At 53.6% G+C, this 206,522-nt stretch overlaps 3 protein-coding genes, 1 non-coding gene and 1 pseudogene across 7 annotated transcripts; 1 reads left to right on the top strand and 4 right to left on the bottom strand.

Annotated features, from left to right (window-relative positions):
- Window positions 1-21,410: 21,410 nt before the first annotated feature.
- Window positions 21,411-22,435, bottom strand: LOC114226812 (60S ribosomal protein L24-like; annotated as a pseudogene).
- Window positions 22,436-22,452: 17 nt separating this feature from the next.
- Window positions 22,453-89,446, bottom strand: EEF2K (eukaryotic elongation factor 2 kinase). 3 transcript variants are annotated; one of them, XM_054714405.1, is made up of 18 exons: window positions 89,103-89,446; window positions 73,709-74,030; window positions 58,651-58,751; window positions 55,999-56,059; window positions 54,578-54,615; window positions 54,010-54,181; window positions 51,486-51,632; window positions 51,077-51,209; window positions 50,757-50,884; window positions 49,920-50,121; window positions 48,577-48,644; window positions 46,109-46,186; window positions 45,419-45,484; window positions 34,420-34,554; window positions 34,092-34,280; window positions 29,888-30,012; window positions 26,091-26,269; window positions 22,453-24,865 (listed from the first exon to the last, which is right to left on the bottom strand). In XM_054714405.1, exons 2-18 carry the CDS (start codon window positions 73,952-73,954, stop codon window positions 24,756-24,758), a joined length of 2,178 nt encoding a protein of 725 aa, XP_054570380.1. In that variant the 5' UTR covers window positions 73,955-74,030; window positions 89,103-89,446; the 3' UTR covers window positions 22,453-24,755. The 3 variants fall into 3 exon arrangements, with proteins under 3 accessions (XP_054570380.1, XP_054570381.1, XP_054570382.1); XM_054714406.1 differs by lacking the exon at window positions 34,420-34,554; XM_054714407.1 differs by lacking the exons at window positions 73,709-74,030; window positions 89,103-89,446 and adding an exon at window positions 62,142-62,250.
- Window positions 89,447-100,720: 11,274 nt separating this feature from the next.
- TRNAL-UAG (transfer RNA leucine (anticodon UAG)) lies at window positions 100,721-100,802 on the top strand. Its single transcript has one exon. It is a non-coding gene; the product is annotated as a tRNA-Leu (tRNA).
- A 4,372-nt stretch (window positions 100,803-105,174) lies between these two features.
- Window positions 105,175-121,469, bottom strand: SDR42E2 (short chain dehydrogenase/reductase family 42E, member 2). Of its 2 annotated transcripts, none has more exons than XM_054714409.1 (12): window positions 120,806-121,469; window positions 120,240-120,523; window positions 119,693-119,788; window positions 118,210-118,267; window positions 117,586-117,704; window positions 116,329-116,404; window positions 112,290-112,372; window positions 110,732-110,869; window positions 110,190-110,255; window positions 109,579-109,642; window positions 107,982-108,055; window positions 105,175-105,420 (listed from the first exon to the last, which is right to left on the bottom strand). In XM_054714409.1, exons 1-12 carry the CDS (start codon window positions 121,467-121,469, stop codon window positions 105,181-105,183), a joined length of 1,962 nt encoding a protein of 653 aa, XP_054570384.1. In that variant the 3' UTR covers window positions 105,175-105,180. The 2 variants fall into 2 exon arrangements, with proteins under 2 accessions (XP_054570384.1, XP_054570385.1); XM_054714410.1 differs by having other exon boundaries at window positions 120,240-120,426; window positions 121,417-121,469.
- An 18,989-nt stretch (window positions 121,470-140,458) lies between these two features.
- Window positions 140,459-197,993, bottom strand: VWA3A (von Willebrand factor A domain containing 3A). Its single transcript, XM_054714412.1, has 21 exons — window positions 197,892-197,993; window positions 192,603-192,726; window positions 168,409-168,533; window positions 168,257-168,331; window positions 167,093-167,147; window positions 165,824-165,922; window positions 163,659-163,765; window positions 160,834-160,959; window positions 160,438-160,546; window positions 160,166-160,231; window positions 157,617-157,742; window positions 155,953-156,088; window positions 155,750-155,853; window positions 154,358-154,438; window positions 153,838-153,932; window positions 152,151-152,270; window positions 145,641-145,715; window positions 145,335-145,479; window positions 144,742-144,937; window positions 143,551-143,621; window positions 140,459-140,649 (listed from the first exon to the last, which is right to left on the bottom strand). Exons 1-21 carry the CDS (start codon window positions 197,903-197,905, stop codon window positions 140,491-140,493), a joined length of 2,208 nt encoding a protein of 735 aa, XP_054570387.1. The 5' UTR covers window positions 197,906-197,993; the 3' UTR covers window positions 140,459-140,490.
- Between the last annotated feature and the right edge of the window lie 8,529 nt (window positions 197,994-206,522).

Below are 206,522 nucleotides of genomic sequence, written 5' to 3'. Positions count from 1 at the left end.
GATTTCAGCAAGTGTGGGTCTTTGAATTAGCCTCCAGGTAGGTTCTGAAAGGTTCCTTCGGGGCCCTTTCCTCTTCCTCCCCAAAGGGAGCACTCGCTCTGCGTGGGAGCTGTTATTTTTCCTCTCCAGAAGCCTGTCCCCATTTGTCGTTTCCAGTTCTGATTTTTACGCTGAGGGAACGTTCCTCTCCTCTCGGCAGTCCCAGGGCAACTGTGGGTTACAGCACCAAGAGGGAGGGCACCAAGTCCAAGCATGGCCCATCAGAGGCTTTGGTCGTCGAGTCTGGGCACCAGATGGTTTAGCTCAATGGCAGGGTCATGAAGACACTGCCAGCTGCTGTACCTTCCGCTTCCTAGAGCTCCACACTTGCCCTGGCACCTCCATTTCTGAGGCCTGATTCTCTCCGTTTTACCTTCCCTTCTGTCAACTTCCTCCTCCCCCCAAATTGCTTCTTTGCTAAAGTTAGCCAGCCTTGATTCCTGTTACCCACAACCCAGGACCCGCTGGATCACCTAGGCCTCCCCCGAAGGAACGCTGTTCTTACCGAAGAGACGAAGAGACGTCGTAGCTGCCTGCAGAGCACACACCCTCAGCGGGGCCAGCACACCTTCTGCCCCAAGGGCATAAACTGGGCCTCTCCCTGGTAACCTGGGCCATCTAACAACTTGTCCATTCAAGGTGCTGGTAGGTCATGGGAATAGCACATCAGCTGGCATTATGTTGGAACGCTGAGGGTACATGATCTTTGAACCTCCAACTGTCCTCTTTGATGAATGAAAACGTTCTTGGCAAATGCTTTCCCTATGAGACCCCTTTAAGCCTCATTTGTAAAATAGTCACAATAATGAGGTTTGTTGTAGAGTCTATATATGTCCAGCACAATGTCTGACATACTATATATCATTGTTTCTAAGATACATTTTTTCACATTTCAATATCTCTAAAATTGATTTGCATTTTAGGATTAATGGCATATAATTTATTTTCACTTTTTATACATAAACTAATGGTGTTTTATTTTATTTATCTGTGTTTTTACATCAATTGTGTTTTATTTTATTTATTTACTTACTTATTTTATTTTATTTTTTAAATTTCTTTATTGATTAAGGTATCACATATTTGTCCTCATCCCACACCCCTCCCACACATGCCCCCACCCCCCTGTTGTCCTTAACCGCTGGATAGGCTCATATGCTTGCACACAAGTCCTTTGGTTGATCTCTCCCCTTTCCCCCCACCCTCCCCTATCCTCCCTCTGAGGCCTGACAGTCTGATCCGTGCCTCCTTGTTTCTGGGTCTGTTCTTGTTCATCAGTCTATGTTGTTCATCATTTCCCCTAGATGAGTGAGATCATGTGCTATTAGAAATACACTTATAAGAACCGAAAATGAGACAAGCAATAATGGTTATGGTGACAGGCAAATGAATCAGTCTGTTGTGAGTTTCTTTCTGGGCCAACAGTTCTTTTGAGACCCAATTTCAATGTCCAACAGTTCCTTATGTGTACATGTCAGCACTGACATTTCAGTTCTGGATGGTGGACAAATGGTAATGCAGGTCCGACCCTCTCTGGTTTGGTCCTGGGAAATTTTTATTTTAAATAAATTTTTATTGATTTCAGAGAGGGAGGGAGAGGGAGAGAGATAGAAACATTCATGATGAGAGAGGATCATTGATTGGCTGCCTCCTGCATGCTCCCTACTGGGGATTGAGCCTGCAACCCAGACAGGAGCCCTTGACCAGAATCAAACCCAGGACCCTTTAGCCCACAGGCTCACACTCTAGCCACTGAGCCAAACTGGCTAGGGCATCAATTGTGTTTTAGATTCAATAAAACAGAATACTCAATACATTAATTACTATGATGAAGTTTTAATTTACCTTTTTTTTAAATCTTTATTGTTGAAAGTATTACATATGTCCCCTTTTTTCCCCCCATCGGCCCCTCCTGCCCATCCCCACCCCCACCCCAGGCCCTCACCACCCCACTGTCTGCACACATGGGTTGTGCATATTTGCATACATGGTCTTAGTTGATTACCTCCCACTCACCCACCATCCCCCGCCTTTGCTCCGAGATTCTGCACACTGTTCCATGCTTCCATGTTTCTGCATCCATTCTGTTCATCAGTTTATTTTGTTACTTAGATTCCACATATGAGTGAGATCATGTGATACTTGTCTTTTTCTGACTGGCTTATTTCACTTAGCATGATGCTCACCAGGTCCCTCCATGCTATTTCAAAGGATACGAGATCCTTCTTTTTTACTGCTGCATGGTGTTCCATGGTATAAATGTACCACAGCTTTTTTATCCACTCGTCCACTGATGGGCACTTGAGCTGTTTCCAGATCTTAGCTATTGTAAATTGTAATGTTCATAGGGTTTACATACATTCTTTCTGATTGGTGTTTCAGGTTTCTTAGGATATATTCCTAGAAGTGGGATCACTGGGTCAAAGGGCAGTTCCATATTTAATTATTTGAGGAAACTCCATACTGTTATTTTTTTAAAATATATTTTATTGATTTTTTACAGAGAGGAAGGGAGAGGGATAGAGAGTTAGAAACATCAATGAGAGAAACATCGATCAGCTGCCTCTTGCACACCCCCTACTGGGGATGTGCCCGCAACCAAGGTATATGCCCTTGATCAGAATTGAACCTGGGACCCTTGAGTCCGCAGGCCAACGCTCTATCCACTGAGCCAAACCGGTTAGGGCATCCATACTGTTCTCCACAGTGGCTGCACAAGTCTGCATTCCCACCAGCAGTGCACTAGGATTCCCTTTTCTCAACATCCTCGCCAGCACTTGTCATTTGTTGATTTGTTGATGGTAGCCATTCTGACAAATATGAGGTGATACCTCCTCATCATTTTAATTTGCATCTCTTTGAGCATTTTTTTCTATTGATTTTAGAGAGGAAGGGAGAGGGAGAGAGAGATAGAAACATCAATGATGAGAGAGAATCATTGATTGGCTGCCTCCTGCATGCCCCCTACTGGGGATTGAGCCCGCAACCCAGGCATGCACCCCTGACCAGAATCAAACCTGGGACCCTTCAGTCCGCAGGCCATTGCTCTATCCACTGAGCCAAACCAGCTAGGGCAACTTTGAGCATTTTTTCATATGTCTTTTGGCCATCTGTATGTCCACTTTGGAGAAGTGTCTATTTAGGTCCTTTGCTCATTTTTTAATTGGATTGATGGTCTTCCAATTAAAAACTTTTATTAAGTTGCATGAGTTCCTTAAATATTTTGGATATTAACCCTTTATAAGATGTATCATTGCCAAATATGTTCTCCCATACAGTGGGCTCCATTTTCTTTTTTTTGTTTTATTTTATTTTAAATATATTTTATTGATTTTTTACAGAGAGGAAGGGAGAGGGAGAGAGAGTTAGAAGCATCAATGAGAGAGAAACATCAATCAGCTGCCTCCTGCACGCCCCCTACTGGAGATGTGCCCTCAACCAAGGTACATATCCTTGACCAGAATCGAACCTGGGACCCTTGAGTCCACAGGCCAACGCTCTATCCACTGAGCCAAACCAGCTAGGGCAGTGGGCTCCATTTTCGTTTTGTTGATGGTTTCTTTTGCTGAGCAGAAGCTTTTTATTCTGATGTAGTCCCATTTGTTTATTTTCTCCTTAGTTTGCTTTGCCCTAGGAGATGTATCTGTAAACATATTGCTATGAGACATGTCTGATATTTTGCTGCCTATGGTTTATTCTAGGACTTTTATGGTTTCCTGACTTACATTTAGGTCTTTTATCCATTTTGAGTTTATTCTTGTGTATGGTATAAGTTGGGGGTCTAGTTTCATTTTTTTTTTTTTTTGCATGTATCTATCCAACTTACCCAACACTATTTTTAAAATATATTTTTTGTTGATTTCAGAGAGGAAGGGAGAGGGAGAGAGAGATAGAAACATCAATGATGAGAGAGAATCACCCATCAGCTGCCTCCTGCGCACCCCTCACTGGGGGTCAAGCCCACAACCCAGGTGTGCCCTTGACTGGAATCAAACCCAGGACCCTTCAGTCTGCAGACTGACGTTCTATCCACTGAGCCAAACCAGCGTGGGCCCCAGCACTAGTTATTAAAGAGACTGTCTTGACTCCATTGTATATTCTTGCCTCCTTTGTCAAATATTAATTGAGCATAATGGCCCGAGTCGATTTCTGGGTCTCTTTTCTGTTCCATTGATCTACTAGTATATGCCTGTTCTTGTGCCAGTACCAGACTGTTTTGACTATGATGGTTTTGTAGTAGAACTTGATATCTGCTTTGTGATCCCTGCAACTTTGTTTTTCTTTCTCGAGATTGCTGCAGCTATTCAGAGTCTTTTTTGGTTCCATATAAATTTTTGGAGTGTTTGTTCTAGCTCTGTGAAATATGCCACTGGTATTTTAATAGGGATTGCATTGAATCTATAGATTGCCTTGGGTAGTATGGCCATTTTAATGATGTTGATTCTACCAATCCATGAACATGGCATATTCTTCCACTTGTTTATATCTTCTTCTATCTCTTTTTTCAACGTCCTGTAGTTTTCTGAGTACAGGTCATTTAATTCATTGGTTAAGTTTATTCCTAAGTATCTTAACTTTTTTTTTTTTTGCAATGGTAAGTGGGATTATTTGTTTAGTTTCTCTTTCTGAGCGTTCATTATTGGTGTATAAAAATGCCATTGATTTCTGGGTGTTGATTTTGTATCCTGCTACATTGCCAAATTCATTTATTAAATCTAGTAATTTTTTGGTACATTCTTTAGGATTTTCTATGTACGATATCACATCATCTGCAAATAATGAGGGTTTTACTTCTTGTCTGATTACTGTGGCCAGGACTTTCAGTACTATCCTCTATACTAATAAAAGGGTAATATGCTAATTAGACCAGATGTCTTCCAGATGTCCATCCAGACAAAGCAACAGCGTCTGCGAGGGCCAAGGGCCGGTGGTGAGGGAGTGGAGGCGGTGCTGCTGCTGGGGGAGTGGGAGTGGAGGGAGGCGGTGCTGCAGGAGGCACCGCAGCAGCCGCGGCCGCCACCGCCCCTTTTGCAGACGCAGCACGGGAGAGGCCGCGGCGTGGGCGGTCCAGCACTGGGGCCCCTTCCGCAGAGGCAGCGGGAGAGGGGGCTGTGCAGTCTGGATCCCAGTGCCGTCGCTCTCCTCAGAGGCAGCCACAGAGGTGCCACGCCTCCACAGAGGCTGGACGGGTGACCTGCTGTGCCTCAACCACCCCCAGCCAGCCTGGCTCCAGATCGCCCCCCACCCACCAGTAGGTGGGGGATGGGGCCAGTGCTAAGAAGTGAGGGCCGAGGGCCGGCAGCCGCTGTGGCGGCAGCGTCAGCAGCAGTGGGGTGATGGGGCAGCGCCTTCCCATGACCAGCCGGTTTGCCTCCTGCAGAGGGAGGCCAGATTGTGGGGAGCGGGCCTAAGCCATCAGTAGGACATCTCGAGGGCTCCCAGACTGTGAGAGGGGGCAAGCCGGGCTGAGGGACCCCCACCAGTGCACGATTTTCATGCACCGGGCCTCTAGTCCTATCTAATAAAGAGGGAATATGCTAATTGACCATCACTCCATCACAAAGATGGCTGCACCCACAGCTGAGGCCAAGTTCCCATAAGGAGCCTTAACAAGCAATCAGCAGGGACCTGAGGCTAAGCCCTCTCCCGCCCCCAAGGGGCTTGACAGGGGACCTCAGGCTGCGGCCTCCACCCCGGCACCAGGCTGGGGGACCTCAGACTGCACCCCCCGCCTGATGGGGCTTCACAGGGGACCTCAGGCCATGCTCCCGCCCCATCACCAGGCCAGGAGACCTGAGGCTGCGCCCCCCTGCCTGGCTGGCCTTGACAGGGGACCTCAGGCTGTGCCCCCCACCCAGCAGGACTTGACAGGGGACCCCAAGGTGCACCCCCAGTGCTGGGTTGGGGGAACTCAGGCCGCGCCTCCGCCCAGCGGGGCTTGACGAGGGACCTGATGCTGTGATGGGGGACCTCAGGCCATGCCTCCCACCCAGCGGGGCTTGACAGGGAATCTCAGGCCATGTCCCCCACCTGGTGGAGCTTGATGGAGGACCTCAAGGCACGCCCCGGGGGACTTCAGGCCATGCCCCCTGTCCTGGCGCCGGGCCAGGGGACCTGAGGCTATGCCCCCTGCCTGGCAGGGCTTGACAAGGGTGGGACTGTCCAGGTCTGGATCTAGCCCAATGCGGGGGGGAGGCCGGCCAGGTCTGCGTCTCACACAATTTTGAGGTGCATGTGGATGGGTGGGTCTTGACTCTGGGTCCCGTGGTGTGCCCCAGACTCTGACAGGAGGAAGGTTTTCATATACATTTTACTAATTTTCTTTCATCTCTGACATTCCTATTATAGAGAAAGGGCAAATAACAATATTAAAATATTTTCTCTAATTAATTCCCTTTTAATGTGCACGAATTTCGTGCACCGGTTCACTAGTATATAATAAAAGCCTAATATGCTAAGTGTCTGGTCTGTTCAACCAAAGCATAATATGATAATGATATGCTAAGGCCACTCAACCACTCGCTATGACATGCTCTGACCACCAGGGGGCAGACGCTCCGACCAGTAGGTTAGTTTGCTGCTGGGTTCCGGCCAATCAGACTGAGCAAGACAGGTCAGTCATGCTGTGGAGCCCTCCTGCGGTCCCTCCCCGGCTGGCCAACCTCCCGTGTTCCTCCCTGGCCCCAACTGTTCACCAGTGGGGTCCCTCGGCCTGGCCTGCGCTCTCTTGCAATCTGGGACCCCTCAGGGAATGTCGGAGAGCCGGTTTTGGCCTGATCCCTCTCAGCACAGGAGCTGCCCCTGGTTGTCAGTGCGCTCCCACAGGGGGAGCGCTGCTCAGCCAGAAGCTGGGCTCATGGCTGGTGAGCGCAGCGGCAGTGGTGGGAGCCTCTCCCGCCTCTGAGCAGTACTGAGGATGTCCAACTGCTAGAGGGCCCAGGCCAGGCAGACCTCCCCCACCCCGCCAAGTGCACGAATTGTGTGCCCCGGGCCTCTAGTGTTGAATAAAAGTGGTGAAAACAGACATCCCTGTCTTGTTCCTGTTCCTAGGGGAAATGGTTTTAGTTTTTGCCCATTGAGTATGATGTTGGCTGTAGGTTTGTCATACATGACTTTTTATCATGTTGAGATAAGCTCCCTCTATTACCACTTTGCTGAGAGTTTTTATAAAAAATGGGTGTTTGATTTTGTTGAAAGCTTTTTCTGCATCTATTGAAATGATCATGTGATTTTTGTCTTTCACTTTGTTTATGTGATGTATCACATTTATTGATTTGTGAATATTGTACCAGCCTTGCATCCCTGGAATAAACCCTACTTGGCATGGTGTATAACTTTTTTAAGATGTTGCTGGATCTGATTTGCTAATATTTTGTTGAGGATTTTAGCATCTGTGTTCATCAGGGGTATCAACTTGTAGTTCTCTTTCTTAGTAGTGGCTTTATCTGGTTTTAGAATTAGGATAATGCTAGCCTCACAAAGAGAGCTTGAAAGTGTTCTGGTGCCATGCCTCCACAGAGGCTGGATTTTTTGGAATAGATTGAGGGGTATAGGTGTTAGTTCTTCTTTGAATGTTTGATAAAACTTCCCTGTGAAGCCATTCATACCCGGGCTTTTGTTTGCTGGGAGTTTTTTGATTACTGCTTCTATTTCATCAGTTATTGGCCTATTCAGGTTTTCTGATTCTTCCTGATTCAGTTTTGGGAGATTGTATTTTTCTATGAATTTTTCCATTTCATCCACATTGTCCAGCTTGTTGGCATTTAGTTTTGCATAGAATTTTCTTACAATCCTTTGTATTTCTCTGGTGTCAGTGCTTACTTTTCCACTGCCATTTCTGATTTTATTTATTTGGGTCCTCTCTTTTTGTTTCTTGATGAATCTGGCTAATGGTTCATCAATCTTGTTTATCCTTTCAAAGAACCAGCTCTTGGTTTCATTGATATTTATTTTTTCAGTCTCTATGTTATTTATTTCTGCTCTAATCTTTATTATTTCCTTCCTTCCCCTTACTCTGGGCTTTTCTGTTGTTCTCTTTCTAGTTCTTTAAGTTGTAGGGTTATATAGTTTATTATTATTTTTTGTTTGTTTGTTTTTTGAGGTATGCCTGTAGTGCTATGAACTTCCTTCTCAGGACTGCTTTTTCTGTGTCTCAGAGAGTTTGGGTTGTTTGTTCATATTCATTTGATTCCAGGAAGTTTTTTATTTCTTTCTTGATCTCATTGGTAACCCATTCATTGTTTAATAACATGCTATTAGCCTCCATGTGTTTGAATGTTTTGGGGTATTTTTACTGTAATTAATTTCTAATTTCATTCCACTGTGATCTGAGAAGATGCTTGATATGATTTCAATCTTCTTGAACTTGTAGAGACTTGTTTTGTGTCTTAACCTGTGATTTATTTATGTGATGATCCATGTACCCTTGAGAATGTATCATCTGCAGCTTTGGGGTGAAATGTTCTATAAATGTCAATTAAATACATCTGATCCAGTGTGTTCTTTGGAGTCACTGTTTCATTGTTAATTTTTTTGTCTGGAAAATCTATCCAGTGATGTCAGTGGAGTGTTAAAATCCCCTACTATGACTGTATTGTTGTTGATCTCTCCGTTAAAGTCCTCTAGGAGTTTTTTTATATACTTAGGTGCTCCTATATTGGGTGCATATATGTTTACCAGGGTTATATCCTCTTGTTGGCTCAATCCTTTTAGTATTATGTAGTGACCTTTGTTGTCTCTTATGATGGCCTTCATTTTGAAGTCTATTTTGTCAGATATGAGTATTACTACTCCAGCTTTTTTTCTTTTCCATTGGCATGGAAAAATTTTTCCATCCCTTCACACTCATCCTGAGTGAGACTTTTGGTCTGAGATGGGTCTCTTGTAGGCAGCATATAGTTCAGTCATGTTTTTGTATCAATTCAGCTACCCTGTGTCTTTTGTTTGGAGCATTTAATCCATTTACATTTAAGGTTATTATTGATAGGTACTTATTTATTGCCATTTTAATTATGTATGTCTAGGTTTCTCTCTCCATTTCTTCTTCTCATTACAGCAGTCCCTTTAGTATTTCTTGTAATCCTGGCTTGGTGGTGATGAGTTTTTATAGCCTTTTTTTTTTTTTTTTTAGTCTGGGAAGCTCTTTGTTTGACCATCTATTTTGAATGATAGCCTTTCTGGATATAGTAACCTTGGTTTCAGATCCTTTCTTTCCATTACCTTGAGTACTTCATGCTATTCCCTTCTGGCCTATAGAATTTCTGATGATAAATCAGGTGTCAGCCTTATGGGAGCTCCTTTGTAGGTAATAGTTTGCTTTTTCTCTTGCTGCCTTTAAGTTCTCTCTTTGTCTTTAATTTTTGGCATTTTAATTATGATGTGTCTGGGCATGGGCTGGTTTGGGTTCTTCTTGTTTGGGGGTTCTCTGTGCCTCCTGAACTTATGTAGCTTTTTCCTTTACCAGGTTAGGAAAGTTTTCTTCCATTATTTCTTCAAACACATTCTCTATTCCTCCCTTTCTGCCTCTTCTGGCACACCTGCTATTCGAATATTGTTACCTTTCATGTTGTCCCACAGCTCCCTTAAGCTGTCCTCCTGTTTTTTTTAAATATATATTTTATTGATTTTTTTTTATAGAGAGGAAGGGAGAGGTATAGAGAGTTAGAAATATTGATGAGAGAGAAACATTGATCAGCTGCCTGCTGCACACTCTCTACTGGGTATGTGCCTGCAACAAAGGTACATGCCCTTGACCCGAATTGAACCTGGGATCCTTCAGTCCTCAGGCCAAAGTTCTATCCACTGAGCCAAACTGGTTAGGGCTGTTCTCCTGTTTTTAAATTGTTTTTTCTTTTTGGTTCTCTGATTGAGTGATTTTTTTTTAACCCTGTCTTCTAATTGACTGATTTGGTCCTCAGCTTCCCCTAATGTGCTGTGTATTCCTTCCAATGTGTTCTTTATTTGTGCTATGTCATTCTTTATTTCTTTTTTCACATTACTATATCTTTTCTCATGCTGTTGAGTGTTTTTACCATCATTATTCTGAACTTTATATCAGATAAATTTCTTATCTCCATTTCATTTATCTCTTCTGGAGAATTCTCTTGTTCTTTCATTTGGAGGTTTTTTGTTTACTTGTTTGTTTTTCGTCTCCTCATTTTGTCTGTCTCTTTGGGTTTGTGACTGTGTATTAGGTAGGTCTTCTATGCCTCTCAATCTCTAGGGCAGGACAGTGTCACATGCTGTTTCTGACTAATTAGATCAGGCAAAGACATAAAGCCTCCAGAGACCAACTCTGCCTACAGACTGATAGGATTCCATCTTGAATTGCCATCAGGCAATCATCCACAGGTGTGGTGAGAGTTTTTTCAATAGGGTGGGGCAATTGCTTTTGCCTGGAGGCTAATTGTTATTCTCAGTCTTTTAATGGGCCTCAGAAACTCTACACCATAGGGCAAGGTTTTTTTCAATAGGGTGGGTCAACTGTCTCCCCCCCCCCCGCCCCCCCGCCCAGACAAAAACGCCTAGATAGCAATTGCCTGTGTGAGAAAAATAACCTCTGCATTATGAGGGAATGACTCAGCACAGGAAACCAGGGTGTCTGCCTTCTAAGTTCTAACCTCAGAGTCCAGGATCTTGGCTTCTGCTCACTTAGCTCCAGTACACTCTGCCCTCCCCCTGCCAGGGAATTTTGTGTGTGGGCTCTTTAAGAGGGTGTCATTATCCAGCCTTCTCTCCCTGGTAGACAGCAACCCTGCTGCTTTTCACAGTAAGATGTTGTGAATACCCTTCTCAGTTCTGGTGTTCTCTGCTGGGGTCCAGCTTGAGGATTATACCCCAGAGTTCTCAGTGGCAACCCCCCACAGCTGAGCTATCTCTCTGGAACTTCAGTTGCTGTCTGTGGGAACTTGGCCAGACCTTTTGCGCTTCTGCCCCTACTACCAGTCTCTATGCAATCTCCACTTTCCATCCTCGGTTATCAGGATTCTCTCCAGTGAGTCTTCCATTGATTACTCAGGAACATTTTTCTGTATTTTAGTTATAATTCCAGTTTGGTCCTGGGAGCGAGCAACCATTTTTTAATCTCCCCAACATTACATTCTTAATTTGATAATTTTATCAAAGTTGTACCTATGTAAAATATCAATTCTATAAAGCTTGTTATCAAAATTAGCAGTATACCTGCCAACTTGCACCCCAGGTATCCACTTCCAACTTTTAGCTGATTGTTCTAGTATTTATCTTCATATGTCTAAACAGGATGCTTATATATTGTCTTTTTTTTGTCTTTCAGTTTTAGGAATTCCCTATTGACTTTCTACGAAGGAAGATAAAAATTTAACTCTAACAACTCTACCTCCACTATCAAAAAAACTCACCTAACCCCAACCCTACTCACAGAGTCATATGGTAATTTAATTTGAGCAATAGTTAGTATATGCTATTCCCTAAGCTTTATTTTAGCTATACACTCAACTATAATTATTTTTCCTTTTCTGGAAAATATTGTTTATTTTTTAGTTAATAGTTGCCTTTAAAAAAAAAACTGACCTAGCTCTGGCCAGGTAGTTCAGTTGGTTAGAACATTGTCCCAATATGCCAGATAGGCCAAGGTTTCGGGTTTGATCCCTAGTCAGGACACATGCAAGAATCAACCAATGAATGCATAAATGAGTAGAACAACAAATCGATGTTTCACCCCCTCTCCCTTTCTCTCTTTCTAAAATCAACAAATAACACATTTTTTAAAATTACCTAGTTTTTAGGAATTTATCCCTAATTCAACTTCAAATTGTGGACACACAGATACATGAGGTATTATATGGCTTGGTTAACATAGATAGTCAGGGAGTGTAGGCTTTGGCCAAGATGGCACAGGGGTAGGCTTTTATACTGAGCATGCCCAAAGCTAGAAAGATGAATGATAGGGCCCACGTGCCAAAAGCTAGCATGATAATTATATAGAAAAAAACCTCCTTCTCCTCCCTATCCTTATAAGAACTACAGGATTGAGCAGGAACGGAGGATGGCCTTAGAGACACGTATTCTCCCAGGTCATGGCACCTGAATAAACCTCTTTCCTTTTTCACCAGCACCTGTCTCACAAGTTGGGCTTTAATTGCAACAGGTAGTTGGGCATGCATTTTCAGTTGTAGTTTTTGAGGACTCCACCAGGAGTTCTTGGACCTTGGTAAGTCCTGGAGGGCCCGGGCTGGGGTCCCAGCTGCCTTTTGCAGGTTGATCCTGAGAGCTGGACTGTGAAGACTTCTCAGCACTGCCAGGAGCTTTTCTCAAGGAATTTGCCTGCACTCCTTCTCATGGCACCAGCTGCCTGAAATAATTGGCTGGAGAAAGGAAACGGGTTTCTGGGGAGCAGATGGACTCCAAGACGGAGTAAGTGGCACACTGGGAGTGTGCTATCCTTGCTGCTTGGGCTTTGTGCCACTTGGAGTTTTAGCCTTTGGGGTTCAGTAGGACCACGTGCAGTAGTGGTTGATAGGAGATAAACACTAGGACTTGCTTGTAGGCACTTGTTTGGAATAATGGGTCCAAGTTTTGTTTATATGTTCTCACTTTGGGGTCTTGCTTTGGGGTTATGTTTTTGGGTTTGTACCTTACTGTCACCAGAGGTGGTTCTGTTTTGACTCACGAAGGGGGCTCACTGGGCTAAATTTTAGCAAACTGGTCCATGTACAGCTATGATCCAATGACTAAGAAGGAATTGGTTTTCTATTGTAATACAGCTTAGCCTATGTATACTTTAGACTATGGGGGGAAATGTCCCTTACATGGTTTCCTAATTTACTACTCCATCATACAGTTGGAATTGTTTTGCCAGTGGTCAGGGAAACGAGACAAAAATCTCTTAATATCAGGCATTTATGTCTTTACACAATAGGGTTCAGCAGAGAAAGGGAACAACCTAAGTATGTAGAGAAGGGAATTGACTACAAAACCCCTCCCTGATAGGAAGACACTGGAAGAAAAGGAAAATGAGGAAATGAGTCTCTTTAATGCCCTGAACCCAGTGGCCCAGGATTAGCAGCAGGAGGATTCCCCCTGCCACCACTCCTTCTGGGAGGTACCCTTGAAATAGGTCAGAGGGGCAACAGCCCCACCCCTGTATGAATGGGGACCTAGCCTTCCTAGAACATTACAAAAGGTGCACATGGGAAGGCTTAAGAAAAGGGTGCCTGAACAAAAGAGCCCGAATATCATACAGGCCATTCAAGAGAAACCAAATGAAGATCCTTCTGAGCTTTTAGAAAGAGTCAGGCACTAGGAAATGTCCACATGTTCAATATGACTTTTACTGAGCAAAGTGCCTCAGATACCGGAAGGAAGGAAGCTCCAACGTCTAGATGGAGCATTGGGAATGAATCCCTCCCGGCTGGTGGAATGGCCAGTCTCCCTATAACACCCCCATTTGCCAGTAAAAAAGCCTCACTCTGATGAATATCGATGTGCACTGGACCTTAGGGCCATAAACAGCACTCATCCTACTGCCCAACCCTTATACTTTTTGACTGCGGTGCCCAGGGATAGAAAGTGGTTTTTAGTCCTAGATTTGAGGGGTGCTTTTTTTCTGCATCTCAACAGAAGCCCAGGCCTTTGCTGTAGGAACCTCGGCACAAAAGGCTAACCTCATAGCCCTCACCAAAGCCTTAGAATTATCCCAGGAAAAGCATGTTAACATCTCCACAGACTTCAAGGCAGTCCATGCCCATGGGCCAATATGGAAGAAAGGAGGCTCTTAACCTCGGGAAATAAGGACATCAAACATGCAAAAGAGAAGTTAAAACAGCTAGATGCGGTGAACCTATCAAAGCAGATGGCCAGAATGCACTGCCCAGGAACCAGAAGGACGTTCCCAGACCAGCCAGGGAAACCAACTGCCGTAAAAACAGCAAGACAAGCCGCCCAGCAGCCGCCACTTCTGGGGCTTAAATTCCCCACCTGGACTTGTCAGAACTTAGACCCCGTTTCACAGAACGAGAGGAGGAACTGGCCATGAATGGGGGTTCTCAACACTGACCCTAATTGTATACGGAAGATCAGCATTCATGGTATGATCTTTCTCCCTGAAGCTCTAGTCTATACCATCCTCAGACGCCTACATCATGGAGGGAATGCTTTAACAGCCTCATTAGACCACATCTGAAGGGCTTTATTACAAAGGATCATTCAAAAGATTACCCAAGCTTGTCAGATAGGCTCGGAAAATAATCCTAAAACAGGAAATGCCCCAACAGGAAAGGGAGTGCAACATAAAGGGATATGCCTGCTCGAGGACTTGCAAGTTGACTTTATACAGATGCCTAAAAACATAGGAAACTTTAAATTTTTATTAGATTTTGTAGACACGTTTTCTGGATGGGTAGAGGTATACCTCACTAGAACTGAGAAGGCAACGGAGGTTGCAAAACTTCTACTCAAAGGAATAATCCCTTAGAGCAGTGGTCGGCAAACTGATTAGTCAACAGAGCCAAATATCAACAGTACAACGATTGAAATTTCTTTTGAGAGCCAAATTTTTTAAACTTAAACTTCTTCTAATGCCACTTCTTCAAAATAGACTCGTCCAGGCCGTGGTATTTTGTGGAAGAGCCGCACTCAAGGGGCCGAAGAGCCGCATGTGGCTCGCGAGCGGCAGTTTTCTGACCACGCCCTTAGAGCATTCAAAGTGACAATAGACCATCGTTCACTTCAGAAATCTCCCAGAAGCTAGAAGAGGCACTACAGATTCAATGAATACTACATTCATCTTGGAGACCCCCGCCTACAAGGAAGACTGAGGAAAGGAACCATACGATAAAGACTTTGGTGAAAATACGCCAGGAAGCACATTTGAAATGGGTCCAGGCACTCCCTACCGCCTTCTTCCAGATTAGAATAGCACCCCAAAATGGCCTTGAAGTAACAGTTTATGGGAGACCCCTCCCAAATTCTGTTTTAGGAGCATTCACTTTAGATTTAGAACATGAATAAAGAAGTCAGACAATTTGTACCACATTTGGGCCAAGCACTGACAACTTTGCACAAGTTTGCTTGTTGCGATCGAGCCTACTCTTCTGATGAGCGCTACACCGCTCCAGCCGGGAGACTGAGTCTTACTGAGTTCCCGGAAGCTTGAGGCCGTGAGCAGCAGGACCAAGCAGTGGACTGGTCCCTGTGCAGTCCTGTGACAACACGCTTTTCCCTAAAGCCCACAGGGATCAGGCCTTGGATCCGCCACCCGCAGTCCAGGCAGGCACTTCCTGAGGAGGACTTAGATTTGCTGCTGCTGCTGAGACTGCAGGGGAAGCTGGGCCTGCACTTCTGACGGAGACTTAAAATTCCTCTTTGGAAAGGAGCAGTGCCTTTCAAAACTAAGTGACGACGCTGCTTTTCATTTTATTGTTTTTTGACAATTGTTATACTTTATGCTCACGCTTGGACTGATAACACCTTTGTCCACACTTCCCAGACAGTGGCTTCCTGGGCAAACGTATCCACGGCGTGGCGCGTCATCTAAAGCTCCACTCAGCATTAGATCATGCGGAGCCTTCACTCTCTCCAGTTCTGCTTTCACTGCACTTCCCCTGCACCTCACTGAGCACTGTCTGTCGGCACAATGGGTCTCCCTTTTGAAGCCCATCTGGAACACCACCTCTTGAAATATGAAGCAATCTCCCAGCTTCGCTTGCTCAGCAGTGCCGACCTCTACAACCACACAGGCCACCTTCCAAATAAAGCACCTGTCTCCCTCATGTAAAGAACTCCCCTCCATTCTTGACCTCCTTTTCCTTTAGTAGATAGCAAGAACCTCTGGACCTGGGGGTGGTCAGACTACACCCCTTGACAGCAGGAGAACTACCGAAGATGAGACCTCCACCCATTTACCCTTGTAAGATTGCCAGGGCCCAGTGTTCTGAAGGGTCCAGAGTTGTGAGTGGTTAATATAGATAGTCAGGGAGTGCCGGGAGTCTCCCCATTGGCCAAGATGGTGCAGGGGAGGGTCTTACACTGAGCTGGAAAGATGAATGAACAGAAAAAAAAGCCTTCCCCTACCTCAGTGGTGGGCAAACTCATTAGTCAACAGAGCCAAATATCAACAGTACATCAATTGAAATTTCTTTTGAGAGCCAAATTTTTTAAACTTCTTCTAACGCCACTTCTTCAAAATAGACTAGCCCAGGCCGTGGTATTTTGTGGAAGAGCCACACTCAAGGGGCCAAAGAGCCGCATGTGGCTCTCGAGCCGCGGTTTGCCGACCACTGCACTACCTATTACTATAAGGATCATGGGCTTGAGCAGGAAGGGGGATGGTCTTTGAGATGGGAGTCCACCATTCTCCCAGGTCAGAGCACCTGAATAAACTTCTTTCCTTCTGCCCCAGCACCTGTCTCTGAATCTGGCTTTCATTCTGGCGAGCAGCTGAACCTGTTTTTCAGTTACAGCTTCAGCTTCTTGGAAGACATTTCTCCCAAAGCCTCCTGGGAGGGGCGGTAAACTCCACTTTTACAGCATCACCCTTCACCCTCATCTGGGGAACTGACTTGGCCTCATTTTTTTTTTCCTGAATGATATGTATTTCTTGTTATTCCCCTCATATTCCCCCTTGTCTCGTTTTTATCCTCACCTGAGGACATATTTTTATTGATTTTTTAGAGGGAAAGGGAGAGGGAGAAACACAGATGTGAGAGAGAAACATTGATTGATTGCCTCCTGTACACGCCCCAAATGATAACTGAACTCGCAACTTAGGTATGTGCCCTGACTGGGAATCAAACCCACATTTCCTTTGGTGAACAGAATGATGCTCCCACCAACTGAGCCACCCAGCCAGGGTGATCCTTTTGACAGAGCAAATCCTCCACTATCTTCTGGAGAAAGGGTACATGAGACATTACATTACTTTTTGGGAGAATTTACATGTCTGAAAATGTCTTTATTCTACTCTTTTACTTGATTAACAGTTTGAACTTAAGATTGTAGAATAAAGAGCATTTCCCCCTGAACTTAGAAGGCATCGTCTCCCAACTTCCAGTGTTCCTGTTGAAATGTCTGAAGTCATTCTGATTCTCCATCCTTTGTATAAAACTGGTTCTTACCCCCGGGAAGCTCCCAGAATATTTCCCTTGTTCTTAATGTTCTGAAGTTTTGTGAAGATGAATCTTGGAATAGATCAACTATCCATTGGCTATGTACTTGATGGGCCCTGTTATTCCGGGAACACACATCCTTTTGTTCCAATAAATGTTTTTGGATTTTTAAAAAGATTCTCTCCCCCATCTAGTTCTCTGATCTTTCTCAAACTTAAAAGTTAGGTTCCTTGACTTTCTTAAAAAGTTGCTTTCTTTTGCCTGGCCAGTGTGGCTCAGTTGGTTGGAGCGTTGGCCCGTGCACCAGAGGGTGACAGGTTCAATTCCTGGTCAGGAAGCAGATGATTGATGTTTCTCTCTCACATCCATGTTTCTCACTCTCTCCCCCTTCCTCTCTCTCTCTGGAAATCAACAGAAATGTGTCCTTGGGTGAGGATTAGAAAGAAAGAAGTTACTTTCTTTTGTTTTAACTGAGACTATTATACTTCTTTTTTCCCAATAGATACTATTTAACAATAAGAGCTCTGATTGTTTGAAATTGATTTAGCTTATAATGAGAAAAACTAAAATTGTGCATGAAGTCAGAAAGAAACGTTGCATGTAGAAAGAAAAGGGCTCATAAAAGGAAAAAACAAATAAACCCAGTCCCAAACAGACTGAGTTCCTTTTGGTGGCCTTAAATACTGATAAGTATGTCAAGATTGAAAGAGACACCAAATCTTTTGGGAACCCCTAATTATCCTGTATAATAAAAGCCTAATATGCTAAGTGTCTGGTCGGCCATTCAATCAAACAAAGCGTAATATGCTAATGAAATGCTAAGGCTGCTCAACCACTTGCTATGATGTGCACTGACCACCAGGGGGCAGATGCTCCGACCGGTAGGTTAGCTTGCTGCTGGGGTCTGGCCAATTGGGACTGAGTGAGAGGGCTGAACACGCCCTGGAGCCCTCCCATGGTCCCTCTGCAGCTGGTCAACCTCCTGCATCCCTCCTTGGCCCTGGTGCACCAGTGGGGTCCCTTGGCCTGGCCTGCGCCCTCTTGCAATCCGGGCTGAGGGACCCCTTCCCCCAGTGCATAATTTTCATGCACCAGGCTTCTAGTATTACAGTAAAAGTGTTTGTTTACTTTTGCACAGTGGTAGGACTATTAATTTTATTTACATTTTAATCAATATATGGCAAATATTAGTAAAAATGATACCTATATCTACATGTAAGTTCAATTTATATTAAAATGCTATATGAAAATTTTGACTATGAAATTAAGATCTTAGAGTTCTGGTCCCAAAATTTAAAAGGCCAAGGAAAGATTATTAGAAAGCTACACAGCCCTAGCCAATTTGCCTCCGTGAATAGAGCATCAGCATGTGGATCGAAGGGTCCTGGGTCGATTCCTGTCAAGGGCATGTACCTCAGTTGCAGGCTCCTCCCTGGCCCGGGCCCTGGTCAAGGAGCGTGCAGGAGGCAATCAATCGATGTATTTCTCTCACATTGATATTTCTCTCCGTCTTTCCCTCTCTTTTAAAAAAATCAATGGAAAAATATCCTCATGAAGATTAAAACAAACAAACAACACACACACACACACACACACACAATCTTGGGCTGTCCTTGGCTAATTTCTCTGTGAAGCAAAAATAAAAACAAGTGTAAGTGTTCCACTGTGGAACAGTTGGGCAGACGAGTTTGCCTGTTCCTCCAACTCCTAAAATTTTCTCTATTTTTTCCCTAGATTTCCTCAACTATTTCCCAACCTTTGTATTGTTACTCATTTTGGGGAGTATATTTTATTTACAAGAATGCTTTTGCTTTGAGTTCTTATAGTGACACCTTGGTCTCATTTAATGGATGCCCTAATCTATGGAAGGACATTAATAACTTTTTGTTTTTAAAGGTTTCTTCTCCCTGAAGTTTTCTGCAAGACACTTTCTTCTGTTGCTTTGATGTCCTGTATATGACATGCTTTTCTTACATATGGACATTGGCTGGGTGGTTTTTTACATTTAAGAATGAGGCTCTGGAAATTTCTGGGGGTGTGGGTTGGTGGCTGAGCATTTTCCTGTGAGGTGCTGGGGCCAGCCTGTTTCATTAGCTGGGAACACCTTCCTGTCTCTTATCTTAGGCTGGTCAGATTCCCTGGAGATTTCTTTAGTTGCTGGCCTCCTGTCAGGAGGGTCAAAGTCAGGCTACCAGAGCCTGGGAGCAAAGAGGAAAAGGCGGAGGGGAGCCGCTGCATCCAATATGGAACCCTCCACGTAATCCTTTAGCAGAGCGGCCTCTACTGCGGCAGTGTCCCAGCTTCTGCATGCTGATGGAGAGGCAGCGGCCGGCTGGCTCTACAGGGGAGGGAGCTAGTACTCTGATGCTTTAATAGCCTTTCAACTGATCCTCCAGTTTTAGCCTCATTTTATTTCCCCTTCCAGAAGGAAGAGTTCCTCTTGCCAATGCCTCAGCCTTTTGGGAGTTCTTCATGATGACAACTGGGTAGTTCCCGAGATTTCCTTACTGCTGCCCTAGGATTCAGTCTTCTTGGAGGCATTTCTAATTTAATTGCTAATTCAATTACAGCATCCAAAATTTTGTTGCTGTTGATGCCTCTTTGTCTCTATCCTCTTGGGCTGATGCCATTACAATCTCTTTCACGTAGTCACGTAGGTGGGGACTTAGGAGCATGCAAATATGTGTGTTCAGCCTACTGCCAGAGCTATGCTAAGGTGCCAATTTCTTCAAATTAAAACACCATTAGCTTGAAACCCAGTGATCACACCCGTAGCCAAGTTTCTTAAGCTTTGGATCATAAAGCATCTTTTAAATGCATACTCTTCTTTGAAGCTGATGACAACTCTGTAATGGTAGAGGATTCTTTCTGTCTTACAGCTGAGAAAAAATAAAGAAAGAAGAGGCTCACATACTTTATCTAAAGCAGAGGCAGCATACGGACCAAAATCTGGAAGGCCTTTAAAAAAATCAGAACTGATTATAAATATTAGAAGTCAGACCTTGCATTAAAAAGTTCAGTTTTCAAAAGCTCTTAGAAAACAAACCAGAAAACAGGGCAACACTGGGCACACACGCTCCAAGGTGACGAGCATTTGGAGCTGAATCAGTTGCTCCTTTCAAGGGAGCATCCAGTTTACCTCTGCCTCCAGCCAGCGCCTCCACGTCTGCCAGCAGGAGGTGTTTGAATGTGAGACCAGAGGGGAAGAAACCACTTTATTTGTAAACACAAAATGGAACTTCATACATATGCGAAAAAAATCTATACTGCAAGCCACTTCTCTGGGTCCTACCAGCGTCCACCTTGTCTAGGTTACATGGTTACCCCAGAGACTAGAAACACCAATAACACGCAGAAATCCACGCAGAGAATATTCATATTTTGCCCCACCCCCAAGCTGCATACCCTTGTGTAAACAGTTGCTGATTGGTAAAACATGTCCAGTACTGCAAACCAATGTGCAGGGGTGGGGGTGGGAAGAAATGAAGTCACTAAAACAGCAAAAGGGCAGTTTACCTGGCGGGGCCATCAAGGTGGCATTCAATAAATCCCCAGTGCCTCGAATGAGGCGGAGGGAAGAGGAACATTCAGACGCAATGGTGTTTGTTTTCTTTCCTCTTCTTACATTAATAAAGCCTTTAAAATTTTTTTCTTTATTGATTGATTTTAGAGAGAGAGGGAGAAAGAGAGGGAGGGAAACATCAATTTGTTATCTCACTTATTTATACATTCATTGGTTGATTCTTGTATGTGCCCTGACTGGGAATTGAACCTGCAACCTTGGTGTATTGGGAGATGCTCTAACCAAGTGAACTACATGGCCAGGGCCAAGCCCCTCCCCACTTTTCCCACCTGTAGTGAAACTGAACAGGATATCACAGTCCAGTTTGAGTTTACATTTTCTTCTCAGAGTGCTCTAAATAACAGCAGCTCTCAAAACCCAGCTCCAGCGTAGTGGCTAGCCAGCAGTGTCACTGCGAAGATTCTACCGTTCAGAACTGCCGTTTCTCAATCTGTGATTGGAGGCCCCAGATGACACCCCCAACTCTGCTTGTCTAATCTCCCAGACCTTCACTGGTTTCTTCATTGAAGAGAGTCTGATATTTCCCAGTTGGGCTGGACTGTCCTGGGTATGGGTAGTGGTGGTGGTGGGAGGGGGGACAGGGGACTGTTGCTGTTTGCATGCTCAGCATTTGTGGAAAAGGAGATGCCCTACCCAGCTTTAGAAGGCACAAAACTAGGTGTTTTTTTTTGTGTGTGTGTGTGTGTGTGTGTGTGTGTGTTTAGTTATAGTCAGGTCTTTATTTAAGAATCTCATCTGCCAACTGAGCGTTTCCCACCACCACGGGGAGCAGAAACCTTCACAGGCTTCGACGCTTTGCTCAGGCGCAGCCTTTGAGGGAGCCCTAGCAGCAGCCAGTGCTGTCTTTTTAGGCGCTTGCTTAGCCTTTTTTGCTTCCTTGGCAGCCCTGATAGCTTGTTCTCGTTGACTTTCCTAACTTCAAGTTTCTGGTTCCTCTTGGCCATTCTATCAGCAAGAGATGCACCAGTGGTGGCCCTCTGGAATCTGACTGCATGGCAGGGTCTTTCCTTTTGAATTTCTTCTGTCTGTTTTTGTGCTTTCTTCTGTAGAGGACAGTCCAGTTTATCTGTCCAGGATTCCTCTTGGAAAGGAATGCCGACTCGCATTTTGCATTAAGAAACTGGAAAACCTTCCCGTTGGTCCTGGTGTAGCGCCTCCCATGTCCCCCGCCTCCCGTGTCCAGGGTAGATCTTGTGCCCACTGAAACCGCACAGCTCGACCTGCATGGCTGCAGCTGCCGGAGAGCAGGAAAGATGGCGAGAGCACAAAACTAGGTTTTGAAGATCAAGTAAATTCTTCTGCTGGCTCAGAAGGATCTCAACATCCTACTGATCATTTTACTCTCAATGGTCCTTAGAGAAGCATTTGCTTAACTCCACATGCAGGCCCTGGCAGCCTCCTGCAGGAGAGGGCCCCACCTGCTGACATTAAGGCCTTGTGGGCGGGTGGGTGGAGATGCAGGGGTGGTGGTTCAAGCCAATCCAAACACTGCATCGCTAACTGCATGGAAAAACCAGAGTGCAGAGTGCAGAGTGAGTGCAGTGACCTGGCTCTCCATTGTCCACAATTACTGAGTGCCTGCCCTGTGCCACGGCACGGTGTGTTTGAGCCCTGGAGGTCGAAAACGGATAGCTCATGCCCAAAGCTTAATACAGTAGGTCTCAATCAAGGATTAGAGCGGGGGTGGGAACACTACAGCCCAGGCAGCCACCTGCTTTCAAAATAAAGTTGTTTTTTTTAAAATATATTTTATTGATTTTTACAGAGAGGGATAGAGAGTTAGAAACATCAATGAGAGAGAATCATCAATCAGCTGCCTCCTGCACACCCCCTACTGGGGATGTGCCCGCAACCGAGGTACATGCCCTTGACCGGAATCGAACCTGGGACCTTTCAGTCCGCAGGCCGACGCTCCATCCACTGAGCCAAACCGGTTTTGGCTCAAAATAAAGTTTTATTGGAACACCAGCCACGCCCTTTCATTTAAGAATTGTCTATGGCTGCTTCTGCTCTACCACAGCAGGGCTGAGCCCTGCAGAGCACATGCCTAAAATATTTACTACCTGGCCCTTTCCGAAAACGTTTGCCGATCCCAGTGTTAAAGGAAAGCACTAATGCATAACCAAGAACTGAGAGAGGTGATCAGGGAACAAATGATTTGCAAATGAAGTCTAAGAGAGAGAGAGGAGGGGCTGGCTGAATTAGTGACAACAAAGGAGCATGAATGAAAGGAGGCCTGATTACTCGGAAGAGGGAAGCCACAAGAAAATTGCTCGGGACTTACATTTAACTGCATGCAACTGGTCTAAAACCAAAAGCTACTACTTGACCTGCTGAGCCCCAGCCTCTGAAGGGAACTGGCTGTGACAAGCCCACAGGCAATCGAGGGGCCGCCAGCAGAGGTGCCCAAGGGCGCTCGGGGCCTCGCTCCGCTGGCTTTTCCTTTCACACACTCTGGCTTTGGAACCAGCCGCACAGGTTCACGGCGCCGCTGCAAGGCCCTCTCAGGAACAGTCAGAAAGGTTTGCATGTCACACTGTGTTAAACAAATAAAGAGAAGCTCCTTCGTCACTTGGGGTTCATCACAACAGTCTGTTTTCTTTGCGATTTGAAATGCCAACTGAAATCATGCTGACATTAATTGAATTCTTTTTTTATTTTTCAATCCTCACCTGAGGATATTTTTAAATTGATTTTTAGAGAGTGGAAGGGAGGGAAAGAGACAGAGAGGGAAACATCGATGTGAGAGAAACACATCGACTGGTTGCCTCCCCAAAATGCCCCGACCTGGCCAAGGATCAAGCCTACAACCAAGGTATGTGCCCGTGACCAGAACCAAAGCCGGGCTCTTCAGTCTGCGGGCAGATGCTCTACCCACTGAGCCAAACCAGCTAGGGCTGAAATCTTTTTTTTCCTGCTTCCCAATAACCCTCAGAAACAGTGGCAAGTGCTCCGCCAAGCGGCACAGCCTTAACCATCCTCCGCAGGCTTTCCCGGGTCCACGCTGCATCCAGCAGCTTCCCACGCTCAGCGGGGCGAGCGAGCTCCGGGACAGGCTGAAATCTCCGAGGAAAAAGCTCATTATGTACAGCCAGCCGTCGCCTGGCCGGTGGAACCGGGATTGCCGAGTGTTGTAGTGAGTTCCTGCCGCCTCGTTCTCCAGCGTGGCAGACACGCCCGGGGTGCTGCTGCTGAAGGCACCCAACGTGAGTGACAGGAGAAGCAGGCTCGCTCCCAGCCGAGACGCCAGGACGGGGCTGGACGCCAGTGCTGAGAGAACGAGGGGTCCCGTGCCAGGGCCACGGAGCCACGCTGGGTGCTGCGGCGAGGGCTGCGCCACGCCAGGCCACTGTCCTTCCCGGGAGGTCTTGGGCGCCGACGGGCACTCAGAGGCAGGGAAGGGTGTGTGCAAACACCAAGCCGGTTTTGAAAAGGCCACTGTGGAAACCATGCCTACAAATGGGATTTGGCTGTATCCCAGGAAACCAGCTGCATTTCAGGAAGGAAAGTGAACTGAAACATGAGGAAACAGTCCGTGTGCGGGCCTCCCCAGGGCCGAAGAGGGCGGGGTGTTGACCATCTCACTTGCATGGAGCAGCGCCACGCATGCTTCCACGTGCTGAGGAGGGAGGCTGTGCACTTCGCGGACGCACACACCCCACGGAGAGTTCACGTGCAGCAACACATTCCTCATCCGCCTCAGGACACGGGCTTTGTGGGCCGGAGACGCAGTCCAGCCTGAAAACGCTGGGAGCGAAGTCCTAATGTTTTCCGAAAGCGCTTTCTTGCATCTTGTGACAAAACAACAGAAGCTCAAACCTATACGCCGGTTCGTCAGCTGCTTTTCAACCCCCACACCCCCAAAACACCGCCCTCGGGGACAGCTACGTGTCTTTGCTGATAGCAAAGACGTGTGTATGAGTCCAAGAATGATGTACAAACGTTGAAGTTCCACACACTAAAAACACCCCCACGTAACCCCAGAGGAGTTGGTGGGTCTTTCCCCGCTGGCCCTTGTGCGGGGGCTGGCCACAGGCTCTTCCTGCGAGTTACTCCTCCATCTGCGCCCAGGCCTCCTCTGCCTTCTGGTAGTACTGGTTGGCCAGCCGGCCCTTCAAGGCTTCCATCGCTGCCTCGGCTGCCTGGGTGTACAAGTCGCCTGAAAGACAGCAAAGCGGGCCTCAAACAGCTGAGCCGCCTGGTGTTTTGGCCAGCCCAGTATCCCCTCCCCTCCCTGGGAACAGCCCCCAATACTACTAATTCCCCCTCCCTCCACATGCCCTGGGTGGGGCTCTGGGTGGCCATGCGATCTGAGTGTGGCCAAACACAGTACCCTCCTCGTTCCCCACCAGGCCGCAGAGACTGGCCAGACGGAGGCACGGCCAGCCAGAGTAAGCCATCTCAATGAGTACCAGGACTGGCGTGAGGGGGGTGGGCGCTTCCATCTGAGCCCATGAGAAGCAGGCTGAGGCCTTTTGCAGGACCATTTGGAGAATGTATGCAAGTGGAAGAAACAGGTTACACACAGCCACATGTCACTTCCGGACAGGTTTGGCCACCAAATGAATTTGTGCCACATGAACAAAAACACTGGTTTTTCAGAGCTTCTGAGATGTAGAAATTCCAAATAAGGAATTACAGAATTGCTTAATTTTTTACACACCCTTAACATTTTTTAACTTAGCCTCATCCCCCATACCTGTGAAACAAGAGAGTAAGGAGTTCAGCATGTTTATTATTAACAGAAAAAAATCTAATGTGTGTGTCCACTGCTGAATGGACAAGCAGAATATAGTCCATTTGTACAATGGAATATTATCAGGCAATGAAAAGGAATGAAGTACTCATACATGCTACAACATGGATGAACCTTGAAAGTATTATGCTCCGTGAAGGAAGCCAGACACAAAAGCCACATATGCATGATTCTCTCTTTATGAAATGCCCCGAACAGGTAAATCCACACAAAAAGCAGGCCAGTGGTTTGCAGGAATGGAGGGGGCGGGAGGTCACTGCTCCCAGGACTGGCTTTCTCTCCGGCGTGCTGGGGTATCTGGACTGAGATGGTGGTGCTGGTTGCTCAACATCGTGAGGAGACTAAACAGCACTGAACTTGAACATTTTAAAATGGTGAGTTTTAGGTTAGGAAAATGTCAGTTCAATTGACTTTTAATAGTAAAGAAAACACCACCCTAATCCCCAAGCCCCTGATATATTGCCATGAAAATAAAAATGCTCATCTGCATACCAGCTCCACGAAGCCCCCTAAGCCAGCACTGTGCGGGATCCGGCCTGGCAGAATGGAGGCCCTTAGGCATCCGAAGCAGAGCCGCAGCCCCCGCTCCCCCCTCCCCCCCCGCCAGGGCAGGTCTGCCCGCCCCTACCTGATCTCTGCGGGTCCTTCTGCAGCCGGAAGCCACCCGCAAACAGCATCTCGGCCTCCCTGGCCAGCAGCGCGTATCGGGGCTCGTCTTGCATCCCGTCATACTCTCCGCCCTCGTCACAGTCCGTCTTCTCCAGGGCCGCGCTGTACCAGTGCAGAGCCTCTGGCCAGTCCTGGGACCTGGGCACAGACCAAAAGGAAGAGAGGGAGGTTACCATGGCAACCGGGCAGGAAGGAGAAGGCCCAGCGGCTGGAGGAACGAGTCCGGGATCCCAAGGGGCCACCACCTAGGAATCCTGACTCAGCACCAGATGCCACCACATCGAGGGGCCCGCCCACACCGCAGGGTCACACCCGAGGGCAGCCGCGCCCTGTCCGTCAGGGCGGGCGCACGGCCGCAGCTCTCCAGCAGCGGTGCGGGGCGGCTTCCCGTGTGAGCACGACAGCACCCTGGGGCCAGCCCTCTCAGCGGCTGGCACCCGTCGGTTTGTCCTAGTCTGTCCTATGACTGGGTGAGAGGAGGTGAGGGGGGCCCCTTCGCCAAGGCCCCCAGATCATGTGAGAGAACGGTCATCTGCGGCCTATCTCACGCGAGGCCTTGCAGCCGCAGCGGCAGGCTCCCGGGAGGGGAGGAGCGGCTCCCTCTGCTCTGCCCTCCGGCCTCAGCTCTCTCCGCTGCTGCAGCGCCTGAATGGCCGACCCACGCAGGCCCTAAGCCGATCGCAACACACAAGACGGAGCACGCAGGGCGGCAGCTCTCTCTCTGGGCGCACGCACTCACCGTGAGCATCTGTACACGCTGGGAGAGAGCAGAGACACGCTGGCCAGGCCTCTGTCTCCTGAACCGTCCCCGGAAAACAGCCCAGGACTGGCTGGCCTCTCCTCCGGGCGCTCCCTGGCCTGGCTCAGCCCTGGGTTTAGCTCCTGCTAACCTCCCCCATGCCAGGCGTTCTGTTCCCAGACACACCAGCTCCCACCTGCTCCTGCCCTTGCCCACACCTGGCGCCTCAGCGCCTGTGCCTCTTCTTCAGAGACCCCATTTCTTACGATGGCTCAGTCTGTTTACTCACCGCCGAGGACAGTTTCCCCGAAGACACGGACGGCCCCAGGAAGGCAGGGGCTGCCGGGGGTAAACACACGCCGGCCAGGACGGCCTTCGGAGCTCACCGTGACTCCACTTTATTTTACGGAAAAGGGAACTCTTCCCAAAGTTATCAGTGACACAGCTGCCCAACGGCGGTTTTAGCATTTGTCTGGAAGCCACTGAATGTATGGCAGCCCTTTCGCCTCTGGTCTCGACCCTCCCTGGTCTTGCCGGGCAAAGCAGACCTGCCCGAAACTTGAGTGAGAAAGAGCGGAAGGGCCTGATAGTGCCCTCCCCGCCCACCTCCACCCCAAGATGCCACACCCAGGGGCAGGGGGCCCACCCTGTGTTGGAATTTCCAATGACCTTTCCTTCCCCTATTTGGGGGTAACTTCTGAGAAGGTGGAAATTTGGGCCTCCATGGGGCCCTGCCTTACCCGAGTGGCCCTTAATTAACGCTCCCTGAATGGAAGAGGCTGGAGCAGCTTGGAATGAGGAAGAAGAATAAAAAAATGACTATAGTAAAAGCTAGATAAAAAAAAAGTTTAAAGATTAAACTACATAAATATTAAAAATCAATGTATCCCTAAGCCCAAAAACAGCTGTCACTGAGTGACCCTGTCCCCCCACATGTGTAGTAGTTATCTCTGAAAAAAATCTTAAGCCAGCTCATATGCCAAAGAGTTCATAGCATTAACACCTGAAAAATTCTTACAAATCAACACCAAAAACTATCATGTCAGAGAAAAAGGCACAATCATAACCCACAGAGCACCAGCACCCGCCAGGCTGGGCTTCCCCGTCACACTCGTGGCACCACGTACACCGGCGTCTGACCCGCACAGCCATGCGTGTCATTCTGTTCACCTCCCTTCCGTGACAGTGTATGTAGTCCTGAGCCCACTAAGAAGCAAGCCATGTGACAGGCCACTGCAGAAGCCGGAAGACCGGGGCTCCGCTCTGCACGCGCTCCCTCTGTGACCATGGCAAGCCCCCCACCTCTCAGGACTAGTTTACTCATTCATAAAATGGGGCCACACATCCCGGCCTGTCTGGCCAGAGAGATGTGCTGGCTCATCATTCAAACAGCCACTGAGGCAGGCCTGCTCGGAACACTGGGCCGCCGACAGTGAGACCGGCTCTCGTTCTCAGTGACATAAAATCGGCAGGGAAAGAGCGGTCCGAACACCAGGGAGCAATAGCGCAGGCACATTTTTGCACGATATGTAGGAGGCCACGTATCCAGACGGTTCAGGCCTGAGAGCTTGATATGATAGAGCCACGGCCCTGACGTTCCTTCTACACCCAGCGAGAGGGACATGCAACCTTGACCTGAAGAAGTGGAGGGTTAGAGGATGACTGTGCTCACCTGCTCCCTTCCAGGAGCCGCGGGATTAGAACTCGCTCTTCCTACTTCCATTAACTCAGTGGGGAGCCCAGCAGGAACCCCAGGAGAACCCCAGGGCATCAGCAATGGGCCCCTTTACGACAGACAAGCATGTCAAACTCGTGGCCTGGGGGCTGCATGCGGCCCACAACGAATTTTGGGGGCCCAGCCAATATAACGGTATGTAAAACACGTTTTAATAAAAGTTTCATAACTTAATTTTTACAATAACCTTTATACATAATTATTAATAACGAACTACAACGTTCGCTAATGACTTATGACTATAATCGTGATGCATCCATTTCCCTTACGTGTACCATTTCTCTCCACTAATACCAGCAGCGAGTGTTATAGCAGCCGATGGCCACATCTTTAGTCTTGGACTGACTTGTTTGGTGTGCGCAACAGGAAATATTTCGCTCTCGGAGAACAAGAAAAATAGGTTTATTTGCGTTACGCTTATTTTGTGCAGTTATTCAGTGTCTGGTAAGTTAATGTCCAAGAAAAAATATTCATTTTTATTAAAATGTTCTATTATTTTATGTTAACGATGACTCATTTATTTCAGCCCTTTGTATTCAGCATGTCTCTATCGAAATAAACCTACGTTTCTATGAAAATTGAAGCTTTTGTTTTTTTGTGGCCACATAAACTTACACCTTGTTTATTTGGCCCGTGTTAGCCTGTGAGTTTGACATGCTTGCTTTACGAGTTCAATTCCCCCACTGTCCTCTGCTCAGCCTGGACTTCTGGGACGACTCACTGGTCTAGCCAAGGAGGTGAGATGGAGCGGGGCCACCCGCTCTCCCGCCCGCCCCTCCTCCCCCTGCACAAACCAGCCTGAGCGCAGCTAAGGCAGAGTTAGCACCAGGGAAACTGCTCCGGGCCTGAGCTCACCCTGGGCTTGCTCCCCCCTCCCCTCAGAAGGGAAAAGTAAAAGTAGGAAGAGCAACTTCTACTCACCACACCCTAAGTGTGGGACACCACCCCGGCCCGAGGCTGCGTACCCTGTCAGACTCTCTCGGGAAACCTTTACCTCTGCCGGCTAAGCTGGCTGCCTGTAGCTCCTGCCCTGGGCCAGGCACAGGGAGAAGTACATCCCATTTAGCCCTCACACAACAATCCTAGGATGATCCCAGTTTACACAATGAAGAACCGGAGGCCACGGAGGTAAAGTAACTTGCCACGGACTGGAAGGCAGTGGGGAGCCGAGCCCGAAACCCAGGTCTGTACCGATACCGGAGGGGAAGCTCCCATCTGGAACCCGGTTCCCACCAACCCCCCCGCCCCCCCCCCCCCCCGCCCCGGGTGGCGGCCACAGTACCTGTCTGGGCTGAGGTTCTGGCCAGTATCAAAAGCTCGTGCCACCAAGATCATGGACTGTCTGTCACCAGCTCCAGCCGCCTTCAGTAAGTAATCAAATCCTTTGGTTTTATTTTCTTCCGTCTCCTGCCGATACCAACCAGAGGGGAGAGGAAGAGAATGAGGCCTGCACTGGAGGGGCGGCCGAGCACCTGCGGCAGGAGCTCCGTGGGTGCCCATCGGGAGGGAGAGATGGAAGCTGAGTCTATCGGCTCTGTCTTCCAAGGAGCCACTCACATCCTGCCTCCAACAGGGCAGGGCTCTCTGCTCCCACTGTTTTTGTTTTTTTTAATTTTTAAAATATATATTTTTATTGATTTCAGAGAGGAAGGGAGAGGGAAAGAGGGATAGAAACATCAATGATGAGAGAGAATCACTGATCGGCTGCCCCCCCGCACGCCCCCTACAGGGGATCAAGCCCACAACCCGGGCATGTGCCCCCAACCGGAATCGAGCCTGGGACCTTCCAGCCTGCAGTCCAATGCTCTATCCACTGAGCCAAACCAGCCAGGGCTGCTCCCACTCTGTAAGACATTCTAGCAGCTTTACTGAGACATAATTCACCACATAATCCCCCAGTGAAAGCACAAAAGTCAATAGTTTCAGCACAATGTGCAACCACCACTGTAACCACGTCAGACACCAAAACACCACACGCCTTCACCATCACCTCCAATCGCCCCACCCTACCCAGCCCCGGGCAACCACTGTTTCTTCTCTCTTATTCTTTCCAGAGAGGAAGGGAGAGGGAGAGAGAGATAGAAACACCAATGATGAGAGGGAATCACTGATCGGCTGCCTCCTGCATGCCCCTTATCAGGATCAAGCCAGCACCCCAGACATGTGCCTTACTTGGAATCGAACTGTGACCACCTGGTTGGCGCTCAACCACTGAGCCACACCGGCCAGGCTCATCTATCACCTGTTTCTAGAGATTTCACTGTTCTGGACATTTAATAAAATGTAATCATATAACATGTGGCTGGCCTCTTCCACTTGGCATAAAGCATTCGAGGTTCATCTATGTTGCAGCAGGTATTAATGCTGCATTCTTCTTATGGCCAAATAACATCCCATTGTGTAGATATACCACATTTTGATTATTCAGTCCTGGCCAGTATGTTCAGTGGTTAGAGTGTTGGCCTGTTCACCCAAGGGTCATGGGATCAATTCCAGGTCAAGGGTTCGCTCCCCGCCCCTAATCAGGGCGCTTGCAGGAGGCAACCAGTTAATGTGTCTCTCTCACATGGATGCTTCTCTCTCTTTCTCTCCCCCTCCCTCCCTCCCTTCCACTCTCTCTGAAAAGCAACGGAAAAAGTATCTTCAGGTGGGGATTAACAACACAAAGTATCACTCCCTAGTTACTCCACTACATGCTACTCTTTATCCATGGTCTTGAATCTGATGACTGTGCCTCGGGGCTGCCCGTGCCGTGTAGGGTCTTCAGCAGCATCCCTGGTCTCCACCTACTAGTGCCAGTTGCATTCCCAGAGTTTCGACAAACAAAAATGTCTCTAGACATAGCCAAGTGTCCCCTGGAAAGCGCGAGGGCAGAATGGCTGACTGAGAACCACTGGTTTTTGAAACTGTGTGGTGAATGCACCATAAACCGTGTCTTCTGCACATGTCAGAATGTCACACCTCCATCAGTTGCAACCATAAGTGGGTAGCAGATATAAAGTTCCACAATAAGTCCCGAAGCGTCCTGTGAGAATGCCCTGACTATATCGAACTTACAATAGTCTTTTAAAAAATGTATATATTTTATTGACTTCAGAGAGGAAAGGAGATGGGGAGAGAGAGAGAAAGAAACATCAATGATGAGAATCGTTGATCCGCTGCCTCCTGCACGCCCCACCCGGGGGATTGAGCCTGCAACCCAGGCATGTGCCCTGACCGGGCACTGAACCCTGACCTCCTGGTTCATAGGTCGATGCTCAACCACTGAGCCATGCCGGCCGGGCAATGATGGAGTCTTTTTATGCCCTGGCCAGTGTGGCTCGGTTAGTTGGAGTGTCCTCCCATACACTGAAAGGTTGAGTATCCTGTGGTAATCAACTGAATATATGGAAGAGAGTATTTGTTCTTTTGTTAATCCTCACCCAAGGATACTTTTTTCCCATTGATTTTCAGAGAGAGTAGAAGGGAAGGAGGGGGGCAGAGGGCAAAGGGGACACGCGGGGGGGGGGGGGGGCGGGCGGGCAAGAGGCGGTAGAAGAGAAACATCGATTGGTTGCCTCTTGCACATGCCCTAACTAGGGCCTGGGATCGACCTGCAACCCAGGTATGTGCCTTTGACTGGGAATTGAACCCATGACCCTTCAGTGCCTGGGCCGACGCTCTACCGCTGAGCCACACTGGCCAGGGCTACAATAGAGTATTTTTATGCCCTGGCTGGTATGGGTCGGCTGGTTGGAGCGTCGTCCTTATACTGAAAGGTTGCGAATTTGGTTGCTGCTCGAGGTGTATATGGAAGGCAACAAATCAATGTTCTCTCAAAATGTCTATCTGTCTGTCTCTCTCCCTCCCTTTCCCTCTCTCTAAAATCAATAAGCAGATCCTCAAGGTGAGGATTTGAAAAAAAATGGCAGAAAAGAGTACTTTTATTATTGTTTGTAAATTGCTCCACATTCTTTTTTAAAAATATATTTTTATTGATTTCACAGAGGAAGGGAGATGGAGAGATAGAAACATCAATGATGAGAGAGAATCATTGATCGGCTGCCTCCTGCACGCCCCCTACTGGGGATTGAGCCTGCAACCGGGGCATGTGCCCTTGACCAGGAATGGAACCCAGGACCCTTTAGTCCGCGGCCCGACGCTCTAAGCACTGAGCACCCTGCCAGGGCATGACTGGTGTCTTTATCAGAGGAGAAGAGACAGAGAGGAAGATGGACAGCAGGCCATGTGAGCACAGACGGAGGGGCGTGATGAGTCTATAAGCCGAGGTGCTCAGACGCCAGCACCCACGAGAAGCTGGGAGAGACAGGAAGGAGGAAGCACAGCTCTGCCAACACTTTTTTAAAAATATATTTTTATTGATTTCAGAGAGGAAGGAGAGGGAGGGAGAGAAACATCAATGAGAGAGAATCACTGATCGGCTGTCTCCTGCCTGGTCCGAGCCCTCAACCCGAACATGTGCCCTTGACCAGAATCAAACCTGGGACTCATCAGTCCACAGGCTGATGCTCTGTCCACCGAGCCACACCAGCCAGGGCTCGGCCGACACTTTAGTTCTGGACTCCTGGTCTCCGGAACGGTGAGAGAGTAAGTGCCTGTTGTTTAAGCCCCCAGTTTGTGGTCATTTGTTATGGCAGCAACAGGAAACTAATACACTACGGAATTCTATACAACAAACTAAGATTGTAAAGAAAATAAAGGTTTTGATCACATAAATCTCGGACTTTGGAGTGCCTTCCCACCTTCTTCTGGTCTGAGCCCCTCCCCACAGGCCACACCCAGGCCCGTGAGGAGGGCTGGGACCCGGGCCACGCTGAGCCCAGCCTCACCCGGCCACCTGGCCATCCACGCTCCTGCCCACAGGATCCACAGGAGGGAACAGTGCGCTGGGACCCCGCTCCACAAGGCTTCTCCGCTTCTCCAGGGAAAGACCGCGTTTTGTAGACCCTGACGGGACCTGCGCACTCGGTCCTTCCCTCACTGCGCCCAGGGGCCAGGGGCAGTGGAGCGGACCTCATGGGCTTCCCACACCCACATCCCGCAGCGTCAGACCCCACGCAGCCTCCTCTCTGCCACCCCACATGCCGCAGGCTCTGGCCGCACCAACCGCCTCCAGGCCTCAGATCTGCCAGCCTGAACTGCTCTTAATCACCATTTGGCCCTTAGGTCTAACTTAAATATCATTTTATTCATTGATTTCACAAGCAAATCCTAAGCACCTACTATGTGCTGGGCTGTTCTAGCGTCTCAGGGCACCACTGGAGCCCGCACCCAGGAAGCAGGCTGACCCGGGCCCCAGGCAGGGCCCTCCGTTCGTTCCCAACTGTCTCTTCTGCTTCTCCCATCACCCCCGCTGTACCTGCCTGGAAATGGGACGTCACCTTCCACTCACTGCCCCGGGCGGAGACCACTCTAACTTAGCAGTGCCTGGCTCTAACGGATGCTCAGACCCCAGAGGGGGAAGGTGGGCTGGTGAGGCCCCTCACCTTCAGAGCCACGTCGGCCAGGATGTGGTGCGGCAGCTGCGAGTACAGGAGTCCCAGGCCCACGATGGCCTCCAGCTCGCCCAGGTCGGCTGCGTGCTCCAAGTGGAAGATGGCCGACTCCCGGTCCCAGTCCTCGTCCTTCTCACAGAAGCGCCCGCCCTCGTGGTATCGCACCATGGCCAGATGGACCTGCCGAACAGACGGGGTGTTGGCTGGGCGGCCTGGGAGGCGGCGGCCACACCCCCGGGCCCAGCCGGCCTCCAGGAGGGAGTGTGAGCGGAGGTGAGCGCCGGTTGGTGCGAGGGCTCTGCAAAGGCACCGCCGATACCTTCCCCAGAATGGACTTCCCGATGCTCTTGCCAAGGTCCAGAGCATTGAGCCTGCGCACTTCCAGGGCCGCGGCGGAAGGCCTGGGCAGGTGGAGGCGGGCGGAGTTAAGGAGGTTCCACTTCTCCACACAGACCTGGAGGGAGAGAGCCGGGCATGGCGGGGCTCCGGGCCAGAGGCCGGGCCGGGGACAGACGGGCGCCAACAGCTGTCAGCGGCTCCCCGGGGTGAGCCTGGCCGGCCAGGTGGGAGCAAACCCTGATGGTGTCGCATTTTCTTGGACAAACAGGGCTCCATTTCTAGTCACTCAAATTCTGTCAGCTCGTGGGCGCCGAGGGCCGAGGACAGCAACGGGACACAGAGGCCCGCAGCACAGACCCCAGCGGCTCAAAGAGGTGCTTCCCTGGCCTGTCCATCTGGGCGAGGTCGGGGAGGCGAGCCCACGCGGCCCATTGGCCCGCTCTCCACACGGGCCAGAGCCAGAGGGCAGACCCGCAGCAAACCCCTCTGCTTCCCTCTGGACGGCCAGGTGCTCCGGGAATGTCTCCCAGCTAAACCAGCCCCGCTTCGCCCACCAGCGTGGCTCAGCGATTCCACGTCGACCTGGGCATGTGCCCTGACCAGGATTCGCACCTGTGGTATCGTGGTATGGTGCGATACCACGATACCACAGGTGCGAATCCTGGTCAGGGCACATGCCCAGGTCACGGTTGATTGCCGGTTGGGGGCGTGCAGGAGGCAGCCAATCAATGATTTCCTCTCATCATTAATGTTTCTCTCTCTCTCCCCCTCCCTTCCTCTCTGAAATCAATAAAAATGTATTTAAAAAATTAAAATAAAAAAATAAACATAACCCGGTTGAAAGGTTCCTTCAGAGCAGCGCCAGGCAGATGTGTGTGCCAAACACGCCACAGCCACAGTGGCCCGCAGCGGAGGGCGGTCCAGCTCAGGACGCTGGTGTCACGGCTGAAAACCGTGCCCGGGCCTGGCTGAGCCCTGACCCAGCCGGGGAAGAACCCAGAACCCGTGGTGAATCTGCTGTGCTCCAGAGGGAGCGGGAGGGGAGCCTGCAGGGGCCAGGGAGCTCCTGGCAGGAGGCGCGGAGGTGTGCCCGCAGGGCAGGAAGGCCCTTCAGGCGGGAGAGGCTCCCTAGCGGAGGCTGGAGGTGAGAGGCCTTACCGTCAGCTAGAGAGGAGCACCGTCAGCTAGAGAGGAGCACCTTTACCGTCAGCTAGAGAGGAGCACCTTTACCGTCAGCTAGAGAGGAGCACCGTCAGCTAGAGAGGAGCACCGTCAGCTAGAGAGGAGCACCTTTACCGTCAGCTAGAGAGGAGCACCGTCAGCTAGAGAGGAGCACCTTTACCGTCAGCTAGAGAGGAGCACCGTCAGCTAGAGAGGAGCACCTTTACCGTCAGCTAGAGAGGAGCACCTTTACCGTCAGCTAGAGAGGAGCACCGTCAGCTAGAGAGGAGCACCGTCAGCTAGAGAGGAGCACCGTCACCTAGAGAGGGGCACCGTCAGCTAGAGAGGGGCACCGTCAGCTAGAGAGGAGCACCGTCAGCTAGAGAGGAGCACCTTTACCGTCAGCTAGAGAGGAGCACCGTCAGCTAGAGAGGAGCACCGTCAGCTAGAGAGGAGCACCTTTACCGTCAGCTAGAGAGGAGCACCTTTACCGTCAGCTAGAGAGGAGCACCTTTACCGTCAGCTAGAGAGGAGCACCGTCAGCTAGAGAGGAGCACCGTCAGCTAGAGAGGAGCACCGTCAGCTAGAGAGGGGCACCGTCAGCTAGAGAGGAGCACCTTTACCGTCAGCTAGAGAGGAGCACCTTTACCGTCAGCTAGAGAGGAGCACCGTCAGCTAGAGAGGAGCACCTTTACCGTCAGCTAGAGAGGAGCACCGTCAGCTAGAGAGGAGCACCGTCAGCTAGAGAGGAGCACCTTTACCGTCAGCTAGAGAGGAGCACCTTTACCGTCAGCTAGAGAGGAGCACCGTCAGCTAGAGAGGAGCACCTTTACCGTCAGCTAGAGAGGAGCACCGTCAGCTAGAGAGGAGCACCGTCAGCTAGAGAGGAGCACCTTTACCGTCAGCTAGAGAGGAGCACCTTTACCGTCAGCTAGAGAGGAGCACCTTTACCGTCAGCTAGAGAGGAGCACCGTCAGCTAGAGAGGAGCACCTTTACCGTCAGCTAGAGAGGAGCACCGTCAGCTAGAGAGGAGCACCGTCAGCTAGAGAGGAGCACCTTTACCGTCAGCTAGAGAGGAGCACCTTTACCGTCAGCTAGAGAGGAGCACCGTCAGCTAGAGAGGAGCACCTTTACCGTCAGCTAGAGAGGAGCACCGTCAGCTAGAGAGGAGCACCGTCAGCTAGAGAGGGGCACCGTCAGCTAGAGAGGAGCACCGTCAGCTAGAGAGGAGCACCTTTACCGTCAGCTAGAGAGGAGCACCGTCAGCTAGAGAGGAGCACCATTACCGTCAGCTAGAGAGGAGCACCGTCAGCTAGAGAGGAGCACCTTTACCGTCAGCTAGAGAGGAGCACCTTTACCGTCAGCTAGAGAGGAGCACCATCAGCTAGAGAGGAGCACCGTCAGCTAGAGAGGAGCACCTTTACCGTCAGCTAGAGAGGAGCACCGTCAGCTAGAGAGGAGCACCATTACCGTCAGCTAGAGAGGAGCACCGTCAGCTAGAGAGGAGCACCTTTACCGTCAGCTAGAGAGGAGCACCGTCAGCTAGAGAGGAGCACCTTTACCGTCAGCTAGAGAGGAGCACCGTCAGCTAGAGAGGAGCACCTTTACCGTCAGCTAGAGAGGAGCACCGTCAGCTAGAGAGGAGCACCGTCAGCTAGAGAGGAGCACCTTTACCGTCAGCTAGAGAGGGGCACCGTCAGCTAGAGAGGAGCACCGTCAGCTAGAGAGGGGCACCGTCAGCTAGAGAGGAGCACCGTCAGCTAGAGAGGAGCACCTTTACCGTCAGCTAGAGAGGGGCACCGTCAGCTAGAGAGGAGCACCTTTACCGTCAGCTAGAGAGGAGCACCGTCAGCTAGAGAGGAGCACCTTTACCGTCAGCTAGAGAGGAGCACCGTCAGCTAGAGAGGAGCACCGTCAGCTAGAGAGGAGCACCTTTACCGTCAGCTAGAGAGGGGCACCGTCAGCTAGAGAGGAGCACCGTCAGCTAGAGAGGAGCACCGTCAGCTAGAGAGGAGCACCTTTACCGTCAGCTAGAGAGGAGCACCGTCAGCTAGAGAGGAGCACCTTTACCGTCAGCTAGAGAGGAGCACCTTTACCGTCAGCTAGAGAGGGGCACCGTCAGCTAGAGAGGAGCACCGTCAGCTAGAGAGGAGCACCGTCAGCTAGAGAGGGGCACCGTCAGCTAGAGAGGAGCACCGTCAGCTAGAGAGGAGCACCTTTACCGTCAGCTAGAGAGGAGCACCGTCAGCTAGAGAGGAGCACCGTCAGCTAGAGAGGAGCACCTTTACCGTCAGCTAGAGAGGAGCACCGTCAGCTAGAGAGGAGCACCGTCAGCTAGAGAGGAGCACCTTTACCGTCAGCTAGAGAGGAGCACCGTCAGCTAGAGAGGAGCACCGTCAGCTAGAGAGGAGCACCTTTACCGTCAGCTAGAGAGGGGCACCGTCAGCTAGAGAGGAGCACCGTCAGCTAGAGAGGGGCACCGTCAGCTAGAGAGGGGCACCGTCAGCTAGAGAGGAGCACCTTTACCGTCAGCTAGAGAGGAGCATCGTCAGCTAGAGAGGAGCACCGTCAGCTAGAGAGGAGCACCGTCAGCTAGAGAGGGGCACCGTCAGCTAGAGAGGAGCACCGTCAGCTAGAGAGGAGCACCGTCAGCTAGAGAGGGGCACCGTCAGCTAGAGAGGAGCACCGTCAGCTAGAGAGGAGCACCGTCAGCTAGAGAGGGAGCACCGTCAGCTAGAGAGGAGCACCGTCAGCTAGAGAGGAGCACCGTCAGCTAGAGAGGAGCACCGTCAGCTAGAGAGGAGCACCGTCAGCTAGAGAGGAGCACCGTCAGCTAGAGAGGAGCACCGTCAGCTAGAGAGGAGCACCGTCAGCTAGAGAGGAGCACCGTCAGCTAGAGAGGAGCACCGTCAGCTAGAGAGGAGCACCGTCAGCTAGAGAGGAGCACCGTCAGCTAGAGAGGGGCACCGTCAGCTAGAGAGGAGCACCGTCAGCTAGAGAGGAGCACCGTCAGCTAGAGAGGAGCACCGTCAGCTAGAGAGGAGCACCTTTACCGTCAGCTAGAGAGGAGCACCGTCAGCTAGAGAGGAGCACCGTCAGCTAGAGAGGAGCACCTTTACCGTCAGCTAGAGAGGAGCACCGTCAGCTAGAGAGGGCACCTTTACCGTCAGCTAGAGAGGGGCACCGTCAGCTAGAGAGGAGCATCGTCAGCTAGAGAGGAGCACCGTCAGCTAGAGAGGAGCACCTTTACCGTCAGCTAGAGAGGAGCACCGTCAGCTAGAGAGGGGCACCGTCAGCTAGAGAGGACACCGTCAGCTAGAGAGGAGCACCGTCAGCTAGAGAGGGAGCACCGTCAGCTAGAGAGGAGCACCGTCAGCTAGAGAGGAGCACCGTCAGCTAGAGAGGAGCACCTTTACCGTCAGCTAGAGAGGGAGCACCGTCAGCTAGAGAGGGAGCACCGTCAGCTAGAGAGGAGCACCTTCCATCAGCTAGAGAGGAGCACCGTCAGGCTAGAGAGGGAGCACCGTCAGCTAGAGAGGAGCACCTTTACCGTCAGCTAGAGAGGAGCACCGTCTGCTAGAGAGGAGCACCGTCAGCTAGAGAGGAGCACCTTTACCGTCAGCTAGAGAGGAGCACCGTCAGCTAGAGAGGAGCACCGTCAGCTAGAGAGGAGCACCTTTACCAGTCAGCTAGAGAGGAGCACCGTCAGCTAGAGAGGAGCACCGTCAGCTAGAGAGGAGCACCGTCAGCTAGAGAGGAGCACCTTTACCGTCAGCTAGAGAGGAGCACACCTTTTACGTCAGCTAGAGAGGAGCACCGTCAGCTAGAGAGGAGCACCTTTACCGTCAGCTAGAGAGGAGCCCCGTCAGCTAGAGAGGAGCACCGTCAGCTAGAGAGGAGCACCGTCAGCTAGAGAGGAGCACCGTTTTACCGTCAGCTAGAGAGGAGCACCCGTCAGCTAGGAGGGGCACCTTTACCGTCAGCTAGAGAGGGAGCACCGTCAGCTAGAGAGGAGCATCGTCAGCTAGAGAGGAGCACCTTTACCGTCAGCTAGAGAGGAGCACCTTTACCGTCAGCTAGAGAGGAGCACCGTCAGCTAGAGAGGAGCACCTTTACCGTCAGCTAGAGAGGAGCACCGTCAGCTAGAGAGGAGCACCGTCAGCTAGAGAGGAGCACCTTTACCGTCAGCTAGAGAGGAGCACCTTTACGGTCAGCTAGAGAGGAGCACCGTCAGCTAGAGAGGAGCACCGTCAGCTAGAGAGGAGCACCTTTACCGTCAGCTAGAGAGGAGCACCGTCAGCTAGAGAGGAGCACCGTCAGCTAGAGAGGAGCACCGTCAGCTAGAGAGGAGCACCGTCAGCTAGAGAGGAGCATCGTCAGCTAGAGAGGAGCACCGTCAGCTAGAGAGGAGCATCGTCAGCTAGAGAGGAGCACCGTCAGCTAGAGAGGAGCACCGTCAGCTAGAGAGGAGCACCTTTACCGTCAGCTAGAGAGGAGCACCGTCAGCTAGAGAGGAGCACCGTCAGCTAGAGAGGAGCACCGTCAGCTAGAGAGGGGCACCGTCAGCTAGAGAGGAGCACCGTCAGCTAGAGAGGAGCACCTTTACCGTCAGCTAGAGAGGAGCACCGTCAGCTAGAGAGGAGCACCGTCAGCTAGAGAGGAGCGCCGTCAGCTAGAGAGGGGCACCGTCAGCTAGAGAGGAGCACCGTCAGCTAGAGAGGGGCACCGTCAGCTAGAGAGGAGCACCGTCAGCTAGAGAGGAGCACCGTCAGCTAGAGAGGAGCACCTTTACCGTCAGCTAGAGAGGAGCACCGTCAGCTAGAGAGGAGCACCGTCAGCTAGAGAGGAGCACCGTCAGCTAGAGAGGAGCACCTTTACCGTCAGCTAGAGAGGAGCACCGTCAGCTAGAGAGGAGCACCGTCAGCTAGAGAGGAGCACCTTTACCGTCAGCTAGAGAGGAGCACCGTCAGCTAGAGAGGAGCACCTTTACCGTCAGCTAGAGAGGAGCACCGTCAGCTAGAGAGGAGCACCTTTACCGTCAGCTAGAGAGGAGCACCGTCAGCTAGAGAGGGGCACCGTCAGCTAGAGAGGAGCACCGTCAGCTAGAGAGGAGCACCGTCAGCTAGAGAGGGGCACCGTCAGCTAGAGAGGAGCACCGTCAGCTAGAGAGGAGCACCTTTACCGTCAGCTAGAGAGGAGCACCGTCAGCTAGAGAGGAGCACCGTCAGCTAGAGAGGGGCACCGTCAGCTAGAGAGGAGCACCGTCAGCTAGAGAGGAGCACCGTCAGCTAGAGAGGGGCACCGTCAGTTAGAGAGGGGCACCGTCAGCTAGAGAGGAGCACCGTCAGCTAGAGAGGAGCACCTTTACCGTCAGCTAGAGAGGAGCACCGTCAGCTAGAGAGGGGCACCGTCAGCTAGAGAGGAGCACCGTCAGCTAGAGAGGAGCACCGTCAGCTAGAGAGGAGCACCGTCAGCTAGAGAGGAGCACCTTTACCGTCAGCTAGAGAGGAGCACCGTCAGCTAGAGAGGAGCACCGTCAGCTAGAGAGGAGCACCTTTACCGTCAGGCTAGAGAGGAGCCACGTCAGCTAGAGAGGAGCACCGTCAGCTAGATAGGAGCACCTTTACTGTCAGCTAGAGAGGAGCACCGTCCAGCTAGAGAGGAGCACCGTCAGCTAGAGAGGAGCACCGTCAGCTAGAGAGGAGCACCTTTACCGTCAGCTAGAGAGGCCACCGTCAGCTAGAGAGGGGCACCTTTACCGTCAGCTAGAGAGGGCACCGTCAGCTAGAGAGGAGCACCGTCAGCTAGAGAGGAGCACCTTTACCGTCAGCTAGAGAGGAGCACCGTCAGCTAGAGAGGAGCACCGTCAGCTAGAGAGGAGCACCGTCAGCTAGAGAGGAGCACCGTCAGCTAGAGAGGAGCACTGTCAGCTAGAGAGGAGCACCGTCAGCTAGAGAGGAGCACCTTTACCGTCAGCTAGAGAGGAGCACCGTCAGCTAGAGAGGGGGCACCTTTACCGTCAGCTAGAGAGGGCACCGTCAGCTAGAGAGGAGCATCGTCAGCTAGAGAGGAGCACCTTTACCGTCAGCTAGAGAGGAGCACCGTCAGCTAGAGAGGAGCACCGTCAGCTAGAGAGGAGCACCTTTACCGTCAGCTAGAGAGGAGCACCGTCAGCTAGAGAGGAGCACCGTCAGCTAGAGAGGAGCACCGTCAGCTAGAGAGGAGCACCTTTACCGTCAGCTAGAGAGGAGCACCGTCAGCTAGAGAGGGGCACCGTCAGCTAGAGAGGAGCACCGTCAGCTAGAGAGGAGCACCGTCAGCTAGAGAGGAGCACCGTCAGCTAGAGAGGAGCACCTTTACCGTCAGCTAGAGAGGAGCACCGTCAGCTAGAGAGGAGCACCACCGTCAGCTAGAGAGGTGCACCTTTACCGTCAGCTAGAGAGGAGCACCGTCAGCTAGAGAGGAGCACCGTCAGATAGAGAGGAGCACCTTTACCGTCAGCTAGAGAGGGACCATTACCGTCAGCTAGAGAGGAGCACCGTCAGCTAGAGAGGAGCACCGGAGCACCGTCAGCTAGAGAGGGGCACCTTTACCGTCAGCTAGAGAGGAGCACCGTCAGCTAGAGAGGAGCACGGTCAGCTAGAGAGGGGCACCTTTACCGTCAGCTAGAGAGGGGCACCGTCAGCTAGAGAGGAGCACCGTCAGCTAGAGAGGGGCACCTTTACCGTCAGCTAGAGAGGAGCACCGTCAGCTAGAGAGGAGCACCGTCAGCTAGAGAGGGGCACCGTCAGCTAGAGAGGAGCATCGTCAGCTAGAGAGGAGCACCTTTACCGTCAGCTAGAGAGGAGCACCGTCAGCTAGAGAGGAGCACCGTCAGCTAGAGAGGAGCACCTTTACCGTCAGCTAGAGAGGAGCACCGTCAGCTAGAGAGGAGCACCGTCAGCTAGAGAGGAGCACCGTCAGCTAGAGAGGAGCACCTTTACCGTCAGCTAGAGAGGAGCACCGTCAGCTAGAGAGGGGCACCGTCAGCTAGAGAGGAGCACCGTCAGCTAGAGAGGAGCACCGTCAGCTAGAGAGGAGCACCGTCAGCTAGAGAGGAGCACCTTTACCGTCAGCTAGAGAGGAGCACCGTCAGCTAGAGAGGAGCACCGTCAGCTAGAGAGGAGCACCTTTACCGTCAGCTAGAGAGGAGCACCGTCAGCTAGAGAGGAGCACCTTTACCGTCAGCTAGAGAGGGGCACCGTCAGCTAGAGAGGAGCATCGTCAGCTAGAGAGGAGCACCGTCAGCTAGAGAGGAGCACCTTTACCGTCAACTAGAGAGGAGCACCGTCAGCTAGAGAGGAGCACCGTCAGCTAGAGAGGAGCACCGTCAGCTAGAGAGGAGCACCTTTACCGTCAGCTAGAGAGGGGCACCGTCAGCTAGAGAGGAGCATCGTCAGCTAGAGAGGAGCACCGTCAGCTAGAGAGGAGCACCGTCAGCTAGAGAGGAGCACCTTTACCGTCAGCTAGAGAGGAGCACCGTCAGCTAGAGAGGAGCACCGTCAGCTAGAGAGGGGCACCTTTACCGTCAGCTAGAGAGGGGCACCGTCAGCTAGAGAGGAGCACCGTCAGCTAGAGAGGAGCACCTTTACCGTCAGCTAGAGAGGAGCACCGTCAGCTAGAGAGGAGCACCGTCAGCTAGAGAGGAGCACCTTTACCGTCAGCTAGAGAGGAGCACCGTCAGCTAGAGAGGAGCACCTTTACCGTCAGCTAGAGAGGAGCACCTTTACCGTCAGCTAGAGAGGAGCACCGTCAGCTAGAGAGGAGCACCTTTACCGTCAGCTAGAGAGGAGCACCGTCAGCTAGAGAGGAGCACCGTCAGCTAGAGAGGAGCACCTTTACCGTCAGCTAGAGAGGAGCACCGTCAGCTAGAGAGGGGCACCGTCAGCTAGAGAGGAGCACCGTCAGCTAGAGAGGAGCACCTTTACCGTCAGCTAGAGAGGAGCACCGTCAGCTAGAGAGGAGCACCGTCAGCTAGAGAGGAGCACCGTCAGCTAGAGAGGAGCACCTTTACCGTCAGCTAGAGAGGAGCACCGTCAGCTAGAGAGGGGCACCTTTACCGTCAGCTAGAGAGGGGCACCGTCAGCTAGAGAGGAGCATCGTCAGCTAGAGAGGAGCACCTTTACCGTCAGCTAGAGAGGAGCACCGTCAGCTAGAGAGGAGCACCGTCAGCTAGAGAGGAGCACCTTTACCGTCAGCTAGAGAGGAGCACCGTCAGCTAGAGAGGAGCACCGTCAGCTAGAGAGGAGCACCGTCAGCTAGAGAGGAGCACCTTTACCGTCAGCTAGAGAGGAGCACCGTCAGCTAGAGAGGGGCACCGTCAGCTAGAGAGGAGCACCGTCAGCTAGAGAGGAGCACCGTCAGCTAGAGAGGAGCACCGTCAGCTAGAGAGGAGCACCTTTACCGTCAGCTAGAGAGGGGCACCGTCAGCTAGAGAGGGGCACCGTCAGCTAGAGAGGAGCACCGTCAGCTAGAGAGGAGCACCGGTGCCTGCAGGCGGCCCCTCCCCCGCCCCGGAGGGTGAGGACCACCTCAGGTGGCCAGTAAGCTGGGAAGCGAGTAAGACCTGTTTCCTCATCCTAAAACGGGGCGAGCACCATTAGCCTGTCTCCCGGGGTGTTGTCAGGAGGAAGTTAATTAATGTCACGAGCGCCACATGGGCGGGACTTGAACAGAGAGCTGTGGCGGTTTGATCCCCTCCAGGTCAGGGACCCTGGCATCGCCAATCCTCCCCGAAGTCCCCCACCGCCCCGCCCAGGGCAGGGGCTCAGAGGGAAGTCCCCCATCGTCCGCCCAGGGCAGGGGCTCAGAGGGAAGTCCCCCATCGTCCGCCCAGGGCAGGGGCTCAGAGGGAAGGGCCCCATCGTCCGCCCAGGGCAGGGGCTCAGAGGGAAGTCCCCCATCGTCCGCCCAGGGCAGGGGCTCAGAGGGAAGTCCCCCATCGTCCGCCCAGGGCAGGGGCTCAGAGGGAAGGTCCCACCGTCCGCCCAGGGCAGGGGCTCAGAGGGAAGGTCCCACCGTCCGCCCAGGGCAGGGGCTCAGAGGGAAGGCCCCACCGTCCGCCCAGGGCAGGGGCTCAGAGGGAAGGTCCCACCGCCCCGCCCAGGGCAGGGGCTCAGAGGGAAGGCCCCATCGTCCGCCCAGGGCAGGGGCTCAGAGGGAAGTCCCCCATCGTCCGCCCAGGGCAGGGGCTCAGAGGGAAGGTCCCACCGTCCGCCCAGGGCAGGGGCTCAGAGGGAAGGTCCCATCGTCCGCCCAGGGCAGGGGCTCAGAGGGAAGGTCCCACCGTCCGCCCAGGGCAGGGGCTCAGAGGGAAGGCCCCACCGTCCGCCCAGGGCAGGGGCTCGGAGGGAAGGGCCCCCATCACCCCGCCCAGGGCAGGGGCTCAGAGGGAAGGCCCCACCGTCCGCCCAGGGCAGGGGCTCGGAGGGAAGGGCCCCCATCACCCCGCCCAGGGCAGGGGCTCAGAGGGAAGGCCCCACCGTCCGCCCAGGGCAGGGGCTCAGAGGGAAGGGCCCCCATCACCCCGCCCAGGGCAGGGGCTCAGAGGGAAGGCCCCCACCGTCCGCCCAGGGCAGGGGCTCAGAGGGAAGGCCCCATCGTCCGCCCAGGGCAGGGGCTCGGAGGGAAGGCCCCACCGTCTGCCCAGGGCAGGGGCTCGGAGAGTATGTGCAAGGAGCCTGGCTTCGGTGCAGCACGTCCCTCAGGAGGCGTGAGCGGGGCACAGGAGCCCGGGAAAGGCAAGCACGCAGCCGTGCCCAGGGCTCCTCGGGCTCACCCGTCCGCAGCTGCCCAGGCTGTCCTCGTCCGACTCGGACCTCTGGCTGCCGCCGTTCGACTGGCCCTGGTGGACGCAGAGAGAGAGTTCCAGAGCGGCTCTCCCCCCGCCGGGGTGGCCCAGACCCTCCTCCCGAGGGGCTCCTCTCGGGGCGCCCGGGCCCGGGGGAAGCTGGAGCCCCGCCTGCCGGCGGGGAGGGCGCTGGGGACAGGCAGGACCCGGTGCCGGAGAGCCGCAGCCTTCCTCTCACGGACAGCGGGATGCCGGACAACGGGCCAGGCCTTCCCGCAGTGACAGGGCTGGACCGGAGGCCGGGAGGCCGCCCCGCTGCCGGACTCAGGCACGTGAGGCTCGGACGCTGTGCCCCTGCCAGGCCGCCCTCGCCGGAAGCCGTGGGCGCGGCCTCGAGGCCTGTCCCCTGGCCCTCCAGCACGCCCAGTGCCCGGCGCCGGGCCAGCCTCTTACCCAGCATCCTCCCTGCTCAGCCACCTCCAATCCTGTGCCTACCCCCGCCTGGGCTCCTTCCTGCACTCACTGGTCCCCGTCAGCCTGTTCTGTCTCGTGCCCTGCATCCATCTTTTCCTGAAATGAGCTTCTCTGTGATGTATCCATCACGTCTCATGACCCACTTGCTACCTCCCAGACAACGAGGGAACAGAAAACGGGTCCTGTTCCCCAGGGGTTCCTTACACGTTCTCGGGGCTCTGGGTCATCCAGCTCACCCCGCTTCTCACTGGGGTACCCGCTGTCCCCGCTGTTCTCGGAGTCCTGTGGGGAGAAGATGCCCGAGGATCTCAGTGGTCCTTTGAGTGCCTGGAGGTGACCTCTGGACACCCCGGCCACTTGCTCTCCATTTCCCATCATCACACGTAACACCCTCCTCCTGCCCTGCTGGCTGCGTGAGCACAGAGCAGGGAAAGCAGCGGTGAGGACCCGGCTCTGAGCTAGACGGCTCGGCTCCAATGTGACTGACTCGCCGGCGGTGACCTGGGACAGCTGCCTGCCCCGTCTCCTTGGTTACGGGGACTCGCTACAGCACCCACGTCAGCGGGAATCACAGCAAGCGCCCGTGTTAAGCGTGGCTCCTCCATTTCACAAAGGCTGGTTAAGGGTTCTAAGCCACAGATGAAACGCAGCGCAGGGACCGTATTACTGCAACTGAGCCCTCCGCCCAAACCGCAGTCACCTGGGTCTATTTACTTTTTGTTCTAGATCTGAGATCTGTTCAGAAAGGGATCTGGTGTAATGTACAACCGCTAAAACCACCATGATTTATCTGAGTTCTGCACCACTATTCAGCTCACTTTCATTACTTCCCTTCCTCACTGAGGAGTATTTCAAACACACGATAGGAACCGAGGCCAAGGTGAACACCTCCCCCCGTCCCGGCTCTGTCACCTCAACAGGCGGCCTTAGTGACTCTGGGTCTTGCATTTTTATTTAATTATTTACTTTCGTTAATCCTAACCTGAGGATATTTTTCTATTGATTTTAGAGCGTGGAAGGGAGGGGGAGAGACAGAAAGGGAGAAACATCGATGTGAGAGACACATCGACTGGCTGCCTCCCGCACGTGCCCCCACTGGGGCTGGGGATCAAGCCTGCAACCGAGGTGCATGCCCTTGACTGGAACTGAGGGCCAGTGCTATAACCACTGGGCAAACTGGGTAGGGCTAGACTGCTATTTGTAAAAGGAACTAAAACACTGCTTAACCTTTAGACCCCTGTGCGCCCCCGCCCCCCCCCCCCATGCTCTTCCTCCTCCAGATGAGCCGCTTCAGGACCTCACACGCCCTGTGTGGTTTCCTGTAGAAAAACATCTCGTTTACTCTGTAAATACCCTTTGAAAAGAAGCCTGGCATCACTAGCTTAAACGTGAAGCTTGTCTCACTCCCCTGAACAGGCCGGAGCCACGTAAGCACACACCATGGGGTCCTGGCCTGGCCTGGCTGGGACCCCTCCACGCGGGAGCCTGCCGCCTCCCTGCCAGCCGCCCCAAAGCCTCTACTCTGTGTGAGCTCAATGGCTGAACGCTGGGCGTGTTTTTCCCGATTTTTAAAACTGAGGCGTTACTTACAGACCACCAAACTGAAGAGCTCAGGGCGTGGCGTGAAGGCTACTTTGAGCACGGACCGCAGGCTACACTCACGCTCCGGGCAGCCTGCTCCTTGCACCCCCTGCCCCTCCCTCGAGAATCAAGACCGAGCTGAACATCAGAGCCGCCGGCAAACCCCAGCTCTGGGGCCGGGGTGAGGCGGCCAACCTCTCCAGACCGAGGTGTCGTCGTCTGAGGAATGGGGGGACTACCCACCCGAGATGGAGAGCGCAGGCCAAGGGCAGCAGCAGAGGGCGAGTCTGAGCACTGGCTCCTACGCCGAGGGACCAGGAGCAAGTGGCCCAACCTCTCGGTGCCTCCTGCCTGAGGCAGGGACCCTCCGAGTCCTGCCCAGCAGTGGTCATGGGGCAGGAGCAGGTGGCTGAGGGCCGAGGGAGCGAGGCATGTCGCCGTGCTAACGGCTGTTAAAGGGACGGACTGGAAGCATCTACCAAGTCCTCACACAGCGTCTGCCCTCGGTGACGATTCCGTATGTGTCAGCTATTCCTTTTCTCTTCCCTCAAGAGTTCTGAAAAGCAGCCAAGAGTAAACTTGAACCTCTGGAGCCACCTGAGGGTGCAATGGCGATCTGGGTGAGTGGGACAAATCTACAAAGTCTGCTTTAACAATCCCTGTGAATTTTAAATCTGACACCGGGATATGTTTGCCTGAATGCAAATATGACGCTTCCAGTTCCTTACCACTGAGCCACCAGAGCTGCAAGAACCTGTTCCATTATCCAACTGAGAGCGTCCCAGCTGACCGTGCGGTGAGGGGGGCCCGCCCCCCCCCCCAGCACAGCTGTCCACACCACGGGGCCAGACCAGCTTAGGGCTGAGCCGCAGCGGTCACTGTTGCTGACCTGGATTCCCGCTGTAACCACTTCATGGAGGGGAGGACCCAGCTGTTTCCGAAAAACACTGCTGCTGTGGGCGGGAGGCTGGGAGTTACCTGTCCCCCACCCACTCTGCAGAGCAGACCTGGGCTGCCCACCTCGGACCCTGAGCATCACCCTCGGTTCCCACGGGGACTCCGCCCCGCCTGCTCCTCGTCCCTCTCCTCACCCGGTGGTTGTCCGGATGGTCGTGATCTTGGGGAGCCACGCTGTCCAAGTCGCTGAAGACAGGCCAATCTGGGCAGGAGAGAGCAGACAGACGATGCGCTGGGTCCACTGCTGGGAAGTTCCCACGACCCACCTACGGCCCAGAGCTGACTGCGCTGGGGAGCCTCGTTTTACGATTGTAAAGATGCAAAAGGAGTGAGAAAAATTGGGGCTACAGTTCTCTTTCCTCCTCGAGAACTTTCTCCAAGTCTCGCCAGCTGTGGGCCCCGAGCAGGTGTCTTAATCGGGGTTGTCATAAAGCAACATGTTTGTGAGCAGGCGTGCGTGGCCACGGAGGCCCTCACGGGTGCAGCTGTGAAGGGAGAAGGGCCATTTGTACATCTGGGCACAAAGAAGAGCGCCGGGCCTGAACGGCTGTGGGCTCTGTGACGGGTGGACATAACCGTGCTCACGTGGGGGTCAAACGCCCCTGGCTTCCATCGCCAACCCGGACAAGGCCCACGTGCAGACTTGGCCTGCCTTCCCGGGGTGCGCAGTGGGACCCCACATGGCCCCAGTCTGTCTCCTGCCTCGAGCTGCCCTGAGCCACACCTGCCTTGCCTCCTGTTTTTTCTTTGTTAAATATATATTATTGACTTCAGAGAGGAAGGCAGAGGGAGAGAGCAATAGGAACATCAGTGATGAGAGAGAATCATTGGTCAGTTTCCTCCGGCACACCCCCACACTGGGGATTGAGCCCCCTGCCCAGGCATGTGCCCTGACCAGGAATCAAACCATGACCTCCTGGTTCATAGGTCAAAGATCAACCACTGAGCGTCGCCAGCCAGGCTGTCTCCTGTTTTTATATGGTTTCTTTAAGAATGGTTTTTTCCTTCTTAAATGGTGGAAGATAATGAAAGAGTAATGTCTTCTGACATGTGAAAACCACGGGGAATTGAAACGTGGATGTCCACAGCAGGGGTGTGGGCACACCAGCCGCCCGTGTGCTTCAGCCGCATCTGCCCTGCTCAGGCGGCGAGTGCAGACGGTGTGCCCACAGGGCCTGCGGTATTTCCTCGGGCTCGGCCGGCGCTGCTCAGCGGTTGAGCGTCAGCCTATGAACCAGGAGGTCCCAGTTGGACTTCGTCAGGGCACAGGCCCGGGTTGCGGGCTCGATCCCCAGTGTGGAGCGTGAGGGGGCGGCTGATCAATGATTCTCTCTCATCATTGACACTTCTATCTCTCCCTCTCCCTTCCTCTTTCTCTAAAATCAATAAAACATTAAAACAAACAAACTCTGTTTTAGCTCTGTAGACCTGGCACCTGCCCCTCCAATCACAAGGACCAGGGCCAACCCTCACTCACGGAGGTGGTCCAGTTTCTGGCTGTGAGGCGTGGCTGAAGATGGGGAGGAAGAGAGGGAGTCGAAGGTCACGTCGCTCATGTTCTCGTCTCCAGAGTTCTCTGACAGGCGGAGGAGCAGGGGTGGCCGGCTCCCAGAGAGGGTCCTCACTAGGGGGCTCCCACACTTTTCCTCTGTCCCCCTCAAGATGGTCTTGGCTGATTGCTGGAGAAGTAACAGGGACGTTCATGTCACAGAGACATCCGCTGGGAATGAGGAGCTCTGAGGCGCCAGGCTCCTACCCATGCCTGTTTAGGTTCTGGTGGAAAAGCTAAAAATAACCAGTGAGGATTAACCCAAAGGGGCATCTGGGCGCCGGCCAGCCAACATTCCCCAAAGCGCGGACCACACTTCGGCCCTGAGCTGGGGCACGCATGTGACCACACGTTCGGAATCCCACGTGGTCTTTGCCAACGTTCTTGTATCTGGGCCGAGCGGGGGCATGGCGTGGGCACGCCCTCAACAGCCAGGCTCCGTCCAGTCCGGGTATTTGTTGACAAACACAACCTCACGCACACGCACAACCACACATCTCTCTCCCAAGCTCTACTCACCTGGTCTCCTCACTCTGGTGAAAAATGGGCCCAAATCAAGCAGACCCCATTACGCTACTCGTGGGACACTCAGGGCTCTGTGCACTGATCTGGGAGGGATGAGGAGCCCAGATGGAACTGAGACCCCTCCGGTCCTGATGCTCTTCCATTAAGCACCGCAGGTCGGGGCCGCGGGCACAGTGAGGCGGGCGTACTGGCCGGGCAGCAGAAGCGCCCGCAGCCCCCGAGGCTCCCACGGGCACCCACCAGCAGCTTGGTGCTCTGGTCCACTGCGTCCTGCTCTCGCGGGGAGAGGTCGAAGGGAGTGAGACCCATACTCTTGCAAATCCGGTTGCAGGCGTGGGAGTAGAAGAAGAGCGCCATGCCCCGGACTCCTGCGGACAAAGCAGGCGGTGTTGGGAGCGTGGCTGCTTTTGGACGGGGAAGTGGGGGGGCGAGAGGGGGGTGCAACCATGCTAAAGTGGGGGGCAAACGTCCCAGGCTCCCATCGCCACAACCCTGACAAGGCCCACATGAGTGCAGAGAGCTGGGAGGTCTCCGTGGCACAGGCTGCCTTCCCCACCTACCGAGGTTGCCATCTCCAAAGTCAGTGCCCTTCTCGGTGTGGATCTGTGGGTCGGTGTAGAGGTCGCCCACACCCTGGATGTCCACCACGATCAGCTGATGGCCGGAACGCTCAAAGGTGAAGTGGCTGAAGGCCTGTGGGGGACAGGGAGGAGAAGGTGACAGGAGACCAGGCTGTGGACACGGCAGCACCACTGCGAGCGAGACCCGGACGTGGCAGCCCCGCCCACGCGGGGCCCTGCACAGCGGCGTTGCTTAGAGGACAACAGCAAGGGGTCCTGTCCAGTTGGGTGGGGACCTCGGGGGGCTGACAGAGCTGGCAAGGAGTAAAGGGTGTCCCTGGGAAGCGCCACGGGCCTGGGGGCCGCAGGGTGAGACCCTCCCCACAGGGACCCTCCCCCAGGGCCTCACCTGCGGCGTCAGGCGCGCGTCATCACGGACGAAGCCCGAGTTGGAGTTGTACTTGGTGTACTTGCCCTCGATGTAGTGCTCCAGGTGGAAGAGGGGCGTGCCCGGCCTCTCCTTCAGCTCCAGCACACACATCTGCACGATGTCCACCTGTGTGTGTGTGGGGGGGGGGGGCGGGCAGGAGGTCAGGGCCCAGGCGGCAGCCTCCTGACAAGGGGCCGAGCAGGGGAGCTGAGGGCGTCCGCCCGCAGGCCTCCGTGGCCCTCAGCTCTCTGAGGCACAGACGCTGCCTGTCCCCAGAGCCCACTGCCCCTTCCTCTGAGAATGGAAACCCAAGCCACGGCCCGAATGAGTTCCCCTCCCTGAATCCATGTTTTAGTCCAGTGGTTCCCAACACGGGCACACGCCCCACAGCGGGGCAATTCGAGAATGAGTTATTAACAGTGAATTTTTTTGCACTTCTTATGGTTCTAGGGGCCTCATATACAGTATATAAATATATATTGTGGCATATTTATGCATTTCAGTTCTCTTTATAGTTTCGAAACTTTATTTGCTATTTTTTCATATCACTTCATATTGTTATTTTTTTAACAATTTTTTTAGTGATTTCTTCCTTAGCACTTCAACTGTCCTTTCGTTCTTTTATCTTTTTCTTTCATGATGCCATGTTCTTTGGAAGCTTGCTTAGACCAAGTGAATAGTTCACTTTTTGAATACTAGGAGTGCTGTGTCACAGGGGATGAGGACTTTACAGATGCTCAGGTGGGGCCTGGCCAGAAACAGGGTGGGAACCACTGGTGTAGTCTTACCTTCAGAGGTGACGGTATTAGGAGGTGGGCCCTTTGGGAGGTCATTAGGCCCCGAGGGTGGGGCCCTGGTGAATGGGAAGGTGCTTCTCCTTCCTCCATGTGAGGTCCCAGCCAGAGTGCTGGCTCCGAACCAGGACAGCCCTCACCAGAGGCGACCATGCCAGACTTCCATCTTAGACTTCCCAACCTCTAAAACTACGATGACTAAATTTCTGTTATTTGTAAGTTACCCAGTCTGTGGCATCCTATCTAATAAAGAGGGAATATGCTAATTGACCCTCATGCCATCATAAAAGATGGTGGCACCCATAGCCAATAAGGAAGGAATATGCTAATTGACTGTCACTCCCTCAAAGATGGCGGTGCCCACAGCCACAAGATGGCGGCACCCAGTCCCCTCAGCCCCCCAGCCCCCCAGGGCCGCCTGAGGCTCAGGTAACCAGGACTGGCAAGGCTTGTGCTGCTGGCAGTGGCAGCAGCAGAGGTGTGATGGGGTGTCGCCTCCTGCCCCTGAGGGCTCCCAGACTGTGAGAGGGGGCAGGTCGGGCTGAGGGACCCCCTGCTCCAGTGCATGAATTTTCACGCACCAGGCCTCTATTTTGTTATAACAGGCCAAATGGACTGAGACAACCCCCAGCCCTGCTTTTAACAAGATGACACTACTCAGCTTGCAGCTAGGGGTAGCCATGTGACCAAGCTCAGGCATCAGTAAGTTCTGCTGGTTGCTTGGCAGTGTGGCGCTCCAGAGGCACCCAGGGGAGTGTGTGGGATCTAGCGGCGCTCACACAGCGGGAGAGCGGAACTGTGCGCTGCGCAGGGCGGAGCGGGCGCCTTTCCTCGAATGCCCACAGGCAAAAGGAGCTTCTGCTTGGCCTCCTCTCGACACCTGGGGCTCACGTGGAGACGCCACCTGGCGGGGGCTTGGGAAGCCTGGGTTTCTGAGCCCTGGCTCCATCTCTGCCTGTGAAGGCAGGTCACTTAGCCCCTTTGGTCCTTGTTTCCCAGGAATAGATATCCATTCCCCTCTCCTCCTTCTGCTTTTTCTTGGGAGTCACAATCTCAGTCCCAGGAGGACCCACATTCCTGGTCCTAATGGGCAAATAGCTCAGGCCTGCCCAATCTGCGTATTTCCTTCCCCTGGCCATCATGATTGGTTCAGAGATAGGCACCTGATTTAGTCAGAGCCAGTGAAACCCGGCTCTGAGACTCTCACTGGAACTTCTGGGCAGACAGGTGCTGTTTCGCCAGGACTGCTGGGAGGACAGAAAGGGAGGCTGCAGCTGCTGGGGGCCGGCACGCTGCCACAAGTCGAGGAGCTGCCCGGGCGTGAAGCCAACTCAGAACACGGAGGCCAGAGATGGAGGGAGAGTCCCAGCCACCTCAGCCTGGTCCTGGACCCAGCCAGGCCTGTGGGCAGTGCTATTTCTCAGTCCCCGAGGCAATACCTTCCCTTTTTGTATTAAATCCCCTTTTGGGGTTTCTGTCATTTGCAAACAAAAATCCTGACTATCAGATCCTATCTGTAAATGGGATGAAAACTTCCCATCTGGCTCCAAGCGCTGCACACCCAGCACCCGGCCTTTGTGCTGATAAACGGTGGCTGTTTTTAGCTACTACAATGAAGACCGTGAGGAAGGAACCCGTGGCTGGCACCAGTGTCTCCGGAGACTCCCGGCCGCCCTGGTGGGGCAGGTGGCACGGAGGGGGCCACACACCTGCTTGGGGGGCTTGTGTCGATTATACTCCTCTCCCCAGAGCTTGGCCTCCATCTGCAGACGCACGTCCTCGAAGTACACGTTCCTGTCCACCGGCTCCATGTAACGCTTGGCCACGTAGTTGGAGGCCGCCTTCCACTGCTGGGTGTGCAGGAAGTTGGACAGCTTCTTCCTGGGGGAGAGGCAGCAGGGGGCCGGCCTGGGCATGTGGGCTCAGGATGAGGAGACCTGGCTGAGCCAGGAACAGGACGCGGGAGGGGGGAGGGGCTTCCCTGCTGCCCTGCATCCTTCAGAGAGCTGGGCAGGGGACTTGAGCGACTTGGGTTAAGGTCTCCTAGCCCAATCCCTCGGCCTCCAAGGACCAGAGCCGAGATGAGTAGGATACCATTGAGCTCATCATCCCACAACCAGGCAAATCTGTGGTCCACGGGAGAGCTGACGGAGAGGAGCTTGGGCTAAAGAAGCATAGGCCACTGACTCCATTCCTGCGCCAGAAATGGCACAATGGCCTTGCCCTCAGGAGCCCCAGGAGCCTGGGCGGGGCCCTCAAGAGCCAGCTGCCACTTACGTCCGGAAGCACTCCCTCATCGCTCCACGGCCGAAGGGCTGAAAGACACACAGGGAGGGCTATCAGTCCCCAAGCCCGCCAGCAGCAACCCTGAGTCAGCTCTTCCCGGATGGCACACACCAAATGGACCTCATCTCAACCCCACCACCCGGCCCTCCGCCTGCACTGCCGCACCGAAGGCTGAAGGAACTTGGCCGGGAGGCTGCAGACGGGAGACCCGTTCCCTGACCCAGCTGAGCAGAACCCCTCGGGGGGAAGGTGTTATGGGCGATGGAGTGGGAAGACAGTGCATGCGGAGGGATGTGTGTGCAGCCCTGTCTGCAACAGAACCCGCTGTCCATCAACAGTACAGTAAGTCACGTGTTCACGTGGTGAAATTCTGCACAGCAACGTGTATGACATTTTCAGTTCCAGCAAAACCAGGTACAAAGCTCACAGACAAAAATACTAAGCACAAGGAGCCATACTGAAAGCACACCTACAAAAAGGGGCACAACTGACCGCGGGCGACAGGGTTCAGGCGGTGCTGGCCCTCAGGGGCGAGGGGGAGCGCCGGGCTGAGGGCTCCCAGGCGCTGGGGACATGCTCACTGTGAAACCCGTCAAGCTGCACGCTTTTCTGCGTGTGCAGTGCATTAAGGCGGCTTCCCACAGCTCCCCCACCCCTCCCCCCCAAGAGCAGGAGGCGCTGTCTTTTGCAGTCTATTTCTTTCTTCAAAAGGCTGGTGGCCAGCCACAGAATCCACGTTTCAACTCAGTAATAGCTGGCAACCTGCAATTTCATAACTATTTATAGTCAACTGATTTTCAACAAGAATGCCAAGAAGGTTATTTTGATATACAATGAATATATGAAATGTCCAAAATAGGGAAGTCTTTGGAGGCAGGAGGTAGCTTGCGGGTGCCCTGGGCAGGGCGCCGAGGGAACTGGGTACTGGCTGCATCGGCTCCGTCAGGAACCAGTCCCGTGGCTGTGCCACTCTGTGACTAGGCCAAAACCCTGGGCTGTTCACTGTACATGGGTGTGCTGCATGGTGTGAACTACCTCATAAAGCCGTTACAAAAAATTAAATATACAGGTCCTGGCCAGTGTGGCTCAGTGGATAGAGCGTCAGCCAGTGGACTGAAGGGTCCCAGGTTCGATTCCCTGTCAGGGCAGGGCACATGCCCAGGTTGTGGGCTCGATCTCCAGTGTGGGGTGTGCAGGAGGCAGCCAATCCATGATTCTCTCTCATCATTGATGTTTCTCTCTCTCTCTCTCCCTCTCACTTCCTCTCTGAAATCAATAAAAATTAGATATACAATACTTTAAAGAATCCCCCAAAGTTAAAAAAAGAGTGGGTGTGCAGGAGAGGGAGTATGAACTGAAATCAGAGTGAGAGAAGGCCGCCCAGCCCGGCCCCCGCTCGCGCACCTGCTCACCTGAGAGGCCATCTTGATGAGAACCTCGTCCTCCAGCCACTCGCCGGTGACGGCGTTGTACCTGCGGAGACAGCGCCGCGGCCCGGTCACCGCCGCGGTGAAAGGCCCTTGGCTCCCGCCGCCTCGGCATCAAGCCCCTCTCTGCCCAGCGGCCCAGCCCACCTCCTGGCTGGGGGGGGTGGGGGGGGACGCTCCCGCCTCCAGGCCCCGCGGTGGCCTCCTCCCGTCCTCAGCACAGGTGCCCGTGCACCGCGTCCCCTCAGCACGCCCCCCGGCAGGCCCGTCGGTCCCGTTCACAGGGCCTGTGTGGTGGATGCTTATAAATGCGCGTTGGATAAATGACGGAAGTAAACGTCCTTATCATAACCGGGCTACGTAACAACGGTGCGCCCAGGAGGGGGAGCAGTGCCCGCTGGGTGCACGGCCAGCCTCTCCTTTCCCAGGAGCCGCTCTCCACAGGCCCGCCGGCCCCGGGGCCTGGCTGCGCCTCCAGCGGGTTTGCCGGCGGAAAGTGCCGCCCGCCGCCCGTCTCTATCGGCCTCCTCGCCCGGGCCCAGGGTTCTTAGCTCCACAGAGGCCTCCCTGGGGCGCAGACGCCACCCCGCCAGCCCCCGTGAGAACAGCCTCTCAGGGCGGACGCCTCCAGGAGGAAGCAGAGGCCTGGGAGGAAGGCTCAGCCCTAGCTCATGGCAGGTGTTATGCTCAATAAGTAATAGCGATGATTATCATGATTACTATGTAGACACCAAGGTAAGGGAAACAGTTTTCCCTCACCTTCAAGAGACTGCCAACTGGGAGGCACGGGGGGGGGCGGGCGGGGAGCAGCATCCTCTGTCCTCCGGGACCACGGGACCATCAAGGTCAGCCTGCTCGCAGCACGTGTCCAGTGTGCTGGTGCTTAAACAGCCGCCTCCAGCCAGCCTCTGCGGCAGCCGCGAGGCCGGCAGTTACTGCGCCCACTCTCCTGATGGGGCAATGGAGGCGCAGAGGTGAAGTAATCTGCTGAGAGCTAGGATTCCACCAGAACCTTGCTCTTACGCAGCCTGGGTCCACCCCCGTGAACAGGAAATCTGCCCCAAAGGGCCGGCTTGCACCAGCTCTCTTTCTAAACTGGGGACACAGGAGGAAGCCTCCAACTCAGAAACCTCTGGCGGTCCCGGCATCAATGCTTGACCACTTCCCAGCCAGGGCAGGCGACGGCAGACTTTGGCGAGGAAATAAACAGTCTGGCTTGGTCCCGGTCTCAGGTCCCTGCCAGGCTCTGGACACACAGAGCAGCCCAGGAGCTGGGTCTTGCTCTGCCGGGGCCTCCCTGTGTGGCTTGGTGGCCGCCCTGAGGCCACGTCTCACCAGCCAACCACCACGCTGCCCTGGCAGGCGGCAGAGCAGAGCTCACAGCCTCCCCTGCAGCCCCCACAGTGCTGCCCTGGGCTGCTGGCACCCCCCCGCCCCAGAGCCCTGGCAGTGGAAGGGGTGCAGGCCAGGCCCTACTCCCTCCGCGCAGGGTGAGAGCGGGAACATGCTGCTGAGCGGTGGGGAGGCTCCACTGCGTCTGCATCCACTTCCCCTTCCGGCAACAGCACACTGTTCCCGGGGGACCCCGCCCTCCCCTCCGTGCTCAGCGCCTGTGGCCTGGGTGGGGCTGAGCCCAGCACCTGCTGGCTTGTGGCATGTGACTAGGCCTGGCCAATCACAGCAACGCGCCCTGGTACAATGACTGGTTCAGAGATGGGCATATAACCAAAGCCAGGTCACTGAGGTTCAAATATGGAACTTCCGTTTTTAAAAATTTAAGAGAAAAGATCCTTTCCTAGAGGGTGATATGGATAGTGGGGCCCCCAAGGCCCTCTGTGCTGCTGATATAAGCGTCTATCTGAGGTCAAAGCTGAAAGCACCCTCAGAGCATCTGGAACCAGCCATGCCTGAAGCCCACACACAGGGCGGCGCACAGTAGGTTTATGGGCGTTTGTATGGAAAACAATACAACGATTAATGATAACACGGAATAAACTCTGTGTCTCACGTACAACGGTAAATCTACCTCTGGCCCTGCCTGTGTCTGAACCAAATGTTCCCTTTTATCCTTAAGCTGCTGTGGACTGAGATTCTGTTACCTACATTTGAAACAGTTCTGACTAATTTGAAGGCACTGGGCTGACCCTTGACAAACCTCTGTCCCTGGGCGACAAGGGAACTGAGAGGATTGGCTTGGATCATTCCGAGCTGGAGGGGTCTACAGAGGTCAGGGACAGGGGCGGGCTCAGGGCAGGTCCACGAGTCTCTTAACATTCTGAGCAGAATTAGCACGTGTGCCGCCTTCGGAGATGGCCCGCACCGGAGTCTCAGAGGGCCCGTGCTAGACGGCCTCCTGCTGAGGCTTTCCTGCTGACTAGCGCGGAGAAGACTCCGGTCCGGGCCTCGTCACCGCGGCCTTCTTTATCCTCACTACGTTCACGGTGGTGTTTGTGGCTTTTTGTTTTGTTTTCCACTCTTCCTGAAACCCCCTGAAAATCCTCCCCCCCCTGCCTTTCCAAGCAGGGCTCCAGCACCGGCTGATGTGGTGCTCCCTCCTCCTTGGTCTCCAAGGGGACGCGGGTCTCACTGCGAGGCCTCCTAGAGGCCCGGGGTCACACCGCAACCCGGGCTGCTGACCTGTGACGCGTGGCGTATTCGGTGGCGATGTCCTCCAGGTGGAACTCAGCCCAGGGGTCGGGCATGTGCTTGGCCTTCTCGATGGCATGCTTCCACGCTTCCTGCAGAAGGCAAAGGCGAGTTAGTCCAGGGCCTTCTGGGGCGGGGCTCCGGCCGCCCCAGCCCTGATCCCGGGGGTCCCCCGCCGCTGCGTAGGCGTCTGTGAGAGAGACGGCCCCATCTACTGTCCTTCCAGGAACACGGGCCCCGAAAGACCTATCTGCTCACGGGCACGGCCCTCCCGGGGTGCGGGGACAGCGGGTGCCGGCCGGGGTGGGGGACAGTGGGTGCCGGCCGGGGTGGGGGACAGTGGGTGCCGGCCGGGGTGGGGGACAGTGGGTGCCGGGGTGGGGGGGACAGCGGGTGCCGGCCGGGGTGGGGGACAGTGGGTGCCGGCCGGGGTGGGGGACAGTGGGTGCCGGCCGGGGTGGGGGACAGTGGGTGCCGGCCGGGGTGCGGGGACAGCGGGTGCCCCACATGCTGTGCGTGGCCGTGAGCGCTCTCAGCAGTAATCCGGTAACATCAGGAAACAGGAAATGCATCCTGTATTTTCACTCCATTCTCCATTCTAGGAACGGGCCCTCCATTCTAGGAACGGGCCCTCCACTCTAGGAACGGGCCCTCCATTCTAGGAACGGGCCCTCCATTCTAGGAACGGGCCCTCCATTCTAGGAACGGGCCCTCCACTCTAGGAACGGGCCCTCCACTCTAGGAACGGGCCCTCCACTCTAGGAACGGGCCCTCCATTCTAGGAACGGGCCCTCCACTCTAGGAACGGGCCCTCCACTCTAGGAACGGGCCCTCCACTCTAGGAACGGGCCGACACAAAGCCAGCGCAGCGTGCAAACCCGCCCGGGAGGCGCAGGCTGTGCGGTGCAGGCGGACCTCGCCAGTATTACCTACGTTTTAATGCACCATGTACTGCCCGGAACCGAAGCCAGAGAGAGCATGACCCTCTCGGCTCAGAGCACCCCAAAACCACACAGCAGGTAGGTCGCCCGCCCGTGAACATGGCGCGAAGTTCTTAGCCACAGGTTTCCATGCGCCGTGCCGGGGCCGGGGACCTGGAAACCCAGGGCTCGGTGCCCTCCCCGCCGTGGCTGTGATGACCACACATCGTGCAAAACCTCCAAGGCTGCTGAGGCCCAGGCTCTTCGGGACCCACTGAGAGACGACGAAGCCACGTGAGGAAAAAAGAGAATTCTGATTCTCACTGTCTCATGGTACAGCCCCATTTTTTGTTTTAAAAACCTCATTTTATTGCTTTTACATAACCTCAACGTGGGACCCCTCCCTGCCCCCACCAACAAGCACTCCCGACACCCACACTAGGTGATCCTCTCCCTCTTCCGAGCAACCGGATCCTTCGCCCTGCGGCCTCCACAGCATCAGAGGCAGCGCCAGGCCGGAGCCGGGAGGAGCGGGAGGGCGCTGGACAATGCCTGGGCGTGGCAGGCCCACCGCTTCCAGACCTCACCTTCCCGCACCACCCCTCAGCCACGCAGACCAGTCCTGCAGAAGCCCAGCCTCCACAGACGTGGCCCAAACAGGACAGCATCCCGCCCGTGCCCTCGCCCGCGCCCCATCGCTGGTCCTGCTCAGGGGAGACAGGGCCGAGGAGCTGAGCCTTCCAAGAGACAGACAGAGAGATCGGGGCATAAATGCACACGCGCACACACACACACACACACACACACACACACACACGCAGCCCAGGGCTCCTTGCTGGGGCTTTCTAACATTTCCAAAGTCAAAAAATAAAGCCTGTAATTTTTTTCTTTTAATTTGGAAACTAATTCATATTTAATCAAAATACTTGGGGGAAAATAAAAAACAACTAAAAAAGAAAAAAGGAAAAACAAGCCTGCCACAAGCCATCTATTGACAGCAACTATCATCACTGGTTTAGACTAACTAGTTCTTTCCAGATCCTTTCCATGCATTAAAAAAGAAAAGGTTTTATTGATTTCCAGAGAGAGAGGACAGAGAAGGAGAGAAACATCGATGACAGAGAAACATCAGCATTAATTGGCTCCTCCTGCACACTCCCTCCGGGGGACTGAGCCTGAAACCAGGCACGTGTCCTGACTGGGAATTGAACCGGCGACCTCCTGGTGCATGGGTCGAGGCTCAACCACTGAGCCATACTGGCCAGCCCTGTGCATTTTTAAAATAAGACTGGAATGACACTGTCAGTGTAACTCACAGCATCTCAGGAGCATGGGCCAATGGGACTTGGGACTCTTATTTAGTGATCTGTGTCTTTTCCTGACTCCAGATGTGTCCCCTGTTAGATGTGTAAGACACTGCAGCACCTCAGAACCTGCAGGAGGAAGCGTAAGTGCTTTCTAACCCCCGTCCCCGCCGAGTCTGAGAGCCCTGCAGGCGCACAGGTGCTGGCTGTCCCACGTAGAGCAGCTAGAATGTCTCTCCATGTCACAGGCACACCCAGGCTGGTCGGCCGCACTTCCCCCCGCGGTTGTGAGATACGCGTTGTGTGAGTGTGCCCCGAGGCGTTTCTCCCTCCAGCACGTCCTCGTACAAACACCGCTGGAGTGACACCCGTGTGGACGTGCTAGAGCTCAGGAGGACACGCCTCTTGGAAGTGTAACTGCTGGATCGCGTTTGAATTTACACTTTGAAGCTTTCCTCCAAAAAGGTTCTAAGTTATACTCCGAGAGACGGCAAACACATTACTTAGGAACTTCAACCCAAACGTGGCTGGGAATTTACGGGCGGGTGGCTCAGTGAGCCATGGGTGGTGTCCCGACTTGGCCGTTCGCCGATGACTCACCACAGGCAGACTGAGCTCTTCACGGGCTTTTCCTGTTACCAGTAACCCTGCAGCCGACATGTTTACCACTAAGGGAGTCTCTGAACTGCTGTTCGTGACGACAGGGCCAGCGCTCTCCTGTCCTCCAGCTGCTGGGAAGGCAGCGGCCGCCTGCCCTCCTGCCGCGAGCCGGCGGGTGCCAGCAGCCAGTGGGCTCCTTCTGAGCGTGCCTGTCCCGGTGCCCTGTCCTGTGCCTGACACAGCTCTCCAACCGCACCTCTCTCAGCTGGGGACTCAAACGCTCCCCAAAACACCAGACAGGGGCCCCACATTAGATTACGAGGACCACAGAGATCACCTCCTGGCTGGAGGCTGTGGCAACAACCAAAACCAGTCAAGGAGAAAAGAATTTTAGAGTCAGAGCGTTATTTACAGCATGAAACTTACCTTTCTCGCAAAACCCAGAAAAGACTCATGCCATGCCTTGTTGGCAACAGATGGGTTTCATGCAACTGCGTTTTTAAAAACACAGAATAAAAAGTCCTCTACCCAGACATGGTTCCCTTGACTCCGTTCCCACCCAGCCGACCAGCTGTTGGAACAGCCATTTCCTTGTTTACAAACAACAACAGGGAATGTTTGTCATTCTAGCAGTCCTCAACTCTTTCCTGCCCCAAACCTGGGTAGCGGTGCTCCCAACAGAAACGGGCTCGCCGAGGTCACAGTGCTCGCCAGGTGAGCAGCCCCTGCCTGCGCCGAGAATCGCACTGTGCTACTTCCCATCAGGTTCGGAAGAACAGGCGTGTGGATGCCCGGGAAGTGAGTCCTCTCAGACGCCGTGAAGGCAGCGGGAGGGGGTGCTGCCGCCACTGGTTAGGAAACTTCCTCGCTGACGCGGGACCCAGCCGTCTGACCGCCTCTGGGCGTGCGCAGGGGAGCCGGGCCAGAGACGGCCGGCCGTACACTGTGCGTGATGAGGCTGGGTCAGGGCCAGTGGCCCAGAGGGCTACAATGGAGCTGAGAATTCCTACCGCCTCTGACACAGCTGTTGTGCCACCGTAGTACCTGATGATGACCGTAAGGGACTGTGTTGCTCATTGAAGTGTTTACTCTACACAGTTTTTACTGTTATTTTAGAACTAGAGGCCTGGTGCACGAAATTCGTGCATGGGGGGGTGGTGTGTCCTTCAGCCCAGCCTGCACCCTCTCCAATCTGGGACCCCTTGAGGGATGTCCGACGGGCCCGTTTAGGCCCGTCGGACATCCCTCTCACAATCCAGGACTGCTAGCTCCCAACTGCTCGCCTGCCTGCCTTCCTGATTGCCCCTAACCACTTCTGCCTGCCAGCCTGATCACCCCCTAACCACTCCCCTGCCAGCCTGATTGATGCCTAACTGCTCCCCTGCCAGCCTGTTTGCCCCTAACTGTCCGCCCCTGCAGGCCTCGTCACCCCTAAATGCCCTCCCCTGCAGGCCTGGTCCCCTCTAACCTTCCTCCCCTGCAAGCCTGGGTCCCCCACAACTGCCCTTCCCTGCAGGCCCGGTTGCCCCCAACTTCCCTCCTCTGCCAGCCTGGTCACCCCTAAATGCCCTCCCCTGCAGGTTTGATTGCCCCAACTGCCCTCCCTTGCAGGCCTGGTTCCTCCCAACTGCCATCCCCTGCTGGCCATCTTGTGGCGGCCAGCTTGTGTCCACATGTGGGCAGCCATCTTTGACCACATGGGGGCAGCCATCTTGTGTGTTGGAGTGATGGTCAATGTGCATATTACTCTTTTATTAGATAGGATGCACTCTTTCTACTTATAAAAGCACACCTCCTGTTTACCGCACCTTTTGATTGCAGCATTTTCTCTTGTGCTTGATTCGATCTCGTGTTGCTTTATAAGTTCAGCCCGAGTGCACAGTGCTGACAAAGTCTGCAGTAGCGGGCAGTGACGTCGCTCCTTCCCACTCACTCACTGCCACCCAGAGCGCCGTCCAGTCCTGCGGGATCCCCTCATGGTAAGTGCCCTAAAGGGTGCACCACCTACAGCAGGCGTCCTCAAACTACGGCCCGCGGGCCACATGCGGGTGTTTTTGCCGTTTTGTTTTTTTACTTCTATGTGCAGTGTGCATAGGAATTTGTTCAAAGTTTTTTTTAAACTACAGTCTGGCCCTCCAACGGTCTGAGGGACAGTGAACTGGCCCCCTGTTTAAAACGTTTGAGGACCCCTGCCCTACAGTATTCAGTACACACTCACAGGCACACAGCTGGGAGCACTGGGCTCTACCTCAGCCTGGGTGTGTAGCACGCTGTCCCATCCCGGTGTGTGTGAGCATCTCTATGATGTTCACACACTGATGAAATTGCCTAACGAGGCATTTCCCAGAACACACCCTGTTGTTAAACCATGCATGACTGTACTTGCACGCAGCTGTTAAAAAGATCAAGGTGCTGACATGGGCAATCTCTAAGGCTTATTGTTTAGGGAAAAAAGTAAGTTGCTACATAATGCAAATAGTATAACCCCATTTAATGGTGGCAGAAACCCATAAGTTGCTATCATAGATTTCTAGGGGGTGGTGTCGGCAAATCTATTATATATAAAAGCCTAAGCGACCGAATGACCGGTTGCTATGACATGCACTGACCACAAGGGGGCAGATGCTCAATGCAGGAGCTGCCCCCTGGTAGTCAGTGCGCTCCTACAGCCAACCTCCAATGGCTGGCCAACCTCCTGCGGTCCCTCATCCAGGCCAACTGGCCCCGCCCCCCCATCAGCCCCGACTGCCAGCCAGGTCGAGGGACCCCACCCATGCACGAATGCATGAATTTGTGCACCGGGCCTCTAGTATCCTATCTAATAAAAGAGTAATATGCAAATTGACCATCACTCCAACACACAAGATGGCTGCCCCCATATGGACACAAGATGGCTGCCACAAGATGGCCAGCAGGGGAGGGCAGTTGTGGGTGATCAGGCCAGCAGGGGAGGGCAGTTGGGAGGGACCAGGCCTGCAAGGGAGGGCAGTAGGGGTGACCGGGTTGGCAGAAGAGGGCAGTTGGGGGTGACCAGGCCTGTAGGGAGGACAGTTGGGGGGATCAGGCCTGCAGGGGAGGGCAGTTGGGGAGAACCAGGCTGGCAAGGGAGGGACGTTAGGGGTGACCGGGCCAGCTGGGGAGGGCAGTTAACGGTGACCAGGCCGGCAGGGGAGGGCAGTTAGGGGTGACCAGGCCAGCAGGGGAGGGCAATTAGGGGCAATCGGGCCGGCAGGGGAGTGGTTAGGGGGTGATCAGGCTGGCAGGCAGAAGCGGTTAGGGGCAATCAGGAAGGCAGGCAGGCGAGCAGTTGGGAGCCAGCAGTCCTGGATTGTGAGAGGGGTGTCCGACTGCCCATTTAGGCCCAATCCCTGAGGATATCCCTCGAGGGGTCCCAGATTGGAGAGGGTGCAGGCTGGGCTGAGGGACACCCCCCACCCCGTGCACAAATTTCATGAACCGGGTCTCTAGTATATACATAAAAGTCTATTTAGATATAAATGCATTTAAAAAGGTCTGAAAGTGACTTACACCAAACAGATACAATGATTCTCTCTGGGAGCAGAGGATGCGAGGTTCATGGAGGAGACCAGTTTTCTCTGCACGGTGTGTGTTTAGCTTTAAGAATGTCTTAGGGATTACATATGCAAATCAAAGCCCATAAAGGCCGCTGGCAGATGATTCTCCAGGCCCTGCCAGCTCGTACATTCTCGAGTTCTGAAGATCCTAACCTCAGCTGTGATGGCTAATGGACCTCGCACAGGCAGGAGGACTCGGAGTTTCATGACAAGGAAAACAGAACCTTGCCTAGCGAACTGAAAGGATTTGGTTCTTCAAAGCTGGAGAGCACAACATAGAAATGTAACAGAAAGAGCAAAAGTAAGTCTCCCGGGAGCGAGGCTGGATGTGAGTCCTGTGTCTGCAGCTTCTTGGCCGCCCGGGATGTGGTGGCTGCTGTTCTGTCATTCACTGCCGCACAGAGGCATCGTGGCTGCCGGAGGCCTTCTCCCGCAGACGGCAACTGTGACATTCGCCAACGGGTGCTACAAAGCACGTGTTCCATCCTCACTTCGCGACAGAGCTGTGGCCCCACCCTCCTAGCCAACAGGAAGCCAGGCCCAAGGACCAATCAGAGGAGTGGGAAGCAGTGAGGACGCAGTCACACCTGGGAGGAGAAGAGGCCGACAGTGCCGATGGCGGGCGGCCCACCCTGGCCACACGCGCTTGGAGCGTTCGTGCCATTTCCAAGAAGCCCAGCGCTGAATGCGGCAGTACAAGACCAAGTCTCCACCGGAGGGGAGCTGAGGGAGACAGCGGTGCACCCACACGCTGGGCCTCCTGGGAGCCACAACCGACGACGGGTCCCTGTTTGCAGGTGTGAGGACGCACCAGCGGGCCGGCAGCACTGGCCGCAGAGCACAGCCCCGCGGTGCAGTTCAGAGCCCCTGGCGGTGCCTGGGCTGTGTTTGTACTGAAACACAGAACCGTCTGAACATACACTAGGACCTTCATAGCAATTACATCTGCACTTGCACTGTTTTCTGCAAGGAACACCAATTACTTGTACAATCAATAAAACGAATAACTGAGAAAGAAACAAAGCTGAAAACCCTCAAGAAATCTTTGTCAGAAGTAGTAGTGGCAGCTGATCCCTCCCCAACCAGTGGGAGTCAGAGCCGCGGCTAAAGAGGGCAGGATGGGAAGGCTGGAGAGAACAGCAAAGCAACAGCAATGGGATGGCATGGTGCCCTTGCCTCCTGGGAGCCCTGCCCGACAGGACCCTGGCAATCTTGCTAAGGGCGGACAGGCAGGTAGGAGGGTCCTCAGCTCAGTGATGGGGGACCCGAGGCTCAGAGCCAGGAGGAGACTTGCCTGCAGACATGCAGACCCAGGACTCAAACCCAAGCTTGTCGCCTGGCCAGCGTGGCGCAGTGGTTGAGCGTCAACCTATGAACCAGGAGGTCATGGTTCCTGGTCAGGGCACATGCCTGGGTTGTGGGCTGGATCCCCAGAGGGGGGCGTGCAGGAGGCGGCTGAGCAATGATTCTCTGTCCCTCTCCCTCTCTCTCTGAAATATATATATAAATTTTTTTTTAAGACACACAACTTGTCAAGCCCCAGTTGCCTGCTCTTTCACAAAAAGAACAACGGCCAAATATAGAGCATTCCTCTCCCAACGTCTACCCGAGAAATAGAAACGTGTCCACACAGGATCTGCGTAGCACTGCTCATAATAGCCGAAGGGAGAAACCACCGGCAAGGGCCTCGGCTGACGAATGGGTAAACGAAATGTGGTCTCCTCCTACAATGGAGCCATCATGGGCAACAGAAAGACAGGCCCTCCTGGCAGAGGCACGCCTGGCTGAGCGTGGAAAACATTATGCCAGGTGAAGGCAGCCGGCACGAATGGCCACAGGCGGTATAATCCTGTTTGTATGAAATGTCCCGAAAAGGCAAATCCACAAAGACGGGAAGTAAATCAGTGGTTGCCAGGGGCTGGGTGGGATGGGGACACGGGGGGTGATGGGTAAAAGGTATGGGGTTTCTTTTTAAGGTGATGAAAAAGGGCTAACATTGATTGTAGTGACGAATGCATGATTTTATGAATATACCAAAAGCCATTGAATCGTACGTTTTAAATGAGTAACTTGTATGGCATGTGAATTATACTTCACTGAAGATGCCAAAACACTTTTACAAAAGAAAATAAAAGAAGGGGGGCCCTTGTGCCCCAGCACTTCCACGAAGATCGGGCATTTTATGGCACAAGCACACACTTTGGAAACACGGGTCCCCACAGCCTGACTCGAACCTCCCCCACCTCCTGCTTTCCAGAGCCCAGGTCACCAGGTGGCCCCTGCCCAATGCCAGCATCACTCTTTTTCCTTCATCTGCCGGCAGGTCCTTATCTTGCTGGAGGGCCAAATTGTTTTGGACCCAGGATGCCTGAGCTTGCTCTCTGCGTCGGCATTCTCAGAGCAGCAGGCAGAGCTCAGAACTGGTCACCGCCGCCTCTGGATGTGCGCAGAGCTTCCTGTGGTCACTGGGCGGGGCAGGAGCCCAGTGCTGCCGGGCGTGGCCTCCCAGGGCGCAGGTGGCAGGGATGCCTCCCTTCCCAGCGAGTCCTCAGACACTGCCTCCTCCGTGTCATTCCAGTGATGGCTGTCCTCTGCACAGCTGAGAGCCACCCTGGGCGCGCTGAAAAAATCAGTATCATCGCCAAAGTCTGCCCACAAGCAGGGTGCCCATACATCCTGGGGGCACAGATACTGGTATGACCTCTTTGACCTCTTTGCAAGGCAACCGGCAATGCCCAGCCAATTTCTACACCTACAAATGTTTTGCTCCTGCCATTCCCCCTCTGGAGGAGGGGGTGGGGTACCTGGCTGCACACCCCTGTGAGGGCAGGAGAACATACTCACAGGGATACTATGGAAGCGCTGGTTTTGGTAGCGGGAGACTGGAAATGACCTGCAAATCCATCCACAAGGGACTGGCTGCCTATATCACGCTGCTTCCAAGCAACGGCATGGCATTCAGCCTTAAGAAACAATGGCATAGCTGTGGCTCAGTTGGTTGGAGCGTCACCCGTGCACCAAAAAGCTGCAGGTGCGATTCCCAGTCAGGGCACATGCCCAGGTTGCGGGCATCATTGATGTTTCTCTCTCCCTCCCTCTCCCTTCCTCTCTGACATCAATAAAAACGTATTTTAAAAAACAACAACGTATGCAAGACAGCACACCGCAGTCACCCACAGCCCCAGCGGTGACGGTCGCAGAGGCTCGGGCTGACAGTCAAATGCTAACCGACAAGGGCTGCTGCGCAGGTTAGATGAATGGACATGAGCACGCGTCCCGCGCAGCGGCAGCCTGCCCCCAGCGCTGCCAGGACGCTCCGCTGGCATCAGCCCCCCGTGCCAGGAAAGAGGGCCAGCGGCGGAGGCTTCTCCATGTACGTAATTTCTGCAGCTTGAACCCTTTTTACCTTGTTCATGCGGTAGTTATATATTACACAATATATACATTTTAAACTTCGCTCACATATATGCAGGAGCAGATGTATCACAGCACTGCCTACAATAGGGAAAAAAGGAAACAACGTACGTGTCCCTCAGGGGTCCCCTAACCCACGCACCTCATGTGACGGAACACAGTGGAGGCCACCGTACACACAGGAGAGTGTCCCAGGACAAGAAGACAATTTTTAAAAATAAAATGTCCTACTCTATTAAAAAATGTAAAACAGACATGCTTATTCTGGGAAATGGAGAGATGAGAGACAAGGAGAAAAGGAGCGAATCCCTCGTTACCAAACCCTGTCCCTGTGGGCGGAGGCCCGGCCTGGGTCAGCACGGAACCCGCCATCCAATACACGCCCAGCCTCTGCCTGGCGGAGCGCGTTGGAGGAATGCCAGGTGGCCGTTTTGCTTAAACCAGCCAGGTTGCCATGTCGACAGTAAATAATTAGGTTTGTCGAGTGCCAGGGAGAGTGAGGTTGGGAAAACTGAGCTGTGGCTCCCTCCAAAGTCGCCACCGGCCAAGGAACCCCCGAGCCCACTTCAGACGACAAGGGCCTCGGTCGGGGCACCCAGAGCTCCACCGTGCAGTCACAGGACGACAGAGGGGGACAGGCTCACAGAAGGCGCAGCGGGTGCCCAGCCCCAGGAGCACAGGAGATGGCTAGGGCCTCTGTCTTCAACTCGGGTCCCCAGGAGCCACCTACCCATCCTAACGGGCACAGAGGCAGCGGGGAAAGAGGCTCAGGAAGAGGCTCAAAGCAAAGCCGGAAGGCCCTGGGCCTCGGGCTCCCAGGCTTGGGGAGGACTGGGAACTTTGCCTTCTTGATTTGATTTTTGCTTTATTTTCCTTCTAAAAACACTTTTTCTGCATGTAAGTAACATACATGTAGCTTTAAAAGCGCCAAATGTTTATAATATGTAATGTATGATATATAATACATGATATATAATAAAATAGATCATCAAAGTCCCCCTTAACTGCAACCTCCCCCTCAGAGAGAATTACTGTTTATTGTTGCATGCAAAATTCTCAGTTTTTGTCATGCAAATACAAGTATATGTGTATATATATGCTTACATAAAAGTGGGATTGTATTATATTTCAACTTGCTTTTTTATATATCAGCATATAAAAACAAAACAGCAGCCCTAGCCCGTTTGGCTCAGTGGATAGAGTATCGGCCTGTGGACTAAAGGGTCCTGGGTTCGATTCCTATCAAGGGCACATGCCTGGGTTGTGGGCTCAGTCCCCAGTAGGGGGCGTGCAGGAGGCAGCTGATCAATGATTCTCTCTCTCACTATTGATGTTTTAATCTCCCTCTCCCTTCCTCTCTGAAATCAATAAAAATATATTTAAAAATAAACAAAATGAAAACAAAACAGCTTATGAAAATCAAAACAGATGGTACGTGAGGACCAGCACTGCGCCAAAGGCTTTCCACAGATCCGCCCCAGATCGACATATCTGTGCCTGGCTCCAGGGCAAGCCCCACGGACCACCTGCACCCTCAGGTAAGTGCAGCGTCGGCAGGACCCGGGTCTGTAACAGGTCCTCTGGATGGACACCGGAGCGGTTTCCATGTTTTCCTTCCTCTCCGGCAGCGCAAAGCACACTCTGAATGTGTGAATGTGACACTGGTGCTCACATTTCTGTCCTGGTTCTTGGTGGAGGCGGGACCCCATGCGGGATTTGCAAACATATGACGGAGAATACTTGGGGTTGTCATAATGGGTGGGGGTATGTGGCCCTTGTGGGAGGGCCAGGCATGCTGACTCTCCTGCAGTACAAGGGACATTCCTACCCACTAAGAACTGTCCCTCCCAAATGTCAACAGCACCCTGGACGGGACACTGTGGCTGAGGATGAATCTTGGAGATGGGATTGCTGTCTGAGCTATAAGTATTTTATTTTAATAACTACTGTCAGTCAGATGGCCCACAGGGGTTTTATGTAAATACTATCTTCCATGTGCTCTTTAGAGACAGCACGCACAGGGAAGTGAGCTCAGCACTCAACCATCGCCTCACTGATCCCAAATGAAGCACCTACTGTGTGCACAGCATGGTTCTAGGCACTGGGGTGAGTGGCGAAAGGTCACACAGGGCCCTGCCCTCATGAAGCTCACGCTCTAAAGCCACACCTACAGAAAAAACCCTTCCTGGATCACTCGGCCTGCGTTCCCTTTAAAAGCCTCACCATACTGAGCTGTTGTGGTCAGAGACGGTGCCCATCCGTGTCTGAGACCCTTCAGCTTGGGGACCTACTCAGTGTGTGCTAGAAGATCCCCCAGACCCGTTCCTGAGAACAGGCGGCTGGATGGAGCCCCTCTGAGTCCTCCCCTGCTCCCACCCCTCCCCTCCACTCCCGGAGACCAGCAGGATCCTCCTGCCCTGGAAACAGCCCCTCTTCTGTGACCCCCCAGTCCCATCTCATGCCCTGGCCAGCACTGACCACATCAGAGATGGAGGATGCCTGACCCAAGCTGGGCCAACCAGATTCCCCTCCTCCCACCCCCGGAATTGGGGTGCAGAGGGTCAAATCTGCCTTTGCATGTGGCTCCATCTATAAGGAGGGGACCAGGCCGGCAGGGGGGTTGGGGTTAGCGAGGGACGACCAAACGACTGACCAGCAGGCTGCATGGGGCGACCAGGCCGGTGGGTGGGGGCAGTTAGGGGAGACCAGGATGGCAGAGGGGGGCAGTTAGGGGCAATGAGGCTGGCAGGCAGAGGCGGTTAGGGGGATCAGGCTGGCGGGGGCAGTTAGGGGCAATCAGGCAGGCAGGCAGGTGAGCAGTTAGGAGCCAGTGGTCTCGGATTGTGACAGGGATGTTCAACTGCCGGTTTCGGCCCAATTCCTGGGATCGGGCCAAAACCAGCAATTGAACATCCTCCGAGGGTCCAGATTGGAGAGTCCAGGCTGGGCTGAAGGGACCCCCCCTCCACCTGGTGCACGAATTTCATGCACTGGGCCTCTAGTAAAGGACAGGCAGAGAGGGCCTGGCTGGGTAGCTCAGTTAGTTAGAGCATCAACCTGATACACCAAGGTTGTAGATTCGATCCCTGGTCAGGGCACATATAAAAATCAACCAATGAATACATAAGGGGAAAAACAAAATGACATCCTCCCCTCCATTCCCCTCCTCTCCTCTCCCTTCTCCTCTCTCTCTCAAAATATCAATTAAAAAACAAAACACAAACAGAATAGGCAGAGATTGAGAGACGAGATAGAGACAGTCCGTCCTACTGCCTTCTGGCTCCTGGATCTGGTCACTTCCACCCCTGGGTCCCAAGAAACGCCTGAACCGTCACAATCAATTCCCCTTTCGCCTTCAGCCTGCGGAGCTGGATTCTGTTTCAGGAGTCCCTCCGCCACCCCTCTGGGGCAGGACGCCACACACAGGGACCCGGCCTGGAGCTTTCCTGACCTAGATGGACAGAAGGAGGCTGGACAGTCTCCCGCCCTCCCCTCGGGGCCTCCATGAACAGGCAGGGGGGCAAGCCACAACCTCACCCTTCAGTGGCCCCAACCTCAGGGGGACCCCCAGGGCTATTTCTGGAGCTGCCTGCCCCAGAGGAACTCCAACTAGGCTTCTGGCCCTGAAAGGAAAAATATTCAACTGTCCAAGAACTTGAATTATTAATTTTCTAAGAACAGATGGATTCTGAGGTTACAAACATGATTTTAATTTCAAATCCCTAATGGCAGTAAGCATTTTGCCTACTAGACCTGTTTGTGAGGATTAAATTAAATAAGGACAACAGTAATGCATTACTTTTTTTCTCACCACCAGTTATACAAAAGCCCAGTAATGTGTCTCTTCTTCCTCTCCTTTACACGAGCTTTGCCATGATATGAACACAAATCCCTAACAAAACAAGTGCCCTTTTCCTCAAGCCAGGAGGAGGATGCCCAACCCAAGCATGGGCTTTCTTTAAAAAAATATGTTTTTATTGATTTTTAGAGAGAGGAAGGGAGGAGGATAGAGAGATAGAAACATCGATGAGAGAGAAACATCATCCATGAGCTGCCTCCTGCACAGGGAATGGAGCCTGCAACCCGGGCATGTGCCCTGACCAGGAATCGAACCGGTGGCCGTGGTTCCTGGGTCGATGCTCAACCGCTAAGCTACACGGGCCGCGCCAAGCACAGGATTTTATTACTGCAACCAACGCCAAGGACTACACTTCACATCACGTCCCTGGACCTCATGGACACAGGGGTGGAATAAAAATATTTACTGGTCCGCCATGAGAAGCTGATCACCACATTCACGTGTGTGAACGTGTGCATACACATGTCCCGAAAAACAATACCTTTACAATGTAATGCCTCCCAATATTTCCTAGTCTCCCGTTCTCTTCCGTTTCTTAAAAAAGTTGATCAAGTTTTCACAACCAGGAGTGGGTCCTGAGCAGCTCTGAGGAACACTCCTCTAAGCTGACAATCCGCTTAACGGGCACAAACTCAGACCCAGGAGGCAGCGGCAGTGCTGCCCGTCCGACAGAGGCGAGAGCTGACGGCCCGTCGGGAGGGGCCGGGGCCGGGTAGACGGAGGTGACAAGGGCCCGGGTAGACGGGAGGTGACAAGGGGCCGGGTAGACGGAGGTGACAAGGGGCCGGGTAGACGGAGGTGACAAGGGGCCGGGTAGACGGGAGGTGACAAGGGGCCGGGTAGACGGAGGTGACAAGGGGCCGGGTAGACGGGAGGTGACAAGGGGCCGGGTAGACGGGAGGTGCCGGGGCCGGGTAGACGGGAGGTGACAAGGGGCCGGGTAGACGGGAGGTGACAAGGGCCCGGGTAGACGGGAGGTGACAAGGGGCCGGGTAGACGGGAGGTGACAAGGGGCCGGGTAGACGGGAGGTGACAAGGGGCCGGGTAGACGGGAGGTGACAAGGGGCCGGGTAGACGGGAGGTAACAAGGGGCCGGGTAGACGGGAGGTGACAAGGGGCCGGGTAGACGGGAGGTGACAAGGGGCCGGGTAGACGGGAGGTGACAAGGGGCCGGGTAGACGGGAGGTGACAAGGGGCCGGGTAGACGGGAGGTGACAAGGGCCCGGGGTAGACGGGAGGTGACAAGGGGCCGGGTAGACGGGAGGGGCCGGGGCCGGGTAGACGGGAGGTGACAAGGGCCCGGGGTAGACGGGAGGTGACAAGGGGCCGGGTAGACGGGAGGTGCCGGGCCCGGGGTAGACGGCGGCGGTCACTCACCCTGACATGGAAGGAGCTCCCCGGGGAGGCGCCGAGGCCGAGCTGCTCGCTCCTCCTTAGGTCGCTGCAGTGGTCACCGCCCTTGTCACGGCCACGCTGGTGCGCCCCGGGGTCGTCGGTGAGGGGGCAGATGAAGTAGCCTTCCTCGTCGTCGCTGTCTGGGTCAGAGTCCCCGTCATGGCCAGCCCCGGAGGTCTGGCTGCCGCCAACGCCTTCCAGGCGGAAGATGAGGTCCTCGTCGGCCATGCTCCCGGGGTGCCCGTGGTACCCAAGGGGGGGGTGGCACCGCCAGAGTTCCTGGGCAGCAGCTGCGGGGAAGGCCCTGCAAAGGGGAAGCAGGACGGTGGGTGCCGGGCCGGGGGAGGGGCTCCTGGCCCCTCATCTCTGTGACAGAGCTGCGACCTCCGGCAGAACGGCCGCGGGCCTGGGGAGGCGGGACACTAAATGGACAAGCTGGGCGGCCAGAATTCTGCTTCCAAGAACTCAGCGCTAGAACAAGGCAGGGGACAACCAGAGCCATCTTCTCAGGGCATTCAGATCAAGCGGGGCCTGCTCAGCTCCCTCCCAGCTCCTCTCCACGTTCTGGTACAATCTCTGCCTTCGAAGGTTCCAGGCCCAGGACCTGGCCTCTGCTGGTCTCCTCCCGCCGGGCGGCTCCCCACGCACACTGCTCTCCCCCACCCCCTGAACACGGCTCCCCACGCACACTGCTCTCCCCCACCCCCTGAACACGGCTCCCCACGCACACTGCTCTCCCCCACCCCCTGAACACGGCTCCCCACGCACACTGCTCTCCCCACCCCCTGAACACGGCTCCCCACACACACTGCTCTCCCCCACCCTCTGAACACGGCTCCCCACACACACTGCTCTCCCCACCCCCTGAACACGGCTCCCCACGCACACTGCTCTCTCCCACCCCCTGAACACGGCTCCCCACGCACACTGCTCTCTCCCCATCCCCTGAACACGGCTCCCCACGCACACAGCACTCCCCCATCCCCTGAACATGGCTCCCCACGCACACTGCTCTCGCCCATCCCCTGAACACGTCTCCCCACGCACACTGCTCTCGCCCATCCCCTGAACACGGCTCCCCACGCACACTGCTCTCCCCCACCCTCTGAACACGGCTCCCCACGCACACTGCTCTCCCCCATCCCCTGAACACGGCTCCCCACGCACACTGCTCTCCCCACCCCCTGAACACGGCTCCCCACACACACTGCTCTCCCCCACCCTCTGAACACGGCTCCCCACGCACACCGCTCTCCCCCACCCTCTGAACACGGCTCCCCACGCACACTGCTCTCCCCATCCTCTGAACACGGCTCCCCACGCACACTGCTCTCCCCCATCCCCTGAACACGGCTCCCCACGCACACTGCTCTCCCCCCCCCCCTGAACACGGCTCCCCACGCACACTGCTCTCCCCCACCCCCTGAACACGGCTCCCCACGCACACTGCTCTCCCCCACCCCCTGAACACGGCTCCCCACGCACACTGCTCTCGCCCATCCCCTGAACACGGCTCCCCACGCACACTGCTCTCTCCCACCCCCTGAACACGGCTCCCCACGCACACTGCTCTCCCCCACCCCCCTGAACACGGCTCCCCACGCACACTGCTCTCCCCATCCCCCTGAACACGGCTCCCCACGCACACTGCTCTCCCCCACCCCCTGAACACGAGGAACCTATTCCCACCTCAGGGCCGTTGTACTTGCTGTTCCTTATGCCAGGAACAACCTTCCCAACCTTCCAGCACTGAGTTCTTCCTCATCATCTGGACCCCAGCTCAAAAGCCACATTTCAGGAATATTCTCTCTGACTCAATTCAAAGAACCCCTCAAATTCCTCAGAAAATTAAAAACAGAACAGCAATCCCACTTCTGGGTATTTATCCGAAGAAACCCAAAACAATAATTTGTGAAGGTCTCTGCATGTTTATGTCCGCTGCAGCGTCATGTACAATAGCCAAGATATGGAAGCAACACATGCCCATCAGTCGACAATTGAATGAAAAAGCGGTGCTACATGTATACAATGGAATCCTGCTCAGCCATAAAGAAAGAATGAAAAGAATGAAATATCACCACTGGTGACAACATGGATGGATGTAGAGGGCATTATGCTAAGGGAAGTAAGTCAGACAGAGAAAGACAAATACCACATGATCTCCCTTACATGTGGAATCTAAAGAACAAAATAAAATAGAAACAGACTCACGGATACAGAGAATATCTGAGGAGTGCCGGAGGGAAGGGCTGTTAGGGGGATGGGTGAAAGAGGTGAAGGGATTAAGAATTACATCATTGGTAGTTACAGAACAGTCACAGGGATAGGGAATATAGTCAATCATATTGCAATAACTGTGTATGGTACCAGGCGATCACTTTGTAAGTTATATACAGGTCTAACCACTATGCACACTCCTGAAACTAATATAACATTGAACATCCACTGTATTTGAAAAATAAAAAAATTATTAAAAACAAAAAAACCCTCTCAAAGGCATAACTAGTCACTCCCCTAGCACATAGTCTGTTTTACTTTCTTCATAGCTTTTCAACCAGGCTGAAATCATCTCATTCACTCATTTATTGTCTACTAGAGGCTTGGTGCGCAAAATTCATGCGCTCGGGGGGTCCCTCAGCCCGGCCTGTGCTCTCTCGCAGTCCGGGACCCTCAGGGGAAGGCCAACTGCTGTGGAGGGGGAGAGGCTCCCGCCGCCGCTGTGTGCTCGCCAGCCGTGAGCCGGCTTCTGGCTGCGTGTGTGTCTGTGTGTACCCAGAGCTCCCACTGTGAGCCCTGTGGGAGCGTACTGACCACCAGGGGGGTGCGGCCTCAGGTCCCCCACTCCGGCCAGGCGCCACGCAGCCTCAGGTTCCTGCTGATCGCTTGTCAGGGGAACCCTGCCTCCGCTGTGGGTGCAGCCATCTTGTGATGGTGTGAGGGTTAATTTGCATATTACCTCTTTATTATATAGGAGGATAGGATGTCCCAGTGCTTCAAAGAGTGCGTGGCAGAGTGGGCACTCAATTCATGTCCCCGGAATGAGTGACAGACCCCGGAATGAGCAGAGGTTCTTAGTAACAGTCCAGGGCTCATCCATGGAGGCCTGCCCACACCAGGAAAGGCTTTGGGACTGTCACAGTGGGAGCTCTGGATACACACAGACATGCAAAGACAGTCAAGAAAGAGTTCACCAAGGCTGATGAACAAAAATCAGAATTATTTCTGATTGTACTAGCAATGAACAATCAAAAATGAAATGAACCCAGCCGGGTGTAGCTCAGCGGTTGAGCATCGACCCAGGAACCAAGAGGTCACCGGTTCGATTCCCGGTCAGGGCATATGCCCGGGTTGCGGGCTCGATCCCTAGTGGGGGGCATGCAGCAGGCAGCCAATCAATGATTCTCTCTCATCATTGATGTTTCTATCTCTCTCTCCCTCTCCCTTGGTCTCTGAAATCAATAAAAATATATTTAAAAAATGAAATTAAGAAAACAATTGCACTTACCAAAACAAGTGCATGACTTGTACAACGAAAACAAAACATGTCCAAAGAAATTAAAGATCTAAATAAATGGAAAGACATCTGTGTACAGAAGATTTAATATTGTTAAGAGGACAGTACTCCCCAAATTGATCTATAGGTTCAACCCAATCACTATCAAAATCCCAGCGGGCTGCTTTGAAGAAACTGAGAAACAAGTCCTAAAGTTCACCTGGAAATTCAAGGGACTCAGGAAGCCAATACAATTGTGAAAAAGCAAAACTAAGTTGGAGGAGTCATACTTCCTGAATTCAAAACCAAGCTACAGTAATTAAGACATTGGGACTGGTGTAAGGACAGAGATGTAGATCAATGGAATGAAACTGCGACTCCAGAAATGAAACTTCACATTTATGGCCAACTGACTTTTGACAAGGTTACCAAGACTATTCGGTAGGGAAAGAATAATCTTTTCAACAACTGGAGCTGGGACGAATGGATCCACACTGAAAAAGAAGGAAGTTGAACTCCTTCCTTACAGTATAGACAAAAATTAACTCGAATGGATCAAGGACCTTAATATAAGATCTAAAACCTTATCAGGAGAAAATTTTTGTAACCTTGGGTTAGGCAAAGACTTCTTAGAAATAACACCAAAAATACAAGTTACAAAAGACTAGATGAGCCCAGCTGGTGTGGCTCAATGGTTAGGCATCAACCTATGAACCAAGAGGTCACAGTTCTATTCCCAGTCAGGGCACATGCCCAGTTTGTGGGCTCGATCCCCAGTCAGGGTGCATGCAGGAGGCAGCCAATGGATGATGTTTCTCTCTCATTGATGTTTCTATCTCTAAAAATCAATAAAACTATATTTAAAAAAATAATAAAAATAAAAAAGGAAAAGGATGTTTGTAGATGCAGCAAAACTTTCCACAAGGACCCACGAAAACTCACCAGCCTGTGATGGACTGTGGGGCTGGCGGGAACTTGTTAGGGTTAGGGTAAAACAGCACATTTCTATACTGTTTTAACTTTTTTACAAAACTGATTGCCTTCAATATAAAATAATAAATAGGTGAAATGTTTTTTTTTAATGTTAGATCAAAGCAATTCTTCCTAACAGCTCTCTCTGTGGACAGCAGGCTTCCAGATGCGAGGGGGCACTTGCTTGAGGCTACCCCAGCAGAGATGCACTTACACCCTAAGCCAGCGCACACCCATCAAACCTAAACTGAAACCCCAGGGCACTGCTCAGCTTCCTCTGTGCCCCGCACTCCGCCTGTCTGGTCTGCTCATTCTGTTGCTGTTCTTTCCTTTTCCTCAATGCATCACCCCTACTGACTTCTGACTCAGCTCGACTGACTTCTGACTCAGCTCGACAATCACAGCGCTGGGTGTTCACTTTGTTTCTTACCCGCAGGGCCAGGTAAGGTCACTGCTTGGACCCAATGCCTGAGCCACTGATCCTGTCACCAAACCCTCCCTGGTGCCCCGCTGTCTCCCAGCCCCAGTGCCTACTCTGCCCTGGTCAGCCCATGGCCAGGATCCCTGCTGACCAAATGGCGGGAGCCTGGAGCTGGGAGTAGGTCCAGCCAGGTCACGGCGTCTGGGGCAGGGATGATGCCAGGGGGGAGCCTCGGCTTCAGCCTGCAGCCCTCCAGGCAGAGCCACAAGTGCTCGGAGCAGTGGGTAAGTGCCTGGACTGCTGGTGACCTTGACCAGATTAACTCATCTCACCGACGCCCCACTGTGAAGGGGGCTGCGCAGGTCAGTGTCCTGAGGGAGGTTCCACGCTGTCAGTTCACAGGGGAACTGTCACAGAACTCCAGTCCGTGGCCGCGTCCACCAGGCCTGCCGTTCTCCTCGGCCTGGGAAACAGCAGTGGCTGTGGAGCAGCGGTTGGCGGGCACGGGGCTGTGCGCTCGCAGGCACGGGTGTGCATTCCAGAACCGATGAGCAGATCTGTGTATGGCTTTCCGTTGTCATAAATTTGCTCTTGATGCAGCTGTGGCAGCCGCCTGCTAACGACCCCCCAGCAACTGTGCTCTCTCTCTTAGTAACAGAATCATTGGTTTTTGGCTAAGCACACGGCCACGCAGACTAAGTTCTACATTTCCTAGATTCCTTTGTAGTTAAGTGTGACCATGTGACCAAGTTCAGGCCGAGAGGATATAAGTAGGACTGTTTTCAGCTATAAGGAAGGGTTTTTATTTATTTGTTTATTATGTCTTGTTTGTTGGTTTGTTAAATTAGAGAGGCTTGAGCATTTTAAAAATATATATTTTTTTATTGCTTTCAGAGAGGAAGGGAGAGGGAGAGAGATAGAAACATCAACGATGAGAGAGAATCACTGACCAGCTGCCTCCTGCACGCCCCACACTGGGGACCGAGCCTGCAACCTGGGCATGTGCCCTAAGAGGGAACTGAATCATGACCTCAGTTCATAGGTCAACGCTCAACCCCTGAGCCAGGCCAGCTGGGCTACAGGGAAGGGCTTTTAAAGAGCGGGAGGGAGCGTGCCCTTCTGTCCTCCCTCCCTCCTCTAGCTGGACTGGAAGTGTGGCGGCTGGAGCTCAGGCAGCTGTGTTTAACCTCGAGGAAGCCGTGTGCTGAGGATAACAGAGCCATGAGCAGGAGGGAACCTAGGCAGCATAATCTCACATCTTTTTAAAGTATATTCTTATTGATCTCCGAGAGGAAGGGAGAGGGAGAGACAGAAACATCACTGATGAGAGAGAATCATCAATCGACTGCGTCCTGCACGCCCCACACTGGGGATCGAGCCCGCAACCCGGGCCTGTGCCTTCTGGTTGCTAGGTCGATGCTCAACCACCGAGCCACGGCGGCCGGGCCTCATCTCATATCTTGAGGCAGCATAGTAGCCCCGGACTGACAATCTTCAGACTTGGCCATCTAACTTTATAGAATCGACTATAATTTTTTTCCTTACTACTTGCTAATTCTATATGGTCCAGTAGCCCCGCTCTCCCACATTATAAAAAGTCACATCACATCTCTATGACAAGCTGATGCCTGGGTAGGTCGGCCTGGGAAAACTGTGGCCTCAACCCAGAGTCCTGATGTGACAGCTGCTCCCACATCTGCCCATGCATCTGCCTGGGCACTGGAGGGTGTTGGCTTCTCCCAGACAGGCAGGGAGCCCTCAGTGGCCCACAGCTCAGCCCCACAATGCTGTCCCAACACTAACCAGGGCATCCAGCTTCCTAGGAACCTCCATCTAACTCGGGCTTCCCTGTTCCTGCGGGTAAGAGACTGAGACCAGGAGCAGAACCCAGCTCCCAAGACAGCAGGACTCTCTGGAAGGTTCCCTCTGCCCTCACTCAGGCACCCACATGTCCCCTCCCCGCCCCAGCACAGCCGGGAAGACATTTCCATGGCGCTGCAGCGGAGCTGGCTTCTGCGTTAGGCAGCCCTGAGCCCACGCCCTAGCTCTGCACCAGGTCTGGTTGGATGTCTGGTTAGCAGCCAACCCAGCTTCTTGAGGGTTCCCCAGGGCACAGGCCGTTTTAGGCTCTGGCCGCGGAATTGCTGTGCTCACTGGGTCTCGCTACGCAGGGCTCCCGACAGCCGCTGGGGCAGGACCTGTGCTTGCAATGCCCCGGTCAAGGCTGCTAGTCCCCCTCGGGGCTCCTCCCCCCCCCCCCAGGAACTGCCTTCCCATGTAGAAAGGAGCTGAACTCGCCCGCCCCCACGCTGGGAGCCAGCGCCTGAGCCAACACGGCCTGCACTGAGCCAGCCGCACACTGGTCCTTGCCGCAGCCACAGAGGACAGGTGCCGAGGGCCACCTGGAGTCATGCACCTGCTTCTGTTGGGGGTTGGCCTCTCCTCTGCTCTCAGGCCATGTACCTGGGGTTGGGGACGCACCGCCTAGTCCCCGGCGTCCCGTGGCCAGGTCTAAGCGGTGTACAGAGCTTGGCACCTAGCCGCGGCGACTGGCCCCGAGGTGGGCCTGTGGCTCAAGCCAAAGCAATGCGACCCAGTCACAGCTAAGCCCGGAGCTTTGGCTTAAGTGGCTGAACGACAGGACACGAATCTGGGACAGGGACTGAGGCCACCAGAGGACAAAGCTGACGCTGGTGGAGAGCAGAACAAGAGCGAACACAGTGCCGTGTACAGATGGTGTAGGACCGGGCACGGAAACCTGTGTAATTTCGTTAACCAGGCTCACCCCAAAGAATTCAATGAAAAGGAAAAAAAGAACAGGAGAGACAGAGTGAGATGAACAGCGATGACATCACCGAGACCCTAAACCCCAAGGTGCCTGAGGCCAAACCCCCCCCCGCCCCCCCCGGACCTCTGCGCACAGCACGGGAGCCCCTGCCTGTGGCGGGCGGACAACGTGGCTGGCCACACGGAGGCTTTTGTCACCTGCAATCTGCAAGCCCCAAAGCCGGCCAGGACGCAGGGCCACTGTATATTATTTCTACAAACTTAAAAAGTAACATTTATTAAAGCACATGGTTAAAAATAGCACTCCTGTCCTACTAGGCCAGTGGTCGGCAAACTCATTCGTCAACAGAGCCAAATATCAACAGTACAACGATTGAAATTTCTTTTGAGAGCCACATTTTTTAAACTTAAACTTCTTCTAACGCCACTTCTTCAAAACAGACTCGCCCAGGCCGTGGTATTTTGTGGAAGAGCCACACTCAAGGGGCCGAAGAACCGCATGTGGCCCGTGAGCCGCTGTTTGCCGACCACGGGGTTAGTGAGTTCCTCTCACCGCGGGAAGGAAGGAAGGATGCGGTTTTGTGCTGCAAATGAGGGACAAGAAGGCCGAAGAGACCTTTGCTCCTACCGACTTCAAAAATGCATATTTTTCCTAAAATAGGCATGTGAACAGCTGACTGCAACCACTGAGCACTCGGCAGACTTTCTCATCTGCCAATGACGGGGCTGCACGCAGAGAAGGGGCTGCCCTCGGAGGGGGCACGGGCGGGAACCCCGCAGAGCTGGCTGCCCTGGCTGCGGCTCGAGCTCCAGGCTGAGTCCTCAGTTTCCTCCGAACCAGAAAAACCCTCCCGGAGGCTCCCGCCGCCGCCGCTGTTCACAGGCGCCAAGACAGCGGAATGCTGTCACCGGTGAAGAAACTGTGGTGCATACACGATGGAATAGTACTGGGCCTAAAAATAAAAGGAAATCCTTGCATTCGAAACAACATGGACACGCCTGGAGGGCATTACTAAATGAACCGAGCCAGACACAAAAAGACAAGCCCTGCACGATCGCACCCACAGGTAGAAGCTAAAAAGCCAAACTCACAGAAGCAGACAGCCCTGTGGTGCCAGGGGCTCGGCGTGGGACACGGAGAAGGTGGCCGAACGTAAGAGTTTCCGTGACACGAGAGGAGTAGGCAAGGCCCGGAGAGCTGGCACAGCGGGTGGCTGCCGCCGGCAGTGCCGCACAGCGGGCATGAGACCTGCTAGGGAGGGCCTGGTGCTCCCACACACACAGGTGACGCCGGGAGGCGGTGGGCGTGGGCGTTAGCTGATTGTGGTAACCATTTCACCATGTAGACACATGCCAAACCATCACACTTACACCTTAACTACACGTGATTCCAATTTGTCACTTAAACGTCAATGAAGCCGCCGAAAAACCAACAAAAAAACAAAGCCCCGGGCAGTGGAGAGACCCTGTGCTGTCACCTCATGGCCGGGTCTGAACTGCTAACCCCGGTTCGACGGTGGCCCTGTCCTACACCGTGGCTCCCCAGCCACTGGCACTGAGCAGGCACCTGCAGGCGCCAGTCAAATGCATCTCCTGCCGGCGTTTTGTGCCCTTCCCGGAGGGAGGCGGGAAGTGGAGGTGGTGACAGCGAGGCAGAACTGGGATCCCCTCCCAAGCCCACGCCGGGGCTTCGGGCTGGTGTCTTATTAAGACCTGTGCCCTGGCATGAGGCGGGTGCCCACACGCAAACATTTATTTCAACTACTGTGAGAGCCCAGCCAGTGTGGCTCCCTGGTTGAGCCTCACCCAGGAACCAAGAGGTCACCCGTTTGATTCCCGGTCAGGGCACATGCCTGGGTTTTGGGCTCAATCCCACCAGGGGGTGTGCAGGAGGCAGCCTATTGATGAAGTTTCTCATTGATGTTTCTATCTCTCTAGCCCTCTCCCTTCCTCTCTCTCTAAAAATCAGATTTTTAAAAAAAAATTAAACTACTGTGAGAAATAATACAGTTTACGTCAGATTAAAAGAACTGATTTACAGATGTCCACACCCACCTGCCCCCTCCCTGCACATCATCTCCCCCTGTCGCCCCGACCAAGAACCAATAGCCACGCACACCCCCCCTGCCCTTGCACCCCGCAAGGACTCTCTTCCTAGAATGCCTGTCTCACTCGCTGCCAAACCCCTTTGTTCCCTCCCAGATCCAACTCAAACTTTACCTCCTCCAGAAAGCCTCCCGGGAGGTTCCCTTGTCTGTACAACGGGGCACAACCAACCCGGAGTGGTTCTGAGAAACCCATGAGATCAAGCACATGGCGCCACCAGAGGAGTACCAGCTGCTGCTGTGCCCTGCCAGCCCCGCCCCCTGCTCCCCAAGTCACTTCCCTCCTCCCTGGCCCTCCGTAAGTATCTCCGTTTTCCCCAGAAACCAGCCGTCTATGTGGCAGAGAGAGCCACGGCCCCGTCCATGTCCTAATCTTTGGGCTCTGTGAATATCCGCCCTTATATGGCAAAGGCAACTTGCAGATGTGACCAAATGAAAGGTCTCGCGATAGGAAGACGATGCTGGGTCATCCGGTAAGCCCAGTGCAACCACAGGGTCCTCACAGAAGGAGGCAGGAGGGGGCTGGGCTGGAGAAAGAGAAGTGACAATGGAAGCGGTGTGAGGAGGGGGTGCTATGGGGCTGGTTTAGAAGCTGAAGGAAGGGCCACAGCACAGGAATGCGTGGCTCTAGAAACGGGAACCGGCGAGGAAATACATTTCCTTAGAGCCTCCAGGAGGAGCACAGCCCTCGGACACCCTGACTTTCGAACTCGTGACCTGAACGGTTAAAAGAAGAAATCGGTGTTGTTTAAGCACCACGTTTGTGATTTGCTGCAGTGGTGACAGGAAACAAGTCCCGTCCAGAACAGTCGTCCTCGTCCTGGGCAATTCTGTCACCAAGGGGACACGTGGCCACGGCTGGAGACATTTCTGGTTGTCACAGCTCTGGACTGTAACTGACTCCTACCAGGTGGAGCGGAGGGATGCTGCTGAAGACCTCCCTGGCACAGGGCAGCCCGCGGCACACGGCTATCCAGCCAGCTGTCACAGCCGGGCAGAGAGACCTGCTCTAGATGATTCCGGTGGAATTCCAAGAAGCCCCCCCGCTTCCTCTCCTAAAAACAAACCTCCACACACACCAGAAAGAGGAGCCACGAGCTCACTCACGGGTGACGCCAGGAGCCCAGTCAACACTGGCAGTGCTGAAGCTCACCCACACCGGCCGGACCCAGGGCTTCCTTCGCACAGAACTGTTCCAGCGCAAGGCTATCCGTGGTTTTAAAATTCAGAAAAGCACATTTTAGAACACCGAGCACAAACTATCCTCATCATAGCTTTGATTAACAAAATGCACATGCGAGTTTGAAGATTAATTTTTAATGACTCGCTGGGCGCCCTGCTCATGTGCTCAGGACACTGTGTACGCCAGGAAGCCAGGGATACGGATACAACTGATCTCACTTCTCAGGGGAACTCTGTTTACACGGCCGCTCAGTGGCCAGCCACGTGAGCCCCTGAGCAAAGGTGGGTGTGGACATCATTCTTCTCCTTCTCCCAGTGCAGAGCGCCAGGCATGGCACACACTAGGTCCTGCGTAAATGCACGCTGCATGAACTAACAAGTAACTGGAGAAATCGGGCAACTTCTGCTGATCTAATGGGCACTGCAGGCTGGGCGTGGAGGGACTATGGGGCTACACTACCAGGTGTCTGGGGGTTAGTTAGCCCGACAGTGTTAGGGGCAGAAACAGAACAATGGGGACGAGCTGTAGTTATAAGAAATGTTAATCGTGCTCTGTTAACTGTGATTGCTTTGTTCTGAGTAAAGAAAGCACATTCTGATCCGGATGGGAGTTGTACCCCAGGACCTGGGAGTTAACCTGGAATGCGGTCCATTCTCATCAAGAACTGCCTATCATCACAGGAAGATTAACAACCTTGTTGCTGAAACAACGGAGTCCAGAAGGCACTGGCCCTTTGCAACGCCCAGTCCACATTGCCTGTATCTGTAACCATTTTACCCACTTTCATTCCTTTCGCCCACGTCCCCATGTAAGGACATGTCATCTTTGTCCTTCAACCCAATGTAAGCTGCTGGCTTATGGGGGGGCGGGTGACGGGGGGGAGACGCAGAACAGACTTTCGGGCTGACCTGCTGCCCTCCCTGCTGCCCGCATGGTTGGAATAAATGCTCCCACATGATCCAACCCTGTCTCTGCTTAACTGGCTCAGGTAGTGACAGGCAGCCCGGACCTATTGTGGCCGAGCTCCTGAGTGGAAAGCCTGCACCATGTGGAGGCCCTCAAAAGGCGCCCAAGACTAGGGTCTGTCCTGGGCAAACCAGTCTGGGTTCCGGTCCCGACTCTGCTCCTACTAGTGAGTGGCACTGGGCAAATTACTTAACCTCACTGAACATCAGCTTCCTCATCTGTCAAATCCCCTCAGTGAAACAGCGGAGCGGAGTGCGCAGGGTGAGGAACTGGAAGAGGGGCCAGGGGGCAGAAAAGGCCACTGTGGCAGGCAGCTCTCCACCACCGAGCTGTACTTCCCCTGCCTGGCCAGGGACTACATTTCCCAGCACCTTTTGCATCTAGGTGGGACCATGTGACTGCGTGGGGGCCAATGGGATACGGGCTGCTTCTGAGCCCACACCAACAGCCCATTTCCCCCTGGGCCCTGTCCCCTCCACTGGATCCTGCAGCGTTTCAGTCTCACTTACACAGCGCCTGCTTGTCACTGCTCTCCGTGGCCCTGTTTGACACACCCCGCTGGCCTCCCCGCCCATCCCTGGCCAACTCCGTTATCCCTCGGCTGCAGCTGAGAGTCACCTCCTCCAGGAAACCTCCCGGGTCCCTAGGAGACAGCACTATGAGCTTCATGCTCCAGAGGAGGGCATGCGGGAACAGAAAGCTCACGGGACCCGTTCTCTCAGCAGACAGCCACAAACCACCAGGGGCGGCGGGAAGCAGAGGCTCTGTCCACAGTCACTCAGGGGCCCCAAATGGCACGGCTAGCAAGTGGAGGAGTTGGGTTTGAAGCCAGTGCAGGCTGAACCGCGGCCTTCCCTCAGTCCTAAAATCCTGGTCCGGGGACCAGCAGCAGCCGCAGCCCTGCTGGGAACTAGAGCTTGCACATTCCCAGGCTCCACTCCAGCCCACTCATTACACCCCGCGGAGGCCCAGCCATCTGTGTTTAAACAAACCCCGGCCGCTTTTCATGGGCACTCAGGTTCAAGCTCTGGCCCGGAGAAATTTCCTGCCGTCACACCGCTTGTTTTTCAACTGCTCCCGGTGGAGTCCTTGCCGTCTAGAGTGTCACGGCGGAAGAACTGACACGGTGCACCCTGACTTTCTAAATATTTGAAATGCTTCTCTGGTGCGTTGGGGACCCGAGGAGGGTCACCTTCCCCCTTATCATCAGCATGTGTGACCCTCCTTCCTCTGTCTGAGCTTTCCTGCCTGTGCCCATCAGCCTTAGCTACCAGAGTTTAATCCAGGAAGCCTTTAAGGCCCAAGCTGCTTTCATCCCATGGTGGTCACCATAACCATCTTCTTCTAGAAAATTCTCAGTGTCGAGGGTAACAGTCTGAAGCTTCTTGGTCAGCAAAAGTGGTCTCCCCCGAGCTGGTTTTGCTCAGTGGATAGAGCATCTACTAACGGGACCCAGGTTCGATTCCGGTCTAGGGCACATGCCTGGGCTGCTGGCTCAGTCCCCAGTGGGGTGTGCAGGAGGTTAATCAATGATTTGCTCTCATCATTAATGTTTCTATCTCTCTCGCCCTCTCCCTTCCTCTCTGAAATCAATAAAGACAGACTTTAAAACAACAACAACAAAAAACCTGATCCCTCCAACATAAAAACTATTTCTGAATCAGTCCAGCCAGCCACTATTACTTTGAATGTAGTCCTGATCATCACTATTCTTCTGCTTCAGTTCAGAATCAAACCAGAAAGGATGAATCCTAGAGAATGAGCTGGAACAAATCCAAGTTTCTGCTGTTGACCTTCAGCCTCCTTCCACACTGTTTACCGTGTCCTGGCAACAGGACGCAAGACTGCTGCACACTGGACAGAGATTCTGTGGGGACTCTGATCAGTGTCAGAAAAAAGGCATACGGACATCTCCCCACGGGGAACGGCCCAGCCAGAAAGCCCAAGGGGAAGGCACGGCCATCCAGCCCACTCACACCCCAGACCTTGCGAAGACCCCCCTCTTCAGCAGGTGGCCACCAGCCACCAGGGCGGGCTCTGTCCAGTCTTCCCGTGCCCAGGCCCCTTCAGGCTGGTGGCTCCGGAGTGTAGGCCCTTGGTGGTAAATGGGGGCGCAGCGCCAGGTTTTTAGGGTCCTGGAGCTTTAAAGAGGGGAAACTTGCACACATGCCGCTTTACCTGTGCATGTGGTTCCTCCCATTAAAGCTCTATGGCCCTGGCCTGTGGCGCAGCTGGTTAGAGCACTGTCCTGTGCCCTGGAAGGCGGAGGGCTGGGAGGGGAGCCAGCTGATGGATGTTCCTCTCTCACATCCTTGTTCCTCTCTCTCTCCCTTCTTCCCTCTCTAAAATCAATTAAAACTTTTTTAAAAAAAGCTCTTATGACTTTGAATAAGGCTTCCTGTCAGTTCTTAGGAATTGATCCTGAATTTAGACTTTGGGGCTTTTCCCCAACAGTTACACATACATTGAGAACATCTCACCTGATCAGCAGACTTCCTGCCCCCACCCCCTGCGGGACCCCAGAGGACCCAGCCTTTGAGAAGGGGGCTGGGAGGAATGGGGGTGGCAATCCCAACCGTGTTACACCTGAAGTCACGCCATCAAGTGTTACTGTGTTGGCTGAGTTCGTACAGGACCAGGGGCATGCAGGTCAGTACCCCGCAGCCCGCTCCATCGGAGCCCTGCCGCTTCCTCTCGGCCACCCGCTCCCGCTCAGCCGCGCATCTCCGGTTCCAGGAAGCCCCCCTAACCGCCCCGCCCCACACAGCAGGCACCATCGGCGTCCACCTGCGGGCTGTGCTCCCGCCTTTACTCAGTCCATCTTGCTAAGGAGAGTCTGCTGTTGGACTGGCCTCGGCTTCCTCCTCCTCGATGTCAGAGGGGCACGACGTTACTCGATTTCCCGGCTGAGTGGCCCCCAGGCAGCAGCGCCGAGGCCGAGCCCCTCCCGTGAAGCCCATCTGCCACCCTGGGGCGCAGACAGAACTAGGCCAGGACTTACCCGAGGCCCCGCCCCGCCGCCACTCTCACCCACGCCCCGCCCTTTGGCGCACGTCTCCGCCGAGCTCACAACCGACTCCCACAGCCAGCGACGCTGCAAAGGCGCGTCTGCACGGTCCTCGAGGTGCCGGGAGTCCCGCCGATGGAGTGGGGGTGGGCTCCGGGCCCTGGGCGGGGTCCCAAGCAGCCTCTCCCCCCCTTCGCGGGCCAAGGGCATTCCTAATAGGCGCCGCCGCTAACCTGCGCGGCTCCCCCAGTTTTACGGAGTTTGACCAGAGGGGACGCGCTCCCAACACCTGCCTTCCGCGCGGCCTCGGGGCCCACTCCCAGGCTCCAGGCCCAGCGTGCCCGGGGTACGGGCCGCACCGGGGGTGGGGGTAGGGGAGCTGGTCCTGCAGCGCCCGCGCCCGCCCGCGCCCTTAAGCCCGACCAACGGCGGCCGCACCTACCTCCTTCGGGCGGACAGGAGCGGCGGCCGATGCTCACGGCCGCGAGGATCCAGAGGAGGTGGTAGAGGCTTGTAGCCCGGTGCTCCAGGGTGCAGGGCGGGCGGGCCCCCCGAGTGCCGGGGAGCGGCGAGCCGGGCGCGGGGGCCGGCGGGCCGGGGAGGCAGCGAGAGCCGCGAGGGCCGATGGAACGATCGCGGGGCGCGGGGACCGCCGGAACGATCCTGGGGCGCGATCCTGGAAGGTCCGAGGCACTGGACGCGTGCAGGGGCGCGAGCGCAGGGGACCGTCTGCTGAGCCGCGGCAGCCTCGGGCCGGTGTGCGGGCGTTGGTCTGCGAACCGCCGGCTGGGGCTGGGGCGGGGCTGTGCTCCAGCGGGCGCACCGCGTGGCTGTCACGTGATCTCCCCCCCCAACTCCGCCTGCCTCCGGCCCCGCCCGAGTGGCGGTCTCCGCTGCCGCGCAAGTCTTCCGGCTCCAGCGCCCCGTCGGTACCTAACCCAGGGGGTGGGCCTAGCACCCATGGGTGGGGGAGGGGGAGGACTCCCTCGCCGTAATTCCAGAAAAGGCAGCCACCGCCTACCCTTCCCATTTTCTTCTCTGCCTACTTAGTTCCTGCATTTGAGTCCTTTCCAAAATCACTAGTAATCCCATCTCATTGTATAAATTTCTATACATAATCTTGGAATATTTTTATGATAAGAGATTGCTTTTGTTCCCCTGATTTCTGCATCGTTAAATTTAGGCCCTTATGACCATTGCAGTTATTTGTGTCATTATTTAATTAACTAGAAGCCCTGTGCACGAAATTCATGCACGTGTTGGGGTCCTAGGTCTGGCTGGTGGTCAGCGCACATCATAGTGAGCAAGCAATCGAACTCCTGAGGGGACAATTTGCATATTAGGCTTTTATATATATAGACTAGAGGCCCACGTGCATGGGGGTGTCCCTCAGCCAGTGCCCTCTCACAATCCAGGACCCCTTGGGTAGGGTCCCTAGGCCTGGCCGGCAATCAGGGCCTATCGGGACTTTCCTTCCCCCAGGTGCCAGCAGCTGGCCCCACCCCCGCCGATGCCACTGCTTGCCATCTGTGCAGCGCTGCCCCCCTCCCCTGCCACTGGACACCTCCCTCTGCGGGCGACAGGGGTGGGGTGTGATCGCGTGGCTGGCCTGGGCTTTCCTCTGCAGGGTGATTGCTGGCCAGGCCCGAACACCCGCCACAGGGTCGCTGGCCAGCGGCCTGGGCCTCCCTCTGTGGGGCAATTGATTGCAGGGCCCCCAGATCAATCACCTTGTAGATGGAGGCCCTGTCCACCCAGCTGGGGCTCCGCAATTGATCGCCATGCAGAGGGTGGCCTAGGCTTCCCTCTTTGGAGCAATTGCAGAGCCCCCCGCCCCGATTGATCGCTCCACCGGCTGGTGGCCTGGGCCTCCCTCTTTGGGGCAATTGTGGGGCAATGGCAGGCCCCCCCTGACCAATCGCATCGCACTCGCCTTTGCTGGCCTGGCGCCAGCGTGTGTCATAGAGTGGTCTACCAGAAGGTTGTCCGGATGGTCGTTCTGCTGTTTGGTCGGTCCGTCTATTTGCATATTACACTTTAATTGTTATAGCTATCCCCTCGAGACATTCCTTACCTGTCTAACTCATTGCTGTGTTCCCACCTCTTATCACAGTCCTGGCATAATAAATACCTGTGAAACAATTGGAGAAATGTGCAAAGGTATAAAGAAAAGGAAATACCACTAATGATAATTGGTCTTATATCCTTCCAGATAGTTTTCTAGTGAAAATTTGTTTCTTTTATCGTTCTTCTTTTTTTATTTTTTTCTAGCGAAATTTTAGAAATTTCACAAATGTTATAAATAATAATAGGGATATTTATTGAGCTATTTATCTCATTTCGTCTTCACACCAGCCCTATGAGGTAGGTTTTATTAGCACTGTTTTTACAGATCATAAAACTGAGGCTTGTAGAGAGAGATTTGCCCAAAAGATTGCTAAGGTGGCTCTTCTTGGCAAAGGGCATGTATACTTCAGGGCTGAGTTACTCTGTGTAGTAAAAGGGGAGGGGACTTTGAAGGATCCTATAGGTGAGAAGGAGGGAGGCGGAAAGGAAAAGCTTCCAGTAGAGCTGTGATTTTCAACCTGTGTACCACAGGGACTTTTAAAACATGCAGTACCTAATTATTTAGTCAGGAGCACTGGCCTCTTTTTCCTTAAGTTATTAAATAAGAAAATGGCAACAGCCAACAAAACAATAGACATGGGGTGTGAATGCCCTATCTTGAACTATCCTATCTAATAAAAGAGAAATATGCAAATTGACCGTACCTCTGCTACACCCACCAGCCAATCAGAGTGAGTATGCAAATTAACCCAACTAAGATGGCAGCGGCCACGGAGCTGGAGCAAGCAGGAAGCTTGGGTTGCCCCCAGCGATGGAGGAAGCCAAGCTTCCCGCCCACCCTGGCCGGCCCTGGCCTCCACTCAAGGCTACAAAGTTTCAATTATAGAAGATAAATAAGTCCCAGATACCTGCTTCCAGCCAGCCCTGGCCTCAGCTCAAGGAGGTGCTGAAAAAAAAAAGAAAAAAAGGAGGAGCTGGGAGCTTGGTCACCAGGGGGCATGACCAGCCTGCAAACAGCTCTCAGCCCCTCATCCAGGCTGGCCACACCCCCATGGAGTAAGAGTTCCCACTGGGGGGCATGGTCAGCCTGCAAATAGCCATCAGCCCCTCACCGAGGCTGATCAGGCACCCCAGCAGGGACCCCCACCCTGAAGGGGGTAAGGCCAGCTTGAAAACAGCCCTCAGCTCCTCACCCAGGCTGGCCACGCCCCCCTAGCGGGGACCCTCACCCCATGTGGGCGTGGCTGGCTTGCAAACCACCACAGGCCCCTCGTCCAGGCCACCCCACGCCCCTAGGGAACCCCCACCCTCATCTGGGACACCCTTCAGGGCAAACCAGCTGCCCCCCACCCGTGCACCAGGCCTCTATCTATACTAATAAAAGGGTAATATGCTAATTAGACTGGGAGACCTTCCAGAAGACCTTCCAGACGTCCTTCTGGACAAAGCCATGGTGGCAGGGCCTTGGTAGAGGCAGTTAGAGGCCAAGAGGGGAGGTAAGTTGTGGGTGATCAGGCCAGGATGGGATGGCAGTTGTGGGTGGGGCCATTGGGGGTAAGCAGAGCAGAAAGGGGGCCAGTTGGGGGCGAGCAGGCCATCAGTGGGGGTCTGTTGGAGGTGATCAGGACAGCGGGGGGGGGCAGTTTGGAGTGAGCAGGCCAGCAGGGGGGTAGTTAGGAGTGAGCAGGCCAGTGAGGAGGGAAGGTGAGGGCAAGCAGGCCAGCAGGGGGGCAGTTGGGGGTGAACAGGCTGGCAGGGGGGCAGTTGGGGGCAAGCACACTGGCAAGGGGGGCAGTTGGGGATGATCGAGCTGGCAGGGGGGGTACTTGGGGGCAAGCAGGCCAGTGGTGGGGGGCAGTTGGGGACAAGCAGGCCGGCAGGCAGAGTGGTTAGGGGCAATCAGGCAGGCAGGCAGGCAGGTGAACAGTTAGGAGCCAGCAGTCCCGGATTGCGAGAGGGATATCTGACTACTGGTTTAGGCCCGATCCCTATAAACCGGCAGTAGGACATCCTTCGAGGGGTCCCAGATTAGAGAAGGTGCAGGCCAGGCTGAGGAACACACCCCCACCCCCGTGCACGAATTTCGTGCACCGGGCCACTAGTCCTATATAATAAAGAGGTAATATGCAAATTGACCCTCACGCCCTCACACAAGATGGCTGCCCCCATGTGGTCAAAGATGGCTACCACAAGATGGCCGGCAGGGGAGAGCAGTTGGGGGCAACCAGGCCTGCAGGGGAGGGCAGTTGGGGGCAACCAGGCCTGCAGGGGAGGGCAGTTGTGGGGGAACAGGCCTGCAAGGGAGGGCAGTTGGGAGCAATCGGGCCTGCAGGGGAGGGCAGTTGGGGGTGACCAGGCCAGCAGGGGAAGGCAGTTGGGGGCAACCAGGCTGGCAAGGAAGGGAAGTTAGGGGTGACCAGGCTGGCAAGGGAGGGCAGTTGTTGATGACCAGGCCTACAGGGGAGGACAGTTAGGGGCAATCGAGCCAGCAGGGAACAGTTAGGCATAGAGCAGGCTGGCAGGGCAGTGGTTAGGGGGTGATCAGGCTGGCAGGCAGAAGCAGTTAGGGGCAATCAGGCAGGCAGGTAGGCGAGCGGTTGGGAGCCCACAGTCCTGGATTGTGAGAGGGATGTCCGACTGCCCGTTTAGGTGGGATTGGACCTAAACGGGCAGTCGGACACCCCTCAAGGGGTCCCAGATTGGAGAGGGTGCAGGCTTGGCTGAGGGACACCCCTCACCCCCACCCTCCTGCATATATAAAAGGCTAATATGCAAGTTGTCCCCTCAGGAGTTTGACCAGGAGACCGGGAGTTCGACCGCTCACTATGATGTGCGCTGACCACCAGGGGTGGCACGGAACGAAGGAAGGCCCCAGCCAGCAGCCAGCAGCTGGGGAAGGAAGGCCCCGGCTGGCAGCCAGAAAGCCCTGATCATTGGCCACGCCTAGGGACCCTACCCGTGCACGAATTTCGTATATAATAGAGTTGTGTCTTATTTGTCATGTTGCATAATAAGATTGTGACTGATTGGTTAATTCTTGGCACCAGAAATCCTTATATACAAGTACTAGAGGCCCAGTGCATGAAATTAGTGCGGGGGAGGGGTCCCTCAGCCCGACCTGTGTGCTCTCACAGTCTGGGAGCCCCACGATTGATCGCCCTGCAGAGGGAGGCCCTGCCCACCCGCCGCAGGACTGCCAGCCTGGTAGCCTGGGCCTCCCTCTGTGGGGCAATCGATTGCAGGGCTCAGTGATCGATCACCCCAAAGAGGTAGGTCCTGCCCACCCGGTTGGGGCTCCAGGATGGATTGCCCCCGCAGCGGGAGGCCCCATCCACCTGCCACAGTCCGCTGGTCGGTGGCCTGGGCCTCCCTCTGCAGGGCGATTATGAGGCAATGGCTGGGCCCCTGACCAGTCACACTGCACCCGCCTTGGCTGGCCTGGCACCAGTGGGTGTCACAGCATGGTTGTCCAGACGATCCGCTGTGCAGCCGGCCGTCAATTTGCATATTATGCTTGTATTATTATAGATAGGCACCTGATATTTTGAAAAGTCATTTTGGAGCAAAAAGGTTAGGTAATTACTATTTTTATTTTTTGTAAATCAATAAAAATTATGCCTATTGTTTTTGTCAGATTGGCAAAAAATATATATTTTAGGTGTGCTGCAACATTTTAGTAATTAGTTTATGTGTGTCATGAGATGAAAGATGTTAGGAATTTTTTTTGGAGGGGGGGCGGTGACGTGGGCTGTGAAAGAATTCCTAACCTAAGGATGCAGAAAGGAAGTTTAATTTACTTTCCTGGAAGGGAAAGAGCTGGTGCACTGCTAATCAATACAAGGGCGAAGAACAAGAGCCGCTCCCCCTTTTAAAGCCTGGGGAGCTGTTGCTAGGTGACAAGGAAGGGAAGGGGACTTGGGGGCTGAAAGTGAGCAGACATCAAGGGGGCTGTCTTGTTAGTTCCTCAGGAGATAGTCTGGGCAGATGTCCTAGGGAGGTGTCTTGTCAGTACTTTTCCCAAGCCTGTAAAACACCCTAGAGCAAAAGTTACGAAGAGTTCGAAAGAGGCTTCTTTCAAGGGGGAGAAGCTAACTTCCTACTAATAATCCCTGAGTTGTAAAAACGGCAGAGAGGAGGGCTATGCAAGAATGTAGCCTTGAGAGTAGCTTGTCTTGTAATTTGAACAGAGGGGCTGTTTGAATCAGAGAAGCTAACAATCTTGGGGTTTAATTACCAGGTGCTTCTCATAAATTGTGGAAGGCCATGGTGGGGGGGCGGTGTGGTGGTGGTGGGGGGAGGCCTTTTAAAAATCCTAATTAAAAAGGTTGAAAATCACTGTAGCAGAGCAATGTCTAGTGGCCAATGTTTAAATACTTTGCTAGCCCCACTCCGTATGCCCCAAAGGGTTCTTGGTGGAAGTCTCCTTGGTCTGGATGGTGTGTGGCCACATTCTCCCAGGGAACAAGAGACAGTACTAAGGCTCTGTGAGGCGAGCCCTAGGCAGACAGAGACCACAGGTGCTCCCAGACCAGAGACAGAGGGACACCCACGTCTGGGGAAGCGTAGGACATACTGTTGGCCCTTGAACAACGCGGGTTGGAACCTGTGCTGGTTTTGATCCGTGGCCGGGAATCCGTGGATGTGGAGAGCCCACTGCATGCACGGAGCCACACCATTTTGTACAGGGGACACGAGCATCTGTGGATTTTGTAACCGCAGATACAGAGGAACAACTTAAGTTTTGGAGAAGTCAAGAACTATATGTGGGCCCGGCCGGCTCAGTGGTTGAGCATCGACCTATGAACTAGAGGTCACGTTTGATTCGATTCCCGATCAAGGGTATCAATTCAATTGCTCGATGAAAACTAACAGATTTTAACCACTTTGGGGTCAGCATTCCAACCTCCGCATTGTTCAAGGGTCAACTGTATTTACGTTTTTCTTACTAGAGTGTCCCCCTGTCTACCGCTCATCCCCTTCCAGCAGTAGGCTGTGACCATGTTTCTGTGGTCGAGGCACCTGTCACTTGCAAAGCCCGCCCTGATGTGCCTTTTGGGGTGCAGTCGAAGCTGGTGTTCACAGGGCGCTCACTCTGTGCAGACGCCGTGGTAACTGCTCCCCAGGCATTATCTCTTGTAATTCTCATCACAACCGTCTTGTTCCCACCGCATACACAGGGAAACTGAGGCAGGTTAGGCGACTTTCTCAATGATACACAGTAATGGCAGGACCAGAATTCGACCCAGGTCGGGGGATACACTGGCCTCTCCAGTGTCCTGTCCCTAAGCCTAGACTCTGCAGTTTGGAAGCCCTGAAACTTCAGATTCCCTCGGGAGAGCAAAGTCCTTCAGTCCACCAGCTGCTGTGCCTCTGCAGGGAGGTGTGGGACGGAGGTCATCATCTTATAAGGTGTGGTGGGAGAAACGGAAAAAAGAAATGTTCCGAATCGAGTGTTTACCCTTGGCCTCTGTGCTGCAAGTTTTGGAGCATACAAGATCCAGAAGATATTATTTTGGTTTTGGCCTTTGGTCACCTCAAGAAAACTCCTCTGGCTTTTGGCAAAAGACAGAATTGCACCTGAAATTCTGACTAAGGGGAAGTCAGGCAGAAACAAAGAGTCTGAAGTAATCTCTCCGAGCCCAAGGCCAGACCAATGCCGCTCCCCGCTCCCCAAAAGTAAAGAGACAGCCTAAGTTATAGTTCTATGGCCATGGGCAAGTTATTAACTTCCCTGAGCCTCTGTAATTTTTTTTATTATATATATATATATATATTTCAGAGAGGAAGGGAGAGGGAGATAGAAACATCGATGATGAGAGAAAATCACTGACCGGCCGCTTCCTGCGTGCTCCCCACTGGGGACCACACCCTCAATCTGGGCATGTGCCCTCGACGTTCTGTCCCTGAAGTAAACGGGATAGGGCTGAGCCTCTGTAAATTTGTCTGCTCAGCAAGTGTCCCCTTCTTTGCACAAACGTCTTCATTTGTCTTCAGGGAACCGGCCCCCACTCCTATTCTCTGTTTATGAGAACAGCTCTCCCCACACCCCTGGCTTCAAGAGAGGACACATGACCAGACCTGGCCAATTAGTATATCGACCCCTTTACCCCGTGGATTGGTTCTGGGATGAGCATGTGACCCAATGCGACACTTACCTGGGTCTTTTATAGCAGTCACAAAAAAGGGGATCTCTTTTCCAGAGAGTTGTTGGCTGGTAGGATGTAAGCCTAGGGTTTCTGGGCATTCATTCTTATGGCACAATTTTATTTATTTATTTTAAAGAATGTATATTTTTATTGATTTCAGAGAGGAAAGGAGAGGGAGACAGAGACAGAAACATCAATGATGAGAGAAAACCATAGATCGGCTGCCTCCTGCACACCCCCCACTGGGGATCGAGCCTGCTACCCGGGCATGTGCCCTGACCACCGGGAATCCAACCATGACCTCCTGGTTAATAGGTTGATGCTCAACCACATATTTATTAAGCTCCTACTGTGTGCCAAGTATTGTGCTAAGAGTTGGGGAAAGGCCAGCTGTCTAATGGGGTAGGAACAGGGAAAAGGAAAACTTCACAGGCTTATAAACTGCGAGGTGTGTTGGGAGTGGAGAGCACATGGGACAAGGAGAGAGTGAAGGTGTCTCTGAAGAAGTGGCTGGGGCTGCGCTCAGGAGGAGCGCATCACTTCCAGGAGCTTTGGGAACCAGGTGCCTGGTGCCTCAGCACGGAGCTGAGGGTCAGATCGCCGGGTTTAGGCGTCGCTCTTCCCTAATGACCTCCTTTAACCATCACACAAGGCTGTTCAGTCTTCACTGAGGAGTTTTGGGGTAACAACACAGGATCAAGTACAGGAGAGAAACCAACTGTCTCCTCACTGTCAGTCTCCAGGAGGAAAAAAACCCTTTACAAGGGACGCTGTGTTGGCTCACTCCAGTTTCCAGCCTGCCCTTCCTTCTCGCACGTGGACAGACATCACCTCTTCGCGCTCCGAGAGACATCCCCACCTCCACTAACCCCTCTCCCTGCCCCCAGGGGTCCGGGTCTCCCCCCTTTCCCTTCTCCAGAGTAATCCACAGGACTCAATCCACAGGAGGCAAAATATGTCGTCCAGAAAGTGAAAAGACAACTCAGAGTGGGAGAAAATACTCAAAAATCTTACCTGATAAGGGATGTGTAACTAGGTTATATAGAGAACTCTTACAACTCAGTAATAATAAGTAACCCAATTTACAAATAGACAAAAGATTTGGACATTTATCTAAAGAAGATATACAAATGACCAATAAGCACAGGAAAACATCATTAGCCATTAGAAAACGCAACTCAAAACCATACACACTAACGATGGCTATAATAAAAAGTCAGATAATAACAAGTATTGACAAGGATCTGAGGAATGGAAAATGGACAACAGTTTGGCAATTCCTCAAAATATTGAACATGGGTCTACATATGCCCCAGCAAGTCCACTCTCAGGTACATAGCCAAGAGAAATGAAAACATATGTCCACACAGAATCTTACATACGCGTGTTCACAGCAGCATTATTTATGATAGCCCAACTCCAATGTGCACCAGCTGCCGCCTGGATGGTTACACTGAGGCATGGCCAGCCCTGGTGCTGCGCGAAGCTGGTGACATTGGGCCCACGCACCAAGAGGGACTGGTCCAACTCCCAGTCAGGACTCAGGCCTGGGTTGTGGGCCGGATCCTGCAGGAGGCAGCCAATTGATGTTACACTCTCACATTGATGTTTCTCTCTCCCTCTGAAAAAAATCAATAAAAACATATTTTAAGCTCAGCCCCAGTCGTGGCAAATCAATGTTCACTTGAGTTCATTATCAGAGAGAGAAAGAGAGAGAGAGAGAGAGAGAGAGAGAGAGGGAGAGAGAGAGACAGACAGACAGACAGCGGTGGGAGGAGCAGGGTGACTGCTAGCAAATGGTCTGACTACTGGAGCGTGCTGTGCGTCGCTGCGCGGGATTACCTGCAGAGGGCTCTGCTTCCTTCTTGTGGCCGAAGTGGGTGGTCATCCTGAAGATTGGACTACAGCCTGGCCACCTCTGCTGGGCAGCTCCACAGAAACCTTTGCCTCTGGTTTTGTCTAAGTCCACATAGCAAGAGGGAGTGACCTCAACCAGGGATATGAAAACCATTGGTTCAAGGAATAGTCTTGTTGCCGACACCGTCCTGGGTCCTGAGGACATAGCACTGGGTTAACAAGACACCATCACCTGCTCTCCTGGGGCTGACGTTCCAGCAGGGACAAGTTATCACTGGAAGAGACGCACACATGCTTGAGGGCAGGGAGTGGGGGAGATTTTGTGGAAAGCCACCCAGGGAGCAGTGCCCGGTAAGAACTCTCATGGTGAGCACAGGAGGTACTGGGAGGGCATGGAGAACTTAGGTCCCCGGTGCCAGGGGTCTGTTTAAGTGCCTGAAACACATTACCACATTTGATCCACTTGGATGTGGCCACGTGCCCAGAACCGTGCCTGGCACATTGCAGGCATTCAAGAAATATTTGCACAATGAATGAATTTAGTTCTCACAGCAAGTTCTGTGAGGTGTACTATTACTATCAGCCCATTAATAGGGATGAGTGACAGATCCAGAGAGAAGCCGCTTTCCTGAAGTCACACAGCTGGTTAAGGCTCAGGCTGTGAGATCCAGAGCGGTGGGTTTGCCCACTGTATGGGTTTCCTATTGCTGCTATAACAAATCACCACAAATCCAGTGGCTTAAAACAACGTAGCTGTCTTACAGTTCTGGAGGTCAGCAGCCCCGAATTCAAGCTGTCAGTCACCTCCTGTTCCTCCTTTCAGGGCCTCTAGGGAGGAATCGTATACTTTACCTTTTCCAGCTGCCAGAGGCCGCCTACATGTCTTGGCTTGTGGGTGCACCACTCCAACCTCTGTTTCTGTCTTCATGCCTTCTCTAACTCCTGCCTCTCTCTTACAAGGACCCTGTGATTACAGTGGGCCCACCGAGGTAATCTCCCATCTCAAGATCCTGACTTGAGTCACATCTGCAAAGTCCCTTTTGTCACATAGAGTAACGTGTTCCCAGGTTCTGGGGATTTGGAGGAGGACCCCTGGGTGGGGGTATTACTCAGCCGACTATACCCACGTAACTGTCTTTACTATGCTGCATTTCTGTTTACTGTCCTTAGCTATGCATGCGAATGGATAAGCCTATGTGTGTGTATGTATCATTAGAAAACAAGTGGACTAAAAGGAATTGAGGCAGGAGGAAGGGAAGCAGAACTTGAGAATGTCAAAGGAGACTTGACTCTTGTCTACAGTGTTCATTTACTTTGTTATTAGAAAGTATTTGAAGCAAATATGCAAAATGGTAACGCTTGTGGGTGGCGGGAAATGGAGGTGTGCTGGGTACTTACTGTATGATGCATTTGCTCTGTATTGACTGCACGAAGAAACCACACTGAAACCCAGAGGGGAGCTGGCTCTGCCCGGGCGGCTGTGATGCAGGGCGCCCACACGTGCCAACGATCTGTAACAATCCGCGGTGATTTCCCACCCGGGACCCGCGCAGGGACCAGCCCCTGGGGCCACCCAGGCCTGCAGAGGTGCCCGGAGGTAGGGGAGAGAGCTCGCAGGGTGGGACCCAGGCCATTCCCCGGAGACCCCAGGTCGGCGGGCACGAGCCGCGCTGCCGCCGCGCCCCCAGCTGGCCGTGGGCGGTAGATCACGTTCATGGAGGATCAAATGCTCACACAGCAGAGGACAGGACATGAACGTTTAACGTCGGGAAACTCTCCTTTCCTTCCCAATGCTGTGTTCCGACGCAGCTACTGTTGCGAGTCACAAGGGCACTGTGACTCCCAGGGGCAGAGGGAGGCTGGGGCTCGGCGGGAACCCCAGAGGCTAGACTGATACTGGGCATGCGCATGTCCATGAGGGCGGGGCTTGTAGCTAGGGAGCCACGTCACTAGACTGATATAGTTTCAGTGGAACCCGCAGCGAGCGGGAGGTAGCGTGGCCGAGTGGTCTAAGGCGCTGGATTTAGGCTCCAGTCATTTCGATGGCGTGGGTTCGAATCCCACCGCTGCCATACCGTTGTTGGTTCCGCTTTTTCCATCTTTAAAGCTACACTCTTTTGGTGTCATTCTCACAATTTCTCTTTCTTCCTTTTCTATTTTCTGACGCTCGATTTTTTAAAAAATGGAATTGGTGGCGGGGAGGGGAGAACTAAGAAACTGCAGCAGTTTCACACCCTAGCCTAGCACACAAACCCACCAATCCTGCTACCTGAGAAACAAAAAGGAAAGCCTTTCTGTATTTCAAGGATAAACCATCTGCGATACTTCGAAAAGTTCCCAACAGTCATTTAATGCTTCGATGTCTGAGGCCACAGGGAGTGGGCCTCTTAGCCCAACAAGTACAAAGGTTGTGTGGGGGTGATTTAATCATGACCTGAGCTCGAAAGGGTTCCTTCTGGCTGGCTCTGTGTACTTGGGAGAGCACCCACTTGACAACAGAAACCTCTGTTTGCAGAAATGTGTCAGGGGTCCCTGGGGAGGGGCTCTGGGATCAGGGGGACTGCCCCACTCCGGGATTATCAACCTTGAGGTCCCAGCTTCATAGGTCTACCTCCTACTTGGTCTTCAGTCTTGGTTTAGGGGCACGAGGGTTATTCATTCATTCAACAACTACTTATGCAGGACCTACTGTGGGCCAGAAACCAAGCTCCTCATGAGGCTGCAGAACAAACAAGGCAGGCCTGTGTTTGCACCCATAGAGTTTACAGACATTGCAGTTTCATTAAGTACACCTCTGAGGAGTGAGTGGTAAGCAGTGCAGCATGCTAACCTGGCCCAGGGCCAACAGAGTGACACTTAGTTGGGACTTGGAATGAAATTCTGTGAAGGCAATTCAGGGCGCTGGACTGAGAGCAAGCAGTGGAGCAATAGCAAAAGATGAGGCTGAAGTGTTAGGTAAGGAGGGCCATCAACTTGATCCTGCACTCATCAAAAGGTTTTAAGCCTGAGGGTGGCACGTTCCAAATTTGGATTCAAAAAATTCCCTCTGGCAGCAAGAACAGGAGGCAGCCTTGGGAGCCTACAGCAGCTGTCTAGGAGAACGGAGGCAGCTTGTAGTGGGATGTGGCGGGGTGGTGGCCAGAGGGGTGGGGCAGACAGACTTTTGTTTGTGGATCTGACAGAATCACTGATGAAACAAGAAGAGGAGGAATGTGTGAAAAGCAATACCAAGCTTCCCGCCCTGGCCAGGTGGTCCAGTTGGTTGGAGCGTCATCCCCTACCCCAAAAAGTGACACCAGGTTTTGGGGGCGGGACACTGGGTGGCTGGCTGGCGGTGTCTATTCTCTCTGCAGGAGGAAACACAGGATGAAGAGGAGGTTTGCAAGACAGACTATTTCATTTTGATTCAGACTGGATTTGAATCAACCTCCTGTGGGACATGGAGTTGGACATGAAGTCTGGAGGTCTAGAGAACATTCCATGCAAAACATGCAGATTGAGAAGACAGTGGGGACAGAGGCCATGGGAATGGATGAACTACCCAGGAAGAGTGCATGCAGGGAGCAGAGTCCTGAGGAACATCTTAAAGGGAGGACAATGGATGGGAAGCCAGTGAGGAGACGAGGACTGGCTAGAGACATAGGTGGGGAACATGTGTCATGTCATACAGACAAGGAGGAGGGAGTAGCCCACTGTGTTGAATTCTGCTAAGAGGCTTGGCAAAATATAGACTGAAGAATATCCATTGGATTTATGATTTATGGACAAGGTCATTGACGACCTTGATTAAAACCATAGTTTTAAAATATATTTTTATTGATTTCAGAGAGGAAGGGAGAGAGAGAGAGAAAAATCAATGATGAGAGATTATAATTGATCGGCTGCCTCCTGCACACCCCACACTGGGGATTGAGCCCAAAATCCAGGCATGTGCCCTGACAGGGAATCAAACCATGACCTCCTGTTTCATAGGTAGAGGCTCAACCACTGAGTCATGCCAGCTGGGCTAAAAACTATTTTGGAATGGATTTAAGAGAAGAAATGAAAACATTAAGTGTAGACAATTGATCACAATTTGATTTTGAGGAGGGAAGAGTGATAGAGTAGTGGGAGGGGAGACTGGAAAATGTTCTAGATTCCTGACATTGGTCTACAAGAGGGAAGAGCTTCAGTACACGCAATGACTGGCTCTGTCACCTTGGGCTGCCCATGGTGACAGCTCTGTTTTCTGTATTCATGACGCTTCTGCTCAGTGTCTACAGTTAAGCTTGGACCTCCTACTCGCCCACTTAGAGCCTGTGGAAGGCTAGTGATCTAGGCCGCCTCTAAAATGCTCATGGGGCCCAGGCCGGTTTGGCTCAGTGGATACAGGGTCGGCCTGTGGACTGAAGGGTCCTGGTTTCGATTCCAGTCAAGGGCACATGCCCAGGTTGCGAGCTCAATCCCCAGTGGGGGGCGTGCAGGAGGTAGCCGATCAATGATTCTCTCTCATGGTTGATGTTTCTCTCTCTCTCTTCCCCTCTGAAGTCAATAAAAACATTAAAATAAAATGCTCCTGGGAACTCAGTTTGTTGGGTAGAAGCATCACCTCCTTCCCTCCCGGGAAAAGACGCCCGAGAGGAAGGGAGCTTTCTTGGCAGAGTGACCCAGCTGCTCCCTGACTAGGTTAGACATTCTACTTTCCCAGCATCAGGGAAAGGTGACTCAAAGAAATCCAAAACACACAGAGACACTGACCTTGCTTGTGGGCCTCAAGAGCTGATGTTTGCTAGTAGACAAAAGATCTAGAAGGTTATGTGAGCAGGAAGTATTTTCCCCTGCCTTAAGCACAGCTTTCTCAGGACTGGTGGAGGGAGGAAGGCCAGAGCAGGTGAGTTGAGATGCAAGCGTGTTGCTGGGAAGGGAGCCCATGGACTTTCAGCCCCAACTGGAACTGAAAATGAGTGGCTCCCAGGCCTGGGCTTGGCTGAGGTGCAGACGAGCGGAAACAACCATGTGTCACGTTTAGGCCCGTGGGCTGGGGCAGCGCCTCCGATTACCCTGCTGCACAGCAGTAACCCCCTCCCTCCTGGAAGTCAGTCACAACCCCGTTTCCTCACCTGGAAAAGGAGAATAGCCCCTACTGTAAGGGTGGCCTACGAAACAAAGAAAAGCACAGAGATGGAACTGTCAAGCGTTTAACAGACGTAAAGGATTATTATTGAGCTTTTTAAATTATATACACACAGTTCAGCCCAGCAAAGAGGAGCATACACTTCTTAGCTGCTTCACAAACCTTCATTGTTCAGCAGAGAGGGACACACAACCATGGATGCCCACACCTGACGATGGCCGTTCACTCTGATTAGCTAACACTTTCCCTCCCCTCCTCCACAGTTTTTATAGGTTTGTGCTGGTTTTCATCTTTGCCAGGATCCAGAGTTTGATCGGCCAGTTTCACATGAGCATTTTGTGATATTCATGGGAGTGTTTACACACTGCTCCTGGTGTCCATAACCAGCAAATGATGAGGCGCTGCTTCTGCGGAAAGCAAGGCTGGATAAGACATTTTGTGGGTTCAAATATCGAAGATTATGGTGACCACCACTGCCCTCTCCTTAACAAATAGAAGCAATACTAAATTATAAAATATGGCCAAGTTCTAATTCTTCCTATTATAACCATATTGGTACTTTTTCCAGACCTTCATTTGAAAAGGTTTTGTTTTGTTTTGAATGTCGCTGCTAGAGCTGTGTTGACGATGCTGAGTCACCCCCAGACTCGCAAACCGAAACCCAAACGGCCGGGTTGGGCCGGCAGGAGCGTGGGGCTGGGGTGACCCTCCAGCCCTGGCTATCCGCACTCAGGGCGGGACCTGCGGGAGGAGCGAGTCCAGGCTGGAGCCTTCAAACGCAACGCTTCTGGAATGGGCCCAACCAGGATGCCAAGCGGATCTCAGGCCCAGCCCCGAGGAGCTCGGGGAGCGAGGAGGGTGCGGTCCCTGCAGAGGCGGCAGCGGACGTGAAAACTCTGCCAACGCCCCAGGCGGCACCAGCCGCTCAGCCCGCGCAGGCCCGGCCCCGGGAACCCACCGAGGCGGCGGGGCTGAGGGGCGGGGCCAGAGCGGGAGGGGCGGGGCCGGGCCGAACACGTGGCGGGGCGGGGCCGGGTCCAGAGGGAGGGGCCACCAAGGCAGGGCCCCGCCGCACCCCTCGGTCCCGGAAAAGGAGGAACCAGAGCAGCGGAGACCCGAGGCGACCCAGGACTGGACGGGGAGGGGAGAAGTCCCGTTAGACGGAGCAGGCCTGAGGCTAGGACCTCCTGGTACCGGGCCAGGCCCGAGCGAGAAGCAGGACCAAGACCCAGAGGACGGGCAGGGGCGTGGCCAGGGCGTCCCCAAACCCAGAGGGCGGGGCGGGTCCGAGGCCGGAGCGGGGAGCAGCGGCCGGGACGGGACGCGCGGGGCCGCGGTCAGACGACGGGCGGCTGCCGGCCCAGGAGGCGCAGGGCCGCGGCCAGCAGGCCCAGGAGCAGCAGCAGCCCGAGCAGCAGCCGCAGGAGCGCCCGCGCCGTGTGCCCGCGGGGCCGCCGGCCCGTGGACTGCACGTATCGCTCCACGGCGTCCGCGAAGTCGAACTTGTCCGGGGCGTAGCCCAGCTGGGCGCGGGCCTTGCGGATCTGGAAGGTGTGCGTCACGGCCACGCTGTGCACCTGCGGCGAGAGGCGGGCGGCTGAGGGGCGGCGCGGGGGTGGGAAGGGACAATTGTAAGAGGACCCGAGTGCTGCTCTGGCTCCTGCGCAGCCCTCCTCAGGCAGGTCCCCGCATTCCCACTTTCCTCGAGGCGCCGCCAGGAGGTGCCTTCTCTGCATCCCCCTCCCACACCTCCCCCCATCCCCCCAGTACTGAACTCAGTCCCCCCAAAGCACGCCTCGGCCCGCCTCGCAAGGTGCTGTGAGCCGAAGGCCCTTGACCTTGGCCCCTCGCCTCCGCTCCAGACCAGGTGTTAGCCCTCCCTGAGTCCGGGGGCCTCCCAGGAGGAACTCCTCACGCACGGGCGAGTGTGCGCTAGATGGCCTGGAGCCCAAGGCTTCAAGGGCGATAATGCAGCTACCAGGTCCAGGATCACTGTCTGTACCGGCCTGGGCTCGGCCTCTAATCCTCCGAGGAGGTTCTGAGGTACTATCCCCACCTCCTCTGGACATATTTGAACATTGGAGAGAGAGAGAGAGAGAATGGCTTGCCCAGGGTCACACGGGAGCCAGAATCCTTCTCCTGCCACTTGGGAGGGTGCCCACCCATGTGGACCCACTGGGAGCGGCCCACGCACTGCTGATTCTCCCAGGAACTGAAACAGCCTCTGGGTCAAGCCCCGGGTCTTAGATGCTGTGGGAGAAGACAGGGCGAGAAGCCAGCTCGGACCCTTTGGCCCAGGCTAGGAAGCTCAGGGCGCTGGGGCGGGGCAGCCGCTGAGCAGGGTTCTGGAAGACTGCCCTCGGAGCCGAGGCTTCGCTCCCGTCCTCCCTCTCCTCCTCAGAACTGGCTGCGGTGCCCCCTCTGTGTGCCCTGAGGTCTCCCCAGCTGTGCCTCGTGGTCTTTATTCACAGTGTTGAGTAGCCTGGTTCCTGGGCTCTCCTCCCCTTTGCACTGTGAGCTCCTTGGGGTAAGGACCGAGTCTTGCCCCCATTGCTCAGCACAGGGCCTGCACCAAGTACAAGTTCAATGACGGAAACGCTACCAATTCAAACTAGAGGGCTGGTTGTGTGCACAGACTGAGGGGCAGAGGGCGCCAGAGCCACATTCCCCAGGAAGTAGGGATCCTTCGCCCCAGAACTGCCCACAAGTCAAGGAGCAGGAGGGGAGCCAGGTCCCTGCCCTGTCACAGTTCAGCAGCATCTTGGCCCCGATTTTACATTGACGTGACTCCTGACTCACTTCACAAGCTGGTAGTTCCGTTTAAAACCATTTAGGTCTGGTTGCAGTTCAACTTTCAGCTCTGCTACTGAAGTGAGTGAGCACAAGCAGGCTATCGCACCCAGCGTCTCATTCCCTCCCCTGTAAGTGGGATGGTAATGTACTGTAGACATCTAGAGTAGAGGTGATGACTAGCGACACAGAAAACACGGCCTGACACGTCGCTGCCACTCACAAGGTGGCCGCTGTTGTCATCATTCTCATTCCTCTGCTCCTCGGATGGTTCAAAGGAGAAGCAGTGGGGACTTGCCTATTTCTGCGGCCCAGCCTCCACTGCCAAGGCAGAGAGCACGGAGCTTGGAGTGTCGCACACCTTCCAGATCCAGAACGGTGTGACCTTGGACAAATCACTAATTTTTCTAGTCCTGTTTCCCACCAGAAAATGAGATCACAATCATAATTCTTTTGCCCTTCCTAACTTACCAGGAATGCCTGAGGGCAATGCCTTCCAGGCTATCAGAGAAAACCAAATGAGAGAGTGGACCGGAAGGATTTTGCAAATAACACCAAACACCCATAAAGTTTTCTGCAAGAAAACGCCCTCTCTTTTAAACTGTATATGCAAATAGAAACATCACCATTATTTGAAAGCAATATTCTGCACAGAGTAGGTTCTTAGTATATACTTACTATTCAGTAAGCATGGACAGTGAACCTAGAGCTAAAGGCTCTGTGCATGAATGTGTTGCGAGGTGGCAGAGTTGGTGGGGAGTGGTGGCATTCTAAAAAGTAAATGTCATGCCCGGCCAGCATGGCTCAGTGGTTGATCCTCAACCTATGAACCAAGAGGTCATGGTTCGATTCCTGGTCAAGGCACATGCCCAGGTTGTGGACTTGATCCCCAGTGTGGGGCGTGCAGGAGGCAGGTGATCGATGATTCTCTCTCATCATTGATGTTTCTATCTCTCTCTCCCTCTCCCTTCCTCTCTGAAATCGATAAAAATATATTAGAAATAAATAAATAAATAAATAACAATAAACAATAAATGTCATGGAACCCGCTTTTTGGAGCCTCCAGTTTGGCTGGGAGGATAAGCTGGATAAGATAACAATGATGAGGGATGGGCTTGGAGCTTTCAAATCACGAGAGTACACACAGCCTAAGCAAAACCCAGGGGCCGATGATTACGGAGGACCTAGCCCTGGATTTGGGCCCACGCGGGAGTTCTGAGACCTCAGATAAGCTTCCAGTTATGGCGCCAAAGGGGTGAGGGGTAGTGGCAGTGGGTGTGGAAAAAGGGCAGGAAGGCAAGGGAGGGTGCACCGGGGCACAGGGGCTCCCCAGCAGCAGCCCACTTACCTCACTCCGGGTGAGCAGGGGCGGGATGCTGCAGATGGGCCTCAGGGCCAGGTGCAGGTACTCCATCACTGTGGCTGCGTGGGGAGAGAGGCGCTGCCCAGGAGGCCTAGCTCTATGCTAGCCCCAGGGGCCCTCGGGGACATGTCAGTCATTTGCTTTGCTAGGGGGAGTCTTCACTTTGCAAAACTGTTCTGTCTGTGGGTTCCTTTAAATCAGCAGCTCACAGCACATGCTGGGGTGCCTTGTTTGGCTGAGAAATGTCACAATTAAGTTGTTATCACATTTTAAGGATGGACCGAGCAGATTCCAAGTCACCTCCTAGTAATGTCTGCCTCATCACGTCTATTCCAATACCAGAGACCCCGGGCATGAAATGTGTGCACGGGTCGGGTCCCTAGAGACTGCCAGCTGCCGGCTGGGGCCTCCCTTCACGCAGCTGGCCAGCCCTGCCCCTGGTCGAACTCCTGGTCGAGGGGACAATGTGCATATCAGGCTTTTATTATATAGGGTGCTCTCTTGAGTAGGAGAGGAAGAAGCTGGGGTAGTGGCTCTTCCTGGGTTGCACTCTGGACCACTTCCAAAAAAGCTGATGCTTCTCTACCCCTTGGTTCCCACTGATCTGATGTTCTGGGTGCGGCTGAGGCGTTTTTATATTTTAAAAGCTCCCAGTGGACTCCAATGTGCAGCCAGGGCTAAGAACCTTTAGGTTACAGTTAGCTCCCCCGTAGCCCTGTAAAGCTGCCGGAACCCTAAGGAGTGTCAATCACCGTGTGATGCCTACTTGAGCAGCCATCCTGCCCGTGTGCCCTGGTGGACAATATTGTACAAACACCTGTTTGAAAGGCGGGATCAATCCCCGGTGTGGGGCGTGTAGGAGGAAGCCAGTCAATGGTTCTCTCTCATCATTGATGTTTCTATCTCTCTCTCCCTCTCCTTTCCTCTCTGAAATCAATAAAAAAAATAAAATACATTTTTAAAAGGCAGCAGCCCAGTGCATTTAAAATACAAGTCCCGTGGAGGTTCCCAGGAGCACAGCCCTCTGTGACGTGAGGCCCCATCTCCGGGGCTGAACACAGCACGGCTAACACCTGCTCCGCATGCGCTGGAGGCGGCCGGCAGGCAGGGGCTGGGATGTGAGTAGAGACGGGCCTTCAGGGTGAGGAGGAGAGTCCAGGGTCAGAGTGGAGCCTCACAGGTCCCTAAGCACCCTGACTCAGGATGACCTTGGGGGCCGAGAGCCAGGGCCCTCTCCCCGAGTGCCATGCCTTCCAGCGCAGGCCCAGGTGTGAATGCCCTCTTCTCACTGTGGCACCGTGGGCAGGTCACCAGCCTATCAGAGCCTCAGTTGCCTCACCTCTACAATGGGCCCCCCGCTACTCACCTTGCAAGTGGCACAAGGTTTAAACATGGCAGGACGAGGGTGAGGGGAGGGACGTGCGGGGCTGGGCCAGTGCAGATCAGGCTTGGAGCACCAGCCCTGAGTGAGGGTCGCCTTAAGTTCTGTGCCCTCGGTGACTCCCTCGCCTCCTCCTGGCCCTGGGAATGCATGTCCACCCAGGACATGGAGGGCTTCTGATACACACATTCTTTTGCTTACCTGCCAGGTAAACGCAGGAAGTGGGTACCTGGATCCAGGGCTGGCTGTACCCCAGCTTCTCAAACTGCAAGGAAACATGGCCTGAGATGAAGCAGTCCTCCAGGGCTCGTGCGGAACAGCCACCGTTTCCTTCACCCTGCGCCGACAGAGGGCCCTCCTGGCCCCCGGCCCGCCCGCCCACCGCCAGGCCCAAGCCTGAGCCAGCCTCGAAAGGAAATCCACACCTTGACCTGGAAAACTCAAGCAGGGATTGAATGCATGGGGCGGAGGTTCACTTGGGCTCATTCACACCGCTTTGTTTTTATGCACATCTGCCGACACCAGAGGCACTTGCGCAGAATCTGATTTTTCTAAAGTAGCTATTGCGGGCGGGGGGGGGGGGGGCACCCAGGTGTGTGGAGGGGTGTAGAAGAGGAAGCAGACTGGGAGGGACTATGGCCAACTGGGGAACACAGCCCCCCCAAAAGGACAGCTACAACCCAGCTCCAGGCAGTGCCAGTGTTACCCAATGGACACTGTTTCCAGAACTGGCTTTGAAAATGGAGTCTGACGTTTTGGAAGTAGGGAAGGATGGCAGGGCGAGCAGGTGGGGTGGGCATCTGGGCACCTACCAGCGGAGCCATCCACTCGAAGAGGTTGACGCTCTCCCCGTCATTGATGTAGTAGGCCTGCCCGCTCTGCCAGGGACACAGAGGAGGGACAGTCAGGCGCCTGCCTCCCTGACTCCGCCTGCAGACGGCCCCGCAGCCACCCGGGGCCAGACCCCGGCAGTTCCCTTTCAGGTCCGGACTGACCAGCTGTGTGACCCAGTGGACCACTTAACCTCAATGTCTTTGTTTTTCCTCAGTTTCTTCATCTGAGAAATGGAAGGATAGGAATGGGAACTCTGCTATAAAGGTGAAAAGTGTGTGTCAAATGCCTAGCATCTGGTGACCGTTCTGGCATCAGCACCAGCTGCCTCACAGGGTCACGGCTAGGAGCTAACCCTGCTCTGGGAAGCCCCTCCGGGCCGCCCAGCTTCTCGGGCTGCCAGTCCTGCCCAGGGCCCTGTTGGATGGGGGAGGAATGCGGTATGTGAGCCGGGAGTCCCCCGGGGACGGGACGGGACGGGCCTGGCTGCCGCGGGGAGGTGGGAGCACCACAGGGGACTCACGGCCACGTAGCCCTTGGCCGCGGTGAGGGCCTCGGCCGCCAGCACGTGCGCCTGCACCAGGTTGCGCACATGGACCCAGTTCATCCTCGTCCCGCGGTCCCCGAAGCGGAACATGAACAGCCTCTTCTTGATGTGGCTCTGGGGTGGAGGAGAGGGGCGGTAAACAGGCCAGCCTGGGCCCGGACCTCTCATCGCTGCTGATGGGCCACATTCCGAGCTCCAGGCGGGAGCCCTCTGCCCACCCCCAGGTTCCACCCATAGTCCCGGCGAAATGTCCTGGAGCTGATGCCTGCTCTTTGCTCTCTCTCAGCCCTGCTGGGAGGGAGGGGGGCCTTGCTCTCCCGCCTCTCATACCCCACATCCAGCTCGCCTGCAAGTCCAGGGGCTACACTGTCAGAATCTGTCCAGAACCCACCGCTTCCCACCGCCCTGCCTGCCCTCATCTCACACCTGGATCCCCAAATGGCCCCCTCCAGCCCCCGCTGGTTCCCCACGGGCCAGGGGAGCCGTTCCCTCCCTCTCAGAACCTCCTGGGTGCCCGTCTTGCAGGCTGAAAGCCTCAGGCCTGACCACGGCCCTTCTGACCTGGCTCCAGCGTCTCCTGACGACAAGCCCCCGGCCGGCCCGTCTCCAGGCCCCGGCCTCCTCCCGGGAACGGGCTGGCGGGCCCCACCTCAGGGCTCACACTGCTGCTCCCTCCGCCTGGAGGGCTCTTCCTCCAGGTCCCTGTGCGATGCATCTCCCACCCCCTTAAACTGCTGCTCAGAGGTCCCTGCTCCATGACGCTCCGACTGCCAGCCCTCCTGCTTCCTGCAGCCTTGAACACCTTCCTGTTTCTGCAGTGCCGGCCAGTATCTGCTCATCCACTGCCTTGTATGAGGACGTAAGCCCCCAGGGCAGGCACGTCTGCTTGTTCACGGTCTGTCCCCAGGCCTAGAGCGCCTGTCTTTCTCATGTCCAGGCTGTGCCCACGCTGTCTCCTCTGTTTGGACAGCCTTCTCTCTACGTTTCCTTGGTTAGTTCCTTCTTCTCCTTCCAAACAGTTTGGGCATCACTTCCTCCAGGAAGTCCTCCTGGACTCCCCTCTCTGCCAAGCGCTCATCTTCTTGTTCTTGTTCTTCTTCCCTCCATAAAGCCCTCACCACGCTGAGTCTGTGACCTGCCCAGGCTTTGAGAAATCTGAGGGCAGGGCCTACCAAAGCCCCCTTTACCAGCTTTCTCTGGAGAGAGGGTGTTTTTGCATGAAGACTCTGGTGCTGGTGGCATGAGATGAGCCATCTGGCCCCATGGAGCTCAGGTGCGAGTGGGGACAACAGGCTCCCTCTGTCTCTTTGGAGCCATAGCTCCGTGTCTGCCCACCCATGCTTAGACCTGGCTGGCACACCCTGAGAGCTGCGCCTGGGGGGCCTGGGGGACCTGGGCACCTCCCGGAGCTGAGGGCCCCACACCAGGAACACTGCCCAAGCCTGCTGCAGGGACTGTGGGCTGGAGGACCCCCATCCATGAGAACTTGAGCCAGGTTCCTCCTGTGCCTCAGACCCAAGGCGGGACGACATACCGCCACACGGGGCAGGTGCCTCTGCTCTTCGGGGCCGTAGATCCCTGGGGGCCGGAGTACACAGGTCCGTAGAGTGCCTCCTCCTAGGACGCAGGGGAGGGCGGTCAGAGGAGAGGCGGGCCAGAGAGAGAGGGACAGATGGCTGCCCACATCACCTGGTCCTTACTTGGACAGGTTAGCAGGGAAAACAGGTCCTTGGGGTTTCCTCATTCAGTTAGTATTCTCTCAATCAGTTAGTCATTCAACAAACACTATTCAGAGGTTTTCCCCTTTTCCCCTGCCCCTGCCTCCTGCACTGGGCCTTGGGCTGGATGCTGTGGAGAACCCACAGATGACCAAGAATGGTTCCCGCCCGCAGGATGCTCACAGGCCAGTAACAGTGTGTGCACTGCCCTTGGCAGACACGATTCCTCCGCTCCCTCCTGTGGTCGTTTTCAGATGCACCGACCCGCACCCCTCCGGCCAGCAGCTGCAGGTCTCCCCTCTTTCCGCCCCTCACTTAGAGGAGGACCTGGTGGCTCTCGGGAGGCCCCGCTGTGGGGCTGCAGGCTTTCTCCCTCCAGGCAGCCCGCCAGCCCAGATTCAGACACGACTGTGATTTGCCTAAGGACACAGCTCGGCTTCGTGGAGCTGAGGTGGAGAGCCACGGCCCAGCTCTCCCCACCAAGCCCCTGCCTCTCGGTGACACAGCAAGAACAAGCAGACCCGGTCTTCAGCCTGTCAGCCTCGGTCTCCTCACCTGGAAACCGCGCTCTGTGGGTGGTGGTGGGAGATACGCTTTCTAGACCAGCAATGAAGGAAGGACAAGACGAGCCGTCAGCACAGGAGCCTGCCCCCTAACTGTCCCTGCTCGTGCCAGCAGGGCCCCCAGACAAGACAGAGCTTGGTCCAGGGCTCCCCGAATTCTCTACCAGGGCCCCCACTTGTGGGGTGGTGGATGTGTCTCCTTTGGGGTGTAGCCTGAAGGGCTGCCACAAATATATTCTTTCACATTTTAAGAAAGCCCACGAAATTTTCAGTTTATTCTCATACTCCATCTGTGTTTTAAATTTAAAATTTTAAAAATTACTTCTTTGTAAATTATTTGGCACTCAACCTCAACTCCTTAACTGAGATGGTGCCTCCTGGACGATGTTCTACTGGGGGAACCCCACGCGGCTGCACCCCAGTTTGGAAAGCCCAGTGTAGACCAGCTTCTGGGACCGAAGCTCCCTCCCCCGGTGAGGTCTGGGAGGACTGTCAGTCCAGCTGTGCCTCTGGCCCCTGAGGTGGCGGCCGTGGACCTAACCTGGGCCAGTGACCTGTGCTCACCCAAGAAAGTGACTCCGAGGAGCAGCTTTACCCAAGAGACTGACCATCAGCTCCTGCCCCTCAGGCCCCCGGGGCTGCCCCAACCCTGTCCTGTCCACGTCCTGGTGGCCATTTTTCTAGAAACTTCTGTCCCACAACCTCCCAGTGTAAGTCCTCTTCATCCCGTCAATTAGCCAGGACCAGTGTCTGCAGTTCACAGCCAGACACCTTGCCTGCTTCTCAGATCAACACCCTCACTTGACGATGAGGCCCAGGGTAGTGGATTGGGTGGTAGCTCTGAAAATATACGTGCACACCCCAGAGTCTGCGGGTACGGCCTTATCTGGAGAAAGGCTCTTTGCACATGTAACCAAGGACCTCAAAACGAAGTCACCCTGGATCATCGGGGTGGGCCCTACCCATGTCCAGTGTCCTTGTGAGAGACTCAGGAGGGACCGGTGGGAAGAGGCCCGTGAGGCAGAGGCAGAGACTGGATGATGCGCCCACACACCCAGGAGTGAACAGGAGGGACAGGAAGGACCCGCCTGGAGCCTTCGGAGGGAGTGAGGCCCAGCGGCCTCCCGGGGAACGGTGAGAGCCGACATTTCGGCGTCCTAAGCCACCAAGTGTGTGGCAATTTGTCCTGGTGGCCCCAGCACACTAATGTACCCAGAGGCAGCGCACGCAGCCACGGTCACACTGAGCCGGGCTCTGCACGCCTCAGGACTCTGTGCAGGGACAGGGCCCTCCATGCCTGGGCAGTAGAGACTGGAAACCACCCAGGGTGGCGGTGGCTGGACTCCGGAAGGCAGGTATCAGGTGAGCTGTTCTGTAACAGCCTGTAGCTAATTTTAAACTCTGGGTCACCTGGGCACAGAGGGTGGGGGGTCGGGTTGCAGTGACATTGGCCGGCAGGGCACTGGGCAGCCACGTCACAGACGCCTGGGCCCAGGGTATCCGTGACTCTCCTGACCATGGAAAGTGGGGGTGCTCATATAAATAATTCTTGGCCCGAGGATTAGGTGTCTGGCTTCTAGGCGGCTGGTCCTCTGTGTGTATGTGTGTGTGTGTGTGGGTGGGGGGGGGGGGGGCAGGTAGAGAAGAGAATTCAACTGTACAGGGTCAAAACCTCTGGGAAAACACAGCTGGAAGTTCCTGATAGGTCCAGGGTGATGGAGTGGGGAGGATTTTAATTTTTTTTTAATCCTCACCTGAGGATATGTTTATTGATTATTTTTATATTTTAGAGAGAGAGGAAGGGAGGGAGAGAGAGAGGGAGAGAGAAACCTTGACCAGCTGCCTCCCATATGCTCCCTGACAGGGATCAAACCCACAACCTAGGTATGCGCTCTGACCAGGAATCGAACCCACAACCTTACAGGATGACACTCCAACTAACTGAGCATCTGGCTGGGGCGGTGGGGAGGATTTTAGGGAAAAGAGCTCATTCTCGAGACCTGCTCAGCTGTGGCTACAGTGTAGGATGGTGGTGGGGCCCCAAACTCTGGTGTCAGACCCCTGAGGTAGAGGAAGGTTCAAATCCCATATCTGCCACCTAAGACTGTGTGACCTGGAGTTCAGTCAGTTAGCCTCTCAGCCTCAGTTTCCTTCCCTCTAAATTTCAGGGGTTTATAACTACAAGCATCCTTGCTTTCCAAATCCAATTGGTCCCTGAGTTTAGGTAGTAAGGGTAACAGAGTTTTCTTTCTTTTTTTAAAAAGGATATCTTTATTGATTTTAGAGAGGAGGGGAGAGGGAGAGAGAGACAGAAACATCAATGATGAGAGAGAATCATTGATCGACTGCCTCCTGCACGCCCCACATCGGGGATCGAGCCTGCAACCCGGGCCTGTGCCCTGACCAGGAATCGAACTGTGACCTCCTGATTCATAGGTCGACGCTCAACCACTGAGCCATGCCGGCTGGATGGTAACTGAGCTTTCTGATTTGTTTTAAGTTTCTGAATTTTGGAAAGCAAACAGTGATAATTTGGATAGTAAGGAATTATATAAATCGACTTGGTTCCTGAGTTTGGAAAGCAAGAGTGATGTCAGGGTCTTACCTCATGGATTCTGGGAAAGTTATGAAAAATTCTGCCTATGGAACTGGATGTGAAATAGGGCCTGGCGTGCAGTAAGCTCTCCCTAAACACAGACCGTCCGTATTCCACTCGTTAATAGCGCCCCTCATCATTTACCCTCAGACAAGCTCTGAGGTAGACTCCGCTGCCATCCACACTCCTCATAGGTGAGGACGCTGGCACAGAGAGGGGGTGCATTGCCGAGGTCACGTGGCTAAAGGTGGTGGAGCTGGGCTCTGAACTCGGGCAGTCTGACGAAACTCGGTAGCCACGTGCCACCGCGCACTGCCCCCTGCTGGCGTCTGTCCCTCCCACACCGCAAGGCAGGAGCGGCTCCCCGGGAGCCATCTGTCACTCGCAGGCCCTTCCCTGTGCCACCCCCACTGCATCCCCATAACGGGAGCTCTTTCCTCCACGCGGGTCCTTCAACAGGACCCACTCCCACTGGTCCCCGCCCCCGGCCACGAGCAGCATGAGGACAGGGACTGGGCCGTCTCCCTGGTGGGGTGGGACAAAGCAGGTGCTCAGATTGTTGAATGACGAGTGACCGAGGCCCCGGGGAAGTGTCCTTTCGAAGGCAGGGGCCTCGGAAGCACGTCAGCTGAAGGCTGGGACCACACCGTGTAGGGGCAAGGCAGCTTGGGCCGCGAGCAGGGCCGCCGTCCTTACCCGGGAGAGGCGTGCCGTTGGCCGTGAGGGTCAGCTGGTCGGCGATGGCTTTGGTTCTGGAGTAGTGGTCCATGTGCTGCCAGAGGCCGGGAGGACAGAGCCGCGGACGGCGCTGCTCAGTGACCCGCCCGGCCCGCCCGGCCCGCCCGGGGCTGCACCTGCGCTTCAGACCCCTCGAGGGTTGGATTCTGGGGACTCTCCGTGGGAAATGGCCAAGCCCTGAGCCCCCGCCCGTCTTCCCCCTCTGGGTGGAAGCCGCGGGAGCAGTTCAGGGGAGAGGAGCCGACTTCAGGGCAATCACACAGCCCAGGGCTCCTGGACTCAGGGCGGCTTCTGCAGCGCCAGCTGCCCCGGGACACAGAGGTGGACACGGAGGCGGGACACGGAGGCGGGACACGGAGGCGGGACACGGAGGCGGGACACAGAGGCGGGACACAGAGGTGGGACACGGAGGTGGGACACAGAGGCGGATACGGAGGCGGGACACGGAGGTGGGACACGGAGGTGGGACACAGAGGAGGACAAGGAGGCGGGACACGGAAGCGGACACGGAGGCGGACACGGAGGCGGGACACGGAGGAGGACACGGAGGCGGACACGGAGGTGGGACACAGAGGTGGATACGGAGGCGGGACACGGAGGTGGGACACAGAGGCGGGACACGGAGGCGGGACACGGAGGCAGACACAGAGGCGGACACGGAGGCGGGACACAGAAGCAGGACACGGAAGCGGGACACGGAGGCAGACACAGAGGCGGCCACGGAGACGGGACACAGAAGCGGGACACGGAGGCGGGACACGGAGGCGGGACACAGAGGCGGACACGGAAGCGGGACACGGAGGCAGACACAGAGGCGGACACGGAGGCGGGACAAGGAGGCGGGACACGGAGGCGGGACACGTCCGGTGCGTTCCCACAGGGAGCCCTGCGGGGCTGGCGGCAGTTCTGCACACGCCTCCTCATTGCCTGCTCTCCACGGCCTCACGGGGGCGACCGGCCCGGAAGAGAGAGGCTCAGGACAAAGCGCCTGGCTCAGTCGGGCAGGCGGGCAGTGGCTGGCTGGCCCAAGGCCAGGTCTGTCTGGTTTCAAAGTTCCCGTCGGCAAGACCAGCTCAAGTAGAAGAGGGCGTGTCCACTCTTCAGGGGAGTGTTGGGACCCCTTCTTCTGGGGATTGGCGCTGGCTCCACCCTTCCCTTCCCCGTGGGCTGTGGGTCCCAGGCCCGTGGGCCTGCCCCTCTCCTGAGGCCAGGTACCTTCTCCAGCGGGAAGTAGGGCACAGAGTCCTCGTCGCCCTGCTCGATGGGCTTCCCGCCGAAAGCGACGTTGACAGTGCTGGTGTAGACGAGCCTGGGCACTCGCCGGCGGACACAAACTACGGGACAGGTGCACCAAGTCACACACACACACACACACACACACACACACACACTCCTTCCCTCGCTTGGGGTGCGGGTCTAGTCCCTGTTCTGCGGGCCCTGGATGCCAGGCCAGCTCACTCCCCCGTCCCTGTGTGCTGTGCTCCGAGCTACCTTGCCAAGGACAGGTCAGAGGAAAGTCTCACTCCATGGGGCACAGAAAGAACACACTCCAGAGCCAGAGAGAGAAGCGGGGTGCAGGACGTGCCCAGAGCCCGGAGGGGGCCTCCTATTTTGGTTCTTCCCGACCCCTTACCCTCCCCGGTCCCCGGACGCGCTGCCCACCGTGCCGGGCTCGGGCAGGTCTGAGACACAGGCAGGGTGTGTGCCACAGGCCCTCCGCTGGTGCGCGAGGGAGGGAGGAGGGCCCAGCTCCGTCCCTGCCCGGCCCCGGAGCTGGGCCTGTGGCAGGAGGGAGAGAAGGCGGAAACACACGCAGGCCACACGGCTCTGAGCGCCTACCATCGATCACCAGTTTGGTGCCACCGACATTTACAGACTCAATCTGCTCTTTCTGAAGCTAAAAGACAAGATGAGGTGGGCAAGCTGGGGAGCTGCCTCCGCCTGTGGCTGAGCCCGTGACGTTGGGGACTGCAGGGCTCCAGCTCAGAGGCAGGGCTCCCAAGAGGCACCGGGCAGAGCAGCTCCCAAGAGGCACCGGGCAGAGTAGCTCGGCCACCATCTCCCTGACCGGGAGGCTCTGTCCCGGGTCTGGCCCTCGGCTCCCTCGTCTGTAGAGAGCAGGCAGACCCTGTGCGTGCTCGCCCCGGGGGGACTGGTACAGTGCTCGGCACAGAGGGGGACACAGAGCGCGGTGGCTTGTTTCTTCGCCCTCGAAGTCTCTTTCCTTCTCTGTCTGACGGACAGTGACTCTGTCCGTGTCCTGGTGAGGGGTGAGGGGCGACGCCTAGAAGGAGCTGGTCTGCAGTGAGACCTGCCGGGAGCCAGGGCCTGGCGAAGCCTTGCTCGCCACTTCATCTCCACAGCCATGCCAGGGGGTGGCTGGCACCCACCGCCACTGTTTGTTCTCGCCGCAGCTGTCTTTGTTTACCGGGTAATTCAATCACAGGCTACAGCCATGCGAACAGTGGAGGGTTTGCGGTGAAGGGAAAGGAACTTCCCTGCCAGTCCTGATTCCATCTCCCGCCCCGCCCCCCGCCAGAGGCAACCACCGTCTCCAGTCTCGTGTATTTCTAGAAACAATCTGTGCTGATTAATATCGGTACGTACAGATGTGTGAGTATATAAATATTGACCCAAGCCCTAGCCAGTTTGGCTCAGTGGATAGAGAGTCGGGCTGTGGACTGAAGGGTCCTGGGTTTGACTGCAGTCAAGGGCACATGCCTGGGTTGCACATGCCTCTCTCATCATTGATGTTTCTATCTCTCTCTCCCTCCCTCTCCCTCTCCCTTCCTCTCTGAAATCAATAAAAATATATTTAAAAATAAATAAATACACAAATACTGACCCGAGCCTTTTTTGTTTCTAACAAACAGGAGGATGTCAAGCACTATTTCTGCACCTTGGGAAATGCTCAGTATCAGCACATTCTGAGTTGCCTGGTTCTTTTGAACTGCACTGTGTGAATACAGCACAACTTTTTACAGACAGTCTCCCACTGCTGAGCATTTAGTTATTTCCTTGTGTTATCAGACACAGTGCTGCCAACAAGTACCCTATCCGAGCCCCAGAGGGTGCGGATGTGCTGAGAGATGCTGCTGGCCTCAGGACTGGCAATGCCATCACTTCACAGGTGAGGGTGTGTGCACCTGCCCATGTCACACAGCTCAAGTGGCAGAACTGGCATTCGGTCCCATGGGCGGAAGATGCCGGCTGGGTGAAGCCCGCCCCGCCCGGCGCAGGCGAAGAGCACGAATGAGCACACAGCTGCGGGGCGGGCGGGCAGAGCTCTGTGCGATTCCACGTACCGCACTACGGGGCTCACCTTCTCAGCGCCAGACATGCCGTGGGAGGCCACGTGGAAGACACAGTCCACCCCTTCGAAGGCATGGAGCAGGGCTTCCTCATCTCGGACGTCAGCCTGGGAGGAGATGAGGAAGGTGGGAGGTTTGAGTCCAAGGCAGAGACACCAGCTGTGCACCTGGCCAGGTCCCAGAGCCGGCCCGACCCAGCCAGGCCGAGCCCCTGGGGCCCCGAGGGCTGTGGGCAGGATTTACACGACTCCGCAGGAGATCGTCACCAGCATCAGCCCCCTCGTCGGCTGTCCCGGCGGCTGTGCTCAGGCACTGCCTCCCCAAGCCCCCCCAGAGCCCGTGAGCAGACGCTGTGGGGCCGTCCTGTGGATGAGGACAGGCGGCTCAGAGAGGCAGAGCCTGTGGCCATGGCTGCCCAGCTGGGAAGCCCCGGGGTAGAATTGGAGCTTAAACAGCCTGGACTCTTCATCCTCATGCTACTGGTTTTGCCTCAGATATTGTCTCCAGACCTCCACCCCCAGCCTGGACTGCCCCCCGCCCCGACCCTCATCACTGCACCTGGATGAACTCAGTCCCCGGGGCCAGCTCCCACTGGGGTCTGCGGAGGTCAAGCAGGATGACAGAAGCGCCTCTCTCGGCCAGGCTGGAACCTAGGCTGAAGCCCAGGTAGCCTCCTCCTCCAGTCACCAGAACCTTCTGCCTCGGGGCCGGCCCAGGCGTGGACTGAGGCTTCTGCTGCAGTGCCGGTGACGGGGCTGTCGTGGGCTCACTGGGTTTGGGACCAGTCCCAGGCGCACATCGGAGCCCAGGCCCTAGCACTGGCCAAGGTCCTGACCCAGCTCCTGGCCCAGGCCCCAGACCTGAAGCAGCACCAGGTCCCGGCCCAGGTCCCGGAGCAGCACCAGGTCCCGGAGCAGCACCAGGTCCCGGTCCAAGTCCCGAAGCAGCACCAGGTCCCGGAGCAGCACCAGGTCCCGGAGCAGCACCAGGTCCCGGTCCAGGTCCCGGAGCAGCACCAGGTCCCGGAGCAGCACCAGGTCCCGGAGCAGCACCAGGTCCCAGAGCAGCACCAGGTCCCGGAGCAGCACCAGGTCCCGGAGCAGCACCAGGTCCCGGAGCAGCACCAGGTCCCGGAGCAGCACCAGGTCCCGGTCCAGGTCCCGGAGCAGCACCAGGTCCCGGTCCAGGTCCCGGAGCAGCACCAGGTCCCGGAGCAGCACCAGGTCCCGGAGCAGCACCAGGTCCCGGAGCAGCACCAGGTCCCGGTCCAGGTCCCGAAGCAGCACCAGGTCCCGGAGCAGCACCAGGTCCCGGAGCAGCACCAGGTCCCGGAGCAGCACCAGGTCCCGGTCCAGGTCCCAGAGCAGCACCAGGTCCCGGAGCAGCACCAGGTCCCGGAGCAGCACCAGGTCCCGAAGCAGCACCAGGTCCCGGAGCAGCACCAGGTCCCGAAGCAGCACCAGGTCCCGGAGCAGCACCAGGTCCCGGTCCAGGTCCTGAAGCAGCACCAGGTCCCGGAGCAGCACCAGGTCCCGGTCCAGGTCCTGGAGCAGCACCAGGTCCCAGAGCAGCACCAGGTTCCGGAGCAGCACCAGGCCCTGGAGTAGGTGTGGACACAGCACCAGGCCCAGGTCCAGGCTCTGAAACTGTACCAGACCCCAGGCCAGGCCCTGACTCGGACCCCAGGCCCGAGACCCCTCCCCAGGCCTGGCAGACAGGGCAGCTCTTCTCCCTCTGGCCTGCAGCTCTGCAGGCTTCTGGGGAGGAGCCTGCTGGGTTGGGCTTCATCCTTTACTGAGCCATGTGGGCCGACGGGATCTGTCCACCTGCAGAAAAAAGAAAAGGACCCCCCCACCCCATGTTCCAGAGCTGTCTCAGTCACAGGGATTACCACACCCCCAGGGGCTAAGGAGAACCCCCGGTGGGAACGGGAGACCCTCTGGGCTGCAGTAAACCCGTCCTAGTTAGAATCCGGAGAACCTGCAAGGCGGCTGTTGGCTCACTCAGAGACTCAGAGCCGGCAGTCAGGCCTTGGGTTTACAGCTGGGGAAACGGAGGCCCAAAGTCACACGCATGGCTGAGAGTTACACCAAGTACTTGTGACTTCTCTACCAGTTCCTTAAACCCAGTTCCCAGGGAGTACCAGAGGAAGACCGAGCAATGGCATCAAGGGGAACCTCACCAGATTGGGGGGGCGGGTGACTGCTTTCTGACTGCGGAGATACAGAGGGATTCCTGGAGGAGGAAGAGAAGGAGGGGGAAAAGGAGGACTGGAGGAGGGGGAGGAGAAGGAGGAGGAAAGGAGGAAGGGGAGGAGGAAGAGTAGGATGGGGAGGAGGAAAGAAGGAGGGGGAGGAGGGAGGAGGCGGAAGGGGGAGGAGGAGGAGGGAGGGGGGAGGAATCCACATGGGATCCAACAGGCTCTGTGCCCTGGAAACTCACCTGCTTCCGAATGCTGCCCACCCATCCTGACCACTGCTGCTCTGGTCCCCGGCCCCGCAGGACAGGTGGCTGGCACTACAAGGTCTGCCCAGGCCCACAGGCCTCAGGCTCAGGTCTGGGCACCTCGGGGGCCAGCACGGAGGAGCCTGCCCTCCTCACTCTAGACTTAGAGCCAGCTAGGCGTCAGACACCGTCACCATCATTGTCCCCCTCCGCAGCTCCTGCTGCACCTGAGGACGAGACTGGACCATGGGGCCCACTGTGCGCCAGGCCCGAGGACTCAGAGAGGTAAGTCTCTGCTCTGTGTGGCACACAGTGCCCAAAAGGACGGGTGAGCTGGGTGCGGAGTGATGAGCCCAGGCTGTTGCTGGTGGTTGGGGCCGTGGGACAGGGACCTGGCAGCTGCGGGCCTGGACCTTGCCTTCCTGTCACTGCGCTGCTCTCCCAGCTCTGAGAGAGGGATGCAGTCATGCCCCCCACCAGCCCTGGCCCTCACGGGTTTAGGGGGGGTTGCCCCAAATCTGAGTCATCACATTGGGCCAGGGGATGAGTCTGATGCCCCGGAGGGAGCAGAGAGGATGCAGCCGCGGTGTGGGGCCTCCGGTACCCAGACCCAGGGGACTGTTCGGGGGGAGGTCGGTGGGAGGACCAGAACAGTCTTCCTAGCCCACGGGGATGATCTGATTGGCAAGGCTGGGACACTGCCTGGGTACCCCTTTTTCTGGGTGCGCTTTTGGCAAGAACCCTAAAACCTAACGGCACCTCCGTATCCACCGCTGTAAATGGACCCAAATAACCTGGCCACCCCATGAACCTCACAGGTGGTCACGGGAGGGCGAGGGCAGTGCCCGGGCGAACGGGAGGACAGGAGGAGGGGGAAGAGGACAGGAGGAGGGGGAGGAGGACAGGAGGAGGGGGAGGAGGAGGGGGAGGCCCGGCAGGTCGCAGTCCTGGCGCCTAGAGCTGCGGCCCCGGCGCCCGCGGGTCCTGCCCCTGACAGCGGACACGCCCGTTTAACACCCGGGGGGCCCTGGGGTGCAGGCCCCGCTCCCGCACCCAGAGATAGAAACTGAGGCTCAGAGCGAACTTCAGTGGATCCAGGTGGACGGTTACGTGAACGGGTGTCGGGACGGACCCGAGGGGCGTCGGCCTCTCGGGCGGCAGGAGCGGGTGCCCCCCACGCCCAGACCGCCCGGCCCCCGCCCGGCCCCCGCCCGGCCCCCGCGTCCAGCCCGCGGCGCTCACCTCGCACGGCTCCCGCGGCTCCGGTGCCCGCGCTGCGCCCGCGTCTCCCGCCGGCCCGCCCGGCGCTGCCCGCGCCTCCTGGGCGGGGCCAGGCTGCGCTCCCCGCCCGCCCCGCGCCTCCCCCGGCGCCGCAGCCGCCCGGCGGCCCGTGGCTCTCGGGAGCGGGCGGGAGGGGGAGCTGCTGCGGGGAAGCGCGCAGAGGCCGCGCCGCGGGGCGTCCAGGGCCCGCCGGCCCCGCCGGCTGCTTCCCTCGCTCCTCCGCTCCCCATGCCGCTCGCTGCTCCCTCCATCGCTCTGTCCGTCCGTCTTTCCGTCGAACCTTCATCCAGCCCTGCCTCCCTCCGCCGTCTGTCCAGCCGTCCTTCCTGCACGTCCCCTCCCGCTCCGGCCCCGCTCTCCGCTGCTCACATCCGTGTGGAAGGGAAGCTCTTCGGGGCGCCCTCTCCTGCGGGGGCTCAGACCCCCACGCCACCCCAGCGAGGGGCCGGCGCCGCCCTGGGCGCAGGGCTGGCCCGGGGTCTGAGCCCCCAAAGGCTGCCCCGTGAACGCCCTCGGGGCGCGGTGGCGGGGGGAGAGGAGCAGCGCTCAGCTCTCGGTTCCAGCTCTGCAGAGCCGGGACGTGGGCCCAGAGGGAAGGCGGCCCGGGCTGGGCCAGGCGGGGAGCCCCGGGGTAGACCTCGGCTGCCCCTCCTGCGGGGCTTGGTCAGCTGCAGGGCTGCTTCCTCCTCCACGGGGCCTGGCGGGGCGGAGAGGCGGCTGTTCTCCCGCGGGAGCGGGGACGCACACGCCATGTCTGTGTCTCGGGGCCGCCAAGACCGGCGCCCTCCTCGCCCACAGCAAGGCCAGGCCGCAGGCTGTCACTCAGCTCTTCGTCGGCTTGTGCCCACCCCCACTTCCCAGGCCGATCCCAGCTGCCAGGCCCATCTCAGAGGTGTAACTGCAGACCCATGACCTCATGGAAAAGGGACTCGGACAGGGTCGCACCACGTAAGGCTGTAGTGACGGTGCCGAGCCCAGGGAGGACTGGAAGCCGGGAGAGGCCTGGGCCAGACCCGCCCAGCGCCTCCGGGGCGCAGGCCGCTGGGACCTGACCTCACCCCGCCGGCCTCTGGAGCGGGAGCCACTGCAGGTGGTGGTTTTAGTCACGGGTTTGGGTACTTGGTATGACAGCTCCTGCAATAACAGCCACCACAGGCCCCTTCTCGGGAGCAGGCGTCACACATGGGCCTGCCCAGCACTGAGCAGACTGGAGTCCACTGTGCCAGGTCTCAGCTCCCTGCTCTCTGCCTGGGCCCACCCCGCCCGCCAAAGCCGAGTCTCGAGGCTCGTCAGGCCGTAGTAACCTGTTTTTAACGACGTGATGGAATCTTATAAATGCATCAATGCAACCACACTCAGGTCAAGACAAAGAACATTCCGGTGACCGGTGTGCCCCGCTCCCCCCCCCCCCCCCCGCCCCAGGTAGGGGCGCCACTATTCTGACTCCTGCTGCCAGCAGCAGTGTTTTTTTTTTAAAATATATTTTTATTGATTTCAGAGAAGAAGGGAGGAGAGAGTGATAGAAACATCAATGATGAGAGAGAAACATTGATCAGCTGCCTTCTTTTTATATATATATATATATATATATTTATTGATTTTTTACAGAGAGGAAGGGAGAGGGATAGAGAGCTAGAAACATCGATCGATCAGCTGCCTCCTGCACACCCCCTACTGGGGATGTGCCCGCAACCAAGGTTCATGCCCTTGACCGGAATCGAACCCGGGATCCCTCAGTCCGCAGGCCGACGCTCTATCCACTGAGCCAAACCAGTTTTGGCTGCCAGCAGCAGTTTTGCCTGTACCTGACTTCATATACATGGAATTCCTCAGTGTGCTCTCTTTCGGGTTGTCCCCGCGCCCCCGCATATCATTCATAAGATTGACGCGTCTTGGCCCTGGCTGGGTAGCTCATCACCCAGATACACCAAGGTTGCAGGTTCCATTCCCAGTCAGGGCACATACAACAATCAACCAACGAGTGCATAAGTGGAACAACTAGTCCATGTTTCTCTCCCCTCCCCCACTTCACTCCCACCCAAATCAATTAAAAAGAAAAAGATAGATGCATGTTGTTGACTACAGCTGTCATTCATTCTTTTTCAATTGACAAGCAGGACAGTATTCCACTGTACAAATGTACCACATGGATGGACATTTACATTGTTTCCAATATATTTTAAAAAATATGTTTTTATTGATTTAGAGAGGAAGGGAGATAGAGATAGAAACATCAATGAGAGACATTGATCAGCTGCCTCCTCATGCCCCTGACTGGGCATCGAGCCCGCAACCCGGGCATGTGCCCTGTCCGGGAATTGAACCAGTGAACTCTCGGTTCATGGCTTGGTGATCAACCACTGGGCCACACTGGCTGGGCTGTTTCCAATATTTGACTTCTGTAAATAAAGCTGCTATAAAACATTCTTGAATATGTCTTTTGTCAAACACATGCACTGATTTCTCTTGGAGTAGAATTGCTGGCATAGAGTTCATATATTTTTTACTTTAGTAGAAATCGCCACAGTTTTCCAAAGTGGTTAAACCAATTTACCCCTCCCCTCCAGCTGTGTATGAGTCTGCTTGCCCTGTATCTTGATATTGTATTTTTATTTTCAGCCACGGTGGAGGGGGGGGGGGGGTAGCAGTATCTCCTTGTGCTTTTAATTTACACATCACTGGGTAAGGTTGTTGAGCACCTTTTCATATGCCCACTGTCCGTTTGTACCTGTTTGAGTCTTTTGTCCATTTAGAAAAATTGGGATGTTTATCTTTTTCTTATTAATTTGTAATTCTTCATGTATTCTGAATGAATTTTTAAATATAGTTTTATCTCACCAAAATTTTATACACACATCCATACCAATAATCACCTGAGTTAGAAAGTAATTTTGATCTTATTAAGTAAATAAAGGCAAGTTTTTCTGACTTAGAAAGTGACGCCAGGTCACATAATACATGGCATTCATTTCCTATGCACTTGGGGCCCAGCCGACCCCCTCCGCTCTCACTTGGGGGACAGGTTAAACCGGAAGGGGTGGCAGTGAGGCCCACGTTTCTCCTCCCAGGATGGGCTGGCAGCGAATCCGCACCCCGTGGCCCAGGGTGTGGGAAGCGCAGAGCGGGGCCAGGCCTGGCCTCTGCAGGCTCCGTGCTTACTACACGTGCACCACGCGGCAGTTCTGGCCGGAGATGGTGAGGCCAGCAGCCTCATGCCGAGCGCGCTCCTGGTCGCGGAGAAGAGCTGACACAGGGAACAGGAAGCGTGGCGTGCAGTGCGAAGTGTAGTAGCGGTGTCACCTCTACAGAGAGGCTGTTTGGTCAGGATGCTACGGGAGGAGGACGGGAGGCTCCCAAGTCCGGCTGGGTCCCAGGGACATCTTCAGAGTGGAGCGGGGCCCTGGAGCTGTGCTGGAGGGATGAGCAGGAGTCACCAAGCAGAGGGCGGCAAGATGGACATTCCAGGCAAGGAGCCTGGTGCAGGGCTTCCCAGCAAGTGACAATCGTGTGACTGGAGTGTGGGGTGTGTGGGGCCAGGGCAGGAGCATTAGTGTAGATCTGGGATGGCAGAGCCTTTCCCCCCGGCTTTCAGGGAACCTGGTGCCCAGAACAGTGTTGGGGGCGGGGGGAGGGGGGAACAGGGGGCACAGCTCTCCAGGCACCTAACCCTCAGGGTCATGATGTGCCCCGGTGGTTCTTTGTAGGCCGGCCTCTGTTTAGAGGACTTGTCATCTTTCCCAGAGTTCAGTCCATGGAACAGAGCGTCTCCCTGGCCCTTGGTGGGCACTCAGACGGCGTGGAGTCCGTCCCCCTCACCCGAGAAGGCTTTTCTACACGAGAACGACCTTTGGTTCGGCATAGTCTTTCTTCTGGAGTCGGGACCTAGTGGACAGGAACGCAGGAATGGGGTTCCCCATGCTCAGATTTCTGGGCCCGGTGGAGAGAAGCAAAGCAGGAGCTCTTGGAACAGGGAGCACGCCCAGGGTGGGGACTGCAGCCACGTGGAGTGGGAGGGGCTGCTTGGAGGGTATACCTGAGCGACTGGGCTGGCCAGAGGCGGCTTCTAGACGTGGTGATCTCCTGGGCCAATCTCCTTAAATCATCTCCTTCAAATAGTGGCAGCATGGAGTCCTTGGGAATGGGAAATGAGTGTCAAGTTAGACCCATTAAGTGACTAGATGGGACATGAAAATCCAAAATCCCAGGAGAAGAATTTTAGAGCTAATTAAATGCCGTCTCCCACCCAGTGCACGACATCTGTGAACCCCACTTGCATGTTTCCAGGGACAGGGAGCTGGCTACCGCTTAGGGGAGCGAGCCGTTCTGCAAACAGGACATCCTGGAAGAGGACGTCTGAGAGTCAGGGCAGGGAGGGGAGGAGAAAATCAAGACCGTCTCTGGACTTCACTGCAGTCAATAGAACAGAAGCAGTAGGGCTCCTTATCTCACTGTTACGCAGTAACATCTATTCAGGCCTTTCTCATTTCTTGTAATAAGTCAGAGCTTCCCAGACATGCTTTTCTTCTGTCAACCAATGGAAGTCCAGAGCCTCGCCTTAAAAGGAAAGTTCTCACAGTTAGCAAGAGACTCTGGGAGAGATGCTGGATGAGCCCACTCCACACCCACAAACTCACTCTAAGTCTCATTTGATAAGGCACTGAACTGAGAGCCTTCACGACATCAAGTTCATTTTCCTGTGAGATAAGGACATTCGTTACTTTTACTTGTACTGTCCTCTGTATTACTTGTGATATTTGGCCCTAAAGCAGTCCCTTGAACAGAGAAATCATGCAAAACACTTGACTTCAAAAGAATGCCATGTCCTGGAAATCTTTTTTTTTTAAATTTGATTTTAGAGAGAGAGGAAGGGAGAGGAAGAGAGAGAAACATCAATGTGAGAGAGAAACATCGATTGTTGCCTCCCACACACACCCTGACCGAGAATCAGACCTGCGACCCTTCCGTGCCCAGGACAATGCTCAGCCAATGGGAGCCCCACTGGCCAGGCCTGGGAGTGACCTAACGTCCAGAAGAAATCTGGAATCCTGGTTGGTTGTGCTGCTTGACCATGTGCTGCCCTGGCAATGTGATCATTGACAGTGGGATGTTCTGGAAGGCAGAAACACGCGCATACTTTTTCTGTTCCATTGGAAGAGGACCACTGATGTCTTCCTCTTGTCCCACGTGTGATGGCACCCGCGACGTTAACAGGTTTATTATTTACCAGGTCATTTGACTATCTGTTTCAATGACTAACCCAGGGAGACAGCACTATGCGGGAATCAAAGCCCTGCGCTCAGGAGCACGGCGGGGGGTGGGGGGTAGGGGGTGGGGGGCGCTGTGAGGGCCTTGAGCTCCTTCACCAGGTTCTGACTTCGGGCTGTTCCCAAGCCTGGCTGAGCCTGCTTTCTCCCTGTGAAAGGCAGCGATGGCGGGGGAGAGGGAAAGCGGTTCTCTATAGAAAGCAACCACCTCCGCCTAGTAAGTGCTCAGTAATGCAAACTGTTGTGTCATTAAATAGCACCCGAAACGCTGCTTCTCTGCCAGCCTTGAGGAGGGCCGGCCTGAGAGGAGGGCAGCAGGGAGGCACAAGCCTTTGTGGCCAATGCTTTGACAGGAGCAGCGGGCATCTTCCCCGTTAGGGGAACAGCATGTCTGCTAGCACACGGAGCCATTCAGTGGTTCCACAGCCTCCCCGTTCGCGCAGGAGGCTCCCGAGCAGGCGGCGAAGGTGGGAGACCGGGTCCTCTCCAACGAGGCAGTGATAGCGCCCCCCAGCGAGGGAGGCCAGGCTCCTCAGGAAGTTACCCTCCGCCCTGGAGGGAGGAACAGAGAGGGCTGGGGACAAGACCACTGAGCCACCAGGCCCTGCCCTGGGCCCGCAGTGGGGGGGTCCTGGTGCAGAGTCTGCAGGGCGATGAGCCTCGGACCCTGAGGCTCTGGGCCACTGAGGCGGAGTCAGCATCACCAAGGCCACGCTGAGCCGGGCGCGGCGGGGCAGCAGCCGTGGCCGGAGCGGGCTCACCGGGACGGTGCGGCGTGTAGTCCCAGGCCCCGCGGGCACACGCCGGCCCTGTCCTGGCCGGACACCCATCCAGTGCCTACTCTGTGTCAGGCTGCCCAGCGCACAATGTGGCCTTTATGGAGCTCGTAGTTTAGACACGGAAATAAAATACTCACCTAAGAAATCACATATTAAATAATCAAATTTTACCAATATTGTTAACATTTTTCCGGAAGCACTTAAATTCTCTGGTCTAACTCACGTTTTTCTCTGGTGACCATTCATAACAACAAGCACAGCAGTGCTGCCTTACACTTCTCCCCACGTCTTCAGACGGTGCTCCCAGGAGAGATGGGGAGAAGGGCGGTGAGGCCGCGGAGGCTGCCGGGCGGCCTCGCTGTGCCCCTGCCCGGCCCCCCGGGTCCTGGCTCCCGGGACTGGGCCCCGAGGACCGAGGACCGAGGCTGCTGGAGCCGCGCCCGCCTGCGCCGCTCGGGGAGACGCTGTGAGCCTTCGGACCTCAGTGGAATAAGGCTGCGCGGTGTCCGCTTCCCGCGGGCAGGAGGCACGGCCCTTCCACGTGGTGAAGGCTGCCGCTTCTGAAAGAGCCGGGGGGTCTGGCTCAGGGGAGGCGCCACCGGGAGGGGAAGCCAATGGCCTGCTGTCCCCCAGGCCCCCAGGCCCCCCTTCAGCCCCCGCCCGAAGCCCCGCGGTCAGGAGAAAGGCACGGTGCCCTCCCGGCTCTTCACCCAGCAGGCCCTTCACCTCGCGGGGCCGTCTCCCCCGCAGAGGGAGAGGGGAACCCCTTCTCCGTCTCCCCCACAGAGGGAGAGGGGAACCCCTTCTCCGTCTCCCCCGCAGAGGGAGAGCGGGAACCCCTTCTCCGTCTCCCCACAGAGGGAGAGGGGAACCCCTTCTCCGTCTCCCCACAGAGGGAGAGGGGAACCCCTTCTCCCGGGATTGGTGGGAGGAGCACACGATTCGCCCTCAGCACGTTCTAAAGGACCAGGAAGTCTGCACCCAGGGGGATGCTATTTCCTCTCTGCTGCCAGGTCAGGCTCAGGCTGGCACTTGCCAGGAGCGCCTGCAGACTGCGGTGCTGCCCTGAGCTCGCAGGCGGGCCACCCAGTGCGCGGCCTCCTGACGCCGTGTTCGTGGTCTCCACGGGAGAGTCCTGCACAGCTGCAGGTCCTCTGAACAGCCCATCAGGTTAAAGCGGGGAGCGGGAGGAAGAAAGTGGTTAGAACGGGCCAGGCTACACTGAATTCTGGTGAAGTAACCTTCGCAGACTGTCACGTCTGCTGGGGGGCCCCGGGGAGAGGGCTGGGCCCGAGGATAAGCAGGCACACAGAGAGACTCTGGGTGCAGACAGAAGTCAATGTAAACACCCCTCGGCCACGTGCAGGTTATATGATCTCAGACAAATTGAACCTAAGTCCTAGCGTCCTTTTCTGAAAATTGGGGCTAATAACCCTCCCTTAGGTCATTGTGAGGATGGAGTGGATCCTGGATGTAAGTGCTCAATAAATGTTTCCTCTTTTCCCCATTAAGGCGAGAGTGAGTCCCAGCTAGGACCAGTCTCCTGCTGTCCCCTTACGGTCACACCTTCAGAGTAGACCGCACACGGCCTCCACCGCTAGGAATCGAGTGCCGTGAGCTGCAGTTCAAGGCGGTCCTCTCCTCTGCTTGCAGCTGCCCTGGGCCTGAGCAGGATTCTGAGACTCCGCCTCACTTCCCCGGAGAATCCAGCGCGCTCTTGCCCCAAACAAGCTCTTCCTCAGGGCACTTCAGAGACGTCCTGGCCCTTGGGACAGCGAGGAGGGCGTGCCCTTGGCCAGGGAAGCTCAGAACTACCCCTTTGATCTTCCAGCCCCGCACCCCTGCCTCTCACCTGTCACAGTGCTGTCTCAGCTGCTCCCAAATCAGCAGAATCAGCTGTCTTCACCTGCGGCAGGTGGGGGCCCATGGACCCCGAGGTGTCCAGCAGGATGCACACTCTCTTCTCCAAAATGGTGCCAAACAGTCGGCGGCTCCCTGCGCCAGGGGGTGGGGCAGAGGCAGGGAAGGAGTGAGGCTCGCCCCTCCTGGCTGCCTGTCCTTTCTGTGGTTGCCCAACTCATGATCTTGCAACACCTGTTGCCCGATTGATCACTGATCAGATGTCACCCACTGGGAGATGGCCTCTGTGTTGTTGGAGGGGTCGACTGTCCTAGGGCAGAGCGGCCGGTGGGCTGGCTGTGGCTCTGCCTGTGACCCCTTGTACAAGTGGTTATAACTGCCCTGGCCTTGAGTTAAGTGACTGGACTCAGGAGCCTCTCAGTACTGTTTTGGCTGGAAAAGATGTTACAGCACAAAGCCCACTGACCAACCAACAGAAATCAGCTCCGCACCCTTTATGTGCCTGTACTGAGCACGTGAGCGAGGGCTGGATGCTCAGACCACCTCCTAACCCAGCACACCCTCCTCTGGGTGTGAGCCTGGCTTTCTCAGCTCTCCTGTCCATCACTGCCCTCGTGGAGCCTACAGTGGGACAAGGAAGACAGGCGTTGCACAGACAGAACTATGCCATGGCTTCTGACAGTGTTAATGCAGCCCATAATGTGGAGATCTGAGCTAGAGGGCTATGGTGGGAAGCAGATGAATTATGACGGAACTAGAGGCCCGGTGCACAAAATTCGTGCGCAGGTACAGTCCCTAGGCCTGGCCTACGATCAGGGCCATCTTCCCCACCTGCCTGCAGCCAGCCCCGCCCCCCGCCACCACCCACCCCCGGTTCCCCGGTCACCATCAGGTGATGGGTGCCTGATGGCCAGGGGAAGGGACCGAGAGGTGGTCAGTGCACCTCATAGTGACTGGTCTAGCAGTAGCTCTGGTCATTCTGCCGTTAGGGTCAATTTGCATATTACCCTTTTATTGTATAGGATAGAGGCCTGGTGCACGGGTCGGGGCCAGCTGGCCTGCCCTGAAGGGGACCCTAGATCAGGGTGGGGAGTCCCCGCTGGGGGGTGGGGCTGGCCAGGGCGAGGGGCCGCAGGTGGTTTGCAGGCTGGCCACGTCCCCAATCAGAATGGGGGTCCCCGCTAGGGGGTGGGGCTGTCCTGGGCAAGGGGCTGTGGGCAGTTGGCAGGCTGGCCACGCCCCCAATCAGGGTGGGGGTCCCCGCTAGGGGGGTGGGGCCAGCCTGGGCAAGGGGCCATGGGCAGTTTGCAGGCCAGCCATGCCCCCAATCAGGGTGGGGGGGTCACCACTGGGGGGTGGGTCCGGCCTGGGCGAGGGGCCGTGGGTGGTTTGCAGGCTGGCCAAGCCCCCGGCTTTGTCAGGGAGGACGTCCAGAATGACATCTGGAAGATGTCTGGTCTATCCAGTCTAATTAGCATATTATGCTTTTATTAGTATAGATGTTTGAAGATGCCCAGGGACTGAATGCTTGAGGGACAGAGAGAAGGCCAATGTGTGGATAACAAAGGCTGAGCAGAGAGACCCATGGGGAGACGGACAAGAGAGAAAGCTGGAAAGGTTGTTAATGGATTGGGGGTTTATCCCATGGGAAAGCAGAGAGGGCCCGGGTCACCTGGACTGGCAGTGACAGCTGGGATTCATACCCAGGCAACCGCTAACCAGGGCCTCTCGAGTCTTTGGACGGTGGTAGTCCTCACTACACCCCACTGCCCAGGGCCTGCCCAGAGCACTGGCCCGGGTCAACTTCCACAGGGACCAGGGGCCCACACAGGGCTCTCTGAAAAGGCTCCTGCCTTCCTTCTTCCTATTGCCCAGGAACCCACCAGGCTGCGAGCCTAAACCTCCCCCATCCAGTTCTAGCTGTCTCCCTGGCCTCTTGGGCTGGATGCTCAGACCACCTCCTAACCCAGCACACCCTCCTCTGGGTGTGAGCCTGGCTTTCTCAGCTCTCCTGTCCATCACTTATCCCAGAGGGCCTTGGTACGCTTGGGGACTTCTCTGTCAGGACCCCTCCTATCTCTGCCTTCATGGGCAGTTCTATGGGGCCCAACCAAGACTAAATTGAGCCTGGGCTGGTGTGGCTCAGTCAGTTGGAGTGTTGTTCTGAACCCCAAAAGGTGGCGGGTTTGATCCCCAGTCCGGGCTTGCTTGGGGGACAGCTGATTGAGGCATCTCTCTCACATCAATGTTTCTCTCCCTCTCTCCCTCCCTCCTTCCTTCCCTCCCTCTCTTCCTCTTCCTCCTCCTCCTCCTCCTCCTCCTCCTCCTCCTCCTTCTTCTCTCTTCTCTCTTCTCTTCTCTTCTCTTCTCTTCTCTTCTCTTCTCTCTCTCTCTCTCTCTCTCTCTCTCTCTCTCTCTCTCTCTCCATATGTATATATGCTAGTATATATAGTACCTCCTTTAAAAAAAAAAAGAAGAAATTGAACCATCAGGGAGGCAAGGTGTGGAGGCTGGCCCTGCAGAACTCACGTGGACAGACTTGGGCCTGCTCTGGTGCTCTTTGGCCCCTGCTCCACCTCCCTGTCATCCAGCACCTTGCCAGACCTCTGAACCCAGAAGTCACGCTGTACCTGATGACCCTCCTGCCTACCCCCCCACCTGACAGTGTGTGAGTGCCTGGCCTGGGAAGGCCTGGCCCTGGCCCCTGAGGTTGTCTTCCTCTTCCCCTCCTGCCCCCCACCCCCCAGGACAGCAGGTAGGCTCACCAGATAGCAGCCACTGCAGCCTCTGGACACAGCATCTCACCACCTTCTTCAGGCACGTGATGTACACTCCAATTTCCTGGGGTGTCCACTGAATGTGTCCCAGCACCCCCTGGATTAACGCAAGTGAAGGCAAATTCCCCCATCACTTTTTTTCATATCCCCATCACCCTCTAAAATAGTTAGTCCTCTGTGTTAATAATTTCCCAAACATTGTTAAGCATATGTTTTTATTTGTTTGTTTTAAAGCATTTCTTTTATTATATTACTAGAGGCCCGGTGCACAAAATTCGTGCACGGGGGTGCGGAGGGGCGGGGTGTCCCTCAGCCCTGTCTTGGCCTGCAAAGACGCCAGCATCCCTCACCCCGGCTTCTAGCCAGAGGTTCCTCCCCTCCTTCTGCACAGCCTCTGGGAAGATGCTTGTCCTGGGGCCTCCTCAGGGCCCTGGCCCACGACGCCCTGCAGCTCAGGTACTCGGGGGCTTGGGCTTTCAGGTCTGGCTTCCTCACCTGGCATGGTGAGCATCAGCTGCCATGGGAGTCTTGCTTTAGGAGTCACCCCCTTGGACCATACTACTTGTGAGTGTATGTGGGGGGGTGGCCTCGGTGGCAGTGATTTGATGTCTGTAGCATGCCCGCTGACACCCACCACTGCGGCGCCACACTGGTCCCATCTGGACTGCTGGCAGGGGGCTTCCAGTCTGCGACTGGGGCTGATGGGCTGTGACTGGGGGCTGCAGGTGGAGGACCCCGGCACCCATAGGGCTGTCAGCATCAGGAACTGGAAAGACCCATTTTTCTGGTTCCTCCCCTGCCGTGCGGATGCTGAGCTCCGGGCCCCACAGGCCCGTTCACTCCCGCTGCACGGCCGGCCGGGGCGGGGACGTGGGCTCGCTGCCCCAGAGGCCCCTTCTCTGCCGCAGCACAGCCGTGGTGTGGACGCTCCCAGTCCTCTGGCCAGAGACCCCTCCACGGCCAAGGAGCAGATGCTGGGCTCCCGTTGCCGGGGCGATGCCTCCAGCGTCTGCTATGGGCGCTGCCATTTTGTCGCGGAGTGGTGGCTAATTTACATATTACTCTTTTATTATATTGGACTAGATGTATGGATCTAGTATGGAATGGGGAATTGGGGATAATGGTACTGAGGCAAATGTGCTCACTGTGGTCACTATAACAATTATAGGGTCTCTAAATTGTTTTAAAAATATTTTTTTCCCCAATTTCAGAAGGAAGGGAGGAGAGAGAGATAGAAACATTAATGATGAGAATAACTGATTGGCTGCCCCTGCATGCCCCACACTGGGGATCGAGCCTGCAACCCAGGCATGTGCCCTGACTGGGAATCGAACTGTGACCTCCCAGTTCATAGGTTGATGCTCAACCACTGAGCCACTCTGGCCAGGCCTCGCTCTGAATTTTAGAACAGAAAACTACTCATGGTCGGGTGGGAGGTCCATAAGCTTCACACCAAAAGGTGACCTTGGATGGAGAGGGGGCAGCATGATTACACCCTCTTAAAATTTTTCTGTGCGATGGTTTTGAATTTGGTGGCTATTTTTAGCTTTATGGTCACCTCTTGTTGGTAATCTATAATAATAAATGCAAAATATGTTAATTAGACCGGACACCAGAACGACCTTCCAGACGTCCTTCTGGACAAAGCTGGGGCTGCGAGGGCTGAGGCAAGCTGCTGCAGCTGTGAGGGCCAAGCCCCTTGCATGAGTTTCGTGCACCGGGCCTCTAGTGTTGTATAAAAGGGCAAGAAGAGAAAATGGGGTCTCTGACAAAGCATGGTTAGATTTTCCTTTTGTACTAAATGTGCTTGTTCCAGTGAGAACACAAGAGCCCCAAAGTAGAAAATAGAGACTAGAACCCTCACTTCCCGTGAGGACCTGGCTCCCGCCATCCTGGCAGCACCAGCATCAGTTCTGGGGCCAGAGTCCCTGCTGGTGAGAATGCAGCCTCCACCGTGCACTCAGCACTGTCTCTGCGCTCACTGCAGGGAGCCCCTCTAACCTGAGCGCGGCCGCGCCCTCTGCGAAGGCAACTTGGCTAGCAGCTTGAGTCTGCATTCCGGCACATATGCTACCAGGCGTCCTCACACTACGGCCCGCGGGCCACATGCGGGTGTTTTTGCCGTTTTGTTTTTTTACTTCAAAATAAGATATGTGCAGTGTGCATAGGAATTTGTTCATAGTTTTTTTTTTTTAAACTATAGTCTGGCCCTCCAACGGTCTGAGGGACAGTGAACTGGCCCCCCGTTTAAAAAGTTTGAGGACCCCTGTCCCCCTTTCCTATAATTAAGCCCAACCCCCTTCCCGCTAGTGCCCTAGCCTTGCAAAACCTGCTTCCCTAGATACTTAACACACAGAGGCCATACATCATGCACAGCCCACAGGGGGGTTGGCTGTGGCACCATCCAGGGTTGATGGTCGCAATCTCACTTCCCCTTACAGCCGTCATCAGGGCGGCAAAAGCCCGGGGAAAGCCCGGACGCTGAGAGACAAAGGAACTAGGGCTGTTTGACAGAAAGCCCGCTGCAGGCGGGGCCAGCTTTGGGACCGACTCCCCCGAGCCCCAGCACCGGTGCTCCTGCAATCAAGTGCCTTTTCAGAATCTTCCGAGTGGCTGTCCGTCCTCCGCCCTGGTCATTCTAGCACCTGAGGCTCCCTTTTCTTCCGGCAGGATGGATTCCCCAGGGGCAGCCCACTCTGAGGGGCAAGGCTTGGCAGGAGAACAGAAGCCACGCCGGTACATCCACAGAGTTCTCCCCGGCACCCGCGGCCCCTGTGGCTGAGAGGAGCTGGGGGAGAAGACCACGGCCACCAAAACCCCGACTACCTTGACCTCGCCGCCGGGGAAGGCGCTGCGGGATCCGGCCGCTGCCGGCCTTCCTGCAACCTCCGCCGAGCGCCGGTGGGACTGATGCGGCTGGAGAGCTCCATCTTCCGTGCTTTCAGCCCGTAATTTGCTACCCACTTTAGAATAAAGAAAAGGACTATTATCTTGGCTAATTCAGGCTGGAGTGAGGGACTAACACCTCCTCTTTGAAATCTAGTTCCTGTTTGAAATGTGAGGTTCCTTGGTTCTGTTAAAGTAAAAACATTCAAACCTGTGAAGAATTTTGGTGAGTTTATTTCAGCCAAACTGTCGACAATTGCCGGGAAGCAGAATCCCAACGGGCTGGGATAATGCTCCAGAGAATGGCGGTCTGCACCTTGTTTTATACATTACAATCAAGGGAGGAGACATATGTGGGTTACGTGAAATCCACTGCGATAGATGAGGGAGGCGGGAGAAAGCAAAGCGGGTGTTGGGGGTGGGGTGGGGTGGAGGGTTACCTCTGGGATTGGATAAAAAGTAAGATGATAGACACATACTTCTTTTACTGAGGTGGGTGCAGGATCGTTAACAGTCAACAATTAACACAATAACAATAACAGTGAAGGAATTTGTGGGCTCTGTCCTGGGGCCCAGGGCATTTGGTTGTGCCCCAAGAGGTCTGGAAAAAGGGAGGTTACAAGTTACCCTGACATTTCACAGGTGTGTCATCTGACATGCAAAAGGGAAATAGCTCAGCTAAGGTAAAGGTTGACCTTGTCAGGGAAGACACCGGCCTAGGACATGACTACCCACCATCACTGCTTTTAGTTAAAGTTTTAATTTCAGACCATCCTTTGTGGTGACTTTAGGTCTTGAGTTTGCAAAACCGCCACGCAGGCCTCCCCTGAGCCTGTCAGGTCAGCATGTGGCCTTTTTTTCATCCACAATCCTCCTGAGAGCATCCACTGCATGCAAAATTCCTCCCCTAGTGCTGGGGACAGATACTCAAGAAATGTGGGCAACAGGGAACAAAATTTATTGAGTACCTGCTACTCCCTGTTGTGGGTGAAAGGGGCCACATGCTAACCTGACAAGCTCAGGGAAGGCCTGCATGGCAGTCTTGCAAACTCAGACCTAAAGTAATGTTATATTGTAAACCAGTGAACTAAAACAGGAGACGCCTTAATCAATAAGCCAAATTAATTTGGAGTCTTTTTATTACGCTAGTACTAGCGGGCTCAGAGTAGAATGTCTCTGTCAAATTCTGGGCCCCAACATGGTGGAAGTCTTTCCTATTTATACTTTTTTCAGCTCTTTGTCTTCCCAATTTGGAATGAGACTTACGGACCTTCCTAGAAAGAAGTCCTGTGTGCTGGGACAGGGCCATGAGACCGTAACTCCCCTCCCCTCCCCTCCTCTCTCCTCCCCACCCCCCATCGCTCTCTTTTCACATCCATTTCTCTGCCAATCGAGTCAGATGTAAAATCCCTTAGGTGCAATTTGCTGGAGGTAGAAAGGGAGGCTGTGAGGTGGATCCGGCAAACCTGCTGGACTCTCTTCTCCGCACCCCAGGGAACGGTTCCTGGAACCTGTACCCGTTGGCAGCCGTCAGGCTGGCCTGGGGCCCCATCTCCACGCCCTCCCCGTGAGCCCCGGGCGGAGGCATGTCCCTCGAGCCGAACCGGGACCTCGGGAGACATTCAGTATTGGCTCTTCTCGTTCTCCTGCTGTGTCAAGACCGCACGTCTGTTTCCCTGGCCTGGGAGACCCGAGTGTGAGGTGGGCCTGGTCCGGGGCACTGCTTCCTGCCCGGTGACCGTGCCGTTCCCACAGGCCAGGGGTTTCCCAGACTCCGCACCCTCCGACTCACCCTCGCTATTCCCGGCCGCTGCTTCCCTTGTGTGGGTCTCCCTCCTCCCTGCTCCAGCGTCCTCTTTGGCTGACTGGGCTGCAGCTGGGGGACAGGAGGCCTGAGCGGAGTGAGCGCTCTCCATGCCCTCTCGCTTCAGCCTCACTGCCCCCCAGCCCCCTGCGCCAATCAGGAGAGCAGATTCCACCGGGTCCCACGGCCCAGGACCCTGCCATGGGCCACTGCCGCGCCTTTGATGTTGGAAGTGAGGTACCTGCTCTTGGGTTCTGGGAGCTGAACCCTTTCATAAAAACACGCGTGCCTGTCGCCACCAGCGGGCACTGGTCATCCTTCTCGGCCCCGACCTCCTTCACCAGTAAAATGGGCTGACGGGCGACCTGCCACTGTTAAAGCTCAAATGGGCGTCCTAGCGGGAGGGCCGCGCAGGATCAAGACTCATGACCGCTGATCAAGGTGGTTCCCAGCATTGTTCACACGCCTCCCCACACTCTGCGCCCCAGCCCTGCCCCAGGCCTCACCTGGGGCGATGCCCGCCTCGCCACTGAGCGGACGCCACGTCGCCGCGTTCACGGGGGGACGGCGCTCTCTGTCAGGGCCACCTCTCACGCTCTAGAACACAGGCGGCCTGTCCCGTCAGTGGCCGTTCCCTGTGGCAGGCACACCCGGCCTCCCGGCCTCAGTCTGTCAGTTAGGGTCTTCGCGGGGCGGGGCCTGCGGGACTGGACTCGGAGGGGCCTCTGGCCCTGGAGGTGAAATAGTACGTGTGTGTGGACTTGCCAGGACTGTCTGCCCGTCACCTACTCCTCTTCCTGCTGGGCCAGCGCTTCCGGGCCTCCAGCCCCACAGGCAGCCACTCAGGTAACCGTGCCCTCCCGGGCGCCTCTATTTTAAGGGAGGGGTCCCTTCATTACTGGACACAACTGGAACACGGCGACAGTGAAGTCAGCAGGCCCTGGACCGGCGGACACCTCCAGGGAGCTGACCGCAGGCCGGCCCTGGGTTCGGGAGGCCGTCGGAGGCCCGCACAGGGAGCCCGAGAGGCAGAGCCTGGAATTATGGGGCTTCACCTCAGAACTTGGGAGGCTCCTGAAACCTGGTGGCGTGCCTGAGGGAGAGCAGTGCCGGTGTGGACAGCGTCTCTCAGAACCGGCCGGGGGCGGAGTGAGGCCGCTGCCGAGAGAGGGTGGCTGGCCCTAGGCCGGAGCTGGGCCTTCTGGGCCCTTCCGCTCCTGAGCACTGCGGCCGGGATCCCCCCAGCCAGACCTGTGGAGGCCCCTCGGGCTGCCGAGGTGGGTGTTGTACGCAGGACAGAGTCCACAGGCTGCGACTGCAGACAGGCACCCCAGGGCCACCCTCGGGCTCCTACCCGGCCCGGCAGCTGCAGCAGGAGCCCATTAGCTACCTGACAGCCGCACGGCCTCGCCCGAGTGCCTCCCGCATAAGCCCTCCTGCCTTGCAGTCATGTGGGTTCCAATTTCACGGGGTCCTCAGGACCCAGATAGGGTCAAACCTGGGATAGCCAGGCAGAGCCACAGGTGGGGGGGGGGGGGAGGTGGCCAGAGTGCCCGAGCTGAGAAGCAGGTCCCCCGGGAGGCCAGGACTGGGGGCACCACAGACACCCTCCTGAGCACCCTGCCCAGTGCCCCTGGCCCCGGGCACTGCGAGACCCAGGGAAGACCCGGAGACACAGCGGAAACAACATCCTGTGTGTTATTAGGGAGGGAGTCAAACCATTCTGGCCGCCGAGGGGGCTGCGGGCGCGGAAGGACAGAGTCTCTTAGGCTGACTCCTTTGCTTGAGCATCTTGGGGTTTTCTTTGGAGAGGGCTGCCCTTTCCAGGTCTTTCCTGGACTGGTTCTTCAGGGAGGACACCAGGAAGGCACACTGAAACAGGACGGGAGGGTTAGCAGCACCCAGCGCAGGGACCCCCAGCAGGACACACACACACACACACACACACACACACACACACACACACGAGCGCGCATGCATCTGCTAGGATCCTTGGATTCCTCTTTCTGTCCCGAGAATGGGGGCACAGACACCGTGGATCGAATCTATTAACAGTAAGTACCATGTACGGAGGCCTGGGTGCACCGGGCACTGGGCCAGTTAAAACCTGGGTGTCTCAGACCCTCAAAGGTCAGGCAAGTGCTATCTTATCCCCATTTCACAGATGAGGAAACCAAAGCCCGAGGCCACACTACTAGTATCCAGAGGACCTTCAATTCACACCAGGTGGGCATGGCTCCGAAGCCAGTGCTCTTTCCATACGTGGCCCAGCATCCACGTACGCTGGTCAGCTCGCCTGCGGCTAACTCACCATGCCAGCAGAACAGTGTGTCACCCACCACTGCCTCTCCTCACCAAAGCTCAGGAAATGCCACGGAATGTAACTAGCACCCTGGGCGTGTGGGTCAAACCATCACCACCCCTGAGAGCCTTTGACCTGCAGGCTCATGCCATGTACTTGTTAGCATTTCTTGTGAATGAGCTTATCAGGTTAGAGACCAGAGGAGAAGGGTTAAAACAAACAAATACAGAGGCCATTTCTGGGAGGCCCACCCAGGGGGGCCCATGCAGACGGGGAGGAAGGGGACGTGAGGGTGGCCCTGCCATCCCGGAGCTCAGCGGGTGCTGCTCTACAAAGGCAGTGAGTGAAGTGTGAGGCAGTCTGAGTCTCCTCCACCGCCGGACTATGGCCGCCTGCACGCTCTCTGTCCGTCCGCAGGGCTGGCCCTGCCCCAGCCCTGATCTTCCCCACCTGTCTGGACCGTACCTCCACCTGTTACCCACAGGGCCCAACAGGTTCTGTGAACTCACCTGTGTCCCCGGCCCACCCGCCCCGCACCTACCACGCTCCCTCCGCCTGTTCTCGGTCTCCTGGTCAATGGGCACCACTGTCAACCATGACCCCAGTGGGGAGCTTGGGAGTTCCTCTGGGATTTCTTCCTCTCCTTCACCCCGTGCAAACAGCCACACCTCTGGTCAATTCTTCCCAGCTGTGCTCATGGGTACTCCCTCATTTCCATTCTCATTGCCACTGACAAGATCTGGCCCTTTCTGCCTCTCTAATCTCACCTTGAACTGCTCAGCTCCCTTCTCTGAGGAAGTTACATCTAAGTGAGTCTTGAATGACAAGGACAATCCATGGACGACCCGGGAGGGAATGACAGACAGAGCACGGAGCAGGTGCAAAGGCCCCGAGTTTAGGAATTAGCTCGGTGTGTTCAAGGAACGCGAAGAAGGCCAGAAAGTACAGCTCCCCGACCTAAATCAACGCCGGATAGGACACCTCGTGTTTCATCTGAAGCCTCGGGGGTCTGTGGATCAGGACATGAGGGGGAAGCTGATATGGGATGAGTTCATGTCACCCAAAAGATAGGTTGAAGTCTGAACCCTGGGCACCTGTGACTGTGACCTTTCTTGGGAATAGGGTCTTTGTAGGTGGAAGTAGGTATTAGTGAGTGAGTCCTACTGGAGAAGGTGGGCCTTACTCTGATATGGCTGGTGCCACTACTGGAGGAGAAGGGACACAGACGCAAAGAGGGAGGACAGCGCTGTGAAGACGGAGACAGACCGCGTGCCGCATGAGCCAAGGACTGCCAGCGACGAGGACGCCCTCCTTGCCCCTCTGAGCCTTCTTCTCAACTAGGCTTCAACTTAGTCCTGCTAAACCCAGCTTTCGCAAAGAATCTTGCTAAGCCAGGTTAGTTAGAATCCCCCGCCAGTGATATTTGATCAAGTCCTTCATCCCCCATCCTGATGTCTAAGTCCTTGACCTGCCTTCTGCAGGAATCCTGCTAAGTCCATTTAGCAAGAATCCCCCTATTCTCGAAAATTAACCAAGTTTCTCTTAATAATTTCCCATTCGTGATCCGTCACTCTGCCATTGGCCATAAACCCCAGCTGTCTTCGGAGTTGAGTTCGATCGCGCTCCCTTATTGCAAGAGTCTTCCATAAAGTCTTCCTTGACATTGTAACAAGCATCCAGTGCAGTATGTTTTCTTTAACACCAGCTGCCACTGACGGATCCTACCCAGAGTCTTCAGAGGGAGCACGGTGAAGCGTGTGGTGTGTGGGGAGTGGATCTCCCCCTTGCGGGTTCTTATCTCACTAAGTTTGAAGAATAAAATTCACAAACTAAAAGTACTTGTTAGTAAAAGGGTGGAAATTTATTGGAAGCAAATTCAGACTCCCACGTAGGGAGGGGGTCCCACAAAGCCTCTTTTGCTAAGGTTTATAAATGCTGTAGTTCTTTGTCTCTTCATGCTCCCTTCTAATTGGACCCCTTCCCCATTTTATGACCCTGTGCTTTTTTGTTGGCCACTCTTGGAAGTTGCAGAATATCAACTTCCAAGTCCAAAACCCACGTGGCGTCCCCCTCTCCATCGCCCCCTTATCTTGTAACATTCCTGTCTCCTGTGAAAATGTTTCCCTCTTTCTGCCGTCTGTCCACATTTCTCTATACTCTGGTTTCCTTCTTCCCCACACTCTGACTTTTCTTATCCGCTGTGAACGTATGCCTTTTGGAGGTTCCAAGCCCTCACCTATGCATTCCTCCACCATGGACCCTCTTTATTCCCAAGACTCCCTAAACCTGCCTATTTTATCCCTAAAATTCCTTTCAATGCTCCTCCTGACAACTTGATTTCAGACTTCCGGCCGCTGAAACTGTGAAAGAATGCATGCCTGTTGTTTTAAGCACCTAGTTCGTGGGACTTTGTGTGCAGTCCCAGAAATAATATAGAAGCCAGTGCACACTTTCCCCACCCCAAGGCATACCTTTTGCGAGTAGTTGAGAGCCTTTTCCATCTCAGACATGATGGCATTGATGTCGTCACTTTCATAAATGCCTGGAAACAAAGCATTTATGGGGGAGTACCCATCAGGGCCGGTGGAGGTGACCTGAGCTGGAGGGGCAGGGTGGGGTCTTTTTTTTTAAAAAAAAAATATTTTATTGTTTTTTTACAAAGAGGAAGGGAGAGGGATAGAGAGTTAGAAACATTGATGAGAGAGAACCATCAATCAGCTGCCTCCTGCACACTCCCTACTGGGGATGTGCCCACAACCAAGGTACATGCCCTTGACCGGAATCAAACCTGAGACCTTTCAGTCTGCAGGCCGACGCTCCAGCCACCGAGCCAAACCGGTTAGGGCCAGGGTGGGGTCTTAATGGCTGAGCTGACCAGCCCCAACCCCAACAGTCCAGTGGTAGTTACAGCGAGGTTACCAACAGCGGGGATGGCCATGGGCAGAAATGGCCCCTCTGGGACCCCGCACCCAGCCAAGAGCTTGTGCCACAGGAAGAGTGGATAGGAGCAAGGGTTCTGGTGCACTCCGGTGAGTAAAATCACCCACCCTGGTTACCTGAAGTGGCTAATGTCTGTAGTAAATACTGCTGACTAGTTTGAGAAGAACTAGAGCACAATGACTAAGAAGACAGATTCTGAAGTTGGCCCATGTCCTACTCTTAGGCTGTGTGGGGAGGGGAGAGAGTTTTTTGGCATCAGCTCACAACAATTCTTATGCCCAAGTGGCATATTTTGGGGTGCCGTCGTCCACCCCCAAAGCTGTCACGATGAGCAAATTGGATGCTCTGTGTTCCGTGAGCAACTGCCTTGTCACCCACCTGTTGTGAGCATTCCCCTTTGGGAAACACTAAACTAAGGGACCTGCAGTGCTCCTTCCAGCTCTAGAGTATTTAAAAATAGTTTTACTTGTCTTTTTGACTCAAAAAATTATGGTAAAACAAGTTACACAAAATGTACCATTTTAACCATGTTTGAGTTAAGTGCATTCACACTGTGGTGCGCCATTCCCCCATCCGAGTGCGGGGAACGCATGCTGACCATGAAGAGCAGTTTTCCATTTTTGAATGGGGTTTTCTGGAATACATCTATGGCACAGGGAGCGGTGCTGGTACCGAGAAACGCAGAAAAAAAGAGGTGGAGGAACCAGCCAACACTCACGCACCTGTGTCGCCAAACCAGTGGAAACGGCCTCCAGCGGCCCGGGTGACCTCTCGGTAGGCAGCGGCCGTGTCGGTGCGGCTGGCATAGCAGGCAGGTGGGGCGGTGTCCATGGGCGGCTCACCCACGTAGAAAAGACACACGTTCAGCTGGAGGTCACAGCCCCCACAGGCCTCGGCCACGTAGGCGCTGAGCGTGGGCTGTGGGGGAGAGAGGGTGGAGGGTTCTTAAGCCCGCTGGCCTCAGACCAGTTCCGCCTGATGGTCTTTCTCGAGGGCCTACTGTGTGCCATGTAGCACTCGGTGCTGAGGACAGAAAGACGAATGAGCTGGGTCACAGTTTCTCTATTTCGCGAGGGCATGGCGGGAGCCGGACCCGAGAGCCTGGTGGCAACCTGGGAGCTCGTTAGAAATGCAGCCTCTCGGGCCCCAGGCCAGACCTCCAGAAACAGGTCCTGCATCCGAACAACATCCCAGGCGAGTCTCCTGCACATCAAGTCCAGTTTGGAGAGCCATGCTGGGAGGGAGCTGCCAGCGTCCACCAGGGGAAGACGTGGGGTCACGAAGAATGGGGGTGCCCAGGACGTGGAACACCTACCATGTCCTGGTCGGGGATGCCCCCTGTGAAGAGGTAGATGCCCTGCGATTGTTGTCTGTCCTTGTCCTTGAAGTCCACTTCCACCGCCTTGCGCAGGGCGCCGAGGACATTCCTGCTGCCCCGACACTGCAGGGTCAGGGCCCACCTGGGAGGCAGGAAAGGCCCTGCTGAGGGAGGCCGGGGGAGGCCGGAACAGAGGCCGATGTTTGCAGGCTCATGCCCAGGTCTGCCGGAGCGGGGGACGGAGAGAACAGCCCGCCCAGGCTGCCCGCAGGCCTAGCACTGCAGCCTCTGCCCGCCACCTACTGCCAGGCGCTCTGTAAGCTGTCGCGGCTCACGGACACCATCTCGGGCCTCCAGCTCTCGACTGTGCTCCCAAACCTGAGGGAAGGAACGAGGCTCGTTCTCAGGCAGGAGGCTGGTCCACTCGGTGCCCCAGCTCTTGGGGCTCCCAGGCTCTAAGGAGACCAAAATCCTGATTCCACCCCCAAACTGTGGGGATGTCACCAGCCTGGGCCGGCCAAGATCTGGCTGTGATGACTGCCGGACGGTCAGTGAGGGCAGAGCCAGGAGTGCCCGGGAGGCACGCCCTCCGTGTCTTGGAGGCTTGCGTGTGTGAACGGCCCCATCCCCTGGGAAGGGAGTCCTTTCTCCCTTTTGACCGTCCCTGGCACTGACTCACGCTCACAACACATGCCCCTCTATCTGTACCGCAGTCGGTTTGTTTTTAATGTGCATCATTTCACCTTTTCTACGAGGCAGAGTTTAGATCCTTGAGGGCTCCTCCCTTCATCCAAGGAAAGGTGCCTTTTCTGTGGTTCAAACTGATTCCCCACCTGGACTCCACCTGGCACGGCCAGGCTCTTCAGTCTCTTCTGAGCCTTGCACACGCCTGCCTCCCTCGTGGCCACGCGGCCCGAGGGCAGACTTTGTGTTTGAACTTCTGCGCCTGGGCTTTTAGTAAAAGCTTGTTGAATGAACGGTTGGATGGATAAATTAATGAAAACATTGCCTAAAATGTTTCTCTAAGTGGTTTTTCCTGGAATTTATTATGAAAAGACTAGTGGCCCGGTGCACTAAATTCATACACATTAAAAGGGGATTAACCTTTTGCACTCGGATGTCGAGATTAAAATTACTCTTTGAATGTATCAATAATTTGAAATATAAAAAAATCCAAATAAGTAAGTTTGTATGAAAAGAAACTCCAGTTTTTTATTCTACTGCTGCGCTTTGTAAAATCTGGGGTATTTAAAAAATTAAATCCCGAGTAGAATAAAGGAATCGAGAAAAAAGCAAGCAAGTGCAAAGGGTTAATTAGAGGAAATATTTTGATATTGCTATTTGCCCTTTCTCTATAATAGAAGTATCAAAGATGAAAGAAAATTAGTAAAATGTATATGAAAATCTTCCTCCTGTCAGAGTCTGGGGTGCGCCACGGGACCCAGAGTCAAGTCCCCACCCACCCACGTGCACCTTGAAATTGCGCGAGACCCAGCCCCAGCCAGCCCCACCCCCGTTGGGCGAGATCCAGACCCGGCCCGCTCCACTCTGTCAAGCCCCACCGGGTGGTGGGCGCAGCCTCAGGTCCCCCAGCCTGACACTGGGCGGAGAGCACATGCTGAGGTCCCCTGTCAAGCCCCGCTTGGTGGCGGGCGTGCCTTGAGGTCCCCAGTAAAGCCCTGCCGGGTGGGGTGCATGGTCTGAAATCACCTGTCAAGCCCTGCTGGGCGGGGGGCGCAGCCTCAGGTCCCCCAGCCCGGCACAGGTTAGGGGGGCACAGCCTCAGGTCCCCTGGCGCTGGGGTGGGGGCACGGCCTGAGGTCCCCCAGCGAAGGGTGGGGGGAGCAGCCTGAGGTCCCCTGGCCCAGCACCGGGGCAGGGAGCACACCTTGAGGTCAAGCCCCGTCGCGCGGGGGCGGGGGGTGCGGCCTCAGGTCGCCCGGCCTGGTGCTGGAGCGGGGGACACAGCCTGAGGTCCCCTATCAAGCCCCACTGGGTGGGGGGCACAGCCTCAGGTCCCCTGCCCTGGCCCAGCGCCACGCAGCCTCAGGTCCCTGCTGATTGCTTGTTAAGGCTCATTATGGGAACTCGGCCTCTGCTGTGGATGCAGCCATCTTGTGTTATGGAAACCTCGTCTCCACTGTGGGCACCGCCATCTTTGTGATGGTTTGATGGTCAATTTGCATATTCCCTCTTTATTAGATAGGATTAGGCTCTGATACAGAATAATATATAATATTAACTATTGCCCTAACTGGTTTGGCTCAGTGGATAGAGTGTCAGCCTGCGGACTCAAGGGTCCCAGGTTCAATTCCAGTCAAGGGCATGTACCTCGGTTGCAGGCACATACCCAGTGGGGAGTGTGCAGGAGGCAGCTGATAGATGTTTCTCTCTCATTGATGTTTCTAACTCTCTATCCCTCTCCCTTCCTCTTTGTAAAAAAAAAAAAATCAATAAAATATATTTTTAAAAAATATTAACTACTGACGTAATAGGCTCAGAACACTCCCTTTTGAAGAGGAACCAAGATGGCGCCATAGGGAAACACCTGAACTTGCTGCCTCGCACAACCACTTCAAAACTGTGACTAAAAGACAAAACAGATATCATCCAGAACCACGGGAAGGCTGGCTGAGTGGAAGTTATACGACTAGAAGGAAAGAGAAAAGCGCACTGAGACTCAGAGGAGGTGCAGAGGTGCGGAGGTACAGAGGCGCGTGTGAAAGGGGCTGGCAACTGGGTATGCTGTTGTCTTCTTCAATCGGGAGGGAGATACAGGGAGATACAGGCTCCCGACTGCTCTGAGCTCCAGTTCCGGGAGAGACTCTGGGGTCCCAGACTCATACGGGCAGAAATTGGACTGTATGGCATCGGGCTGGAACACGAGGGTGGCTTTCTCTCAGAGGTGCTCACAGTGATCATTGTTCCTGCATGGTGCCACGGGACACAGAGACCTGGGGGACTCTTCGGGGCAGGGCTGATGGGCAGCCATTGCTGTTTGCTCCACCCTGGTGATTCCCTGAGACCCCGCCCCACCCAATTTACAACCCCACCCAAGCTGTGTGCAGAGGCTTTTGCATATGAATGGCCTGGCCTTTTGCAATCTAAAACCTAACTAACTGCAGTTGGGTCAGAGAGCTCCAAAGCTTCCAAAAGAAGGCCTAGGGCCCGACAGCAGCAGCCTGCATTGCTTCACAGCTGGGCCTCATCTGGGCACTTCCAAACCCCATACAAAGAGGAGGAATCTGCAGATCTCTCTGTAGCTCCTGCTGGGTGGCCTCAGGCAGTGGCTGACTTTGCACCTCCTTGGATATCCAAGAGCCAGTGTACCCAGTAGTCATTGTGAGACCATACCAGATTACAACGCTTCACATTCATAAGCAACACACTCAAGGGGCAGACTCAGTGAGAACCAAAGCCCCACTGAAGCAAGTCCTGCCCCATAAGGGTGTCTCCAGCACAGAAGTTCTCCCAGCGTAGACACAACTGGTCCTCACAGCCAGTTGCCTGGAGGTCAGTTTCACCCAGTGATACCAACAGCAATCAAGGCTTAACTACAACAAGACTGTGCACACAGCCCACTAAGGGGTGCACCAAGAGTGTCCACCTCAGGTAATTAGGGAGGCTGAGCCACTGGGCCCTATAGGACACCTACCACACAAGACCACTCTATCAACACAGGGAAGCAGTCAAAATGCGGAGACAAAGAAATGGGTCACAAATGAAAGAAATGGAGGAAAGCAAACTACTGGATATAGAGTTCAAAACCACGCTTATAAGGTTACTTAAGAATCTTCTAGAAACCTCTGAGAAATTTAGTGAGACCCTCAAGTATATGAAAAAGGACCAATTAGAAATTAAGCATTTACTGACTGAAATAAAGAATAATATACAGAGATCCAACAGCAGACTAGAGGATCCCAAGAATCAAGTCAAAGATTTGAAATACGAAGAAGCAAAAAACACCCAAATGGAAAAGCAAAAAGCAAAAAGAATAAAAAAACATGAAGATAGTGTAAGGAGCCTCTGGAACAACTTCAAGCGTACCAACATCAGAATTATGGGGGTGCCAGAAGAGAGAGAGCAAGATATTGAAAACCTATTTGAAGAAATAATGACAGAAAACTTCCCCCACCTAGTGAAAGAAATAGATTTACAAGTCCAGGAAGCACAGAGAACCCCAAACAAGAGGAATCCAAAGAGGACCACACCAAGACACATCATAACTAAAATGCCAAGAGCAAAAGACAAAGAGAGAATATTAAAAGCAGCAAGAGAAAAACAGTTAGTTACCTACAAGGGAGTACCCATACGACTGTCAGCTGATTTCTCAACAGAAACTATGCAGGCCAGAAGGGAGTGGCAAGAAATATTCAAAGTGATGAATAGCAAGGACCTACAACCAAGATTACTCTACTCAGCAAAGCTATCATTCAGAATTGAAGGGCACATAAAGAGCTTCACAGATAAGAAAAAGCTAAAGGAGTTCATCACCACCAAACCAGTATTATATGAAATGCTGAAAAGTATTCTTTAAGAAGAGGAAGAAGAAGTAAAAGGTAAAGATAAAAATTATGAACAACAAAGTGACAACAAATACATATCTATCAACAAGTAAATCTAAAAATCAAGTGAATAAAAAATCTGATGAACAGAATAAACTGGTGAATATAATAGAATCAGGGGCATAGAAAGGGAGTGGACTGACAATTCTCTGGGGAAGGGGGTTGGGGGAGGTGCGGGAAGAGACTGGACAAAAATCATACACCTATGGACGAGGACAGTGGGGGGGGCGGCGGTAAGGGTAGGAGGCGGGGTGGGAACCAGATAAAGGGGAGCTATGGGGGGGGAAAAGAGGAACTACTGTAATAATCTGAACAATAAAGATTTATTTAAAAAAGAACACTCCCTATTAGATATGAAGGTGTGTAAATGTATAGTTCAAGTGGGTCCCTTTGCTCTTTCTCCTCCAATTAGTTAAATGGTATGCAATTAAAAATATGTATATATTTAAATTATATACAGCTATATACTGTATAATTAAAACATATAAATATATAATATCTAATTCTATTTATATTTTAAATGTACATATTAAATTATTTATATACAAAATAATTTAAATGTATATATTTTACATAATTTAAATATACATAGTTTTATATATTTATATCTGTACTAGAGGCCCGGTGCACGAAATTCATGCACGGAGGGGAGGGGGGGTGTCCCTCAGCCCAGCCTGCACCCTCTCCAATCTGGGACCCCTCGAGGGCAGTTGGACATCCCTCTCACAATCCAGGACTGCTGGCTCTCAACTGCTTGCCTGCCTGCCTTCCTGATTGCCGCTAACTGCTTCTGCCTGCCAGCCTGATCACCCCCTAACCACTCCACTGCCAGCCTGATTGATGCCTAACTGCTCCCCTGCCAGCCTGTTTGCTCCTAACTGCCCTCCCCTTCAGGCCTGGTCACCTCTAACTGCCCTCCCATGCAGGCCTGGTCACCCCCAACTGCTCTCCCCTCCAGGCCTGGTTCCCGCCCAACTGCCCTTCCCTGCAGGCCCGGTCACCCCCAACTTCCCTCCTCTGCTGGCCTGGTCACCCCTAACTGCCCTCCCCTGCAGGGTTGATTGCCTCCAACTGCCCTCCCTTGCAGGCTTGGTCCCTCTCAATTGCCCTCCCTTGCAGGCCTGGGGCCTCCCAACTGCCCTCTCCTGCTGGCCATCTTGTGTCCACATGGGGGCAGGATCTTTGACCACATGAGGGCAGCCATATTGTGTGTTGGAGTGATGGTCAATCTGCATATTACTCTTTTATTAGATAGGATAGAGGCCTGGTGCATAGATGGGGGCCAGCTGGTTTGCCCTGAAGGGTGTCCCGGATCTGGGTGGGGGTTCCCTTGGGGCGTGGGGTGGCCTGGGCCCAGGGGCCTGTGGTGGTTTGCAGGCCAGCCATGCCCCCTGGCGACCCAAGTGGAGGCCCTGGTCCGGCAGCCATTTATTTTGGGGTTTGTGTGTCTTCTATAATTGAAACTTTGTAGCCTTAAGCAGAGGCCTGGGCCGGCCAGGGTGTGTGTAAAGCTTTGCTTCTTCCATTGCCGGGGGCAACCCAAGCCTCCTGCTCTTTCCAGCTCCATGGCTGCCGCCATTTCTGTTTGTATTTGTTTACCTTCTATCATTGAAACTTTGTAGCCTTGAGTGGAGGCTTAGGCCGGCCAGGGCAGGTGGAAAGCTTGGCTTCCTCCATTGCCTGGGAAACCCAAGCCTCCCTCCTGCTCTCTGTGGCTGTAGCCATCTTGGTTGGGTTTATTTGTATACTTGCTCTGATTGGCTGGTGGGCATGGCTTGTGGGTGTAGCAGAGTGATGGTTAATTTGCATATTACTCTTTTCTTAGGTAGGATAATTTAATTATATATAGCTTCACATAAAGTTAAAATTTAGAATTGAAACCCTAAATGAACTATTGTGCCTTGCCAAACCCAAGTTAGGAGCTGAGACAGAGGCATGCCTGGGGCCCTTCTTTTCTCTCTTGTGTTTATCAGTTTGAAAGCCCAGCGGGGCGATGGGCGGAGTTGTTTTATCCTGGCTGAGCAAGCAGTGTGTTTTGGGGCTGCTTACTACCTGCTCCCCAGTGGGACTGTTGTGCAACTATTTAATTATTCAATGCCCCAAACAAGATCATTCGAGTCAGATAAACAGCCCAAGGTGCAGGGTGCTCAGAACATCTTTCGAGCCCGCCGCTCCCTGCCAGGAGCCCCAGCCCAGCGGTGACGCCCAGCACACGGCCTCCCACCAGGACCCCGGACGGGGAGCTTACGCGATGACATTGAAGGCGTCCTTGTTGGCCAGTTGCTCCTCCAGCAGCAGCCGCAGGGAGTGCTGGATATGAATAATGTACATGGAACTGGCCGCAGAGAGATCGAGCAGTATAACCAGCCTGCACAGAAACACAAGCTTCAGGAGAACCGAATCTCTCAGATAGGGTTCTTTTTGTTCCATTTTACTCTTTAAAGCGTTTTCCAGGGCCAAGGTTTCTCTGAGGCTTGAGGTCAACAGAGGTGGGTTTCCAGCAGATTTAGGGTCCTGGAACCTCCCTCTCGGAGCTCCTACCGCGGAAAAGTCCCATGTAGAGATGGCCTAGGGCAGAGGCTGCTGCAATGGTTTTCATGTCCTTCCTCGTTTTACAGCACTAGCATTCAATATTGTTATATTGGGGTCTTTGAAGGGAAAACAGAAACAAGGTAAGCAAGTTGGATGTGGCATTATGTTATCTGGGCCTCTGGGAAAATGTTTGTATCTCTTTGTTTCCTTTCTCTGTTTTAAGATCTTTAGCCCCATTCAGGTTTTTCCTTCCACTATTTCAAATCTTATATTCCCATCTCCTCCCTCCGCTCTCATTTTGAGACACCCACAGACAACAAAAGGAAACCCACTCGATTTAGAATCAGGCGACCTTGGTTCAAGTCCCACTTCCGGTGTGACCTTAGGCAAGTCACAAAACCCCTCTGATCCTTGGTATGCTTACTATAAACTCCAGCATTTATAAGACGACTCCTCACAGGGTTAAGACTTAAAGGACATAATAGATGAATAGTATTATTACCAAGTATACTCTTTGTAAGGGTAACATATCGAATAAGGTATGGAACGACAGTAACGGTTACAATGGGTACGCAGTGTTTCTCCTGCTCAGCATTCGTTACGTCCTGTGGCGACAGCATCGGCTCTTCCTTTCGGACACCCCTCGGCCTCTATCATTCCACTTGCTTTGGGTGGAGCTGACCCCGCCCCAAGCTTCGAGCGTGGCATTTGGGAAGCAGAACATCATGCCGCCCGGCCAGGGTGCAGAGCTCGTGGCGGGCCCTGCCCCGAGTTCGGGGATGCATTTGGAGGGGAAAGCCCGCCGGCTGCCCAAGACAAAGCCATCGGAGAGGAAAGCAGGGAGACAGTAAGAGATGGAGAGACTCCTGCCAGACGTGAGTCTCTGGATCGAGCCATGCCTGCAGCCAGCCAGCAAATCTGTTTGGAGTTTTCTGTTACCTTAACCAGTGGTCGGCAAACTCATTCGTCAACAGAGCCAAATATCAACAGTACAACGATTGAAATTTCTTTTGAGAGCCAAATTTTTTAAACTTAAACTTCTTCTAACGCCACTTCTTCAACATAGACTCGCCCAGGCCGTGGTGTTTTGTGGAAGAGCCACACTCAAGGGGCCAAAGAGCCGTATGTGGCTCGCGAGCCGCAGTTTGCCGACCACTGCCCTAACCAGACCGCACTAGTTTGTTCAGCCCGTCTGCACTTGGTTTCTGTTGCCTCTTAATGGAAAGAACCCGAGTTTCCCAGTGACGACATTACTGAGGCTGTGAGGAGGGCCCCTGCTGAGTGGTTTGCTGTCCTGGGTGTAAGCGGTGGCTTCTGCTGCTTCCAATAGGGAATCCGTGCGCTGGGACCGTGCCTGTCGCACACCAACCCATGACGGACAGGAACACTCCGGGGGAAGGTACCTTTTTTCGCAGACGGTGCCCCAGATCCTCCTGCTGGCCAGCGAGAGCCACTCGACCCGCCTCTCATACATCCGCATGGCTCTGCTGAGCTGCTTCTGCAAAACCACCGGCCACACAGGGTGAGCGCCTCGCAGAGCGTGGCGGCCGAGGTCTGAGAGGGAAGGGGTGCACCCCAGTCGGCTTCTGGGAACGTGTGCCACGGCCATGGATAAACATCCCACTCATCGTGGACACGCTGCCACGAGGCCCCGAGGAGAAAGTCTCTCATTGGCCCATATCGGGAGGAGGCAGATGTTGTCCCAAAGGGTTAGAAGCTTTACTTTTTATTTTTCATTAAAGGCTTTTGTTTGAGGCACCCAGGCCTGTGCCTGGGAGGGACGGGGTGGAGAAAGCTCCCAGAGTGCCCGGGGGTGGAGCACAGTCTGTTTACAGGAGAGAATCAGTCAGTGGCTCGGCATCTCCACATCACGGGGTGCCGCCCCCCGCCCCCACGCCATGCTCTGCCGGGCCCGTGGCCCACCTGGTATTCAAAGAGGAAGGGCAGGTCCACGTGGACGTTCCTCACCGTCCCGTCGTGCCACTGAAGCTGTACCATTGCCTTCTGCGCTCCGGCGGGGCCCGGAGGGGCGCGGGCGAATGGAAGCACACCGTGAGGAGGGATTGTAAGTTCACCTTGGGCCCTGGGACTGGACCACATCGGGGACAGAATGCGCCCGCCCACGCCCACCAGGTCACGGCCTTGCCTGGCGCTGGCAGCAGAGGGCCTCGGGACACACGGAGGCTGCCCCCGGAGGCTCTCCTGAACACGGGGTCTTTATATAAAACAAGGTGGGACGTTTTGCTAATAACAGAGTAAGAGACTTAAAAACATACTGGCCATGGTCCTTAGGTTTGGGAACCTAATAGGCCTTCATGAACACTTTGGAAGTCAAATTTGTTCATCTTCTTTTTTCACCCTCCACCAAACTGTCATATCCATGTCTCAAAGTATCATTCCATCCGCCTAGTCCAGTGGTCGGCAAACTGCGGCTCGCGAGCCACATGCGGCTCTTTGGCCCCTTGAGTGTGGCTCTTCCACAAAATACCACGTACAGTGCGATTGAAACTTTGTGGCCCATGCACAGAAGTCGGTTTTTGGCTCTCCAAAGAAATTTCAATCGTTGTACTGTTGATATTTGGCTCTGTTGACTAATGAGTTTACCGACCACTGGCCTAGTCATTCATCCATCCACTGAGTCAATTATCCATCTCTCTTTCCTTTTATTCTCCATTCATTACTCCTTCCATTTCTCCATCTTTCCATCCTTACTTTCATCCTTTTATCTTTTTTATTCTATCATGTCATTCATCCTTCCATTTCTCCCTCCATCTGTTCACATGTCTTCCATCCATCCATCCATCCATCCATCCATCCATCCATCCATCCGCCTACGTGTCCATGCATTCATCAACACTTTCATCCATCTACCCATTCATCCTTCCTTTCCTTCCTCCATCCACTCAGTCGGCCAGTAAACATTCATTAACTGCTGACTTGTACTAGAGATACAGAGTTTTTCCTTTTAAAGGGTTCATAATCTGGTGAGATTTGGACATGTCATAAATACACAGGTTGACACATTATAGGAGCGATGGCAGGTGTCTGTGCCAGGTGCAGTGAGGACACACAGAGTGAGTGTGTTCTGAGTGGGGAGGAGGAACCCTCACAGTGGAGGTGACTGTGGTACCCGATTCCCTCCCTCTTGCCCACCTCCCACGTTTCCTTTTCAGATGGGAGGAGAGCCGGCCCTCTCTGGGCCCGCAGGCCCTGCACCTCAGGCTCGGCCTTGACTCCTATTTCTGAACATTTGCGAAGGGAAATGCCACAGAGGCGCTCCCCTGCAGAGGACGGAGGGAATCGGATCTGAGTCACCTCATGGACAGTTGACGACACCGTTTTCTGGAGAACAGGCACAAATTCCTCAATGGGAGCGAACGCGTTGGGCGCCAGAACCTGGTAAAGGTTCAGCTTCTTGGCTGTGAGGACAAACGATGGCTTGAGGCACCGCGTGAAGACCCAGAGGGCTGGTGCCCTAGTCAGGGCCTTCGCCCTCGGCCACCCTCCTCGGCATTTACCTCTTAGGCCATTGACCTTGAGCCATTCTGCAGAAGTCTTGTCTAAGTTTGGGAACTCAATTGTGAGGGGAGCTTCGTGCTTTGGGGGTTTAGGCAAGAGACCTCTGAATGGCCCTTTGGCAATCTCTGTGGAAATCTAAATTAAAATGAAATATCCTCATCACATAACCACACTCTAGAGCTGCTGAGTATTCAGTCTCCCATCCCCCCAGCTCCCCAAGGGGGGATCTTATTAAAGGCAGTTTGCCTTCCCTCTCACCATCCACACCCCACCCCCTTTCTGGAGATTTCTGGAATTCCAGGGGAAGAGAAAGATGTGCCCCAAAATTCACTTCCTCTTTCGTGTGCTCATCTTCCTGCCGCTTCCCCATCCTTATCCATTAGGGTCCGCACCTTGGCCTCCTGCTGAGTGGCCCCTCGGTGACCCCAGCCCAGGCTCAGGGAACTCAAAAGCCGCTCTGCGCCAGTCACGTGGAGGCTCGGGCCCAGCCCGGCCTCTGCCCACATTGGTAAGCCGAACGGCTGAGGGGCTGAGAGAGGAGCGCACAGCTCCCGGAGAAGTGAAACGGAGAACAGCCCCTCCCCAGCCTGGTGCATCTGAGCACCGTCTTCATGAGTTTTGCTATATCTGAACACCACCGTACTGTTATCTACTCCATTTATTTTTAAATTAAACACATGGCATTAAAGTGTTTTAATATTCAATTTAATTTGCTTTCGGAAACAGACTCCTTTTTTGTACTTAAATAATTTTAGAAAGATCTACTGACGAGCCAGATTTAAATATATAACTTTAAAAATACTAATCTATGTCTCGCCTTACAATCATCCTGTGAACCCCACACAGTACATGCATTTCATTTCGGGAAACTCCTAACAAGGATGTGGCCTCCCAGCAGACCCGGTTCGGTCAGAGCCGTTAGTTAACCTGCTGGCTTCAGTTTGCTCATCTATAAAATGGGTTGATAACATGCCGGCCTAATCTACTGCTGTTGAAAGAGAAAACAAGGCCTCAGAGAACTGAGCCCCCTGCCCCCTTCCCCCGCGCCCTCAGCAGATGAGAGGTGTGGTCATGACACGGATGCCATCGTGGTTCTGTGGAACCGGCAGGAGAGCTGGCCGACATGCAGCCGCCTCCCAGCGCTCTCCGCCCACAGCTCCTCTGCTGTGCCGTCTAAGCAGCACAGAGTGCCCACGGAAAGTTAACTGTCGTGCGCAGGACGCTGGCCCTGGATGAGGCCTGGGGAGGCCATCTTAGACAGCCTACTCTGTGCGGGTGATGTTCATCCCCACACTGGGGGGAGGAGCGGTGGAAGTGCCCAATTTCTCAGTTAGAAGACCCACCAGGACCCTCGGGCACAGTGGAGGCCCCGGGGCCGCCCAGCTCAGAGCGAGAGGCTTTGCCTCTTCTCACTTCCAGGCCGTGGGGGCCGACAGCCCTGCCCTCTGCGGACGGTGAGGAAGGAGAGTGGGGCGAGGCAGGGAGGCTCCCGGGCAGGTCCCAGCCTTTTCCCGCCCACCTACCTCCTCCATCAGGCCGGGCAGCTCCGGGCACCTACCTCCTCCATCAGGCCGGGCAGCTCCGCCCACCTACCTCCTCCATCAGGCCGGGCAGCTCCGCCCACCTACCTCCTCCATCAGGCCGGGCAGCTCCGGGCACCTACCTCCTCCATCAGGCCGGGCAGCTCCGGGCAAGCGGCGCTCTGGCGCAGGGCGCGGACCTGGCCCAGGAGGCTCTGGGCCGTCTGCATTTCTGCCAGCAGCTCCTCGACGTCGGGGCCGGCACAGATCTGGGGGCGTTAGGAGCAGTAAGCCGCCCGCAGCAGCCAAGGCAAACTCTGCAGCAGTCTTGTCTAAGTCTGGGAACTCAAATGTGAGGGGAGCTTCGTGCTTTGGGGGTTTAGGCAAGAGACCTCTGAGTGGCCCTTTGGCAATCCCCGTGGAAATCTAAATTAAAATGAAATATCCTTAAATTAAACCTTAAATTAAAGCAGAGCTCCCAGACCTGCTGCGTCCCACGGCAGCGCTGGCCCGCCGCGATTTCAGACACGTGAAGGGTTGCCTAACCTTAAAAATGTGAAGACACTTTGCACCCTCTATGAGGGCTACGAAAATGAGGATAACTTTACAAGGACTGTAGTCGGTGTTGGCCAGGGTGCTGAGACGCGAAACCCTGGGGCACCGCTGGGGGAACGGGAGCGGTGCGGCCGCTGTGGAAACGGTTTGGCGGCTCCGCACAAAAGCAAACGGGATTCCCCGGGACCCGCGCTGCCCTCTAGGTATAGACCTCAAATCCCGAGAACGGGACGGGACACCCGGACACCAACACTATGGCAGCTCACACTGCCCCCGGAAACCACCCAGATGTCCACCGACTGGAGAGTGTGAGCTATTCTCCCCATGACAAGGAGCGGCGCACTGCACCTGCTACAACATGGGGGAGCCTCGAAGCCGGCCACGAGGGGAAGAGGGCTCCATTTCAGTGAGCTGTCCAGGCTAAGCACGCCCAGAGAGGCCGGCCGCGGAGTGGCTGCCTGGAGCCGCGGGCGGGAAGTGGGGGGCCTGCCTGGAGGTCTGCGCTGCCCTTTGGGGAGATGGGAGCGTTTGGAGCAGGAGGAGGTGGCGCTGCACGCATTGTGACTGTGGAAGTCCACTGTGAGCGGCTGACTTTATGTTATGTGACTCTCACTTCATTATTTTAAATCCTATATAATAAAAGGGTAATATGCAAATAGACCAAATGGCAGAACTGAACAACCAATCAAAGCATAATATGCTAATGAATGCTAAGCCTGCTCAACCGCTCGCTATGATGTGCACTGACCACCAGGGGGTTAGCTTGCTGCTGGGGTCTGGCCGATTGTGACTGAGCACGATGGGCTGAACACGCCCTCCCCCGGTCCCTCCCCAGCCAGATCATGCACTAGTGGGGCCCCTCAGCCTGGCCTGCACCCTCTCACAATCTGGGACCCCTCAGGGGATGTCAGAGAGCAGGCTTCAGCCCGATCCCACAGGCCACTCCCCTTGGGAGGGCGCCAGATGCAGGGCTCTCCCGATCAGGGCTAATTGGGCCCGAACCTGTGGCAGCCACAGTGGGGCCGGGATGAGTGAGAGCGGCAGGTAGGAGCTGCAGGCAGTGTTGGACTGCGGGTTTCGGTCCGATCCCTGCAGGCCACCCAGAGGGACCCCACCCGTGCACGAATTTGTGCACTGGGCCTCTAGTGTAAAAAACAACACACATAAAAACACCCAGATTTCTGGCTCTTCTGGAAAAAGTCAGAGGACTTGGCAGCAGGGGCGGCATTCCTACGGAGCAGGGCCTGGCTGGGCTGCGCTGCAGGCGGCCAGCGTCTCCCACGCCCACGGGCCGGCCGCTCCCTGCTGCCCCCAGAGGCAGCCATCACCCGCCATCATCCTCGCACTGGTGTTTTGCTCATATTACAGAAGACAGTGAAATTCGTGGTCTCCACAGCTCTGACAAGAGTGAGAAACAACAGATATGCCAAGAGGACCACAGGTTTCACAATGACCTCTCTCTAATCAGCCCGTCATGTGTGTACTAGGCCTGGCCAGCCCTGCAGTCTGTGACCCGCACAGAACCTGGGCAGCGAGGGAACAAGAGGGTGCTGCTGAGACTGTCCCTGGTGCCCGCCCCTCGTGCGACCTCTGCCGCTGAGCCCAGCACGGCCCGCGAGAGGCGGCTGCGCACTCTCTCCCGGCTGGAGCGGTTCGCAGGTGCTGTGAGCTGCGCAGAGGGCTGTATTCGCATCTGCCCAATGCATTTACACACTTGCTGGTTGTTGCCTCCATTGTGGACACGGGTAACTGGGGCAAGGACAGGGATGGGAGGCTTGGTACAGAATTGACTGCACATTCAGCAATGGCTGCTGCGGTCCCTGCAGGAGCGGAGGGGGCGGGGAGGGGGCCGGGGGGGGGGGGGGGGGGGGAAGGGCCTGTCTAGGAGAGAACTGGGGCCATGGATGCAGATTCAGAGCTTTGCTGGGGCCCCAGGGTGGCAACTGGTCAGACTCAGGACTCTACCCACCAGGCCTCACGGTGTGCAATGAGCTCTTCCTACACATTCATCTGAACCTGATCACACCTGGGGAAGCCCTCGGGGGTGGGAGGGGGGCGAGCACACAGCCTGGTCTGCCTGCGCCCAGGGCCCGGGCACCAAGGCAGCGGCCGGGCGAGAGCAGCGGGCACGGCTCACCTCCGACTCTGGGCTGTAGCAGTGGTAGTGGCCCCCAACAGCTTCCGCGAGGTTCTTCAGGACAGCCTGCGGGACCGCCGTCACCCTCCAGGCACCGCCAATGCTCCAACAGCTTTCTCCTGCCCAGCCCCCCCCCCCACCCGCCTCCAGCATCTCCCCCTGCCCCAGGTGACCGTGTGCCGGCCCACAGCTCGGAGCCTGTCCACGCAGGTCTCACAGGCTGCCCCTCACAGGGCCTCCCAAGGGGAACCGGGGAAGCCGCGGGCACTCACGGGGGGCACCCGGTCCTCGCACTGGTAGGTGACAAGGTGGGTGTGGAGGCCCCTGCCCAGGGTGGCCTGTTGGATGTAGTCAGACAGGATTTCAGGAGGCTGATCTGGGCTGGGGCAGACAGAGGAAGATAGGGGGGCACCCCGGCATGAGGACATTCCAGAGCAAAATGGTAACTTCCAGGGCACACTGCAGGGGCCAGCCCCCACCTGTGTCCCAGGTCACCCGTGTGGGGAGCGGGCGGAGCACAGCACGGGCCTGGCCGCCCTGGCGGCCCCGTGAGGGCGCTTCCGTCAGGCCTGTGTCAGGAGGTATGCTTGATGCGCTTTCTCCTAACCACGGTTTGGCTCTCCGGCCCCTCCCTGTAGTCTGTTACCCATTTAGGAAAGGGGACCTACCAGCTTCCCAGGATGGTCACCAGAGAATCCAGCCCCTTTAGAGCGAAGGTTTTTCTCAGGGCTTGCAGCAGATTGCTGCCTCCTTCCGGCTGCGGCGTCCTTACCCAGAGTTTGAGCTCCTGGAGGCTGAGGAGACAGTGACAGACAGCAGCAGCCGGATCACAGCACTCCGCTAGGACAAACGCCAGCTCATTCGAGCCTGAGGATAGCTCTCTGCGTGAATGCCTTTATTCCCATTTTATAGATGAGGAGACTGAGGCTCAGAGTTAGCATATCTGATACTAAGCAACTGGCAACACAGAATTCAAACCAGGTTCGACTCTAGGACCAGCACTTAGTGACTCTGTTGTCAGAGGTCTGGCGAAGACCCTTCTCTCCCCAAACTCTTCTCTCCGAAGCGTGGCGGGAACCCCCTTACACTCAGAGGCCTCTGGGGGGGGGGGGGGGGGGGGCAGGGCGCAGCTGTGAGGCCACCTCCCGGGGACTGGGCACACACTGGTCACGGGAAATGGCAGCACGGTGCTTTCTTGGTTAAATACCTCACATGGTGCTAGTGAGGGAGTTCTGCCCTTTCCATTTCTTTTTAGTCTGATTTTTAAAAAACAAAATCTCAGCTTGTTGCTAGAAACCTGTCTTTTGTTATTGTAACTATTGACTCTCCCTTTTTTGTTGTTGTTAATCCTTCCTCATCTGAGGATATTTTTCCATTGACTTTTAGAGAGAGTGGAAGGGAGGAAGGGAGGAAGGGAGAGAGAGCGCAATTGAGATTGAGCCGGGGATCAAGCCTGCAACCAAGGTACATACCCTTGACCGAATCGAACCCGAGACCCTTCAGTCCTCGGGCCGGCACTCTATCCACTGAGCCAAACCAGGTAGAGTGCGTGTCTTTTTTAAACAGAGAACAGATCCAGGCCTAGCACCCCCTGGTCAATGGGTATCCAGCTGGAACGAACATCACCATTTTCTTTGCGTTCCTTAGGTTATGTTTTGGCTGCTTTCTGGCTGTGGCCAGGACTCCGGCCTTCTCAGCTATGGTGCTGATGGGGAGCTCCTTCCACAGTGAAAGGGGGTGATATGGGAAGATGATACAGAGCCAGGGGGTGCAGACTGAATGATAGAACACGTGGCAGAGACGTGATGGACATCACGCAAGTCCAGGCGGGACTGAAGGTGAGGAACTGCGGGCGGCCGGCCGCCAGTTCACGTCCAGTTTGCACGGGGAGACAGGGGCTAACAAGGCGGGCACCACAGCAACACACTCTCCCCGCTGAGCACCTGCCACGTGCCAGGTACCTGTTTTCCATTTCATCCTCACAACTCAGAGAGGGCAGGTGCCCTCAGCCTCGTTCTGCTCATGGGAGGGGTGAAGGACTGGCCAAGCTCACCCACAACTGTCAGAGCCGGGGTCAGAGCCAGCCCTGCTGGGGTTGAGCACTTCCCTGCTCGGAGGGGCCTCTTCCCAGCCAGTGCCGGCAAGGAGCCCACCATCCCAGGAGCCCACGCACGCAGATTTTCCTGGACTCTGCGCTGCTGCTCTGGGCATGTTCCCTAACCGGAGTCACGGGTTCCTCCTCTGCAAAATGGGGATTGGCCACAAATCTATACTAATAAAAACCTGGGTGGTCCGTGCACCCTCACGTGCGACGTCGTTACAAGATGGCCACCACAAAGATGGCTGCCACAAGATGGCCACGCGCACAGCGGAGGCGGGGCCCGGTGGCCACTCCACGTGGTGAGGCCTGGGGATTCCGTGGCTCTGCTCGGTGCAGAGGAGGCTGGTCCCAGTGGAGGAGGTGGGTTGTAGCGGGGAGGACAGTTGTGGGTGATCAGGCCAGCAGGGGAGGGCAGTTGGGATTGATCAGGCCAGCAGGGGAGGGCATTTGTGGGTGATCAGGTCAGCAGGGGGGTAGTTAGGCATTAATCAGGCCAGCAGGGGAGCCATTAGGGGGCGATCAGGATGGCAGGCAGAAGTGGTTAGGGGCAATCAGGCAGGCAGGCAAGTGAATGGTTAGGAGCTAGCGGTCCCGGATTGCAAGAGGGATGTCTGATTGCTGGCTTAGGCCCGATCCCTGATCTGGGATTGGGCCTAAACCGGCAGTTGGACATCCCCTGAGGGGTCCCATATTGGAGAGGGTGCAGGCCAGGCTGAGGGACACCCGCCCCCCCCGTGCACGAATTTCATTAAATAAGACAGTATTAAATAAGACAGTGCATAAAAGTGCCTATCACATGGCAGGGATCAAAGATCTTTCCTTCATGGAAAAGACATTTTTACTTAGTGGTATAAGTAGAAACTCTTACCTACCTCCCCTCTCACTGCTTCCCCAAACGAGGAACTGCCAAATAAAGGGCTAGTTAAGCTGTAGCGTATCTATGCAGTGGGATACTGTATGGCTATTAAAAAGAACAGGGGCCCTGAGGGGTGGCGCGGTTGGTTGGAGCACTGTCCCATGCACCAGGAGGTTGTGGGTTCCATTCCTGTCAGGCACATGCCTCAGTGGCAGGTTCCAGCTCGGGTGGGTCACATTCCGGAGGCTACCAATCCATGCTTCTCCCTCCCTCTCTCTAAGTAATAACAAAACTGTCCCCTCGTTTGCTGGATAGAAATGGTGCCTCGGGGTCGTCTTGTCATCTCATTCGGTGGGCTGCTTGTGAGGGTGACCCTCTCCCAAAGTGACTGGCTCCTGGAGTTTCTGCTTTTGTGAACTGTCTCTTTGTATTTACTATCTGATGGGGTCTTGGGTTTGCACTGGAATCACGCACTAAGGACACTAACACTCGGGAGGAGAGTGACCAATTAACATCCTGGCCAGGTAGCCACTCACCTGGAGGCGCTGACGTCCACGGGGTCTGGCCAGAGGGCGCAGGTGGTGGTGCCGAAGGTCAGGACGAACAGCTTCTCCTTGTGGCTCAGCTGCTCATCAATGAGGCTCTGGTGGACAGAAGCGTCAGAGGGAGTCAGCTACTCGGGAAGGAGGGAGCCAGGCACCTGGGTAAGCCGGACTGAGTAGGACCGGCATTTTCACAGTCACCCCAGGGATCCCGCCTACTTGACTAGGCAGGAGAGACAGTTTTAGGGCCACTCTGGGGATCACTGGTACCCACCAGATTGACTGGGGAGGGAAGGGGAGGAGGGTCATTTCACCGAGCACATGCGCAGTAGGAGCCAAAATGGGGACTGTAAAAGGGAAAGTTGGGGGAAAGAATTGGAGAAGGCACCAACCCCGGAAAATCCAGGAAGGAGGGTGGATAGGGAGAGGTACCAGCACTGAGCCCAGAAGACCCAGGGAGGGGGGTGGGTGGTTTGGATGAAACCTTGCTCCTTCCCCACCCCAAGGAAACGGGGGAAGCCCCACCCAGAGCCCACCTGAATCTCCTTTCAAGAGGACCATGGACAGGGCAGAAATAGGGTGCTGGGGACCAGCTAGAACTGTGAGAAATATTAACCCTGCTCTGGTAACCGTGATGGTTTTGTTCTGGTTAAGGAAGGCACATTCTAACCTGGCTGGCAGTTCCACACTGGGGATGGGGGCTCACCTGGAGATGCAGCCCACCCTCCCCATTAGGAGCTGCCGATTACATGGGAAGATTAACCACTTTGTTGCAAACACCAGAATCGCCAGCCCTTTGAAGCCCCCAGCCCTCTGCCTACCTGTAAACTGCCCGTGGGGCACACCTGTTTCCTACTCCCCATGTCCTCTCTGTCCTTCTACCCCATATAAGCAGCTGGCTTATGGGGGGGAGGGGAGGGGCAGAGCAGAGGTTTGTGGGTGACCTGCTGCCCTCCCACGCTGCCGGCAGGACTGGAATAAACGCTCATATGACTTAACCCTGTCCCTGCTGAATTGGCTCAAGTAGTGGCAGGCAGCCCGGACCCACTGATTGTCCGTTACATTACCACTAACCCTATCTTCCCGCCCCTGCGTCCCTGGAATGCCTTCCCTGTGACTGTGCAAGAGCCTCATTTCCACAGCAACATCCTCACAGCCGCCACCTGCAGACTGCCCTCCTCCAGAGCAGCGCCTCGGGCTGCTGCCGCCTGGTCAGCAGTGTGGGTGGCTGTGTGGGTCTGGGCTACTGATCTCAGTGTGTGCTGTGGTTGAACCCTTCACTGTGGCCCCGAGAGGGGGAAAGGGAAGTGGGGGCAGTCATTTCTCTCCAAGCATGTGAGTCGGGGATGGAGCAACAGGCACAAAGCCAGCCTGTTTGGTCGATGTTCTTAAGCTGTAGTTGGTGAACATCCAAGAGTAAGGTATCTCCTTCTTCCCCAGCTGGAAATTTCACCCGCACGCCACCAGCACAAGCCTGTGTCGGCTACTATTAGACCCGATCTTTGGAAACAGCCCTGAGGACTCCTGAAGGCGAGCCTGCAGCTTCCCTTCCCAGTCACCTACGGAGACCAGGGCCCAGGCCCAGGTTGGACTCCATAACAAAGTCTCTGAGCTGGCTATTGCTGCTAAGGTCCCCACAGAAAACAGCTCCTCTCCCCCCACATGTTACTTACAGAGACCTCAGAGGTCTTTTCTTACTATATATATTTCAGAGAGGAAGTCTTTTCTGTGCCATATTTATACCAAGCATAGCTGGAATGAAGTGCTGTCTTCCTCTGGCAGCCCTGCGAGGGGCCACTGTTGTGCCTCCCATTTTACAGATGGGAAAACCAAGGCACAGGCGGTTAGATAATGCAGTCACAGAGCCCAGGAGCGACAGGGGCGGCTGAGGTCTGACTCCAGCCATCCAGAGCTCTCGGCTTCTCCGCTGGGGCATGCCGGAGAGGGCAGGGCAGCTGGGCCTGTGCTGGGCTGGCTTCCCAGGGAACAGGTGGGGGAGAGAGGGGGCCGGGAGGGAGTCGGAGACCAAGCCCAGTTCGCAGGGATGCTCTGTGCTAAGGTGGCGGGGTGGGGGGGGGGGGGGGCTGCTGTCAGACGCGCCCTTCACCGGCTGCGGACAGAGCGGGACGCACAGGAGCGGGGCCTCCGCCCGGACTCACCGCGAGGTCGCGCAGGAACTCTTCTCTCCGAGGGCCCCCGCCCAGGGCGGCCGCGTCCACGAGGAGCCCCACGCCGGCCCCGGGGAGGAGGCCAAACGCCTGAGCCAGAGAGGGCGCCGGTGAGCGGGCTCCGCAGCGAGGCCGGCCACCCTCCCGCCTCGGCGAGCAGCAGCGCGGGGGCGGCCTTCCCTGAGCGCCCGCTCCTGCTGCGGGGCGCGGGGTGCAGGGTGCGGGGTGCGGGGTGCGGGGTGCGGGGCTGTGGGGTGCGGGGTGCGGGGTGCGGGGCTGTGGGGTGCGGGGCCGCGGGGTGCGGGGCCGCGGGGTGCGGGGTGCGGGGCCGCGGGGTGCGGGGTGCGGGGCCGCGGGGTGCGGGGTGCGGGGTGCGGGGTGCGGGGCGCGGGGCAGCTCCCTCCAGGGCCCTCTGGCCTCCCCGGGCCAAGACACCCGCCAAAGAGGCTTCCGAGAAACCCTCCGTGGGACTTGCCCCCGCCGCCCCCCCACCTGCCGCCCCAGGCCCGCCCTCCCGCTCCGCCACAGCCCCGGGTCAGCCCGGACGCCGCCCTGGCTCCCCTCCTCCGCTGGCTCTCTGCCGGGGGCCGGGCGCCCCTGTTCGGAGGGCCGGCCCGGGCACTGGGACTCAGCCGCTTCCTCCGGAGGCCGGGCTCAGGCCCCAACGGGAGACCCTCCGCCGGGAGACGGCGCTCAGCCCGGAGGCGGGGGCGGGGGGGGGGGGGGGGGGCGGCCTCCCGCAGTCCCCCTGTCACCCCCGCTTCCCTCAGCCCCCCTGTCACCCCGCCCCCTTTTGGTCGATGTTCTTAAGCTGTAGTTGGTGAACATTCCAAGAGAAGTGTACCATCTGCCTCTCTCAGTGCATGAGGTTTGGGGGTTACCCCTCTCCCCAGCTCCCCGTCCCCTGGTTTTCCCCAGGAATGAGCACCAGCTCCAGGCCTAGCCAGCTGGGGTGTCTCAGCCCTGGGAGGGCAGGAGGGTGGGCTGGAGGGCAGGGGAGGCCTGCGGGCTCGTCACCAGCAGGTGGGCGTCTCCCCAAACCTGGGGACAGCCTCCTGAGAATAAAGCACCGAGGAGGGCAGAACCGGGGCAGAACCGGGGCGAGGGCGGCGTGCTTGCGGCCTGGACACCGCTGGGTGGAGGGCGGGCGTTTCTGCTGTCGCTGAAGACGGTTCGGGCCGGAAGCCTATGGGGGCACTGGGCAGGGCTCTAACCGACGGGGAATGGGTGCGAGGGGCAACGCTGAGCCCCACCTGTTACCTTTCTGCTGCTTTCCGAGAGCCACTGAATTCTCTGTCGATAGAGTCCGATCATCCTGTCAAAGCACCGGAAAGAGCCGTCGCCCGAGGTCAGGGTCAGCGAGCCACACCACCTCCACGGAGAGTGGGCGGTGGCTTCGTCCTGTGTCTCGGGTGGGGACTGCGAGGCCCGGTGCAGCGGGACAGTGAGGCGTTCCCTCGCTGCCCCGCTCCTCACACCCGGCCTCTCAGGGGGACTCTCCTCCGGGTACGGAGGGGCACTTCGCCCCAAACACGCAGGTCACCCTCATTAGAGGCTCAGTGGGGGGATGTGGGGGCCTAGAGCAGGGCCTGGAAGGCTTTGGGTGTGAGACCCTGGGGCCGCAGGTGGGGTGTGGTTTTACATGGGGCCAAGGTGGGGAGCTCTCAGCAACCCCGCCCACGTCTTCCATCCGAGCGGCCTGGCAGCATCATCTCCAACGTGCAGATGGTACCGGGACTCCATTCAAGTCCATTTCCCAAACGTCAACTCGGAAAATGAAAGCCAATCCCTTGAAATTTCCCAGTGACCAACGGACTGAACAGACTGGAACACTGCTTCAAATGCTCGGTTTACAATGAAAACCAACCAACCAAAATGTTCTTTAAAACCTGTTTAAACCCTCCAACTCCATAACAATTGCTACGGAAGTTATAGTCCAAATGTTTTGATAAACTTGACAAATTGGTCATTTAGCCGCTGACGTTTAGTTAACTTAAGAGTAACACGCTATTTTAAGCTGTGGGACTGATTAAATAATGCGTGCAGCCCTGGGAGAATCCCCGGCCCATGAGTGAATGTGAGCAACTGGTGATTATCCTCGCTTTGCAGGAAACCTCAGGACAACAGGAACCCGGCGCCGCGCCCGGATGGAGGGGGCCTGCCACTGCGACATCACAAAGTCTGGACCCCGCCCTGGGTCACTGAGGGTCCCTCCGAGCCCTGACACAGCAGAGGACGCGGGGTGTGTGTCTCTCCAAGGGGAGCATCAACCTTAGAGGCTGAGGAAACGGAGACGGGGCCGACCTCTCTATTTGGAAAACCGGAACTGGAGCGAGCCGCGGGAGGAGACCTGCCCGAGTCCCACAGAGACTGCCGTTTGGCAGATGGGGGGGGGGAGGGGGCGCGCACGGGACACACACTCACTCAGAGAGCTTCGCCTCCAGCCGGCGGGCGGCCTGGGCGGAGAAGTGCACGTCCACGGCGCTGCTGCCCTCCTCCCTGCAGAGCAAAGCCTGGTGAAGGGCGCCTGGGGCCGGGCCAGCTGTCACTGGGTGCAGGCGGGGGCGGCGACTTACAGCACAGGTGTGCCCTGGCTGACCAGGTCGGCCACGGTGAGCTTCTCAAACTCTAAACTGTGAGCCGAAAGCCAAGCTCGCGAGTCATCCTCCGCTGAAGGCTGGGCCTCGGCTCCCCGCAGCCTCTGTGAGAGGGAAGCCAGAGTCAAACAATGAAGCCGCGGAAGAGGGCCAGGCTGCGGTGCGGTCCGGTCCTCCACACAGACGCCCGAGGCGGCCGTCTGACAGGTCCTGCGGAGAGCAGTCTGCGGGGCTCGCCTGCTGAGGGACGCGGGGCCAGCGCCCGGCAGCACCCGCTCCCCTCCTTCTCCTCGCCCCTCATTGTGGCTGGACCCTGAGGGGCCACTCTCACCACGGCCTGCCTTGGGGGCCAAGTGTGACACCCCAGCCAGACCCCAGGTGACCACAGAACTATGGCCCATGACCTCTGAGCAGCTGGCCCGGAACGCCTGGGCTTGGTCAATGGCGCCAGCATTCCCACCTTTTGTCCCGTTTCCAGCTCAGGACCAACAAGAGAAAGTCACACAGGCTCGCCAAGCAAGCACACGGTGCCTGCACCCCTGCCCGCGGCTCCCTTCGGGCGACAGCTTTAGGGGAAGAACCTTCTAGCCGACACAGGAGTCCGCCCGAGAAGGGCCACCCACCTCACATTACCTAGTGACGCCTGTGACCTTCCAGGTGCGAAGCTCCCATGGGGCGGCGGGCCTTGGTGGTGGAGCTGAGTCCTTCACGGTGAGAGTCAGCTCTGGGGATGCTTCTGGGCGCAGCGGCGGGCGAGCTGCCCCAGCTGAGCCGCCCTGACCGTCCCCCTTCGGGAGGCTGCATTCCTTTCCCTCCCAGGGGTGCTGTGCGCCCACTGTGAACCAGGCACCATTCCTGGTGCTCGAGCTACAAGGAACAAGGTGCTACAACAAGATGGAGCCCTGGCCGGTGTGGCTCCGTGGTAGAGCTTCGGCCTGTGGGTCCTGAGTTCGACTCTGGTCAAGGGCATGTACCTTGGTTGCAGGCTCCTCCCCACCTGGGCCCTGGTCAGGGGCACATGCAGGAGGCAACCAATCGATGTGTTTCTCTCACATTGATATTTCTCTGTCTTTCCCTCTCCCTTCTACTCTCTAAAAATCAATGAAAAAATATCCTTGAGTGAGGAGTTTAAAAAATAAATAAATAAAATAAAACCAGATGGAAATGTCCTCGCCTTCTAGTAGCTTACATTCTAGTGTGTGTGGATGGACAGTAAGGATGAACAAAGTCAGTGAACATAATTTCAGAAAGCAGAGGGAGAAACCAAGATGGCAGCATAGGTAAACACCTAAACTGCTGCCTCGCACAACAATTTCAAAACTACAACTAAAAGACAGAACGGACATCATCCAGAACCACAGGAAGGCTGGCTGAATGGAAATTCTACAACTAGAAGGAAAGAGGAAAGCACACAGAGATTCAGAGGAGCTGCAAAGGGCTGAGGTATGGAGATGCGCGCACGTATGCGCAGAGAGGACGGGCGTCTGAGTGCCTGGCTGGCTATCCCAAGCGGGAGGGAGATAGAAGCTCCCGGCTGCATTGAACCCCAGTTCCGGGCGAGACCCTGGGGACCCAGACTCATACGGGGGGAATCTGGACTGTCAGGAAAAGAGAAAAGCACACGGAGACTCAGGGGAGCTGTGAAAGGCAGAGGTCCGGAGGCGTGCACGCGAGCGCAAGAGGAGAGGACTGACTGCTGAGTGCACCGCTGGCTTTCTCAAGCGGGAAGGAGACAAAAGCTCCTGACTGCGCTGAACTCCAGTTCCGGGCGAGAATCTGGGAACCCAGACCCATTTGGGGAGAAACTGGGCTGTCTGGCAGTGGGCAAAACTCGAGGACGGCTTCTTCTCAGAGGTGCTTGCAGTGATTACCGAGGGACACTGAGACCCAGGGGCCTCATAGGGCAGGGCTGACGGGAAGCCAAGGCTATCTGCTCAGCCCTGAGACTCTGCCCCATCCAAGATGAGCACAGAGGCTTTTGCAATTTTGCAAGTCTGGTCCTATACGGCTGTCTCCAGCACAGAAGTTCTCCCGGCATACACACAGCTGATCCTCACAGCCAATTGGCCTGGAGGTCAATTCCTCCCAGTGATACCAACAACAATCAAGACTTAACTACAGCCCTAACCGGTTTGGCTCAGTGGATAGAGCGTTGGCCTGCGGACTGAAAGGACCCAGGTTCGATTCCAGTCAAGGGCATGTACCTTGGTTGCGGGCACATCCCCCGTAGGAGGTGTGCAGGAGGCAGCTGATGGCTGTTTCTCTCTCATCGATGTTTCCAACTCTCTATCCTTCTCTCTTCCTCTCTGCAAAAAAATCAATAAAATATATTAAAAAAAAAAAAAAAGACTTAACTACAACAAGACTGTGCACACAGTCCACAAAGGGGTGCACCAAGAGTGTCCACCTCAGGTAACTGGGGAGGCTGAGCCACTGGGCCCTATAGGACACCTAGCACACAAAGCTACCCTATCAACTCAGGGAAGCAGCGAAAATGCGGAGACAAAGAAACAGATCACAAATGAAAGAATTGGACGAAAACAAATATAGAGTTCAAAATGACAATTATAAGGTTTTTCAAGAATTTCCTAGAAAAGGCCGATAAACTTAGTGAGACCCTCGAGGATATGAAAAAGGACCAACTAGAAATTAAACATACACTGACTGAAATAAAAAATATTATACAGAGACCTAACAGCAGACTAGAGGACCGCAAGAATCAAGTCAAAGATTTGAAATACAAAGAAGCAAAACACACTCAACTGGAAAAGCAAAAAGAAAAAAGAATCCAAAAATTTGAAGATAGTGTAAGGAGCCTCTGGGACAACTTCAAGTGTACCAACATCAGAATTATGGGGGTGCCAGAAGAAGAGAGAGAGAGCAAGATACTAAAAACCTATTTGAAGAAATAATGACAGAAAACTTCCCCCACCTGGTGAAAGAAATAGACTTACAAGTCCAGGAAGCACACAGAACCTCAAACAAAAAAAATCCAAAGAGGACCACACCAAGACACATCATAATTAAAATGCCAAGGGCAAAAGACAAAGAGAGAATCTTAAAAGCAGCAAGAGAAAAACAGTTAATTACCTATAAGGGAGCACCCATATGATTGTCAGCTGATTTCTCAACAGAAACTATGCAGGCCAGAAGGAAGTGGCAAGAAATATTCCAAGTGATGAATAGCAAGAACCTACAACCAAGATTACTCTACTCAGCAAAGCTATCATTCAGACTTGAAGGGCAGATAAAGAGCTTCACAGATAAGAAAAAGCTAAAGGAGTTCATGAACACCAAACCAGTATTATATGGAATGCTGAAAGGTATTCTTTAAGAAGAGGAAGAAGAAGAAAAAGGTAAAGATAAAAATTATGAATAACAAATACATATCTATCAACAAGTGAATCTAAAAATCAAGTGAATAAAAAATCTGATGAACAGAATAAACTGGTGAATATAATAGAATCAGGGGCATAGAAAGGGAGTGGAATGACAATTCTCAGGGGGAAAGGGGTGTGTGCGGGGGTGCGGGAAGAGACTGGATAAAAATCGTACACCTATGGATGAGGATAATGCGGGGGAGGTAAGGGCAGAGGGTGGGGTGGGAACTGGGTGGAGGGGAGCTATGGGGGGAAAAAAGAGGAACAATTGTAATAATCTGAACAATAAAGATTTATTGAATTAAATAAAAAAGAATACGGAGCAGGGAAATGTAAGAGAAAAGGGCTAGGGTGGAGATGGGGGGTCACTTTAGCCTCTGGGCCAGGATTTGAAGTTAAGATGAGCCAGCCCTATGCATAGCTTGGAGCACACGTTCTCTTCAGAGGCATGAGGGCGAGAGGTCAGAGGGTCTGAAGAACAGAAAGATGCTCACTGTGGTTGGAGTGGAATACGTACAGGGCAGCATGACGAGAAGAGGCTGGGAAGGTGTGCCAAGCCTGTGCCAGGCAGGGAAGAGCTTCCAGCACAATCACTGCTGTCCATGTGATAGATTGACCTTAAATGTTGCCAGAGTTGCTGCAACTCACTTAGGGTACAGAATGGCATCATTTGCTAATTTCCTTTTGAAACAGAGAGAAAGCAGGCCTCAGGCACAAAACTTAAGACACAATACTCTCTTCCACGGTAAGGGAAACCGCCCTAGCAGCTGATGACTGCAGAATGGGCCTGAGCACCATTTAACCCACTGGCACCCCAGCCTAGACTCAAAGATGACTTCACCTGCTCCTGGGCACCTGCTTGAACCCTAAGTGGGTTCCGCCTTGGCTTGAATACACAGGGCTCTCATGGCAGCAGCGAGTGGTGGCCAGGGTGGAGGTGACATGCTATGGCTGACTAAGCTGCCCTGCAGAGGACAGAGGGCACGGGAAGAGGAAGAGAGTGGAGGGAGAGTGGCTGTTTGATGTTTCAATTCCACTTGCTTATGACTCAAAGGAAGTTCTGATCTAAGAGGGAAGCTGTTTACATTGTAGGAGCTGCGATGGATGCTGTCATTGGTAAGCAGTAGCTCAGCTGATGGCGGGCACTGCTGGGCCTATGGGTAAGAACGTGGGGAAGCAGCTACAGCTAGAGGACATTTATCCTTCAAATACCAGACTTCGTGAGGACGCACCTAGAGTGTTCGGCCTGGACAAGAGGATGCTTTGCTCATTACATAGCCCTCCAAAGACCTTGGGCATTAGCTACTGCCATGGTAAGATGACTCTTTACCAGAAGGGGTAAAACCATGCAGCAGCCCCAAGAAGGAGATGAGCTTGCCCACCAGCACAGTGCCATCACTCCCCAGTAACATGTTCTAACCACAGGAAACTTTCTCTTTGCCCTGGCGGCAGGACATCAGCTCTTCTGAGAATCCACTCATCAGCTCGGAGGGTGCACCCCCATTGAATTTGGACTTTTATTTCCCTCACATTCCTCTTGCCTGAAACAATTGTAACTTCATTCAAAGTATGTTATTTCTTTACTAGAGGCCCAATGCACAAAATTCATGCAAGAGTAGGCCTTCCTTCCCCCAGCTTCCCTCTAGCACCCGGAACCCAGGCTTCCCTCTGGCCACCAGTAGGCACCTGGGACCCGGGCTTCCCTCACAGCCCCGGCTTCATCCAGAAGGACATCTGGTCTAATTAGCATATTACATTTTTATTATTATAGATTGGTTTATTAAGAGACTAGAGGCTTGCACCCTCTTGCAATCCGGGACCTCTCAGGGGATGTTGGACTGCCTGTTTCAGCCCAATTCCCACAGGCCAGGCCAAGGGACCCCCACCAGTGCACAAATCCATGCACCAGGCCTCTAGTATGCATATAAGATCTTTGGTTAATCTCTTCCCATCCTCCCTCTTCCCCTTTCCCTCTGAGATTCATTAGTCTGTTCCATGTTTCCATGCCTGAGCGTTGAGCGTCTTCCCCTCAGTGGTCAGTGCATGTCATAGCTACTGGTTAAACGGTCAAACAGTTGCTTAGGCTTTTATATATATAGATATTACCTGTTGCTATTGGCTTGTGGAACTGTTATAACTCCCTCAGTGAACCTGTGTTAAACGCATTACTGGCAAATACAACCTGTTTCTTAGCGTCAATTTGCTGCTCAAACAATGGGCTCTCCACTTTCAGCTTTGCGGTGCTGAGCAAGTCTCTCTCTGCACCATTAAAATGAGCAGGGTGAGGCTACCGTACAGAGCACGTGCTTACGCAAACATCGTTCTCAGTGACAGCAGAAAGTAACCATAAAAGGAAGACAATTCCTCTCTAATAAAATGGTAATATGCAAATTAACCATCACTCCGCTACATAAGCCACACCCACCAGCCAAGCCATGCCCACCAGCCAATCAGGGTGAGTATGCAAATTAACCCCATCCAAGATGGCTACAGCCACAGAGAGCAAGGTTTCCCAGGTAACAGAGCAAGCCAAGCTTTCCATAGCCGTTGCAGGCCTAAGCCTCCACTCAAGCTACAAAGTTTCAATTATAGAAGGTAAACAAACTCAAACAAATGGCGGCAGAATGGAGCTTGAGAGAGCAGGCCAGGGTTGCCGCCAGCAACAGGGGAAGCAAAGCTTTCCGCACACCCTGGCCGGGCTCACCCGCTTAAGGCAACAAAGTTTCAATTGTAGAAGGTGAATTAACTGCCACAGAAATGGCTGCCGCCCTGGAGGGAGCAGCAGGCTTGGCTCCGCTCCAGGCTAAAAAGTTTCAATTGTAGAAGGAAAATAAATTCCAGATACCAGGGCCTCCGCTTGGGTTGCCACGGGGCGTGGCCGGCCTGCAAACCACCACAGGCCTCTCGCTCAGGCCGCCCCATGCCCCAAGGGAACCCCCCCTGATCCGGGACACCCTTCAGTGCAAACCAGCTGGCCCCCACCCCTGTACCAGGCCTCTATCCTATCTAATAAAAGAGTAATATGCAGATTGATCATCACTGCAACACACAATATGGCTGCCCCCATGTGGTCAAAGATCCTGCCCCCATGTGGACACAAGATGGCCACTACAAGATGGCCAGCAGGAGAGGGCAGTTGGGAGGTACCCAGCCTGCAAGGGAGGGCAGTTGAGAGGGACCAGGCCTGCAAGGGAGGGCAGTTGGAGGTGATCAACCCTGCAGGAGAGGGCAGTTAGGGGTGACCAGGCTGGCAGAGGAGGGAAGTTGGGGGCAAACAGGCTGGCAAGGGAGCAGTTAAGCATCAACCAGGCTGGCAGCGGAGTGGTTAGGGGGTGATCAGGCTGGCAGGCAGAAGCGGTTAGGGGCAATCAGGAAGGCAGGCAGGCAAGCAGTTGGGAGCCAGCAGTCCTGGATTGTGAGAGGGATGTCCTCCAGGAGTCCCAGATTGGAGAGGTTACAGGCTGAGCTGAGGGACAACCCCCCACCGTGCACAAATTTCGTGCACCGGGCTTCTAGTGACAGTATAATGCTATTACACGTTCCAGCAAGATAGTATTGTGTCTTAAGTTTTGTGCCTGAGGCCTGCTTTCTCTCTGTTTCAAAAGGAAATTAGCAAATGTTAAAGAAGTGTGAAAAGTGCTGGTAATTAAAGTAAACACTTAAATAGCACTTATTATGTGTCAAACACTTTCTAAGCAGGGATTCAAATGGAATAGAATAGCTCAAGTCATGATGTAACCATAATTCATTGTCTTTAAACTAGCACCAAACTGTGACTACCTCATTAAGACTTGAGAGAGGGGGGACTGAAAGGATAACTTTCTCATTATGTGACTTTATGCTAATTAATGTCCTGCCCTTGAACAACACCGCCGAAAACCATCCTCCTTTCCCACTTAGGAAAGCATTGCCACTCCTCATCTGAACACTAGATGGCGCCCTTCTCCTCTTTCAGGACTCATCCATCTCTGGCCTAGGACACTGAGCATAGCAGAAGCAATTCCCCTTCCATTTTACTTGCATTTGAAATGATCCATCATGTTTTGGACACTGATTTTCTATTATTAATACTTGAAGGTTAAATTAAAAATGGTGGCAGAGTAAGTGAAAGCTACACTGACACTCTTCCAGGACCAAACTGGAAATTCAACTAAAACAGAAAAAAAGAACCTTGAAAAATCAACTGAAGGCTGACTGGAGAGAACCCTGATAACCAAGGACTGAAAGTGGAGAATGCATAGTCTGGTAGGAAGTGCGGAGACGTGGAAGGGGTGGCTGGGTTCCCACAGACAGCAGCTGAAGGTCTGGAGGGATATTTTAGCTGTGGGGGGTACCCACTGAGAACTTTGGGGTCTAAACCGCAATCTGGGCCCCCACCCCAGAGCACCAGAACTGAGAAAGGTACCCACAGAACATATGGCTGAAAGAAGCAGCAGGCTTGCTGTGTGTCAGCCAGAGATGGCTGGAAATGCAGACACATTCTTAAAGGGCCAATGCACAAAATTTCGTGTGCAGCCACTCACCTTGGGGTCTGGAAGAGGGAGGGTAGAGGGGGCTGGAACTGTATGAGGAGAGAACAGGGCTGGGGGCTCAGGGGTTGGAGCTTGGAGGGTAGCCATCACAGTTTTGTGTGCTGAGTCATTCCCTCATGCTGCAGAGATTATTTTTCTCTGCAGACCTTAGCTACCCAGGCAGTTTATGCCTGGGGGAAGGCAGTTGCCCCACCCTGTTAGAAGACCTCTTGTCCCACCCTGTAGTCGATAGCCTGAAGAAGTGGATCTCTGGGGGCTTTGAGTCTTTGTCTGATCCCCTTCTGGGCCTGGGGCTGGCAAAGCAGACCCTGATGCACATCTTGGTCCTTTCCAAAGGCACCCAGTCCAAACAAAGGAGTCACAAGTTGAGGATCGCTAAAAGCTCCAAACAGGGTTCTAAGGGCTAGTCACAAAGAGCATCTGACATTGTCCTACACTACAGATTGGGAGTTGTAGCAGATCCACCTAATACACAGATACAAACACAAATAGGCAGCCAAAACAGGGAGATTAAAAAAAATGAGCCCCAAATGAAATAACAAAGAATTCTCCAAAAGGAGAGCTAAACAAAATGGAGATAAGAAATTTATCATACATAGAGTTCAGAATAATGAGGGCAAAGATGCTTAACAGAATGAGAAAAAATACAGTAACTATGAAAAAAGAACAGTTGAAAATAAAGAATGACATAGCACTAATAAAGAACAAGTTGGCCTTAGCCAGTTTGGCTCCACGAATATAGCATCAGCCTACAGACCAAAGGGTCCCGGGTTTGGTTCTGGTCAACGTCACATACCATGATTGCAGTCTCCTTCCAGACCCCGGCCCTGGTTAGGGCTTGTGCAAGAGGCAACCAATCAATGTGCTTCTCTCATTCTCTCACAGCAATGTTTCTCTCTGTCTATCTCTCTCCCATTCTCCCTTAAAAAAAATCAATGGAAACATATCCTTGGGTGAGGGTTAACAAAAACAAACAAACAAACAAACAAAATACATTGGAAGGAATACACAGCAGATTAGGAGAGGCTGAGGATTGGATCAGTGAATTAGAAGACAGGTCAGAAAAAAACACTCAGAGAACCAAAATGAAAAAAGTATTTAAAAAACAGGACAGCTTAAGGGAGCTGTGGGAAAACATGAAACAACAATTCTTGCATAACAGGAGTGCTAGAAGGAGAAGAAAGTGAGAAAGGGATAGAGAATATTTTTGAAGAAATAATGGCAGATAACTTCCCTAACTTGGTGAAAGAAAAAGTCACATAAGTTCAGAGGCAAAGAGAGTCCCAAGCAAGAAGAACCCAAACAGGCCCACACCCAGAAACATCATAATTAAAATGTCAAAAATTAAACACAAAGAGAGAATCTTAAAGGCAGCAAGAGAAAAGTAATTGGTCACCTACAAAGGAGCTCCCATAAGGCTGATACCTGATTTTTCATTAGAAACTCCCCAGGCCAGAAGGAAATGGCATGAAGTATTCAAGGCAATGAAAACTAATCTATACTAATTAAAGGGTAATATGCTAATTAGATCCGGTCGACTGAACATCTTCCAGCCATCCTGCCTTCCTTCTGGACAAAGCCACAGTGGCAGGGGCCCAGGCAGAGGCAGTTAGGGGTAATCAGGCCGGCAGGGGAGGACAGTTAGAGGCGATCAGGCCAGCAGGGGAGGGCAGTTAGGGGTGATCAGGCAGGCAGGCAGAGTGGTTAGGGGTGATCAGGCAGGCAGGCAGAGTGGGTTAGGGGCGATCAGGCAGGCAGGCAGGTGAGCAGTTAGGAGCCAGTGGTCCTGGATTGCAAGAGGGATGTCCCCCAAGGTGTCCCAGATTGGAGAGGTGCAGGCCGGGCTGAAGGACACCCTCCCATGCACAAATTATGTGCACTGGGCCTATAGTCTATATATATAAAAACCCAGGGACTATTACAGCAGAATGACCAGAACGACCAGTGGCTATGACACGCACTGTGGCAGCCAACCAGCCTGATCTGGGCTGGATCACCCCCAACACCCCGATCAGGGCGGGGCCAGCCAGCCAACCAACCACCTTGCCTGGCAGAAATTTGGGGTCCAGGGATCTTGGAGGTGCTTGGTCTCGGGTAGCTGCACGAGCAAAACTCTCCTTTGGTGGAAGTGGATCCAGGATCAGGGCTCCAGAGTCGGGGATGGGATAGGGAAGCTTTCCTGGTAGCCACAGCTGTCCCTGCGGGCCACACACAGCACCCAGACATCTGGCCCCGGTTGGAGCAGCGACAGGAATAAGGGCTGCAGGGCACAGGCAACAAAGGAGCCAGGAGGTGCGAGGCCCGACCTGGGCTCTTACCCTGCCCAGCAGGTGGGCCATGGTGTGCAGCGAGGTGCTGGACCGCCACCCGGAGAGGAAGGGAGCCAGGAGGGCAAGGCCCCGCACCAACCAGAGCCCCGAGCAGCTGGAAACCCTGGGGGAGTGGGCGGGATTGCAGCCCTGCACCTTTTCGGCCTTGGCCTTGGAATTCTGCAGGCAACCAGTATAGTCAGCCCCACTTCAAGAGAGAGGACGTGGTGGAAAGTGGCAAGGCCACAGGAGGGATGGGAAATGCTGTGGCCATCTTCGGGAAACACAGCTGCCACGGTCTTCAGTAACTATGAACAGATAATCTTTGGTCTCGGTTCTATAGAAGAGGAAGCTGAGACTCAAAGAAGGGAGCCTTCCGCAGCACCTCACCCCTTCTCAGACCTGACCCTGTGCAGCTTTGTTTTTATTGAAAGTGGAGGATCCAAAATGTTTTTAGATCTTTGCTATTTTAGGCAGGAAAGAATTTAGCACAGGGAATTGGTGCTTGGGAAATCATTGGAAAGCTGGAGGAGTGGGTATTAGGCTGGGCCCCCAGGAAAGACTCCCTGCCCAGCGGGAGGAGCTGCCCCCTCAGCCACAACTGAATTCTAGGACACTCTGGCACAGCTGTGACCCGGGGATCAGGAAACTGCTGCCCCCACAAGTGCCCTCCAGCTCCCACAAAACAGGTCACTGGGCACTGCCTCTGCCACAACTGCCTGTGCACAGCCTGGATTCCGCTGCAGAAAACCTCCACATCTCTGCAAACATGATCACCAGCAGCAAACAGCCCAAACTGCGGGAAGATGCCTCTGCCACACTTTGGGCATCAAAATATTGTGCAAGCACATCCAATCGGCAGAAAGGAATTCATGTCCAGAAAGGAGTTTCGGCAATTTCAGACTTTCATCTAGGAGTGAGCCAATGTACCTATGTGCCTAGTATTGATAAAAATGGGGCCCGGCTGGTGGGGCTCAGTGGTTGAACATCCATCTATGAACCAGGAGGTCACGATATGATTCCTGGCCAGATTTCAGGCTTGATCCTCAGTGGGGGCGTGCAGGAGGCAGCTGATCAATGATTCTCATCATTGATGTTTCTATCTATGTCTTCCTCTCCCTTCCTCTGAAATCAATAAATATTTTTTTAAATGGGGTCATGCTGTAATATGTGTTATAATGAGTTTTTCACTTCATAGATCACTAATGTCTTTCCTGTTAAAACCATACTTATAGAACATTATTTATTTATCACTCATTTTAATTGATCTCAGAGAGAAGAAGGGAGAGAGAGAGAAACATTGCTCCATTGTTTCCTGCACTCACTAGACTGGGTATTGAATCTGTATCTGGGCATGTGCCCTGACTGCCAATCAATCCACCACTTTATGGTGTATGGGATGATGCTATGCTGGTACCCTGACCCCAAATTCCAGCCTCCAGAACTGTGAGAAAAATACATTTCTGTTGTTTAAGCCACACAAATTTATGATATTTTGTTATGGCTGTCTGAGCTGACTAATCCTATATAATAAAAGCCCAGCAACTGAATGGCAGAATGACTAGAACAACCATGGCCCCTCGCCCCAGCTGGCCCTGCCCCAATCGGCCCCCATCAGGGTGGGCCGACTGGACCCCACCAGTGCATGAATTTGTGCACTGGGCCTCTAGTATTACTATATCCAGCAAGGATATCATTCAAAATAGATGGTGAAATAAAGAGCTTCCAAACATATAAACAAACAAAAGGCTAAAAGAGTTTATCACCATCAAACCAGCACTGCAAGAAATGCTAAAGGGACTGCTGTAATGAGAAGAAGAAAGAAAGAGAGAAAGATAGAGAGAGAATTAAAATGGCAATAAATAAATACCTATCAATAATAACCTTAAGTGTAAATGGACTAAATGCTTCAATCAAAAGACACAGGTAGCTGAATTGATACAAAAACATGACCCAATTATATGCTGTCTACAAGAGACTCACCTCAGAACAAAAGACTCACACAGGATGACAGTGAAGGGATGGAAAAAAATTTTCCATGCCAATAGAAAGAAAAAATAGCCGGAGTAGCAATACTCATATCTGACAAAATAGAGTTCAAAATGAAGGCCATCACAAAAGACAACAAAGGTCAATACATAATACTAAAGGGAATGATTAAACAAGAGGATATAACCCTGGTAAACATATATGCACCCAATATAGGAGCATAAAAATATGTTTTTAAAACTTCTGGAGGAATTTAAGGGAGAGATTGACAACAATACAATCATAGTAGGGGACTTTAACACCCCATTGACTTCACTGGATAGATCTTCCAGACAAAAAAAATTAATAAGGAAAAAGTTACTCTAAATGACACCCTGGATCAGATGGATTTAGTTGACATTTATAGAACATTTCACCCCAAAGCTGCAGAATATACATTCTTCTCAAGTTGACGTGGGTCATTCTCAAAGATACACCACATGTTAGGACACAAAACAAGTCTCTACAAGTTCAAGAAGACTGAAACTATATCAAGCATCTTCTCAGATCACAATGGAATGAAATTAAAACACCCCAAAACATTCAAACACATGGAGGCTAAATAGCATGTTATTAAACAATGAATGAGTTACCAATGAGATCAAGAAATAAAAAAAAAAAAACAACTTCCTGGAAACAAATGAAAATAAACACACAACAACCCAAAACCTATGGGACACTGTAAAGCAGTCCTGAGAGGGAAATTCATAGCACTACAGGCCTACCTCAAGAAACAAGAAAAAGGATTAATAAACTATCCAACCCTACAACTAAATGCATTAGAAAGAGAATAGGAAGAAAAGTCCAAAGGAAGTAGAATGAAATAAATAATAAAGATTAGAGCAGAAATAAATTGATTGGCAGGAGGCAGCTGATCAATGATTCTCTCTCATCATTGATGTTTCTATCTCTCTCTCCCTCTCACTTCTTCTCTGAAATCAATAAAAAATGTATTTAAAAAATTTAAAAAGTCCACTGAAACCCAGAGCTGATCTTTTAAACTATAAACAAGATTGATGAACTATTAGCCAGATTCTCAAGAAACAAAGAGAGATGACCCAAATAAACAAAATCAGAAACGAAAGCAGAGAAATAACACTGACACCACAGAAATACAAAGGATTATAAGAAAATACTATGAATAACTATATGCCAACAAGCTGGACAATGTGGATGAAATGGACAAATTCCTAGAAAAACAATCTCCCAAAACGGAATCAGGAAGAATCAGAAAACCTGAATAACTGCTGATGAAATTGAAGCACTAATGAAAAACAACAACCCAGCAAACAAAAGCCCTGGTTCAGATGGCTTCACAGGGGAGTTTTACCAAACATTCAAAGAAGAATCAATACATATACTTCTCAAATTATTCCAAAAAATCCAAGAGGAAGGAACACTTCCAACTTCTTTTTATGAGGCCAGCATTATCCTAATACAAAACCAGAAAAAGACACTACAAAGAAATAAAATTACAGACCAATATTCCTGATGAACATGGACACTAAAATCCTCAACAACATATTAGCAAATCGGATCCAGCAATATATTAAAAAGATCATACACCATGACCAAGTGGGCTTTATTCTAGGGAGGCAAGGCTGGTACAATGTCTGCAAATAAATAATTGTGATACATCATATAAATTAAAAGATAAAAACCATATGATCATATTAATAGATGTAGAAAAAGCATTTGACAAAATCCAGTTGTTTTAGATAACAACTCTCAGCAAATTGAGAATAGAGGGATCATACCTCAACATAATAAAGGCCATATATGACAAACCTACAGCAAACATCATACTCAATGGGCAAAAACTAAAATGATTTCCCCTAGCCCTGGCTGGTTTGACTCAGTGAATATAGCATTGGCCTGCAGACTGAAGGGTCTTGGGTTCAATTCTGGTCAAGGGCACATGCCCAAGTTGTGGGCTTGATCCCCAGTAGGGGCCATGCAGGAGGCAGCTGATCAGTGATTCTCTCTTATCATTAATGTTTCTAGCTCTCTCTCCCTCTCCTTTACTCTCTGAAATTAATAAAAATGTGTAAAAACTTAAAAACACACACACATAAAACCATTTCCCCTAAAAACAGGAACAAGACAAGGATGTCTGCTTACACCACTCTTATTCAACACTAGATGCCCGGTGCATAAAATTCGTGGACAGGGTCGGGGGGTGGGTGTCCCTCAGCCTGGCCTGCACCCTCTCCAATCTGGGACCCCTAGAGGGATCGGGCCTAAATGGGCAGTCAGACATCCCTCTCACAATCCGGGACTGGTGGCTCCTAACTGCTCGCCTGCCTGCCTGCCTGATTGCTCCTAACCTTTTCTGCCTGCCAGCCTGATCGCCCCCTAACCGCTCCCCTGACAACCTGATCACCCCCAACTGCCCTCCCCTGCAGGCCTGGTCCCCCACAACTGCCTTCTCCTGATGGCCTGATCTCACCCTCAACTGCCCTCCCCTGCCAGCCTGATGACCCCTAACTTCCCTTCCCTGCCAACCTGGTCGCCTCCAACTGCCCTCCCCTGCAGGCCTGGTCCCCCACAACTGCCCTCCCTGCAGGCCTGGTCACTCCCAATTGCCCTCCCCTGCCAGCCATCTGTGGCAGCCATCTTGTGGTGGCCATCTTTTAACAACATGAGGACAGCCATCTTGTGATGACATGAGGGCAGCCATCTTGTGGTGGCCATCTTGTGATGATGTCATGCGACGCCACCTAGGCTTTTATTATATAGGATAGCATTGGAAGTCCTAGCCACAGCAATCAGAAACAAAGAAGAGATAAAAGGCATCCAAATTGGAAAGGAGGAAGTGAAATTGTCAGTGCATGGAACATTGGCCTGAAGACTGAAGGGTCTTGTGTTTGATTCCAGCCAAGGTCATATGCCCAGGTTGTGGGCTTGATCCCCAGTGGGGGCGCGTGTGGGAGGCAGCTGGTCAGTGATTCTCTCTCATCTTTCTATTTCTCTCTCCCTCTTCCTTCCTCTCTGAAATCAATAAAAATCCTAGATAATAAAAGGCTAATATGCAAATTGACCAAACAGTGGAACGACTAGTCACTAAGACATGCACTGACCACCAGGGGGCAAACGTTCAATGCAGAAGTTGCTCCCTGGTGGTCAGTGCACTCCCACAGGGAGAACACTGTTCAACCAGAAGCTGGGCTCATGGCTGGCGAGTGCTGTGGCGGTGGCGGGAACCTCTTCCACTTCCACCTCCATGGCAGTGCTAAGGATGTCCAACTGATGGCTTAGGCCCCGGGGGAAGAGGGCTCCTGGACTGTGAGAGGGCACAGGCTAGGCTGAGGGATCCCCTGAGTGCATGAATCTGGTGCACTGGGCCTTTAAATATATATATATGACACCCAAAGACTCCACCAGGAAACTACCAAACTTAAAAAAAATAAATTTGGCAAGATAGCCAGATACAAAATCAATATCCAGAAATTGATGGCATTTTTATACACCAATAATGAACTGTCAGAAAGAGAAACTAAAAAAGCAATCCCATTTACCACTGCAACAAAAATAAGATACTTAGTAATAAACTTAACCAAGGAGGTAAAAGATGGGATACTTGTAAAATGAAAGGACATTGAAAAGAAATAGAGGAAGATACAAACAAATGGAAGCATATACCATGTTCATGGATTGGAAGAATTAATATCATTAAAATGTCTATACTACCCAAAGCAATCTATAGATTCAATGCAATCCCTATTAAAATACCAATGGCATACTTCACAGAGCTAGGACAAATACTCCAAAAATTTATATGAAACCATAAAGACCGCAAATACCTGAAGTAACCTTGAGGAAGAAGAACAAAGTAAGAGGGATCACAATACCGGATATCAAACTATACTACAAAGCCATTATAACAAAAACAGCCTGTTACTGGCACAAGAACATGCATATAGACCAGAACAGAGACCACAGAAATTGATCCACACCATTATGGTCAATTAATATTTGACAAAGGAGGCAAGAGCATACAATGGAGTAAAGATAGTCTCTTCAACAAATGGTGTTGGGAAAACTGGACAGAGAGATGCAAAAAGATGAAACTAGCCCACCAACTAATATCATACACAAGAATAAACTCAAGATGAATAAAAGACTTAAATGTAAGGCATGAAACCATAATCATAGAGGAGAACATAGGCAGTAAAATCTCAGACATCTCTAGTAGCAATATGTTTATAGATATATCTCCTAGGGTGCTGGTGGCAAATTCCAGCAGGTCATAATTATGCAAGAAGTTCCTCAGAAGGCTGATGGACACCTTCAGCAGGGCTGAAGATCTGCATATTATTGCCTGCTGCCAGACAGCTGAGGGCAGTTTCCCCAACCTGATGGTCCTTTATTGTTTACCAAACTTTACCTTTGGTATGTATATCTGCTTTGCTAAAGGGAAAAATGTGGGAATAAAAAGCTGTGGGTCCAAACATTCGGAGAGCCCACTTCACTAGAAAGTGGAGCCTCCCCTGGCTCCGCCATGCCTCCCAAATTTATATTTCTTATCTAGTCTCTCAATTCATTTATATGCAGTCCTTCTCCAGATTCCTGAACCCTAGCTGTGGAAAGACTGCGGCACTAGAGCAAAGGAAACTAAGGAGAAAATAAACAATGGGACTACATCAAAATAAAAAGGTTCTGCACAGCAAAAGAAACCACATCAAAATGAAAAGGGAACCCACTGTATAGGAAAACATATTTGCCAATGATACATCTGATAAGGGGGTAATATCCAAAATATGTAAAGTACTCATACAACTCAACAAAAGGAAGATACACAATCCAATTAAAAAATGGGCAGAAGGCCTGAATAGACATTTCTCCAAAGAAGACATACAAATGGCCAAGAGACATATGAAAAAATGCTCAAAGTCACTAACCATCAGAGAAATGCAAATTAAAGCCACAATGAGATATCACCCTACACCAGTCAGATGGCTATCTTCAAAAAACTGACAACAAGTGCTGGAGAGGATGTGGAGAAAAGGGATCACTAGTTCACTGCTGATGGGAATGCAGATTGGTGCAGCCACTGTGGAAAACAATATGGAATTTCCTCAAAAAATTAAATATGGAACTTCTGTTTGACCCAGTGATCCCACTTCTGGGAATGTATCATAAGAAACCCCCAAAACACCAATCAGAAGGAATGTTCATAGCAGTGTTGTTTACAATAGCTAAGAATTGGAAACAGCCCAAGTACCCATCAGTAGATGAATGGATAAAAAAAAGCTGTGGGACATTTACACAATGGGATACTATGCGGCTGTAAAAAGAGGGGTTCTCTTACCCTTTGGGACAGCATGGATGGACCTGGAAAATATGTTAAGTGAAATAAGCCAAACCGAGAAAGACAAATATCACATGATCTCATTTATTTGTGGAATCTAATGAACAAAATGAACTGACCAACAAAATAAGACCTGAAGCATAGAGGCATGGAACAGACTGACATACCTCGGTGTGGGGCTGGGGGAATGAGAACAGATAAACCAAAGAACTTATGGGGCCCCTCGGAAGATGTTGGACTGCTGGTTTCAGCCTGATCCCCGTAGGCCAGGCCGAGGGACCCCACTGGTGCAGAAATCTGTGCACTGGGTCTCTAGTATGCATATAAAATCTTTGGTTAATCTCTTCTCCCCCCTCCTCCCCGCTTCCCTCTAAGATTCATTGGTCTCTTCCATGTTTCCATGCCTGTGCGTTGAGCATCTGCCCCCTAGTGGTCAGTGCACATCATAGCTACCGGTCGAATGGTTGCTTAGGCTATTTTATATATGCATAGCCCATGGACACAGGCAATAGGGTAGTGAAGACCTGGGGGGGTGTAAGAGCTGGGAGGACGGGGGTAAGAGAGGAGCCTGGAAGATATCTGTAATACTATCAACAATAAAAAATACATTAAAAAAAAATCTCCCAGCAAATGAAAGCCCTGGTCCAGATGGCTTCATAGGAGAGTTTTACTAAACATTCAAAGAAGAACTAATACCTATACTCCTCAACTATCCCAAAAACTCCAAGAGGAAGGAACACTTCCAACTTCTTTTTATGAGGCCAGCATTATCCTATATAATCCTATATAATAAAGAGCTAATATACTAATTAGACCGAACAGCTGAACATCCTTCCAGAAGACCTTCCAGATGAAGGGCCGGCCGAGGCTGCAAAGGGCTGCAAGGGCCGGCCGAGGCACCCAGGGCTGTGAGGACCAACCCCCTTGCATGAATTTCATGCATCGGGCTTCTAGTTCTAATGTAAAACCTGAAAAAGACACTTCAAAGAAAGAAAATTACAGGCCAATATCCCTGATGAACATAGATGCCAAAATCCTCAACAACATATTAGCAAATTGAATCCCCCAATATATTAAAAAGATCAGACACCATAACCAAGTGGTCTTTATTCCAGGGATGTAAGGCTAGTACAATATTCTCAAGTCAATAAACGTGTTGCACCACATCAACAAATTGAAAGACAAAAACCACATGATCATATCAATAGATGCAGAAAAAGCATTTGACAAAATCCAACACCCATTTTTGATAAAAACTCTCAGCAAACTGGGACTAGAGGGATCATACCTCAACACAATGAAGGCCATATATGACAAACCTACAGTAAGCACACATCATACTCAATGGGGAAAAACTAAAACCACTTCCCCTAAGAACAGGAACAAGACAGGGATGCCTGTTTTTACTCTCTTATTCAACATAGTACTAGAAGTGCTAGCCACAGTGAACAGACAAGAAGAAGAAATAAAAGGCATCCAAATTGCAAAGGAGGAAGTAAAACTCTCATTATTCACAGATGACATGATATTGTACATAGAAAATCCTAAAGAATCCACCAAAAACTACTGGATTTAATAAATGAATTTGGCAATGTAGCAGGATATAAAATTAACTACTGGAAATCAATGACATTTTTATACATCAATAATGAATTCTCAGAAAGAGAAATTAAACAAACAATCCCATTTACCATTGGGGGGGAAAAAAAGTATGGTAATTAGGAATAAACTTAACCAAGGAACTAAAACACTTGTACTTTGAAAACTATAAGGTGTTGAAAAATAGAGGAAGATATAAACAAGTGGAAGAATATACCATGTTCATGGATTGGTAGAACTAACATCATTAAAATGTCCATACTATCCAAAGCAATCTACAGATTCAATGCAATCCCTATTAAAATACCAATGGCATATTTCACAGATCTAGAACCAACTCTCCAAAAATTTATATGGAACCAAAAAAGACCCCGAATAGCTGCAGAAATCTTGAGAAAGAAGAACAAAGTTAGAGGGATAACAATACCAGATATCAAGTTATACTACAAAGCCATCGTAATCAAAACAGTCTGGTACTGGCACAAGTACAGGCATATAGATCAATGGAACAGAAAAGAGACTCAGAAATCGACCCAAGCCATTATGCTCAATTAATATTTGGCAAAGAAGGCAAGAGCATACAATGGAATCAAGACAGTCTCTTCACTAAATGGTGTTGGGAAAATTGGACAGCTACATGTAAAAAAATGAAACTAGGCCGTCAACTTACACCATACACAAGATAAACTCAAAATGAATAAAAGACTTAAATATAACTTGTGGAGCCATAAAAATCCTAGAAGAAACCATAGCCAGCAAAATCTCAGCCATCTCTTGTAGCAATATGTTTATGGATACATCTCTAAGGCAAGGGAAACTAAGGAGAAAATAAATAAATGGGACTACATAAAAATAAAAAGCTTCTGCACAGCAAAAGAAACCACCATCAAAATGAAAAGGAGACCACTGTCTGGGGGAACATATTTGGCAATGATACATCTGATAAAGGGTTAATATCCAAAATATTTAAGAAACTCATAGAACTTAATAAAAGGAACATACATAACCCTATTTAAAAATGGGCAAAGGAGAGAACCCAGATATCGACCCAAACCACTATGCTCAATTAATATTTGACAAAGGAGGCATGAACATACAATGGAGTCAAGACAGTCTCTTCAATAAATGGTGTTGGGAAAATTGGACAGATACATGCAAAAGAATGAAACTAGATCACCAACTTACACCATAGACAAAAATAAACTCAAAATGGATACAGGACTTAAACATAAGACGGGAAACCATAAAAATACTAGAGGAATCCACAGGCAACAAAATCTCAGACATATGCCAAAAGAAATTCTTCACTGACACTGCCCCTAGGGTAATGGAAGCTAAAGAGAAAATTAACAAATGGGACTACATCAAAATAAAAAGCTTTTTTACAGCAAAAGAAACAATCAACAAAACAACAAGAAAGCCCACTGCATGGGAGAACATATTTGCAAATGCTATCACTGATAAAGGTTTAATCTCCAACATCTACAGGCAGCTTATGCAACTTAATAAAAGGAAGATAAATGATCCAATAAAAAAATGGGCAACAGACCTAAACAGAATATTTTCAAAAGAAGACAGAAGGAAGGCCAAGAGACACATGAAAACATGTTCAAAGTCACTTATTATCCGAGAGATGCAAATCAAAACAACTATGAGGTACCATCTCACACCTGTCAGAATGGCTACCATCAACAAATCAACAAACGACAAGTGCTGGCGAATATGTGGAGAAAAAGGAACCCTCTTGCACTGCTGGTGGGAATGCAGACTTGTGCAACCACTGTGGAGAACAGTATGGAGTTTCCACAAAAAACTGAAAATGGAACTCCCATTTGACCCAGTAATCCCACTTCTAGGAATATATCCGAAGAAACTAGAAACACCAATCAGAAAGGATATATGCACCACTATGTTCATAGCAGCACAATTCACCATAGCTAAGATTTGGAAACAGCCTAGGTGCCCGTCAGCAGATGACTGGATCAGAAAACTGTGGTACATCTACACAATGGAATACTATGCTGCCATAAAAAAGAAGGAATTCTCATCATTTGCAGCAACCTGGATGGAACTGGAGAGCATTATGCTAAGTGAAATAAGCCAGTCAATGAAAGAAAAATACCACATGATCTTACTCATTTATGGATAATAAAGAACATTATAAACTGATGAACAAAAAGATAGATACAGAGACAGTAAAGCATCAAACAGACTTTCAAATTACAGGGGGAAAGTTAGGGAGAGGTGGGGGAGATATGAAATCAAACGAAGGACTTGTATGCATGCATATAAGCATAAACAATGGACGCAAAACTGTGGGGGGTGTGGGCATGTTTGGGTGTGGGGTGGGGGGGGTAATGGTAAGATATGTACACATATAATACCTCAATAAAAAATAAAAAATAAAAATAAAATAACAAAAAAAAATAAAAATAAAATAAAAATGGGCAAAGGAGCCCTACGTGGTTTGGCTCAGTGGATAGAGCGTTGGTCTGAAGAATGAAGGGTCCCAGGTTTGATTCCGGTCATGGGTACATGCCCGGGTTGCAGGCTCCATCCCCAGTACCAGGTGTGCAGGAGCGTTTCTCTCTTTCTCTCTCTCTCTCTCACTCTCTCTCTCTCTCTCTCTTTCTCTCTCTCTCTTTCTATCTCTATCTCTATCTATCTCTCTCTGAAATCAATTTAAAAAAATGGGCAAAGGACAAGTGGACATACAGATGGCCAAGAGACTTATGCAAAAATGCTCAAAGTCACTGATCATCAGAGGGATGCAAATTAAAATGACAATGAGGTATCACCTCACACCTGTCAGAATGGCTACCATCAACAAATCAACAAATGACAAGTGCTGGTGAGGATGTGGAGAGAAGGGAACCCTTGTGCAATGCTGGTGGGAATGCAGACTGGTGCAGCCACTGTGGAGAACAGTACAGAGTTTCTTCAAAAAAATAAAAATGGAACTGCCCTTTGACCCAGTGGTCCCACTTTTAGTAATATACCCTAAGAATCCTGAAACACCAGTCAGAAAGGATATATGTACACCTATGTTCATAGCAGCACAATCTACAATAGCTAAGATCTGGAAACAGCCCCAGTGTCCATCAGTAGATGAGTGGATAAAAAAGCTGTGGTACATTTATACTATGGAATACTGTGCAGCAGTAAAAAAGAAGAATCTCTTACCCTTTGAGACAACATAGAGGGACCTGGAGAGTATAATGCTAAGTGAAATAAGCCAGTCAGAGAAACACAAATATCACATGGTCTCATTCATGTGTGGCATCTAATGAACAAAATAAACTGATGAACAAAATAGATCCAGGGACATGGAAGCATGGAGCAGACTGTGGAATCCCAGAGGGAAGGCGGGGGAGGGTGGGTGGGTGGGAAGAGATCAACCAAAGAACATGTATGCATAAATGCATAACCCACAGACACAGCCAATAGGGTTGTGAAGGCCTGGGGGGGGGGGCGGGCTAGAAGGTGTCAATGGGGGGGGGGGGACATATGTAATACTTTCAACAATAAACATTTAATTTAAAGAAGAAAACATCAGAAGGGGCTGGGCACCTGTGGAACTGCAGCTGCAGCGGCTTAGGAGAAGGACCAAGGGGCTGAAATACCCTGCCTCTTCCTTTCTCCTGCCTTCCCGTCTCTCACCGGTGCATGCCATTGGCCAAACCCAGACCGAAGCCAGCAGCTGAGAGACTGAGAAATGCAACCTGAGGGGTCAGAGAGGGGAAGAGAAACGGGCTCAGGGAGGTAAAGCAAGTTTCTCTTGCAATGCAGCCTGTAAGTAGCTGTCTCAGCCCGTCTGATCCTGGACCCGGTTCCGTCCACACAATGCGCAGTCCCGGGCCTCTTACATCTCCCAGGTCCCACTCCTGGAGTCCGTGCACGCGGTCGGCCCCTCACCCCTGCAGTATCCTAGCCAAGAGTGGAACTTCCTGGGACATCCCACCCGCAGGGGTCACATAGGCCCAGCCTCGCACTCTGAGAGGTTACAAAACGGTAAGCCTCAGAGTGAAGAGTGAAAGTCACATTGTGTTTTCACTCACTGGCCTCACGAATGACTATTCATTAAATAATCTCCTTTCTTTACTGCGTTATGCTCCAGGCTCTATACACTGGGAACAGAGATTCTGGTGTGAAAGGTTGAAAGCTAATTTTCTTTAATGTACAATGGAACTTAAAATCTGAAAGCCAAAATTATTAAAAACAAAACAAAAACAAACAAATAAATAAATAATCAAAAAGTACTTGAAGGTTCACTCAAATACATTCTGGACTTTGACTGTAGGGCACAGCAACTGTATTTTAAAGGAGCATAACTTAAAATGGGAAGATGGCTCACACATTGAGGGTCAGCCTAAAACCACAGTCCTGGTTATCCTAACAGTTAATTCTTCTGCCATAACGCTCTTGCTCCAATAGCAGTTGGTGACACTGCCTTTTAGATCTAGATTTTAAAAAAATATATATTTTATTGATTTTTTACAGAGAGGAAGGGAGAAGGATAGAGAGTTAGAAACAACAATGAGAGAGAAACATCGATCAGCTGCCTCCTGCACAGCCCCCACTGGGGATGTGCCCACAACCAAGGTACATGCCCTTGACTGGAATCGAACCTGGGACCCTTTAGTCCGCAGGCCGACGCTCCATCCACTAAGCCAAACCAGTTAGGGCTAGATCTAGATTTTAGAGAATTCTAAAAAACCCAAATCTCAGGAGGGGAAATTTGGAATTCAATTTCTTCGACTTCAGGCTTTGGTCACATGGACAGTGCTCTTCACATGCGCTGGACACTCCATGGCATGCCACGAGAACTCAACGCCTACGGACACACAGTCTCCAGTCGTTTCTAAAGGCAGGAGACAGAGTGAATGCCGAACTCATCTTCTTTGGTCCTGGGATCCGACGAGAAGAGACGAAACTCTCAGAGTCGGACACATTCTGCACTCCCTCACCAGGACCTGCAAACACTGTGACTCCGTGAAAGCCCGAAGGTTCTTACCAGTAAGTCCTGTGTCTGGTTAATGTGTGTGACCAGCAGGCCGTTGTCTGGGTGCCGGCCCAGCCCTCTGACGTCCTCCTGGGTCGGCTGCTTCTTTGGATCCCTGTCCGTGTTCCTCTTCATGCTGCGGAACAGGGACTCGATCAGGGCCCCAGCCCGGACCGCCACCCCAGCTGGCAGTGCCTCGGGGGACAGTTCATTTCTGTCTAGTCACTGGGAGGGTTCCCGTCGGGCCTGACAAAACGCGGAGCCCAGGCTCCTGAGGACGTCCGTCCTGTGGTTCTGGTGGGAAACGGAAGCCTGAGGCCTGAGCCAGTGCCGCGGCCATTCACCCGCCTCCCTTCAGGGCGGGTGTGCCCCTCCGGCTCCCAGGAGCAGGATATTACTATTGTTTTATTTACAAAATCCCAGATGCTGCTTCCCGGGAATTTCCCCGATGTTGTCATCTTAACCTTGTTATCATGACTAGTGTGTATAGCCATTATAGAAACACCCAATGTTTTATTATGAAAACACTCGTTGTTTTATTAGAAAAATGCCCAATGCTTATTTTCCTAGGGAGGAAAAGTCTTTGGTAACTTAAAACGTTGGAGTTTGCTGGGTTAAATAGTAAAAATTATTAAATATCTAGGTATTTTGAAATAACAGGATATTGAAATATTAATCTGTTTGCCTACTTTTGGATTTTTATTAGAGAATCTAGAAGATAGGTTTGAATCTATTAATGAATATGTTGTGTATTTTATTTGAATTATATCTCTTAAAAATGTGAATGGATTGCTAATCTGAGAAATGTTAAGTACTTACTTGTCATCTAAAATTTAAGGTTCTAAGAGTTAAAAATTCTAACTAAGAGGAAAAAATTGTATGGTTTTACTAATAGAAGGCACGAGGTAAGGCAATGCATAGACAACAGCCTCGGTGGATCGATGTACAGTTGAACTCTCCTTTAAGCCCCCCGATAAACACTTACCAGACACCTACAAGGCATGGGCTTTGTGCGAGGTGCTGAGGATGGAACGGTGAACAAGGCAACAGGGCTTTTCAGTCTTGGCCCTTCTGACAATTTGGGCCGGTAATTCCTTGTGGTGAGGCTGTCCTGTCGTCAAACTGCATCTCCACTGGGAGACTGCAGGGTGCCTGGCAGCATCCTGCCTATTGCATGCCAGCAGCACTCCACCCCCAAGGTGTGCCACGTTGTCCCGGGAGCACACTCCACCCCCGCGGAGAGTCACTGAGCTAGACTTGTCCTTCTAGGGGGAGGACTGAGGTTAAAATGAACGACCTTCATCACAGATTTCGGAAAGGCTCTGAAGGAGGTAAACAGGATGGCAGGGGAGAGAATAATGAGGAAGGTGGTCAGTGAAGGCATCTCTTGAGCTTCAACCTTATTTTTAAATACATATGTATTTTTAAATATATTTCATTGATTTTTTACAGAGAGGAAGGAGAGGGACAGAGAGTTAGAAACATCGATGAGAGAGAAACATCCATCAGCTGCCTCCTGCACGCCTCCCACTGGGGATGTGCCCGCAACCAAGGTACATGCCCTTGAGTGGAATTGAACCCGGGACCTTTCAGTCTGCAGGCCAAACGCTCTATCCACTGAGCCAAACTGGCTAGGGCTAAATATATTTTTATTGACTTCAGAGAGGAAGGAAGAGGGAGAGAGAAATAGAAACACCAATAATGAGAGAGGATCATTGATCGGCTGCCTCTTGCACAAACCCGAACGGGGATGGAGCCCACAACCAGGGCATGTACCCTGACTGGGAATCAAACCATGACCTCCTGGTTCATAGATGGACGCTCAATCACTAAGCCATGCTGGCTGAGCTAGACCTTCCTGAAGGATGAAAAGGAGGTGGCCATGTTAAGAGTATGGGGAAGGCTGCACGAGAAAGAGGGGACAGCAAGTGACGGTAGCGATTTTGAGAAGATGGGGAAGGAAATACTGAGATAAGATTGATTTTTTCTCTGCGAACCACACCTGCACTCAGAGGGCTGAGCCACAGCCTCTCTCAGCTCGTTGACTCGGTGGTCCACGGATCCGGGATTCTCTGGGCAGCATCGGAAGCAGGGCAAGCTGGTCTTCAGGGAAAAGCGGAGTTCGTGGCCACTGCCTGCCTGGCTTCCGTGGCCGCTCTCTCGGGGCTCCCTCCTCTCTCTCCGCGCACCTTCTCCGTCTCCTATGCAGGCTCCTCCTCCACTACTGAGTGTCCCTCCAGGCGAATTCAAGAACGTCCTCTTTTCCTGGGCAATCTTATCCTTGTCCATGGCTTCAACTATTACCTACACAACAGTGACTCCCAGTTGGGTGTCCAAAGCCCAGGCCCACCGTGGCTCCAGACCCGGCTGGTCACTGACACTGGACACTTCCATCCGGAGGATGTCACACTCAACATGGCCAAGACCGAGTCACACTCTGTACAAAGGAAGGCCATCTGTCCTCTTTATTATTTAGTTTGGAGAAAAGAATCACCACCCATCTACCTCTGAGTCAGAAACCTAGGACTTGTTCTTGACCCCTCATGCCCCATGTCCAATCCCTCTGTCCACTCATCTGTCTCCACTGACATTCCTCTTGTCCAGGCCAGTCACCGCTGCCAGAGACAACGTCACTAGCCCCTAACTGGCCTCCTTGTCTCCAACATGTTCTCCTTACGAAAGCTCAAGTGATCGTTTAAGGACACAAATCCAATGTCATGCTTCTCTCTCCTGCTTAAAACTGTTCCAAGACTCCCCTTCATTTCTAGGACGAAGAGTAAGATCCAGTGGCATCTGAGGCCTCGCATGGTCTGGCTGCGACCTGACCTGCCTACCTCTCCAGCTTTCCCACTTCACCACGGCTTTCCCTTCCATTCCCGGGTGCTACAGTTCCTTAACCACAGGGCCTTTGAAATATATATTTTTTATTGATTTCAGAGAGGAATGGAGAGGGAGAGAGAGACAGAAACATCAATGATGATAATCATTGATCGGTTGCCTCCTGCACACCCCATACTAGGGATCGAGCCCCAACCTGAGCACGTGCCCTTGACTGGAATCAAACCCGGGACCCTTCAGTCTGCAGGCCAATGCTCTATCCACTGAGCCAAACCAGCCAGGGCTAACCACAGGGCCTTCTGATGTGCTGTCTCTGCTCTGGAGCTTCTTCTCCCAACCTTCTCCTCCTCGAAATTTCAGCTCAGATATCACTTCCTTGGCAAGTCTTCCTGAGCACCTCCCTCTCCTGCAGGTTCCTTTGTGTTACAGAAACTCAGAGGACGCGTCCCTTCCTTTCAGAGACTTGTCTTCGTTTAGAATGACACACTAGTGTGATTCCGAAGCATTGGTGTCTCTCTCTCCACTAGGTTGTAACTGACATGAGAGCAGGGACCACAGATGATAAATATTTGGGATGGGAGGTGAGGGGAGAGGAGGAGATTGTGAAACTGCCTGAGGGCTTAAATTTCTCATTACTGATCCCAAGCACTTGTGAGAACTGACTTCCCCTCCTGCTCTCAGCTCCCATGAGGTACCTGAGAGACCATGTTCTTTATAATTCCCAACCTTTTTGGCTTGAGTTAGCTCACTGGAGTTTCTGCTATTTGCAATAAAAAAATATATATATATTGGCAACTTCTAGCAAGTGAGAAACTCCCCGTGGAGACGCAGCTTGAACACGAGCGTGCCTTCCATGAAGTCATTCAATCGCCTAACGATGGTGTGGCAACTCGCTTTTCTCTTCTGGGTCTTGAATCCTTGACTCAGGGGGTGCTTTGTCTTTAGGGAAGTGCCAGGATAATGGGCCTTGTCTCAAACAACACAGCTGGCTTCACCTCAGTACGCACTGCTGGGAGACTTAGGGCAGAGGAACGCTGCTGAAAAGCAACACCTCATAAAGGGTGGACCCCGGGGTCTCTGCTCCATTCCAGGGACAGGCTCCCCCTAGTGAGCTCAGAGGCCTGCAGGGCTGGATTCGGGGTGCCCTGTGTGGGCCGGTGGCGGAGGGGTGCAGCGTGTGTGCTTGGAAGAGCCCTGGACTTCTGTTCCTTTCTCCGCAGAATGGAAAGGGGATGACTCACCGCCCTGCCTACTTCAACCGGTCGCCAAGGGGACCCAGTAAGACGGAGACTGTGAAAGGGCCCTGGAAGCTGCCAGGTGCCAGGGAAACGCAGCCTCTCCAAGCACCTCCTGACGGGCGCACACTCACCGCGGCCTGGGAGCGGAGGCCGAGGTGCAGGGCACACAGCCCTCCCGCCGGTCCAAGGAGACCTCACCAGGGAGGCCTGTTTTGAGCGCCCACCTCAGAGCAGTGCCCACTTCCTTTAATCCTGAGCAGGCCCCATCAGCTAATGGTGTTTACTGTGTCTCCTCACAAACCCACGGGAGGTAAGACCCGCGGGGACAGGGACTTAGGTTGGAAGCTAGAATGCTTTTGCAAAAAAACAAGGCCTAGGTCATAGTAGCTCCCCCCAAACATTTGTTGAATAAATGGACTCAGGACAGGTCGAGCTTGGACAAGGGTGGGCCACCTCACTCGGGGGGATGATGACAGGAAGAGAACATCCAGAATGGACCTTGGTTAAGGGGAGAGGGAGCCCTGAGTGGGGGGTAAAAGGCGCCCAGCTAACTTCCTGTTGTGCTAACAGCTGCATCTCAGTCTCCTAAACGTTTATCCAAAAGAAAGGCACCCCGGGTTGGCGCTGTTTCCCTGCCAAATAACCTCTCTCCTGCGCCCCCCCACCCCATTTTACATTCCGCTGCTGGACCCATCTTTCCAACAGGCAGGACTGCTCGCCTTGCTGCCCGTCAGACCAGCCATGGGGCCCCAGGCCCTGGGGGACCCCGGGAACCTGCCTTGCAGGTCTTCCCACCCCGTCAGGCTCTGGCCCTCTACCCCTCTACCCCCTCTCTCATCCTCCCAGGGTCCCTGGCGCGCTTGCGCACCCCTTGTTATTTATGCCTTTCTTTGCTCAAGTTGGAACAACTTCTAGAAATGTCCTTTGCCATTTCTGTTTGACAAGAAAACTCAGGGAGTCTCTCCTGAACCCCATTTGCTGCCCCCCCCCCCGGTCCCAGTGAGAAAATAGTGTCCTCCAATCGCCACCCACACCCCTCTTTCACACCAAGTTGTCAGTGTCCTTCCCGACTAGCCTCTTCCTTGTCACTGTAGCGCCCCGACCCCTGGCACAGTGCCTGCATGGAGGGGGCAGATGCTTAAGGCCGGGGCTCCCCAAACTTCCTCTGTCCAGAGCTTAGCGCCCCCCGCCCTCCCTGACCGCCTGGGGCAGCCCCTGGCCTCACCTGACTGTCTCCATTCACGTCTCCGTCTCCGGGAGAAGAGCCTGCAACCGCAGGACTCGGCTCTGGTTCCCTTACGCTCTTCCAAGCGCGGAACGGAGCGGGCCCGGCCGGGAAGCGTCCGCTGGTCTCCAAGGCAACGGCGGCGCCGCAGCCGGGGGCGGGGCGGGGCGGGGCCCGCGGCTCTGGGAAGCGCCTCCCGGGGCGCTCCGCGCTCGGCCTCCGAAGGCCTGGGAACCGGGAGGCACCGGCCGGCGACCCGCTCAGGTCGGCAGAGCCCCGCGCGCGCTGCCGGCGGAGGGAGCGGAGAGGACCGGGCGCGGCCCAGGCCCGGGGCGGGGAGCCCGGCAGCCGCACCGCAGAGCCGGGCTGTGGCCCAGCGGCTCGGGGCCTCCTGGCCTCAGGGGAGCGGCTACTGCGACGGTTCCCAAACCGGGTGCCTTCCAGCCCGCTGGCCGCCGGCGAGGAACACACGCTCCCTCCGGAGCCGGGCCGACCGCTGCCGGGGCCGGGGGTTATGACGCAGCGCCCGCCCCGGGGAGGAGGAGGGGCCGCCCTGGCCCGGCCTGTCCTCGCGGAGGGTCGGGGCCATTTCTGGAACCGCCGCCCCCCTTTCTGGGCCCGGAAGGTGGTAATTTGGGGCTCACGCCGCCGGCGGGAGTCCCGGTGCGTGGAGACCCTCAGAGGCGGGTCCGAAACAGACCCTCCCGGCTGCGCAGCACCGGGCCGCAGCCGGTGTCACCGGGCCTTCGGGCACCTGCAGGGCCGAGAGCCACCAGCCGCCGGCGGCTACTCCGTGGACGGTGGGTCCCGGCCGTCCCGGGGGCGGGGGGGGGCCTCGCTTTGAGCCCGTTTTTGGAGACACTGGGCTGAGACACAGTTAACCACCCTCAACTTCCTTTGCTCCTGAGTACACAGGTGCGTGTGTGCTTTTAAATGTTACTGATTGTTAAATGTTTTTATTGATTTTAGGGGAGGGGGAGAGAGAGAAACATCCTCCTGCACACCCCTGCTGAGGATCGAGTCCCAAACCCAGCCCCTGCCCTGACTGGGAACCGAACCGGGACCTCTTGGTTCCCGGGTCAGTGCACAGCCGCTCGGACCAGACTTAGTGATTTTAGAGAGAGGAAGAGGGAGGGAGACAGACAGTGATGGGAGCTGCCTGCACGGGCTGCCTCCTGCATGCCCCTCCGGGGTCAGCCTGTGACTGGAGCCTGTGCCCTGACGGCATCAAACCCGAGAGCTCTCGGCGCACAGATGACGCCAACCACTCAACCACACGGCCAGGCTTTCGGCATTTTACAAAAGTAAAGCCCAGTATCGCAAAGTCGTGGTCACTGCTTGTTTTCCGCCTGGGCTTCCCGGACACACACAAGGATGAGCCTGAGCGGATGGATAAAGCAGTCAGATTTTCAGGCTGGGCAACCGGCCACGAGGAAAGCTTGTCCCGCTCCATCCTGCCCAGCCGCCCGCAGACCGCACACGGCTCACCACGGCCCATGCACCAGTGAGTGAGAGGTTCCGAGTGGGCCGGACCCTGCACCTGGAACACGAGGCCATATTGTATCCAAAGAGATTTTTATTCCAGTTACCTGGGTGCAGGTGGGCCGGGTCCGACAAAAAGGTCCGCGGAGACGGAGGGGAGGCAGACTCACCAATCCTTGCTGGCTGCCGCCGCTCTGCGGACGTGAGGGCCGGGCGGCTCCCGGTTCTGAGCGAGGCTGTGAGCGTTCTGCGAGACCTCTGCTGAGCACAGCCAGTTCCCCTGCCCCGTTGTGTTCTCTACCCCTTTCGGTAAGGGACTGAAGCACAGTAGGAACGTCTCTTTCTCTTACCTTAGGTTCTTGGTACCTGATCAAGGTCAAATGATCTCTGGTCTTCATTTAGGAGCGCTAACCTGGTACCATTGTCTCAAATGTATTTGCTATGGTCTGAATGTTTGTGTCCCACCAAAATTCCTGGATCAGGGTGGGAGTTCTCTTGGGGCAGCCTGGGTGAGAGGCCTGTGGTGGTTCGCAGGCCAGCCACACCCCCATGGGCTGAGGGTCCTCACTGGGGGGATGTGGCCAGCCTGGGTGAGGGGCTGAGGACTGTTTTCAAGCTGGCCACACCCCCTTCAGGGTGGGGGTCCTTGCTGGGGTGCCTGGCCAGTCTAGGTGAGGGGCTGATGGCTATTTGCAGGCTGGCCATGCCCCCCAGCGGGGACCCTCACCCCATGGGGGCATGGCCAGCCTGGGTAAGGGGCTGAGGGCCGTTTTCAGGCTGGCCACATCACCCCCCCTCCCTGACCCAGGCTCCCAGCCCCTCCTTGAGCAGAAGCCAGGGTGGGCGGGAAGCATGGCTTCCTCCATCGCCAGGGGCAACCCAAGCCTCCTGCTCGGTCCAGCTCCATGGCCGCAGCCACCTTTGTTAGGTTAATTTGCATACTCACTCCTGATTGGCTGGTGGGTGTGGAGGAGTGACGGTCAATTTGCATGTTTCTTTTATTAGTGTAGCTAGAATAAACTTGCTCAATTAGACCGGCTTTCTGATGTAGCTAAACTTTTTCCCACCCCATTGAAGCACCCAATTTCTCTTCCAGGTAATTGTCAGCAACACAGCAGTAAATATCAACACGAAGCAATTATTGTAGATCACGCAGGAAGAACAAAGGGTAAAATATTTAACTGTAGCAGTGTTTGACTATATTCTGAAGTCATTTTCAAGATCCACCATTTCTTTCTTCTTTTCAGTTGGGGCAAGTTTCTAAACTTTCCAAATCTCCATTTCCCAGCTAATGAAAAAAAAAAAAAAAGGATTCCACCGAGTCTCCTATCTACCTACTCCAGGACTTCTGTGAGGATCAAATGAGATGAGGCATGGGAAAACGCTGCACAGACATTTGGTTAAAGTGTAAAATGTTTGCATCTGGCTATAGAGGCAAGTCGTGTTCTTGGGCTGAAGAAACTCCAAGGAGGCTAGTCTCTAGGGAGAGGAAGCTGGGCGTTACTATGTGATGTCATTACCTGGTGCCCACAGCGACCATTTCCAGGATGGGCAGGGCTGTGGGCTGCATCTTGCGCGATGGGGTCTCCACAGCGTTGGCTGCAACTTGGTGGGCTGTTGCTCAGGGTGGTGGCGGGGCCTCTGTCCCACTTGGGAGGAGCCGTGTTTTGTTGGCACCAGGTACATGGTGCTGTTTCTTTGCAAATGGCCAGTGCGCATCAAGGCAGCTCCTGTGTTGAGCGTCTGTACCTTGGTGGTCAGTGCGCATCAGAGGGACACAGCATATTAGCCTTTTATATATATATAGATTGAGCGTCTGTACCTTGGTGGTCAGTGCGCGTCAGAGGGACACAGCATATTAGCCTTTCATATATATATAGATTGGTGATCAAGCAGTAGCAGTGCACTCTTTTGTTGAGGAGTCTAATTGTTCACCCTTCTGATCCATAGTTTTTCTAGTCTATAAAATTCTTCCTCCTACTCCACAGGCAGAGGATACAGTAAGATAGCATATGGAAAAGCACATAACATGAACTTAATGTTCATTTATTTCTCCAAACTTTTAATGAATGCCAATATTTTTATTTTTTAGAGAAGGGAGATGGAAAGACAGTAACATTGATGAGAAAGATCAATTGGCCACCTCCTGCGTGCCCCCTACTGGGGACCCAGCCCAAAACCTGGGAATGTGCCCAGACAGAGAATCGAACTGGTAACCTGTCAGGTGCATGACACAACCACTGAGCCACAACAGCTCATTTTAATGAATGACACTATTTCTTAACCATAGTGCTTTTAAAAAGATGAATTGCCTTAAAGAGTAGTTGATAAGCTTCAATTAGAATTTCAGGTTACGATGATATTTGGGAAGTTTCTGTTATCTAAGGTGTAGGTTCACAGCAGCATTATTTGTAATAACAAAAACTTGAAAACAACCTAAATATACACTAACAGAGCAAGATATATATATAGTTACAGCCCAATTAAAACGAAGTTCTGTATTTCCTGACAAAGATATGTTTAAGAAGAAAGTAGTGGCAGATCTGTATAATGATCTTGCTTCTGTTAAAACTGAACAAGATATATATACCTAATTACTGTCTGGAGAGTGGATTGAGGGGAGGAAACTTTAATTTCCTATACTCATTAAAAATAATTACAGGTGCCCTGGTTAGTGTGGCTCAGATGGTTGCACCTATGCACCCAAGAGTTGCCAGTTTGATTCCCAGTAGTGGGCATGCAGGAGGCAGCCAACGGATGTTTCCCTGTTACAGTGATGTTTCCCTCTCTCCCTTCCTCTTTAAAAAATCAATAAAAATATAATTACAGATGTGTTAACGAAAAAAAATTGTTTTGTCCTGTTTAGGGCCATGGTAATGTCCTCCACACCAACACTTAGGACAAGAAATAGTATGGTGACCCTGGAAACAGAATGAGGCATGAGTGGAGGTGAGACTGCAACTCGAGTCCATTTGCTACTCACTACATTAGCAAGATACATAGGTGATGTAGTTAAAAGCTTCCTTAGATATGTGGATTATTTTTCCCCCTCAAGCAATTTATTATGGATAAAGGCAAGGATTTTCTTGGATTGATTCTTCAACTACATTTGTATTTTTCCCCGGAGAACAAAGCAATGTAAAGGAATGAGTTTTTACTTCTCAATTTAGGAAGATTCTTGAATGGTCTTAGACAACTAAATCAACTATTTGAAGAGTGCCAGAGTGAGGACAGAGCATTAATTTTACGGACTTATAACTGCATCTAAAATGATTTCAAATTTTTAAGTCCACTGCTTTTAGCAGAAATAGTTAAAACCACTGTGGCAGACCAAACCAAGTCTTTATGAAACATAACTAATGTATTGTTTCAAGATCATGGAGAACCCACAAGCTCGAAGAAACCTCCAGAGTCTCGGGATCCACAGGGAGCTCACAGCATGCTGGTCCTGTCAACAGTAGCACGCGGTGAATTCAATAGGAAGGTGTCGAGTCTACAGAAGTACCTTGAGGAGGTCAGTGAGACTGGCATATCACACAGCCAGATCCTTACCAGGAAGGACCGCACACTGGCTGCTCGAGGCGAGCCTTTGTGATGAGAAAGAAGTCCCCCAAAGCAACTCTAGAGGATGACTGGACCCTTCAGACCTCCATGAGTTTCATGCTTCTCCTTTACAACCCTCTTGAGTTATGATAACTCAATTCATGAGTAAAGCATTCTATGACAGGTCTCTAGGGAACATGAGAAAGCCACATTCCTTGCATTTAAGAGTTTACAATCTAGTTATAGAGAAGTATCCTATCTAATAAAAAAGCAATATGCAAATTAACCATCACTCCACTATACCCACAAGCCATGCCCACAAGCCAATCAGGAGCGAATATGCAAATAAACCCAACCAAGATGGCCATGGCCACAGAGAGCAGGAGGGAGGCTTGGGTTTCCCAGGCAATGGAGGAAGCCAAACTTTCCGCCTGCCTTGCCGGCCTAGGCCTCCACTCAAGGCTACAAAGTTTCAATGATAGAAGGTAAACAAATCCAAACAGAAATGGCAGCAGCCACGGAGCTGGAAAGAGCAGTAGGCTAGGATTGCCCCGGGTGATGGAGGAAGCCAAGCTTTCAGCACACCCTGGCAGGCCCATGCCTCCACTCAAGGCTACAAAGTTTCAGTTATAGAAGATACAAAAATCCCAACAGAAATGGCTGCTGCCACGGAGCAAGCAGAAGGCTTGGCTCCGCTCCAGGCTACAAAGTTTCAATTGTAGAAGATAAATAAACCCCAGACACCAGGGCCTCCGCTTGGGTCGCCGGGGGGTGTGGCCAGCCTGTAAACCACCACAGGCCCCTCACCCAGGCTGCCTCACACCCCAAGGGAACCCCCTCCCTGATCCAGAACACCCTTCAGGGCAAACCAGCCAGCCCCACCCGTGCACCAGGCCTCTATCCTATCTAATAAAAGAGTAATATGCAGATTGACCATCACTCCAACACACAAGATGGCTGCCCCCATGTGGTCAAAGATCCTGCCCCCATGTGGACACAAGATGGCCAACAGGGGAAGGCAACTGGGAGGGACCAGGACTGCAAGGGAGGGCAGTTGTGGGCGATCAGGCCAGCAGGGGAGGGCAGTTGGGGGCGATCAAACCTGCAGGGGAGGGCAGTTAGGGGTGACCAAGCCAGCAGAGGAGGAAAGTTGGGGGCGACCAGGCCTGCAGGGAAGGGCAGTTGGGAGGGACCCAAGCCTGCAGGGGAGGGTAGTTAGGGGTGACCAGGCCTGCAGGGAAGAGCAGTTAGGGGCAAACAGGCTGGCAGGGGAGCAGTTAGGCATCAATCAGGCTGGCAGGGGAGTGATCATATCCCAGTTAGGGGGTGATCATATCCCTTGAGGGGTCCCAGATTGGAGAGGGTGCAGGCTGGGCTGAGGGACACCCTACCCCCCCCCCCCCGCCCTGTGGACTAATTTCGTGCACTGGACCTCTAGTTTAATAATAACAGCTTTGGCATTTGAACGCTTATTACATTCCAGGCATTTTCCATGCTTTATCTCATTTAAACCAACAATAACACTATGATGTAGGTACTATTAGCCCCATTCTGCAGATGAGAAAACCAAGGCGCACAGAGGCTAAGTGATTTATTATGGGTTCCACAACAAGAATTGTGGAACTGAGGTTTGAATCCAAGCAGCCTATTCCCCTCTATTAAGTTCTGTTACAGAGGTATAAGCAAAAGAAAAAGCACAAAAAATTAAATATAATTTAAATACAGGAGGGATTAGGGAAAACTGCAAGGAGCAGGTAGTATAGACACAGTCAAGATAGACAGAGGTGTAGTGAAAGAATGACCAGGTTTGTCAGTGGAGAGAGAGTGGTGGGAACAAAGACAGAGAGCCTGAAGCCAGACCGTGAAGGGTTTTCCATGCTGTGCTAAAGACGTTTGGGCTTCAGCCTGCAGATGGGAATGACAGGAACTGGAACCATATGCTTTCGTTGGTTAAGATTATTTGGGCAGAAATGATTTTGGATGGACTGCAGTAGATGACTAGTTGAAGGAAGGCTGGGTCAAGTGGCTATCGGGTTCGAACAGCTGTCCAAGGCCTGCCTGTCAAAGGCATTCTGTCCTGTGCTGAGTGTCCTGCTGAAACCTAGTTGTGTGACGTTGCCACAGCCAAGAAGCTTCTCTGAGTCTCGGATCTGGAAAATGGAAGTGCTGAGCAAGCTCTTGCAGATTTCCTCCAGCTCTGAAATTTTCTAAGTCTCATGAAAAACTTGAAATTCAATTTTGGGTGGTCTTAGCCTGTGGAACTGGGGCTGATTTGTGCTTGATAATATCACTAGTATTTTCTCCTGCTAGAAAAAGAACCAAGATTCTAAAGTTAATGTGGCGTTATGCGTTCTATCTTTAGCATCACTTACAACTATTTTTACTTTGTGGCTGGGTAACTGTGACCCAAAAGTATTGACTTTGTTTAAAAGAAACCCCCAGTCTTGGTGTTTTCTATAATCTTCTCATAGAGTGGCTAGCATAGAATTGGTGGGAGACTAGGTAACAGTAAGGTATTTTTGAATCCATGTTATTGGTTTGAGAGCCAGTCTGTTGCCTTTTTATCAAGTCTTACCAAAGAGAAGGGAAAGTGCCCCCCTAACTTAGTTCAGTGTAAATCCACCATTACAATTTCCAGTTGACCTATTCACTAAGAGGCTTATAGAACTCTTCCAACACCTCTCATCCGTGTTATGAGCCAGGGTAAGGTTTGGATGGTGCAAAGACTGGGTGAACAAGTTATCCCTGTTTACCTGAACTTTCTCAGTTAAGGCACTGAAAGTCTTGTGTCCGGGAAATCCCTGTCTTGGGCAAACTGGGATAGTTGAGCACCATAAGAAAATGCACTTAAGATCCAGAACTCAAGAAAGTCCAAATCCTACCTTGTCTTAATCTCCAACTCCCCACTGAGGCTCTGAAAGGGGCCATGTAAAGAGGAGACGGCAGCAAAGGGTAAGTACAGTTTTACTGGATCAGCAGTTATTAGACTAGGCTCAACCCGATATCGCCAGGAAACCTAGACGGAGCACAGGGACAAGTCTGGACACCAAGGGTCTCTATTCCTCCTTCAACCCAAATCTAAATCTTAGAAGCTAAGGTCCTTTGGCCTGCAGGAAAAGTAGAAAAGAAGACTGAAGCAAAGATGAACTGGCTTAGGTCTTTGTGCAAGGAAGAAAGAAAAGATGGCTGCCTCGCGAGCCTGGGCTCAGTTCTCGCTCCTCCTTCAGGAAACATGAAACAGAAGAGTCACATGTGTGTGGTCTTTTCTTGCCGAGTGACTCTCATTGGTAAACATGGTGTAATCTATTCTGGAATATTAACGCATCTCTTCCCTAGTGGGGGAGCTGGGGGGGGAGGGGGGTGGAAGAAGAGAGGGGAGACTTTCCCCACACAATGCCAATAGCAAAACCAAACTAAGAGGCATGGAAGTATCACTGTGAATATGTGAAATCTCTATAAGAAATCAATTTTGAAATAAATTTTAAAAATCAAAGCTTATTTCAAAGTAATAGAAGGCTTTTTAGTTTCTTTAGTAGATAATTTATTTTGATAACTTGCTCAATAACAAAAATACAAGTGAAGAAAATTATGTTCATTTTATACATT

Source organism: Eptesicus fuscus, chromosome 4 (genome assembly GCF_027574615.1).
Source record: "Eptesicus fuscus isolate TK198812 chromosome 4, DD_ASM_mEF_20220401, whole genome shotgun sequence".
Classification (NCBI taxonomy): Eukaryota; Metazoa; Chordata; class Mammalia; order Chiroptera; family Vespertilionidae; genus Eptesicus; species Eptesicus fuscus.
Note: the sequence above shows the minus strand (reverse complement) of the source record. Positions and strands in the feature narration are given on the sequence as shown.

What these genes read in the sequence shown, in the direction of transcription:
- EEF2K (XM_054714405.1), bottom strand. Translation starts at nt 73,954, where the DNA reads ATGGCCGACGAGGACCTCATCTTCCGCCTGGAAGGCGTTGGCGGCAGC. An exon ending in ACGCGCGCCTGACGCCGCAG is followed by an intron (nt 51,210 to 51,485) that starts GTGAGGCCCTGG and finishes TGTCCCCCACAG; the next exon opens with GCCTTCAGCCACTTCACCTT. An exon ending in GCCTGGGCAGCTGCGGACGG is followed by an intron (nt 34,555 to 45,418) that starts GTGAGCCCGAGG and finishes CTCTCCCTCCAG; the next exon opens with GTCTGTGTGGAGAAGTGGAA.
- SDR42E2 (XM_054714409.1), bottom strand. Translation starts at nt 121,469, where the DNA reads ATGAAGCCCAACCCAGCAGGCTCCTCCCCAGAAGCCTGCAGAGCTGCA. An exon ending in CACCAAACTGGTGATCGATG is followed by an intron (nt 117,705 to 118,209) that starts GTAGGCGCTCAG and finishes CCTGTCCCGTAG; the next exon opens with TTTGTGTCCGCCGGCGAGTG. An exon ending in CCCTGCTCACCCGGAGTGAG is followed by an intron (nt 105,421 to 107,981) that starts GTAAGTGGGCTG and finishes CTCTCGCCGCAG; the next exon opens with GTGCACAGCGTGGCCGTGAC.
- VWA3A (XM_054714412.1), bottom strand. An exon ending in GTGGACGTCAGCGCCTCCAG is followed by an intron (nt 160,960 to 163,658) that starts GTGAGTGGCTAC and finishes CTGTCTCCTCAG; the next exon opens with CCTCCAGGAGCTCAAACTCT. An exon ending in GCATCCCCGACCAGGACATG is followed by an intron (nt 144,938 to 145,334) that starts GTAGGTGTTCCA and finishes TCTCCCCCACAG; the next exon opens with CCCACGCTCAGCGCCTACGT.